Source organism: Pongo pygmaeus, chromosome 5 (assembly GCF_028885625.2).
Source record: "Pongo pygmaeus isolate AG05252 chromosome 5, NHGRI_mPonPyg2-v2.0_pri, whole genome shotgun sequence".
Lineage (NCBI taxonomy): Eukaryota > Metazoa > Chordata > Mammalia > Primates > Hominidae > Pongo > Pongo pygmaeus.
In genome coordinates this window covers 127,430,149-127,695,213 of record NC_072378.2, presented here as the reverse complement: position 1 = coordinate 127,695,213, position 265,065 = coordinate 127,430,149, and the positions used below count along the sequence as shown (strand labels likewise).

The window sequence follows — 265,065 nt, the reverse complement described above, 5'->3', positions numbered from 1 at the left end:
TGGTATGCACTCATTCACTTCAGAAGCATCATGCGTATTCACCACCCTGTGTGACTTTAAGAAACTGGCTTTAGATTTTAGCTTTCTTTATCATGAGAGGAATCAAAAATGAAATAACTAGATCAGTGGTTATCAATGCTAGCTGCACATCAGAATTTCTGGGATGTTTTTAATTGGGGACCTACTCCATACTAATTGAAATAAAATGTACGGACCTAGGCATTTGTATTTTTAAAAATGCCCCAGAACCACTACTTTTAGATATTTGAATTATCTAAAATACACGTTCTATATAGCCTCAACAAAGCTTACAGTAAACCGTGTGATACTAAGATATAAGATCATTAGGTGTCTAGGTTTGAGTAGACTTTAAAGTTTCAGCTGCTCAGTGGATGTCTGAATTCTCTCTAGGGCATTTCTGCTTAGTTGTACAGCCTTTGCCAGAAGGGGTATCACCTCCAGTGATAAAACAATTATATTTCTGCACTGGTGGTCATGCCAGAAAACTTGGCTTGCATTAATACAAGCTTTCAAAAACACAGAATCAAAGGTAAATAGGAGTAATATCTAATAGAAAAGAGAACCAAGATGAATAGTGTGCGGGCACAGGGTCACACACCCACTGAGAGACACAGGCATGTGTGCACACTGAATTCAAGACTCAAGATGATCCCACAGTGATCTAACATGTTATTACAACAAAATCCCTAGGCATTCTTAGATGGGCTGACAGCCTAAATATATGCAAAGATGGTGCAAACACCTCAGTGATAACTTGTGACCTGAATAGGAAAGGAGAGATGTCTGGGCTAACCAAAACACCAGCCTCAACTATAGATCTCATTTTTGGAACTATGGTCATGTTCCCTATGTTGCCCTTCTGGCAACAGGGGTATTAATCTTACCTATGAACTCCTAAAGCAGTGATAAGGTTTGACTCTGTGTCCCACTCAAATCTCATCTTGAATTGTAATCCTCACGGATGGAGGGAGGGACCTGTAATCCCCACATGTAGAGGGAGGCAGGTGATTGGATCATGGGGGTGGTTTCCCCCATGCTGTTCTCATGATAGGGAGTGAGTCCTCACGAGATCTAATGGTTTTATAAATGTTTGGAAGTTCCTTCTTCACTCCTCTCCACTGCTGCCTTGTGAAAAAGGTGCCTGCTTCCCCTTCCACCATGATTGTAAGATTCCTGAGGCCTCCCTAACCATACAGAACTGTGAGTCAAACCTCTTTCCTTTATTAATTACCCAGTCTCAGGGAAGCTCTTTATAGCAGTGTGAAAGTGGACTAATACAGGCAGTGATTTTATAGAATTTCATGAGACTCTTAAACCTCATCCAGATCCTCCATATGTGAAACTCCTGTGAAATACTGGGGAGAGGAAAGTAGGCTGAAGCAGAACTGACTTGACTGCTGCTCACAGATTCTGGGGGATATGGAATCATTCCAACAGCTCCTTTGAAGTTAGTGAATCAACTTTACTAAACAGTTGAATTCCAAGGAGGCTCTTTTCCACTCTGCCCCACTCACTGCATACACCAGCTTCCCAGTTGTGCCTGTGTGTACACACACAGCTCCATCACACTGTGGTGTATAATGAGAAATGCATCCAGGGTCAGGGCATTCAGACCTACCTCTATCTTAGGAGACATGCTGGGGACCAGTTGGTGGAAGGTGGGGTCAGAAAATTGCCAGCAGGCACAAAGTGACCTTTTTCCTTGCCGTCTTTTCCCTATAACTTCAAGCTGTTCAATGGGCGCCCAGTATCCAGGGTGCACCTATCTCTTAAAGCGTAGAACATAGACTTGGGAAGATAAGTTAACAAAGATGGTGCCCAAAACCTCAGAAAGAGAGTCCCCAGCATCTTCCCCTTTGATCCTGTTGCTTGCATTATTTTTGTTATATGAAGCTGTTTCTGAAAGAGGAACAACCAGGCTTCTTGATTCACCAAGAGAGCAAAGACTCTTAATTATTAAGACAAGGCGTCATCTTTTGTTTGGACCTTTGAAGCTGTGCTATTTAAACATCACACCAAAGTAAACTCAACAAAGCAAGCCTTATTCTAGAAAATTCCCTTGTATGCACATTCTTGGCCATAGGAAGAAGTGTCTTCTTGTTAATTTGGCCTAGATCTAAGAAAAAAGGAATTCAGTTGGCTATTTTTAAGCATAAGTAACTAAACTCATAAAACAAAGGAAAATTCAGTCCTGAGCCTGGAATGTATTTTGGCCTGCATTCTCCAATCTTCACTTTAGTTTGTGTGATAGAATGGGATATGGTTATTTAATCAGCTGCCAATGAAGTTTGGAGTGTCAATTTGGTAGCTCAGCCTTAATTCCAAATATTCGTGCAGAGTTTGTAACTGCATTCTGATAGAACTACAGTCCAGTTCATCTAGTAGAGTCATGCTTTGGGTCAGACACCATAACTGAATGTAGAGATTGAAGAGAAATTAGTGGAGAATAGTACCAGAAAGTAAGAAAAGTCGACCACTTATTAAACTACTGGGATATGGTACAGTTAAAACATAGTATGTATGAAGACATAACTGCTTAAACCCTAGTTGTAAACCAATTAGGTCTAATGAAAAATAGATTTCATTCTGTGTTTTTAATTTTGATCTGGTTTTTGATAAGTAAAGTAATTTCATTCATATTTTGATGAAACTCACATTTCATGGGTAGGTCCTGATATTCTCAGCAGTCTACTTGTAGAATTTCAGCTAGAAACTCATACAAAATAGAACGTTTCATGGCCTGGACATGGCAGAACACCTTTGTAGTTACAGTAATAAATGTGGTAATATCTTAAATGTGGTAATGCTTCTAAACTGTACTTTTGATCAGTTGAGAGAAGGGAAAGTGGTAGTGGCTGTTTTTCACATTTGCCATTTTGAAAATGTGTGCAAATCATAGAATCTCTAAAGTTCCTTTCCATGTAACTTAAATACATTTTCATCCATGTCTTCCCTGCTTAAAGGTGTATTTTCTGTACTCACTGGCAGTTCTAGTCTGTGTCTGTCCTAGTGAAGTTGTGGGTAATATTTTAAATATTTCTAGGGGCACCTTTTGAATAGAGTACTGTTATAACCCACTTGATCAAAGAACAAGAGCAGCAAATATAACACTTTTTAGATGTAAAGAGAAACCTCAGAAATCTCTACCTTGCACTGCTCACTGTTAAGCCAGGCTGTGTTGTCTTTTTTTTTTTTTTTTTTGAGACAGAGTCTCGCTCTGTCGCCCACGCTGAAGTGCAGTGGTGCGAACTCGGCTCACTGCAAGCTCCGCCTCCCAGCTTCACGCCATTCTCCTGCCTCAGCCTCCTGAGTAGCTGGGACTACAGGCGCCCGCCACCACGCCCACCTAATTTTTTGTATTTTTAGTAGAGACGGGGTTTCACCGTGTTAGCCAGGGTGGTCTCGATCTCCTGACTTCATGATCCGCCCACCTGGGCCTCCCAAAGTACAGGGATTACAGGTGTGAGCCACCGCGCCCGGCCCAGGCTGTGTTGTCTTAAAGAGCCCCATCTGATCTTATATCCCAGATATTTGTGATTAATAAACTTAAGTCTATTGACATTTCCTGATTATTCAATTTCACTGTTCCATTATAAAATTTTTTTAGTTCAGAATTGTATGTATTTTTCTGTAGCTATTTTTCAAAATAAGGTACCAACAAAACTCAACATCTGAAGATAAAATTGCAAACATTTAGTTTAAGATAAGAATACATAATCAGTGGTTGTTAGCAGTTATTCAGCCTTTACAAAAATGTTCATAAAATTTTATTGACTTGCATATTTGAATGTTTTTCTCAATGTTTTTGAATCCAAATTCCTATTTAGCATATATTAAACTCAGATAATAAAAATTTGCCTTTGTTTTGATGATTTTTATTTAAATTATCAGTAGTTTTAGATATATTTTTAAAATGATTTTAAATGATTATTTTTTACTAAAATAAACATTAAATAAACAGTAACAGTGTAGAGCATTACACTAATTTAAAAACTAGAACTTTTCAGAAAAGTTTAGAACATCAGCTCACTTAAGAAAATGGCAAACCGCCCTGAGGTATTCAGGAGTGGTGCAATATCTTGACTATTTGAAGTGTTACAATGTCATGAGTACTCCAGATATGGAGCTGTGGAAATTACTGACTCTGAAAAAGTGTGCTTTATGCGTTTATTTTCTGTAGTCTCTTCTGAATGTTTTGAGTTGAGCTGCTTATGTTAACAAGTATATGCATAAGTGATTATTGAAGGCTGGGAAACGGCATCACTTCTTTTTGAGGTTGTCCAACATGACATACCTTTAAAGTCAGCTCTTTAAGTTTATGTCAAAAGTACCTGCCTTAACCTGTGCATTCACATATTAAGAGAGTATGAGGGGCAGAGAGCAGCTCATCAGTTTACTTACTTGCCTCAAGTGATTTAGTAAGGGAAGATAATTTAAGAGCTTTTTTAAAGAAATGACTTATATACTCTTATTTCTTAAAGTCAGAACACTCAGTTTAGTTTGTAGTTTATAACTCCCTTCTATCTTTCTTATAAACAGTTTTTTTCACATTCTTTGTTACTCCTTTTGTGTCATTGACTCCTGGACAGACAAAATAGAGTTAGACTTCTTAAATAGAACATCCTGTGTATTGGCCTAGATCAGTCATTTATAACTGGGTTTCAGCATGACAAGTTACTGAAATTAATTTTTTTCTGGACATTAGGTGACTCCTGGGAATCCAAGGCAGGAAAGGAAATGTGTATCTGCTGAGCCTTTGCCTGAAAGGAAATGTGTACCTGCTGAGGCTGTCGGCCCACTGCATAGAGGGCCTTAGCATTTGTAAACAAGCTTAGATTACATCTAGTGGAAAAAGCCGTAGTGAAGCTAGTTGAGGTAGTCAAGGAAAATGAGGACTCCCTGGCCTTGGACCTCATCTTGATATGAAAAAAACTGTCCAAGACGGGAAACTGAAGTCTCTGTTCAGCCTCCTTACTTCAGAGGGAATGTAATTGATTCAGATGCAGCTATTTGTTTGAAGATACCTGATATTTGTAGAAAGTGACTGGATTCAAAATAGTAGTGTGGATTAAAAAGAGTTGGATAAAGAAAGAGTGAGGTTGGCTGGGCACAGTGGCTCACGTCTGTAATCCCAGCGCTTTGAGAGGCCGAGTTGAGTGGATCACCTGCGGTCAGGAGTTCGAGACCAGCCTGGCCAACATGGCAAAACCCCGTCTCTACTAAAAATACAGAAATCAGCTGGGCCTGGTGGTGGGTGCCTGTAATCCCAGCTATTTGGGATGCTGAGGCAGGAGAATCGCTTGAACCCAGGAGGCAGAGGTTGCAGTGAGCTGAGATCGTGACATCACACTCCAGCCTGGGGGACAAGAGCGAAACTCTGTCTCAAAAAAAAAAAAAAAAAAAAAAAAAAAAAAAAGGAATAAGGTTACAGAAATCTTATTTTGCAATATATATTGATAGCATCAACAACATCAGAATACAGTGGAAGGGTCAGACACAGCTGCTTTTGAGGATGTACTAAATACCTACTGTTTCCTTCCTGCACTTGAATAGCTTTTGCCCTACGTGATATCACCATTTTGCAACTCTCTCTTCCTAACCCCTTTTCCTTTATGAATTTTTGAGATGTTCGTGGGCAAATTACCCATCAAGGTATTGTGCTTATAGGCTAATATGGACTTACTGAGGAACCTTGGCCATGGAAAATGGGTCTGGATGTTTCTGCAGAAGACCCTGAAAATGGGTCTGGCTGGTTCTGCAGAGTGGGCCTAGGAGCTACACTGAAGTGTGACTTTGGGCCTCCCTTTCTGTAACTTTACCTCCAGATCCTTTACTGTATCCCTCTCGTATCATGATGCCACATTCCTGTTGACCTGAACTCCAAGTGCTCAAAATCTAACACCCACCTATGCAGTTCCCCATTCAGATCTTCCACCTGTTTCCCCACTCCATGCCCTGTGAATGAAACAGATGGCTTTCCCGACCTCTAATCAAAGCCTACCCATATTGATTTGTTCCTTCTAATCCTTAGTATGTGCTACATCTTCTCCTTTTCTGTGCCGAAGTGTGAGTAGCCAATAGTTATTTCCTCTACCAGTGGTATTTTACTAGGCAATTATTGGAAACAGAATGCTGCCACCCGGTAATGATAAATCTAACATTTCTCGTAGAAGATATAGATGGATTAGTTACTCCCTGGGGGGAATATGGATTAGTTCCTGTGTCCTTCAAATTACACTCACCAAGCCTGAGCCATGCTTTACTGCTGAAACATCCTAGCAGAGAGAAGTGGCTCAGGGTGGCCCTCTTGTGGTGGACAAGCATTCCCAGGACTCTGCTGGTCACTAAAGGAAAGGTAGCCCTCAAACAGTCCTTTTTATTATTTTGATTTTATTCTCATCATTATCAGTATCCTCCAAGTCAAGAATCTGTAAATAATACAATGAGATGCTAAAAACAAGTTTGAAAAATGTTAGCAAGGTCTGTTTCTAGTTTTAAAATAGCCCACATTTCTCAAATATGTTACTCGTTGGTTCAGAATTTGGACCACTACCTAAAAAGAACAGATCATTCAAACGTGTGTCTTTTGAATATTTCTGCCATCTGGAAATGCCTGTGCATAAGCCCCATGATGGATGTGCTTGGCTAAAAAACCTGTTGACGTGTCATCAGCCTTCAGAATAGAAGAGACAGCCAGTGTCCCATGATTCGAAGGATAAACATCCCCCACTGGAAAAATAGTACATTAGCTGGCAAGTAATAATCCAAACATGTACATGGATAGTAAATATTCTGTGTGTGATCCTCATAATTTTATACCCCAAAACGGTATTTTAGGAGGATCAAAATTATATTTATTATCACACAGTTGAAATTGCCATTCTAGAACTCAAATAGCACAGGACCAAATTTGACAGAATCAGCTGTGGAACTTCATCAAAAGTCTGAAGCCAGGACCTCACCACTGGATGGTCTGAGTCAGAAGTCTGGGGAGAGTTCCAGCATTACTATTTTTCTTTTTCATTCTCTGTGTGATTATAGTGTGCAGCTAGGTCTGAGTGAGAGTAACACTAAACCGTGATCTCCTCGGTGGAATGCTGTGGGTACTCCTAGGAGAGACTCTCCAAATTTGTGAATTTATACGAGTGTAGTGGGCTACTCAGGATGCAAACAGTCATGCTACATGTCACATTTCAGGGAATCTTCAGAGCTGACCAGACCTGTTGAAGACAAGGATTTCTTCCTCTTCTTTGAGTCCTCTTGGTCTAACCTGGCACAGAACTGGTATTCACAAATATTTGCTACATGGAATGTTAACTGAAGTACCCAAGACCTTAGGAATTGAAGATAATTTAAGATTCAAGAGTTCTGCTAAACAACTGAGATCTCATGATCTTAAAGTACTTTGAAAATTGCAAGGGGCAGACATTCAAGAAGGAAGGATTTCTTAAAATACAGCCCTTATAGTAGCCTTTGAACTTTAACATGCAGAAGAATGAGTTTAGGCGGGGCACAGTGTTTCAGGCCTATGATCTCAGCACTTTGCGAGGCAAAGGAGGGAGGATCATTTGAGCTCAGAAGTTCAAAACCAGCCTGGGCAACATAGCAAAACCTTATCTCAAAAAAAAAAAAAATACAAAAATTACCTGGGCATGGTGGCAAGTGCCTGTGGTCCCCTACTCAGGAGTCTGAGGCTGGAAGATTGCTTGAGCCCCAGAGGTTGAGGTTGTAGTGAGCCATGATCACACCACTGCACTCCGGCCTGGGTAACAGAACAAGACCATCTCAAAAACAAAACTATACTAAAACAAACAAAAAAGAACAAGTTTAGTTTTTTAAAAGTTGTTCTCTTTTTCAATCTTTTCTATCTTCTTTCCAATGAAAATAGAAACACAGTACCCCTTTTATTGTTAAATATGTTTAAAGGGTAAAAGAATAAGCAATGGAAAAATGATATAAACAAGAAATCAGAAGCTCTCCCGTCTCATACCAGGTTGTCATAGCATAAAGAGAACAAATGAGTAACTGCTTTGTAACACTTCAGGATCGTTCTGCAAACAAAACCATAGATTAAATATGTACTGGCATGCTTAAGGCCATGTTGCCATGTTTATCTTCAGATTTTTTAACTGCTAAGATAAAATCCATTTGCCTTTTTATTTTGACTCAGTGTTTACAATTAGCTAAGGACATGAGCCTCTTTAGATAGTAATAAATACTCAGCTGGCTGGGCACAGTGGCTCACGTCTGTAATCCCAGCACTTTGGGACGCCGAGGCGGGCGGCTCACGAGATCAGGAGTTAGAGACCAGACTGGCCAATATGGTGACACCCTGTCTCTACTAAAAATACAAAAATTAGCCGGGCATGGTGGCGTGCCCCTGTAGTTCCAGCTACGCAGGAGGCTGAGGCAGAAGGATCACTTGAACCTGGGAGGCGGAGGTTGCAGTGAGCTGAGATCGCGCCACTGCACTCCAGCCTGGGTGACAGAGCAAGACTCCATCTCAAAAATAAATAAATAAATACTCAGCTATATGATTCTTATGTCATACTTGGAAGATAGAGTATCATCTCTCTCATTTGGACATAGAAGAAAACTGAATTTAAAATTTGCCAAAGCCAGAAATCAACTTCTCAGTCTCCTCTCATATCCGGCATTCTTATTTCGATTTTCTTCCCTTGCACTTCTTGGAATTTTGAACTTCAAGGCACTCCACCAGGAATGAGGAGACCTGGATTCTATTCTTGGAATGGCCAGTAAGTGGCTTTGTGACCTTGAGCAGATGAGTTACCCTCAGGGCCTCTTCCCTCAACTGTAAAATGAGAAGGTTAGCTAGATGATTTCAGAAGTTCTTTCTGGCTCTAAAATTCTGTAAGTCTGGAAACACCTGCTACCGACATTTATGCACGCATTATTTCTCTTTTACCCTTTTCAAAATGTTTTTGATTGTGCCTTAATATTATTATTAATATAGATCTTTTCCATTTCTTTTTAGAATTTTCTTTTTTGTTTCTTGACAGCAGGCAGTGTTTCTACATTTATTTTCCATTAAGTGTTATTATGTACATTTCTTTACATATCTGTTATACATTGAAATAAGATTAGTATTTCATAAGGTATGAATGATGTGATTCTTTCTAAAACATAGGGCAATCATTTGTGAATTTCATATTTGAAGATTTAAATGTTCAAATGGTTTAAAGATAAACTGCATTACAAAACAAATTGCATTTTTTTTCATAAGATTTTCAGTCATTCTGACACCTGCTTGAAAACCTCAGGCAGTTCAAGATGTCTGAATATAACTGTAGGGCTGAGTATACCAGCATCAGTCTTTTAAATGCATTCATTTTATGTACATAATTGTGGTAAATTTTCTTTTAAAAGTTTTCTTAAACAAAAAGTTTTCAAGGGAAAATCTCAAAAGCTGTGCTGAACATTTCTTGACTTTGCACCGTATCACCTAATTGACTTACTTTCTGTCTTTTGGGTATGAAATATGGCATGGAAATTGTATATTATATATAAATAACATATAATATAAATTATATATATATATAATTCAACAGAAAAGGTTGGTAAATACTAGAATAAGTGGTAAACTTGGAGTAAACTTTTTGTCAAAGACTTTCATTATTATTTGATCCTGTGTACAATTTAAAATCAGCTTTACCATGACAAGAAGCAGATGAAGCACTTGAATCTGTTATACATTGAAATAAATTAGTATGTCATCAGGTATGAATGACGTAATTCTTTCTAAAACATAGGGCAATTATTTGTGATTGCCCTGGGACAATCACACTGGGACAGCCATGAAAAGAGATTGAAATGGGTACTACTGAGTGACACTTAGGAAGTATAGTCCAACCTAACATCTCTTGTAACTTAGACACATACTATCTGAATTTTCGATAGGATTTAGAAAATAGTCTTAGTTTGATTTACAAGTGATACATAGAAGTTAAGAAGTTTGGAGTAGAAGAAAAGGTAAAGGAAACAATGTTTTTTGTTTTGTTTCTCTGAGACAGAGTCTTGCTCTGTCAACCAGCCTGGAGTGCAGTGACGCCATCTCTGCTCACTACAACCTCTGCCTCCCGGGTTCAAGCAATTCTCCTGCCTCAGCCTCCCTGGCTAATTTTTTAATTTTTAGTAGACACAGGGTTTCACCATGTTGGCCAGGCTTGTCTCGAACTCCTGACCTCAGGTGATCCACCTGCCTCTGCCTCCAGAAGTGCTGGGATTACAGGTGTGAGCAACCACACCCGGCCAGAAACAATGTTAAGATAATTCTGCATTGATGTTTTTGTGCAACTCCCTCCTCCCTTTCCCTCTCTCAAAGAATCTCCTTCCTAGCCTCATAAGTATGGAGGCAGACATGAGCTACCCTTTATTGTGTGCTTGGCGCTACATATATTCCCTCATATTCTTATGGCCTCTTAAAGTAAATATAATTATGTCTTTAAGGAAGAATCAGGGTCTGCAAGATCACACAGATAAGTGGTGGCAGCAGAATTGAAACTTAGATCTCTATGACAAAATTCCATGGTTTGCAATCAGAAAAAACAGTTTCAAACCCTTTTCCTCCACATGGGTGCATTTCTATGAACTTTTGCAGGATGCTTTACCACTATGAGCCTTGCTTGGGTTTTATCGGTAAGATCAGATTATCAGTATCTAGAGACAAAATTGCTCTGAGGGTGAACTCAGATAAAGGTCTGTTCAAAGTACTTAGCACAGAACCTTGCAGAGAGTTGCCCCTCAGTGAATAATCACTATTATTACTATAACTATCACTGTTATTGTTGTTGTTATTGCTGTTGAGATTATGATGTCAGGCTTTCCAGACACAGTACGGTTTCATTTGATTGTCCTACATGTGTTAAAGTCCTACTATGAGCAGGTTATTAGTACTAAACTTTAGCTCCTCATGAAATATTTATCTGGAAGCAGGTGAAAATAATGTGAGTGAATATGTATTACTTTAAAGACCACACCAGGGAAGCTCTTCAGACTTGAAGATAAGACCTTATTGTTTAAACTTGTGTATTTGCTAAGTTAGGCAAAAGAATTGCTCTAGAGACTTTTTTGACTACATTAAACCAAATATCATCAGATGCATGTGTGTACAAAGCCACAATAAACCTGAAAATGCCGCTGGGGAGGCAAGATCTCCTAGCATTTCAGAACAGGCTGATTTGATCATGATTTAGAGAGCTTTTCCATACACTTAGGCTGCTTTCTCTTCCTATGGCTGCAGCACACTTTAGTGGAAAATAAGACCATAGGTATCTCATTTTGGGGGGGGGGGTGTGTTTTGTCCTTCCACAATAAGAAATCTCATCCTTTCCCATGGGCTCTGATTTTCTCTAACGTAAAGACATCGCTACTACTGTAGATAAAAGCAACACACTGTCAGAATCACAGAGAGCTAAGAGGTTGGATTTTATGTTCCATTTCTATTTTATTTGAAGATAGAAGCTCAATAACTTTCATAGATCTTTTGAGAGTGCATAATATATATATAATTATGCTACACATATTGTTCTGCCACATCCAGATGCAAACTTCTAAAGGCGCAGCAGAGTACATCCTGCCACCAGCTGAGAAGGATAAAGAAGTATGGAAAGAGGGAGATAATTCTTGCCTATAAAAAAATGTTTACTTTCCTAATAAAATAAATCTAAAATTGGCCATTGTCATCGTATGATGTTAACAACCAGCTCTTTTGGCAAGTTTGAAAATACTGGGCTCCATTATAAAAGCTAAAAATGTCCTGGACCTGGAGTTGTTTACCCAGAGCATGAGCTGCTCTAAAGTTACAGAGCTCTGGTTGGACGAGGTGGCTTGAAGGCCGCCTCCAAGTAACTGACATCACAGTAGTCTCAGCTGTTGCTGTGACACTAAGCTGAGCAGCTTTTTGACTTGTAAAAGTGGTGAAGGTTTCAAAGGGACTTGTCAGTACTGCTCTGTGGAATGGTTGGACTTATTTTGCATCCCCTTTTCTTGTAAAGAATCGAGATTCACCGAGCTGAGACTTTTCTCTTTAAGACAGCTAGCCATCCACTATCTTCCATTGCTAATTGACCAGTGGTCGAGCATCCATAGGATTTCTCCCCAGTGCGAAAGGTATGTTTCTTTCCGGCAAGTTTACAAGCAAGTGACTAATTATGGCAGGATACAAAGGGGCTGCTGTTGAGATGTTTCAAACTATGGATACTGTTTAAGTGGAGTGTAATTTCAACATCTGTCTCTGCTGTTGTCTGTGTCTGGGCTTAAAAACAGTGGGCGGGGTGCATAACAGATTGTACTGACTCCTAGGAAAAAGGCTGTTCAGCTGCTCAGGGTGGATTTCCCAACTCTGGACTGACAGTACCATCCGCTCTTTGAGACTGTTTTTCCAACACTGCTTCTCAGTTGTTTGAAAAGCACTTTGCCCATCATTGATTTTCACTAAGTACATTTATTCAAATGTGATTTTTTTATTCATGTAAAGACTTTTAACATTTGCAAATTAAAGTTCACAATCCTGGAGACTATTGGTATTTGAAAATTGCAGTGAAAAATAAATTTTAGTTTTATCTAAGGCGGTGGTGGACTCACTGTAGAGTTAGTGTTTCTGTAATTTGAGCTGAAGTCTATGCCATTCATAATTGAATAATCTACGGTTAGGAGGGAAACTTACCACTATGTCTTTTGTTCACGATGGTTAGTTTTAGACATTTGTTTACTCAAATCAAATGTTTGCTTTTAAAGTTTACATTTTATAAGTTAAGTAAAATCAGTGTGCATACAGCTTGGATGTTTTCTAATTTGAGTAAATAACTGTAAAGAAAACAAGGAAGAAGATAATTAAATGAAACGGTAAAGTTGGTTCATTCGGAATTGCATGTGGTAGTGTCTCTTTGACCTTGTTGGAGCATGAGAAATGTGCTAAAACAGCAATAAACAGCAATGAAAAAAATTTCCCTTTTACTCTGTAACAAAATCAAATCATGGTGGTCTTTGGAAAGATTCAATTGCAAGTGAACAATAGGAATGAGATTTATTAATTCATTGAAATAATTCAAGTGATTGTAATAGCCTGGAGAAAGGGATAGAGAATTTAGGAGGTAAATGGTACATTACTCTGATAGGTTATAAGCTGGGGAATTCCTAATCCATCAAAGTTAAGCAGAAGCAAATCATCTTCAGGCCAAATGAGTCTTCTAGGAATTGTGAGATTAGCAGTACCTACTGTGTGTGGCATTTCTATTGGAATATGTAACCTCCTATAAATGAAAAATCTTTAATTATATGAAAAGTGATATGTTTAACAAAAGGAAATAAGGAGAGCAAGAAACAAGTACTCTAAACAATAATCTAAAAAGAGAGAAGTAGCAATGGAGCAGCTGCCCCTAAGGAACGCTGTTTAGTTTGTTTGGCTGCAGTCCAGTTTTCAATGGGCGAGATGGAGGTTGAAAGGGTAGTGACCAGGGTGTCCTAAGAATGGAGCACCCCTCAGAGAAAGAATTGCTGCCATGACCAAACTGAGGCTAATTTGGGGGTGAAAATAATTTCTTGTGAGACTTGTGTGTTACTCTTAAACTTTGCTTACTGGTAGGGCCGGAAGGCTAGCAGAACTATTTGCCTCCCATCACCATACTTATGCAACCCACTCACAACTCTTTATAATTCTGGCTTTCAGCCCTGGAAAGGGGAAGTAAGTTAAAAGGGATTATGCAATGCTGGTTTAGAGTTGGGGTGTGTGACTAAGTAATGCAGCTCACTGTGTCCTCTTACATTTGCTCTAATAAATTTTTATTCTGAAATGGAATTCTAGAAGGAACAACATAAACTGGAGAGCCAAAGAGATATGGGGTAGGGGACGCAGATAGCAGAAATCCTTCTTTCTCTCCCACATAGATGCCAGTATCTGTGGGAGAAAATGAGTGACAACTAGGAACAAAAAGAACTTTTATTTTTGCCCCAGTAGAGAGCACTTAAATTGAGTTTTTGAATCTGCTGAACCACTTTACCCCATAACTTCTCATTACGAAACATTCTGTCTCTACAAAGTTGCCCCTTCAGTTTGATTTTTTTGTAATATTTAAGTCAGATTTATAACAAAAGCAGTTTTACATAAGATCTGTTCACATTTTTACTAACAATAAAACTTTTTTCTTTAAATATGTGACATGTATCTTTAAAATATTTGAAAAAAGGCAAAAGAAGATCATGGAAAATATGAGAGTTCACACAATTACACTGGCTTCTATCTCGTTTTAAAATAAAGATCAAAATAATCAGTTTTTTTTTCCAGAGAACAACAGGGAGAGGGATAGATGGAGAAAAGAGAGGAGAAAGGGAAGGAGGGAGGAAAGACAAGAAGAGGAAGGGAGGGAACAAAGGACAGAAGGAAGAAAACAAGAAGCAAGTATTTATCAGGCATTTGCTATGATCCAGAGCAGTGTTTAGGCACTTATTTTAAGCATTTTTCCGTTTTGCTCACTTAATCTCCAAAACAATTCTATGCCTCCTCCCCCTACTTTATATTTAGAGGTGGAAGCAATATGTTTGGCTGCGTTACATCTAACATTATATTTACGACAAGACTGAGATGCTAAGAAGGCCAAATCCTTCCACAAAAAATTGGCACAGATATTGCTCTATAGAAATGTTCTTGCAAAGGCTTGTTTCTGATCCATAACTATTACATTTTTTGGCACTAGCAATTGCTCTGGGCCTGGAAATGAAAAGCTCCATACATTGGTCCTTCTCCATATTAAGGGATGAGTTTGGCTCTTTGCAAATTGGTGCAGGATTCGATCTGCTTCAGGACTGTTACCTGGGTTTAGATATAGTCTTGTTATCAAGAGCAAGACTGATTTAGGGTATTCCTGAATGATCTTCTGGTAGGTTAAAAAGAGAAAGGAAAGCCTGGCCATCTTTCAACAGTAGCATGGAAGCGATTCAAGAAGAGTTAGGAATAGAAGGAAAAATTGGAGCCGTTTGCTACATAATTGCAGAAAAGACTTTATGGTGATTTCTGAACATTTCCAGTGTTTAAAGACAGTTGGGATAAAACATGGATTTATCATAGCTCCTCTTTTCCAGGTAGCTTGAAATTAGTCTGCATCCTTTTTTAGTTTCTTTGGTTAAATCTGCATTTATCTCTTATGATCTCAAACCACACCATTCTTCCTAAGAAGTTCCAGTAGCAAATACTTTCTAGTCAGCAAGGTAGTTTCACCACACAGTTAATTACATATAGTTTTAAAGCAGTCTGCTAGTTTCAAGACAAGCACTGTCTGCATTTCCTAGGAAGAATTGTTAGATGAACCTAAAAGATGACTAGGTATTCAAGATCAAGATCAATGGAAATTAGATTAGCCAAAACAAACAAATACCAAAACTCTGTATGTTCTTTACCATCTTCGTTTTATTTGTTCTTCACTGACATTTATTATGGCAAGTACTTGTGGTTACTGGTTTATATGTGGGGAAGATAGCAAAGAAAGGAGTGACAGAAGAGGTGGAGAAATGAGGTCAGAAATTGAGCATGGCCAACTGGATAAAATGAGATATGATAGCACCTTTAATAGCCAGATCTGAAATTATGTATTTTTCGTGACTGAATTAATCATAATAGTGCTAGTGCCAAAGACATAGGAAAAAATTATCAAAGTATCTTTAGTAAATAGTTTGAGAGTAAAGTAACAATATAGATCCCAAAATTATTAGGGTGTTTTGAAGGTAGAACCCTGCATATATAGCTAACATTTTTCATTCTTATTCTACTCTAATTCATTGATCGTGACTCAAAAAATATATATTCAAAACTGTTTACCAGTCAGATATGTATGTTCACAACAGTCTGACAAAAATAAAATTAGTCTTCGATATTTAGCTTATGTTTAGGATATGAAATATGCAGTTATCTTCTGTGAATACAAAATTGGCGCTTGCTGCTTGAGTATGTGGGCTTAATTCGGCAGTGCCAGCACCCACAAAGCTATTGACTGTTGGGATCTTTGTCCGTAATTAGCATTAGCTGCCACCAGTAAGTTATAGCATTTTGATAATGGCTTAGTGACTGAAGAGTTAGACATCTTATAGGCATAATTATCTTAAACAGAGATTCAAACATTTTAAACATGCTTTTCTACCCCCTAAAAAGGCACACGACTTATTTAATACAAAATTATTTTTAATTGAAGTCACAATGAAATTTTGTAAAGCAAAATATAGAAAACTTTGTTAAATTTCTCAAACTACTTTGCATTCAGTATGCCATTTAATCTTTTTAACAGTTCTATGACTATCCCCATTTTAATGCAAAAAACTAAATCTCAGAAATTTTAGACTTATACCAGTTACATAGCTGGTATTTTAAATTGTGACTTCAAACCTTAAATACACATCCCTGAAGGCTAGAAAATTAATTATTTCAGTCACTACTTAATGTAATAGAGGATTCCCTGAAAACTGAGCAAAATGTTTTCTTCAGTTCCCTGTATTCAATATCCTAAGCAATTTATGGTATATAGCCTATTCAAAGGAAAAGAGAGCATGGATAAATTTTAACGTATATTTCACAGGATAGTTTTGATACTTCTAGATTTTCCTTGATGAAGTGACATAATGAATATATTTTTCATAATTTAGATTAGTTTCTGGATGATGCATCAGTCCTAAGTTGACTACCAACTTTGGGGTCTTAATAAGTAACACAGTAATGACATTTGGCACAGGCTTGATCTCTGAATATAGAATTAAGACTGCAAACCAGCTCTGTTTCAGGAATTTAAGTCATAAGAATATATAATCAGGTTGCATCAGAACAGAAAGAATAATTTTATTGCAGCAGAATCTGTCACGTGTGTAGATGTGACCATACATTTGAATTGTATGCTTACGCTCTTAGATATTCATGAAAAAATCTATTTTTAGAGTAAGTGGTTAAAGGGATGATTATATCTCACATGCACATTTAATCATCTTGTCCACTATAATTTTGCTGTCTGGTCTCAGAAAGGGAAAAAACTTTGGACAATACTTATTACTTTATTGACTGTGTTAGTTTCTTCTTCTTAAGTAGACTGTTGTCATCTCTTTTCTTTTGAGTCCAATTTTCCTATAGTTTGTTTATGTCAATGGCTCGACAAAATGATAAAATACATTTCCAGAAAGCACATGGATTTGGAACTCTCTCTTGTTATGTTTATATTAGGCTTTATTTTAAAGGCAAGTGAGACTGCTTCAAATAAAACAACTTCAAGCTTCCAAGAAACAGTTAAGAAGAGGCAGAGAGGAGCAGAAACACTTCTTCGCCGACACTTACACTGTTGCCATGGACCTACATAAGCAGTGGGAGAACACAGAGACTAACTGGCATAAGGAAAAGATGGAATTACTGGACCAGTTTGACAATGAAAGAAAGGAATGGGAAAGTCAATGGAAGATTATGCAGAAGAAAATAGAAGAGGTACACTTTAATTTGTTTTGGATGTACTATAATGTTTAAGTGCAGGATGAAAATTCTGTTGACTGTTTTGTATTGGAAACTGTTTTTGTTTTCCTTATTCCACCTAAGAGGTACATTTCTCAGTGACATTTACTAGAACAAAAATAGCATAATCTTATCCAATGGTATTGTAAGGATTATTTTATATCATTGCATGAAAATTAAGCATTTGAAATGTCACTCTATAATGTTTCAACTTATTATTTTCTGGCTAGAGAGCTTTTTTATCAAAAGTGAGGTATGTATTTTGCATGAATTTTCAAATACCAGGGCCAGGAGTAAAATGCAAGAAAGATATACTTGGTGGGACATAGATTAGCAAAATTATAGTTGGGCATTATAACATAGATCTTTCCTAAGATTTATGAGTAATATCTGTTAAAGGAAATTACATGTTAGATAACTCAGTATAATTAAAAGGAGTATCATATATCAAACAGAAAATGGCAGTAGACATGAGATTTATTCTATCAAGATGTGCACATTTAGTGGCATATTTATTGGAAAAGGAGTTATAAAAAATGACATATCAGGACTCTGACACAGTCCTTTTGTTCCCGTCAACCCTCCCTCAGTCTGTTGACCCTGAAATATTTCCTTCAAGCATTTGCATTGATGTATAGTCAAGCTTTTGCACCAACTGGAAATAATTTATGCTTATCTTGCTTTCTTTTGGTAACATCTTTAGTATTGACTTTATATGGTTTTATGCGCATTACCAAAGTTGTTATTTTAAGACTTCTTGGCCTTTTTTGCAGGCAAAGTAAATGCTTTATGTGTTTATAGTACAGTCATGTTTCTTATTAACAGCCATGTAATTGACTGTGAATAAAATATGAATTGGCATAGTAGGAAGAAAGCTGAAGAAAAGTAACTATTAAGCCCTTCCTCTAAAATAGAGCTGAGAAGGCAGGCATGTAGTGTATGATTAGGGATTAAAGGAGAATATATGCTTCTTGTCCCTCTATAGTTTGGAAAATGTGTCCTGCTTGCTCCTTTAACCCCTCTACCCATACTCAGATTGGATCAACAAAGAGATTCCCTGGTCAAATCAGAATCCAAAACTCCAGTGCAATCAGAAACTGACCTGTAGTCCTAGGTCATTGCCTTCCAAATGTTTGGGAAGTTCAGTTCATAACAGTCTCAGACAATTCTAGAATCCCAGCAAAATAACTAAGGGATGCAGGATTAGTCTAGCCAATTTTTAAAGCCATGTAGTTTAAAGAAGCTGCTGTCTGATTAAATTTCTTACTGTCCAATAATTATTCTGACAATTCTATAGAGTTCATCTATGGTAAATATTAGCCTTATCAATTAGCAGGCATGAAATATGCTTTAAACATCAAATTATACCTCATAGAGATAACATCCCTTTCTGTATCAGGGAGACAAAAGGGCTGTCATATTTTTTTTTATCTTGGAGAGTAGCTATGTTTTGCTGCCTGTGCTATACAGCTCCATAACTAAACTAAAATTAAGAAATCAACACTTGGAAAAATAATCTCCTGCCACAAGCATAAAAGACTGTATTTGTTTAACATTTATCACAAAGTTCTGTATGTTAAATCAGATGTAAATTATTAAGCCATGTACTAGAGAACTGTAGTTTCCCAGGTATGCCTGTATATCTTCAGTGATTTTAAGTGATAATATCTAATGAGAGGATGCAGTATTGGCTATTAAGATGCTCATAGTTCCCTGTTCAGCCACTATCCACAGTCATTGCATTTGCTATGGCAAAACCAAGATGTTCATATTTGGATCATTTGAAATTTGAAATAATCCAGATAGAAATTCTGGATAGAACTTATAGACGTCTGGGGTTTTTTTTTTTTTTTCAACACTGTAGTCTCCTGCCTGTATCCTTTGGTAGAATAATCAGATAACCATTGACAAGGGCTGCGTACCAAGTAACATAGATTCCTTTGTACAAAATAGTTTTCCATCAATAACATTGTTATTTGTTGATTCATACCTCACCTAACTCAAGAAAATTTAAGATGGCATAAAATTAGGTATGATATAAAATATGCAAAAACAAAAATGGAAAGATGAGCTGAAGACAGGAGGAAGGATCATATATGAAATGAACCAGTGAGTCTTTCTAGTAACTAACAAAAATTATCAGGTGCATATACCTTCAAATTCAAATGATAAGGCAAACTTATTTCCCAGGAATAGCACATTTTCCCCCGGTTTTGCAACTAAAGCAATTTTGTTTTCACTCATGACTTCTCAAAAACAGGACAGTGTCACCAACAGCATCCTTAGATTTAACATGTCACTTTTTAGGGTTCCTTCTTATATCCCTCAAGGTCAGCTCAAACCATAATGCCCACAGAAGTTCAGTACAAATAATTTGGCAGGGACCAAACAATCAATTCACGGCTGCAGTTTGATGCTATCCTGACTTCATACAATAAATACTAATAAATTTATAAGCATTAGAAAAATAAATACACTGTATATTTTTCAGGCATCAACTCTAGTGCTTCTCTCAACTGAGTTATCGGTAGGTATTAAGCAGCAATAAATCTATTTTATTACTTGAATAATACATGCAGTGTAGATATTGATTGTGGCTGTTAAACATAGAGTCATTTGCTTTGATAGTCATCTGACAGTCTCTTTTGAAGTTTGACAAGCTTTTACATGACTCAAGCCTAAAGAGAAAGCCATTTCTTTCCTCTATTCAGAAGTGAACTGAATGAGTGTGTGCAGGTTCAACTAAGATCTCATAAAGAAGTAATCTGGGTTCTATCTTAATACAGACTAATAGATGATCAAAGCCTTGCAGTTCTATTATATCACATAGGGTATTGTCATATTTGTTTTAATCTGGATGAGAAACATTTAAAAAATGTGTATCACTTTGACATTTTTTAAAAATCTCAGTAATATCTAGCCCTCATCAATGTAATTGACCAACCAAAGGAAACATCTTTTGACTGACAAGTGACTGTTTAGAGAACAAGAATAAGTTGACTTACTATCTGAGACTGTCAAGCATTTAGACAGTTAAATGTTAGTGTACAAGTAGGACCAGACATTTGAAAACTATGACTTTAATGTTAAATTCTTGCATCTCTCTGAAAGCAATTATATAATATGGCCAGTAATTGATTCAGGTCATTCTAATTTTGTGACAGTGTTTCTGTATTTATATACAGATACAGATTTATTTTATTTTTGAATGATTGATTGCTAGTCAAAAGAATTAGCATCCATGTGTTGCCCTACCAAAAGTAGCCTTTATGTTTCATCAAACTTGTTCCAGCTAATCCATATTTTAGAGGCGTTATTTGGAGGCCGAAGCATTAATACCCAGGAAGTATATTTTAATATGGCAAAGAGAACTCAAAGAGGTTTGCTTAGTATCAAGAATATTAACAAAGTGAATTAGGGGAAAAGAAGTTTTAATTTTGTTTTATTTTTCTTACAGCTTTGCCAGGAAGTAAAGCTTCGGAGGAAAATCAATATGAATGAACGTGCTAAGATCATTGATCTTTACCATGAGAAGACCATTCCAGACAAAGTGATAGAATCTTCCCCAAATTACCCCGATTTAGGACAATGTGAATTTATAAGGACGAATCACAAAGATGGTCTGAGAAAAGAAAATAAAAGAGAGCAGAGCTTAGTCAGTGGAGGAAATCAAATGTGTAAGGAACAAAAAGCAACAAAAAAATCAAAAGTAGGGTTTTTGGATCCTTTGGCTACAGACAACCAAAAGGAATGTGAGGCCTGGCCTGACCTAAGGACTTCTGAGGAAGAGAGCAAGAGCTGTTCTGGCGCCCTCAATACAGTAAGTAAGATGTGATTGGCCTAGAACTGTTTTTAAAGAAATATTTACATTTCAAAGTGCTAACGGGCTGTTGCTTATATGTGTAAAGGCTCTTGAAGAACTTGCGAAGGTTAGTGAGGAATTATGCAGCTTTCAAGAGGAAATTCGAAAGCGGTCTAACCATAGAAGGTAGGCTGGTACATCTGATTATTTTAGATGGGTAAATAAAAAAGAATATTGTTTTTAGTTAATGACTCCAAACTGCCTCCTCCTTACATGTAAGAACTAATGAGTTATTAAAATGTATTATCTAGGGTGGGAGATAGAAACTTTAATTTTTTGTTTGCTTGTTTGTTTTTGAGATGTAATCTCGCTCTGTCTCCCAGGCTGGAAAGCAGTGGCATGATCTCGGCTCACTGCAGCCTCCGCCTCCCAGGTTCAAGCGATTCTCCTACCTCAGCCTCCCAAGCAGCTGGGACTACAGGCATACACCACCACGCCCAGCTAGTTTTTTTCTATTTTTAGTAGAGACGGGATTTCACCATGTTGGCCAGCATGGTCTCGAACTCCTGACCTCAAATAGTCCCCCTGCCTCAGCCTCCCAAAGTGCTGGGATTACAGGCATGAGCCACCACACCAGGCCAGAAACTGTAATTGTATATTTCTCTGTTCACTAATTCTTAAAGCAAATCTTCCAGTTCTCTTTGTAATCTGACTATTAGTAATACTTTACTCTTTTTCATGTTTAATTAAGGTAGACCCTCCATAAAAAATCAGTAAGTAACCTCTAAAGTAGTTCTTTCTCATTCTGAGCATTTGGACAATGAAAGTGTGCAACTGGGCTAATTCAGTTAAACGTATCATTAAACGATGTCAGAATTAACAGTGTGGCGTTTTGCTTATATAATCATGTTCTACTAAAATATTTAATGCTTAAGAGCACTTTATTTTGCTTCTATTCGTATTTATGTAATGGAGGCCTACATACTTTTCAGAACAACATATTATAAATATGTACACATGTATGCATGCCACAAAAAATGCTGTTTCCATTTGGAAACAGTGTATACTTAACAGTAAGTTTTAGCCAAATTAACAAACACATTGGAATTCTCTACAAGTTTAGTAAAGATGGATTATTCTAGGATCAACATTTATCTCTCCTCGTGGGTCAGTATGCTTCCTACATTCCCTTATTTTTCATTAGTTGTTAGGAAGCTCAGAAAGAATTTTTGTGCTGACTTGCAATAGATTTTCTTAGCCAATCATGTTTTAAACATAACTTTGTCCTCTATTTGCCCATTTAGCTTTGTTTCTATTCTCTGTTAATAGGTATTTATCCACATTGTATTGTAAGCTATCCCATAATCTTTTATAATTTGAAGAGGTATAAATATGATTTATATTTATCAGTGTGATTAAGTTTGAATTGTGATATTTAGCTTTTTATTTAATATAACTCAGAAAAGACTTACTTGCCAATTTTCTTTTATAAATCACACCTAATATAAAGTTCTTACTGTCACCCCATGGACTTTAGAACAAGGTTCAAGATATTTGTAATTCAAAGACATTACAATTTGACATGACCTAATATTTCTCTCTCATTTTTCATTATCCTCCCCACTCTGCTTTATAATTAATCCATATCAAAGTACTCATTTTCCTTCGAGTAGCCATAGTATTTAATCCTTTTGCCTTTTACTTCAATCCTATATGCCTTTTACTCAAGTCATCCAAAAAAATTTTACTTTTTTTCAAGCCCAAATGACACTTTCCATTTGGAATTACTCATGTCTCATTGCACTTTTATTCAGATTTCTATCTGACTACTTAAAATATTATTTCAAATTCAAGGAGAAGAACTTGAGCTCACATTACATAATGAGTAAGAATTCAGCAGGCAGAGAGGAGGTAAGGGAATGGCAAGATAAAAGCTACAGAGAGATAAATGCCAGTAGCAGAAACCCAGAAGACTACATAGTTTAATCTGAGGGTAGGTGAAGTCTCAGGTAATAGTGAAAATGAGAGACGAGTTTGGAAAGAGTTTGAGTCAGAGTATATAGAGCATTGAATATAACACTGAGAGAGGTAGACTTCATTCCACCATAAAACGACTTGAAGTTTTTGACTGGGAGATTTATATAAAAATGATGTATGAGGCAGTTGTGAATCCTTTTCTTATAGCAGAAACTCATTGCTTTAGCTATGGTTGCTTTTGAGAGCTTATTCTAAATAAAGTTATAACCAATATACCATGTTTTATCATTGTTTAGGATGAAGTCAGATTCTTTTCTCCAGGAAATGCCAAATGTAACTAATACACCTCATGGGGACCCCATGATCAACAATGACCAGTGCATTCTTCCAATCAGTTTAGAAAAAGAAAAACAGAAAAATAGGAAGAATCTGAGCTGTACCAATGTGCTCCAGAGCAATTCTACGAAAAAATGTGGAATTGATACAATCGATTTGAAAAGAAATGAAACTCCACCAGTTCCTCCTCCAAGAAGCACCTCTCGAAATTTTCCCAGCTCAGATTCTGAACAAGCCTGTGGAAGATGGAAGGAAAGGTTAGACCACAACAGCTGGGTGCCCCATGAGGGTCGAAGTAAAAGGAATTACAACCCTCACTTCCCTTTGAGACAACATGAGATGTCTATGTTGTATCCAAATGAAGGGAAAACTTTGAAAGATGGTACCATCTTTTCCTCTTTGGTACCAGAAGTCAAAATAGATAGCAAGCCTCCATGTAATGAAGATGTTGGACTTAGCATGTGGTCATGTGACATTGGGATAGGTGCAAAAAGGAGCCCCTCTACTTCGTGGTTTCAGAAAACCTGCTTTACCCCCAGTAATCCAAAATATGAAATGGTGATCCCAGCTCACCCTGCTAAATCTCATCCTGATCTTCATGTAAGTAATGACTGTAGCTCCTCAGTAGCAGAGAGCAGTAGCCCACTTAGAAATTTCAATTGTGGCTTTGAAAGGACTACAAGGAATGAGAAGCTGGCAGCAAAGACCGATGAATTTAACAGAACTGTATTTAGAACAGATAGAAATTGTCAGGCAATACAGCAAAATCACAGCTGCTCAAAATCATTGGAGGATCTCAAGCCCTGTGATAACTCATCTACTCACACAGGTAGCATATCACAAAGTAACGATGTATCTGGTATTTGGAAAACCAATGCCCACACGCCTGTGTCCATGGAAAATGTGCCTGATAATCCCATCAAGAAATCCACAACAGGCCTAGTAAGACAAATGCAGGGACACCTAAGTCCTTGCAGTTATCGGAATATGCTCCACGAGCATGACTGGAGACCAAGTAATTTGTCTGGCCGTCCGAGGTCAGCTGATCCCAGGTCAAATTATGGTGTTGTGGAAAAGCTGCTGAAAACCTATGAGACAGCAACAGAGTCTGCATTGCAAAATTCTAAGTGCTTCCAGGATAATTGGACCAAATGTAATTCTGATGTCAGTGGTGGTGCCACATTAAGTCAGCATTTAGAAATGCTCCAAATGGAACAAGAGTTTCAGCAAAAGACAGCTGTGTGGGGGGGACAGGAAGTGAAGCAAGGAATAGATCCGAAAAAGATAACAGAGGTGAGAAAGCAAATATAACATAATTTGGTAGCATCCATATTAGCAATGGCTCTGAATCATGTTTATATGTCCAATTCATATAAACAGAATGAGGGCACAAGTTTTGGACTCTTCTTAGCCTCTTGACCCTGTTTGTAAATAAATATAACTCAACATGAACCTTGAAGGTGTAGTTTTTAAGACTGACAATAGTACATTGTAACTTTTGAAAAATTCTGAAATGGGATAACATAAATACAGTAAGTGGATTTAGGAAACTGAAGAAGATCAAATGTTTGTTCTTTCTTGAAAAAATGCTCAGAATGAACATTTCTCGATTTATAGAATTTCATTATTTTAAAGGTTCTTTTTTAAGTGTATGGAAAATATTTTAAAAATCGTTTTCACTTTTCAGTTATTAGCTATGATTGGTTCAGTCATTCTCAGCATTTGACTCATGTTCTTTCTCGTAGGATTCACATTAATATGAATATGAGAAATACACATCATTTAAAACAGTGCCTAATAGAGTCCTTTTATCTGTGGAACTAAAAGATAGTATATATCAATAAGGTTATTCTTATTTGTATGTATTCTTAGCATAGAAATTGACCAAAACAACCCCACTCAAATGGACATTTTAAGTAAACTGTTATCTTTTTTGTTCCTATTTATGAAAGAGTTTAATCTTCATTAGTTATAAGAGAAAAAGAGGTCACAGAAATTGGTATTTACAAAGAAAAGTTATACAACACTCTCTTTTACTCATATAATTTTTAAGAAGCTAACAAAAATTACAAGGTAACATATTGTTATTATTAACCAATACTTCAGAACTCCTAGTTTCATAGAATGCAGTGGTATGCAGCATGGTTTTAAACTATTATGCAAGTTGCTTCCTTCTGGTGTAAAAAACTACTATGTGGATTTCAAACCCTGCAAAAATATCAGTTTTCATCCATCTTATGAGAAATCTTGCCTGTTTTTATAAGGTGCAGAAAGTATCCTGCTTTTGTATTTCTCTGCTTTTTAATTGAGCCCATCAATGCCCGCAAGGTCCTGTAGCTAAAGATGGGAAATAGATATATCTGTACAATAACCAAACAAAATTCTTGTTAACTAACAAGAAATAATACTAGGTGATTTCCCTTTTTGCATTCATTGGGAGTTTGGCAGGGAGGTCCTCTACTATAGATCCTTAGGAGCAGTTTTTGTTTTTGTGTTTTGTTCTTCCTCCTGTGGGAACAAATCTAGAAAATAAGTCTCCAAAAAGAAAAAGAAACTGCAGTTTACTGTCAGACCATGGCTAAAATAGTAGAAATAGGAGGCCATCCTCACTGCCTAGCTCAGATGAAAGAGCACAGGCTTTGTGGGGTCTAAGAAGGGTCAATAAGAACCAAGTGTATAAAGTGTGTCATGGAAGCTTTGTACTTTTGTTTTAATTTTAAGGACCAAGGAATGCTTTTTTTCCATTAAAAGGAAAGAAGGAAGAAAATAAAAGAAAGAGAAGAAAAGTGATGGAAAAGGTTTTCTCTCATCAGAACATGCCCAAGAGATAGCAATTTTGTATTAGTAATTAGAATGACGATGCATTTAAAAGTATTTTAATGATAATTTTAAGGTTTTGATAGATAGTGCCAGTGATAGTGAAAAAAAAAGCATCAGATTAATCATTTGGTTTGTGTGCCTTTTGCTTATCACCTCTAAAAGTGTCAGTAATTTGACATAAATGAACAGTTTCTTTTATAAATTATCTTTTTATTTTTAAATAACACTGTAACATACCAACAGCCCACTAAGAAACATCTGTATTTCCATGATATTCAAGTTATTTAACTTGAAATTTTAAATCCTGAGCTCATCATTAGTTCTACAAAGAGATTAACTGTATTAAAATTTGTCAGTGTGAGGAAAGGTACAAAATTATCAAATGTCATATTCCATATTAAAATTGAATTGCTTTAAAACATTCAAAACCACAAATATTAGACAAGTACCTTCTTTAGTTTTCAATGCTTTTTCTTTCTTGTAAATTTACTAACGGACTAATCTTATAGTTGAGATCCATCATATATTAAGCCTATTGTTGGTACCCAGAGAGTGAGAGGAATGTTTTTACTTGTGTCCTAGGAATCCATGTCAGTGAACGCCTCACATGGAAAAGGATTTTCCCGACCTGCTAGACCAGCAAATCGTCGTCTCCCCTCCAGATGGGCATCCAGATCTCCATCTGCACCCCCTGCCTTGCGGAGAACTACCCACAACTATACCATTTCTCTGCGATCCGAAGCATCGATGGTTTAAGTCTTTGGCCTGGATTGCTGTATTACAGAAGTTCTAGTCCCACTTGTCAAACAGAGCATTCTGAGTGTTTACAGGCGGACCTGTTCTCTTCCGACAAGCAATTTGAATCTTAACTTTCCATCAGTCTTCAGTGTTTTTAATCTAAGGAATAATTATCTTCCTGTATTTTGATTTCTTAGATCAGAATTTTTTAATGCCATCCTCATTAATTTTCCAATATAAGTTGAAACAATGTACAATATTGTATATTCTTTGTTGCAAGTGGCAGAAAGTAAGGTTATGTGCATGGCCATGTGTTTGTAGGTGCATGTGTTGAAATAGGAAGTATCCTAGTATGTATTTAGATATGAAAAACGTGCTAGTGTTGACTTTGAAATTATAACATGTATACCTATATATTCTTTGTGTTTATTTAAAAGTTTTGAAAATATGCAGTACTGTTTATATTTTGTATACCTTTTAATAGGTATCCACTTAAGGCATTTGTGGTACAAATATTAATTGACCACTTCCTTGGCCCCCAGCTACAATGAAAAAGAAGAATTATGCACAGATCTAACATTGGTAGATTTCTAAAGACAACTCATAAATAATTTCTTAACCCATATAAGGATAAAATAATAACACTGATATTCTTGTTTATTCTTTTTAAATAAAAATGTCACAAGTTTAATAGATCAGCCTTGTAAAGCAAGCATAAAATGTTCATAAATGTTTTATATATTATTTGGTAGTCTAGTATGGCTTTAACTGAATATTTGATCCTCAGAGACAGTACCATGAGACTGCATTATAAATGACATGATTAAATAATGAATTTATTTTGTCAGCCTCAGCAACAAACGTTTCCTAAATGGGATGCAAAAAGAAACGGAATGATGTTGAATTTTAGTTTTTCTTTAAGTTGTGGTAAGCTTTTAGTTTAGCTGCTTTAACATGGAGTCATACATACTTAGAGGTAAGTCATTTATTATTTTTTCCTTTTTCTAACCTTTTCCTTAAAATTAATAGATAACAAACTAAGTTACTTTTTTACTAACAAGGAAGATCAGGAATAATATTTCTTTGAAAGCTGAAATTACACTTCTCACAGTTTGCTACAAAAAAAAAGGCTTAAACTAAACCTTGACATCCACAGTAGCATCAGGAATAGAAATGTATATTTTGGCTACAGTTTGCATACAGTGAACACATAAAATCTATATTGAAAACTGACAGAAATATGAATGTTGAGGAGCTTGGAATTCTAAATGGAAGATTTTAGAAGGAACTTTGCTCTCTACTGTCACTGTATAAAACCAATTATGTTATGTTATTAGATATTAATTATATTTAAGCTTTTCTTTTACTAAGAAATTCTTATGCCAAATGTATTCCAAGAGCCATCTCCTTATGATGTATTTGAACCATTTAGAGAAATTCACTTCATTGTACCCCATGACCTGAGGTAAAGAAAATAATTTTCAAATTGCAGACTTCCTTGAAAGGCTCAAAACTGTAGCATGGTGATGTCTAGATTCATACTTTACTGTAAGGACAGTTTCGGTAGTTAAGTGGAATTAAAGGTCTACAGTGATTTGTATTGGATGGTAACTAAGGTCTATAAATCTACTCTTTTAATTCTTATTTCCTTCAGGAAGATCCTTTTCCACAGGAAGCTATCAAAGGAAAGTAAACTAGACACCAAGTAATATCACTCTCATAATATGCTTTCCAGTTAGAGGGGAGAAAACACCAGGAAAGTGGAACCCTGGGTCATAAAATGACAGACTTGTTAGGAAAATGCTGTTATGTGACAATGGAGAGCCTGCCCAAGGACTGTGCAACCTATCTGTTCCTCTTCACCACTGTATCCCAAGTAGTCTGGTATGATCTGTGGTTCCTTAGAATATTGAGGATCTCTTTAAAAAAATGAAATTTCTGATCTCACCCCATATTACTAAAGCAAAATTTCCAGGGGTAGGGACTGGGACTCCAGAACCATTAACAAAACAAAACAAAACAAAGCAAAATATTGATGATCAGGCAGATTTGAAAACAGTGACATTGATTGATCTCTGAATGGATGGATGCCCTTGGGTGGTCACTTTTCTTCCTAGGACTTGCCTTTGTTATCTGTAAATTAGAACGGCTATACTTTCAGACTTCACGATTTTAAGCCACTTTTTTCTATTAACAGTTGAATGAACCAGTGGGACACATTTTAATGTCTTTTTATGTTGACTAAAATTATAGTTAGAGCTGAGAAAAAAAAAATTAGCATCTAGTCCAACTCCTTGATTGTAAAACTGAAAAACTAAGGTTATTTGAATGTTCTGTTTTCTCTTTTTAAATATTTTATAATTTTTAAATGGAAAACCTATTAGGTAAATGGAAATAATCCTTGAAAATAGTTTTTGATGTTTTGTGATTTTTAACTGGTAAATTTCTACTTTAGGTGGGCATTTTCTTCCCTAGAATATGCCCTTTATTATGCTATCATTGCTAGATTTAAAGGGACTTGTAAGCATTTCTGGAAATATTTGATTTAAAAACATATATTAATAGATGTTTTCCCTAGCAGACTTTTGGAGCAAAAATATTATTTTAGTTCAGCAGAGGATTACTGACATTATGGGCTGATCTCAGAAAGGAATAAGGATGAGGCAGAGAGGAGTACTTGAGTTTCTGTCTGTGTGTGTGTGTGTGTGTGTGTGTGTGAGTGTGTGTTTGTGTCGGTGTCACATAAGTTCTCCATATTGCCTTATGTCCCAAAGCCAAATATAAAAATATAAATGATGCTTTGTATAATTCATTTTATCAAAAATTACCCATAACTTTCATTTGTTTTTATATCGACAATGAAGATGATCACATTTCATTTTGCAGATGTGGCCATAAAATATTATTTACTTCTACATAGGTGATTTTACCAGGTTTAGTTATCCTGAGAAAACATCTGGACTTAAAAGAGTTTCTGCTTCCCTGCAAAGATCTTTAAAATTATTTTTAGGCACATTTGTGATAAACAACTACTTGATATTGAAATCTCCTTCAGCCATTAGAAGCTATCAAATAAAGTAGGCATAAAAGCAACTGTCTGTGGCATTTGTATACATCGAGAACATTTTTCTTTCCCTCATTTTCTGCAGTGAACTCCAGTAAACCTAAGTGTCTTATGAAATCTAAACTCATATATGTACACAGTTCACTCTAGCTTCTTCCAAAATATCTCTAGATAGTAGAATTGAAACCAAACCTGCCTGACTTCCTGCTCCTGGCCACCCAAAACTCCATATGGCTTCTCGTACACTGCATCCTCTGTCTACCCATTTAACTGCTAATTGAGTCTGATAAAAGTCTTTGAAAAAAGTTTTTACTTCTAAGATTTGCATTCACGTCATAAAATTAAACCATTTTCAGGAAAATCAGATTTTTTATTACACTACTATTTGCTTTAAATTCAGCATGTTTTTCTTAAGTAGCAAGTACATGTATCAGAACTTACAACTGGTGGGTGCAGTGGCTCATGCCTGTAATCCCAGCACTTTGGGAGGCCAAGGTGGGGGGATCACGAGGTCAGGAGATGGAGACTATCCTGGTTTCATCACGGTGAAATCCCCTTTCTGCTAAAAATACAAAAAATTAGCCAGGCGTGGTGGCGGTCACCTGTAGTGGTGGCGGTCACCAGCTACTCAGGAGGCTGAGGCAGGAAAATGGCATGAACCCGGGAGGCAGAGCTTGCAGTGAGCAGAGATTATGCCACTGCACTCCAGCCTGGGTGACAGAGTGAGACGCTGTCTCAAAAAAAAAAAAAGAACTTATAACTATGACTTGTTCATCTTACCCTGAAAATATGTTCCTACAAGAAAATGTGCTTTGCAAAGCAAAAAAGGCAAAAATTGGGGATGAGGAGTTCTTCAGACAAGTACCAAAAATGATTTCTCGTCATTTTTAATGTATGCATATTCATCATAGAAAATAATTTTTTGTTTTATTGGGAATAAAATCATGATACTTAAAATCTGATACACATTTCAATGATCTTATTAATCCAATAGGTTAAATTAACAAATTCTTAGGAAAAAAAATCTGTTTATATGAAGCTATGGAGAAATCTAGAAAGTAGGTAACGGTTTAGATTTTGAGGGACCTACGAACTCAGAACAAGTTCATTTAGAGGTGAGAAACCTGAGATTCAAAGAGGTCTGCATGGCTGCCAAGGTTGCAGGGACAGAATCCAAGCCTGGGCTCACTCATGATCTGCTCTCCTGTATAAATGTCCCATGTGCATCTATGACCTTATTGTTTGCAAAGCAAATTCATATTCCACGACTTGTCTGCTTCTTACAACAAACTACAAGGCAGGCATTGTGATTTCTAAGTAAGAAGGAAAAATTAAGTAGTCAAGATAATATTTAGAATAAATATTTTTGAAGATGATAGTTAAATAGATGGCTCTTCAGACTCCTAGCTCAGGCTATTTTTCCAAGGAAGAGAAGACAAAAAAAAAGATTGAACAGTTCTTTTTCATTTTTGTTTTGTTCATTTTATACATGACACAAATTGTTTATCTTGCTCTCATTGGGAGTTTCTGTTGATTCCTTCTTTCAATGATCATCAAAAGTCATCACCCCTGACTTAAATGATTTTATGAAATTCAAGAAGTTGTGAACAAGGCTTTAACAAAATATTTCCACTTTTAATGCCTATGCTCTGATTTTATATAAATTTTGTATGTAGGACATGATGTTGAAGTAAAACCAATAAATAGCCAATCAGTATTCATCTCTAGCATCAACTGAATCCTGACCTCAATCTTCAAAAGAATCAGAATAGTTTCACACTTCATAAGTTACATATACTCCAGAATAAATAAAAGCAGTTTGCTTGAAGTATTATCTTGGCTCATTTGTGCTGCTATAACAAAACACTTGAGACTGGGTTATTTATAAAGAACAGAAATTTATTTCTCTACAGTTCTGGAGGCTGGGAAGTCCAAGATCAAGCTGCAAGCAGATTCAGTGTCTGGTGAGGGCTGCTGTGTGCTTTCAAGGTGGTGCCTTATTGCTGTGTCTTTATATGGCAGAAGGGGCCAAAAATGGAGAAACAGCAGAATAGCAAGAAGCAGCTGAATGCTGTGTGATGCTGCTTTTATAAGGGCCTTAAATCCCATTCATGAAAGAGGAGCCTTCATAATCCAATCACCTCCTAAAGGCCCTACCTCTTAATATTGGAGATTAAGTTTCAACATGAATTTTGGAGGTACGTATTCAAACCATAGCAAGCATACAGTAATTTCCAATATAAACCTCACTCAAAATTACAGTCATATGCTGCACAAATCAGTTCAATGCACATATATGATGATAAGATTATAATAAAATATTTTTGCTATACTTTTTCTATGTTTACATATACAGATACCATTGTGTTATAATTGCCTTTAGTATTCAGTACAGTAACATGCTGTACAGGTTTGTAGCCTAGGAGCAGTAGATTATAGCATCAAGCCTACCATCTAGATTTATATAAGTACACTCTGTGATGTTCACTCAGTGATGAAATCACCTGAGAACACGTTTCTCAGATCATATCCCTGTTGTTAAGCAATGTGACTGCAATTGTGCTCTGCTGCCAGTTTCTTTTTGAAGCTTTATTTTTCAATTACTTACTCATGGCAATTTTATAAGAATCATTAAACAAATTTAATCCAGCTATTTGCGATCTGCAGATTTTTTCTTACATAATGCTGACCAGTCTCAACACCAAATTGTCTAACCTGAATTATATATTTGTTTATTTGAATATTTTCTTAAAATTTTCTGTTTAAAATTAACCCAATAAAGGGTTTTTTGAGTTAATGATATCTGTAGTAAAATAGTTCATTTGCAATGAAAGCCAGAGAAGCACCCACAATATTCTTTAGAGGAAGCTACATGTAGGAGTAATAAGGGGCAAAAGTCTCCATCTGTGAAAACTCAGGAGGTAAATGATTGGGAATAAAGATTCTTCCTAGAAAAGCAGAGGTAAGGAGAGAGATACTGAGACCTGGCATGCTACCTAGTTAAAGATGGTGGCCATGTAGCCCACGGAGCCAGAGCTAAATGAATTAATGAGGTATTCTACTTAACAGAAGCAAGCATCTAGGCTTCCCAGACAGATCCAGGGGCTGGGAAAAGCACTACACCAAGGACTCCAGGGTGGACAGTGCTCACAGGTCAGATACGCAGTCCATCCTCAAGGAGATCTCTTCCTAAAACAGCAGAGACCTGACTCTGCGCCAGGGTAGAATAAAGTGTCCAGGGGGGAAAATAATTGGCAAATGCAAGATCTGAGATCAAGAATCCCAGTCCTGGGGACCAGCATGTAGGAAAGTTAAGAGATATAGCCTGAGGTAGGGAGGCAGGCCCATTGGAAATAGGAATTGAGAGGTGTTTACCAGCACATCACATCTTGACTAAAGTTGGAAACTAAAAAGACTACAGTGGCAAATGAGGACCCATTTGCAGGCAACTAGGACAGTAATCACCACTAAGCTGAAATAAATGGAGGCTCCATGCAGCTTGAGCCCTCATCCGGGATATTTTCAGAAAAAAAATTATAGGAAACCATCAGAAGGCCTCACTGTGAGAGACTGAAAAAGACACAAAGATGATGAGGTGGGGACTGAGCCTCTCTTTTCTCTCCACTTTCCATTTATTGTCATTTTCTTGTGACTCTATCCCTAGAACCTAAAACTTTAACTGATAATGTAATAAATAAAATAAACCATCTATACTTTCACATAATTGACAATAAGAACAAAAATTAGAAAATATATTTTTCTTCAATTAAAATAAAAAATAGGCACATAATTAAAGAGTAGGACCATTTTTATAACTTATAAAATTACTTAAAATTGTCTATATAAATATGAAGTAGATGAGAATAGGGAACACCTGTACTGCACTGGTAGGAATAAATACAGTCTCATGGAGAAAGAAATGCCATATGAGTATAAGCAAAGGCAGTGAAACTGAATGAACCAGTCCTGAGCTCCATCTACAGGTGGGGTGATGGGCTGCATGGAGCACAGGAAAAGGGACCCCAAGAGCAAGAATATCCAGTGTTGACCCACTACTGTCCAGTGAGAAAGGCCAGGCTCTAAGAACAGAAACTTTCTGCCACAGGGCTACTTCCTTCTGTTGTGGGAACAGGAGATGCCTCCAGATGGATCTGTGCCAGACAGATATCCCTGGAGGTCACCCAATTCTATCAACTGACTTCTTTCACACTCATCCTAACAGCCTTCTGATTCTCAGATTAACTACCTAGGTCCTTAGAGAAATTAAAGAGCATCTAAATCAGTGTTTCTTGACTGTTTCCAGTAAGTTTTCTCTAATTGGAGAGAAAAGAAATAGTCCTTCAAAGGTCTCTGATAGTATCTAAAGAAGCCCATTGTTAAGAGAAAAATCTTTAACTTTGAAGGGTTTTAACTTGAAAATGTTTATAAACAAACCAGGATTCTATCTGCTTCATTCACTGATTATGCCAAGCACTTAGAAAGATGCCAGCACAGATTACGTTGAATGAATTAAGATTTCAGCCGGGCACGGTGGCTCACGCCTGTAATCTGAGCACTTTGGAAGGCAGAGGCGGGCGGATCAGTTGAGGTCGGGAGTTCGAGACCAGCCTGGCCAAAATGGAGAAACCCTGTCTCTACTAAAAATACAAAAATTAGCCAAGTGTGGTGGCAAACACCTGTAATCCCAGCTACTCGGAAGGTTGAGGCATGAGATCACTTGAACCCAGGAGACGGAGGTTGCTGTGAGCCGAGATTGCGCCATTGCACTCCAGCCTGGGAGGCAGAATGAAACTGTGTCTCAAAAAACAATAAAAGAATTAACAAGATGTCTTTTTTTTTTAACTTTTGTTTGCGTGTATTTTATTTTATTATTCTCACACCACAAGTTTTTGTTTCTTCAGTTTCTTCTGGGATCTCTTTTTCTCCGGTGGATCCACCTCTTCCGGTTTAGAACAATCTGTTTCTTTTGTGTAAGGATCATCTCAGTGTGGCAGGGGAGTTAATGTATGGATTTAATCAGACCACGAGCTCTGTAAGTCCAGCGGCGCATCCTGAGTGCTTTGTTCAACTGGATATGCTCGATGACCAGAGAATCTCTGTCTACAACCTTAAGTTCACTCAGCAGAACTCTGCATTTTTAAGCACGTGCAGCAAAAATTCAGCACTCTTTTTGGACCACTGACCCTGTGTCCAACCCCACTGTTTGTCCTGGACACACTTATCAACTCCACCCTTGTAACATCAGAATAGTGAACACTGTTTCTATAAAGTGACATATTTAGTGGCTTTTTGTATGTGCATACCCTTGATGGCCTGGGCAGACTCATGAGTGTTCTTAAAATGAACACAAAGATTTGAACCTGTTGGTTTGCATGATTTTGTGGAGTTTTCTAGGTCAAGTGAATAGCAAACTGTTTTCATAGATCACCTCAGGCCGCTTAGGAGAACAGTGAATTAATTAAATTTGTAAATATTACTTGTTATCAGCAAAAAAAAAAAAAAAAAAGTTTTTCTTCTCTGACTCTTCGTTTAGTCACAGCTGGATTAAGAGGGCAGACTTTTTGCTGCACATGCCTAATTTTTGCTGCACTAAATTTACTTATTTCAAAAACTTGAGCTGACCTGAATATATATGGTACAGTAATTTCTGTTCTGGTGTCAGCATATTTTGAGAACCTGAATCCACTGAAAAATGTGCATACAAATTGAAACTGTTTTCTTGTTGTTTTGAAAATTTTATAATCACTAAGACAAGATGACCAGAATACTACTAAAGAGATAGCACACTGTAATATTTCAGATGACCGCTGGTAGAAATTCTGTTAACAGAATTAAAGAAGAATTAAAGATTTTAATCCTGTTAAATAAATATTTAACAGGCTTAAAATTAATTTTATTATCAATTAAATTAATAACAAAAGGTCAAAGGACTTGCATCATGTGAAATATCATAAGGCTGTCTCTTCTATTGTCTTAGGAAAACAATAGTTGAAGGGCCTTTTTGAAGGAGGAAAAATAACAAATTACCTAGACTTTAATTTTATGTAGTTGAATTAAGTGTTCAAAATTTTATTGTCGATAAAACTCTTCACAGCTCTCACACTTTAATTCTGTTGCAATCTTATTGCACAGAATTCTGTTGCAATCTTATTGCACAGAATTCTGTTGCAATCTTATTGCACAGAATTAAAAGTGAAATGTAATTCACCAATGAAAGCTTTAACAATTTCACTTTCACAGAGAAGTTACCCTTAAAATGTCTTGGCTGAATAAGCCAACTTTGAGAACCAGTTTACCATTAGGCAAAACAATAATTAGTCATTTTAACCTGTGTTTCAGGCATTGTCATGAAAAGTTTTTTAGTTCTCCACTTTAAAAAGAGAGTAATTCCAATAATTGAAAATCTGATCAGTGTTTTTCTCTGCCTAAGCCAACAAATACATATGTCAAAAGGCAAGTTTTCAAACTCATCTCCCATTTCTTTTCTTTTTTTCTTTTTTTTTTTTTTTTTTTTTTTGAGACAGAGTCTTGCTCTGTCGCCCGGGCTGGAGTGCAGTGGCCAGATTTCAGTTCACTGCAAACTCCACCTCCCAGATTCAAGTGATTCTCCCACCTCAGCCTCCTGAGTAACTGGGATTACAGGCGCCAGCCACCACATCTGGCTAATTTTTTGTATTTTTAGTAGAGATGGGGTTTCACCGTGTCAGCCAGGCTGGTCCTGAGCTCCTGACCTCAAGTGATCCACCCACCTCGGCCTCCCAAAGTGCTGGGATTACAGGCATAAGCCACCACACCTGGCCTCATCTCCCATTTCCTTATGGATTAATCTAAAAAGATAAGCATCTAAATGTTTTTTTCTACTAATATTAAACAAAATCCAGCATTTCTTTCCAGCTCAGTAAAGCACAAAGAAAACCAAGAGACGTTCGTGACTAGCCTAACTAACACGGTGAAACCCAGTCTTTACTAAAAATACAAAAATTAGCCGGGTGTATTGGCAGGCGCCTGTAATCCCAGCTACTTGGGAGGCTAAAGCAGGATAATCACTTGACCCTGGGAGGTGGAGGTTGCAGTGAGCTGAGACCATGCCATTGCACTCCAGCCTGGGCGACAGAGCAAGACTCTGTCCCAAAATAAAAAAGAAACAAACAAAAAAAAAAAACAAGAAAACCAAGAGACAAACTCTTTGAGGAGAGATATTATTAGTGAGTGACTGCAGGGCTGCTGATTCATGCAGGATACAGAAATGCTACCTTTCCCGCCAATGTCAGCATCACAGATTTGTTTCCATGCATACACCCATCTATATGTGTTATTACATTCATTTTTTTAAATCTCAAATATCTTTAAAAATTATTTGTACCAGTTATTTCAGTATAAATTATCTTTTTAAAATTAGTGGACAAAGATCAATAACTACATTCCTAAATTATTATTGTCCATTATTTCCAATGTAAACTAAATAGCAAGGTTATGATTCCTCTGTCAGCCAATCATTCCAGGTTATCCTTCTTCAATGTTAGAATTGTTTCGTTGGGTATCATTTAATAGGTATGGCTTTTTCACTTTACCAGTTTATTTTTAATTTTCTATTTTTTTATTTTTTTGAGACGGACTCTAGCTCTGTCGTCCAGGCTGGAGTGCCGTGGCACGGTCTCTGCTCACTGAAAGCTCTGCTTCCTGGGTTCACGCCATTCCCCTGCCTCAGCCTCCTGAGTAGCCAGGACTACAGGCGCCCGCCACCATGCCTGGCTAATTTTTTTTTTTTTTTGTACTTTTAATACAGACGGGGTTTCACCGTGTTAGCCAGGATGGTCTCGATCTCCTGACCTCGTGATCCGCCCCGCCTCGGCCTCCCAAAGTGCTGAGATAACAGGCATGAGCCACCGCGCCCAGCCTTTACCAGTTTATTGTTAAGCTCCACACAAGTTTGACCTTAACTTCAGTGTGGAATTTACCAAGTTTTTGTTTGACTGGGGTTTGTTGTTGTTGTTATTGTAAATAGGCTTTAAGTTAATTATCAAGTAATTCTGGCTTTTCAATTGTGGTTTTCATTCCTAGCGAATATTTTTTTCTTTTGTTAATACAATGTTTTCTCGTTTGAACAGTTTATTTTTATGTTACCCACAAAAAACAATGAAGATTTATGTAATTATTCTCAGGATTTTATCCACTGAAAGATATAAAGGATCAAACCTTTGGCAGTTACACAATATTAAAGCTATTTTAAATATGCCTCTGAGTATATCTACTATTTTTAGATGGCATCCACCTACTACCAGTAGTAAAGAGAATTGTCTGTGATATTTTTCACCATCAATTTCCTTGGGAAGGTCTCATCTCTCCAATCTTTGCAGATTTCTAATTGTACTAAAATTTTTAAATTGTCTTTCCTATTTTACCCAATATCAAATTTATGATTCAAACTTTCTGTATTAAATCACAATATGTGTTTCCCGTTGGAAATATAATTTTAAAATTATTACACTTTAAATGTGTAAATGGAAAAAATGGTAACTATACACACAAAATAGAATATTTAGTGGGTGGCAAGGGTGATACTTACCTGCTATTAGTAGGAAGTAGAGCTAATTGGAATCACTTGCTTGTAAACAAAGTTTACAATGAGAGTAACTTAGAAACTTTTAAGCTCTTTTGGAATCAATGACTTCTGGTGGGTGTAATCTAAAACAGTGATTCCTGCAGTAGCAAAATGATTTATCAAAATACTGGCTGTATGGGTCTCTGAGTTTACATGAAGACATCACAATTTTCAGCTCTTTTACTCTGGTAGCCAGTGCCATGAGCAACCTCAGCACACACTGTTCTTCCTCTAGCAGCTTGCCCAAATCAACTGTTTGGGAGGCAATGTTAATGCCACTTTATTCTCCAAGCACAGAAGTGCCAAATTTTCTAATCAGCAATTGCACATAAAAATTTATGCTTTCCAGGCTTAAATAAAAGCAACACAATATTCACCAACAAAGAAAATAAAATTTTCTTAGGTTCATTGAGTTGGCATATTCCAAACACATTTTTTAAACTTTTTGTTATGAACTGAGAATAAACTCATGGGAGGTTGTAAAAATAGAAAAGTCCCATGCAACCTTCACTCAGCTTCCTCTGATGATGACATCTTATATCACTGTAGTACAAAATCAAAACTGGGAAATAAACAACATATTAGTGGTTAAAAGTCTGCATTCATTGTGTGCGTGTGTGTGTCTCTGTGCACCCTTTTCCATGTACAAATGTGTGTAATCACCACTATAGTCAAAATACAGATTTCTTTAGCACTACAAAAGAATTCCCTTCTACTACCTCTTTGTGTCCCCCAAGCCCACTACACCTGTTCCTGTGTCCTGGCAGCCACTGATCTGTTCACCATCTCTGTAGTTTTGTCTTTTTGAGGGTATTATATGAATAGAATCATACAGTATGTAATATTTTGAAATTAACTTTTTTCAGTAACCAAAATGCCCTTGGAGTTCATTCAGATCATTACATAGTATCAATAGTTCATTACTTTTTATTGCTGAGTAGTATTCTATGGCATGGATGTACCAGAGCTTTTTCATCCATATACTCATTTAAAGACATTTGTGTAATTTCCAGTATTTTACTATATAAACTGTTCTTAACATTCAAATGTTTTGTGTGAACATGTTTTAATTTCTCTGGGATAAATGCCCAAAACATAATTCCTGGTTGTACTATAACTACATGTTTAGGTTTGTAAAATCTGGCAGACTATTTTTCAGAGTGACTGCACCATTTTCCATTCCCAACAGCAATGTATGAGAAATCCAGTTTCTCCACATCCTCACTAATATTTGTTATTACAGTCTGCCTTTCCTGTTCACAGAAGATTGGTTCCAGGACTCCTCCTCTGACTGATACCATATCCACTGATGTTCAAGTCCCTTATATAAAATGAGAAATCTCGCATATGGAGGGCCAACTATATAATTATTTTGTGTTTTAGATGTTCTGAGAGATATATAGTATTATTTCATTGTGGTTTTAATTTGCATTTTCTAATGGCTAATGATGTTGAATATCTTTAAATGTGCTCATTTGCATGCAATTCATGTGTCATTTTTGACAAAATGCTTTTACATTTCTTTTGCCAATGTTCAAACGGGATTTTTTTTAATGTTGAGCTTTGAGAGTTCCTTATAGATTCTTGATAGGCCTTTGTCAGATACGTGACCTGCAGTTATTTTATTCCAATCTGTAGTCTTTCTTTTCTTTTTTTGAGACGGAATATCACTCTGTCGCCCAGGTTGGAGTGTAGTGGCGCAATCTCCTCTCACTGCAAGCTCCGCCCCCCGGGTTCACGCCATTCTCCTGCCTCAGCCTCCTGAGTAGCTGGGACTACAGGCGCCGTCACCACGCCCGGCTAATTTTTTGTATTTTTAGTAGAGATGGGGTTTCACCGTGTTAGCCAGGATGGTCTCAATCTCCTGACCTGGTGATCCGTCTGCCTCGGCCTCCCAAAGTGCTGGGATTACAGGCGTGAACCACCGCTCGGGGCCTGTAGTTTGTCTTTTCAATCTCTTCACAGAGTGTTTTGTGGGGAAAAAGTTTTTAATTTAATGAAGTCCAATTTATTAATTTTTTTCACTTATGAATCATGTTTCTAGTGTCAAGTCTGAGAACCTTTCACCTTGCCCTAGGTCCCAAAGATTTTCTCCTATATCATATTCTAAAAGTTTTATAGTTTCATATTTTACACTTAAATCTATGATCCATTTTGAGTTAATTTCTTTAAGTTGTGAAGTTTAGGTTGAGTTTCATTTTTTTCTCATTCTTATTCCTCTTTTTCCCATTTCTTATTCTCTTCAAATATTTTAGAACACTACTTTGGTTTATTGAGAGTGTTTCTCGATGTATCTGTTTGTATAGTTTTTAATGGATGCTCTCATTACATGTTCAGACATTGCACGTTACAGTCTACTAGTATCAACATGTTATCACTTTGAGGGAAATGTAGGAAACATAGCTTTCTTTAGATCCTTTTACTCACCATGCTTTTAAATATAAATGTCTTCAATATTTTCTCTACGTATTTTAAGCACCATATCAGATGACGTTATAATTCTCATTTCAACTTCAAACACAGTTTAAAAACTCATGAGACAAAAATATAGTCTATTATTTTTACCCCTATTTTTACCCATTTCCTTTTTAAATTCCTTCCTCCTGAAATCCCAGCCTCCTTCTGTTATTGTTTCCTTTCTCCTTAGAGAACATACTTTTAGACTTTTTTTCTTTTCTTTTTTTTTTTTTGAGACGGAGTCTCACTCTGTCCCCCAGGCTGGAGTGCAATGGTGGGATCTCGGCTCACTGCAAGCTCCGCCTCCTGGGTTCACGCCATTCTCCTGCCTCAGCCTCCCGAGTAGCTGGGACTACAGGCGCCCACCACCACACCTGGCTAATTTTTTGTATTTTTAGTAGAGACCTAGTTTCACCATGTTAGCCAGGATGGTCTTGATATCCTGACCTTGTGATGTGCTCGCCTCAGCCTCCCAAAGTGCTGGGATTACAGGTGTGAGCCACCGCACCTGGCCCCTTTCAGACATTTTTTAAGGATAGTTCTTCTGGCAAGAAACTTTCTTAGGTTATTTTCATCTGAGAATGTCTTTACTTCTATTTCCTTCCAGTGGATATTTTTACTGAGGTTGAAACCAGAACACCATTGTACCACTTTCTCCTTGTTTTCATAGGTTCAGATAAAAAAATCACTTTAATAATTTCCCTCCATAGATAATGTAGTGCTTCTCCACAGTGTGTTCTAAGATTTTATTTCATTTTGTTTTGTTTTTATTTAGCTCTCAGAAGTTTCATTATGATATGTCTTGGCATAGATTTATTTAATAAGTTTATCTTGTTTGAGTTTCACTCAATATTTTGAACTGGTAGGTTTATTTCTTTCACTAACTTTGGGAAGTTTTCAGCCATTATTTCTTTGAATAATCTTTAGTACCCAGGCTTATTTTCTAGGATTCTAGTTGAGAGGTGAAGTTGGCTGGGCTTCTGGGTCGGCTGGGGACTTGGAGAACTTTTCTGTCTAGCTAAAGGATTGTAAACACACCAATCAGCACTCTGTGCCTAGCTAAAGGTTTGTAAATGCACCAATCAGCACTCTGTAAAAACGCACCAATCAGCACTCTTTGTCTAGCTAAAGGTGTGTAAATGCACCAATCAGCACTCTGTAAAAATGCACCAATCAGTGCTCTGTGTCTAGCTAAAGGTTTATAAACGCACCAATCAGCACTCTGCAAAAACGGACCAATCAGTGCTCTGTGTCTAGCTAAAGGTTTGTAAATGCACCAATCAGCACTCTGTAAAAACGGACCAATCAGCACTCTGTAAAATGGACCAATAAGCGCTCTGTAAAATGGACCAATTGGCAGGACACGGGCAGGGCCGAATAAGGGAATAAAAGCTGGCCACCGAAGCCAGCACCCCCAACCTGGTTGGGTCACCTTCCAAGCTGTGGAAACTGTTCTTTTGCTCTTCACAATAAATCTTGCTGCTGCTCACAGTTTGGGTCCACACTACCTTTATAAGCTGTAAGGCTCACTGCTAAGGTCTGCGGCTTCACTCCTGACGTCAGGGAGACCATGAACCCACCATGAGGAACAAACAACTCCAGACACACCACCTTTAAGAGCTGTAACACTCACTGCGAAGGTCTGTGGCTTCACTCCTGAAGTCAAGCGAGACCACAAACCCACCGGAAGGAAGAAACTCCAGACACATCTGAACATCTGAAGGAAAAAACTCTGGACACACCATCTTCAAGAACTCTAATACTCACTGTGAGAGTCTGCAGCTTCATTCTTGAAGTCAGCCAGACCAAGAACCCCCCAGAAGGAACCAATTCCAGACACATAGTGATATAAATGGATCTTTTGTTATTATCTTGCAGATATATTTATTAACTTTTAATATTGAACCAGTCTTGTATTTTTGGAACAAATCCTACTTGGTCATTTTACATATATATTAATTATATATATTAATATGTATAAAATATCATTTATATATAATATCATATATATACACACACACCACTAGATTCAGTGTGCTAGTATGTAGTTGAGGATTATTGTGTCTAAATTCTTGAGAAGTTGAGAGATAATGATCAGTTGGTTGTTTTCCTTCTTTGTGCTATGTGGTTTTGGCATTAGGATACTACTGGCCTCATAAAATGAGTTGGGGCAGAAAGCAGTGCTCATGCCTGTAATCCCAGCACCTTGGGAGGCTAAGGCAGGAGGATCTCTTGAGCCCAGGACTTCGAGACCAGCCTGGGCAATGTGGCAAAACCCCGTGTCTACAAAAAAATACAAAAATTGGCTGGGCATGGTGGGGCACACCTGTAGTCCCAGCTACTTGGGAGGCTGAAATGGGAGGATTGCTTGAGCTCAGAAGGCAGAGGGTGTAGTGAGCCCAAATCGTGCCACTGCACTACAGCCTGGGCAACAGAGTGACACCCTGTCTCAAAAAAAAAAAGAGTTGGGAAGTGTTTCCTCCACTTCCGTTTTCTCAAAGAGATTATGTAGAATTGGAATTAATACTAATTCTTACTTAAATATTTGGTAGTATTCTCCAGCGAAATAATATGAACCTGGAGATGTCTTTTTAAAATATTTTTAGACTATAGATTCAATTTTTTTGGAATTGTTAGGTTAATTAGATCATGACATTCAGGTTGGATGTCTGGTAGTTTGACTTTTCAGAGGATTTGGTCCATTTCATCTAAATTGCTGTATTTGTATATGCAGAGCTGTTTATAGTGCTTTCTTTATATCATTTTAACAGCTGCAAAATGTGTAAAGATATTGCTTGTTTTGTTTTTTATATTGCTAATTTGTGTCTTCTATTTTTTAATATTCATCAGTCTTGCTAGAAGTTTATTCATTTCGTTGATCTTTTCAAATAACCAGCTTTTTGTTTCATTGATTTTCTCTACTTTCTGTTTTCAATTCCAATGATCTCTGCTCTTTATTATTTCATTTCTTCAATTTGCTTTGGGCCAATTTTGCTAATTTTTCTTCTAGTTTCTTGGGATATAATCTGTATCAATGAAAGTTTCATGAGCACTTGAAAAGAATGTGTATTCTGCTTTTCGATGTATAGTGTTCTGTATATTTCTATTAGATCCTGTTCGTTGGTTGTGTAGTTCTGTCTTCTACATCCTTGATGATCTTCTATCTAGTCCTGCTATCAACTGTTGAGAGAGTGGTGTTAACATCCTCAAATATAATTTTGGATTAGGTTCTATCAATTTTTGCTTCATGTATTTTGAAGTCAGTTTCTATGTCTCCTTTGTGTATTGACCCTTTTATCATGATATAATCTCCCTTTGTGCTTGGTAACTTTCTTTTCTCTGACTTCTAGTTTATCTCATATTAATATATCCACTTCTGCTCTTTTTAAATTAATGTGTACATACCTTTTTCCATCTGTTTACTTTCAGCCTACTTACATTGTTGTATTTGAAGTTAGTTTGTTGTAGACAACATAATCTTGGCTCATTTTTTAAACCCACACTGCCAATCTCTTTTAATTGGTGTAATTACATCATTTACATTTAAAGTAATTATTGATATGTTAGTACTTTAAGTCTGTCTTTTTAATTTTTTTTTTTTTGAGACACGTTCTTGCTCTGTCACCCAGGCTGGAGTACAGTGGTGCTATCCTGGCTCACTGCAACCTCCGCCTGCCAGGCTCAAGCAATTCTCCTGCCTCAGCCTCCCGAGTAGCTAGGACTACAGGCATACACCACCATGCCTGGCTAATTTTTTGTATTTTTAGTAGAGACAGGGTTTCACCATGCTGGCCAGGCTGGTCTCGAACTCCTGTCCTGCTGTTCGCCCGCCTAACAAAGTGCTGGGATTACAGGCGTGAGCCATCTATGCCCAGCCTATCTTTTTAAATTTTATATGCTGGATATAAATCCCATATCAGATATATAATTTGCAAATATTCTCTCTCATTCTGTATGCTCTCTTTTCATTTTCTTTATTGTGTCCTTTGAAGCACAAAAGTTTTTAATTATGTTGGGAGGCCGAGGTGGGTGGATCACTAGGTCAGGAGATCGAGACCATCCTGGCTAACACAGTGAAACCCCATCTCTACTTAAAATACAAAAAATTAGCTGGGCATGGTGGTGGACACCTGTAGTCCCAGCTATTCCAGAGGCTGAGGCAGGAAAATGGCGTGAACCCGGGAGGCGGAGCTTGCAGTGAGCCAATATTGGGTCACTGTACTCCAGCCTGGTCGACAGAGCGAGACTCCGTCTCAAAAAAAAAAAAAAAAAGTGTTATGATGCAGTGCAATTGATGTTTTCTTTTTCCTTTTATCACTTGTGCATTTAATGTCATATCTTAAAAAATCCATTTCCTAAAGCAAGGTCATAAAGAATAACTTCTATACTTTCTTATAAGCATTTCATTGTTTTAGCTCTTACATTTAGGCCTATGATCCATTTTTAGTTAATTTTGCATATGCTGTGAGGTACAGGTCTAACTACATGGTTTTGGATGTGGATACACAATATCCCCAGAATCACTGACAAAAAGTAATTGATCTGGCTGGGTGTGGTGGCTTACGCCTGTTATCCCAGCACTTTGGGAGGCTGAGGTGGACAGATCACTTGAGGTCAGGAGTTTGAGACCAGCCTGGCCAATGTGGTGAAATCCCATCTCTACTAAAAACACAAAAGTTAGCTAGGCATGGTGGTGGGTGCCAGTAATCTCAGCTACTGAGGAAGCTGAGGCACGAGAATCGCTTGAACCCAGGAGGCAGAGGTTGCAGTCAGCCAACATCGCACCACTGCACTCCAGCTTGGGCGACAGAGTGAGGCTCTCAAAAAAAAAAGAAGAAAGAAAGAAAAAAAATCCTAAGTATTTAATTTGCTGATGCTATTATAACCAAGTGTATTACATGGAATGATTTCATGTATTAAACCAATGTTGCATTCCTGTGATAAATTCCACTTGGTTATGGTATAATCCTTTGTATATGTTGATGGCTTCAGTTTGATAATGTTTTGTTGAAATTTTTTACATATATATGAATATATATGTACTGTCTCTAGTTTTATTTTTTGTGATGTCTTTGTCTGGCTTTGTTATGAAGGTAATATTGACCTCACAGAATGAGATGTGAAGTGTTCCCCCCTCCTATTTTTTGAAGAGTTTGTAAAGGATTTTAAACTAGTAAAATTATCAACTTTTCTTTAAATCTTTGGTAGAATTCACTAGTAAAATCATCTGCCCCAAAAATTTTAAGACTGAAAGAAATATTGTCCTTTAAATACAAATTTTCAAGTAAAATTTACATTCCAGGAAGTTGTGTTGAGCTTAAAATATGACACACCACTCCCATTTTCATTTCAGAAACATGAATGCAGTTCCTCATTCTTTTGTGAAACGCTATACCTTCTTAGAAAAGGAGCATCATTTTTAAGGTACCTCTTTCTTCTGGTGTCAAAGACATATGTTCTATTTGTAGTGTAGGATTTCTAGTGGCTTTTTATCAGTACTTTTATCAGTCAAAGTCCAGTTAGGAAAACAGAGAAACACTAAGAATTTAAACACATAACAGGAAATTGGAAACAAAGGTACTAAAATATCTAGAAGAACAAAATGATGATGGGAGACAGGGGAGCAAGAAGGAAGTGGAAATAATACCTAGAGATTAGAAACTGCTAATGATCCTGGCCTAGAACACACACCTGATGCTGCACTGTTGGCTGATTCTGGAACACTGAATAAGAAGCATTTCACATGGAAAAGTTCTGCTTCAATTTGAAAGTGTGAAATCAGCCGGGTGCAGTGGCTCACACCTGTAATCCCAGCACTTTGGGAGGCCGAGGCGGGCGGATCACGAGGTCAGGAGATCGAGACCATCCTGGCTAACATGGTGAAACCCCGTCTCTACTAAAAATAAAAAAAAAAAAAATAGCTGGGCATGGTAGCGGGCACCTGTAGTCCCAGCTGCTTGAGAGGCTGAGGCAGGAGAATGGCGTGAACCCGGGACGCAGAGCTTGCAGTGAGCCGAGATCGCGCCATTGCACTCCAGCCTGGGCGAGAGCAAGACTCTGTCTCAAAAAAAAAAAAAAAAGTGTGAAATCATCTGACTTCCAATGCCACAACAACAACTACCAGTATTTCCCTCTGGTATATGCTAGAAACCAGAAGCTTCTCTTTTCCTTTATTCTTCTGATCTTCTGCCAGTACCAAAGGAGCCAAGGAAATATAATTTGTAATGTCCCAGCCCTGATCACACACAGCAAAGTATGTAAAGGCAAGTGGGGAAAATCCAAGTGTTTCTACAGAACATACCGAAAATAACATTTGATTTTAAAATGCCTTAAACTATAGGAAAAATGATAGAAGATACTGTCTGTTGGGTGATTTTGTTTATTTCAATATTTTAAAGCAAAATAAAATTATCCCCCAAATATAGAAGTATCATTTACTTACAGCTCTCAGTAAAATCAACAAAGAGGATTTACAGCTTAACTTGTCAGAGGGTACTACACAGAAATGTCAAACTGCCAGAGAAGAGAACAAACAGGTTTGGTTTGCTTTTTTTTTTTTATATTATGCTCAGGATATTAATTTGTCATATGAAGGAAAAGAGCAAGGAATAAGACTTTCACCATAAAAGTACTCAACCCATTCCAAAGAGGAAAGGGGAAGGACAGGAGATTCATAAACCATTGAGGGCTATTCCTTAAGTTTTATTTCACATATGTGCCTTAAGCAAGCGCCTGTAACCCAGGTCATCCTGAAATAATTTACAAAACCAGTAAATATGTTCACTTACCTAATATTTCTTTTCTAACTCTGAAATTTACATTCTAAAATGTTCATGCTTATTTAACAAAGATTCCATAATTATTTAAATCTTAGGCCAGGCTCGGTGGCTCATGCCTGTAACCCCAGCACCTTGGGAAGCTGAGGCAGGTGGATCACGAGGTCAGGAGATCGAGACCATCCTGGCTAACATGGTGAAACCCCATCTCTACTAAAAATACCAAAAATTAGGCCGGGCACAGTGGCTCACACCTGTAATCCCAGCACTTTGGGAGGCCGAGGCGGGCGGATCACGTGAGGTTGGGAGTTCAAGACCAGCCTGACCAACATGCAGAAACCCCGTCTCTATTAAAAATACAAGATTAGCCAGATGTGGTGGCACATGCCTGTAATCCCAGCTACTTGGGAGGCTGAGGCAGGAGAATCACTTGAACCCGGGAGACGGAGGTTTCAGTGAGCCGAGATCACGCCACTGCACTTCAGCCTGGGTGACAGTGTGAGACTCCGTCAAAAAAAACAAAAACAAAAAAAAACCTCTTGAATTCATTTTAAGAGGGAAATACATATTATTTTCCTTGGTCAAGCACAGCGGATCACACCTGTAATCCCAGCACTTTGAAAGGCCCAGGTGGGAGGATTGCTTGAGCCCAGGAATTTTAGACCAGCCTGGGCAACACAGAGAGACCCTGTCTCTAGAAAAAAAAAAAAAAAAAAAAAAAATTGAACTTAGCCGGGCATGGGGACATGCACCTATATATAGTCCCAGCTACTCAGGAAGCTGAGATGAGAGGATCACTTGAGCCTGGTAGGTCAAGGCTGCAATGAGCTGTGATCGTGTCACTGCACTCCAGCCTGGGTGACAAAGTGAGACCCTATCTCAAAATATATATATTCTTAAGTAAAAAACATATATATATTTTAGATAAATATGTATGTTTTTCCTTAACAGTTCAACTTTCTGGGCCGGGCCTGGTGGCTCATGCCTATAATCCCAGCATTTTAGGAGGCCGAGGCGGGCGGATCCCGAGGTCAGGAGTTCAAGACCAGCCTGGCCAACGTGGTGAAACCCCCTCTCTACTAAAAAATACAAAAAATTAGCTGGGCATGGTGGCATATGTCTGTAATTCCAGCTACTCGGTAGGCTGAAGCAGGAGAATTACTTGAACCAGGACCCGGGAGGCAGAGGTTAGAGTGAGCCAAGATCACGCCACTGCATTCCAGCCTGGGCTACTGAGCAAGACTCCATCTCAAAAACAAACAAATAAACAAACAAAAACAGTTCTACTTTCTGAAATGTTATAAAGTGCAAAGGGAGATTTTTCAGAATGAAAAGAAGAATGACTTACAAATTATTGTAATGAAGTGATTGAATTTTTTTATTTCAGTCTGGACATGGGGTAAAATGACCTTTGTGTCTCATAAAAGTCCAATTAAAAGGTGGCTCTGGTCCGAAATTACACCACTGCCATCTTCCCCTAATTCAGACAGTATATGTCATGTAATGGGAGCACAGACACAAACACACACACAAAATTAGCAATCAGAGGCATAAAAGTAAATTGGGTGTCCTGGGGAATATAGCAAATATATCAGCAGTGAAAACAGCAAAGCACACACCATCCCATTGGCTTGTGTTATCTTGCAGAGAGACATGCTGAAGAAGGGGGATCCGGACGCTTCCTGGAAGGAGTTCTAGGAATGCCTCACCTGGTACTACCACTCTACATATTGATAGAGTAAGAGGGGTAGGCTACTTCATTTTGACAATGTAATAAGGAGAGCTTTCTTTAACAATGCCATGGGACACTGAAAACAGCCTTGTGACAAAGGGGGAGCCCCAGAACTCAGGCACTGTATCTGCTGGTTTGTTCTTTGGTTAAGCTGACTCAGATGGGTGTCTAGCTAAACTACCAAAAGGGGGAGGAAGTGAGTCACCAACGCCACCCATCTGACTTAGTCTTTCATTGTACTTGTGAACTGTTACAGCCAAGAGAAAGAGAAAGAAAATTTTGAGAATTTTAGAAGACTTACTGGCAAATAGGCATCTTTTGACTGTAGTGGAAAAAGTATATTGTAGAATGCCAAAAAAGTAATGAGATCACTTTTATATGGTAATAATATTTTTGTATTTTCTATTCAAAATGTTTATGAGAACAGACATATGAAAAGAGAAAACAAAATTTTAAAGATACAGACAATATGATTTATTTAGCCATTCAAATTATGTTTATCCTTTAGAGTCCTAATTAGATTAGCTTAATTTTCCCCTAAAAATAAAAAATTATAGTTTTTAGGTATAAATATATTTCTTTCTAGTCATTTAAATTAATAAGCCTTATTTGTTAGTTTTATGGTGTTTAGCCTATTAACTTATTTTAAATAATATACTGTAAATGCTGAGCTATTCACCCTACTGATGAATATGAAATTGACATCCTTGAGGAAAACAGTTTCAATAAACATATTTATGATGACCATGCATCTGGGGTTACTAGATTTAACAAATATGAATATGGAATCTTCAGTTAAATTTTAATTTCAGATAAACAACAAAAATGTTTTAAAATAAGTATACTCCAAATATTGCATTTATCTATCTCTTTACCTACCTATCTTTGTGTTAACAATGAGTTCATAACCAATTGATCGGTTTATTAAACTAAATCACTACTTTGAGTCAAAGGTACTCCCAACCTCAGATTCTTTTGCCTACATACATCCAGTTTTGCCTAGGACAGTCTTGGTTACAGCATAACTTCCCAGTAATTATTTACCCCACCTTTTCACTCTCAAAAGTGTCCCAGTTTGAATATTAAATTATATTAAAAAATCTATGCACATGAAGTATAAAATGCAGCTCAAAGCACTCAAAGGAGGATTAAAGGATAAACAGAAAAAAAAAAAGGAATAGTTTAAAACCAGAAAGCAGAAACCAAAGGAAGGGCTAACTAGAACTAGTGATAAAGTCCTTGTTTTGAAAATAGGCAAGGCTGGCCGGGTTCAATGGCTCACAGCTGGAATCCCAGCACTTTGGGAGGCCGAGGTGGGTGCATCACCTGAGGTCAGGAGTTCAAGACCAGCCTGGCCAACATGGTGAAACTCCGTCTCTACTAAATATACAAAAATTAGCCAGGCATAGTGGCGTGCACCTGTAATCTCAGCTACTCGGGAAGCTGAGGCAGGAGAATTGCTGGAACCAGGGAGGCGGAGGTTGCAGTGAGCCAAGATCACACCATTGTACTCCAGCTAGGGCGACAACTGCAAGACTCCATCTCAAAAAAAAGAAAGAAGATAGGGAAGGCTTTCAGTTGACTTACATGGGACACTAGCAGGGTTCCTAGTTGTACAAGATAGTACAGATGTGTTTCCTGGACTTAAAAACTATGTTGTGAAGCTGAGAAGAAAATGGAACAGACAGTCTGTAAGTCAAAAGAATTGGAAGTGGAAGGCAGCTTAGAGCTTAGAGTAGAATAAACCAATAAAGTGGTCATAGTTATTGCTAATGAAAAGGTAAAGAAATCATCAACTAGGAAAAAAGGCAATAATTATAAAGTATATTTCCCATTGTAAGCATAATAAAGCTCATTATATCAATGTGAACTTATTTGATTATAAATATAATTAGAACGATAATCTTCTCCCAACCCAGAAATTCTCTCCATAAAGGTAGTAAAGAAAGCACTTTTATTATTGAATAAACATTAAGCCAGAATGTGAGGTACATCACAGGTAATCCATTAAGAGATTCCAAAAACAGAAAGTAATCGTACCCCCTTATATCACCCAGCAGATACAACTCATTACATACATGTTTTCAAGATAAATAACAATTTCTCAGGTAAGACAACATGACAGCCCCATTTGCAAACATCATTCATCCTAACTTTACCTGGAAATTGAGGAGATCGTTCCTGTTAGCTAATTGACCTTGTCCGGGGAAAAACAAACTTCTCGTATTTTTATGACAGAAGGTAGTTCTGGAGCCTGGCTTCCACTGAAGTTAGATTCCTGTCCTCCCACAGAAACTGGGAGATTAAGGATGCTATCTCCCTCGTTGTGTACATTTCGATGGCATTGTTCCTAGATTATTGAGAGAGACCTTCCTGGGCTGACAAAGGGCTTATCTAGTCTTCAAAATGATTTATATACATTTTAATGAACCAAGAAAGTACAGTGGGCTCTCTGTATCCAGGAGTTTGCATCTGTGGATTCAATCAACCATGGATCAAATATATTTGGGGGGGAAAAAAAAACATTCCACAAAGTTTCAAAAAGCAAAACTTCAGTTTGCCATATACCAAGTACTACCTTCAGTCCATGCAAAGGAAGTGATATGTAGACATTGTATTAGGTATCTAGAGATGCTTTAGAGTCTTTAGGAGGATGTGTGTAAGTACATGCATATACTATGCCATTTTATAGAAGAGACTTGAGCGTCTTTGGATTTTGGTATCCTGGGGGTCATGGGGGTCCTGGAACCAATCGCTCACAGATACTGAGGATAATTATGTTTAAAATTACAAGCTTTCTAGAATAAATTCTCTGATAAAAAGAAGAGAAGGAAAATCTCTTATTTTCAGCAGTGATAATTATGCTTCTTATTTTAAAATTTTAATTGTCCTTATAAAACCTACAAAAAAAGTTGAGAAAATTCAATATTACCTATATCTGGATTAGCATTTTTGTATATTTTCTTACATTTTATGTATTATGTTGGTTTTTTATAGCTTTTAACATACAACATATACATAATTTTATGTCTCACTTTTTTTCTTAACATTACCCCATGTTATTAGTTTAATATCACTTTAACGGCAGTATTTTAATGATTGTGTTATATTTCATGTTATATGATAGACGACATCTTGGTAAATAACATATATTCTTTTTTTTTTTTCTTGAGACGGAGTCTCACTCTGTCACCCAGGCTTGGAGTGCAATGGCACGGTCTCGGCTCACTGCATTCTCTACCTCCCAGGTTCAAGCGATTCTCCTGCCTCAGCCTCCCGAGTAGCTGGGACTACAGGCGTGTCCCACCACACCCAGCTAATTTTTGGGTTTTTTTTTGAGACAGAGTCTTACTCTGTTGCCCAGGCTGGAATGCAGCAGCACGATCTCCGCTCACTGCAAGCTCCACACCCCAGGGTTCATGCCATTCTCCTGCCTCAGCCTCCCAAGTAGCTGGGACTACAGGCACCTGCCACCACACCCGGCTAATTTTTTTTTGTATTTTTAGTAAAGACAGGGTTTCACAGTGTTCACCAGGATGGTCTCGATCTCCTGACCTCCTGATCTGCCTGCCTCGGCCTCCCAAAGTGCTGGGATTACAGGTGTGAGCCACCGTGCCAGGCCAATTTTTGTATTTTTAGTAGAGACGGGGTTTCGCCATGCTGGTCAGGCTAGTCGTGAACTCCTGACCTCGTGGTTCGCCCACCTCAGCCTCCCAAAGTGTTGGGATTACAGGCGTGAGCCACAACGCCCAGCCTTTTCTACTGTTTTCTTTTGAAACATTATCAGGAATAGGATTTCTGAGTAAATAAACATTTTAAAGCTTTTGATAGGTAGAGGAAGAGGACATGGTCTTTGTCTTCTTTCTCCTCAGTTGCAGGCTCATTTTTCTCTCAGTGTTCATAGTTACATTGTCTGATTTAGAGAGTGATTACATTAATGCTAGATCATGTTGCTCAAAATTAAACAAGTGGGTAATTCCAAGACTGATTGGCCGTACTATTGTCACTGTATTATGCGCATTTTGTTGCACTGGTTCATCTTCCTTCTCAACTTACCTCTTGCCACTTGGAATACATATTGATTCATTATGGTGCCAAGCAGTAACATAGGAGTGTTTGATCCAACAGAAATACACAATCAAGGACAGCAAAAGTAACACATGAAAGACCATAATCAAGCTTAATTTCCACTTGCTCTGTTTTTTCATGTATCTTTAAACTATGGTTTTAGCTTTGATAAATGACTGAAGCTGGAGAAGCCATGGTTGAAATCAACCTACACCTCAGTGCACAGTTGAGGAGCCAGAGACTAAAATCATCTACAGAACCACAACAATGGCAGTATATCTTTTCTTCTTTGAACGAAAATCTATTTTTGCTGTCTTTTTACTGTATAAAGTTTTTTTGTTTTGCTTTGGATTTTGTTTGTTTGTTTTTTTGGTTGTTTACTTATTTATTTTTTTGAGACAGAGTTTCGCTCGTTTCCCAGGCTGGAGTGCAATGATGCGATCTCAGCCCACCGCAACCTCCGCCTCCTGGGTTCAAGCAATTATCCGGCCTCAGCCTCCTGAGTAGCTGGGATTACAGGCGTGTGCCACCATGCCCAGCTAATTTTTGTATTTTTAGTATAGAGGGGGTTTCTCCATGTTGGTCAGGCTTGTCTCGAACTCCCAACCCTAGGGTATCCGCCCGCCTCGGCCTCCCAAAGTTCTGGGATTACAGGCCTGAGCCACTACACCCAGCCTAAAGTATTTTTTAAACATGGAAATAATAAAGATTTTGACAGATGTTGCTGAATTGCTAAACCTTATTTAAATAACTCTATGTTTTATCCAATAGTTTTTCTCCTCCTTGTTAATCAAGCAATTGTAGAGTTTTAAAGTAACTTTAACAATTCCTTCTTCTTCCAATTAATAGCCTAAAACATTCAAAACCAGTAGGCAGCGTGAAAAAAATATATATCCTTGTTATTCTTTTTTCTCCCTGTTTAGGTGGAGCCAAACACCCTCTGCCCTCACTGGAAGCACAGTGAGCCATCACTAATAATTCAATAGCAGATATAAAACGTAAGGGAAGAAAGAATACTGAGTGATTCTCAGGTTGCCTTCAACTCTGCTTTAAAGCCTTGAACATGGGTGATAAATTTTATACTCATATAGAGAAACAATTTGCTCAACCCCATAAGAATAACAGAAAGGTGGCTTTTTAAATAATCTAGTTGACTGTATTACATATTTTTCTTGCTCTACTCCAGACTGTCAGGTTTGCCCTAGATACAGAGTAAAGTAAACCCTGGAGACTACTAACCCAAGTCCCTGAAGCAGCCACTGATGTCCTGTGATCAATGGATACAAAAAAATAAATAAAACAGGTCCCTAAAACAAAGTATCCTTTCTCTTTTTCCACTCCATCCTCAGCTTTTTCACTTTTGTAGCTGTTTAAAAGCTCTGAGTAAAGCCATTGTGTTTTGATACACACCCAGCCTCTGGTAGGTTAAATTACAAGTCAGTCTGCGGTCAGAGAGACTCAAAGCTGTGTCCCAACTGTCAAAGCTGAAAGTGCATAAGAGCTGGCATTTGATCCAATTCAGCATTGGTTTTACAGCAGAGAGATGAAAAAGAGAACTGTACATTTTTTTAAATTAATATACAGAATATATAGCTCTTGTAACAATGGTTATGTTTTAAATTACCTAAAATCTGTAATTAACAACAACAAAAATAATTAAGCCCTATCTTCACATATTACTAACCAATGAAGAAGATGTCAAATATGAAATAATCTGAAAGCATTTCATCACTGTTTCAAATCTAGTTCGTCAATTGACAAATACTTTTGTTCATATAGAATAGAAAGGACACTTGGCCGAGCATATTGGGGAAACAAATTATAAGAAGTATACAGCACTCTCAAAAACTTTAGAATAATGGACGGAGAAATAAGGTAATATAAATAATACATGGTATTCAACAGGAATTATAATGATACACCTAATATTTCTATAACTTTCTAGAGTTTACAAAGTTTAACATTCACATCAGCTCTGCAAATTTGGCATTATTGTCACAATTCAATGGATGACTAAATTGGTATTTAAGAAAACTGCACAAGCCGGTTGCGGTGGCTCCCACCTGTAATCCCAGCACTTTGGAAGGCCAAGGTGGGTGGATCACCTGAGGTAAGGAGTTCAAGACAAGCCTGGCCAACATGGTGAAACCCTGTCTCTACAAAAATACAAAAATTAGCCAGGCATGATGGCGGGTGCCTGTAATCCCAGCTACTCAGGAGGCTGAGGCAGAAGAATAACTTGAACCTGGGAGGCAGAGGTTGCAGTGAGCCGAGATCATGCCATTGCGCTCCAGCCTGGGTGACAGAGCGAGACTCTGTCTCAAAAGAAAAAAAAAAAGAAAACTGCGCTTGCTCAAGATTTCACTCCTTCACTTCTGATCTTCTAGACATTTAATTTTTTGGAATTTGATCTTGGTATCAAATTCATTATTCTGAATGTTCCAAGAAATTAAATGTCTAGATCAGAATTGAAGCATGACTGTACCAAGGGAGCATTCCTGACAGATGCTGGATTTGTCTGGGCCTAGGGGCATAGATCATGCCAAGTGCAGAAGTTTGCTGGCAAAGGCATGGCAGTGGGAATTCTTGAGGCCTCTCTTGAAATCTGGAAGACAGTGAGTGGACCATCTTGCCTGGAGGAGAGGCTTCCAGTGAGGCTAGGATAGTAAATATAAAGTTATATACTATATTCAGTACCCCAGTGGGTACCTAATGAAATTTGGAAAAAGGGAATGATTTTATGTCTTTGAAGAAAATGACAGTAGGCTTCAATACGTAATGAGTCAGAAGTGTTCTTCATATTTTTAAATAATTTATTAAATAATTTATGCCTGGGAACCTAGGACTGCCTCACCATGAGACCATAAATGTTCAGACCACTAATCTTGGCAAGATTGTTATAGGTATCTTGAGCTGTCAAAATTCACTCATGGATGCTCAGTAGCTAAAAGATATACACTTATGGAGGAGGGGCGTTCCAAGATGGCCGAATAGGAACATCTCTGGTCTGCAGCTCCCAGCTTGATCGACACAGAAGATGGGTGATTTCTGCATTTCCAACTGAGGTAGCTGGTTCATCTAATTGGGACTGGTTGGACAGTGCGTGCAGCCCACGGAGGGTGAGCTGAAGCAGGGCGGGGCATTGCCTCACCTGGGAAGCATAAGGGGTTGGGGGATTTCCCTTTCCTAGCCAAGGGAAGCCGTGACAGACTACCTGGAAAAACGGGACATTCCCACACAAATACTGTGCTTTTCCCAAGGTCTTAGCAACCGGCAGACAAGGTGATTCTCTAACGTGCCTGGCTTGGCAGCTCCCACACCCACAGAGCCTTGCTCACTGCTAGTGCAGCAGTCTGAGATCAATCTGTGGGATGGCAGCCTGACTGGGAGAGGGGCATCCGCCATTGCTGAGACTTGAGTAGGTAAACGAAGTGGCAGGGAAGCTGGAACTGGGCAGAGCCCACCACAGCTCAACAAGGCCTACTGCCTCTAGACTCCCTCCACCTCTGTGAACAGAGCATAGCTGAACTAAAGGCAGCCGACAACTTCTACAGACTTAAATGTCCCTGTCTGACAGCTCTGAAGAGAGCAGTGGTTCTCCCAGCACGGTGTTTGAGCTCTGAGAACTAACAGACTGCCTCCTCAAGTGGGTCCCTGACCCCCATGTAGCCTAAATGGGAGACACCTCCCAGTAAGGGCCAACAGACACCTCATATAGGTGGCTGCCCGTCTTGGACAAAGCTTCCAGAGGAAGGAGTAGGCAGCAATATTTGCTGTTCTGCAGCCTTCACTGGTGATATCCAGGCAAACAGGGTCTGGAGTGGAACTCCAGCAAACTCCAACAGAACTGCAGCTGAGGGACCTGACTGTTAGAAGGAAAACTGGCCAGGCACAGTGGCTCAGGCCTGGCATGGTGGCTCATGGCTGCAATCCCAGCACTTTCGGAGGCCGAGGCAGGCAGATCACAAGGTCAGGAGATCAAGACCATCCTAACACAGTGAACCCTGTCTCTACTAAAAATACAAAACATTAGTCAGGTGTGGTGGCAGGTGCTTGTAGTCCCAGCTACTAGGGAGGCTGAGGCAGGAGAATGGCGTGAACCTGGGAGGCGGAGCTTGCAGTGAGCCGAGATCGCGCCAGGGCACTCCAGCCTGGGTGACAGAGTGAGACTCCATCTAAAAAAAAAAAGAAGGAAAACTAACAAACAGAAAGGAATAGCGTCAACATCAACAAAAAGGTCATCTACACAAAAACCCCATCTGTAGGTCACCAACATACCAACATCAAAGACCAAAGGTAGATAATACCACAAAGATGGGGAGAAACCAGAGCACAAAAGCTGAAAATTCTAAAACTCAGAGTGCCTCTTCTCCTCCAAAGGATTGCAGCTCCTCACCCGCAACGGAACAAAGCTGGACGGAGAATGACTTTGATGAGGTGACAGAAGTAGACTTCAGAAGGTCGGTAATAACAAACTTCCCCCAGCTAAAGGAGGATGTTTGAACCCATCACAAGGAAGCTAAAAACCTTGAAAAAAGATTAGACAAATTGCTAACTAGAATAAATAGTGTAGAGAAGACAATAAATGACCTGATGGAGATGAAAACCATGGCACGAGAACTTCATGACACATGCATAAGCTTCAGTAGCCGATTCGATCAAGTGGAAGAAAGGCTATCAGTGATTGAACATCAAATTAATAAAATACAGCGAGAAGACAAGGTTAGAGAAAAAAGAGTAAAAAGAAGCGAACAAAGCCTCCAAGAAATATGGGACTATGTGAAAAGACCAAATCTACGTTTGATTACTGTAACTGTGAGTGATGGGGAGAATGGAATCAAGTTGGAAAACACTCTTCAGGATATTATCCAGGAGAACTTCCCCAACCTAGCAAGGCAGGCCAACATTCAAATTCAGGAAATACAGAGAACACCACAAAGATACTCCTCAAGAAGAGCAACCCCAAGACACACAATTGCCAGATTCACCAAGGTTGAAATGAAGCATAGTGTTAAGGGAAGCCAGAGAGAAAGGTTGAGTTATCCACAAAGGGAAGCCCATCAGACTAATAGCGGATCTCTTGGCAGAAATCCTACAAACCAGAAGAGAGAAGGGGCCAATATTCAACATTCTTTTTTTTTTTTTTTTTTTGAGATGGAGTCTTGCTCTATCACCCAGGCTGGAGTACAGTGGCGCGATCTCGGCTCACTGAAAGCTCTGCCTCCCGGGTTCACACCATTCTCCTTCCTCAGCCTCCCAAGTAGCTGGAACTACAGGCACCTGCCACCACGCCTGGCAATTTTTTTTTTTTTTTGTATTTTTAATAGAGACAGGGTTTCGCCATGTTAGCCAGGATGGTCTCAATCTCCTGAACTCATGATCCACCCACCTTAGCCTCCCAGGGTGCTGGGATTACAGGTGTGAGCCACCATGCCCGGCCTCAATATTCTAAAAGAAACGAATTTTCAACCCAGAATTTCATATCCAGCCAAACAAAGCTCCATAAGTGAAGGAGAAATAAAATCCTTTACAGACAAGCAAATGCTGAGCGATTTCGTCACCACCAGGCCTACCTCACAAGAGCTCCTGAAGGAAGTGCTAAACACGGAAAGAAACAACCAGTACCAGCCATTGCAAAAACAGGCCATATTATAAACACCATTGATGCTATGAAGAAACTGTATTAATTGATGGGCAAAGTCACCAGCTAACATCATAATGACAGGAGCAAATTCACACATAACAATATTAACCTTAAATGTAAATGAGCTAAATGCCCCAATTAAAATACACAAACTGGCAAATTGGATAAAGAGGCAAGATCCATCAGTGTGCTGTATTCAGGAGACCCATCTCATGTGCAGAGATGCACATAGGCTCAAAATAAAGGGATGGAAGAAGATCTACCAAGCAAATGGAAAGCAAAAAAAAAAAAAGCAGGGGTTGCAATCCTAGTCTCTGATAAAACAGACTTTAAACCAACAAAGATCAAAAGAGACAAAGAAGGCCATTACATAATGGTAAAGGAATCAATGCAACAAGAAGAGCTAACTATCCTAAATATATATGCACCCAATACAGGAGCACCCAGCTTCATAAAGCAAGTCCTTAGTGACCTACAAAGAGACTTAGACTCCCAAACAATAAGAATGGGAGACTTTGGCCAGGCACAGTGGCTCATGCCTGTAATCCCAGCACTTTGGGAGGCCCAGGTGGGCGGATCACGAGGTCAAGAGATCAAGACCATCCTGGCTAACATGGTGAAACCCCATCTCTACTAAAAATACAAAAAATTAGCCGTGCATGGTGGTGGGCACCTGTAGTCCCAGCTACTCAGGAGGCTGAGGCAGGAGAATGGCATAAACCCGGGAGGCAGAGCTTGCAGTGAGCCAAGATTATGCCACTGCACTCCAGCCTGGGCCACAGAGCAAGACTCCATCTCAAAGAAAAATAATGATAATAATGATAATAATAATAATAATAATAATAATAATAGGAGACTTTAACACCCCACTGTCAATATTAGACAGATCAACAAGACAGAAGGTTAACAAGGATATCCAGGACCTGAACTCAGCTCTGCAACAAGCAGACCTAATAGACATCTACAGAACTCTCCACCCGAAATCAACAGAAGATACAATCTTATCAGCACCACATTGCACTTATTCTAAAACTGACCACATAATTGGAAGTAAAGCACTCCTCAGCAAATGAAAAAGAACAGAAATCACAACAAACTGTCTTTCAGACCATAGTGCAATGAAATTAGAACTCAGAATTAAGAAACTCACTCAAAACCACACAACACATGGAAACTAAACAACTTGCTCCTGAATGACTACTGGGTACATAACTAAATGAAGGCAGAAATAAAGAGGTTCTTTGAAACCAATGAGAACCAAGATAAAATGTACCAGAATCTCTGAGACATAGTTAAAGCAGCGTAGGGGGAAATTTATAGCACTAAATGCCCACAAGAGAAAGCAGGAAAGATCTAAAATTGACACCCTAGCATCACAATTAACTACAGAAGCAAGAACAAACACATTCAAAAGCTAGCAGAAGGCAAGAAATAAAAACTAAGATGAGAGCAGAACTGAAAGAGATAGAGACACAAAAAAACACTTCAAAAAAATTAATGAATCCAGGAGCTGTTTTTTTGAAAAGATTAACAAAATGGATAGACCACTATCAAGACCAATAAAGAAGAAAATAGAGAAGAATCAAATAGATGCAATAAAAAAATGATAAAGGGAATATCACCACCGATCCCACAGAAATACAAACTACCATCAGATAATACTATAAACACCTCTATGCAAATAAACTAGAAAATCTAGAAGAAATCGATAAATTCCTGGACACATACACCCTCCCAAGACTAAACCAGGAAGAAGTTGAATCTCTGAATAGACCAATAACAGCCTCTGAAATTGAGGTAATAATTAATAGCCTACTAACCAAAAAAAAGTCCAGGACCAGACAAATTCACAGCCAAATTCTACCAGAGGTACAAAGAGGAGCTGGTACTGTTCCATCTGAAACTACTCCAATCAATAGAAAAACAAGGAATCCTCCCTAACTTATTTTATGAGGCCAGCATCAACCTGATACCAAAGCCTGGTAGACACACAACAAAAAAAAGAATTTTAGACCAGTATCACTGACGAACATCGAAGTGAAAATCCTCAATAAAATACTGGCAAACTGAATCCAGCAGCACATGAAAAAGCTTATTCACCATGATCAAGTTGGCTTCATTCCTGGGATGTGAGGCTGGTTCAACATATGAAAATCAATAAACGTAATCCATCACATAAACAGAACCAACAACAAAAACCACATGATTATCTCAATAGATGCAGAAAAGGGCCACACAATTCAACAGCACTTCTTGCTAAAAACTCTCAATAAACTAGGTAGTGATGGAATGCATCTCAAAATAATAAGAGCTATTTACCCACAGCCAGTAGCATACTGTATGGGCAAAAACTGGAAGCATTCCCTTTGAAAACTGGCACAAGATAAGGATGCCCTCTCTCACCAATACTATTCAACATAGTGTTGGAAGTTCTGGCCCAGGCAATCAGGCAAGAGAAAGGGTATTCAATTAGGAAATGAGGAAGTCACATTGTACCTGTTTGCAGATGACATGATTGTATATTTAGAAAACCCCATCGTCTCAGCCCCAAATCTCCTCAAGCTGATAAGCAACTTCGGTAAGTCTCAGGATACAAAATCAGTGTGCAAAAATCACAAGCATTCCTATACACCATTAACAGACAAACAGAGAGCCAAATCATCAGTGAACTCCCATTCACAATTGCTTCAAAGAGAATAAAATACCTAGGAATCCTACTTACAAGGGATGTGAAGGAACTCTTCAAGGAGAACTACAAACCACTGCTCAACAAAATAAAACAGGACACAAACAAATGGAAGAATATTCCTTGCTCATGAATAGGAAGAATCAATATCGTGAAAACGGCCATACTGCCCAAAGTAATTTATAGATTAAATGCCATTCCTATCAAGCTACCAATGACTTTCTTCACAGAACTGGAAAAAATTACTTTAAAGTTCATATGGAACCAAAAAAGAGCCCTCATTGAGAAGACAATCCTAAGCAAAAAGAACAAAGCTGGAGGCATCACACTACCTGACTTCAAACTATACTACAAGGCTACAGTAACCAAAACAGCATGGTACTGGTACCAAAACAGATATATAGACCAATGGAACAGAACAGAGGCCTCAGAAATAACACCACACATCTACAACAATCTGATCTTTGAGAAACCTGACAAAAACAATAAATGAGGAAAGGGTTCCCTATTTAATATATGGTGCTGGGAAAACTGGCTAGCCATACGTAGAAAGCTGAAACTGGATCCCTTCCTCATACTTTATACAAAAATTAATTCAAGATGGATTAAAGACTTAAATGTTAGACCTAAAACCATAAAAACCCTAGGAGAAAACCTAGGAAATACCATTCAGGACGTAAGTATGGGCAAGGACTTCATGAGTAAAACAGCAAAAGCAATGGCAACAAGAGCCAAAATAGACAAATGGGGTCTAATTAAACTAAAGAGCTTCTGCAAGGCAAAAGAAACTACCATTAGCATGAACAGGCAACCTACAGAATGGGAGACAATTTTTGCAATCTACCCATCTGACAAAGGGCTAATAACCAGAATCTACAAAGAACTTAAACAAATTTACAAGAAAAAATCAAACAATCCCATCAAAAAGTCGACAAAGGATATGAACAGACACTTCTCTAAAGAAGACATTTATGCAGCCAACAGACACAGGAAAAAATGCTCATCATCACTGGTCATCAGAGAAATGCAAATCAAAACCACAATGAGATACCATCTCATGCCAGTTAGAATGGCAATCATTAAAAAGTCAGGAAACAACAGATGCTGGAGAGGATGTGGAGAAATAGCAATGCTTTTACATTGTTGGTGGGAGTGTAAATTAGTTCAACCATTGTGGAAGGCAGTGTGGAGATTCCTCAAGGATCTAGAACTAGAATTACCATTTGACCCAGCCATCCTATTACTGGGTATATACCCAAAGGATTATGAATCATGCTACTATAAAGACACATGCACATGTATGTTTATTGCGTCACTATTCACAATAGCGAAGACTTGGAACCAACCCAAATGTCCATCAATGATAGACTGGATTAAGAAAATGTGGCACATATACACCATGGAATACTATGCAGCCATAAAAAAGGATGAGTTCATGTCCTTTGCAGGGACGTGGATGAAGCTGGAAACCATCATTCTCAGCAAACTATCACCAGGACAGAAAACCAAACACCACATGTTCTCACTCATAGGTGGGAAATGAACAATGAGATCACTTGGACACAAGGCGGGGAACATCACACACTGGGGCCTGTCACGGGGTGGGGGTTGGGGGAGGGATAGCATTAGGAGAAATACGTAATGTAAATGATGAGTTGACGGGTGCAGCAAACCAACATGGCACATGTATACCTATGTATCAAACCTGCATGTTGTGCACATGTACCCTAGAACTTAGAGCATATTTTAAAACAAAGATATACACTTATGTCAACTCTTTCTTTGTAGCAGTGCCCAGAAATTCAAAGAATTGTTGTTGTTGTTGTTGTTTTTAATATAAGAAACTTGGGTCATTATATCTCTAGTAAATAGTCTCTGTATTCAAGGACCTTGAACATTTTCTGAAGAATAGTCTTGTTTCCCAAAGGCCTTGACATAACCAAGAAACTGGGAAGAAGCATGGCAGAGAGGAAATGAATGAGATAGCAGTAACAACTGGTTCATACTGTGTTAGCGTGGGGCTTTAAGACTTACCAATAGGTGAGATCTTGTGTTAGAAAACATTGCCTCTTTATCTTTCGAGATCAGGGCTGAAATCGTTATCTTCAACCTTGCTGAGACAACATAATAAAGGCCGTGTCACTAGTACTTTCTTCAACAGACCTTGGTCCTACTTCTAAAATTCTCTGGCACTGAAGTATAAGGAGAATCTATGGATTTGAAGAGATCACTAAAATGGTTTTGATGAATATTATACCAATTACTTTTATAAAATATATGAAAGCAAGACACATTAGGATAATCTGCATTCTGAAAATGTTTTCAATGCTTAAATAATTAGATATAAACATTGAAGCAGTATAATATAAAATGACTTTTAATTATTCCTTTCCTTCCATTTTCTGATTCCATATTTCTTGATATTTTTCAGGACATAAAAAGTTTATTTTTTCTTGTATGGATCTTATATAGCTTGGTATGATTGATACCCATGTGTTATGACTATAATTTCTGTGGCATTAAAAGACAGTAATCACTGCACCAAGTCAACCTACATTTATTGAGCCTCTGTGCACACTATCATGTTGAACATCATAGAAAACTGGTCCTTTGCCTTCAAGTATTAAAACTGGCTACAGACAGAAAATATACATGCTTTGAATCCTTTCCAAAGTTAGGAGGTTGGTGCGCATAAAACAATATTGTAACAGCACAAATTAAATACACACAGATAAGACATAATCAGAGTGAAAATGACAGACTAGACAGAATGAGTAATAATATATCTGATCACAGATGGTATCCATATCCCAGCCAGCAGATAGAGATTTCACAAGGTCCCATTGTCTTGGGAGCCCACAGATAAACTAGGATTCCAGTAGCAGAGTGGCTAGCAACCCTGCCCTACTGGCAGCCCTGCTAAGATAAATGAGGGGGAGTTGGACTTGGGTCTTTCACCTAGCAAAGAGCATAACGTCTAGCTGTTTGACCCATGACAAGGGGTTCCTCACATGGAAAATTTATTTATACTGGAAGACACTCTTGTGGCTCTTATCTGACCTGTGTTTAGTGTATGCCTACCTAACCATCATTCTGGGGCTGAGAAGTCAACCGTGTGTTAGTCCTGACATCCCAGGGAAAACCCAGCCTGCAGTTTGGTTCTTGAGAATGGAAGGAGCAAATTCAAAACACCATCAAAATAGGAAGTTCAAAGATTTTTACTTACAGAATCTGGGCAAGGAGGGTGCAATGAATCTGGAGGGCAATCTTCCATCCCCTGGCACAAGAGGAGAACATGAAGAGTTAGGCATTGAGAAAGAGTGTGTGTGGCAACTAGCAGGATAGACAATGGACTAGGCTGTAGGTTACTAAGGTCACAGGCAAATGCCTATGTGGTCTGTTTAAAGGAAGCAGTGGGAAAGCAGGGAGTACAGTCTGCTAGAGGGGGAGACATCTAGAAGTTATTAGCTTTGGCCATTGGCTTGAGCCATTTGGGCATGGTATAGAACTGCAAACTGTTTCAAGGGTGACTAACCCCTGATTCTAGTATGAGGAAGTTAAACTTATACTCAAAATGGATGCCAAGGCAACATAAAATTATAAAAATTCACTACACCCAGGCTTTGACATGCCCCAGTCTCTGGTCTAGAAGAAACAGCTCATCTTTAGTCACACTAATTAAAACCCTGGTGACATTGCCAACCCCAGGAAAAAAAATAAAAATAAAACATCTAATTCAGAAACCCAAAATAATCAGGAGGATGAAGAAATTTCTCTAGATTCATTGAAATCAATAAGAAGATTAGCAATTTCTTTAATAAACTAAGATGTTCAAAAAGATGTTATGCCCAACCATCAGGAAGTAAAAGGCCTCAATTATTTTGACAACTATTTATCAAGCACCTGTATGTGTCAGACACTGTTCTAAGGTCTTGAGAGACATGACCATAAACAAAACTGCTCAAATACCTTCCCTTGGTGCTTATTTTCTACCAGAAGAGGGACTGAAAACAAGACATAAATAAAAGATATAGAATGTCAGATGGTATGTTGGAAAATGAAACAGAAAGAGATAGGGTATGCTGGGGTGAGAATTCCATTTAAAGAGTGATTAGAGAGGACTTCCTCACTGAGAAGAGGATATTTGGGCAAAGACCAGGAGGAGGTGAGGAAGTAAACTCTTTTGGTATCTGTGGAAGAGTGCCCTAGGCCAAGGGTGTCTAATCTTTTGGCTTCCCTGGGCCACACTGGAAGAACTGTCTTGGGCCACAGAAAATACATGAACACTAATGATAGCTGATGAGCTAAAAATAAAAATCACAAAAAAAATCTCATAATGTTTTAAGAAAGTTTATGAATTTGTGTTGGGCTGCATTGAAAGTCATCCTGGGCCACATGCAGCCCACGGACCATGGGCTAGACAAGCTTGTTTTAGACAGAGGAAATAGCAAGTTAAAACAACCTGAGGCAGCAATGTGCCTAGTGTGTCAGAGGCACAGCAAAGACTCCAGTGTGGCAAAGGGTGAGCAAGAGAGACAGAAATAGAAGCGAAACTTGAAAGGTAATAAGGAACCAAGTTGTGTAGGGCCTTGTAGGATGTTTTAAGGACTTATGCTTGCACCCTGAGTAAAATAGCCATTTCAGGGTTTTAAGCAAAGACATGGCATGATCTCACACAGGTTTTAAAGTGACTACTCTGCCATGTTGATAATTTTTTTAAAAAATCTAAACATATAATTTTTGTCTGCCTCTTAAGCCAGAAGTTTATAAAAATATTATATATCAGTTGAAAAAATAAATGCCTTGTCCTTAGTGTGCAAAAATGTGACGAATTCATCCTCATTTGGGCATGTGGCAAAAAAAATGGTACAAGTTGGAACTGACCCATCTATCCTCTGTAACCCTGCCACCCGTACAACCAGTTGTACACACTAAGGAAACAGCTGGTCAGGATTAGGAAGGTAGAACAATAGGACGGTGTGGGTGGCAGATACTTCTCATCTCAAGTGCAAGTTCAGCTACTGATCTGTCCTCCTTCTCCTACTCAGATGAATACCAGCTTCCTCTCGAATACATTGACAGCATTTTTATTAATAAAAAATAAAACTTCTTTATTTCAATTACTTTCTCTAAAAAATATTGCTTCAGTCATCAGAATAAAATGCAAAATCCCAACTTTGACATCCAAGGCTTCATCAGTGTAGCTCTGTTCTTTCCCACATTTTTTATCTTTCCTTAACACAGACCATGGGCTTCAGCCCAACTGAACTGCTATTTTCTACTTCTTTGCTCATGCTTTTGCTCCACTTAAAAGGCTTCCTGGCTCCCATTTCCTCTGGTCTAAATCACACCCAAAATAAGGAAACAAAATACATTTGAAAGAGCAAGAACTTAGAATGAGAAGCCCTGAGATACTAATTGTTTGGGATGTTTGTTTGTTTGTTTGTTTTGAGATGGAGTTTCACTCTTGTTGCCCAGGCTGGAGTGCAATGGCGCCATCTCGGCTCACTGCAATCTCTGCCTCCCGGGTTCAAGCGATTCTCCTGCCTCAGCCTCCTGAGTAGCTGGGACTACAGGCATGCGCCATCACGCCCGGCTGATTTTGTATTTTTAGTAGAGACAGGGTTTCTCCATGTTGGTCAGGCTGGTCTCGAACTCCTGACCTCAGGTGATTTACCAGCCACCTTGGCCTCTCAAAGTGCTGGGATTACAGGTGTGAGCCACTGCGCCCGGCCGAGATACTGTTAAGTGTGAGTCACATCACTTGAACTTTCTCAGCCTCTTTCCTTATGTGCTACTACCTACCTTGTGGAATTTGTTATACATCAAATAGATGACATAAGTGAAAGAACCCATAGATTGAAAAAAGAAACTACACTAGTTTAAATATTTATTCATTAAAAGGGAATAGGTTGAAAATAATTATAGCTTATGTCAGACAATATTCAGGAATAAGAAGGCATGGTGATAAATGCTGTCAGGAAAGAGGATGAGGGCTCCTGGAGTCTCTTATCCAATTGTACCTGGTTGTAGGGTGGAAAGAAAGAAATCAGGCCTGCCCCTAACATTTGTGGAGCCTAGGGCAATAGTACAAAAAGAGACCCATATTCTATATGTCACCATCATAGCAACAAAATTGCAAAATATGTGTAAACACTATGGTTTTTATATGACTGAAAGTATGCAAAATACCAAATTTGACTGAATTCAATTACTGTTACACATATCAGGGTGTTTTGTTGATAGACAGGTAATGTGATGAGTAACACAATAAAGATAAATGTAACGAATAAATTATCATACATTTTATAACATTTATTTTTTATATCTTTAGCAAAACCACTAATGATGTGCTATAAGTGTAAAATACACACAAATTTTTGAAGACTCACTACCAATAAATGAGAATGTAAAATATCTCATTAATCACTTCTGTATTGTTTACATATTGATATAATTTTTTGTATATATTACAGTAAATACAATATATTATTTAAATTATACATATATAGCCCTCATTTACTTTCACATTTTAGATAAAACTACTCACTAAGCAGTCTAAAGCGAATTTTAGCTATTACCCCTTCTCATTTTATTTCTGAGTCAGGAGACATAATAGAACATTTCTTGTAATCATTGTTCTTTCCATCCTTTTTTTGACTGGACATTAGAACATGTCAGGGGCAAGGGCTGTAGCTCAAGAACCTGCATAGGCCTAGGTTCAGTTGAAGTTCACCATTGGCTATGCTGTCTTCTGATTTCTCCCTTTTACTTTAGAGTCACTATGAGGCAGATTTTTAGACTGGGCAGGCTGAGAGGTGGGGAGGACTCTGAATTGAAATGGGCTCTGTGAACAGGAAGAGAATGTAGCACCTTGAACCAGGCACAATCTCAGAGACCCCAGAAAATCACACCCAGAAAAATCTTCCTCCAGAAACTTGGAATACTGGAAAGAATTTCCTCCTAAAGTAATGTCACATTAGGTAATGGACAGCAGCATTCAAATCACTTCCCATAAAACCATATTGCATGTTTTATGGAAGTCCTTGAGTATATTATAAAATCAGGGACATCAGAGCTCCCAGAAACAATCTTGAAACTGAAGAGGAGGCCGGACGCAGTGGCTCATGCCTGTAATACCAGCACTTCGGGAGGCCGAGGCAGGGAGTTCAAGACCGGCCTGGCCAAGATGGTGAAACCCTGTCTCTACTAAAAATACAAAAATTAGCTGGGCTTGGTGGCGGGTGCCTGTATCCCAGCTACTCAGGAGGCTGAGGCAAGAGAATCACTTGAACCCAGGAGGCGGAGGTGCAGTGAGCCGAGATTACGCCACTACACTCTAGCCTGGGCAACAGAGCCAGACTCCATCTCAAAAAAAAGAAAGAAAGAAAGAAAGAAATTGAAGAGGAATTGTAAATGGCTCATATTCTATCAGACAGAGCCTATATCTTTAATCATACTACTAGTATGAATTATTGTCTGGTCAACCCAAGCAGAGGAAGTGCGATGGTTTAAATCTGTGTCCTTGTCCAAATCTCATGTCAAATTGCTATCCCCAATATTGGAGGTGGGGCCGGGTGAGATGTGATTGGATCATTGAGGTGGATCCTTCCTGAATGGTTTAGCACCATTCTCTTGGTGCTGTTCTCATGATAGAGTTCCTGAGAGAGATGGTTGTTTAAAAGTGTGTAGCACCACCCTGCTCTCTCTCTTCATCCTGCTCCAGCCATGTAAGATGTGCCTGCTTCCCCACTCACCTTCTGCCATGATTGTAAGTTTTCTGAGGCCTCCACAGAAGCCAAGCAGAAGCTGCTATGCTTCTTGTACAGCCTGCAGAACCGTGAGCCAATTAAACATCTTTTCTTTATAAATTACCTAGTCTCAGGTATTTATAGCAATGTAAGAATGAACTAATACAGGTAACAAATTCAGATAAGTATGGCTTAAAAATTCTGAATCTTTGTCTTTTTAATATGAATTATTTAGACTGAGGAAATCACCCAAGGATTTAGAACACTCAGGATGTTTGGGCATAGGATAGGGGTTGGGGGTTGATCACAGGGGCGGGTAAAGTAAATTTCCTTCCTGCTAGAAGGAGAGTTTGAAGAAAGGTGTTGAGGCATCTGTACAGGGTCTTCCCTTCTCAAGGAACAGGCTGGGAAGCAGGGAGAGTCAGGGTTAGCAGATGCTTCTCAGCATGGCCTGGAGTAGAGCAAGCGTAACACTGAGTGGGTGAAAGGAAAATGGTAACAGGAGAAAAGAAGGCAGGAAACCCTCTTGCTTTTTTTGTCTCCCTCCTCTTCCGTTTTACCCCATAACACACACATTCTGTGGGGGAGGTATGTCCTGATAAAGAGTTTAAACACCAGGGTTGTACCCAGGATACACTGTTGTTCTCATCCACAGAGACAAACAGGTGAGAGGACCTCCATTGTCCTTAAGAAAGCAGTAATGAGATGCTTGAGAGAAAGCTGATGGTAGAATGCATAAACACCCTCACAGAGGATGACCAAAAACATGTAAAGCTGAGATGCGAAAGACAAGAACTATTAATAAGCCATGAGGCCAAGCAGCCAAAGATATAACAGATACAGGAAAAAAAAAAAAGAAAATCAACTTTATAAGAGAATATTGTTTGGCCAAGTGGGGAGAAACAAATAAACAATATAATTGGTCTTCTAACAGGTGGGATGCAACACTCCCCTTTCTGAGCTATTAAATTTGATTTGTAGCTCTAGGCAGGTAGAAATAAAAATGAGAGGAAAAGGATCAGATCTGGAAGTCCTTTAGAACCTCATCCCGATTGGGGTTAAATGTAACAAAAACATTATTATTGGTATCAGGACCCAAACTGATGTGAACTTAGAGAAAGGCAGGGCAGTCTTCCTCCTTAAAACATTTTATATGTTTAAATTCGTGTTATACTATCTATAACAGTCAAAGTTAGGCTGGGCACAGTGGCTCATGCCTGTAATCCCAGCACTTTGGGAGGCAGAGGCAGGCGGATAATCTCAGGTCGGGAGTTCGAGACCAGCCTGACCAACGTGGAGAAACCCTGTCTCTTCTAAAAATACAAAATTAGCTGGGCATGGTGGTGGGAACCTATAATCCAAGCTACTCAGGAGGCTGAGGCAGGAGAATCTCTTGAACCCGGGAGGTGGAGGTTGTATTCAGTCGAGATCGTGCCATTGCACTCCAGCCTGGGCAACAAAAGCGAAACTCCATCTCAAAAAAAAAAAAAAAAGGCCAGGCACGGTGGCTCATGCCTGTAATCCCAGCACTTTGGGAGGCCAAGGCAGGTGGATTGCCTGAGGTCAAGAGTTCAAGACTAGTCTGGCCAACATGGTGAAACACTCTCTCTACTAAAAATACAAAAAAATTAGCCAGGCATGGTGGCATCCACCTGTAATCCCAGCTACTCGGGAGACTGAGGCAGGGGAATTGCTTGAACCAAGGAGGTAGAGGTTGCAGTGAGCCGAGATCATGCCACTGCACTCCAGTCTGGGAGACAGAGCGAGACCCCATCTCAAAAGAAAATGAAAACAAAATAAAAAACAAACAAAAAAACAGTCAAAGTTAGCCTGTTCATTACCCTTCTTTCTGTAGTGCAAAGATGCAGAAATATGTTATTTGCCTTTTTTTATTATTTATTCAACCAATATTCATTGGCCTTTTTCTTCTAGTTAGATCACAGTGAAAAATTAGGACAAAACTTTTTTAACCTTTGAACTCATCTTTTTAAATCATATAATATAAAAATAGTTTATCTAATTAAACATGTTTAAAAGAGATATTTGCATGAGCTAGTAACTTTTGGATATGGAGAATGTTTATTTTGGTTTTGGTTTTGTTTTTGTCCAGTCCAACAGAGCAATTTGGAAAGCTATGCTATAAGCACTTACAAGATCATGTTTGGAAATAAAGTTACTTGATAATAGACAAACTGTTTGTGAAAGTGTTACCGGAAAGAGGTCCCAATCCAGACCTCAAGAGAGGGTTCTTGGACCTCGCACAAGAAAGAATTCAGGGCATGCTCATAGAGTAAAGGGAAAACAAGTTGTTTAAGAAGGCAAAGGAATAAATGAATGGCTGTTCCATAGGCAGAGCAGTGGCATGAGCTCCTCAGCTGCCTATACCTATTGTTACTTCTTGATTATATGCTAAAAAAAGGGTGGATTATTCATGAGTTTTCTGGGAAAGGGATGGGCAATTCCTGGAACTAAGGGTTCCTCCCCTTTTAGACCATATAGGTTAACTTCCTGACGTTGCCACGGCATTTGTAAGCTGTAATGGTGCTGGTGGGGGTGTCTTTTAGCACGCTAATGCGTTATAATTAGCACATAATGAGCAGTGAATATAAGCAGAAGTCACTTCTTCTCCGTCTTGGTATTGGTTGGATGTGGTCAGCTTCTTTACCACATGCTGTTTTATCAGCAAGGTCTTTGACCTGCATATTGTGCTGACCTCTATTGGGATGATCAGGCCCAACACCAGGCCTTGCGGGCTATGAAGACCGGCGGAGGCAAAGGAATGAGACAAGACAAGTTAAGAATGTGTAAAGTTGGTCCAGGGGGCCAACACTAGTATAAAGGCTGTGAAGGCCTGGAGCTGTAGAAGCCCACACTATTTATTGGTGATCAAACAAAGAAGCAGGTGGTGAGGATGGGAGGATGTGGGGGTAAACAGGTGAGGACGTGAGGACGTGGGGGTAAAAAGGTAGCAGTGCATCAAGCGTAGTTGTGACGGTTTAGTATTTTCTTCGACGCATATGTAATATGCTCTGCTACCTGAGATAATAGAGAACATGTTTATGATCCTGGGAGAGCAAAAAGCAAGGAATGAACAAGTCTGTGCACATTCCAGTGGCCACAAGGGGTTTTATGCCCTGAGCCTTGGATTCCATACAAGCCATGAGAGGTTTTATGCCCTGGGCTTAGATTGTGGTGCAGCAGGGCAGCCTTCCACCCTTTAGCACAGAACTTGGTGTTCCAAAGGCCACGAGGGAGTTTAGACCCTGGACCCTGGACGTGTTCCAAGACTCTTTTACATTATGACAGACAAGCTAGTCCTGCCTCAGCTCTGCTACCAACAACCTCCTATCTTATCTTGTGACTAAGAATGGCTTAACCTCCTGGGAATGTAGCCCAGTAGGTCAAGATGGATTTGCTTTGGTTCCAACACCTCTAACAAAAGAAGTATAAGATGAAGCAATTAGGCCATCTGGATATCACCAGAAGGAGGTCAGGGTTTCATCATTTTGAATAAAGTATTTTGAATCTGTATTCAAAAGTAAAGTATTTTGTATCTGAATTTTCTACCTGACTGAGATATAACTTTATAACTATAAAAGATTATTTTTAATTTGAAGAAACTATACCTCATTATTCAGTCATTGATTTTCATTACACAAAAAATAAAAACATGTATTAAAAATATGTAAATAATTGGCCAGGTGTGGTGGCTCACGCCTGTAATCCCAGTACTTTGGGAGGCTGAGGCGGGCAGATCACAAGGTCAGGAGATCGAGACCATCCTGGCTAACATGGTGAAACCCCATCTCTACTAAAAATACAAAAATTTAGCCAGGCGTGGTGGTGGACGCCTTTAGTCCCAGCTACTTGAGAGGCTAAGGCAGGAGAATGGTGTGAACATGGGAGGCGAAGCTTGCAGTGAGCTGAGATCGCACCACAGCACTCCAGTCTGGGTGACAGAGCGAAACTCCGTCTCAAAAAAATAAATAAATAAAAATAAAAATATGTAAATAATTATACCAAATTGCTATTATACCAAATTGCTGTGGGTGTGTGTGCTTTTATGTGATGAGGTATGTTCCTTCTTCTTTCCTCTGTTTTCTAAGTTTGTTTTTTATATTTATTTATTTATGAAACAAGAGTCTCACTTGGATGCCCAGGCTGGAGTGCAGTGGCGTGATCTTGGCTTGCTGCAACTTCCACCTCCTGGGTTCAAGAGATTCTCCTGCCTCCGCCTCCTGAGTAGCTGGGATTACAGGTGTCTGCTACCACACCCAGTTAATTTTTGTATTTTTAGTAGAGATGGGATTTCACTATGTTGACCAGGCTGGTCTCGAACTGCTGACTGCAGGTGATCCGCCTGCCTCAGCCTCCCAAAGTACTGGGATTACAGGCATGAGCCCCCGCACCTGGACTGTTTTCTAAGTTTATTTAAAATTTCTTATATGATATAAATAATAAATTAATTTTAAAAATAAATAAATAAATAATAACCCTAAGGCTATTAAAATCTCCTTGCTTGTAGTAATTTTTAAAGTTATAAAATCATTTTCAACTTCTTCTGCAGTACTGAAGGCATTGACTTTGTGTCTTGAAAGATTCTCTTTTCTTGGCCCCCATCCCCTGCAATCTATTTTCTTTCCCTAACTTTGGTTGCTCCCATCAGGGTGCTTTTTACCTTCCCCTGATGGCCCCTTAAATGTAGGTGGCCCACAGCTTTCAGTTCTCTCTCTTCTTTCACCAAAAAAATCTCATTCATTACTGTTGCTTTTTAAACACTTTTATTCTAGTTTTTGATTTTTGATTGCCTCTTGCATGTATCCTAGACAACTTATCCTAAAGATATTTCTTTGCACTCCAGAAGCACAGGATGAAACAGTAGATCCTACAACTGAGCAAGTGCCTGACTTAAGAGTAAAGAGGATGGCAGAGGAGGAGACATGCTAGTCTTCTCATGAGAAGGGACAGGTGAAAGGAGAATTTTCACTGGTACACCAAGAAAGCAATCTCTTTCCCAGCCTCTAACTTGCCCTTAACAAGGGAGACTGAAGAGGTTGTACTCTTTGCTGGGAAGTCTTTTGTTGCCAAATCCCACCATGAGGATATCTAGTGTCATTTGTTCCTGGACATGAGAAGTCCCTATAGTAAACAATAATTAGAGCAAGAAAGGGTCTCCACAGGTACAACACCTTCATGTTTCTCATTTATCTATTTAACAAATGCTGACTGTCCTCAAAATTGTCTACAGATCCTTCAGGAAGACATATATTAAACTGGCAATTACACAGATCATTATTTAATTATAGTCAATTAAATGCTATGAAGGAAAAATATGGGATGTTGAGAGTATTTAACAGAGAACCTTACCTAATTTAGGGCACCAGGAAAGGCTTCCCTGAGAAAATGTCCTTTAATTAAAAGGTAGAGGACAAGTAGGAGTTAAGCAAAGAGATGGGAAAAGAGTCCTCCGTGGAAAGCAATTGTAAAACCCAGGGTCTATGTTAGTGAGAAGCTTGATAAGCTGTAAGAACTGAAGGCATATCAGTGTGTCTGGAATTGATCAAGAAGAGGGGCTAATGAAGGGGGCTTATGGGTGTGCTGAGACCAGATCTTGGAGAATCCTGCTAAGAATGTTAGTCAGACTGCAATTTCATTTTATTGTGTAGTAGCTTGCCTTAGAATCATGTTCTATGAATTTTTCCAAATGTACCCATCTTTGTATTCTAATGCAACCTAACTAAGATATTTTTGGCTGGGCACAGTGGCTCAGGCCTGTAATCCTAGCACCTGGGGAGGCCAAGGCGGGCAGATCACCTGCAGTCAGCTCAGGACCAGCCTGGCCAACATGGCGAAACCCCATCTTCACTAAAAATACAAAAATTAGCCAGGCATGGTGGCATGCACCTGTAATCCCAGCTACTTAGGAGGCTGAGGCAGGAGATTTGCTTGAATCTGGGAGGCAGAGGTTGCAGTGAGTCAAGATCGCATCACTGACTTCAGCCTGGGTGACAGAGCAAGACTTGGTCTCAAAAAAAAAAAAGATTTTTGATCAATAAATATACAATATTTCCTTTTGAGAAGGAGAAAGCCAAAAGAAATCATGTGATGAAAATATCAGATTAAAAAAATAACATTTTGCCTGGGCGCAGTGGCTCAAGCCTGTAATCCTAGCACTTTGGGAGGCCAAGGTGGGTGGATTACCTGAGGTCAGGAGTTCAAGACAGCCTGGCCAACATGGTGAAACCCCATCCCTACTAAAAATACAAAAATATTGAGAAAAAAGAGGCTGGGCATGGTGGTCCACACCTGAAATTCTAGCACTCTGAGAGGTCCAGATGGGAGGTTCACTTGAATCCAGGAGTTTAAGACCAGCCTGGGCAACACAGCGAAACCCTGTCTCTATAAAAAAGAAATGCCAAAAATTGGCCAGGCATGGTGGCATGCACCTGTGGTCCCACTACTCGGGAGGCTGAGGTGGGAGGATCGTCTGTGCTTGGGAAATTGAGCCTGCAGTGAGCCATGATTGCACCTCTACACTTCAGCCTAGGCAACACAGCTAGACCCTGTCTCAAAAAAAAAAAAAAAAAAAATTAGGAAAAAATTATAAGAAATATATGGTATTATTCTATTTCAAAACTACATGATAGTTTATAATAGATTATGTAATACATCTATGGTCTTATAGACAATTGCATCAAATTAGCAAAAAACCAAATTTACTGAGGTAATTAAACTATTTTTTAATTAATGGCTTTATTTCCCTCTATTTATGATCTGATTTTTTTAAACATTAGTCTCTTTCAGCCTTGTTCAGGCCCCATCTGTCTGCATCTATTCTAATGTCAATTATTTTAATAACTAATATTTTAAAGTTATGTGCTGTAATTGTTTCAATTACTTTAAAAATGAACAACACTGGAAAGCTAGACCATGTTTCTAAGTAAGGCTGCTGGTTTAACAAACTAAGTACTGCAGTTAAACTTAGTACTGTCCAGCTTTCCAGTTTCAGGATGAAATAAGGCCATTATCTTTTTAACAAGTTAGTATCTGTCACTGTATTTATCTATTATTTTATAATCTGATTGTTAAGAATGCAAAGGAAGGCTACCAATGATGGTAAAAATGTTTACAGAAAAAGTAGAACAATCATTGACCTCTACAGATGACCTCATGGTTTTTATATTCTCATATGTCCCAAATTGAACTCTATGCTATATCCTTGGGCTTGCTCAGAGATGTTTCTACTATATGCACTATTTATTCACACTGTTTCCTAAGCTAGAAGTCTTAGAGTTTCTTTTTCCAGAAACTCAAACTAGTTAAACAACTTCTAATGATGAGGCTATTAGGCCCATCTCTTTATTCTGCCCACATTAACCCACTTATTATTATCCAAACATGGCCTTTATACATGCCATTACTTGCAAGGAAGAATCTTTATTCTTTATGTCTGACCAGCTTCTTTCATCCTTCAAGTTTCATCTCTGATGTTCAGTTCCTCCAAGAAGGTAGCATCCTGTCCTATGCTCCATCAGTGGCTCTGTCATTCTTGTGGTATTGGAATTTATTTGCATGTATGTCTGACACACTAAACTGTGAAATCCTTCAGAACAGGGAGCATATCTTCTACACATCTTTCTATCTCATCCAGCACATGAAATGTGCATCTTATAAGGCAAATATTCAAGAAATGTGAAATGAAAAAAAGAGTGAAGAAAATGCAAACAAATGGATGAATAGCAATAGAATGAAATTAAACCACTAACCTTTATGGGAGGACGGGTAAGAATTTTTAAGAGATAGGAGGTAAGAACTTTCACCCATTTGAAATCTATAGAATATCTATATACATACACATATTATCATTTTTTTATAGAAATACACTAGGTCCAAAGAAGAGTTCTTACATTTAGAAACAACTCAGGTCAATGGCAGAAAGAAGACCTGAGAGTCTTGCTTTACCAGGTGAAATCAGCCAGCCAGGTCCTGCAGGAAAGATCTTCCTCCCGAAGAGGACACACCCCTTGTGCAGCAACTCAGCTGGCTTTTGGCCTGTGATAATCCTTTGTTTTTATGCATTGTTGTAATGCAGACTACCCTTCTCTATCTTTTAGCACTCTTTGCCTATACTCTGAATCATGTACCTAAGAATTGCCTGGACTTGTTCTGTATAAAACTCTGCAACTCTCATTTACCCAGGTTTAGACTCTCTGAGGTTGATACAGCCTGATTTGGAAAAATAAATTTCAATTGGTTACTGGGAGAACCTGTATCTCTACCAACACCTAGCCTGGCATCTGTTTCCTCCTATCTAAAATAAGGCAGAATACCTCTGATGACCCAGAAGTTTCCTTCTAGCTCTAAAATTTTGTGATTCTAATGTTAATAATGATAAAGATAAATGACAGATGATCTGTCAACTAAAATCACTAGTCTATATAATGAATAAAGGTCTCTGAGCTTGACAATGACAAAATAAGTCAAAGTGACTGTGTGAGAGAAGCCACATTGTCCTAGTGAGCCACCTAGCTTACTTAAGTGGGCAGCCATCTCAATATGCCAGGCTTCACTGCAGAAGACTGGGACTTTCAAATGTCTTTGAGTCAAAGTGGCAGGCAGAGCTGAAATATCCTAAATAGCTCCTGAGTCTCCTACTCTCAGTTCTTGCAGATATAAAAATAGAATAACATTGTGTATTAGGTCTTTTATAAACCATAAACTGGAAATACCAAAACATGAGCCTCCTCCAGAGAGAAGGGGTAGGAGTTTGTCTTCCGCCTTGTGTGAGGGAGGCAGCAAGGTAACTGATACACTCGTTATTTATAGCAAGGCCGTGATACCATGCTGGTAATCTGAACTGTAGGGAGGTTTTTAAAATTTCTGAATAAGTGCTGAACTATATTTAAATGATGTCAAGCATTCAAATGAGAAACAAAAACTTTATGTGATAAATGAATGGAAAAATACCTATTGGCTTGATATTATGTAGGCAAGACAGCTATATATTTGATGGAATGTTACACATCCGCAGAGACAACTCTTGACATGACACAGATGTAGCCTCAGGCTTTGTCAGAGGGTAACCACTAATGGGAAATTATAAGCTTTGGGAGGCAGGAAGGTGAATGGGTTGTCTGTGGATTGAGTTGCGTTGCCCTTACTCTATTGCTGTGAAGTTTCCATCTCGCCTGCTAGCATGCAGTCGCTCCAATGTAGCACACGCTTGTTCTGCCAATTATTCTGTATGTGAGGGGTTCTGAGACATTATATTCTTAGCCATGGAAATAGCTGAAACATTGCAAAAATTTGTTATACTCTCTACCCCACACTATAGTTCATGCCTCTGTTCTTTATTCAGTCACAGTAAAGTGTCCAGAGATTTCTTGGCCCTATAAACTGTGTGTCCTCATTCAAAGACAATTTCTGGCTTGTCTCTGTCCTCATTTCACAAACAGTATTTTGAGTTCATTTATTGTATTAGTTCTGGAGGAGAATAGGATATAAAAATCTGATATGTTAAATGAAACTCTAGAGGAAGTTTTGTTAGTACAGATTTTTAAATAATGGAAATATTACATAAGTTAGGAATAGGTTCTCCCATATATATAGTTTACTAACTTCACTCTTTCTTTAACATCCTTTAAAAAATGATATGTTCAAGCATTCCTCCCCTTTTTAATAATGCATGCCACCAACGACTTCAGAATACAACTCATAAATATTACTTTATTAATTTTCATTTGCCTCATATGGGAATATATTGGTTAATTGGTAATTAATAAACCCTGAAGATTAATGGTGAGTGTTTTAGTTTTTGAAAAAAACTAAAACCAAAACAAAGACAGAAACCTTACAAGAAATGCACATGGTGGAAAGAGCATGATTTTCAAAATCAGACTTCTCTAGCTTTGATCCTAATTTTGCTACTTACAAGTTCTGTGCAATAGGAATAACGACTTCACTTCTATGAATTTATTTATCATCTTTAAAATAGGAAAATACTTATAATGGAAAAATATCTTTTTGAAAATTTAAAGTGATTACATATATAGCTCATAGCACAGTGAGCCCAGACAAAGCATCAGTAAATCTTAGTTTTCCATCTACTCCTCCTTCCTTCTTCTTAGTAATAGCCTTAGATTTTGTTAAATCTTCCTTCTGCCTCGTTTATTTCTACATGAAGTAGAATAGTAACTGTTTCTAGGCTTTACCCAAGCTGATTTAGAGCAAGGTGCAAGAAGTTGAGCCTAGAGAATATTGGGTCACCATTCTGTCAAGAACCTACCCTGTACCAGTTCACAAATAGAACTGAAGCTATTGGTTCTCACACTTCCACAGTATTGATGTGCAGCTGTACAATAAGGAAAATGAAGGTGAGCTAGATTCTCTTTACTGGGAAAATTCTCAGAGGCATTCCTCAAAAAATTGTTGTTATTCTGGTTTTCTGGCCAAGAGTTCTGCAAAGCCAGCTTTTTAAAAAATTACTTAATTATCTTAGTAAGTTAGAATCTCTTTAAAAAGTTATGTATGCAGTTTTTCTTACAATGTGTTTTTCATACAAGTTTGCCTTCAATCCAGCTTTGATCTGGAGAAGATAGACTATGAAGGGTATATTGTTTTTGCCCAAACTGATGTAACCGGCTCTACAAGAAAAGATCAGCATGACCATTTGGGCAGTATGTGGTGATAGCAGTAGAAAGAGAGACTATTATATTAACTCCTTCTGCTGTTACCACTTTTCTTCTTGCAAGCTGGAGGGCAAGACAGGCCCAGCTTGTGTGGAAACTCAAGTAAATTCAGGAAGCAAGAGCTCCCTCTCTAACGTCACAATAATTAAACCCCCAAATTTTCTGATTGCCTCCTAAACAATAGGGAGGAGCTCTAACTAGACTCATTACATTTTTTAAATATATTTACATCCATTTAATGAGCATAAAAAAGAAAATTATATGAATCCCAAAATATGCATGTGCAATATAAAATACATGGAGACATGATTATTTCACACTTCTTTGGTCAAATCATAGCTAACATGTGCCTAAAGGACAAGGCGTTGTAACAAGCCAGCATAAATACAAATAAACTATAAACTAGATAAAACTGGAAGACATTATGCTAAGTGAAATAAGCCAGGCACAGAAAGATAAGTACTGCATGATTTCACTTATATATTGGATCTAAAAATGTTGAACTTGCAAAAGCAGAGTGGAATGGTGGTTACAAGAGGCTGGGGGTGCAGGGGTGGAGAGATGTTGGTCAAAGGATACCAAATTTCAATTAGGAGGAATAAGTTCAAGAGATCTATTGTACAACATGCTGACTATATTAATAACAAGATATTGTATTCTTTTTTTTTTTTAGATGGAGTCTCACTCTGTTGCCCAGGCTGGAGTGCAGTGGCACGATTTCAGCTCACTGCAAGCTTCGCCTCCCGGGTTCACGCCATTCTCCTGCCTCAGCCTCCTCAGTAGCTGGGACTACAGGCACCCGCCACCATGCCCAACTAATTTTTTGTATTTTTTAATAGAGACAAGGTTTTACCATGTTAGCCAGGATGGTCTCGATCTCCTGACCTCTTTATCCACCCACCTTAGCCTCCCAAAGTGCTGGGATTATAGCTGTGAGACACTGCGCCAGGCCAAGATATTGTATTCTTGAAAATTGCTAAGGGAGTAGATTTTATGTGCTCTTATCACAAAATATACATATGAGTTAATGCATATGTTAATTAGCTTGATTTAGCCATTCCACAATGTATAAAAATCTCAAAACATCATCTTGTACATGATAATTTTTGTTTATCAATAAATAAATTTTTTAAATTGCACTGCAAAAAACAATATAAAGAAATTGATTTAAAAATAAGAGGCTGAAAATGGAGTCTTGGGAACACTGTTTTTAGTGGCAAGCAATGGAAGAAGAAGTCTCAAAGGAAACTTAGCAAGGACAGTTTCAATGGAGAAATAAGAACGGAAGCCAATTTCCATTGAAAGAATATAGGCAATATTAGGAGGCAAGGAGTTTGAAAGGAAGGAGAGATAAAGCTTTACACTACAGCAGGTTATCTGGAGAATGTTTCTGACCCTTAGCACAACGCAGAAGAAGGGGATTGGGCATTAGGTGAGTGGTCACTAGCTGACCCACTGCACTAGCCAGAGTGATAGCACAGTGCTAAGAGCTTTATAACAGATTCTGAGTTCATACCCCAGGATCTGTTGGGTTTAATACTATTAATTTCCAAAAGATTGATGTCTTTATTACTTTCTTCTCTTCAAGTTGTTTTTTTTTTGGTGTGTGTGGGGGGTTTTTTAGTGTGAAGCATACTATTGTATACAAAAGACTTGACGGAATGAGTAGAGTTAGTCTAAAAAATTCAACTACTATTGAAGAAAAGGCGTGGAATGGACTCTACAAGCTTGTGCCGCTCCCTGCTACAGAAAAGTGGCTTCAGAAAGTAAAGCCTGAGTGACAGACCCCTTGACTGTGGCTAATTACTAGAGTCTTCTGGGTGAATCAGGAGAGAGAGTGCTGGCCATGGAGCCCTCTACTTTTATCCTGGCTGCTTCCACCCCTCTTATCTGCTTATCTTATATTATCAGCTTTTTTGCTACATACACTTTCATAACTTCAGTATTTTTGGCATTTTCTGAGGTGATTACCAGTGTTAAAGAACAAATTATCAATGCTACTTGTTAAAGCATGGTGCAGAAGGCTTCCTTCAGAACAATCAAAATAGGTACAAGGACCACTGCAATGTGATTTTGCAGTGAGGGAGAGAAATTGAGTTCCACTCTGAATATAGCATAGGCAAGGGGGGACTTATGACCAGGGAACAGGGTGGAGGTCAGTGGATAGAAAATTACTGAGAGGAAACATCAGGGGTAACGTGGATTCTGACTAAATGAATCTAAGAGGATTCTTGCTGAAAACAGACTAGGATGATCAGACAAAGTCTGGAGGATGGTGAAAGATGAGAAACCTAATTAGATAACAAGAGTGATCAGATAAAAAATGGGGGATACTTCCTCAACTGACTTAGTGTCCTTTGCTAAAAGTGGGTTGTACAAGACAGTACATAGATGGGCCTAGAAGAAGCTTCAGAGCCTGACTAAAGTTTGGCCAAGCAAGGAATCTTTGTCACCAGACTCACAAGTACCCTTTTCCTGGGAGCCAATCCCAACACTGGGAAGTAAGGGTACCTAAGAGCCATGTCTGTAGGAAAAGTCCTTATTGATATCACCATAGTCATTTGATCCAATGATGAATTCCAGAGCCAAACTGGTTAATCAGAAGAGGGGATAGGGAGCCTCAGAGTTAGCTGAACTGAGTTCCTTAAGTGACAAGGAGAATCCAGACAAAAATGTTCAGTGTCTTGCTCTTCTCTTGGGTTTCTGGTTTTGTCTTGTTCCTTTTTTTTTTTTTTTTTTATTCCTTCTTAAATTCTGATTTTTTCTTCTGACTTTGTGAGATGTGTCCATAGTCTTCCAACAAATTCTTGGGTTTTATCTAGACTAGTCAGAATTGCCTTCCACTGCCCCAAACCAAAAGAATTTAATGAATGCTCTTACAATTGAGATGACTTGAAGTTAAAGAAAGGTACCTTCCTTGGAGGTTGCATGGCAGGATTAGTCTTCTCTGTTTCTTGGTGCAAGTTTGAACCAGTGATTATGTACCATTGCATCAGAGCATCTGTTTCCCTGTCAGATCCCCACTAGACAGTAAGCTCCATGAATCCTATGCACCCAGGCCTTGAACTTAGTAGGTGTACCAATATTGTTGAATGAAACAATGAAGTAGACACCTTGTCATATATACCATGGTACATTTGGCAAAATCGACTAAGCTCACTTTGTAATGCTACAATATAACTACTAATACTCTTTTCTTTTTATTTATTTTAGGGCTTCCATTTATATTGCCTTATAATTTTCTTCTTCTACTGAATCTTGAGGCTCAGTTAATCCCTTTGTTTTGAAAGACAATTCATTCTGAACCCATATTATGAGCGTAAGATTATGACTTTACTCAGATACTGACTTTCAAACATAAAAAATGAAGAAAATGAAGTGCAGAATAACAAAAATATAATAAATTAAATAACTTGCAAGAAACTACAAACAGCTGACCCAACAAACAATTCTTTTTGGTTATTTTTACTGTGTGAGAAAGAGGGGAGAACACTCTCATCTGAACCTCTCAGTTAGTGGAAAATCAGGCATCTGTTTGTAAGTATCCAGTGTAGCTAATGCAGTGTGCAAGGCATTAAAATCTGTAACCTCACATCCTGAACTTGGTTGGAAGAAGAGGAAGGTTGTTGTCTGGTGAATGATCTGGTTGTTATCTGGTGAATATTAAAACAGCTGTGGAGCAGCTGAATCCAGCCTTGACTGTTCACAAATTTTTTCTTCCTTCTAAGATATAACACGTGTAAACAGCTGACATAAGGACAGGGTTCTGATCACAGGGTGCTTGTAAATGTTTTACAACTGGCTTTCTGGGAAGGAAAAGCAAAAATAAAAAATAAAAACAAAAACAAAAAACCTGGTTGTGTAATAGCAACATATATTGCAGCAGTACATTTTTGTATATATTGTTTCTATCATGGCCAATTTCCAGTTGCCAGTGGGATGTCAACCGGCTCACAAAACTCCTGAGAAGTTATTAATTGGCTCTCATGAGCTGGCATCAGGAAACTGCAGCACACCACTGATTCTCCCCTTCGAGAGTGCCTATCACATACCTTAGCCTGTTCTGGAGTTTGGTTTCATTTACTAGTGCATGCATACTTATGTTCATTTGCTAAACTAATATCTATGAAGTGTTGTGTAACGGAAATTGGAAAAAAAAGGTTAACCCTAATCTCTAAGGGTTAATAGTCTAAAAGAGACAAACTTCTTAACAAGTACATGTAACATTAGAGGTAAGTACAAGCTATATGAGAGCACAAACACGAAAGTACATAAATCTACCTGAGGAGGTAAAGGGGCATGACATTAACAATATGGTCATTTAATGAATATGCTTTTAGCAGGTACTATGTTCCAGAAACTGCTCAGTATTTTATAATACAAAGGGAAATTAGACACCCCTAGTGAGGGCGTCAGACTATAATAGGAAGGGTCGTAGGTAAATGATCAGAATTTAGTGTAAGCATAATCATAGAAGGGAACATTAGAAACAGTGATGGCACATAAGAAACATGAAATCAGGACAGGTGCAGTGGTTCATGCCTTTAATCCTAGCACTTTGGGAGGCCGAGGCAGGCAGATTGCCTGAGCTCAGTTTGAGACCAGCCTGGGCAACATGGTGAAACCCCGTGTCTACTAAAATACAAAAAAATTAGCCAGGCGTGGCGGTGGGCACCTGTAGTCCCAGCTGCTCTGGAGGCTGAGGCAGAATTGCTTGAACCCAAGAGGTGGAAGTTGCAGTGAGCCTAGGTTGTGCCACTACACTCCAGCCTGGGTGACAGAGTGAGACTCTGTCTCCAAAATAAATAGATTAGATAGATAGATAGATAGATAGATAGATAGATAGATAATAAAAACATGAAATCCACACTTCTCAGCACAGCTCATAAGTCCCCTACATGTCTCTCTGGACCCATTTCTGCTATACTCTGCAATCCATGTTCCAATCTAACTAAGCTTGTTGAAGCTCCTTTAAAATGCCTATTCCCCACCCCTGAAATTGAGGCTTTCCTTTCCTGGAATCAAGTGTTTCTGAACATTTTCATATAATTTTTTTTGAAGAGAGACACACTAAAGTAGATTTTCTTTAGTGCCGCTCTTCAAAGGTTACTGGATGGTAACTTTCTGTCTACTTTCTTCTTTTCTTTGCCTTTTGAAAAGGTGACATTGATTTCCATAATTTTTACATAATAAAATCTACTGTTTTATTTGTTCAGCACTCTTTTCCTATCTCAGACTATTTGAGATCATTTTACTTCTTCTAAAGGATGTCTTTAAATGCTGCTTTATGCTGCACTATTGGAAGTAAACTGTTTTTTATTCATAAATTTTTTTTCTCTCATCCTTAAAAGGTTTTGCTGAGCATGTGATTCTAAGATGAGGGTTATTTTCTCTCAATAATTTGAAGATATTATTCCACCATTTTCTAGCTTGCATTGTTGAGACATCTGCTATAGTTCTATTGTTGTTGATATTGCTCTGCAGTTTGGAGTGGAAAGAACGAGTCTGTAAACCATTCTTCTCTCCATAGGGATAACAAAGGCAAGCTTGACCCTCCTTGAAATCACTGACTGGTGAAATTTACTGGCTAAGAAATACAGAAGGGTCACGCAGGGGTTTCCATGTACTGATTACAGAGCTAGGGATGTTTTTAGCATGATGTATCTGTTCCCTTGAGACTGGTCACTGTAAAAAAACATCAATTTATGTACTGCTGTTGCGCTGAAAAAGTAGAAGGTATGTATAGTTGCTTTCCAGTTCAAACTTGGCCCTTATTCAGCTCTCAAGACTCTAAAACCAAATATATACTGGTGAGGCAAAGGGATTCTGGAAATGGCATCTGAGAGTTTGAGGCCTCCTGTGTACTGACTTTGAAAATGCTTGATAGAGTTTGGCCGTTTGTCCCCTCCAAATCTCATGTTGAAACATAATCCCCAATGATAGAGACAGGGCCTGGTAACTGGATCATGGGGGTGGATTCCTCATGAATGGCTTAGCTCCATCTCCTTGGTGATAAGTAAGTTCTTGTTCAGTTAGTTCACAAGAGATCTGGTTATTTAAAAGAGTATTGGACCTCCCCCTGCCCTCTTGCTACCTCTCTCACCAAGTAACATGCCAGCTTCCTCCTTTGCCTTCCACCATGATTGTAAACTTCCTGAGGCCCTCACCAGAAGCCAAGTAGATGTTGGTGCCATGCTCCTACAGCCTGCAGAAGTGTGAGCCAATTCAACTTTTCTTTATAAATTACCCAGTCCCAGGTATGCCTTTATAGCAATGCAATAATAGACTAATACACCACCTCAGTGTTTTATTTAGTCTAATTTGAGCTTTTGTGATCATATATAGGTTTCTGTCCTTCCTTTTCAACTAATTTTAAGAGTTTGTGTTTTTACTTTAATATCAAATAGTTTCACAATTCTTTGTCTATGTATGGATTTATCTGTAATATGTTTTTAATGTATTTTCCTTCTTGGATCTGTGGATTTGTTTTTAAATAGTTCCAGAATATTTTCCATCACTATCTCCTCTAGTCCCTCAATTCTATTTTCTGGGTCTTTGGTTAGATTTAAGTTAATTTTTTGTTGTTGTTTTTTTGAGACAGAGTCTCATTCTGTCACCCAGGCTGGAGTGCAGTGGCGCCATCTTGGCTCACTGCTCCTCACCTTTCTGGGTTCGAGTGAGTCTCCCGCCTCAGCCTCCCTGCCAAGTGCCACCACGCCAGCTAATATTTGTTTAGTAGAGACGGTTTCACCAGGTTGGCCAGGCTGGTCTCACTCCTGACCTCAAGTGATCCGCCCGCCTCGGCCTTCCAAAGTGCTGGGATTACAGGCAAAAGCCACAGTGCCTGGCCTCCATTGTGTTCACTCTGGGGTCTCAGCAAAAGAAACAGCAGCTACCAAGGGAAGCTTTCTGCATAAGAGGAGCAGAAGAGCAGAGGTACAAGAGGGCAAGCCCTCCTCCTCAAATACATTTCAAGTATATGATATGCCTTAAATCTACTCACATCCCATTGACCAAAGTAAAGCCGCTGGGATAGACACTTTGCTTTAGAGTGGCAAAGGGTAAAGCAGCAGATACAGGGAGAGAGAAAGAATGCGGTCAATAATTTAATCTACCACACTCTAAAATCCCCAATAATTATAATCAAGAAAAATGGAGACACGCAGGCAGCTTAGTAGGCATTTGAGGTGTTTGTGTTTTTCCCCCCACTTCCACTAGTCAGCTATACTTTCAGTTCTCTGAATGAACCATGCTGTTGCATACTTCCATATATTTGCACAGGCTGTTCCCTATATGAAATGCCTCTCCCTTCACTCTTTTGCCTAGAAAAATACTGCTAATCTTTCAAGACTCAGTTCACATGATTCCCCTAATTTTAAGTCTTCCATGGTTTCCTACCTTGGTATAATTGTGTTATTATAAATCTACTTGCCTTACTAAATTCGTAATTCCTCAAAAGCAAGGACTGTACATTGTAAATCCTGTTGGTTGCTTTGTATCTAACAAGGTGCCTGAAAAAGCAACAACAATGACAAAATGTTTAATGAGAGCTTTTGAAATCATTAAATGGCCATTATATCCCACTATTTACTTTGGCTCTGGGTGTCAGTTGGTTAGTCCCGAAACTGCTGAATTTTGGAACAGCCTTTTCATTTATGTGACAAATATTTATTGGACTCTCAACATTCCCAGATTGAATAGGAGAAATAGCCATTAGAATACTGTATGCACCTGAAAAGAAGGATGGAAAAAATGCTACATGAGTTTAGAGGAGGGGACATCCTGCTACCTAGTGGGTCAGGGGAGGAATATATGCTATGACTTAAAAATAAGATCTTTATTTATTTATTTATTTATTTATTTATTTATTTTTGAGACAGAGTTTCGCTTTTGTTGCCCAGGCTGGAGCACAACGGCGTGATCTCGGCTCACTGCAACCTCTGCCTCCCGGGTTCAAGCGATTCTCCTGCCTCAGCCTCCCTAGTACTGTTGTCTAGGGATTGTTGCATTTTACTTTTTTTTTTTTGAGATGGAATCTCGCTCTGTCGCTCAGGCTGGAGTGCAGTGGTGTGATCTCGGCTCACTGCAATCTCCACCTCCCAGGTTCAAGTGATTCTCCTGCTTCAGCCTCCCAAGTAGCTGGGATTACAGGCACACACCACCACGCCCAGCTAATTTTTGTATTTTTAGTAGAGATGGGGTTTCACCATGTTGTCCAGGCAAAAATAAAGCCTTATTGCTCTTCTCCCTTTTCCACTCTGTGTACACCACTGCCACTACCCTACCACAAACGTGTCACACATCTTTCTTCCTCTTTCTAGAAGTAATTCAATGCCCAAGCAATACAGAGATACGCTGTAGTCATTAGACTGAGGTAGACAGAGGTTAAATAGTTTAAACCACACTGAATCCTGAAGGAGAAGAGGCGCCATTTCTGATGGACAGTGTGTGTGGTCATGACTCCTCTTACCTCTCAGTGATTGAGTTGAGTATTCATAGCACCTGGAAAGAAGCTTCTGGCTCACAAGGAGCTTTTACATACGTTTTTCCACTGATTTTCATAATCATCCTGTGAAAGGCTTAAAGGTAAAAAGGGTTGCTTTGGAAGTTAAAGCAAAGCCAGTAGTTATATTACTTTGAATCTGTCTTTAAATTTGTTCATGTCTATCTGGTTGAGTGATACCATGATAAATATGTAGTAGACACTTTTTTAAAAAATGGCAACTTAACAAAATATAGTATTAAATAGTTTATTTTTTATAACCTTTCAATGACCTCATCTTTCATGGTATAAACTGAACCACTGTAGCCATGTGTCCAGAATTGGTGGGTTCTTGGTCTCACTGACTTCAAGAATGAAGCCACGGACCCTCGCAGTGAGTGTTACAGTTCTTAAAGGCGGCGTGTCCGGAGTTTGTTCCTTCTGATGTTCGGATGTGTTCGGAGTTTCTTCCTTCTGTTGGGTTCGTGGTCCGCTGGCTTCAGGAGTGAAGCTGCAGACCTTCGCCTTGAGTGTTACAGCTCTTAAGGTGGCACGTCTGGAGTTGTTTGTTCCTCCTGGTGGGTTCGTGGTCTCGCTGGCTGCAGGAGTGAAGCTGCAGACCTTCGTCGTGAGTGTTACAGCTCATAAAGGCAGTGTGGATCCAAAGAGTGAGCAGCAGCAAGCTTTATTGCAAAGAGCGAAAGAACAAAGCCTCCACAGTGTGGTAGGGGACCCTAGCCGGTTGCCATTGCTGACTGGGGCAGCCTGCTTTTATTCTCTTATCTGGCCCCACCCACATCCTGCTGATTGGTCCATTTTACAGAGAGCCGATTGGTCTGTTTTACAGAGAGCTGATAGGTTCGTTTTGACGGGGGGCGAGGGGAGGTGGGGTGGGGTAGTGGGGGGGTGGGGTAGTGGGGGGGTAGGGGGTGGGGGGATGGGGTGGGGGGTGGGGGAGGGGTGGGGTGGGGGGTGGAGTGGGGGATTTCCATATAGCAGAGACACAGGGATGTCAAGTTGGCTAGGGTTGGGGGGTAAGGGCTTCAAGTCACATTTGCACAGAAAACCAAATGCCCACTTTGTACTGCCACCAACTAGAATTAATACATGTTAACTACTTGGATACATAGTAGGTGCTCAATAAATACTTTTATTATATTTTTAAGTCTGCCTAGAATATGGTTTTCTGGGATGCAGAACTTCCTAAAATAGTTGTTAAAATGCAGGATATACTTCATTAATCCTTGCTCTGTCACCCAGGCTGGAGTGCAGCGGCACGATCTCGGCTCACTGCAAGCTCTGCCTCCTGGGTTCACGCCATTCCCCTGCCTCAGCCTCCAGAGTAACTGGGACTACAGGCGCCCGCTACCATGGCTGGCTAATTTTTTTTTTTTTTCAGTAGAGGCGAGGTTTCACCATGTTAGCCAGGATGGTCTCGATCTCCTGACCTTGTGATCCACCTGCCTTGGCCTCCCAAAGTGCTGGAATTACAAGCGTGAGCCACTGCACCCGGTGCATTAATTGATTGTTTAACTGGTAATTCTGAATAATTAAGTTGCTGAGAGCTACAATTATAAAAGATTACCTCCTTCCTAACACACCTCCTTAGACTGGATATTAAAACTATTGTTTCCACAGTGGATGGAAACAATAGTTTTAATATCCAGTCTAAGGAGGTGTGTTAGGAAGGAGGTAATCTAAAATCACAAGCATTCTTATACATCAATAACAGACAAACAGAGAGCCAAATCATGAGTGAACTCCCATTCACAATTGCTTCAAAGAGAATCAAATACCTAGGAATCCAACTTACAAGGGATGTGAAAGACCTCTTCAAGGAGAACTACAAACCACTGCTCAGGGAAATAAAAGAGGATACAAACAAATGGAAGAACATTCCATGCTCATGGGTAGGAAGAATCAATATCATGAAAATGGCCATCCTTCCCAAGGTAATTTACAGATTCAATGCCATCCCCATCAAGCTACCAATGACTTTCTTCACAGAAGTGGAAAAAACTACTTTAAAGTTCATATGGAACCAAAAAAGAGCCCGCATCGGCAAGTCAATCCTAAGCCAAAAGAACAAAGCTGGAGGCATCACACTACCTGACTTCAAACTATACTACAAGGCTACAGTAACCAAAACAGCATGGTACTGGTACCAAAACAGAGATATAGATCAATGGAACAGAACAGAGCCGTCAGAAATAATGCCACATATCTACAACTATCTGATCTTTGACAAACCTGACAAAAACAAGAAATGGGGAAAGGATTCCCTATTTAATAAATGGTGCTGGGAAAACTGGCTAGCCATATGTAGAAAGCTGAAACTGGATCCCTTCCTTACACCTTATACAAAAATCAATTCAAGATGGATTAAAGACTTAAATGTTAGACCTAAAACCATAAAAACCCTAGAAGAAAACCTAGGCATTACCATTCAGGACATAGGCATGGGCAAGGACTTCATGTCTAAAACACCAAAAGCAATGGCAACAAAAGCCAAAATTGACAAATGGGATCTAATTAAACTAAAGAGCTTCTGCACAGCAAAAGAAACTACCATCAGAGTGAACAGGCAACCTACAAAATGGGAGAAAATTTTCGCAACCTACTCATCTGACAAAGGGCTAATATCCAGAATCTACAATGAACTCCAACAAATTTACAAGAAAAAAACAAACAACCCCATCAAAAAGTGGGCGAAGGACATGAACAGACACTTCTCAAAAGAAGACATTTATGCAGCCAACAAACACATGAAAAAATGCTCACCATCACTGGCCATCAGAGAAATGCAAATCAAAACCACAATGAGATACCATCTCACACCAGTTAGAATGGCAATCATTAAAAAGTCAGGAAACAACAGGTGCTGGAGAGGATGTGGAGAAATAGGAACACTTTTACACTGTTGGTGGGACTGTAAACTAGTTCAACCATTGTGGAAGTCAGTGTGGCGATTCCTCAGGGATCTAGAACTAGAAATTCCATTCGACCCAGCCATCCCATTACTGGGTATATACCCAAAGGACTATAAATCATGCTGCTATAAAGACACATGCACACGTATGTTTATTGCGGCATTATTCACAATAGCAAAGACTTGGAACCAACCCAAATGTCCAACAATGATAGACTGGATTAAGAAAATGTGGCACATATACACCATGGAATACTATGCAGCCATAAAAAATGATGAGTTCACGTCCTTTGTAGGGACATGGATGAAATTGGAAATCATCATTCTGAGTAAACTATCGCAAGAACAAAAAACCAAACACCGCATATTCTCACTCATAGGTGGGAATTAAACAATGAGAACACATGGACACAGGAAGGGGAACATCACACTCTGGGGACTGTTGTGGGGTGGGGGGAGGGGGGAGGGATAGCACTGGGAGATATACCTAATGCTAGATGACGAGTTGGTGGGTGCAGCGCACCAGCATGGCACATGTATACATATGTAACTTACCTGCACATTGTGCACATGTACCATAAAACCTAAAGTATAATAATAATAATAATAATAAAAGAAAAAAAAAACAAAAAAAAAAAACTATTGTTTCCACAGTGGAACAAATAATTCATGGAAATAGAATGAGTTGTGCAGTCAACTCTGATGAATTCATCAATTGCCAGTTTAACTTTATGAACAGGAGCTTACTATAAGATTTTAATAGTTATCATTCAGATAAGCAAATCTTAGAATAATGGTTGAAACAAAAGGACTTATTTAGTTAAGTTCTTCTCTGTGAGTCAGAAAGACTAAAGCTGTGAATAACACTAAATAAGATGGATGGACCGGGTGCAGTGGCTCACGCCTGTAATCCCACCACTTTGGGAGGCTGAGGCGGGTGGATCACCTGAGGTCAGGAGTTCGAGACTAGCCTGGCCAACATGGCAAAACCCCGTCTCTACTAAAAATGCGAAAATTAGCTGGGCATGGTGGCAGGCACCTGTAATCTCAGCTACTCAGGAGGCTGAGGCAGCAGAATCACTTGAACCTGGGAGGCAGAGGTTGCAGTGAGCCGAGATCGTGCCACTGCACTCCAGCCTGGTCCACAGAGCGAGATTCTGTCTCAAAAATAAATACATTAATTAATAATTGGAAAGCCTGACCTCATAATTTCTCAATCTCTGTATTTCCAAAACCTTTTATCTCTATTCACTTCAATCATCTGTCTTCTCTGAATTGCTTCACTTTGAAGATTAAATCTCAAGGCTTTACCTCTGTCTAGCGCTTTCTTCCTGCTCTTTTTCCTCCCACATTCATGGCCATTATCATTGTCATCAGATGATCTCTTATCCCTTCTATATTCTTATTCTTATATTAGGCCCTTTATGGCTTCTCTTACCTATTTGGCCTAATTCCATGCTTGTACATTGGAGTGCTTCCCTCCATTCCAGCACCTTTGAGTCTCCAGACTGTTTAACCTTACACCAACTTACAAAATCACTTCATACATCTTAATTCTCATACTCACAATCTTCACTTCTTTTTCTTAGAATGCCTAATGTTACTTTATGTCACAAGACAAATAGTGCTGATTGGACTAGAAGAATTTCTGCCATTTTTACCTCCATTCCAACAATCTTTTAATTCATTTCTCACTGACCCATGACCATATTCCTCCAAGAATCCTTAGAAAGGATTTTTCTCTCCTCTCCAGTCTCCCAGTCCCACTGTGGCCTCTTTCGGGCCCACTGGAAGCTTTTCCATTTCATTTCTATGGTCATAACCAATAAACATAGGCTATTCATCATTGGGGCATCTTTATGAAGAAAATATGTCTACCTACACCTCTTCTTTGTTCTGCCGTACATAATGGTGACCAGGACTCAGGGTAGTGAGTGAGGGGAAGAGGAGGACATGGGCTGGTTTGTTTGAAAAATTCCCCAGTGTCAACAGTGTCCAGAACTATACTTTCTGTGCAAGCCAGCAGGTTTTCTGACAGCTAGTTACTGCATTTGCATCAGAGAGCTGCCCTCAGACTTGGCTGGAGAACATGGCAAGCCAGAAGTACCCACAAATTGATGGTCTCCAGGAACATACCTGAAGCAGTGACTCACTTGTGTGGGGTCACAACACAGCTGTCATCATGCCCTCAATAGAATCAGTCTTTTACACACGTGTTCCATGGCTTTCCAGAGCTTCACCATGGGATTAGGCTCCATTTGCCCATTGCAGTAGCTTGTTTTGTGACACTGCCTTTGCTACAGGAAAGCCATCCTCATCCAGACCCCAAGAGAGGGTTCTTGGATATCACTCAAGAAAGAATTCAGGGTGAGTCCATAGAGTAAAGTGAAAACAAGTTTATTAAGAAAGTAAAGGAGGTCGGGCACTGTGGCTCAGGCCTGTAATCCCAGCACTTTGGGAGGCCGAGTCAGGCGGATCACCTGAGATCAGGAGTTCGAGACCAGCCTGGCCAACATGGTAAAACCCTGTCTCTATTAAAAATACAAAAATTAGCCCAAGGGCATCTTAAATTTAAAAAGGCAATCAGCCAGCAATTAAAGAAGGCTAACAGCTGGGTGTGATGAAGGAAAGAGTCAAAGAGAGCACTGCTAAAGCTGCTCTCATCTCAGCTGAATGTTCCCATGCCCAAGGTTGTGCCCTCTAAGGAGCAACATCAAAGGCTTCCCACTAAAATAGTGCCATCAGAAGCTAAACGAAAAAACAGGCAAATAATAACAAGCACCATGAAATGAGGGACAATTATATCCACAATTGCTACAATATATTATTTAAGTGTCTAGTTCTCAGAAAGAAAAAAAAGAGACATGAAAAGCAACAAAAATGTGTGACAGACACACACAGGGCCGGGCGTGGTGGCTCACGCCTGTAATCCCAGGACTTTGGGAGGCCGAGGCAGTCAGATCATGAGGTCAGGAGATCGAGACCATCCTGGCTAACACGGTGAAACCCTGTCTCCACTAAAAATACAAAAAAAATTAGCCAGGCCTGGTGGCGAGTGCCTGTAGTCCCAGTTACTTGGGCTGAGGCAGGAGAATGGCGTGAACCTAGGAGGCAGAGCTTGAGCCGAGATCGTGCCACTGCACTCCAGCCTGTGCGACAGAGCGAGACTCCGTTTCAAAAAAAAAAAAAAAAAGAAAGAAATGTACAATGGTAATATCTCATTAAAGAGAGAATATATTAAAAATAAATTATCTAAAAAAAAAAAAAAAAAAAAAAAAAGGACCAGGCCAGGCACAGTGGCTCACGCCTGTAATCTCAGCACTTTCGGAGGCCCAAGTGGGCAGATCACCTGAGGTCAAGAGTTCAAGACCAGCCTGACCAACACAGAGAAACCCAGTCTCTACTAAAAATATAAAATTAGCCAGGCATGGTGGTGCATGCCTGTAATCCCAGCTGCTTGGGAGGCTGGGGCAGAAGAATTGCTTGAACCTGGGAGGCAGAGTTTGCAGTGAGCTGAGATCATACCATTGTACTCCAGCCTGGGCAACAAGAGCAAAACTCCATTTCAAGAAAAAAAAAAAAAGACGAAATAGAAATCCTGAAGTTGAAAGGTTGAAAGTACTGACTGGAATCAAAATTTAAAAATCACTATAGGACTCAACTACAGATTTGAACTGGCAGAAGAAGAAATGAGCAAACATAAAGCATGAAGGCAGGCTAATAGAGAATAATATCCAAAAAGCAGAAAGAAAAAAAGAATAAAGAAAAATAAAAAGAGTCCTAGAGGAATGTGTGACACTAAGAAACTCACCAACATACATATAATAGGATTACCAGAAGAGTAGAAAAAAACTATTCAAAGAAATAATAACTAAAAATTTCCCAAATTTGAGGAAAAACAATATATATATCCAAGAGGGTTAACAAGCTCCAAGTAGGAAAAGCAGAGCGCTATACATAGAAACATCATAGTTAAAGGGTTGAAAGTCAAAAACAAAAAGAACTTATTTTATTTATTTATTTATTTATTTTTTGAGATGGAGTCTTGCGCTGTCACCTGGGCTGGAGTGCAATGGCGCAATCTTGGCTCACTCCGACCTCTGCCTGCCGGGTTCAAGGGATTCTCCTGCCTCAGCCTCCCAAGTAGCTGGGATTACAGGTGCCCACCACCACGCCCAGCTAATTTTTTGTATTTTCAGTAGAGATGGGGTTTCACTATGTTGGCCAGGCTGGTCTTGAACTCCTGACCTTGTGATCCACCCACCTCATCCTCCCAAAGTGCTGGGATTACAGGTGTAAGCCACTGCGCCCGGCCCAAAAAGAACACCTTAAAAGCGGCACAATGAAGATGAAACAAGGACAATCCCAGACAAACAAAAACCGACAGAACTGTTAGTGATCCTATCTTATAAGAAATACTAATGTAACTGCCCAAAGGGTTCCTCCTGCCTCCTGCACAAAGAAAGACCATGGCATTGCAGTAAAGAAAGAATTTAATTAGACATGAGGCCAGCCACACCACACGGAAGATGGAGTTAGTACTGCAATAATTCTCCTTTAAAGCTTCTAAATTAGGGGTTTTGCATAGGCAGTTTGGGTGAAGGGGTGGAGGTCGCTAGGCTTGGTGCTGATTGGTTGGGGTGGAGATGAAATCAAAGGGGGTCAAAACTGTCTTCTTGTACTGAATCACTTCTGGGTGGGGCCACAGGAGCAGGGCTGGAGGGTCCAGGTAGTGTTAGACATGAAAAAAAACTGAAAAGATATCTCAAAAGGCCAATCTGCAATAGTAGTATTATCTGCAGGAATAGTTGGCAATCTATGTCTACACCTTAGCAGAATCAGTCTCCTCTCTGCCCCCTAGCCTGATGGCCTTTCATTAACTTTATAAAAGCAGATGAGTTTGGGGAAGGTCTGTTATTTGAACAATCTTCTGGCCAGGCACGGTGGCTCACAGCTGTAATCCTAGCACTTTCGGAGGCCGAGGCGGGTGGATCATGAGGTTAGGAGTTCAAGACCAGCCTGGCCAAGATGGTGAAACCCCGTCTCTACTGAAAATACGAAAATTAGCTGGGCATGGTCTCAAAAACAAAACAAAACAAACAAACAAAAAACAAACAACCTTCCAAAGTTAGCTCAGCCTAAGCCCAGGAATGATTGAGGCAGCTTGAAAGCGAAAGGGAAGAGGACAGGTGGGCTAGATCAGATCTTTTTCACTGTCTAATTTTGCCGCTGATATAATTTTTGCAAAGGGGGTTCACTAAGGGAACTTCCTCAGGATGAAAGCAAGTGGCCTCAAACCATATTTTATAAGAAGCAAAATAGAGGCCAGGCACAGTAGCTCAAGCCTGTAATCTCAGCACTTGGAAGGCTGAGGCAGGCAGATCACGAGGTCAGTAGTTCGAGACCAGCCTGGTCAATATGGTGAAACCCTGTCTCTACTAAAAATACAAAATTTAGCCGGGCATGACGGCACGTGCCGGTAGTCCCAGCTACTCAGGAGGCTGAGGCAGGATAATCGCTTGAACCCGGGAGGCAGAGGTTGCAGTGAGCCAAGATCATGCCACTGACTTCAGCCTGGGTGACACAGCAAGACTCCATCTAAAAAAAAAGAAAAGGAAAAAAAAAGGAAGCAAAATAGAGAAAAAGAGCATGGTTAAAGGTAATTATGTAGTTGTAAAGATAGTATAAATGCATATTAATTCTTCTCTTAATTGATCTACAAAACAAATGAATAAAACAGTATGCTTATAATTTCATTGTTAGGCCTATAACACATATAAACCAATAATATTACAAAGAATATGGGTGTGAGCAAAGCAGTACTGGAGTAAGGATGTGATACCAGATGATAACCCAAATCTACAAGATAAACAAAGAGAAGAAATGCTAAATAAGATGGTTAATACGACAAAAACTATAAGCATTTGCTCTCTTTTGCTCTCTGATTTTTTAAAAGACATACAATTATATAAATTAATACTTATAACAATGTATTGCTGCATTTGTAACATGCTTAAATGTAATATATGTAATAATAACTGCAGCAAAAGGCAGAAAAAGAAAAACTATGCAGGGGTACATTTCCATATCTTACTGGAATTGTCAGTAAAACTCTGTAGTAGATTCTGATAAGATGCATGTGACAAGTCTTACAGCAACCACTAAAAAACAAAAAAACTTTAAAAAATTGTTAAAGAAATAAAAAGTATAACACTAGACAATATTTATTAATACAAAAGTAAACAACAAAGGAACTAAAAGACATGAGACATAGAAAACAAAAAGTGGAAGAATTAAATCTGTTTTACCAATAGTAACACTAAATGTAAGTGAATTAAATAACTCAATAAGGCTGGGCATGGTGGCTCATGCCTGTAATCCCAGGACTTTGGGAGGCCGAGGTGGGTGGATCACAAGGCCAGGAGATAGAGACCATCCTGGCCAACATGGTGAAACCCCATCTCTACTAAAAATACAAAAATTAGCCAGGCGTGGTGGCATGTGCCTGTAGTTCCAGCTACTCAGGAGGCTGAGGCAGGAGAATTGCTTGAACCTGAAGGCGAAGGTTGCAATGAGCTGAGATTGCACCACTGCACTCCAACCTGGGCGACAAAGCAAGACTCCGTCTAAAAAAGAAAAAAAAAATCCTCAATAAAATGGCAGATATTATCAAACTGGATGAAAAAACAAGAACCAACTACATGCTGTCTAGAGTTGACACACCTTAGATTTATAGATACAAATAGATTGAAAGTAAAAGGATGGAAACAATATATCATGCAAATAGCAACCATAAGGTTGCTGAAATGTCTGTATTAATATTAGACATATAGAACTTTAAAAAATGCTACAAGAAAGAAAGAGGGACATCTTTAATAATAAAAAGATGTCCTTAGGAAGATATAACATTTATAACCACATATTCACCTAAAAACAGTCCCAATATACAGGAAGAAAAGTTAACAAAATTGAAGGGAGAAACAGACATAAAGAAATAGATATTCAACAACAATATTCAGAGACTTCAAGGTCCACTTTCAACCAATGCAGAAACAACTATGAGGATGATCAACGAGGAAACAGAAGACTTGACCAACATTATAAACCAATTATACCTAATAGATACCCATAGAACACTCTATACCTAGATGAGACACATTATTCTCAAATGAAAATGAAACATTCTCCAAGATAGACTATATGGTAGGCAACAATAAAAGCCTCAACACACTTAAAATAATTGAAATCATACAAAGTTTATTATCTGGTCACATTGGAATAAAGAAATCAATAACAGAATGAGAAAATAAATAACAAGAAATTTGAGGGATGCACAAATAGTAGACATTAAACCACATACTTCAAAATAATCAATTGGTCAAAAAAATCATGAGGCAAATTCAAAAACACTTTGAAATGAATAAAAATGAAAACACAAAATATCAAAATTTATGGAGAGCAGGTAAAGAAGTGTTTGGAGGCAAATTTATGCCTATAAACATCTATATTTAAAAATTAAGAAAGATTTGAAATTCATAATCACCTTCAGATATTAAAAAAGAATAAATTTAAAGCAAGCAGAAGAAATAAAAAATGATTGAATCAGAAATTGATTAAAAATAGAGACAATGAAAATTAATGAAGCCCAAATGTAGCTTTTTGAAAAGATCAACAAAATTGACAAAACTTTATCTAAACTGACCAAAAGAAAAAGAGAGAAAACTCAAGTTATCAAAATTCAGAACTGTCTTAGTTTGTTTGGGTTGCTCTAAAAAACTACCATAGACTGCGTATCTTAAAAACAACAGAAATGTATTCCTCACAGTTTTGGAGACAAGGAAACCTAATATCAAGACAGGCAGATTTAGTGTTTGGTGAGGATCTATTTTCTGGTTCATGGATAGTACTTTCTTGCTGTGCCCTTATATGCTGAAAATGGGAAACCAGCTCTCTGGAACCTTTCTTATAAGGGCACTAAACCCATCCTGACCTCATGTTCTAATCATCTCCCTAAGGCCTTACATCCTAACACTATTATGTCAGTGATCAGGTTTTCAACATATGAATTTTGGAAAGACACAAGCATTCAGACCACAGCAGGAATAAAAGAGATAATATTGCTAGCAACATTACAGAACTAAAAAGGATTATAAGGAAATACTACTGCAATTGACTTGATGTTTATGTTCCCCATGATTTATATGTTGAAATCCTAACCCCCAAAGTCATGGCATATACATTATTCTCAACTTTACATGGAACATTCTCCAGTGTAGGTCATATGTTAGGCCACAAAACATGTCTTAACAAATTTAGGAAGCTATAGATCATATGGAGTATCTTTTCTGGTAAAAATAGTATAAAACTAGAAATCAATAATAGGAGGAACTGTGGAAACTTTACAAATACATGGATATCAAACAATGTGTCTCTGAATAATCAATGAGTCAATGAAGAAATTAAAAGTGAAATTAAAAAATTTTACGAGACAAACAAAAATAGAAACACAACACACATACCAAAATCTATGGGGTACAGCAAAAGCAGTTCTAAGATAGAAGTTTACAGCAATAAACACCTACATCAAAAATGAAGAACGATCTCAAAGAAATGACCTAACATTGCACAGATGGAACAAGAAAAGCTAAAACCTAAAAAAGCAGAAGAAAAAGATAATAATAAAGATTGGAGCAAAAATAAATAGAGACTAAAGAAACAAACTTCAACATCCTTCAAGATAAACATAACCTCTCAACAAATTATGTGTATAGAAGTTTCATAGCTCAATGCAATAAAGGCCATATATGACAAACCCATAGCTAACATCATACTGAATACAGAAAAGATAAAAGCTTTTTCTCTAAGATCTGGAAAAAGACAAGAACGCACACTTTCATCACTTCTATTCAACATAATATTGGAAGTCATAGCCATAGACATTACACAAAAGAAAAAAAAAAGTCTTCCAAATTGGAAGGGAGGAAGTCAAATTGTTTGCAGACAATATGATCTTATGTAGAAATAAACCAAAAGACTCTACCAAAAACTGTTAGAACTAATAAGTGAATTCACTAAAGTTGCAGGGTACAAAGTAAATATGCAAAAATCATAGCATTTTTATACCTTAATAGTGAACAATCTGAAAAAGAAATAAAATAAAACAATTCCATTTATAAGCTACAAAAATCTATAAGATACCTAGGAATAAAGTTAACCAGAGAGGTAAAAACTATAGAATACTGATGAAAGAAATTGAAGAGGACACAAATAAATAGAAAGATATCCATGTTCATAGATTGGAAGAATTCATATTGTTAAAATGTCCATATTATACCAAAGTATGTAGAGATTCACTGTAATATCTGTCAAATTTCCAATGATATCCTTCACAGAAATAGAAAAGCAATCCTGAAATTCATATAGAATGACAAAAAACTCTGAATAACCAAACTAATCTTGAGCAAAAAAAGCCCCACAACAGCAAAGCTGGAGGCATGATACCGCCTAACTTCAAAATATATTACAAGCCTACGGTAACCAAAACAGCATGTATTGGCAGAAAAACAGGCATTAAAAAAACAATGGAACAGAATACAGAGCCCAGAAATAAATCCACACATCTACAGCCCACTGATTTTGGACAAAGGTGCCAAGAACACACATTAGGAAAAGGACAATCTCTTTAATAAATGGTGCTGAGGAAATTGGATATCCATATGCAGAAGAATACTGTACCCCTATCTTTCACCATACAAAAATCAACTCAAAATGAATTAAAAACTTAAATATAAGACCCAAGACTATGAAACTACAGAAGAAAACATAGAGAAAATGCTTCATGACATTGGACTAGGCAAGGATTTTTTTGATAAGACCTCAAAACACAGGCAACAAAACCAAACATAGACAAATGAGATATGCCAAACTAAAAAGCTTCTGCACAGCAAAGAAAACAATCAGCAGAGTGAAGAGGCAACCTACAGGATGGCAGAAAATATTTGAAACTATACATTGACAAGGCATTACTATTCAGAATATATAATGACCTTAAATCAACAAGCAAAAAATAAACAACCTCATTTAAAAAATGGCCGAAAGACCTTAACAGGCATTTTCCAAAAGAAGACATACAAATGACCAACAGACATATTAAAAAATGCTAACTATCACTTATCATCAGGGATAATGACCCTGGTTACTAATGACCATAGAAATGCAAATCAAAACAATGAGACATCCCCTCACTCCAGTTAGAATGGCTGTTATCAAAAAGACAACAGATAACAAGTGTTAGCAATTATGTGGAGAAAAGAGAACCCTTAACACACTGTTGGTGGGAATGTAAATTAGTATAGCCATTATGGGAAACAGTATGGAGGTTCCTGAAAAATTAAAAATAGAACTATCGTATGATCCAACAATCCCACTATTGGCTATATATCTGAAGGAAATGAAATCAGTATGTCGAAGAAACATCTGCACTCTCATGTTTATTGCATTAATTGGCTATTCACAATAGCCAAGATATGGAATCAATCTAAGTGTCCAACAATGGGTGAATGGATAAAGAAAATGTGATATAATGTAATGGAATACTATTCAGCCATAAAAAGGAAGGAAATCTTGTCATTTGTTACAACATGGATAAACTTGGAGATATTATGTTCAGTGAAATAAGCCAGGCACAGAAAGACAAATACCACATGTTCTTACTCATATGCATAATCTAAACACGTTAATCTCATAGAAGTAGTGAATAGAACAATGGTCACCAGAAACTGGGGAGAGTAGAGGTAAGGGGGAAAGGGGAGAGGATGGTCAACAAGTACTAAGTTACAATTAGAAAGGAAGAAAAAGTTCTGGTGTCCTATAGCACAGTAGGGTGACTATAATCAACAAAAAAGTATTATATATCTCAAAAGAGCAAGAAAAGAGGATTTTGCATGTTCCTACCAAAAATAAATGATAAATATTTGAAGTAATAAGCATGCTAATTACCTTTATTTGATCACTATACAACGTATACAGGTATCAAAACATCACATTTTACCACATAAATAGGTACTATCATTATGTGTCTATTAAAAATAAAAACTTTTTTAAAGTGGTTCTGGGACGGTGAGATATTTACATGCAAAAGAGTGAACGTGGGCCCCTACATCATACCACATAGAAACATGTACTCAAAATGAATCGAAGTCCTAAATGTAAGAGCTAAAGATATAAAACTGTTAGAAGAAAATATAACAATACATCTTCATGACCTTGTAGTAGGTAACAGTTTCTTAGATGTGACACTAAAAGCTCAAGCAACAAAAGAAAAACAGATAAATTGGACTTAATCATAATGTAAAATACTTGTGTTTCAAAAGACACCAGCAAGAAAGTAAAAAGACAACCATGTAATGTGAAAAAAATATTTACCAGTCATATATCTGAGAAGAGATTCATATCTAGAATATAAAAAGAACCTTCACAAGTCAATAATTAAAATATAAATTACATAATTTAAAAGATAGGCAAAAGATGTAAGTAAACATTTATCCAAATAAGATATATGAATGGCCAATAAATACATTAAAAGATGCCAAAATCAATTAACTATAAAGAAAACACAAATGAAAACCACAATGAGATACCTCTTCACACTCCTTAACATGGCTATAGTAAAAAAGACTGAAATATCAAGTGTTGGAGAAGTTGTGGACAAATTGAAACACTGTTGGTGGAAATGTAAAATGGTACAGCCACTTTGCAAAACTGTTTGGTAGTCCCTCAAAAGGTTAAATATAGAGTTACCATATGACTCAGCAATTCTACTCTTAGGTATGTACCCAAAAGATATGAAAGCTTATGTCCACACAAAAACTTATCCACAAATGCTGATAGGATCATTTTATTTGTAATAGCTAAAAAGTGGAACAATGCAAATATGTATCAGTTGATAAATGGATAAATAAAATATGATTTAGCCACAAATGGCATATTATTTGCCAATTAGAAGGAATGAAGTACTGATACATGCTATGGCATAGATGAACCTTAAAAATGAGCTAGGAGGAAGGACTCAACACAGGGCTCAGACATTGGACCAAATTGAGTACTAGCTAAAACAGGTCTGGGGCAGAAGCACCTCCCCATAAGACATGCCCACTAATGTGCCATGTCAGTTTACCATTGCCATGGCAACAAGTTAACATCCCTTTCCATAGCAATGACCTGACAACCCAGAAGTTACCACTCTCATCATATAAATTTCTGCATAAACCACCCCTTAATTTTCATATAATTAACAGTGGGTATAAATATGACTGCAAAACTGCCTCTGAGCTGTTATTGTGGGAGTATGGAGTAGCCCTGCTCTGCAAGGAGCAGTACTTCTGCTGCTGCTGTATGCTGCCACTTCAATAAAAGTTGCTGTTTAATACTACTGGCTCACCCTTGAATTATTTCCTGGGCTAAGCCAAGAACCCTCCCGGGCTAAGACTCAATTTTGGGCTTGCCTGTCTTGCATCATCTGGTGACCAGCGAAGGGAGGAAGACAGTGGAGACGGCAGTGATTGGTGGAGATGGCAGTGATTGATTGGTGGAGACAGTGAGACCTGGATGGTGAGACAGTACAGACAGAGAGGCAGCGACTGGAGAGAGACAATGAAAGATGGCAGTCAGAGAGACAGTGAGATAACAAGAGACAGCAGTTGGTGAGAGTGAAAGATGGCAATCTGCAATACCACTAGGAGAGAGACAGCAAAAAAGTCTGATCTCGAGGCTGCAAGAGCTGTAACACTGAGGCTGTAACAACAAATAGCTTCTAACACTACAGAGCTATAACACTAACCAAAGACTCTTTTAAGAGCCATCATCTTTCCCTGGCAGGCAGCAGAGCAAAGTGGAGGAGCAAGTGGCCATGGTGCTGCTGCCTCGTGCGGGACCCACTGCTCCAACCAGCAGGTCAGTGGATTACAGGTCCCTGTGCTACCCCTCTCACAATATGGCAGCTGAGCCCACCCAAGCCGGGGGAACCTGGAGAGACCTATACCCAAGTCCTGCATGGGAGATTAGTTGGTGCAATGGGTGAATGTCTCCTCTCTTCTCCTCCCCAACCATAATGTTAGGTAAGCTACGAAATAAAAGCCTTTGGCTAAGTGGTCAGTTAAAAGTTACCTACGGTTTAGATGCTCTGAAGCATATCCTTGTCACCACTTTTCCCGTTTTTTGTTTTTGTTTTTGTTTTTTCCTCTGACTTCATTTTATTGCTCCACCATTTGTTTTATTTTCAGTCCTAAAAATGTATGTTTTGATTGCAGTTGTTTGTTTGCAGTCATGTTTGCTTTTGACTTTCTGTTAACTGTACTTGGGCAATTGTTCAAGGCAGGATGCTTGGTTGTGAGAGATCCCCCATTGTGTGGACTCTAGAACACCAGAGTCAAGTTGTTCTGTGATCCCAACTTGGTCTGGGGTTCACTCTTGGCCACCCCTGGGGTGCCCCAAGGTTTTTGGGATTTGGTGAGAGAACACTCATTGGCTGAACTTTGGACACTCCAGGTTTTCAGCATAGGTATTTTTGGTCACCCCACCAGATGCTCTGGGGTTTTCGGCATTGACATTCCTTCTAGGATTGTGGGTTATAGCCCCTCTCCCTAGGGGACTATTGGTCTTGCCATTTTATGCCCTAAAGTTTAAAGTATTATTTTCTTAATAGTCAGCTGCAAGCCCCTTCCTATGTGCTGTCCTATAACTGCCTTGCTCAAGCCCTTCTTGGTCAAAGAAATTGAGAGTTCTCAGAGTCCTGGCCTGATGAACAGCACCTACAGTGATAGGCAAGTGGCCACCTGAATATTTTTTGGTGTCTCCACTTCTGGGTAGGTTCTCCAGCAAGTCAGGGCCTCTGAAGTCTCCCCTTGGGCAATGCAGTTTACCCTTCCCTTCCTCCTTTCTACAGTCACTATTTGTTAGTCCCCCTCATATAACTCTCACTCTCTGTGGAATTTAGGCTCAACATCCAACTGCCATTTGTAGTTTGTAATCCATTTTTGTAACACCTTGCTATCTATAGAAAGTGTGAATTTAAAAAGGGAAAAGCAACTAGGCATTTGCTAAACTTAGGCTAACTAAAACCCCCTGTAGAGACTCTTACTGGACATGGGGACAACAGTGAGCATCCCACAGGATTCACAATTAGGGTGTCTTTTAGACAACTGAAGTAAGTTCAAATTAGTGCAAAGAAAACTGGCATTTTGAAACCATCAGCTCTCATGAGGACCCCGTCACTATCACAATAAAAGTATGGGGGAAACTGTCCTCCATGATCCAATCACCTCCTATCAGGTATCTCCCTCAACACATGGGGATTATAATTTGAGATGACATTTGGGTGGGGACACAGAGCCAAACCATATCATTCTGCCCCCAGACCCTCCCAAATTTCGTGTCATTCTCATATTTCGAATCACAATCATGCCTTCCCAACAGTCCCCCAAAGTCTTAACTAATTATGGTATTAAACCAAAAGTCCAAGTCCAAAGTCTCATCTGAGACAAATCAAGTCCCTTCCACCAATCAGCCTGTAAAATCAAAAGCAAGTTAGTTACTTCCAAGATACAATGGGGATACAGGCATTGGGTAAATGTTCCTGTTCCAAATGGGAGAAATTGGCTAAAACAATGGGGCCACAGGCCCCATGCAAGGCCAAAACCTGTCAGGGCAGTCATTAAATCTTAAAGCTCCAAAATGATTTCTTTTGACTCCATCTCTCACATCCCAAGCATGCTGATGCAAGGGGTGATCTCCCACAGCCCTGGGTAGCTCTGCCCCTGTGACTCTGAGGCTACAGCCCCTGTGGCTGTTTTCACAGGCTGGTGTTGAGTGCCTGCAGCTTTTCCAGGTGCATGGTGCAAGCTGGCAGTGGATCTACCTTTCTGTAGCCTGGAGGACAGTGGCCCTCTTCTCACAGCTCCATTAGGCAGTGTCCCAATGGGGACTCTGTGTGGGAGCTCCAACCCCACATTTCCCTTCCACGCTGCTCTAGCAGAGATTCTCCATAAGGGTTCTGACCCTGCAGCAGACTTCTGCCTGGACATCCAGATGTTTCCATACATGCTCTGAAATCTAGGTGGAGGCTCCCAAACTTCAGCTCTTGTCTTCTGTGCACCTGCAGGCCCAACACCACATGGAAGCCACCAAGGCTTGGGGATAGCATCCTTGGCTATTAACATTCAGCTCCTCATTACTTATACAAATTTCTGCAGCTGGCTTAAATTCCTCCCAGAAAATGTTTTTTTCTTTTCTACCATATAGTTAGGCTGCAAGCTTTCCAAACTTTTATGCTCTGCTTCCCTTTTTTTTCTGTCCATAAGTTTATTCTCTTTATCTGAAAAACCCTCATAGAAAATTGGTTTAACTCTCAGCAGTCTGCTCCTGAGCTCTGAGGAAGCCTGCCCTCTGTTGAGCTACCCAATCTTTCTTCTGAGCAAGGGATATTTTGGGAAAGTTCCACCTCTTCTTTTTAACTTCTTTCTTGGACTTCTTTTTGTAGACTGGATTCTCTCATATAGCAGCATGAGCTTTCTTATACATTTCCATCATGTCTGGAGTTATGCTGTTCTTTACGTATTGAAAGAACTGTTTCTTGTTAGGATCTTCATCTTCTTCCATTAAGTAGTGCATGTAATCTGAAACTTTCTGGCCCATGATGTACTTCTGGTGTACTTCTCCATTAAATTCTTTGCTTTCAGAATCATAACCAGGGAATCGTTTGGTACTGTGAGGGATAGACAAGCCTCCATCCACAGCTCCCTTCAGGGCACCAAAAACTTGATTGCCAGTGGTAGTTCTGGCAAGGCTTGCATCCAAATAGCAGGTAAAGGCACCTGGCTGACCATCAATGCTTTCCACATTGTATTCATCACCAGTCACCTCCACTTGGCCTTCATAGATCTTGTCCACATCAAACCTATTGAGAAGCCTGCGGGCCAGCTGCAGGCCAGTACAATATGCTGCAGCATAATTTGTCAGGCCAACATTCACACCATATTTTGGCAGTTTGTGTGCATAGGCTGTGTAGACTATCATATCCCCCTCTATATGGACATAAGCAATCTGAGAAATGATACATCTTTTTGTTACATGAACTATCATCCTGTATTTGGGTGTGTTGTATTTATTTTTATCCTGTATCACCAAGCATTTCTGAGCATAGTAATCATTTTTACCCTCTCATCGTCTTCTAAATTTCACTTGGTATCTCTTAAAGTAGGCCTTATTGTTAACAACTTTAACAAACCCCATCCTGCAGAACAGAGAGCTCTGCTTCCCTTTTAAACATAAGTTCCAACTTTTTTTTTTTTTTTTTTTTTTTTTTGAGACACAGTCTGGCTCTGTCGCCCAGGCTGGAGTACAGTGGCACAATCTCGGCTCACGGCAAGCTCCGCCTCCCGGGTTCACGCCATTCTCCTGCCTCAGCTTCCCGAGTAGCTGGGACTACAGGCACCTACCACCACGCCCAGCTAATTTTTTGTATTTTTAGTAGAGACGGGTTTCACCATGTTAGCCAGGATGGTCTCGATCTCCTGACCTCGTGATCCACCTGCCTTGGCCTCCCGAAGTGCTGGGATTACAGGCGTGAGCCGCTGAGCCCAGCCTAAGTTCCAACTTTGAACCATCTCTTTGTAAGTGCATATAGCTGAATGCTTTCAGAATCAGCCAGGCCACCTCTTAAATGCTTTGCTGCTTAGAAATTTCTTCCACCAGATACCCTAAATAATCTCTCTCAAGTTCATAGTTCCACAGCTCTGTAGGGCACAGGCAAAATGCTGCCTGTATCTTTGCTAAAGCACAGCATAAGTAACCTTTACTCCATTTCCCAAAAGGTTCCTTATCTCCATCTAAAACTGTCAGAGGCTTTTGAGCAAAGTGACTCCATTTTGAGTGAGGGCTAGGAAAATGAGGCTGAGAATTGCTGGGCTACATTTCCAGAAAATTAGACAGTCCTAGCCTCTAGATGTTTATGGCTAAGGGAACACATTTATGATGTTTACTGAAACAGACCCAGACTTAGGAGTGTCCAGATATCCTGATATCTGGAGAACAAGGACATTCCCAATTTTGCTATAAAGATAACAATATTGATTCTTGCAAAATATAGTAATTAAGAAAATTAATCCTTTATCACAAACCCTTGTAGCAGAGCACATCTCCCCAAGCACTATTTTTATCCTATAAATATACAAGCATTGTACCTAGGGTGGATGCATTCCTCCTCTTACTTTGAGGAACATCCTACTCTGTCTGTGGAGTAGCTGTCCTTTCACTGCTTTACTTTCTTAATAAACGTGCTTTTACTTTGCACTGTGGAATAACCCTGAATTCTTTCTTGCACGAGATCCAAGAACCCTCTCTTGGGGTCTGGATCAGGACCCCTTTCCAGTAACAAAACCACCTCAGCCTGGACTTCATTGTCTATATCAGTGTCAGCACTTTGGTCAAAACCATTTAACAAGTCTCTAAGAAGTTCCAAACTTTCCCACATCTTTCTGTCTTCTTCTGAGCCCTCCAAACTATTCCAACCTCTGCCTGTTACCCAGTTCTAAAGTCACTTCAACATTTTCAGGTTATCTTTATAGCATTACCGCACTCCTAGTACCAATTCTCTGTAGTAGTCAGTTTTCACACTGCTATAAAGATACTTACTTGAGACTGAGTAATTTATAAACAAAAAGAGGTTTAATTGACTCACAGTTCTGCATGGCTTTGGAGGCCTTAGGAAGCTTACAATCATGGAGAAAGGTGAAGGGGAAGCAGATGTCTTCTTCACAAGGTGGCAGGAAAGACCTGGTGAGTGCAGAAAAAACTCCCACTTTTAAAACCATCAGATCTTGTGAGAACTCCCTAACTATCACAAGAACAGCGTGGGAGAAACCACCTCCATGATCCAATCACCTCCCACCAGGTCCCTCTCTTGACATGTGGGGATTACAATTGAAGATGAGATTTGGGTGGGGACATGGACCCAAACCCATATCACATCCTAATCTTATTTCCTTCCTTCTGCTTGCTTTAGATTTAATTGACTGTTTTGTTTTCAGTGTCTTTAAATTGGAGGTCTTATTATTGATTGGAGATTTTTTCTTTTTTTTAATAGATATTGACAGCTATAAATTCCCCCTTTAACCATTGTTTTAGCCATATCCCGTAATTTTTTTGTTGTGTTGGGTTTTTGTTTTCATTCATTTCAAAGATTGTCTTTTTTTCTCTCTGGCTTCTTAAGTTATAATTGACAAAAATTGTACATATTTATGGTGTATAATGTGGTGTTTTAATATATTTATACACTGTGAAATGTTTAAACCAAAGTAATCAACATATTTAGCACTGCATATATTTATCATTTTTTTTGTGGTGACAGCATTTAAAATATACTCTCTTAGCAATTTTCAAGTATCCAATACATTATTAACTATGGTCACCATGCTGTACAATAGATCTCCGTAACTTATTCATCCTAATTGAAATATTGTACCTTTAGACCAACATCTCTACATTTTCTTCCACCTCATCCCCACCGTAGATCCTGGTAACTATTATTTTACTCTCTGCTTCTATGAGTTGAACTTTTTTGGATTCTGCATATAAGTAATATCATACAGTATTGTCTTTCTCTGCCAGGATTATTTCAGTTAGCATAATGTTGCCAAGTTCCCTCATGTTGTTGAAAATAACAGGATTTTCTTATTATTTAAGCCTAAATACTATTCTATTGTACATATATACCACGTCTTCTTTATCCATTCATCCCTGAATGGACACTTAGGCTGATTCCATATCTTACTGTGAATGATGTTACAATGCACATGAAGGTGCAGATATCTCTTTGACATACCAATTCTATTTCCTTTGAATAAAGAAAATAAGGCCGGGTCTGGTGGCTCACGCCTGTAATCCCAGCACTTTGGGAGGCCGAGGTGGGCAGATCACCAGAGGTCAGGAGCTCGAGATCAGCCTGAACAACATGGCAAACCCCCATCTCTACTAAAAGTACAAAAATTAGCTGGGTGTGGTGGTGGGCAACTGTAGTCCCAGCTACTTGGGAAGCTGAGGCAAGAGAATTGCTTGAATCCAGGAAGCGGAGGTTGCAGTGAGCCGAGATCATGCCACTGCACTCCAGCCTGGACGATAAGAGCGAGACTCCGTCAAAAAAAAAAAAAGAAAATACATTTTATTTCATTTTGTGTATATACTATAGGTTTTTAAAACTCAGAAGTAAAAATGCTGGATCAGGCGGGGCGTGGTGGCTCACACCTGTAATCCCAGCACTTTGGGAGGCTGAGGCAGGTGGATCACCTGAGGTCAGGAGTTCGATACCAGCCTCAACATGGGGAAACCCCCGTCTCTACTAAAAATACAAAATTAGCCGGGCGTGGTGGTGCATGCCTGTAATTTCAGCTACTCGGGAGGCTGAGGCAGGAGAACTGCTTGAACCTGGGAAGGCGGAGGCTGCAGTGAGCCGAGATCATGCCAGTGCACTCCAGCCTGGGCAACAAGAGCGAAACTCCATCTCAAAAAAAAAAAAAAAAAAAAGGCTGGATCATATGATCATTCTATTTTTAATTTTTTCATGAACTTCCATATATTGTTTTTCATATGGCTGTTCTAATTTACATTCCCACCAACAGTGTATAAGAGTTTCCTTTTCTCCACATCTTTGCCAACACTTGTTATTTTTTGTGTTTTTGATGACAGCCATTCTAACAGGTGTGGGGTGATAGATACTTGTGGTTTTGATTTTCATTTCACTAATGATTAGCAATGTTGAGCATTTTTTCATATACATGTTGGCCATTTGTATGTTTTCTTTAGAGAAAAGTCTTTTCAAGACCTTAGCTCATTTTAAAATCAGATTACTTGCTTTCCTGCTATTATTTGATTTCCTTATATACTAGAATTTTTTGGGGGGTGGATTTCAGTTTCTCATCCATATCATCAAGACTCAATGCCTCCCATCATCAATATTTATTAAGCATTTACACTGTACTAGGCACAATAGAACATACAGAAAACATTGTCCCTGCTCTTGAGAAGCTTACATTCTAAAAAGGTGTAGAAAAGCTTACATTCTAAAGAGGTGTAGAAAAAATACGCCTCTTTTAAAATGGCATTTTTGTTTGGTGTTTTCTGCAAAGTACTGAGGAAATATTTTGTAAAGTGTCTTTGGGTATAACTTAGCCCCATCATTATTTAGAGAATAGAGGAAGAGAAAGAGAAAGGATTTGAAAGACAGACAATGACAGGCCATTCAGGATACGTAGGGTTTTAAAGGGAGATAAATACAATCTCATCAACTAAGGAGAGATTTGCTGCAGTAAATAGGATGAGGGAAATAGTTTGTGGGATGCAAGCAAAGGAAGCAGGGTGTCTTAGACATTGAGTGGAGCCAGAAAGATCATGCAGCCTTTTTCCAAGTACATAGCCACCAACTAGGAATGGTTGGTGACAAGACAGAAGGCTAAAAGAGGAAGGTAATCTTGTGCCACCTGACAAATAGAAAGAATAAAGGATCAAAATCGAAGGCAGGCTCTAAGAGTATGAAGAAATTCTTAAAAACCAAAAAGTGATTTGGAAGCACAAAACTTATAGATAATGCTACCCCATGTCATGACGGGCCAAGAACATTGTGGCTTCCTAAGTTAGAAAATGCCATATACCAAAATTTAAACGGAACATATTACTTTTTTTCCCAATCAATCTCCCCCTCTCCCAGTAAAAACAGGAACTCATTTTTTTCAGGGTGGGGAGGAGGAGATGGGATAATGGGACATGGTTGGAAACAGTAGTTATATTAGTACAATTGTTGTTATTATGATAAACTTCGTGTTTAAACTTGGCACAGGCCCATTAGCTGCCAAGAGGGAATAAGGAATAAATTTCAAAAAATGTACAATTTCCTTTAGAGAAGTTTCAGAACCAAAAGACTAATTTACATGAAAAGCTGTAGAGAAAGTAGTTGAAAAGTGCATTCATAAAACTTTTATTCCACTGACATGAATGTAATACACATGTTCTTAACAATTATGCTTGGACTGTTCTTGAAAATTTCATAAGACATTAAACAAAGCTAGCCATCATCTCAAGTTATTTCCCTGTTAACTATTTTTACAGCACACGCATGTTAGGCAAGTATCAAGAAAAACCACAAAAGCAAAAAAACCTAGAAAAAGTTAAATACGTATTTTTTGTTGTTGTTGTTTTACTGCTGTGCTTGATATACATGTAGTAATGAACACCAAGCAATTCATTTTTCCTGCATCTTTACTTTTACATTTGTTCTTAGGTTGCCTAAAACATTTAAATACAAATAAAATGAGTGTAATAAAAATGATGAAAGCTAACAGCAGGTAACTTTACAAATAATGAAATGTGAACCGTTTCTGCCCTTATTCAGAGTAAAGTGGGTCACAACTTTGTCTAAAGGAACACTTCTGCAGCCGTAGTCAAAGGTGTGCACATTGAGATTGAGTATTCCACAGCTATACATGGTTTAACACGTGGTATCCATAGGATATCTGTTTCTACCACAGCCTTGTAAGTGCTCCAAACCTGAAAGTACCCACAGTTACTACGCCTGTAACTGGAACCAATGATCCCTTTTATTCCCCACTAGGACAAACCAATATGTACGCAGTTTTCTCTGCTTAGACATGGAAACAGTTTTAACACTGGCCCTTGTGAAGCCACAATGTACCAAAAGTACTATGCCAAACATTTATAACTTGTATAAAAATTCCACATCCCCATAGTGGCCACCTCGAGATGAAAACAGATAACTCCCTAAATGTTAACTGGCTCTACTCCCCTAATATTAAACATAAAAAACACATGGGAAATATAGAAATTCAAATAGAAGTAACATAAACCTCTCATAAATCGTAAACAAAAAACTATCTGTGGGACAGCATAGATGACAAATGGTCTACTATGTAAATTTTAAAATGAGGCAGATAGAAGTTGGAAGGCCGGTTAATTTTCACCTCCTTCTCCTGCTTCAGCTTTGTCTCCTTGGGTATCCGATGTCCACAATGTCAAGTTGTCTGTCAGTAATTGCATTATTAGCGCGTTGTCTTTGTATGACTCTTCACTTAATAAATCAAGTTCAGCAATGGCTTCATCAAAAGCTGTCTTTGCAAGAGAACAGGCTTGCCTCCCTCCCTCCCTTCCTTCCTTCCTTTCAGATGGAGTCTTGCCCTGTCACCCATGCTGGAGTACAATGGCATGATCTTGGCTCACTGCAACCTCCACCTCCCGGGTTCAAACAAGTCTCCTGCCTCAGTCTCCCGAGTAGCTGGGATTACAGGCGCCCACCACCATGCCCCACTAATTTTTGTATTTTTAGTAGAGATGGGGTTTCACCAGGTTGGCCAGGCTGGTCTCGAACTCCTGACTTCATGATCCACCTGCCTCGGCCTCCCAAAGTGCTGGGATTACAGGCGTGAGCCACTGGGCCTGGCCAAGGGCAGGCTTTCCCTGGGGAGTTCAGAGAAGTAAAGGGCCAGATCCAGTCTGATAGGATGTGTTGGTTGCACTTCCTTTTTGCTGATTTCAAAAGCTTCTTGGTATTCTTGTTGTGACTGATCCACAATCCCTTTCTTGTCATCACCAGCAACAACCTCAGCCAAGTAACGGTAGTAATCTTTCATTTTCAAATAGAAGACTTTGCTCTCTGCTTGTGAAGCACTGGGGATCAAGAACTTTTCCAAAAGAGACAGTACATCATTGCAGATATCTCTTAGCTCTGTCTGAATTTTCTCTCTGTATTCTCGATCCATCTGCTATTTTTTCTCAGCACCTTCCGTCTTTTGTTCAATACTTGAGACAACCCTCCAAGATGACCTATAGGCTCCTACAACATTTTTAGAAGCAACTGAGAGAAGGTTCCTCTCCTCATTGGATAATTTCAGCTCCTTGCTCAATTACAGATTTCATGCAGGCTGCCATGTCATCATATCTCTCAGCCTACTGGGCCAGTTCGGCCTTCTGAACCAGCTCATTTTTATCCATGACTGGATGTTCTGTTTCGGGAGTGGGTGGTGATGGCAGACCAACAAGGGCTCAGCAGTCTCTGGGTGGCAGTGGTGGTGGCAGTGGGAGGCTCAATTTCCTTATAAACTAGAATATTTACTCCTTATAAGAAGTACGGTTTGCAAATATTGTCTCCCATTCCATAGCTGGTCTATTCACTCTATTGAGCCTTTGTTGTGCAGATAGATGCTTTTTATTTTGATGCAGTCTCATTTGTCTACTTTTGCTTTTGTTGCCTGTCCTTTGGGGTTATATTTTTTAAAAGCCACAACCCAGACCCATAACAAGAAGCCTTTTTTTCTTTTTCTGTTTTTTTCTCTTAGTTTTACAGTTTCATGTCTTACATTTAAGTATTTAATCCATTGTAATTTGATTTTTGGTTATGGTATGAGATAAGGGTCCAATTTTATTTTCTGTGTGTGATTATCTAATTGTCCCAACACCATTTATTAAAGAGAGTGCCCTTTTCCCATTGTGTCTTCCTGGTATCTTTGTCAAAGATCAATTGACCAAAAATGTGTAGATTCATTTCTGGGCTCTCAATTCTGTTGTACTGGTTTACATGTGCATTTTTATATTAGCACCATGCTGTTTTGATTATGTTAGCTTTGTAGTATATTTTGAAATAAAGTAGTGTGATGCCTCTTGCTTTATTCCTTTTTGCCTATGATTGCTTAGGCTATTTGAGGCTTTCATGGTTCTATACAAATTTTAGGATTGCTTTTCCTATTTCTATGAAAAAATGCCATTGGAATTTTGATATGAATTGTACTGAATCTCCTGATTACTCTGAGTAGTATGAACATTTTAACAGTATTAATATCTCCAATCCATGAAAGTGAAATGTTTCCATTTACTTGTGTCTTGTTCAACAGCATCCATCAATGTTTTATCATTTTCAGTGTACAGATATTTCATCTCCTTGCTTAAACTTATTCCTAAGTATTTTATTCTTTCTGATGCTATTGCAAATGGGATTGTGTTGTTCATTTCTTTTTATTGATAGCTCATTGTTAGTGAATAAAAATGCAACTGATTGGCCAGGCGCAGTGGCTCACGCCTATGATCCCAGCACTTTGGGAGGCCGAGGCAGGTGGATCACGAGATCAGGAGATCGAGACCGTCCTGGCTAACATAGTGAAACCTTGTCTCTACTAAAAATACAAAAAATTAGCCGGGCATGGTGGCACACACCTGTAGTCCCAGCTACTCAGGAGGCTGAGGCAGGAGAATCACTTGAATCCAGGAGGGAGATTGCAGTGAGCTGAGATCGCACCACTGCACTCCAGCCTGGCAACAGAGTGAGACCCTGTCTCAAAAAAAAAAGGAACTGATTTTTGCATGTTGATTTTTATTCTGTAACTTTATTGAATCTGTGTGTTAGTTCTAAGAGTTACTTGGTGGAGTTGTTAAGGTTTTCTATATACAAGATTATGTTATCTGCAAGCAGACAATTTCTCTACTTTTCCAATCTGCTTGTCTTTTTTTCCCCCATAATTGCTGTGGCTAGGACTTCTGTATTTTATTGAATAGAAGGGGCAAGAGTGGACACCCTTATCTTGTTCCTGATCTTAGAAGAAAAACTATCAGTTTTTCACTATTTAATATGACATATTAGCTGTGAACTCATCACATGTGGTCTTTATTATGTTGAGATACACTCCTTCTGCTATGTTTTGAATATATTTCCCTCCAAAACTCATGGTGACATTTATTTTATTTTATTTTGAGATGGAGTCTCGCTCTGTCACCTAGGTTGGAGTGCAGCAGCGCGATCTCAGCTCACTGTAAACTCCATCTCCTAGGTTCACACCATTCTTCTGGCTCAGCCTCCCAAGTAGCTGGGACTACAGGCGCCTGCGACCATGCCTGGCTAATTTTTTGTATTTTTAGTAGAGACGGGGTTTCACCGTGCTAGCCAGGAAGGTCTCGATCTCCTGACTTCATGATCCACCCGCCTCAGCCTCCCAAAGTGCTGGGATTACAGGCGTGAGCCACCGTGCCCAGGCCCTCATGGTGAAATTTAATCCTCACTGTGGCGGTACTGAGAGGTGGGGCAGAGCCCTCATGAATAGACTAATTCATTTATGAATTAACGGGTTAATGGATTTTCATGGGAGTAAGACTGGTGGCTTCAGAAAAAAAGGAAGACAGACCTGAGCTAGGATCTTCAGCTCCTCACCATGCGATGTTCTGTGTTGGTTAATGACTCTACAGACTTCCTATCAGCAAGAAGGCACTCACCAGATACACCACCCTGACCTTGGACTTCTCAGCCTCCATAACTGTGAGAAATAAATTTCTTTTCTTCATAAATTACCCAGTTTCAGTTTCTGTTATAAGCAAGAAAAAACAAACCAAGACACCTTCCATACCTAATTTGTTGAGACAGTATCAGGGATATTGGCTTATACTTTTTTTCCTTCCCTGGCTTTTTTATCAAAGTAATGCTGGCCTCATAAAATGAGTTTGGAAGTCTTGTCTTCTCTTTAATTTTCTGACAGAGTAAGAGCAATTAGCATTAATTCTTCTTTAAGTGTTTGGCAGAATCACTGAAGCCATCTTGTCCCGGATTTTTCTTTGTTGGTAGCTTTTTGATTATAAATTTAACCTCTCATTATTGTTCTGTTCAAATGTTCTCTTTCTTCATGATTTAATCTTGGAGGATTGTATATTTCTAGAAATTTATCTATTTCTTCTAGGTTACCCAATATATTGTTGTATAATTGTTTATAATAGTCTCTTAGGATCCTTTATATTTCTGTATCCGTTATAATGCTTTCTCTTTCATTTATAATTCTGAGTCTTCTCTCATTTTTTTCATAGTTTAGCTAAAGGTTTGTCAATTTTTGTTTATCTTTTCAAAAAACCAATTGATTTTTTTTTGTTATTTTTATCATCTCCATTTCCTTTATTTCTGCTCTGATCTTTATTATTTCCTTTTTTCTGTAACTTTAGGCTTAGCTTCTTCTTTTTCTAGTTCCCTGTGGCGTCAAGATAGGTTGTTCCAGATCTTCCTCTGTTCTTAATATAGGCATTCATTTGTCTCTATAAACTCCCCTCTTAGAACTATGTTTGTTGTATCCCATAAATTTTTTTTTCATTTTCCTTTGTCTCAATATTATTTTTTTCTACTGTAAAATTTCTTTTGTAATCCATCAGTAGCGTCTTGTTTAAGTTTCATATATTTGCAAATTTTCCAGTTTGCCTCGTTACTGATTTCTAGTTTTATATCACTGTGTTTGAAAAAGTTACTTGACATGGCCGGGCACCGGGGCTCACGCCTGTAATCCCAGCACTTTGGGAGGCCGAGGTGGGTGGATCACCTGAGGTCAGGAGTTTGAGACCAGCCTGGCCAACATGGCGAAACCCCGTATCTACTAAAAATACAAAAATTAGCTAGGTGTGGTGGCAGACAACTGTAATCCCAGCTACTTGGAATGCTTAGGCAGGAGAATCACTTGAATTTGGGGGGCGGAGGTTGCAGTGAACCAAGATTGCACCACTTCACTCCAGCCTGGATAAAAGAGTGAAACTCTGTCTCAAAAAAAAAAAAAAAAGGCCGGCGCAGTGGCTCATGCCTGTAATCCCAGCACTTTGGGAGGCCAAGGCGGGCAGATCACGACGTCAGGAGATTGAGACCATCCTGGTTAACACGATGAAAACCCGTCTCTACTAAAAATACAAAAAATTAGCCTGGCGTGGTGGCAGGCGCCTGTAGACCCAGCTACTCAGGAGGCTGAGGCAGTAGAATGGTGTGAACCCGGGAGGCAGAGCTTGCAGTGAGCCGAGACTGCGCCATTGCACTCCAGCCTGGGCGACAAAGTGAGACTCCATCTCAAAAAAAAAAAAAAAAAATATATATATATATATATATATATATATACACACACACACACAGTCTGACACAAGTTTAGCATCCCTGTTTTCTTTTGGTTACTGATTACACAGAATATTTTTTTCATCTCTTTATTTTCAGACTATGTGTGTCCTTAAAGCTAAAATGAGACTCTTAGAGTATATAGTTGAATTTTGTTTTTGCATCCATTCAACCACTCTATTTTTGATTGGAGAATTTAATTTACATTTAAAGTAATTATTGATAGGTAAGAAATTACTATTTTCTTTTTGACTGTTTTGTAATTTATTCCATTCTTCCTCTCTTGACGTCTTCCTATGTGATTTTTCTGGGGGGTGGGGAGGCGGACGGAGTCTCACTCTTTTGCCCAGGCTGGAGTGCAGTGGTGCGATATTGGCTCACCGCAATCCCTACCTCCTGGGTTCAAGCAGTTCTCCTGACTCAGCCTCCTGAGTAGCTAGGATTACAAGCACATGACACCATGCCTGGCTAATTTTTGTAGTTTTAATAAAGGTGGGGTTTCACCATGTGGGCCAGGTTGGTCTCAAACTCCTGATCTCAGGTGATCCACCCGCCTCGGCCTCTCAAAGTGCTGAGATTACAGGCATAAGCCACTGCACCTGACCCTTCCTATATAATTTATTTTTTTTATATTGGTAGAGTGCTTTTCTTTTTCTTCATATTTTGTATATCTATTACAGTGTTTTGCTTTGGAGTTATCATGAGACTTACACAAAAGATCATAGTTATAAGTCTATTTTAAGCTCGAACAATTTAACTTTTACTGCATACAAAAGTCTACACTTTAACTTCTCCTACATCTTATGCTATTGGTGTCACAATTTACAACTTTTATATATTGTGTTTCCATGAACAAATTATTATAATTACTTTTCTTTTAATTTTACACTAGGGTTAAAAGTGACTTATGCATCACTGTTATAGAATTAGAGTATTCTGAATTTAACTATGTTCTTACTTTTACACTGAGTTTTATACTTTCCTGTGTTTTCATATTGTTTTTTAGTGCCCTTTCAACCTGAAGAACGCCCTTTAGCATTTCATGTAAGGCAGGTCTAGGGGTAAGAACACCTTTTGTTATATCTGGGAAACTCCCTATTTGTCCTTCATTTCTGAAGGACAGCCTTGCCAGGTATAGTCGTCCTCATTGGCAGTTTATTTCTTTCAGCACCTTGCAGGCCATTCTCTCTTGGCCTTCGAGGTCTCTGCTGAGAAATCTGTTAATTGTCTTATAGAAGTTGCTCTTCTCTTGCAGCTTTTGCATTTCTTTGTCTTTGACTTTAGAAAATTTAATTGCAGTGTGTCTTGGTGAAGATCTCTTTGTATTTAATCTATTTAGGATTTTTTGGCTTTCATGGATCTGGTTGTTTAGTTCCCTCTTCAGATTTGGAAAGCTTTCTGTCATTGTGTTTTTCTGCCCCTTTCCCTTTCTCTGCCCCTTCTGGAGCTTCCATAATGCGTTAATTAGTTCACTTGATGGTGACCCTGAAGTCTTAGATATTCTTTACTCTTTTTTATTCTTTTTCTTTTCTTTTTTCTCCTCTTACTGGGCAATTTTAAATGACCTATTTTTAGGTTCATGGATACTTTCTTCTGCTTGATTTTGTTGTTGGAGCTCTCTATGGAATTCTTCAGTTCAGTCATTGTGTTTTTTAGCTTTGGAATTTTCCTAGTTCTTTTTATGGTTTCTATCTCTTTGTCAAAGTTCTAATTTTGTTCGTTTACTGTTTTCCTAATATTATTTAGCTGCCTATTTCAGCTCTCTTGTAGGTCACTGAGCTTTTCTTTTCTTTTCCTGAGAATCTCACTCTGTTGCCCAGGCTGGAGTGCAGTGGTGCAATCTCAGCTCACTGCAACCTCTGCCTTCCGGGTTCAAGCAATTCTCCTGCCTCAGCCTCCTAGGTAGCTGGGACTACAGGCATGTGCCACCATGCCTAATTTTTTTTTTTTTTTTTTGTATTTTTAGTAGAAACAGGGTTTCACCGTGTTAGCCAGGCTGGTGTTGACCTCCTGACCTTGTGATACACCTGCCTCGGCCTCCCAAAATGCTGGGATTACAGGTGTGAGCCACCACGCCCGGCAGTCACTGAGCTTTTCTAAGAATTATTTAAAATTCTTTTTCAGGATGTTCATAGATCTTCATTTCTTTAGGGTTGTTTACTGGTGTTTGGTCCTTTGGTGGTATCATGTTTCCCTGATTATTCATCTTCCTTGCAATTATTGAAATGCAGGCACTCACTCCAGTCTTTATAGACTGGATTCAGCAGGGAATGCTGCTCACAGTCACCCTATCAAGACTCTGGGTAGGTCATCTGTGGGCTTTATGGGTGGCCTTGCTGCTGGTGCCCTCAGATAGACAGGGCTGGTGACCAGATAGGTAGGTGGGTGTGCTAGGCATCTAAGTCCACAGGGTCTGGCCTGGAGCCTGTGTTCACAGGACAGGGGCCTGCCTAGTACTGAGATGGGCCTGGTGCCTGGGTCCATGGGGACAAAAGTGGAACATCAGTCTAGCAGTCTAGTCTGGTGCTGGGGAAGACCTAAAGCCTGATTCTTCAGAGGCCATCATGGAGGCTGGGTCTGTGGGTGGTAGACTGTAGGCTAGGCCCTCTGGGGTAGTTCTGGTGCCAGGGTCTACTGGGGTAGACCTGGACCTTGGGTCTGTTGGAGCAGGCCTGGAACCTGGGTTCACTGGAACCTGGGGCTGTAGGGACCAGCAGTGAGTGGACCTAAAGCCTATATCCACTGGTGCCAACCTGGAGACTGGGGCTGTAGGGACCAACCTGGTGTTGGAGCCTGGTGGCTGAAACTGTGGGGACCAATATGGGGAATGGAGTGGGCATAGATCTAGGCGCCATGGAGATTAGCCTAGCATTGGGGTGATCTTGGAGTCTCAGTGAAATGGCTTAAGTTGCTCATTTTATAACAAATTAGAATTAAATACAGTACTTCTAATAATGACTTCTTCCAATCAGTCCAAACTGGGCTCCCACTTATTTCCTATCATACACATCTCCGTACCATAAAACTATCCTTCCTGCTCGGCGCGTTGGCACATTCTGTTTCTCCGACTAGAATATTCCCTGTACTTATTCAAATCATACCTATGACCACTGCAGAACTCCAGGAACATGACCATCCCATCTAAACCCCTGCGTTCAGAGACTTGACCAAACTCTAGCACAGCTTTAGCAGCATAAGGCCCTGTGCCCAGGACGACTGCCTCAGAAAGCTTAACTACGTGATGTAACCAGCACAAAACTGATGATAGGTCTTTGACATCCCTTTCTTAGAACATTTACTAAAGGGCTTGCAATTGTAAAGACTTATTTCTTTCCCCTTAGAAGTTCTCTCTCAAGGACCGGAGAGCCATTCCTTTGAAATGTAATCAAGAAGGATAAAATCCTCCGTAGGAGGATACAATCCTGCGGTAACTGTTAAAACGCGCGCGCACACACAGCTGGCCTAATCACATTTACACTAACAACTCTGTAGGTTCACTTTCTCTACTGAGCGCCCGCATATCCCCCTTCTCCTTTTAAAATGCCCCTTTAAAAATGCCCAGATGATCTCTGCACAAATCGAAATAGAGCTCAGCTCTTTCCTGTCAGTAGTTAACTGAATGTTTTCACCGCTTTAACGTCCAGCTGCGCTTATCTTTGACATCGACTACCTAAGGTCTACCTTTAGTTCCACGACTCTGACAAAATGATCTCAATATTGGTGTAAAATGACCTCCCCTTTCAAGGATCTTCCAAAGCACTTCCTGTCTGCGGCATACAAAATGTATTGGCACGGAATTTTAAGCTTGCTGAGCTTTATTAACACGTCACACCCACACATTCAAGACACACACTGGATATTCGGATAAAAACAAACAAAAAAACTGGCTAAATACCCATTCACCTCAATAACTCGGATAAAATATCTAAAAAGGATCGACCTTCGGTACCTTTCTGTCCCATCCCCTCTCGCTATTTGCCTACACTGGCTTCCTCGCCTCCCCTTTTTCTCACGTTTATCGGAGCGAAAACAAGTACGGTTCGGCAGCCTCCTTTCCCAGCCCTAACCCTGTGCAGCAAAAGTGAAAATTCAAACCCAAGAATAGGAGACCGCCCACCCGGGCTCCCCCGTGACACGAGGGAGCGCGAAGCGGCGGGCGCCTCGCGGCAGGGGCGGGATTTCCGGGGTCACGGGAACCGGCAGGGGAACGGAATAAAGTTCCCGGAGAAAGGAAAGGGGAGCGTGGGATAGTAAAGGAGACGACGCGGAGAAGACGAAAGGACCTACAAGAACGGAGGACAGGCGCGCACGATGGTCCCGGGGGGAGCGGAAACAAAGGCACGCAAAGCGGAAGAGCGTGTGTAGGGGAGCGGAAAAGGAAGTAACCACCGCGGCCTGCGAGGGTAAGTGGTCGTAAGGGTTGGCCTTAGCGCTTCAGTTTAGTGTTGTCAGTGGGAGAATCCTAAAATGTCGCCGTGGAATGGACTGTAGCGCTCGCTTCTCCAAACCTGTCCCAGACAGCGAGCCTCGCCGGCTCCGCGGCTTGTCCCTTGCAAGCGCCGCGCAGGCCTGCCCCCTGCTGGACGTGGAGACGCGGTGCCGAGCGCCACGGGCCGTCTGTGCGCCGGACGGGGAAAAACGGCGAGGGAGGGGAAGAGATGAATCCGTCTTCCCAGAGCGCGCCGCGAGGTCGCGAGATTACACTTTCAAAAGCATGAGGAGGCTTGCTTTCTACATGCTGATTTAATTTCGGAATACATTCGAGGCCCTGTGCTAAATTAGGTAATGTTCCCTGTGACCTCTATAATTGTCTTTTATGTATTAAATTGTCTTGCTTAACTAAAACTTTCTTATATCGTGCAGCCAACTTTTCAAGAACGAAATATGAGCAACTCCATTCTGGTAGAGGTTCTTTCATTGGAGAATTTTTGAGCTACAATAATCCTTTTAACGCTGCGCACACATACAGGGATTACAGGTGTGGGGGATTAAAACCACAGTTAAGTTATAGGTTGAAGGGGCTGTTAAGGACTTCAGGCAACATTAAATCAACACTCTGTTCTTTGCTCTGTTCCACATCTGGGCGCCTCCTGTATAGCAGTTGTTGCTCTAGGTACTAGAAGTATGCAGAGGAACTGGACAAGGGCAAGGAAAACAAAGGGCTCCTTCTTTCGAAGAGCTAGCATTCTCTTGGAAGAGACAAGCTTGTGGTGAGAAGTATATTTGTGAAATTTACGAGGGGAGGGAGCAGCGCAGTAATAGAACGGGTGATCCTTTCTTGATTTCTTATTGGGTTCTGGCCTGAAAGGCGACTGTATAATCAGCTGGGATTCCTGCAATGATTAACGTTCCAGGAAGGGAAGCCAGCCTGTGAAGAAGCATGGCGTTGAAACAGAGTGAGTTGTGAGAATAATAAACAGGGTAGTTGGAGAGTTAATTTGTGGCCAGATTCTTAAGCCCCTGTTTAGTCTTAAGAAAATTATCTTTAGGCACTGCAAATGCCCTCTTGCAGCTAAGACTAATGGGAAGAACTGGTTAAAAAACCAATTACAGCAAAGAGTGAGTGAGAGTGGTGATGAGAGATACAGATGTTGTGAGAGTAGACAATAAGGGGACTTTATGTAGTCCTATGTTAGAGGAGATGATTTGAAGTTACTCTGAGAAAGACAAAAATGTAACAGGTAGATCGCATATGCGAAAGCTTGACATGGCGAAAAAATCAAAAGGATTTCAGGAACTGAAAGTTGTGCATTTTGGCTGTGTGAGGGAGAGAGTTGTGGGTGGCATGTAATGAACCTTGAAAGGTAGTTTATGTTATGACAGCCTACAACCGAATCAGAACTTTTACAAACAGGCGATATACAGACAGTCTGAAATCAAATGCTTCTGATTTCCATTACGTGCTCTAGGCTAATTGTTTTCAAGTATGAGTTTGCATTAGTCTTCTGGATTTACTGATTACAATATAAGGTGAAACAGGTAAAGGCTTTTAGAGAACATCTCACTTATTTCCTGTGCACTAAAGGGGAACAGATCACCTTTGCAGAACTTCGAAAAAAATGGAAAGTGCGACCTTTGATCTCAGATGGGCTTTGTTTCCTCTTTTCAGTGGCTTGGTAGTGAGCTTGTTCAGCTTCACTGAATCTTCTTTATGGTGGGGCTGCAAGACATCCTGCATGGCAAGTTTTAAACATAAGTTTTACCCCGAAGAAAGCTTATAAAATTGTAAATGCTTCAGAACCTTTTCATCTTCCTGTGATTCTGGAAGAAATCCAAAATACCAATTGTTTAACTACATACTTCTACAGAACCTGAATCTTAAGCTTTGTTCACTTTATACTATTCGATACTATAGTAGGTTAATAATGACTAACACCTTGTCATCTCATCACTGAGCTTTTGTCTAAGATAGTCTCTGAATTTAGAACTAGGACGAAAGTGTACATAATAGGCTATTATATAATTTTTAGAATTGGATTTCTAAACTTGGGGTCAGTGAATCTAGCAGGCTTAAGCAGTGTTCTCAGGTTTTTCTGGCACAGACAAGGAATATAAGAGGAGTGAAAAGGAGAGACGTAGTGGGAGGAAATAGAATGAGAGAAGAGAGAAAATATGGAATTAATAGGGAGAGGATACATGAAGTATTATAAGATTTTCTTGGAAAAATTGGCATTTCAGTGATAGATCAAAGATGTCTAATGAGGCAAAATACTACTATTACATAAATATTTAATGTTTTAAAGATTTGAGGGTAAAAGGATATAGATCTGATGGCATTCATACTAATTGCTTTAGTGTTGATGTTGGAGAGAGGGATAATGTATCAAGACAGAACAGAGAGACCCTTTACAATGAGAGCAGAAGATATGTTGTTTACTGATTCTACTTTCCCACAAAATGCTAATGCTTTTATAAGTCCCTCCTCATTTTCTAGATTAACTCCTTGTTTCTTCCTCTAAACAGAGGATTATGGAAGACAGGCAAAAAACAAACAAAAAAAAACTTTTAAAGCAACCATCTAAGTCCTTATCAAGTTTCTTTAGCACTTTTATTCTAAAGTTATCAAGGTGGAAATTGGGGCCTCTGCCCCACATGGATCTGCTTCATTGAGTTTATCTTCATACCTGATTAACGGCATATTCTAGGCAACAGCAAGACCCTAGGCATACTATGTTTGGCTCTGAATATGTAGGCCTCCCAGGTTTATTAGCTGAACTGGTACATGACCTTGACAGCTTATTTTCCCTAGACTAGAAGAATTCCTAAGGAACCCTGAGCTCTAGGCTATTTGGCCTTCTTAGAATGGGACACTTCCCAAATTGAAGGCAGCCCTAGGTTGCACAGAGGAGAGAGGAGGGAGAAAGGGAGAGAGGGAGAAAGCAAGTTCCTTTCATCCTCAGTAAATAGAATGAAGAAGGGAAGGACACAGTGAGTCAAGTCTTATCTCAATACCTACTGGGTAAATTGCCTCTCATTCTGAGAAAGTTATAGAAAATGCATCAGGTTATCCTTAACTCACACCTGACAGTCTTGTGAGAAAATCTGTTCAAATAGTTAAAGTAGGAAGAATACTACTAACTAGACCCTTATATGATATGTATTATATGTAGACATGTAGAATGACTTTGTATTGTCTATTAACCTCATTTCTTAAAAAGTGTCAATATTTTTATTAGTGATCCAATAGAGATTATGTTGCATATAAACCCATTTTGTAAATATGAATAAAACCAGACAAGGAGCTCTTGCCCTCCCGTTCTGAAGAGAAGCAGAGATTCCTCAGCTAGGAGTGATGGAGAAGGTGTGGCTCTTTGGCAAGCTGACCAGAGGCCAGTGAAAGATTATTTATTTATTTGGCTGACTATGATACCCTCACTTGTAGCCACACCCCCTGGGTTTGCATTTTTTAAAAGCCCCAACAGTGAGAGTTCTTTTTTCTTTTTCTTTCTTTCTTTTTGTTTTTTTTTTTTTTTTTTTGAGACAGAGTCTCTCACTCTGTCACCGTGGCTGGAGTGCAGTGGCGCGACCTCGGCTCACTGCAATTTCCGTTTCCTGGGTTCAAGCGATTCTCCTGCCTCAGCCTCCTGAGTAACTAGGATTAGAGGTGTGTGCCACTACACCTGGCTGATTTTTGTATTTTTAGTAGAGACGGGGTTTCGCCATGTTGGCCAGGCTGGTCTCGAACTCCTGACCTCAGGCGATCTGCCCACTTTGGTCTCCTAGAGTGCTGGGATTACAGGCATAAGCCACCGCGCCTGGCCTGAAATAGTTCTTTTTTTCTTATTTTGTAAATATAGATATTATCTTTAGTTTAGAAAATGATGACTAGGTACCATAATACCTATATAGTAATAACCACATTATGTGTCATTTAGTTCCACAAAAATTTAATGTAAAATTCTGCATTAAGAGCTGTGAGTAAGATGCAGTCCCTGTCCTGATCACCCCTAAAATGCTACAGCTTATCTCGTATGTACCTTTCTGTTATGTTTTCTGGTTGTGCATGATTTTTTAAGAAATATCGTTACCTTTAATAAGGACCTTTGCTTAGCTGCCAGACTTGTCAACAAAGAAATTTCAGATATCTGTAGGCTGTAATTATTGTTAGTGGCTACTGATGCAATATGTAAAGTAGAGTTCTTAAGAAACTAGTTTTGCAACTGGAAGTTTACGAGATTGGAAGAAATTCCTGGACAGGACATCTGTCAATATTTGGAATGATACTCTTCTATTTAAAAAGAAAAAGTTTCCTGAGAAGTAAATGTAGGACACATACATAAAGAGTAAAATGTATAAGATGAGTTTAAAGAACAACAACAAAAGAAATAACTGTGGATGCATTATCTAGGTTAAGAAATAGAACATAACCTGTATTTTGAAACTTAACTTTTTCAGTACTGGTTAGGTGACTCAACTGGTATTTTTCTTCATTCATCACATCTGTGTTTCTTTTCTTTCTGGCCAAATACAATGTAACATAAATTTCAACTCAGTGAACAAAAGTCATTTGTTATATAAGTAATATATAGCTGTGAAACACTAGTATTGCACTGTTTCATAACCATAAAAATTCTGGTTACACATATGTAGGATAATTCTGGTTTTATATATGTGTATATGAGTATATACATTTGATATTTACTTTACTCTCTAGCAGAGCTGGTATGTTGCTTGATTTTGGTTGTACTTCTGCTTAGAATTTTAAAAATTAGAAATACTGAAGGGCAATAAAGCATCATAATTCCATGCACTGATTTAATGTTATTGGATCCATTTGTACCTAAAGAAAATCCTTATACTACATGATAAAGGTTTACTGGTGGAAAAAAAAAGATATCCTTTTATGAAGTTAAGATTATACATTAAATTTAATGGAACTCTCTAGTAGAGCTCAATAAAAGGACATACTTTGCTCTATTTTCAATTAGATATTTGAGTTATTTTTGCTTTATGTGTGCATATTTTGTTTCTCTGACAAAACTGAAAACTTTTAAAGATGCTTTGTTTCTCTCTGAAGTAGCTAACAATGGGGTGATCACTAATGGGAATTCAATTAATAGCCATTGAATTGCTACAGAACTACCTCTTACCAAATGCTCTTAACATATGCATATGTGTCTATACACTTGGATCCCATTTCTTGGCCAGAAAAGTCTACATATAAATGTAAATTTAATGGTCCATATGCCGAGAAACATAACTTTTTATTTCTGAGAATGCAGCTAAATATCTACTTATCTACTTTAAATAATCCAATAAAGAATACCATCCTGTTTTAAAATATTTGTCTTAATTACTAATCCAGTTACTATGTTTTTAAAAATTTGCCTTTAAAAAAGTAAAGAAAGCTTCAGAATTCATTTTGAATGATATATTTTGGTATATTTTCCTATTTTTCTCACAGACTTTGACCACTGAACTTCGGTCTAAGGGTAGTGAAAGGGGAGGTGAAACAGAAAGAATAGTGGTTGAGTGTGGGAGGGTTATGATTATGAATGGAGATTATAAACATAAACTTAAATACATCCTGTCATGAGAATATAGGTGTTGTTGATGCAAACAGTCAAACTCTGTAAAATATTTTAAGAGATTTATTCTGAGCCAAATATGAGTGACCATGGCCTGTGACACAGCCCTCAGGTCCTGAGAATATGTGCCCAAGGTGGCTGGGGTACAACCTGGTTTTACATATTTTAGGAAAGCATGAAACATCAATCAAATACATTTAAGAAATACATTGGTTTGGTTCAGAAAGGAGGGACAACTTAAAGTGGGGGTGCTTCCAGGCTATAGGTAAATTTAAACTTTCTGGTTGACATTTGGTTGAGTTTGTCTAAAGACTTGGGATCCGTAGAAAGAAATGTTCAGGTTAAAGATAAAGGATTGTGGAGACCAAGTTTTTTTGTGCAGAGGAATCTCTCAGCTGACTTCAGAGAGAGCAGGTTGTAAAATGTTTCTTATCAGACCTAGAAGGGTGCTTGGCTCTTAGTTGATTATCTCCTGGATCTGGAAAGAAAGGAAGGAAAACAAAGGGGGAAGGGGAGGCTCTGTAGAATGTGGATTTTTCCCACAAGAAACTTTGCAGGGCAATTTCAGGGTATGGCAAGGAAATATATTTAGGTGTTAAATATTTTCTTCTTGTCTTACAATGTTATGCCAGAGTCAGATTGAAAAGTAAGTCACAATATATAGAGTCAAATAAAACCCATCTGATGAGAATTTATGGTTTGTGGCGCATGACTCCCCAGACCCCTTAGGTGGGAATTTGGGCAAGATTAAAAAATCAGAGCTTAGTCCTCAGTGTGGTTAACCAATTTGTTTCAAGCCCCATTGCTTGGCATTTCTCAATAAAGTCTGAAATTTTTAGTTTAAGTTTTGTCCACTAGCTAAGAGATTTTGAGGCAACTTGATATTTACATTTGAGTGATAACTTAGAAAGTGTCTAAAATCCTTGGTATTTTTTTCATAACCACTTCACCCTTTGTAATTGGTAACAACATTTTATTTGTAAAACTTTTCCCTGCTTCCATTTTCCATAGACCTGAAACTCAGCCAAAGAATTTGTCCTTGCCCAGGAAAGTTTTGCTTTCCAGTTAAAGAGATAGTTTATTTGACCAGAATAGCTCATTTTCTAATAATGGTAGATGACTAATGGTAATAATTTCAGAAATACTTTGTTTCCATAGACAGAACTTTTACATCCCTCTGGGAAAGCAGGGAAATAGATCTTTGAACCAGACTGCAGTTTTGGGTAATGGAGCTATATAAGGGAAAGAGATAAGTTAAATATGGGGAATAATATTCAGTGAATGAAAATAATATTTGCAGGAACATTATTTCAAATGAATCATTTGTTTAAAATTAAATAATTTATTATTTAACTATATGGCAGTAATTTTTGGCATTTAAAAATTTTATTTAGTTTCACAATATCCTCTCATTCTTCTACATGCCCAGTAATTTTATGTAGTACTGATAAAGTACCTATTATTGCACTAAATTAGGTGGTGAGAACATCTGTGATATAAACTTTCATTCTGCCTTTATCGTGTCACTAAACATTTCCATATTCTAATTAGATTCTTTTATTTTGAAGTTTATTTAAAAAATCTTGCAGGGTCCCTTGAGTTAACTGAAAATATCCTGGAATGTTGCAAAATCATGTTTGATCATTGTTCCCTCTAGCTTTCTAGTTCTTCAGGAGGCCTTAGATACCTTAAAATCTGTTAATACCATAGAATCAGTTAATACTGTATCATTTTCTAATTTGACAGAACAGGTAATGGGATGGAAGGATGTCGCATAAGTTATACTATATGAGTTTTGGAAAAGGAGTATGGAATTGCCAATAGATGAAGACATTAAAGTATTGAAAATACTAAATATTTAGATATTTTGCAACTTGTAACATTTGACCACTTTCCTTATTAGTTGCTTATTAGTTTTTTATATCACATTGACCCAAACCTTATTAATCACAATTCATTAAGTAGGTCACCCAGTGCTTTCATTATTCTTTATTCGGTAACCATAGCTGCTGTCAACTGGTGACTTTTTTGGTGGGAAGGAGGTAGGATACAAAGAAAGACGATAACAGATTTGAAATTAAGGGAAAGAATAAAGTTATGACAGTTAAAAGCAGGTCCTATCAAAGATTTATGGTGGCAAGTTAGAACATCTTTTTTTTCTTGGAAAAATAACATCAAGTTTTTATTCTTAGATATCATTTTTTAAGATGACAAGCACCTCGCTACTTTTTTTTGTCAAACTCTAAAATATAGTGCATTAGGTCACAATTTATCTGAGTTACACTTCAGTCTCCTTGAGGAGATTTAAGAAAGGTCTTGGTATCTTCAATATTGTAGTTATAAGCCACCTTAGTTAGTAAAGTTTTGAAATACTGTTCTCAAGTTTTTGAAATATATCTGTTTGAGGGGATTACATCCCACTGTGTGTTCAGGTAAGTATTCATTGGAAACACTTTGGTAAAAATGTCACTTGAAGATCACGTGACTTAAAGTGGAAACCGGATATTGTATTGTAACCTTTATGAGGCATGTTCTCTGTCAGTTTCTGATAACATTTTATGACTCACATATTAGATACATTTTTATAGCTATAAAACAAGTTTGTGGCATTCCTTTTGGCTGCCTGATGAGTTATTTTTTTTACTTGCCTACATTCTCCCTCATTAACTATTAAGTAAGTACCTTTTATGTATTAAGTACTGTAGCCACTAGTGACACGAAGTATGTACCTCAGAATACTCTCAGGAAGCGTCCTTCCAACTGAGAAAAACAAATGAAAAATTGAAATGATTTGAGGAATGTGTTAAAATGGAACATTATTGCAGTATACTGAGCTGGGATAAATAAAGGGAGTGATTATCTTTACTTAGGGAATCACTTTTAGGTGGAAATATAGAAATTCAGTTTTTAAAAATGATTGGGGATTTACCAGGTTAATGAGGGAGGAAAGAACAATATAGGGGAGAAACAATAATATAAAATAGCATGGTAAATTTGTGGGACTCTGGTTATTTGGTGTTCTGTATTGATTGTGTAGAGATATCAGAAGAAGAGATTCAGGATTTAGGTAAGAATTTAAAAAGAGCTTTGGACTTGATCCTTTTGGTAGACAGCTACTGAGAAACCTTAAATTTGAAATGTCCTGATTGGATTATAATTATATCCACATTACTCTAAAGAATAGTATGCAACTAATTGACGACTGTTATATTAATCCAGATTATATGTAATGAAGTTTGAACTATATTAGTAATAGAAGAGGGAAAGATAAGAAGGAAGAAACCATTTTGGAGGTCCGTTGCATACCAGAGATGGTGGTAGAGAAGGAGACTGGGTTGATGTAGAGGTTTTCTGGCATAGATTACAGGGTTGATGACACAATGAATAGTTAAGGGAAAGAATTAAGAAGGAGTAATGGGTTTTACGTGAAGTATGAGTTCAGGATTAGATATTGATTTTGAGAAGCCTATGATAAATCTAGAAATGAGGGGTAAGGGATTGCATTTCTGTTAGGCAATACTAAGGAGTACAGGCATAAGGTCTGAATTAGAGATAGAAATGTGAGATTCATGTCTTGTAGGTTTTAGGAAAGTTGTGAGCAGAAGAATAAAAGATCTCTAACAAATTAATACAAAGGCAAATAAATAGAAATAATGGGCAAAAAGCTTGCACAGGAACTTCACAAAAGATGATATGCAAATGACCAATAAGCATAAGAAAATGGGATTTATCTTCGTTAGACATTATAGAAACACAAAATGAAACCACAGTAAGATACCATCCACTAGAATGCCTAAAATGGAAAAAACAACAAGTGATACTTGTGGAGCAACTGGAGCTTTCACTGCCTGTGGAAATATACATTTGTACAGCCATTTTAAAAAACTCTGACAGTATATTCTAAGGTTGAACAAATGCATACATCATAACTGGTGGTATACTGGTAAACTGTGTGTGTGTGTGTGTGTGTGTGTGTCAGAGAAAGAGAGCATGATTGATATGTCATGTAGTCCCACCATGGTCAGTTTCAAGCTACCGATAGTTTAAAGAACCAACTTGCAAAATAAATGTTTAATCATCAGTGTAGACTGGACCGCAGCACACCAACCCAACAATTTCATTCCTAGATACATACCCATCAGAAATGGGTACGTATTGATCAAAAGACACATGCTAAAATGTTCATAACTACTCTATAGTCATGCCAAAAGCTAGAAATAATCCAAATGTCTATTAAGATTAGAATAGATAAATTGTGGTATATTTATTATAATATGTGAAAGGAAAATAGATCTCAGGACCCCAAAATCACTAAGCCAAGGGAAAAGTCAAGCTGGGAAGCACATCAGGCAAACCTAACTCCTATATTATTCCTAAATAAGATGGTTGAAAAGATAAAAGAGATACATACCTCCTTCACAGTTTGTCCACAAGGAAATTCCTTGTGATTCTTAAGATCTTTACCCTAAAACTAACTTCTGTTGAATTTCACTCTGACATTTAAACCGATAGCTTATGTTCATAGGTGCTGGACAGAAAGCCATCCCTCTGGGCTGGGCGTGGTGGCTCACACCTGTAATCCCAGCACTTTGGGAAGCCAAGGTGGGCGGATCACTTGAGGCCAGGAACTCGAGATCAGCCTGTCCAAAATGGCGAAACTGTGTCTCTACTTAAAATAGAAAAATTAGCTTGGCATGTTGGCAGATACCTATAGTCCCAGCTACTCGGGAGGCTTAGGCACGAGAATCACTTCAACCTGGGAGGCTGAGGTTTCAGTGAGTGGAGATGGTGCCACTGCATTACAGCCTGGGCAACAAAGGAGAGACTGTCTCAAACACCCCTCCCCTGCCCCCAAAAAGCAAGTCATCCCTCTGCTAACTTCAGTCAAATGCACATCTGATTACTTCCTCTGCCCTATTGTTTATGTAAAAATGCAGATTCACTGAGCCAGACTAAATTGTGTATTCAGTAGAAGGCTGATGAGGTACTCAAAAGAATGCAACCTTTTGTCTATTATCTACCTATGACCTGGAAGAACTCCCCTACATCCGCCTCCTGCCTCCCCACCACCCTCCCCCACAGAAGTTTAGAGTTGTCCTGCCTTACCTCAGTCAGACCAGTGTACATCTTACACATATTGATTGATGTTCCATGTCTCCCCAAAATGTGTAAAAGTAAAGTCATACCCCTACCACCTTGGGCACATGTGGTCAGAACCTCCTGAGTCTGTGTCTTGAGTGCGTTCCTAACCTTGGCAAAGTAAATATTCTGAATTGGTTGAGACCTGTCTCAGGTATTTTGGGTTCACAAATAGAATACAGCAATGAGAATAATGGACTATTTAGACTCTGATTACACATAACACTAATGGATGTTAATAAAATTGAAACCAGACACACAATATATAGTATTTATATAAAGTTCAAAAGTAATCTCGTGTATTAGAAGTCAAGAAGTTACTTTTACTTGAGGGGTTTTGACTGAAAGGTGACACAGAGGATCTTGTGAGCTTCAGGTTATGTTCTGTTTCTTGATTTGGGTGCCATTTACTAGAATGTATTCACCTTGTGAAAATTCATTGAACTGTAACTTATATTTTATATCCTTTTTTGAATATAGTCTTACATCAACAAGAATGTTTACATAGGGCAAGAAAAGCTTATGGGCAGAGATGAGATTACTCAGGAGGTAAAAATTAAGAGGAGAAAAGTGACAGAACCTTGGGGAACAGAAAAACCACACACACATTCCTATTTCCCTCCCCATTTTTCTTAGGACCCTTTCCAGCTTTTTGCCTGAAAGCTTTGCAGAAGGTAAGAATAATGCTAAGGATAAAACTTCTGTTAGAGAGTGGGATTGCTCTTGTAGCACTTCTGCATAGAGGCTGTTTCCAAGGGGACACTTGGACTATATTTATTCTTAGATTTTAAAAAAGTTAAGAGTTGGAGAATGAAGAAGCATGTGATGCAAAAGACTACCTGGAGGCAGGAGATGGTGCAAAATACAGAGCAGCATTTTTTCTAAGCTTTCCTATTGTATTGGAGCACAGTAAATATACTGTAATTATGCCATTGTCTCTCAGTGATATATACTGAAATGATATGCTTTGTGAATTATTTGGTTTGAGAAGGAGGGAAAAATGAAAGGAATTCCATACTGATCATTTCCTGAAAGAGTGCTTTTAGAAATGGGGAAGTGGCCAGGCAGATCGGCTCAAGCCTATAATCCCAGCACTTTGGGAGGCCGAGGTGGGTGGATCATTTGAGGTCAAGAGTTCGAAACCAGCCTGGCCAACATGGTGAAACCCTGCCTCTACTAAAAATACAAAAATTAGCCAGGCGTGGTCATGGGTGCCTATAGTCTCAGATAATTGGGAGGCTGAGATAGGAGAATCGTTTGAACCTGGGAGGCAGAGGTTGCAGTGAGCTGAGATAGCTTCACTGTACTCCAGCCTGGGCAACAGGGTGAAATTGTCTCAAAAAAAAAAAAAAAAAAAAAAGACATGGGGAAGTATTCCCAATTCAACAGAAGGGTCCATTACTACATACTGTTAACACATAATATTAGAAAAGTGAGTGCCTATTCATTTATACTACCGCATACTTATTTCTGTTTTTCAGAAATGGCGAAAAGTCTTTTGAAGACATCCTCTCTGTCTGGAAGGACAAAATTGCTACATCAAACAGGATTGTCACTTTATAGTACGTCCCATGGATTTTATGAGGAAGAAGTGAAAAAAACACTTCAGCAGTTTCCTGGTGGATCCATTGACCTTCAGAAGGAAGACAATGGCATTGGCATTCTTACCCTGAACAATCCAAGTAAAATGAATGCCTTCTCAGGTATTAGGGATCTTTTTATTCCTAAAGAATGACACTAAATCTAAACTGTTATCACAAGTTTTTTTATCCTTGCTCTGGTGACAGAATGTTTTAAAGTCCTGGTACTCTTGGTAGAACGTGAGAAAAATAACAAAAACAACAACTCTGTAATATGAACCAGAAACATTTTAAGTAACTTTTAATAATTATGGATATTTTAATGTTTTCAGAAAACTCATTAATACAGATATTGATAAAAAGGAAACCTAAATTAATCTTGATTATATTTTCCACTGAAATTCATTAACTGTTTAATAACTTCATTTGTTTTCAGCTAATGCTACTAGGAAACAAGGAGAAAGAGGTTTCAAAGAGTTCCTGAAACTAAAGAGAAAAGCCTGTTAATGAAAAGAATTATTTAGCTTAATTTTTTTCTGTGAATTGAAATAAAATCATTGTTAGTTTTTAACCTTTTAATTCCATGGTTACAGAAGAAACACGGCACTTGTCCAGCTGTGGAATCTTCCCTAACTCTTAGATACTGGTGAATGCCTTCTATTTTCTAGTCAACACTCTTAGCATATAAGAATTTTATATTTAAGAGAACTGAAGATGCAGGACATGTGGTACTTTGTAATTTTTGCTGAAGCTCAAATTTGAACTATACTACCGCTATGTTATGCAAGAGCTAATGAGTAGCCTTGTTGAATACTCACCACTCCTATTTTCAAGTTGATTTTAGTAATCTCTCCTTTTCAGTTATGCACTTCATGATTATAATCTTTAGTAGCATTTGAAATTTGGGGCTCAGAAACTCTCACAAAATTTTCATGTATCTACTTTATATACAGTCGTACTATAGACATAATTCAGTAGTCTGTAAACTCTTTGTAAATTACCAGTGGTGAGTCTTTAAACCCAAGATGACTTTTCTCTCCACTTACCAGAATTCAGAGAGATTTCTCTATACCAGTGCTGACCAATGAAAACATAATGTAAGAAACAAAGGTGAGCCACATGCACAATTTGAAATATTCTAGTAGCCATAGTTTAAAAAAATTAAAAAGTAAAATTAATTTTAACAATTCACTTATAACTCAGTATATCCAAAATATTTTTTAATATGTCACTAATATAAACAATTATGAGGTATTTTTCTTTTTATTTTCATACTAAGTCTCTGAAATCTGGTATTTATTTTATACTTACGACACATCTCAATTTGGACTAGCCACATATCAAGTGCTCAATACATACAGGTGACTAGTGACTACCTTATTAGACTTTGTAGTTCTGTATGTTCAGTTGATTTAGGGAATAAAAACCAATTTAATATTAGTCCAGGAAAAATAGAAATTGAGAGGTAAAATTTCTCTAGAAGGTTAAATTGGATCAATAGTGATGATTTATTTCTGAAAAGTTACAAATAATTTTTTATTCAATTAGAAACAAATATTATTTTGATGCATAATATATAAAACTAATGCTTTGATTTGGGTAATGGTATTTGGTGGAGTTGGATTGGGAGAGGATGAATGAGCACTCAAGGCCCTTGTTTAAAAATCATTCAGTTAGATACTCTTTAAGGTCTCTTCCATCTTTTGAGGTTTACTTTGCAAAGTTGAAAAGATTAGTTTAACAGTAACTACTGGTATAGATTTTTCTTATTCTTGTGGCCAGCATTTCAGCATCATAGGAAAGGTTTAAAAAAAAAATCAGCACCATAGGAAAGGTTTTAAAACAAAGGCCAGCATTTTTTTTTCTTTTTTTAATTTTATTTATTTTACTTTTTTTGAGATGGAGTCTCACTGTGTCGCCTAGGCTGGAGTGCAGCGGCACGATCTCAGCTCACTGCAAGCTCTGCCTCCCGGGTTCACGCCATTCTCCTGCCTCAGCCTCCAGACTAGCTGGGACTACAGGCGCCTGCCACCACACCCGGCTAGTTTTTTCATATTTTTAGTAGAGACAGGGTTTCACCATGTTAGCCAGGATGGTCTCGATCTCCTGACCTCGTGATCTGCCCGCCTCGGCCTCCCAAAGTGCTGAGATTACAGGCATGAACCACTGCACCCCGCCTGTTTTTTAGAACCTTAAATATTATGAGTGATTAAAGGCCCATATTAACCTATACAGCTTTATTCTTATACTAAAAATGTGGGTTTTTTCTTTCCCTTACTAGACTATGAATCACTTGAAAGCAAAAGAATATTTCTAAAGCATCTAGGACATCCTTGGAAAGGGTTACAGTTTTAAGTGCAGTCATTTGTTGCTTTGTGATGGGGATGTATTCTAAGAAATATGTTAGGTGACTGTCATTGTGTGAACATTGTAGGGTGTACTTACACCTAGAGAGTATAACCTATTACACACCTATACTATATGATACAGCTTGCTGCTCCTAGGCTACAAACCTATTCAGTGTGTTACTTCCTGAATACTATAGGCAACTGTAATACAAACATGTGACTAATGCATTGTACTACATTACAATGGCTATGATGGTTACTAGGTGATAGGAATTTTTTAGCTCTATTTTAATCTTGGAACCATCATGGTATATGTGATACATTGTTGATGCATGACTGTAGGTCATAATTAGCCATAAGAAAGGATAGCTGCATTAGTCATTTGTGAGTTAGTATCATTAATGTAACATTTACTGTGGAGCCACCTCACTCCTGGTTACTTCAGAAAATGGCAAAGAAAATAATAGTTCTTGACATTGTGGGATTTATATTCCAAAGAAGTGTACATAATTTAATGGGGCCATCTTTTGGAACCTTGTGGTACAAATTTTTTGCCAGTTTTAACCCTCTGTTATGATCTTTATACATTGGCTTCTAAAGCATTGACTAGGCAGAGGAAAATAAAACTAGTCATGTTGAAAACCATGAACTTTATGAACTTTTGGAAGATCACCAAAGATAAGCATATCTAAAAGTTATTGATTAGATCTTAAAATGCCAGTCCCAGCTGTTTCTGTGTTAAATTTGTCTATTATAAAGAAGCTCCAATAGAATTTTGGAGTAATATCAAGGTAACAATCTATAAATCATAGAATCAATGATTGGTAGGCCTGTGAAGAACTTCCATCAAATGCCTCAAGCCCCTCAGAGGACTGTTTGTTAACCATGGAACAGGATGGTATTTATTACTCATTTCCTCAACTAACATCCTATTATACTGATTCTGATGTCAGTAGTATAGGAATTGTGCTTTGTTCTGTATTCCATATGTCCAATATATCATAAGATCTCATAGTCATGTTATACCCATAAAGCTTTATTGACTGAGACATGTATTGCTGAGAAGTCAGGTCTATGTCTTATCTTTACCCTAAGAAATAATTTTTTCTTATTACCATATCGTTTTCTTATTCTTAGGACAGCATAGTATATTCTTATTCTTCTCCATAATCATATATTTGTGTGATTTCTTAAGATAAATGGAGAGATAGACACATAATAAATTTACACTTACAATGCAGGGCCTGCCATATATACCTCTTCTGTATACTCCATAGTGCCAGTGCAGTAGGCATTTGATAGACATTCAGTAAATATTTATAAAATATAGGACCTAAGAGTATGCTTGACACCTTATGATTTATAAATTATTTCTGTTTTTCCAGTCACCTTCATATGTTTGTGATTTCCCACTCCCATCTCTGGCAGGTGTTATGATGCTACAACTTCTGGAAAAAGTAATTGAATTGGAAAATTGGACAGAGGGGAAAGGCCTCATTGTCCGTGGGGCAAAAAATACTTTCTCTTCAGGATCTGATCTGAATGCTGTGAAATCCCTGGGAACTCCAGAGGCAAGTGTTATATGAATTATGCATTAGATTCTACATGTTTATTAGACATGTATGGCAGATACATTTATATTTTACTAATGTTTATTATGATGACTTTAATAACTTTCAAAGGATTATAGGGATTTTTTGGGTTTTTTTGTATTTGGTAGAATTATAGGAGGAATAATATAACAAGCAAATGATTCTGAGGTTTTACTAGTAGTATATCTGCAAACGGCTCTTGTTAAAAGCTTTGAAATTACTATTATTTCTAGTTTAGCAGAACACTCTCAGTTGTGTTAGATATTTTGGAGGGTGGGATTCTCTCTCTCTCTTGCTGTTAATGTTACTCCAGCCCCCTCAAATGCCCCACTTTGTCTCTTTATTTTTAAGGTGTATTGATTTCTTTTTTTAAAAATATTTTTAATTTTAGAATAATTTTAAATTTACAGGAAAGTTGCAGATGGAATACAGAGTTCCTGTACACCCTGCATCCAGTTTCCCTTTTTATTAACATCTTATATTCCTATGGTACATAGATTTATTGCTACTAATGAACCAATGTAATAGTCTGTTCTCACACTGCTCTAAAGATCTACCTGAGACTGGGTAGTTTATGAAGACATTTCATTGACTTACAGTTCTGCACGCTATACAGGAAGCATGGCTGGGAGGCCTCAGGAAACTTACAATTATGGTGGAAGGCAAAGATGAAGCAAGCACATCTTACCATGGTGGAGCTGGAGGGCGGGGAGAAGTGCCACACACTTTTAAACAACAAGGTCTCATGAGAACTCATTCGCTATCACAAGAACAGCAAGGGGGAAATCCACCCCCATGATCCAGTCACCTCCCACCAGGCCCCTCCTTCATCCTTCAACACTGGGAATTACAATTTGACATGAGATTTGGTTGGGGGACACAGAGTCAAACCATATCAACCAACATTGGTACTTTACTATTAATGAAACCCTACTGTATGATTTCATTTATATATGGAATCTAAAATAGTGAAACTCTGTCTAGCATGGTGGGTCACACCTATAATATGAGTGCATTGGTAGGCTGAGATGGGAGGATTGCTTGAGGCCAGGAGTTCAACACTAGCCTGGACAACATAGCCAGTCCTTGTCTCTACCAAAAAATTTAAAAAATTAGCCAGGTTTGCTGGCACATGCCTGTAGTCCCAGCTACTTGGGAGGCTGAGGCGGGAAGGTTGCTTGAGTCCAGGAGCTTAAGGCTTCATTGAGCCATATTGGTGTCACTGCACTCCAGCCTGGGTGACAGAGTGAGACCCTGTCTCAAAAAAAGAGTGAAACTCAGAGAAGCCAAGACTGGAATGGTGATTATCAGGGGCTTGGTGGTGGGGATGGGCAGGGATTGGTCTTGAGTGTTCTTGTTACACATACACACAAAGTTAATAATAATAATAATAATAATAAAAGGGGTGGGAGGAAACTTTGGGAGGTAGTATATATGTCAGGGCCTTGACGGTGGTGATGGTTTAATGGGTGTATACTTATCCACAAACTCATCAAGTTGTATACATTAAATATGTACAGCTTTTTACCTGTTAGTCATAATTCAACAAAGTGTTAAAAAGAAAAAAGAAACTCCACACTTCATTCATATTTCAGTACTTTTTCTACTGGTATCCCTTTTCTGCTTCAAGATCAAATCTGGGATACCACAGTACCTTTAGCTGTCGTGTTTCAGATTCCTCTTATCTATGATAGTTTCTCAGACTTACCTTGTTTTTCATGACCTTGGCAGTTTTGAAGAGTGCTGGTTAGATATTCTGTAGAATATCCTTCAAATGGAGTTTGTCTGGTGTTTTTCTCATATTAGACTGGGGTTATGGGATTCTGAGAGAAAGACCAGAGGTAAGCTTCTATTTTCATCACATCACATCAAGGGAATATGCTGTTAAGGTGACTTATCACTAATGATGTTAACCTTGGTCACCTGGCGAAGATAGTGTTTGCCTGGTTACTCTATTTTAAATTTACTTTCCATACTCCACTCCTTGGAAGCAAGTCACTAAGTTTAGTCTACACTCAAGGGAGAAGGGAAAATAAATTCCATCTCCTGGAGGGGGGACATATATGTCCATTATTCTTATGTAAGGGAGATTTGGGTCTTCTTATTTATTCACATACTTATTTATTCAGTTATTTATATCAATATGCACTCATGGATATTTATTTTATATGCGTTATTCATTTTGTTGCTCAAATTGTTCCGGCTTTGGCCATTGGAAGCCCAAAGACCAAAGACCCAAAGTCCTGTCTTCCTTTGACACTCCCCTATCCTTTTGTTTTTTGAGTACTCCCTTACTTTCTAGTATTACAAGATACTCCAAGTTAATCTTGTATTTTCCCTGCTCCAATTATATAATCGTTGATTTCTTCAAGGAGTCCTGGTTATGGAAGATGGTAGAGGATGGTGTTAGAAACTAAGATCTAGGTGTTAGGTGTTTCTGTTTTTCAAGTACATTGATATAGCACATTCCTGGGTTAGTCGAGCCTACCTGTGACTATAATAGGATAAAGAAAAGCTCTTAATGCAGAGTGAGAAGTCTTGGGTTTAGACACAGGTCTGCCACTCAACTAAATGAGAAAGTTGCTCAATTTCCTCTTAGCCTTAGCTCCATGGGATATATAAAATCTATCTCACAGGTGTTTTTGAGGATTGAGTTAGCTAATGTATTCTAAAGTGCTTTGTAAACTAGAGAGAGCTACTGTAACATTTTAAATAGGTAATATAAATTAGTAATATTAAGATGATAGATGAAATTCAATATCATCACTTTTCCTTTATCAGTCATATGAAGTCAGTACTTTTGTTATTGTTTATTTGTTTTGCTTTTTAAAGATTAGGGTGCAGTAGTGTGAAGGGCTAAAGAAAATGAAGGACAGGAAGATTAGCAATGAACAAAGGTGGTCATGATTAAAATCAGCAAGAATTTGAATTCCTTTAAGTGGAAGCTTTTTAGCATCTCATGATAAGTTTTACATGAGCTATGTATATAAAGCACCTAGTTCTGGCACATAGTAAAGTTCAAGAAGTAGTAACAACTTTAAAAATATGCTTTTGAATTACCCTGATAGAGTAGAAATACTATTATCTTCCTTTATCAATCCTCCAAGGAACTTGTTTTCATGAATTCAGTGCCCCTTCCCCCTCTACCACATCTTCTAGGAAAAAAAAAAAGAAAAGAAAGGAAGGAAATGAAATTAGAAAGGGAAAAAAGTAAAGTTTTCATGATATTCCACAAGTCTCATACCACTGTATGTAGTATATAATTATTATTTGCACATGTGAGGAAGAATCTTTTGGTTAATCAGAACACTGGCTTTGATAAACTTGGATTTGAAAGCTGGTTTCAATACTTTCTGGCTAAGTGATTGGGCAAGTCACTTAATCTTTCTAAATCTTATTTTCCTAATCTACAAATGAGGAGTATAGTGGATATTTCGCTGAGCTATTGTGAGGATTCAAGATAATATATACAAAGTGCCTACTAGTGCTGTATCTGAAAAAGGTAGATACTATTTTTATTTCAAAGATCTTGAGATTAATAAACATTATCATTAATGAGATGATGCATAATTTATAGCACCCCACTAGACTTAAATTTGTGATGTATCTGAACGGTTATAGCACTAAGCTGGAAATTTGAAAAAACGGATTTTTCCTCCCAAGATCTAATAATTAGCTATGTCACCTGCAAGTCATTTGATTATATGGGTTGAGTATCCCTTATCCAAAATGCTTGGAACTAGAAGTAATTCAGATTTTACATTTTTTCAGATTTTGGAATATTTGCATATATATATATGTATATATATACACACAGTATATGTATATATACATATGTGTGTATATGTATATATATACACACATATATGTATATATACATATATGTGTGTATATGTATATATACACATATATGTGTGTATATGTATATATACACATATATGTGTGTATATGTATATATGTGTGTATATGTATATATACATGTGTGTGTATGTGTATATATACATATATGTGTGTATATGTATATATACACATGTATGTGTGTATATGTATATATACATATGTGTGTGTATATATACATATGTGTGTATGTATATATACATATATGTGTGTGTATATATATGTGTGTATGTATATATATACATATGTGTATATGTGTATATATACGTGTGTGTATATGTATATATACATATGTGTGTGTATATGTGTGTGTGTATATATACACATATATACACATATATATACATATATACACATATATACACATATATATACATATATACACATATATATACATATATACACATATATACATATATATACACATATATACATATATACACACATATATATACACATATATACACACATATATACATATATACACATATATATACATATATATACACATATATATATACATATATATATACACATATATATACATATATATATACACATATATATATACATATATATATATATAAAAAAAATGAGATATCCTGGGAATGGAACCCAACTCTAAACAAAAAGTTCACTTATATTTCATATACACCTTAAACACACAGCCTGGAGGTAATTTTATACAGTATTTTCAGTAATTTTGTACGTGAAACAAAGTTTGTGTACATGAGGTCAGGTGTGGAATTTGCCACTTACAGTATCATGTCAGCACTCAAAAAGTTTTAGATTTTGGAGCATTTAGATTTCAGATTTTAGATTTTGGAGTGTTTAGATTTCATATTTTCATAGCTCAACCTATATATATATGTATTTTTCGTCTCTCAAATGGTTGTATCACTGTTCATCTTAGTTCATGAAAGACACTGTTAAATACAGAATGATATAATAGACTGTTGTGGGTTTGATATAAGCTGGTTAGGAAAACATCTCTAAAAAGATGAGTGGTTATTTTACTTTCTTATTTTCTTCTAGTTAGAAGGTTGTTTCTGTCTCTTTAGATCATGTGACCACGATTCTTTTTCTATATATTTAAAGATGAAAGTGGAAACATGCTTATTGTTTTATATATACATCATTGTATATATATATATAGTATATATACATCATTGGTCTGGCATAAGTCATGCAGGAAGACATGGAGAGAGTTTTTATTCCAGCTTCAAATAAGAAATCACTTAGCAAAGTTTATTCTTTCTAGTACCTACATTCTCCAAGTAATCTGCTCTTTTCAATGCCTGAAGTAAATCTTGGTTAACAGCTGAGGAGTAGTATTACTGCAAGTGTTCGTCACTTCTTGCTGTATACGTCTGTCAGTCTCATCAAGGAAATGTGGAATTGTGAATCTGCTTTACAATGAGTATGCCTAGAACTCAGATCAGAATCTTATTTTATTTAAAACATTGATCTTGTTTTATTTTATTGAGACAGAGTCTTGCTCTGTCACCCAGGCTGGAGTGCAGTGGCAGCGATCTCGGCTCACTGCAACCTCCGCCTCCCGGGTTGAAGTGATTCTCCTGCCTCAGCCTCCTAAGTAGCTGGGATTACAGGTGTGGGCCACCATGCCCAGCTAATTTTTGTATTTTTAGTAGAGACAGGGTTTCACCATGTTGGACAGGCTGGTCTCAAACTCCTGACTTCAAATGATCTGCCCTCCTCGGCTTCCCAAAGTGCCAGGCATGAACCACCAGGCCTAGCTACTTTTTTGTTTGTTTATTTTGAGATGGAGTCTGGTTCTGTTGCCCAGGCTGGAGTACAGTGGTGTGATCTTGGCTCACAGCAACCTCCACCTCCTGGGTTCCAGCAATTTTCCTGCCTCAGCCTCCCAAGTAGCTGGGATTACAGACACCCGCCACCACACCTGGCTAATTTTTGTATTTTTAGTAGAGATGAGGTGTCACCATTTTGGCTAGGCTGGTCTTGAACTCCTGACCTCAGGTGATCTACCTGCCTCAGCCTCCCAAAGTGCTAGGATTACAGGCGTGAGCCACTGCACCCGGCCCAACGTCCAGCTATTTAAAGCATTTTATAGGGTAGATGAATTCTTTATTATCCTTTTATGAAATCTCTGAAGTCATAGTATAAGAAATATACATACAACATAAAAGTAAGCACTTTGAATATTTATGGATAATTTTAAGAATTGTAATAATACATATAAAGTATGGGGTGTGTTTATCACATTATCATTTTAAAATTAACAAGAACTAGAAATAGTTTATGTAAAGTTCCTGATATTTCCATGTTTCTTATAAACTATATTCCTATATACTTGAGAAGGAACTATAAATCTGTGTAAAGCTGAAATTTAAAATGGCCTCAGGACTTTTGAGGCTTATACATGTATTATATATGAGTTACAGTTGCAACATATAAATGCATCTACCCCTCATGGCTGAAACATTCTGAAACTTATCATGGCTTTAAGTTGTAAACAGTTTGTCTGTCAGTGAGGCTCTTCTTTATCCAAATACTCTTTGTTGTTACAGATGCATCACTAGCATCTACTTATTTGGTGAATTTGCTTTCTGAGGATGATGAGATAACTGAAATATATGACAATTTTAGCAAGTAGATTATATTCCCTTCTAATAGTAATAAAATGCTTGGAAGTGATTAAATGGCTTTTTTATCATAAAAATATTATTATTTTGATGTTTTTACTACTGTATTTTTTCAGTTTTAAAAAGCTTTTTATTAATGTAAATTACAAAATACAGGTAAAAGCAGAGACTAATATAGTGAAACCCTCATGTACCCATAAGAGCATCAACCCTATCAATATTTTATTATATTTGTTATCTATTATTCCACTTTTTTTTCTTTTAAGTGTAACTGATCCCATAAGAAGTTGATCGCGTCTTGGTATGCTTTGGTTATTGTGCAGGAAAAGAGCTCCAACTGTCCCTATTAGGCAGTTAATTCTTGGTTCAGATGGTAGAGGCCAGGAATCCACTAGGATAACACAAAGATTAACCCTGCTGAAAAGTTATGTATGGGAAAGACAAAGGAATAAAATAGAAAAAAAATATTTAAATATTAAGACTTGGATTTGATGCCACAGATGTCCTGTACGCTATAAGTTTCTTTTCAGAGGGAATAAGTAATCAAAGTGCAGTTATAAGCTTCAGAATATGGAGAAATAAAAACCTGCTTAGTCTGCAATGGATGGGTATAATGCCTCAAGGAAAAGTCTGGCATTTAGAAACCTTTCTGTTCTTAATCTACCTTGAAGATTATATCCTCCTTTGTCCCTTAACTTTCCTTGTTACTTTTCTCCCAATCTATTGTTCCTTAGATCTCTGTTGCTTATATTTCTACAGTGACCCCAAAGTTCTTGTCTAACTTCCTTGTGTTTGCTACTGCTATTGTACCATACCCTAATTAATTTACAGACAAGTGGCCAAGCACGGTAGCTCACATCTGTAATGCCAGCACTTTGGGAGGCCAAGGTGGGCAGATCACCTGAGGTCAGGAGTTCAAGACCAGCCTGGCCAACATGGTGAAACCCGTTTCTACTAAAAATACAAAAATTACTTGGCCATGGTGGCAGGTGCCAGTAATCCCAGCTACTCAGAAGGCTGAGGCAGGAGAATCACTTGAACCCAGGAGGCGGAGGGTGCAGTGAGCCAAGATCACGCCACTGCACTTCAACCTGGGTGACAGAGCAATACTCTAGCAAAAAAAAAAACCTATTTTAATTTTCTCTAAGCCCTTCCATGTATTTTGAGGAAATTAATAAATCCATACAACAAGCACTTAAAGAGGCTTATTTTTGTTTCTAAATAAGATACTTCTACGGGCTGGGCATTTTTCCACTCTAAACATGGCTTAGAGTACATATGATGTTAATCATTCCTTTTGGCATTTTGGTTGAGCATTGTTCTTTTTATCCTTGTTTTACGAGAAGGAGCTAGAGGAGTAGGGTCGGATCTCAAGTATCATCCAGATAGCATGAAAATATCACTGTCCGCAGCAACTTTGAAAACCTTGTTTTAGTACTTCTCAGCTTCCAACTTTTATACATTAGAGCAGGTCTAGCTTTTTACTGGTTCCTCACCCACAGCTTACTCTGTCACAGATACCTCTTACTGGCTTATTTGCTTTTTTCAACCCAGTGAGAGGACAGAGCATTTAACCATTGTGGGCTTAATAACTTTGGGGGACAAATTTAATGAAATCTTTCTCGTCTCTAGGGCATGTTGGCCAGTACTACTTAAACTTGTGTTTTATGATACACTTAAAACCAAAACATACTCATTATCTATTGCCAGTATCGTTAGTAATATCAATAATAATGATAGATAACTTTTATTCTCTTACTATATGTCAGACACTGTTCTAATCTCATTTTGTGCCATAAGTTAATCATTACTAGCTCCCTTAATAAAATAGGTACTACTATTAGCGTAATTTGCAGATAAGAGACTGTAGGACAGAGGTTAAGCAGCTTGGGCAAAGTCAGACTAATTAGAAAGTGCTAGAGCCCAGATTCAAACGTAGGCAGATTGGCTTTAGAAACTGCTCCTAACCATTTACTTCATACTGCTTCTAATAGACATTTTTAGTGTGCCTTTTGTCTTTTCAATGAAAATTATAATAGTACACAGGCTAATAATTTGCTTCACCTTTATTTCTACCAATTCTAGATACTTCATTGGAATTTTAAGTAATCTAAATGTAGCAAGAGCAAATATGCATATTAAAATTACTTGATATAGGTAATAGAACAGGTTTTATTGAAAAGGTTTTTAGCAGAGAATAAACCAGTTTACTTTGAAAGCTTTTTAGCTCCTTGTGCCTGTGTTAATTTTCTCATCACTTTGTGAGATACACTGATCTTCCTGATAACAGCTCTGGATTAGGAAATTTCTTCCACATTGGCTTTTACTTTTTCTTGACTGCATTTGTTTTATAAATCAACATAGTTCTCCAATTCATCTAATTTTTTTAAGTTCAACAAACACTATGTGCAAAACATTTTACTAGCGTCTGAGGAGGGAGAAGGCATACTATCACCATCAAAGGACTTACTGTCTAGACCTAGCAAATGCCACCTTCCCTTCTCCTCTCTAAAGCCTGTCTAACTACCCCCATCCCAACTGAAATGAATAATTTCTTCTTTGACACTCTTCTCAGTTTGTTGAAGCACTTTGTATAATACTTGTGCTTTGATAGTTGTATTTCTGTATCTTTGGCAAAATTATTGAGAACTTCTTATGTTCTCTAGTCCCCATCTTCTAGAGATGATGTGTCTGATAATGCATCTAAACACATATTCATACAACACAATTTATAAGTACTATAATTAAGGCATAAAAATAAAAATACTGTGGAAACACAAAAGAGAAAATTGTTATTGTGAGATTTAGAAAATCTTGATGGAAAAATATTATATGATCTGGGCATTCCTTGAAATAGGTAGAGAGAAGGACAGCCTATTACAATTAGTAGGGATGATAAAAGCAAAGACACAGGAGCCACAATAAGTGTAAGGTGTTAGAGGGATGGCAAATAGTTTGTGTGGTGAAATTAGGATGCTTGGATGAGGGATATGGTAATCAATAAAGTTGATAAGATAGTTTGGGATCAAGTGGTCTTGCCAAGAAATTTAGGTTCTATTCTATAGGACATCATCATCCTACAGGAAGGTTTATCAGGTGGCAGGATGGAAGATTATATTTAAGAGGAAAAAGAAATTAAATACAGAAATCAGCTAGGAAGCAAAGCTGTTGTCTCCGGCCATACCACCCTGAATGCACCCAATCTTGCCAGTCTCGGAAGTTAATCAGTGTTGGGTCTGATTAGTCCTTGGGTGGGAGAAAGCAAAGCCATCTTACTGTACTAATCAAGGCTTGAGTAACACAGGTATGAACTAATGCAGCAGCAGCAAAAATATAAAAGAAGGTATTGATATTTGAAATATTTCTAAGAAAGATCCGAGGGGAAGTACTTGGTAACTAAATGAGTGTGGGAGAATTGTGAAATGGGAAAGTCAAACATAGTACCAAAAATCTGAGCCTTATTGGCTGCTAGCTCAGAACTCTTACACTAACTTTTTCCACTAACACAGAACTCTTATGCAGTCTTTTATAGAGTTTCTAGGTATATTTTCATCTTTCTAAACATGCTTTAAGTCAAATAGTACAATTTTTTTTTAAATTTCTCATTTCTTATGAATGAGGAAACTGAATTACATAGTCATGACTTGCTCAATTTCATGTTATTAAGTGGCAGCACTAGGATTCAAACTCAGTTCTTTTACTTTCAGTTGGTTTTGCCGTGCTGAGTTTGAGGTGCTATCAGAATGTGAAAATGTCTAGTAGATTTTAGCACTTTATAGGGAAGTAGATGAGACTTCCAAAAAAAGAAATTATAAATAAAGAAGAGAGAAAATAATGAATTGGATTTTTGAAACTGCATGGATTTAGGGGATTAGCTGGATAAGAAGAGCCAAGGAAGAAGACTGGAAAAGAACAAACAAAGAAATAAGAGAACCCGGACTGTAAAATGTTGCTAGAAAGTGAGAGCGAATATGAGAATGAAGAAACTGATTAAAGAAAGGTACTACGTGTTATGGAGAGGGAAAAGATGAATATGGAAAAGTCATTTAATTTGACAAGTAGGAGATTATTAAAAGCTTTTGAGGAGAGATTTTGGGATAAAGCAGAGGGCCAGATTACACTGGATTGAAGAAAGTATGTGAGCTAAAAAAAAGACAAGGCAATAAGTTTGGACTACTCTTAGGAAATTTGTTTATGAAAATTATAAGTTGTGGCAATACCAAGATAAAGCCTTAGAAATTTTTTAAAAATCAAAGCTTAACATAACTTTTCCCTTCTTTCCCTTTTTCTTTTATATGTTTACCATCTTAAGGATACCAGATGGGTATATCTTAAGCCTTTCCCCTGTCATTACCGTGAGTAGAACTACATAGTGATCTAGGGTATGTGATCTGTCTCTTATCCCTACATCTTTGCTAATACCTCATGCAAAGCTGAGCTCAAGGAGCCCTAGGATATCAACAGAGTCAAATACAGCATTATTTGCATTTCAGACAACATCAGAGAGTTTTAAATGGAAACATCATTGTTTAAAAAAGACATATTTTTGGCTTCATTACTTTCTAAAAACTTAATTAAAAAAATCTAATGTAATATATTTGCATTATACCTTTGTGTTTCTGCTTATTTTTATTTAAAGGATGGAATGGCCGTATGCATGTTCATGCAAAACACCTTAACAAGATTTATGAGGTAATGCATCCTTCTTTTTAAAATATGATTTCTAAAAGACCAAAAATAGCTTTTTACTATTCCATTATTTGTACTAGTTAAGAAATAATAGCTAATTTTCAAATTACATCTATTCTAATGATGCACTATTTTTTTGTGCCATAGAGGATAATCATTTAATTACATGTTAATGAAGTATATACATATGTATTTTAAAAATAAGAGAAATGAAAGATAAAAAGAATTTAAGACATAACCCCTAAAGAGTTTATATAACTAGCTGTATTTAGGAATAGATACTGGGAAAGTTAAATACTGCTATTAGAGCAGAATAATAAAGACACTGATCAAGACATGACACATAAAGGTTACCTAATATTCCAGATTAGTAGAATGTGTAGTGAAGTGGTCTGTATCCAGAGGAGATGAGAAAAAGAACCATGGATTGGAAAGTTTTTACAGCTTTCTGAGGAATATGAATTGACTTTGCACCTAGATAAAGAAGCAAAGAGGAAAAATTCTTCTTGGCCTGTCAATGTATGTTTGAGGTTACAAACTGTGACATGTTTTGGCTGATTAGCTTTCTGCTTTCACATTCCAAATGTAGACAAATTTAAAATTACGAAAAGTAAGGAAATTCTTATTTAAGCAAGGTTATTAAGCGGACACTACGGTATTTTTGGTACTCATTGTATCTGAGAGTCTAGAGAGAGTAATAGAATCATAACATTACTATTCTAAAATAGTATCTTCATTGTTTAACCCCTATTCACCTCCTTTTCCTATTGCATTTGACTTTTTCTTAGATAAATCTGAAGTTATTTTTTTTTTAAATAATCCTTTCTACATGGGAGCAGTGTATATTAGGAAATTTTCAATTACTTTAGACCTGCGCCTTTGCATTGTAGGTTAGAACCTACAAAAATTCCATACTTGCAAACCATTTTAGATTTGCCTTGTATTCACACACCCCTGCAAAGTGGGTCTTTGCAAACAGGAAAGGTAAAAGATTTATTTTTACTGCAAAATCATGCCTTTATATAGGATTGGTCTGTGGATTATTTCAGGCATCAATGAGTAGATTTTTGAAGGAACCTTCATAACACAGTTTTGGAGCTCTATCTTCTGTAACACATTTCCAACCTTTGGATATAGCCTTGATTTTCCAGCTTTTAACCTGATACCAATAAAAATGGACAAAGATAATATCACATGGAATTATTCTGAAGAGCCAGCTGCTGAGAAGTTCCAGGAGCTGTAAATTAGACAAAAGCATCCATTTATTTGGGAGTAAGTTACAATATGACTGTAGCTTAAAAATATATAATGATTCAGGGAGGTATTTTGATGAACTTATGTGGCATTTATTGTGAACTATTGTATGTTTAGTATTACACTGTTTTCTTCTCATGATGTAAAGGTTCAAGCTTCTGCTATCCTTTGATGTGTGTTTGTTTTTATGAAGACAGTGCAATAATTTTGTTTCCACTGCATTTTAAGATTTTTTAAAAAATAACATTTGTAAATGAATATCGAAATTAAAAATAGTAACATCAGTTTTTTCTTCAATATACAGACTTCCTTTAATAAGTGTTGCACTGGTTCAAGGTTGGGCATTGGGTGGAGGAGCAGAATTTACTACAGCATGTGATTTCAGGTAGGATGAAAATTTCATTAATTTCTTGCACAAATATAATTAACTTGCTCAAATTCGTTTTTGCCTTAATATTTTATATATTCTTAAATAGGATAAACCTATTTTCTTTTCTGAATGTTTTCTTTTTGTCAGTCATTAAAGTAGATAATTTTAATCTAATAAAATTTCATGATCACTTCATTACTATGCATTTTCAAAAAATTAACAAAACACATGGTTTTAAGATTTTGAATAGAGCAAATCCATATTAGCAAAAGTCCTGGAAGGAAAGCTAAGGAAATATATGAAACTTTAAAATCCAAAAGAATTATACAAACAAAGGTAAGCAACATTAAAAAAGAAAAATAGAATGCAGAAAGAGAGACTGCTATAGCTGTCTTCTCACCTTAAAAAGAGATTTTCTGAGATCCCTTTGTCTTCTTTTTGCTGTGATTTATAGCAACTTTGTGGGACTTTCAGGAAGATTAGGGAATAAAGATAGAGAAAGTTCTTTGGGACCAATAGCTCTTCAGTCCCAACAATTATTCTCAGTATTTGATAGCTATATTATATAGAAATGACATTTTGTCAAATCTAATGCTTTAGACATGGTTTAAACTGCTTTCTCAGTACCATTCCCAAGGCCTACTAACACAGCTAGCTATAAGGAGACGAATACAATGCTCTGTAAGTTATCTGTACAGGTTCACATACTGGAGCCTCTTTATAATGCAAAAGGTAGTAAATATAGCACAATTAGAGGTAAAATGACAAAACAGTAAAGAGCCTGAGCACTGACGTCTAGTAGACCTAGGCTGAATCCCAGTTTGACACTTTTATCTATTTGACTTTGAGCAAGTATTTTACCTCTCTTCATCTCAGTTTCTTTATCTATAAAATGGAAGTATCTGCCTTAAATATTTATAAATAGATTTAAATAAGATAGTGAAAATATAGGTTTTAGCATAATGTTTAACCTAAAGTTTACATCAATATTCACATAATATTGTGGCTTAGAGTTTTAAGATTACCTTATACAACTGTCTCTTACCAATGCCAATATGATAACATTCTGGCATACTTTGAAACTCATTGTCTTTTCATTTGGGATGTTTTTCAGTCTTTGGGCTAACCCTGGCCTTGCCATTTTTTTAAAAATTCATTATATGCTTGACCCTAGCTAAGAAAAATATTGGAGTATACATTAAGAGAAGACTTCTAGTAAACTTTTTGTCTCAGTTTCAGACACTGAAGAGAAAGTCATTCTGCGCTGGCATGTAGTGCTCTACATATTTCAAAACATCATGTTGTACATTTAAAAACTTTTAGGCCTGGCGTGGTGTCTCATGCCTGTTATCCCAGCATTTTGGGAGGCTGAAACAGGTGGATCACCTGAGGTCAGGATTTCGAGACCAGCCTGGCCAACATGGTGAAACTCTATCTCTACTAAAAATACAAAAATTAGCCAGGTGTGGTGGCACATGCCTGTAGTCCTACAATTTGGGAGGCTAAGGTGGAAGGATTTCTTGAACCTGGGAGGTGGAGGTTACAGTGAGCCAAGATCACACCATTGCACTCCAGCCTAGGCAACAGAGTGAGACTCTGTCTCAAAAAAAATGAAAAATTAAATTTGTTGAGCTACAAATTATATACAATAAAATGAATCCATTTTAATTGTATGCTGTAAATGGATTTTGATGAATATATACACCCATGTAGCCACCTCCACAATCAAGACTGAGAACATTTTTATCACCCCTATCTATATGTTTTCATATGCCTCTTCCCAGTCAGTTCCCACCTCTATTTCAAGGTAAACACTGATCACTTTCTCACTTTAAAGTATATTTTTAAAAAAGAATTTTATATAAATACAGTTTTACATAAATATATAGAGTATGTAGTTTTTAATGTCTGCCTTTAATTCAGTGTAATTATTCTGAGAGTCATCCATGTTGTACCATGTGTCAATACTTTGTTCCTTTTTAATGTTGAAAAGTATTTTATTGCGTGGATATTCAAGTTTGTTTCTGAGATTTATCTGTGTTTTTGCATTTTTCAGTGGTTTGTTCATCTTATTGCTTAGTAGTATTGCTTTCTATGCCTATTTAGCACAGTAAGTGTCATACATTAATGGGCACGTGAGCTATTTCTGGTTTTGGCCTATTATAAATAAAACTGTTGTGAACATTCATGTATAAGTATTTGTGTAGGCATATGTTGTCATATCTTTTGGGTGAAAATCTAAGAGTGGAATTGCTGGGGTGATATGGTAAGTGTATATTTAACTTAAGCAGCAAATATATTGGTTTCTTAAATTTTCTAGGTGGGTTGTATAATTTTTATTCTCATGAGCAATGGAAGAAAGTTCCAGCTGCACTACATGAATACCAACATGTGGTACTGTCAAGCTGTTTAGATTTAGCCATTTGATGGGTGGGAACCATTGTGAGAGCTCATTGTGATTTCAGATTTGAATTTCCACAGTGACTGGTGTTGAGGATCTTGTGTTTATTGGCCATTAGATATATCTTCTTCTTTGTTGTTTCAAATCCTTTGACTCTTTAAAGAAATTGATTTGTCTTATTATTATTGAACTGTGGGAGTTTTTTATATATTCTGTATAAAATTCCTTGGGATAGCAATAATTATAGTAGCAGAGGTGAAGTATGCTCATGTGTCTATGTCTATCTCTACTGTAATACTAAATACTAAATACTATTATTCACAGCCTTAGGAGAAAGAATACTTTCTCCCAGCCTGTGAGTTGTTTTTTTATTAGTAGTATCTTTGGAAGAGCAGAAATTTGAATTTTTAAAATGTTTTCAACTTCTCATTTGCACTAACTATATACACTTATGAAAAACTTGACAAAATCATACATATAACTCCCATATACCTTTCAATCAGTTTCCCCAAATGTTAGTATCATATAGAGCCACAGTGCAGTTACACAACTGGGAAATTAACATTGATACAATACTTGTAATTAATCTATAGACCTCATTCAGTTTTTTTCATTTATCATACTAATTTTTTTTTTTTTCTGGTCCAGGATTCAGTGAAGATCTGTTTTTTTTCTGATATAAATATAGCCATCCCAGTTTTCTTTCTTTCTTTCTTCTCTTTCTTTTTTTTTTTTTTTTTTTTTTTTTTTTGAGACAGAACCTCTGTCGCTCAGGCTAGAGTGCAGTGGCATGATCTCAGCTCACTGCAACCTCCACCTCCCGGGTTCAAGCAATTCTCCTGCCTCAGCCTCCTAGTAGCTGCGATTATAGGCACCTGCCACCACGCCTGGTTAATTTTTGTACTTTTAGTAGAGATGGGGTTTCACCATGTTGGCCAGGTTGGTCTTGAACTCCTGACCTCATAATCCAGGGCCTGCCTCTGCCTCCCAAAGTGCTGGGATTACAGGCGTGAGCCACCATGCCTGGCCCCTGGTTTTCTTGTGGTTAACATTTCTGTGGTGTGTCTTTTTCTGTCCTTTCATTTTTAACTTGGCTGCCTTGTTCAAAGTAGATTCTAGTAGACAACATATACTATGGTTTTGCTTTTTTATTCAGAATGACAGTTTCTGCCTTTTAATTGGAGTGTTTGGTCCATATACATAGTGTTGTATGGATATAATTGGGTTTAAATCTGCCATCTTGATACAGGCATAGTTCAGAGATATCACGGGTTTGGTTTCCTCCAGACCACCCCTATAAAGTTAATATCACAATAAAGCAAGTCACACGAACTTTTTGGTTTCCCAGTGTGTATAAAAGTTATGTGTACACTATACTGTAGTCTGTTAAGTATGCAATAGCATTATGTTTGAAAAAACAATGCATCTATCTTAATTAAAAGGTAATTTATTGCTGAGAAATGCTACCAATCATCTGAGCCTTCACCAAGATGTAATCTGGTGAGGAATCTTGCCTTAATTTTGATGGCTGCTAACTGATCAGAGTGATGCTTCCTGATGATTGAGGTGGATGTGACAATTTCTTAAACTAGGACAACAATGAAGTTTGTTAACCGATTGACTGTTTCACAAAAGATTTCTGTGTAGCATGCAGTGCCGTTTGATAGCATTTTACCCATAGTAGAACTTCTTTCTGCCATTGATTTATCAAATATAAATTTATGTAATATTCTAAATCCTTTATTGTCATTTCAACAGTGTTCACAGCATCTTCACCAAAATTAAATTCCATCTTGAGAAACCACATATTTTATTCATCCATAAGAAGCCACTCCTCATCTAGTCAGGTTTTATCATGAGATTATAGCAATTTGGTTACATCTTCAGGCTCTACTTCTAATTCCACTTGTCTTGCTACTTCCATCACATCTGCAGTTACTTCCTCCATTGAAGTCTTGAACTCCTTAAATCTTCATGAGGGTTGAAAGCCAACCATGAGGGTTGAAAACAACTTTTTTTTAATTTTTAACTTTCATGAGTATATAGTAGATGTATATATTTATGGGGTATATGAGATGTTTGGCTACAGGCATGCAATATGTAATAATCACATTATGGAAAATGGTGTTTCCATCCCCTCAAGCATTTACCCTTTGTGTTACAAATAATCCAATTATTCTCTTTTAGTTATTTTTAAATGTATAATTAAGTTACTATTGTATTATTGACTATAGTCACCCTGTTCTGTCCAATAGAACTTATTCATTCTTTTATTTTTTTGTACCAATTAACTATCCTCATCTCCCTGCCAACTCCACACTACCTTTCCCAGACTCTGGTAATTATCTTTTTACTCTCTCTCTCCATGAATTCAGTTGTTGATATGGTTTGGCTCTGTGTCACCACCCAAATCTCATGTTGAATTGTAATCCTCAATTTTGGAGGAGGGATCTGGTGGGAGGTGATTGAATCATGGGGGCAGACTTCCCCCTTGCTGTTCTCATGATAAGTGAGTAAGTTCTCACAAGAACTGGTGGTTTAAAAGTGTGTAGCACTTCTCCTTTCGCTCTTTCTCTCCTGCTCTGTCATGTGAAGATATGCCTGCTTCCACTTCGCCTTCTGCCATGATTGTAAGTTTCTGGAGGCCTCCCCAGCCATGCTTCCCATACAATCTGTGGAACTATGAGTCAACTAAACCTCTTTTCTTCATAAATTACCCAATGTCAAGTAGTTCTTAATAGCAGTGTGAGAAAGGGTTTGTGGAATATTGCTCAATAAATTTTTGCCAAGTACAGTGACCCTAAGATTTTCCCCAGTGTTTTCTGGTAGTAGTTCCAGAGTTTGAGGTCTTAAATTTGTCTTTAATCTATTTTTTCCTGTGTGTGTGTGTGTGTGTGTGTGTGTGTGTGTGTGTGTGTGTGTTTGTTTTGTTGTTTGTTTTCTGGGTTTTTTTTTGTCTTTATTTTGATTTGATTTTTGTATATGGTGATAGATAGGGGTCTAATTTCATTCTTCTGCATATAAATATCCAGTTTTCCCAGCATCATTTATTGAAGAGACTGTGTTTTCTCCAGTGTATGTTCTTGGTACCTTTGTTGAAAATGAGTTGCCTGTATATGTGTAGATTTGTTTCTGCGTTCTCTATTCTGTTTCATTGGTTGTCTGTTTTTATGCTATTTTGGTTTTTGTAGCTCTGTGGTAAAATTTGAAGTCAGGTAATGTGATTCCTCCAGGGCTGTTCTTTGTGCTGAGGATAGTTTTGGCTATTCTATGTTTTTTGTGGTTACATATAAATTTTAGGATCTTTTTTTCTATTTATGTGAAGAATGTCATTGGTATTTTGATGGGAATTACACTGAATATCTAGATTGCTTTGGGTAGAATGGACATTTTAACAATGTTGATTCTTCCAATCCATGAACATGGAATATCTTTTCATTTTTAACGTCCACTTCAATTTCTTTCATTGGTGTTTTATATAGACATGTTTCACTTCCTTGGTTAATTCCTAGGTATTTAATTTTATGTGTGGCTATTGTAAATGGGATTACTGTTTTGATTTCTTTTTCAAATTGTTCACTGTTTACATATAGAAAAGCTACTGATTTTTGTATGTTGATTTTTTATTTTGCAACTTTAGGCTTTTTCCAGACATAGATTGTATAATCTACAAACAAGGATAATTTGATTTCTTCCTTTCCAATTTGGATGCCCTTTATATCTTTTTCTTGTCTGATTGCTCTAGCTAGGACTTCCAGTACTATGTTGAATAACAGTTGTGAACGTAGGCATCCTTGTTGTGTTGTAGATCTTAGAGAGAAAGCTTTTACCTTTTCCCCATTCAGTATGATACTAACTGAAGGTCTGTCATATATAGCCTTTATTATGTTGATGTATGTTCCTTCTATACCTAGTTTCTTGGTAGTTTTTTTTATCATGAAGGGATATTGAATTTTATCAAATGCTTTTTCAGCATGAATCCAAATTATTATATAGCTTTTGTCCTTCATTCTGTTGGTATGATGTTTCACATTGACTGATTTGTGTATGTTGAACCATCCTTGCATCCCAGAGATAAATTTCACTTGGTCATGTTGAATGATCTTTTTAATATATTGTTGAATTCAGTTTGCTAGTATTTTGTTGATGATTTTTGCACCAATATTCATTGGAGATATTGGCGTATAGTTTTCTTTTTTTGATGTGTCTTTATCTGGTTTGGTATCAGGGTAATACTTGCCTCAGAGAATGAGTTCGGAAGTATCCCCTCCTCTATTTTTCAGAATATCAGAATAGTTTGAGTAGGATTGCGATTAGTTCTTCTTTAAATGTTTGGCAGAATTTAGCAATGAAGCCATTGCATCCTGGGCTTTTCTTTACTGGGAGACTTTTTATTACATCTTCAATCTCCTTACTAGTTATTGGTCTGTTCAGGTTTTGAATTTCTTCCTATTCAATCTTGGTAGGTTGTATGTGTCTAGGAATTTGTCTATTTCTTCTAGATTTCCCAATTTATTGACATGTAGTTGCTCATCGTAGCCACTAATAATCCTTGAATTTCTGCAGTATCAGTTGTAATGTCTCCTTTTTCATGTCTGGTTTTATTTATTTGGAATTTCTCTTCTTTTTTTCTTTGTTAGTCTGGCTAAAGATTTGTCAATTTTGTTTAGCTTTTCAAAAAAAAAACAACTTTTTGTTTCATTGCTCTTTTGTATTATTTTGTCTTTTTTTTTTTTTTTTTTTTGAGACAGAGTCTCACTCTGTCACCCAGGCTGGAGTGCAGTGGTGTAATCTCAGCTCACTGCAACCTCCTCCACCTCCTAGGTTCAAGTGTTTCTCCTGCCTCAGCCTCCTGAGTAGCTGGGATTACAGGTGCATGCCACCATGCCCAGCTAATTTTTGTATTTTTAGTAGAAATGGGCTTTCACCATGTTGGTCAGGCTGGTCTCAAACTTCTGACCTCGTGATCCGCCCGCCTTGGTCTCCCAAAGTGTTGGGATTACAGGCATGAGCCACCATGCCCAGCCAATATTTTTTAAATTTAGATTTCATTTATTTCTGCTCTGATCTTTAGTATTTCTTTTCTTCTACTAATTTTGGGTTTGGCTTGCTCTTGCTTTTCTAGTTCTTTAAGATGCATTATTAGGTTATTTAAAATTTTTCTTGTTTTTTGATGTAGGCACTTATAGCTATAAACTCCCTGTTAGTACTGCTTTTGCTGTATCCCATAGGTTTTGGTATGTTGTACTTCATTATAATTTGTTCTAAGAGAATTTTCAGTTTCCTTCTTAATTTTTTAATTGACCCATTGGCCATTCAGGAGCATATTGTCTAATTTCCATGTATTTGTGTAGTTTCCAAAATTCCTCTTGTTATTGATTTGTAGTTTCCATTGTGATCACAGAAGATGTTTATTATTTTAATTTTTTGAATATTTTAAGATTTGTTTTTTGACCAAACATACGGTCTACTTTTAAAAATGATCCATGTGCTGAGGAAAAGAATGTGTATTCTCCAGCTCTTGGATGAAATATTGCATAGATATCTATTAGGTACATTTGTTTCTATAGTGCAGATTAAGTCTGATGTTTCTTTGTTGATTTTTTGTCTCTAAGATCTGTCCAGTGCTGTATTAGTCCATTCTTGCATTGCTATAAAGAACTACCTGAGACTGGGTAATTTATAAAGAAGAGAGGTTTAATTGGCTCACAGTCCCACAGGCTGTACAGGAAGCATGGCTGGGGAATCCTCAGGAAACGTACAATCATGGCAGAAGATGAAGGGGAAGCAGGCACGTCCTACATGGCTGGAGCAGGAGAAAGAGAGAAAAGGGGGAGGGTACTACACACTTTTAAACAAGATCTCATGAGAACTCATTCACTATCACAAGAACACCAAGGGGGAAGGCTGCCCCCATGATCTAATCACCTCCTCCTACAACATTAGGGATTACAATTCTACATGAGATTTGGGTGAGGACACAAATCCAAACTGTATCAAATGCTGAACGTGGGGTGTTGAAGTCTCTAGCTATTATTGTATTGGGGCCTATCTCTCACTTTAGCTCTAATAATGTTTCCTGTATATATCTGGGTGCTCCAGTGATGGGTGGCATAAAAATTGTCATATCCTCTTGCTTAATTGACCCATTTATCATTATATAGTGACTTTCTTCATCTCTTCTTACAATTTTTGTCTTGAAATCTATTTTGTCTGAAATAAATATAGATACTCACGTTTTCTTTTTGTTTTCATTGGCATGGAATATCTTTTTCCATTCCTTTATTTTCAGTCTTTGTGTGTCTTTATAGGTGAAATGTGTTTCTGGTATGCAACAGATCATTTGGTCTTTTTTTTTTTTTTAATCCATCAACCAGTCTGTGTCTTTTGATTGGAGAGTTTAGTCCATGTACATTCAATATTATTATTGGTAGGTAAGGACTTACTCCTGCCATTTTATTTGTTTTTTGGGTTGTTTTGTGGTCTTCTCTTTCTTTTCTTCTTCCTTTTTGTGATGATGATGTTCTCAGTGATTTGATTTAGCTTCTTGCTTTTAATTGTTTTGTGTATCTTTTACGTTTTTTGGCTTGCGAATACTGCATCTTATTAGGCTTGCAAATACTATCTTATCACCCATTATTTTAAGCTGATAACAACTGAACATTGTTTGGATAAACAAACAAACATGCAAAAAGAAAATAATAAAAACTTTATGCCTTAACTTTATCCTCTGGCTTTTTAATTTTTTGCTGTATACTGTCTATGTCATGAAAAGTTGTAGTTATTATTTTTGATTGGTTCATCATTTGGTCTTTCTACTTAAGACACAGTTACAGTGTTCTAATATTCTGTGTTTTTCTGTATGCTTACTATTATCAGTGAGTTTTTTACCTTCAGATGATTTCTTATTGCTCATTGACATCATTTTCTTTCTGATTAGAGTGCTCCCTTTAATATTTCTTGTAGGACAGGTCTGGTGTTGATGAAATCCCTCAGGTTTTGTTTGTCTGGAAGTCTTTATTTCTCTTTCATGTTTGAAGGTATTTTTGCAGAATATACTATTCTAGCATAAAATGATTTTTCCTTCAGCACTTGCAATATGTTGTACCATTCTCTCCTGGCCTGTAAGGTTTTCACTGAAAAGTCTTCTTCCAGACATATTGGAGCTTAATTGTGTGTTGTTTCTTTTCTCTTGCTGCTTTTAGGATCCTTTCTTTATTACAGACCATGTTTTTATCCTTGACCTTTGGAAGTTTATTAAATGCTTTGAGGTACTTTTGTTTGGGTTCAATCTGCTTTGCTGCTCTATAACCTTCTTGTACTTGGATATTGATATCTATCTCTAGGTGTTAGAAGCTCTTTGTTGTTATTCCTTTGAATAAACTTTCTAACCCTGTCTCTTGCTCTACTTCTTCTTTAAGGCCAATAACTCTTAGATTTGCCCTTTTGAGACTATTTTCTATATCCTGTAGGGATGCTTTTTTATCTTTCTTCTTTTGTCTTCTCTGACTATATTTTCAAATAGCCTGTCTTCAAGCTCACTAATTCTTCTGCTAGATCAGTTCTGCCATAAAAAGACTCTGATGCATTCTTCAATAGTATGCCAGTTGCATTTTTCAGCTCTAGAATTTCTGCTTGGTTCTTTTTATTTCAATCTTGTTCTTAAATTTATCTGATAGGATTCTGAATTCCTTCTCTGTGTTATCTTGAATTTCTTTGAGTTTTCTCAAAACAGCTACTTTGAATTCTCTGTCTGAAAAGTCACGTATCTCTTTTTCCAGTATTGGTCTGTGGTGCCTTGTTTAGTTCATTTGGTGGGTACATGTTTTCCTAGGCGGCCTTGGTACTTGTAGATGTTCTTTGGTATCTGGGCATTGAAGAATTAGGTATTTATTATAATCTTCACAGTCTGAGCTTATTCGTAGTGGTCCTTCTTGGGAAGGCTTTCTAGATATTCAGAAGGACGTAGGTGTTGTGATCTAAGCTGTATCTGCTTTAGAGGGCACCCGAAGCCCCGTAATGCTGTGGTTCTTGCAGACTTGTGGAGATACTGCCTTGATGGTCTTGGAGAAGATCCGGAAGAATTCTCTGGATTACCAGGCAGAGACTCTTGTTCTCTTCCTTTACTTTCTCCCAAACAAATGAAATCTCTCTCTCTCTCTCTCTCTCTGCTGAGTCCCGTGGAGCTGAGGGTGGAGTGAACCAAGTAACCCTATGGCCACCGCCACTAGGACTGTGCTGGGTCACATCTGAAGCTAGCACAGCACTGAGTCTTGCCCAAGGCCTTCCATAACCACCCCCTGTATACCGCCTATGTTCACTTGAGGGACTAGGACTCTGCAATCAGCAAGTGGCAAAGCCAGCCAGGCCTGTGTTCTTCCCTGCAGAGTGGTGATTTCCACTAGACTCTGGACAAGTCCAGAGGTGCTGTCTGGGAGCCTGACACTAGAGTCAAAAACTTTAGAAGTCTAGCTGGTGTTCTGACTTGCCTGAGCTGTAACTCAGACCACAAGACGTAGACCTTTCCAAAGGTAGAGGAGTGTCGGCCCATGGCCACTGTCACCACTGCCTCACAGGGAATACTGCCAAATGATCATTAATATTACAGTAAAAATCTGTTACCTAGTGTAGCCACCTTCATCAATAACCCTAGCTAGATCTTCAGGATCACTTGCTGCAGCTTCTGCATTACCCCTTACTGCTTCACTTTGCACCTTTATATTATGGAGATGACTTCTTTCCTTAAACCTCATAAACCAACCTCTGCTGGCGTCAAACTTCTTCTGCAGCTTCCTTACCTCTCTCAGCCTTTGTAGTGTTGAAGAGAGTTAGAGCCTTGTTCTGGATTAGCCTTTGGCTTAAGGAAATGCTGTGGCTGGTTTGGTCTTCTATCCAGACCACTACAACTTTCTTCATATCGGCAATAAGGCTGTTTCGCTTCCTTATTATTCATGTGTTCACTGGATTAGCACTTTGAATTTCCTTCAAGAACTTTCCTGTTGTATTCACAACTTGGCTTTTACCCTGAATTTTATGGTAATTACTTTCTTGTTTTCCTTTATAGTTTTATAAGCTAAATATTCTATAATAAATATATTTTTTATTTTTTGACTTCATATAAATGGCATCATATAGTAGTAGAAATAGAATGAGAAAAGCTTCAGTATGCTAACTTATGAAAAACAGTAAATTTTATATTTTTCTTTTTTATAATTTATGACTCAGGTTTCAATTCATCAGTTAAAATATGTCACTTCATGCTCACACAAATTGAGATTTTCCAGTTTTTTTGGTATATAAGACAGTTTACAGAAATCCTAGCCTCTTGAAAACTAGTGTTCAATAATGCACAAAATTTTTATGCACAATAAAAAAAGTTATTTTATATGACAGTGCCCTCTGCTGTCATCAGTGCAGATTGCATTAGAATGTTGCTGTTATTACATTTTATTCTGTGAGGAGGAAGCAGTCATTGGCTTTATGCTTGATATGAGACTAAATAGGAAATGCTCTATGTGTGAAAGTATTAAATGCATTCCTCATTTTACACTGAAATACAGGTAGTTATGAAATATATAATTTCAACACATATATAAATATAAAATGTACGTCTAAGTATATAATTAAAAGAATTTTAAGGCTGGGCACGGTGGGTCAGGCCTGTAATCCCAGCACTTCGGGAGATCAAGGTGGGTGGATCACCTGAGGTCAGGAGTTCGAGACCAGCCTGGCCAACTTGGTGAAAACCTGTCTCTACTAAAAATACAAAAATTAGCCGGGCATGGTGGCGGGCTCCTGTAATTCCAGCTATTCAGGAGACTGAGGCAGGAGAATCACTTGAACCCGGGAGGCGGAGGTTGCAGTGAGCTGAGATCGCGCCACTGCACTCCAATCTAGGCAACAAGAGTGAGACTCTGTCTCAAAAAGAGAGAAAAAAAAAGAAGCTACATGCAAGTGTGCATTATTACACTGAAAAATCCTCTATGTAAAAGGAAATGAAAATTAAGACTTTTTAGATGTTATTTGGAACAAGTGAAAACCCTCTAACATAGATTCCGGTGTTCACCTTTATTAGACTTTTGTACCAATCTTCATATTGATTTCTCATCTATGTTTAAGTGTAGTTAGGGTTTAGGACAAAAAAGCACAATACCAGGAAAAATAATCAGAGATTATTTAATCCTTTAATACTGCTAAATTGCCTAGCTATCATTCTCTAATTGAAGAAAATGTAATGCATCCTAGAGCTTCATTAAATATTTAATTTTATTTGTTACAGGATGTCTGAGGGTACTGCCTACTCTCAGTATCTGGATATACCAGGTGCTTTTGTTGAAAAGCTTCTGATGAAAACTTACTCATTTTTGAACCAGCTTTTCTGAAAGTGGTGTCTGTTAAACGTATTTTAGCACCCACATGTGCTAGGCACAGCCATTCACAAACCTTGTGTCTTGGGTTTTTGTTTCATTTTTCTAGTAATAGGTTTTTGTTATAGTTTACAAAATTATTGGTCTGCAATCGATTAGAAAGTTTTTTTTAAAAATGAAGAAGAAATTGATCCTTGACCAGAGAAATTTGACAAGCACTGTCCTAGGCTACTCAGCCCTTTTAAAACCCACATACCAAAAGCAACTATAGTTCTTAAATGTTAGAGGCTAATAGAGAGGATTGCATACTGAATGAATTACATTACTAGCCCCAGTTTCCAGGAAGTGATAAATCAGTACAAGTTCCTCTAGCTGATTTTTTCCCCTTAATTTTATCAGTACCTCATCAGTTACTTTCTATGACAGATTGTTTTAATTATTTCCTAAGAATGTCTGCTTGTTCTAAAAAAACACCGAAAGCTTTCATAGCATTTGCTAAAAAGATAAGTTCCTTCTTTATTTGTGTTGGCCCTTTTCGCTTGTTTAACTTTCTTACCTTGGAGAATTGCCTGGAATTCACTCAACTGACATTTTCATCCATGCCAATGGAAGTACTTCAGCAGATGGAGATACACTTAATATGAATATATAAAAGAAATGAACTCATGTAGCATTCTAACACTGTCCCCTTCCTGCAAAACCCTGTGAGCACCAGCTGGTAATAGATGTAATGTATACGTATGTCAGAAACACTCAGTTCTACTTTGCATAGATAGACCCTCACTTGAGTCATACTTTTCATGTAAAATATTCCAAGAGAAAATGGCTTTTAAAAAACATTTTTAAAAGCAAAAGACTAACATGAATTAAAAATTGGCATTTCTCAATGGTCAGAATCTAGTCAAGCATTATGTTTCCATTTTAGTGACAAAATTAATGTGAGGAAATGAAAAGCTAGATATGCAGTAATATAGCCTCTCATTTTTTAATGCACCTTGACAAATTAAAGATATTTAGAATGAAATATAAATTAAGAAAATGCTAATACATGTAGTAGTTTTCTATTGCTGCTATAACAAACTACCACAAATTTTGTGGCTTAAAACAGCACATTATTATCTCACAGATGTATAGGTCTGAAGTCCAGCTGGGCTCAGCTGGTTTTTCTAAACCTTGTCTCATGAGACCAAAATATAAGTGTCAGTTAGAGTGGGCTCTGAAGACTCTAAGGGAGGATTCACTCCCGGGCTCATTCAGGTTCCAACTGGTAGAATTTGGTTACACGCACTTGAAGGACTGAAGTCCCTGTTTCCTTGCTGCCAGATCGGGGACGAGTCTTTGCTCCTAGAGGCTTTCTGAATTCCTTCTCATGCTTTCCATGTGGCTCCTCCAGCAGTGGTGAGTCAAGTTCCTCTCATACTTTGAATCTCTCTTATTTATCCTTATGCTGCATTTCTCTGACTACAGCTGGAAAAATTTCTCTGCTTTTAAGTGTTCTCATGATTAGATTGGGTCCACTCAGATAATCCAGGATAATTTTCCTATTTTAAGGATTTAACTTTAGTTACATCTGCAGTCTCTTTTGCCATGTATGGTAACACATGCACAGTTGCCAGGGATTAGGTTATCTCTTCAGGGCCAATCTACCTACCACGTATGGGCTTGGCATAGGGAATTTAACTGTCAGATTTGTTGCTAACTTTTATATTTCTATTTGATTGCCAGTGAAAAGTGATAATTTTGTTACTCTAAGTTAATTTTGTAAACTGTATTTTTATTTTTTTAAATGCTTGCTTAGATACTTTTTAGAAAACAGTAATAGTACCCACATACAGTCATGTATTGCTTAATGATAGGAACACATTATGACAAATGTGTCATTAGATGATTTTGTTGTTGTGCAGACATCATAGTATGTAGTTAAACAAACCTAGTGATACCATCTAGGGCGCAGCTTACTACATACCTCTGCTGTATGGTATAGCTTATTGCTCCTAGGCTACAAACCTGTAAAGCCTGTTACTGTATTGAATACTATAGGCAGTTGTAACACAATGGTAAGTATTTGTGTGTCTAAATGAAAAGGTACAGTAAAAATACCGTATAAAAGATAAAAAACTGAACGCTCATATAGGGTATTTATGGTGAATGGAGCTTGCAGGACTGAAAGTCGCTCTGGGTAAGTGAGTGAGTGGCAAGTGATTGTGAAGGCCTAGGACATTACTGTACACTTAGAATGTACTCCTTTTACTTTTATATATAAAAAATTAAATGTAAACAGCCTCAGGCAGGTCCTTCAGAAGAAATTCCAGAAGACAGCATTAACTGTAACTTGTATACTATATAAGCTTTTTAATTTTAAAAAACTTTTTTATTCTTTTGTAATAGCACTTCATATAAAACACAAACACATTTTACAGCTGTACAAAAGTATTTTCTTTTTTTATATCCTTATTCTATAAGCTTTTTCTATTTTTATTGTATTCATCTTTTTTAAAAGTTTGTTTTTTTTGTTTGTTTTGTTTTTATTAAAAGCTAAGACAAACACACACATTAGTCTAGGCCTACATAGAGTCAGGATCATCCATATCATTGTCCTACCCCTCCACATATATCATTGTCCTACCCTTCCACATCTTACCCCACTGGAACATCTTCAGGGGCAGTAACATGCATGGAGCTCTGATCTCCTATGATGATAATGCTGTCTTCTGGAATTCCTCCTGAAGGACCTGCCTGAGGCTATTTTACATTTAATTTTCTACATATAAAAGTAAAATAACACTCTTAAATAACATAAAAAGTATAGGTCAGGTGTGGTGGCTTATGCCTGCAATCCCAGCATTTTGGAAGGCCAAGGCAGGAGGATTGCTTGAGCTCAGGAGTTGGAGATCAGCCTGGGCAACATAGTGAGACACAAAAAATAAAAAAAATAGCCAGCCATGGTGGCACACGCCTGTAGTCCCATTACTGGGGGAGGATGAGGCAGGAGGATCGCTTGAGGCCAGGAGGTCAAGGCTGCATTGAGCCATTATGGCACCACTGCACTCCAGTCTGGGGGACAGAGTGAGACCCCTTCTCAAAAAAAAAAAAAAAAAAAAAAGTATGGTACAGTAAATACCCGAAACCATTAACATGGTCATTTATTATTATCAAGTATTATGTAATGTACATAATTGTACGTGCTATACTTCTGTACAGGTAGCAGTGCAGTAAGTTTGTTTTTAACAGCATCACCACAAAAATGTGAGTAAAGCATTGTTCTATGACATTACAATGGCAATGATGTCACCAGGCTATAGAAATTTTTCAGCCCCATTATAATCTTATGGGACCATTGTCATACAGTCCACTGCTGGCTGAAATGTTGTTATTCAGTGCATGACTGTATACCTAATTTATAAAGGATTCTCTGATACAGACATTATTTTAAACATAATTATACCTGTAGTATGGATGGTTAGCTTGGTTTCAAGATCAAGATTCCAGAATGTGCTTCAGGAGGTACTTAAAACACTCATTCCTTGATTCTACTTTCTAATTCCAGTTATTCTAAAAACATGCAAAAATAGAGAAAAATCTCTCAAAACTACCTTAGAAAATAGAAAATGACAAACTCAGATGCTTGGCTTTTAGCATCAACTTTTGGCAAAAAAAAAAGCATGTACACATTTTTATATGTCTAATATTTAATATTTTGCTATTGAATTTGGTGTGAGAGAGAAACTGGAATTGTATTTTTTGATTTTTAATTTTGAAATAATTACAAACTTGCAGAAAAGGCATGAGAGTAATACAAATAATTTCCCTGTGCCATTCATTCAGGTCCAACAATTTTTAACATTTTGCTATTGTGTTTTATCTTTGTGTATCATATATTTTTTTCACCCAGACTAAGGGTAAATAAAGTATTGTACTGTGTCCAAAAGTTACTTACATTAGTTCACTGTTGTTTTTGTTGTTTTTCCTTCTTTGATGTTGAAATGGTCTTGGGTGAATGGTCTTGTTGTCTGAGGTGTTATCTGAGTTCCTTGTCTCACAATCAAGAAAATTAAGGAGCGTGGACACAAGGGGGAGGTTGGAGTCAAAGTTTAATAAGTGAAAGAAGAAAGCTCTTTGTAGTGGAGAGGGGGCCCAAGTGGGTTGCTGTTTTTACAGTTGAATCCAAAAACTTTTATAAGAAACTCCCTTCATCTCTGTAGCTATTTGTGTAATTCTCCTTATCTCTGCAGCTGTGGGTATGTCTTGGGTAAGCACAAAGTGAAGCTTCTCTTGTTTGTGTAACTGCAGATCTGTTTCAGGTAAGCCCACCCCCATTCCTGTGCAAGTTCCCACAGAGCCTACCATGTATATGCCTGAAAAGGGGAGGAACCTTTTTCCTGGAAGCCCACTAATCACACAAAGGAAAAAAGGCTTCTCTGTTGGGCCTTGCTTTCTTATTAGTGTAGTTGCAGTTTAGTTTTTCCCCAGGCTGTTCTGTTTGTGCCTGTAGCTGTGATTTTTCAGGCTATTTCTCCAAGGACTAGCCTTAGCTGTCTGCTTGATTTTTCCTTTTCTTCTCCCTCAATGTGATTTCATTTGAAAATACCTTGCTTTAGTTTTTGCATTCAGTTTAAATTTTTTCCCATTTCCAGCCTTATTTTATGTCTTGAATATGTTAAAATGTTGTAGTGAATAACTATATTTTTTAGTAATACTAATGGCATATCTTAAGGATAAACACTAGAAATAGGATTGCTGAACCAAAAGTTAAATAAATATTAATGAGCTAATGAATATTTATTATTGCCAAATTTTCTTCCATAAGAGATAGACAAGTCTTGCATTTCCTCTAGTCTATTTCACTTAGCCTTGTCAACAGAGCCTACTATTAAGCTTTTGAATTTGCCAATTTCATGGGTAAGGAACAATATTTCAGCATAGTTTTAATATGCATTTGTTTCTTTTCTTTTTTCTTTTTTTTCTTTTTGAGGCAAGGTCTTGCTCTGTCTAACCTAGGCTGGGGTATATAGTGGTACGATCACTGTTCACTGCAACTTCTGCCTCTAGGACTCAAGTCATCCTCTCACCTCAGCCTCCGGAGTAACTGGGACTACAGGCGTGCACCACCACACTTGGCTAATTTTTATATTTTTTGTAAAGACGGAGTTTCGTCATGTTGCCCAAGCTGGTCTCAAACTTGTGAGCTCAAGTGATCCACAGCCTCCCAAAGTGCTGAGATTGCAGGCATGAGCCACTGCGCACAGCCCATTTCTATTAAAGTGCAGTTGATTATAGTTTCATATGTCTTAAGGAGCATTAAAAAAATTTTTTTGGTGAATTATTTATTTATATTTTGCTTATTTCTCAACAGGATATTTGGTTTTTTCCTCCAGTTTTTTAAAGTTCTTCAAGTATTAGGGATAATGTCATTATCTGTGAAATGTTTTGCATATATTTGCTCAGCTTGTTTTTTGACTTTGCTTGTTTTTTGTTTTTATTCTTTTTTTCCACGCAAGCCTTTTTAAAAAAACATGGTCCACTTTGGGAGGCTGAGGCAGGGAGATCACGAGATCAGGAGTTTGAGACCAGCCTGGCCAATATGGTGAAACCCTGTCTCTACTAAAAATATAAAAAAATTTAGCCGGGTGTGGTGGCGCACGTGTAGTCGCAGCTACTCTGGAGGCTGGGGCAGGAGAGTCACTTGAACCTGGGAGGCGGAGGTTGCAGTGAGCCAGGGTCGTGCCACTGCACTCCAGCCTGGGCAATGGAGTAAGACTCCATCTAAAAAAAAAACAGACACACACACACAAAAGTAGTCATATCTATCAATCTTTTTAAAAGTTGCATCTGGATTTCGAGTGGTAGTTTAAAAGCCTTTCCATATATCAAGGTTACAGAAAAGTTCATGTGTGTTTCTTCTAGTACTTGAATGGTTTTGTGTTTTACATTTATATATCTAATCCATTTTGAGCTTATTTTCATGTATGCTGTGAGTAATGGATCTTATTTCATCTTTTTTCCAAATGGCAATTTGTCCCAATACTATTTGTTTTAGAAAGCCTTGTGTGTTCCAGTGATTTGAGGTGACACCTGATCATGTACTAGATTTCCACTTGCAGTTAGGTCTGTTGAGAGATTTTCTGTTGGTCTGTTCTTTCCAATTTTTCTCTAAAATGATTAATGCTGTGATAATTACCTTATGCAAAAGGCTTTATCCACATTTCAGATTATTTCCTGAAAATAAATCATGTAAGTAGCACAAATACTTAATGAAAGGATATGCAGTGTTCAAGGCTTTTGATAATAGCCACGTTATCTTCTAGGAAAGATTCTACCAATTTATATTACCACCAGCAGAAAGTAAGTGTCTATTTGAGAGCATCCTTTCTTACAATGAGTATAATCTTTTAAGATATCTTTTATAATTTTGATAATCAAAAATTATATTTAAATTTTATTTGCCTTTTTAGAGATTTTTGGTGATGCATAAATTTTCATATGTTGGTTGATTTATATGTGTATGAATTCTCTGCATTTTCTTTTCCCATTTCTCGTTTGGGGTATTGAGCTCTTTATACACCAAATGAAAAGCACATTTTTATTCCTTTATCTCCCTAGTGAAATAAAATTCTCAACTATCCAATTTAGAGCCTACCTATCTGATTTGTTTTCAATCTCTAATGCTGTTTTCATGAATATAAATAACCCTCAGCCAAGGTATTAGCATTTCCAGCTGCTACCCATTAGTTCAAAGTATATTATAAAGAAAGGGAGCTGTAAACATTCTTATCCCAAGGGAACTTACAAGGTAGCCTTTTGCACTTTGGGAGGCCGAAGTGGGTGGATCACCTGATGCAAGGAGTTCGAGACCAGCCTGGCCAACATGGTGAAACCTCGTCTATACTAAAAATACAAAAATTAGCCAGGCGTGGTGGTGGGCACCTGTAATCCCAGCTACTTGGGAGGCTGAGGCAGGAGAATCACTTGAACCCAGGAGGCAGAGGTTGCGGTGAGCCAAGATCGTACCACTACACTCCAGCCTGGGCAACACAGTGAGACTCTGTCTCAAAAAAAAAAAATACTGGCTTCATAATTAAAGTACAATATTACACACACTTGCACACACACAAATAAATGCATGCACACACACAATCCCACCCCCACCCCAATTCGAAAATAACAAATCCCATTTTTTATTTGGAAGTAACTTTACTCTGAATACGAGATGTCCACCTCAGGAAGCAGTCACACTGCCTATGTTGCTTTGTTTTGTAGTTACCACATTACTTGGAAGTTCTTACTTTAGAGCTGTGACATCAAGAAAATCTACCTCTGATCATGCCAGGATTACTAAATGTTAAAATCAGACTTCAATATCACAAAACATTTTTATATCTGCTCCCCCCTCACAACCACACAACAAATAAAAGTTTTCACACATTCGACTATATACCTTCTTACTCAAGCAGTCTGTTTGCATATAATGAATGGAAACTCATGAAGCCAATCATCTGAGACTTGGAAATCAGAAAGGTGAGATTATAGGGAGATTTTTTGGGTTCTTTCTCTTTTCCATAGTTTGTTTTGTGATGTTATAGATGGTAGAAAACAAAAGGGAGAAGGTGCCAGGAAAATATATGTGTGAACAAGTAAGTTTATGTTCGAGGCATAATTTTAAAGTATTGTTTGTGGTCAGAGATGCTGTTGCTAATTCTATAATTTTCTATGCTATATTTCCCCATGCGAGCAAGTTTACTTTGTTGTCTTTGGCCCTTTATGCAATCAGTGTAAAAGGACTAGCAGTTTCTGGCCTTACACTAAAGCTTCTTTATATTTAAATCAGTGATTCCAAACTTTAAATGTATAACATCATGTTAATTTTGTAACATCAATGGTTTTCTTTAAAATTTCAAGATATTTATCTTGTTACTTGTATTGGACAGTTCTAAGAAATCTTAGAGGGTTAACTGTCTTGCCTGTTTTTTAAAAAAGATCAGCTTGCAATCTTCTGCTTCAACCATATCTGTAGTAGAATACAGCATTATTTCTAACTTTATTTGGCAATATAAAAATTGAATATTTCTGTGCTCTCCATTTATAAAACCAACATCGAAGAAGGAGAGTATTTGCTGGTTATACAGTGTTGAGTATAGCTCTTTTACTCTGAATATTTTAGAGATTATGTGATTTTAGTCCAGGGGACAACTTTATACTACTTCACTAGCAGAAACACTACTGTTATTTTTATGGACCTATCAATACCACCAACTTAATAGTATTAAAAGCTAGTATACATAGAGTTTATTATGTATCAGACTACAAAATATATACAACTTTTATATTTCCAAATAAAAGTAGGTAATACTGTATTCTCTTGTAGATGTGTTTGAGGCAATTTCACACAGATGTTTTAAAACATACAGACACACTCTTATCTATAAAAGAATTGTGGAATACGTATGTTCAAAGTATCTATCAAGAGACGCAGAGATGTTAAGTAACTTCCTAAGATCTAGAGATGAATCTTCTTCTCCTCTTTGTACCACGTTTCTTTTGCCTTTGCTGTATTTTACAATGTGTGATATGTAGCCAGTCTAGTGGCCATCCTAGGATTTCAAGCCCAGCAGTCTGGCTTCTGAGTGTATGCACTTCACATCAAAGCTGTACACTCTTCCAATTCAATTATTTATATTTCCATCCTTCACAGAATTTACTAGAAGTACCTTGCTTTAATAATCAACATTACAAAAAGGCTGTTTTTTTGCAACTTTTCCACTAAAAACTTCCTATTTTAGTAAAATTTGGTAATTTCTTTTTAGAATGTTCTTGAATACATTTGTTCAAAGACCTGAAACTTAAGAGTTAACTCATCAAAAAGTAGTAACTCACTGAACAGTCCTTCATGGTATCATCAACACTTGACTTTGTATCACCTGTCAAAGGTGAAACTCCTTCCCCAGTTATGAGTAGTCTTTCTTATAACATTGTTTCATCCAGACAGTAGTAACAAGAAATATATCCACATTTGATTAATCTCATCTCCTTTGCCCCAGGATGTCAGAGGAAATTTTAAACATTGCCAATGATTATGCTATTAAACAGTCAGAAGACTTATCATTCTTTTACTTGTCAAAATAAGCAAGTTTAATATGGTTTTATAAATTGAGTCTGTCATACGTCTTCAAAATTATAAGAGCTAAGTCTTCCATTACTCTACATAGATTATCCCTTGCAATAATTATATTACCAGGTAACTGCACCTAAACTCTAGAAAGAATTAGTGTATAATCCTGTAGGGTCTATCAGGAAACTATTTTGGGATATATCTTGTAGTTAATATAATGTCCTTCTTAAATTAGGTTTTTCAGCATTTTAAATTGTATATTTAAACTTTCATTTTTAGGTTAAGAGTCCTGTAAAGGTTACCATCTGAATGCTCTGTTTATTAGAGGAAACTACTTGTGTTCTTTTGTCACCAATGATTTTTTTGGTCATATTTATTTAATATATATTTAATGCATATCAGTACACAAGCACACCCGAGTTATACAATTTGCAAAGAATGGATGTTAGATTTTGATCACAAAAGGTATTTTTACAAGGATAACCTCAAGATTTGTTGGAGTTGTAAAATATGATTCCAAAAGACACACTTTACCTTATAAAATAAGGCAAATGGAAAAAAATCACCATAGAGATGATGATTTTTCTTTAGAAGCAAATAATTCCAAATATGAATGTGCTTAAGTAGGTAATAACTTTTGTTGTCATAAGCTCATCTACATTATTCCAACATCTAGGACTTTAACCAGTTTTTATGTTCAGCTGATTCTAAATGAATTTATTCCTGGCATAGTCCTTTACTCCGTTACAGGCACAGCTCTGAACCAATTCTAGGATTCAATTCAGAACAATTACATATTTAATGTATTATGTAAAAAGCTTTATAGGATTCGGTTCAATATTGACAATATTCCTAACAATATTAGACATTATTTCTGTAATTTCTATTCCTTTTGATATTGTTTTCTGTTTAACAAGGCAGTACTCCTCTTACAATATTGTGATAAATTCAGATTTTTATAAGACTTGTTCTTTTTTCCTCCCAATTTTAAAATTATTTCTTGAAAACTATTATTTTTCATAGCTATTTGCCTCTAGAAGCAATTGTTCATAATGGAGGCATATTTTCCTTTGTAGAAATTCACAACTGTGAAGAGAAAGTTTCCCAGTGAGTTAATATGTGGGCATTTGTCAGAATTCTCTCAGGTCAAAGACTGAGTTTTTTGTTCTTAGTGCTAATAGAACCAAATCACCTGCATTTGAGTATTTAACACGTTGGAAAGCCAAACCAACTTAAGGTCTTCTTTTTTGTAATGAGTAATTTGAAAGTGAAAGCTTCTTGAAGCATGCAGTCAAAATAAAACGCACGGGCAGCATTTTCTAAATCGTGTAGCTTTACTCAGTCTGTTGAACTGGCAAATGTGAGGCCGTTTGCTATGCCCACCAATTTCTTTGTTAACTCCCCTTTATTGTTATACTTTATTATTAATCATCCTATTCATAAAAATCCCATGATTGGGGAAAATGAACCTGTTAGGGAAACTCACTGCTATCAGTCTAATCCAAGCCACTATCAATAACTTTCTTACTGGTATCCCTGCTTCCACCTTGTCTAGCTATTATGTGTACCATGAAGATAACTGAAGCCAACCTGCCTGGGTTTAAATCCTAGCTCTGCAATAGCTGTATTGCCAGTTCCTTAAAAAACTGGTATAAGAGCTTTGAAATGCTAAATCAGTTCTTCATGCACATGGCAACTACAGCAGCCCTTCTAAAATATCAGATGCTAATGCTTTGGTTGACCTCCTCTAAATAACTTTACAGTTAAAAAATAAATAAAATCCGAACTCCTTACTAAGGCCTGTAAGTATGCTTCTCATTTTATCCTCCATGTTCCAGTTACACTGTACTCGTCCCCAGAGATACTAAGCAGTTCTCTACTTCAAGACTTTTGCACTTGAAATTCCTTCTTCCTGGAACATCTTTTCCCAGATTTTTGCATTGCTCATTTCCTCAGGTAGCTGCTCAAATATTGTGTCCTTCTTCATCCAAAATAGCACACCCCCAACACACATATCCTCAATTCATTAGTCTCCTGCCTCATTTTCTTTTTCTCTTTTTGCTATAAAGCACTCATTGCCACTGACTTTATATGGTTTAGTGCCTTTCTCTCCAAACTGAAAACAAGCTCCTGAGCACAAGGATTTTATTTTGGTCATTCCTGTAGTCTCAGCACCTAAACCACCACCTGGCACTGGTAGTTCTTAGTAAATACTGGCTGAATAGATGCTGTATTTAAAAAGCATTTTTCCCCCCTAAGGACTTTTGAGAACCTTAACTTACTATGCTTTTTGGTTTGTTTTTCTTAGTATGCACCTAACATTTCCTACTCCCATACTTTCACTTGATGCACATCCTCTCATTAGGTCACTACTCACTTAAGAAAGATCAACTTTGGGCTTTTAGAAACAGAAGGTTCTTGTTTGCAAAGGGTAAACAAGCACAACAAAAAAATGATACTGTTTTCAAAGGGAAGTTTTAAATACTATTAGTAAATTAAATTCTAGATGAAACAGCCATATTTTTCAAACATTGTTTTTAATATATCTACCTATAAAGATCTATGGAGAGTTCACATCAGATCATGAATGGGTAGTACTTTATGATTAGAGCATACAGAGAGAGTTACAATTAAGCTTTTCTTCTTTTTTCTCTTACAGGTTAATGACTCCAGAGAGTAAGATCAGATTCGTCCACAAAGAGATGGGCATAATACCAAGCTGGGGTGGCACCACCCGGCTAGTTGAAATAATTGGAAGTAGACAAGCTCTCAAAGTGTTGAGTGGGGCCCTTAAACTGGATTCAAAAAATGCTCTAAACATAGGAATGGTTGAAGAGGTCTTGCAGTCTTCAGATGAAACTAAATCTCTAGAAGAGGCACAAGAATGGCTAAAGCAATTCATCCAAGGGCCACCGGAAGTAATTAGAGCTTTGAAAAAATCTGTTTGTTCAGGCAGAGAGCTATATTTGGAGGAAGCATTACAGAACGAAAGAGATCTTTTAGGAACAGTTTGGGGTGGGCCTGCAAATTTAGAGGCTATTGCTAAGAAAGGAAAATTTAATAAATAATTGGTTTTTCGTGTGGATGTACTCCAAGTAAAGCTCCAGTGACTAATATGTATAAATGTTAAATGATATTAAATATGAACATCAGAATTACTTTGAAGGCTACTATTAATATGCAGACTTACTTTTAATCGTTTGAATATCTGAACTCATTCACCTCATTTCTTGCCAATTACTCACTTGGGTGTTTACTGCGTAATCTGGAACATTTAGCTAAAATATACACTTTTGGCTTAAAAATTATTGCTGTCAATTCCAATAATAATTCTTAGCTTATAACCAAAGAGCAGTGTTTAAAAGGAGAGCTTCTATACAAAACCTATTCCTGGTGTTACTTTTCATAAAATTTTTGTTCTGTCCTACCTGGAAATAATTTACTAAAATAACTGAATGAGTGTTGCTGCTAAAGAACAAAAATGGGGAGGTATCAGGGAACAAGAAAACAAGAAAGGTTATGATCAATCATTTTCTTCTGCTCCAAACAGCCGGAGTAAAATTCATGGGAAATGGCCCTTCATTTAAAAAAAGATGTACCTCACTACCCACTACAAATTTGGAACTTTATTTGATCTTTTCAATAATTAGTTTTCTATTGTAAATTATCTACCAAACAGTGGTAGCCATGACTATCTTTCAAAAGTAAATGTAATAAAAATGCACAACATGAAATTTTTATAATCATCCCAGCAATACACTTTTCAAAAAATGTGAAAGTCAAAGAATTAAGTTCTAGTTCTGACTCATCATAAGAGGTCAAAAGTATTTGCTACTGTAACACTCAATTCACATTTGAGAATCATGGTAAAAATAACTTGCATTTGTCTTATCATCATGATCCTACTGTTGAGTTAGGAAAATATGGTTAGACTCACGTTACTTTTTTTCAGAGGTAAACTCTAGATTACTGTGTCAATCCAATACTATTTGGCCATAGATGTAAAAACTACCAAATAAAAGTGGATTTTGTGTAAAGTGAATTCATGTCTGCTAACACTGTTAAGTCTGCCATTTAATCCAGAGTGTTAGACTACTAATGAATATAGTAAGGAAAATATAAAATATTGATGGTATATGCTATTTGAGGAATTTAAGTCTCATAGGCTTTAGTTTTATTTCCATACATATTTATTATATACACACTGCCTATAGATTCTGTTTAAATAATCTCTAAGAAAAAAATCGAACTTTTCTGAGCAGGTGATTAAGCTGAAAACAACCAATTAAAACCACCACTTTTTAAGTGACCTTTGATCACAAATGTCAAAATGTTTCCACACCCTTTCCACACTCAAACAAGAGACAAATTGTTTTTGATAAACTCTAGTATTTATTAAATTATAAATTTTGTAATCAAAAAGAAAAATGCAGACCAAAAAAACCTCAAACTATAAGACTAGACAGCAAAGCCTATGAGAACGCCATGAAGTGTGTTACAAACATTCTGAAACATAAGTTACTGGCTGTTTTCATTTCCATTTCAATAACTTTACTATAAAATAGTTGTTATTCATCTATTTTGAAATCCCAAATTCACATCTATTCATACATTAAATTATGTTTCCTGCTTATAATATCAAGCATCTCACAGGTGCCAAATTTTAGTAATGGTCTTATGCCAATCCATGCAGAAAAATAAGACACAATGCAGGAGTCAGATGAGGACCATTAATGCACAGATAATACAAACACACTGGCCAAAAGAACTACAGAAGTTTTTAAAAACTATAAAGTAAACAGACCTCAAGAAAACTGGGTTATTACTAAACAGCTCTCAACTATTAACACCCAAGTTCCTTACATTAAATAAATTTCTCAACAGAGACATGTTAGACATTTTAATTATGAGTCTATCCTTCCCATACCCCTTCCCACCCCAACTCCCAAAATGCACTACTAGGGATGAGTATAATGTTATGTGGGCAGAAATTTACAGGTAACCCTTTCAACCTTGAGCATGGAGCTGAAGACATTTTTATTTAAACTTCAGTTACTGTGCATTGTCCATCAGGCCTTCTAGATCTGACACTCACTGTTCCACCCCCTGCTACTGATCGATCAGTTCCCGATCGATCTGATCGATCGGGTACTGTCTGGTTTGCATTAGAAACCAAAAGTCTCTGTTGGGTCAAGGAGTGCTGTGCAACAACTGCAGATACATCCTCACTATCACTACTGGCATCTGATTCAGTTTCTTCAATGGAGGTGTCTGGTGCTGGTACCCTGCCTGAAGATGGTGATTCATGATCTTCTTCTCCTTCTCCCCTATGACTCCTTTCAGCTGTGTTGTCTCCACTGAGTTGAAAATGAGCAAAAGAGTCTTCCAGAGAAGTGCTTGCATCAGGGGATGGTGTTGCAGGGCTTGTTAACTGACCATCTACTGACGTTAGGGGCCTTACAGAAGACACTAGGGGCTGAACAGAAGCTCCACTCTGTGCTGATACACTGTCCGCTCCGTCAGCAGAGCTCTCTCTTGCTAGGTTTACGGTATTAGCATCACAGTCTAGCCTAAGTCCAGCTACTCCCTTCTTTGGTATATCTATTATATCTCGCTTAATCTTCCTGCGACGTCCATGTTCATTTCTCCTATATTGAACCATATTTTCAAGATCAGCGACATACAGAAAGCCAGCAATTAACATTTCAGTGTTCTTTTTACCTTTGGAAAAAGCATCTTCCAGCTCTCTACTAGTGCGCTCATCGTACTGCCACCACCCATTTCTTCCTTCATAATACCACGCATATTCACCATTTCCTCTACTTGCTGCCTTGAGTTCTTCTGGTGACAACAAGGTTGGCTTGTCAAGGAAATCCTCGGGAATTTCTTGTCGACAAAGAGCACACCGCTTTCCAAGCCATGAAGCTCCTTTTACACATAGATAGCAGAAAACGTGCTTACAGGGCAGACTGACTGGATGAACACATGTTTGCAGACAAATGGCACATTCAGGGACGGTTAAAGAAGGTGCAGTATTAGAACAGGACTCGTTTGCTTTCCTGTTTGTAGGAAGCATGTTTATTGAATGATCAATTTCACCACAGCCAGCCATCCTAAGAAAAAATACGTATAATATTAAAGTCATGTTTTAATTATTGCAATATCTTAATTTAACAATTATGAAAACACTAACCACCTATGATGCGCATTATATGCAAGCCACATACTAAACAATGGGGATATCAATATGAAAGTAAAGGAAAAACTCTCCAACCGATGAAAACTTTTTGTAAGCATTTACTTGTACATACCTTGGGAATGTATAAAAATTCCATCAGTGTACTTACAGATCAGCCCTGGAGAAACACACTGAAGAACTATATAATGAAAAGCTGCATCCAGTGAAGGGAAAAGGATACCTTGAATCATGGCAGCTATTATACAGTGAAATGAATGCTAGACAAGAAATCTAAAAATCTGAGTTTTAGAGTCCTTTATTAATTATGTGCTCTTAGGCACTCAGTTAAACCGTTAGTCTAAATTTCCTTACCTGCAAATCAGAGTTTACAAAGCTCAGGTAAAAATGGACAAAAAAAGTGCTTTGTAATCACTAAAGCTTCATAAAGGTAACAATCATATAAGACCAAAGGAGAAAATAACATGAATATTGAAGATCCCCTGAAGAGGAGGAAGAAAAAAGATTTGTCAAATTGGATGTATCTAGCTTAAACACTGACATAAAATTTATAATTTCTGCCTTATTGATTCAGATAAACATTTACTGAACACCTGCCATGTTCCAGATACAATACTAAGTACTGATGGGTCTAAAGATAAATAAGACACACAACTACTCTGTTAAATAAGGAAACATACATGCAGATAATTACAATATGGCCTGATTCCTGCATAATCAAAATGTGTTAACATACTTACTAAAATAACAGTAAGAGAGAGATGAGAGGATGGACACAGGTTAGAAAGTTTAGTGTTCATTCAGAGGGGCTGGGCAGTGGAGCAGATTCCAGGCAGAAGCATATGCAAGACACTGAGTCAAATAGTCATACAAGCAATGGAAAAGCAGGAGATGAACGTGTAAAGGTCATCAAAAGCTAAGTCATGAAAGCCTTATTGTGTTATTGTGCCCTGCCAAGGAAACATCTAATTTTTTTCCCCATGGTAAAAAAAAAAAAAAAGACATTTTAAAAGGGGAGAAAATAATGGAGTAAACCACTGATAAGTAAAAAAGACTGAGAAATGAAGATGAAGATGGCAGAGATTGGAAGCTTAAAATGAATGACAATCTCTGTGCCAGCTAATTCTGCCATTCTAAATGGGTCAGTAGTTACAAAAGATATAGTCAACAAGAATGCTTACGCTCATCAAAAATTGAAAAACAATAATCCTAGGCTATCATCACAGCACATTCAATCTTAAAACAATCCTTTTTCTTTTTTTTCTTTTTACTGCCTTTTCTGTTCTTGGTTCCTCAATAGACAAGGCTCAAAAAGACGGCAATTTTCTAGTAAAGGAAGCAACACATTAAGTTTTTAAAAAGATGGCACGTATCTAGTAAAGGAAGCAACACAGTCTCAATGGAAGAACTGATCACTAAAATGTTTAATTTCCAAATTATTTTCAACTTTTAATAACATTTCCAATCAATTCCTTTACCAGAAATTCTAGGTTATAGACATCAAGAAAGTACAACTTTTTCCTAACCTATGGAAAGTTCTAAGTCAGGGGTGTCTAATCTTTTGGTTTCCCTGGGCCACACTGGAAGAAAAAGAATTGTCTTGGGCCACACATAAAATGCATTAACACTAATCATAGCTGATCAGCTAAAAAAAAAAAAATCACATAATGTTTTAAGAAAGCTTATGAATTTGTGTTAGGCTGCATTCAAAGCCATCCTGGGCCACATGTGGCCCACAAGTTGGATAAGCTTGTTCTAAGTAAACCCTAATAGGACGTCTTAATATGTTAAGCACTATAAAAGCTTTCAAATATTTTGAGATAAACACTTGCCTTCAAAGATCTTGTAACTTGAAACAACAATAAGTTACAAAAGAAGGCATATGTTTTTAAAATAGCCAATTAACATTCCCTGCCTATTTCCTCCCCTAAAAGAATTGGCTGTGCACACATTTTGTTAGGTTTTCAGAAACTCTCACCCCTTTCAATTTAGGTCAAAAAAGTTAGTTTCCATAAAATTCCTGAAAATCTTTTTGTTCCAAGTTCCATATTTATTTAAAGCTCCAATTAAGAAAAAGAAAACAAGAAAGCGATCCATTTACAAGTAATAATTTAAGAAAGATTCTACTCATGATTCTATTCATGAGACTAAATAGAAAAATGGGCTGATGACCATCATTACTTTGAAAAAACAACAGCAACATCTTTATATAAGTCTACATCTTAAACCATCTAAGTACCTTATGAACAAAGGACAGGCTCATAAATTTAAAACATAAATAAAAATAGAGTCTGGTAAAATGTAAACAAGATACCCAACATGTCACGTGGACCAATGACATGTTTTTAAATACATAATTCCAAACCTATTGTATTTGCTTTAAGTAAATTGGCCCAAGAAGTCAGTTTTCCATCACATACAGCTTGTTTATCTACAGAAAAAAGTTTTCAACCTGAAAACATTATCCTCCACCCTACTTAATATGATCAATATTTTGCATGACTCTTACTGTTGCATTTATGAATAAACCGAAACACGTAATTTCAAAACTAAGAAAGCAATTACAATCATCCCAGGAGAAGGCATGAATTATAACAACAACATAATTGGAAAGGCAAAACAATTCTGTTTGTGCAGGTATTTTGGTTCCATCATCAGAATGAAGTAAAGTTGGACAAAGTTAATCTGAAAACAATGGACACCAGACAGCTAAATGGTCATTATTTCATCTGAAGCACTCTTAACTATCAATTTGCCATAGTAATTTATAAATTCTGATTCTGTTTAGCCCATCAAGTATACTGTTAGTCTATCACCAACTAACAAATGGGCAGAAAAACTTAGTAGTATTTCTTATTTAATTCTGAATGAGGCACATGCAATAAGTAAGATACAGATAAAACGTGTAACAAGACAGACACAAAGTAACCCCAAACTGCTAGTCTACCTATAAGACATACTTCAAGGCTTTTTAAAAAACCATTTTAATCTACCCTACAGTCTCTGTTTTGCAGTTTCAATGATCTTAAAACAGGTGGGAGACTAAATGCATGCAGATGATCATACCAATATGTAAATAAGAAAGCTTTTCCCCTCCCTTTGTGTAGAGCAAGTATTAATGCTAATCAAAAGAGGTATTCCCTATCTCATAAACGTCTCAGAAAATTCTAATTTTGAATCATTTTGAAAAAGGGAATTCATTTCCAGTTTACTAAGAATTTAATACACAGAAATTTGGAGTGATGTTAGTCCAATTCTATTAATAAGTATAATACATCATTTACTTTCAAAGACGCTTTTACTGAATTCTTCATGTGATATTCCAACTTTTAAGTATAAATCCCCTTCTTCCAATAGATAAACCATGTGAAATATTTCTGCCAGACTAATAAGAGTCTATTAATACTAAGTCTTCTTCTCAAGAAGACAAAATATAGAGGGGTATGGGCAGAGTTAGTGGAAATCTCCAAGAACTCAGATTTCCTTGAAACTTCTTGGACAACTAGTCGAATGAAAGGCAAAATTATTATAAGCAAAAAAGATCTTTAGTATATGTAGTATTCAAGAAATTTTTAGCCAGCAATAAAAACTCCTAATATTAAAAATCAGATTTTTAAAGTCTGAATTCAGAATCCAATTACAGACACACAAAAAGGGAACAATCCTACACATAATTTCAAGGGGCTTAAGGATTTCTATGAAGCTGGTCCACATATGAACCACTAATGAGACAAGAGGAGTTCATTGAAAGGTTTTACGTCAGGAAATAACAGCCAGTTTAGTAGCTTCCAGACCATTTGAACAGCAGGTTGGAGGAAAGTTTGGTAATGCAGGAGGAGGTATGGCGAAAGGGAAACTAGAATATCCAGGTAGTAATGCAAGTATAAGATAATTAGAGGGAGGGTGCTGATGTAAGTTTCCAACAAGAGAATATAAGAATGCTAAGGAAAAAGAAATGAAAGCATTTGGTTACTGATGGTGACACATTCACCAAAATTCAGAATTTGAGGCGGGTTCTGTCTCAGACATAATGATTTTATTAAGGTCTCCAGGTGGAGATAGGTAGATGACAGCTGAATTTACTAGTTTGATACTCCAAGAATAAATCTGAGCTGAAAAAAGTCTGGTAACTCACCAACACATACATGGTCCTTGGAGCCATGAAAATGAGTAAATGCCCAAATTAAACCTGTAGAGAGAGCAGTCAAAAGGGCCAACCACAGAATCTTGAATTCCTCCAATATCTGTGAGGTAAAATAGCCAGGAAGGGGTGTAAGGAATGGTCAGAGAAGAACAGGGAATAAAGATAGACCACCACCGCAAAAGCCAACAAGGGAGACATTCGCAAAAAAGAATAAGCAAGTTACTCTAAGTGACAAAAATTTCACCATACAATTCACTTTTGTGTGGGGCAAAAGTTGTGAACCCCACACACTTAATAGCTATTTTGATTTCCTAAACACCATCAATCCCAGTAAACTTTTACTCAGCCAAGACATCTTTCTTTCCCTATTCCCCAGAGACTATCATAAAACTTCTCTCTCCTAATTTATCGATATACTAACACCTGTATCACTGAGAAATTAGGTAAGTCAAAAATAAATCCTGAAAATCTATCTTTACCTTTACTCTGTCTTATCATTATTCCTCCTGGCTCAATATGGGGTACTGCTACTTGTTTACAAAGCTAACCCCTCAACATCTAGTTAGTACTGTCCCCTAACTCCTCCAAGACTGATCAATATACTCTGTCCCTAAGTATCAAAATTAAGATTGATTGTATGCAAATAAATGTAAAATCTGGTAATATAGTAAGTACTAAATAAATGTTCATTCCCTGCACTTATTTTGAAGTCTCTTTCTCCTACCCTGCCTCCCACGTTACTGTTCCCTGACTCCTCTAAAATGTGTTGATGATTAGGCAGCTGTTTCCCTCCTCATTCCCTTGTCTTGAAAAATATTTCCTAATTTTCTTTGACTGTTAAAATTCTACTCATTCTTTAAAGGCAAGGTGAAACTTATTCTGTTCACTCTGAACCCTTCAGATGAAATTAATCTCTTCCTCTGTTCAGTTTCAATAGCATCTTATTGTTACCTTAAATGGCATCTATTCCACTGTTTGTTAATTACATACATGTCTCATTTACTGGATCATAGTAAGTTCCTTGATGACCAGCACCTAGACTATCTGACCTATTAAGATTTTTAAAAATGTATACAGATAGATACATGGACAGGATTAAATAAAATATATATTTTTAAAGACAAATGCTTATTAGTATCATTTTTCAATTATCAAATTTTCAATACTGAATAAAAATAATATGGTCATACTTTTAATAATTATTGTTAACATGTATCATTACATGTAACCAGTATCATACTGGAAGAGTAGAAAGCAAGAGTTTTATATCAAACTGGGAAAATGTGAAATAGCATCTACCAAGGTCACTCTTGGTCTAGTAAGAAAAACACGGTAATTAAAAGTCAATAAAATATTCACTACATTTTTCATGAATGACATCAAGTTGCATAGGGCTTATATTAATTTAGAAAACAGAAATATATTCATAGTGAAAAATGTTTCATCAATATGGTGAAGTTAAATATGGACAAATCCAAGGTAGTGTGTAACACTTTAAAGCATATCATACAAAGATAAATGATGAAAGCACAACTAGTAAAACTGGGGATCAGAGTGAAGTGATATGAATAAAATGCAATGATGTATTACATTAAAAAAATCAATTATGTAGAAATTCCTTTAATTTAATGAAACAAGTTTTTAGAACCAGAGTTTTCATAACCTAGCAGTCTGTCTTATTTATAAAAGCTAGTACTACTTGCCTAGCTTAGTTATTTAAGAAAATTATTATGTAAAAAGAAGGTAGAACCCAGAGGATCTGGAGATCTCTGCAGTATTTTAGCATTCTTTGAGCAAACTCCTGTGTCTTCAGTTTTTCTTATAGAGATTTTTCCCTCTGAGGAGACTTGAAAATCTACATTAATGATAACTTAATGTAAATAAATTGTTAATAAAGCACCTATAAGTCAAAACAAAATGCTCATTTAATATAATTAAAACTAAATATGACAGATACTCAATTTACTACACTTTAAACCAATCCATTTAATTTACTGCAGCACTGAAAAAAAACATGATGCTACACTTACATTTCTATTACAGATCCCACAGATGCCTGCCACAAAAATAAAGCATTTTCTTCACCAGCAGTCAGCCAGCTCACAGTATTTTCTCTTCCACTGCTGGTTCATTCTTTGTGCTGCAAAAGAAAAAAGAGTAATTAAGATCAAGAGAATCAGTTAATTATGTATAATCCTTTCACAAAATTCAGTGGAAAACTTTATCTTAAAAGTGGGAAAAATTAAAGACAAGATGCATGCTTTTACCACTGCTATTCAACATGACTGTAAGTTCTAGTAGAGCAAATTAGGGAAAAGAGATAAAGGCATACAGACGGGTAAGGAGGAAGTAAAACTATATCTATTCTCTCTAGATAGATCTCATAGAATCCCCAAGAAAGCTAATAAACAAATTCAGCAAAGTTGCAGGTTACAAGTTTGACACACAAAAAAATGAGTTGTGTTCTGATACACCAGCAGACAACAATCCAAAAAAGAAATCAAGAAAACAGTTCATTCATAAAGTAACTAAGGGAATAAAATAGCCAGGAATCAACTTAACCCAGGAGGTGAAAGACTTGTACACAGAAAACTATAAAGCATTACTGAAAGAAATTAAAGAAGAGCTAAGTAAATAGACAAGTGATGTATGGATTGGAAGACTTAACATATTAAAATGACAATACTACCCAAAGTGATCTACAGATTCAACATAATTCCTATCACAATTCCAACAACCTTTTTTGCAGAAATGGAAAAGCAATCCTCAAATTCATATGGAATTGCAAAGGACCCTAAGTAACTCAAACAATCTTGAAAAATCCAATGTCAAAACTTATTACAAAGCTAAGGTAACAAGACAGTCTGGTGCTGGCATAGGATAGATAAATACACCAATGATATAGAATTGAAAGTCCAGAAATAAACTCATACATCAATAGCCAACTGATTTTCCAAAAGGGTGTCAAGTCTACTCAATGGGGGAAAAGAGGAGCCTCTAACTAATGTTGTTGGGACAACTGGATTTCCACATGCAAAATAATTAAGCTGAACCTCTACCTTATACTATATATAAAAGTTAACTCAGAATGAATCAATAACCTAAATATGAGAAATAAAACCATAAAACTCTTAAAAGAAAACATAGGAGCAAATCTTCATGGCCTTAGATTTGCAATGGATTCCTAGATATGACATCGAAAGCATGAGAAACATAGGAAATAAATTGGGCTTTATATAAGTTTAAAATTTTTGTGCATCAAAAGACACTGTTAAGAAAATAAAAAGACAAACTGCAGAATGGGAGAATATCTTGGCAAATCATGTATCTGATAAAGGTTTAATATCCAGAATATGTAAAGAACTACAGCTCAACAACAAAGACAAACCAATTAAAAAGTGAGCAAAAAAATTAGTAAAGAACTTAAGATATACAAATGGCCAATAAACACATAAAAAGATCCTTAACATTATTAGTAATTAGGGAAATGTAAATCAAAATCACAATGATACATCTATAAGGATGCTACAACTTTTTTAAAGGGAAAATTTTAAGTGTTGGTGAGGATGTAGAAAAATAGGACCTTTGAAAACTGCTGGTAGGAAGGTAAAAGGGTGTAGCTGCTGTGAATAATAATTTGTTGCTTCCTCAAAAAGCTAAACGTAATTACCAATATAACCCAGCAATGCCACTCCCAGGGATATAGCAATAGAATTGAAGAGGTTCTCAGATATTTGTATGCCAATATTCACTGCAGAAATATTGGGCAAAAGGTGGACACAATTCAAGTATCTACCAACAGATGAATGAATAAATAAAATGTGGTCTATAAATACAACAGTAGTACATTATTCAGTAATAAAAAGAAATATGTGCTACAATATAGATGAACCTTGAAAACATACTAATAAGCCAGATACAGAAAAGTATTATATGATTCCACTTACATGAAATATCAAGAAGAGGCAAATTCATAGAAGCAGAAGGTATCAGAGGTTACCAGAGACTGAGGGAAGGAAAGTGGGGAGTTATTGCCTAATGGGTACAGAGCTTCTGTTTGTAATGCTAAAAAAAAGTTGTGGAAAATCTATAATGGTGATGGTTGCATAATATTGTAAATGAAATTAACTACATGGAATTGTACTCTTAAAAACCTGTACCATCTCAGTCATTAATCTTCTTTCTTCTCATTTAATATTTCCATCTCCACTTCACCATGTCCACTACAGGACGCACATCATATTACACAGAATAATCAAGAACACATAATAACTAAAGAAATGATAGATCTCACAGTAAACACAAGATAGAAGACACTTCAATCTTCTTTTAGTTCCATGTGGCTCTCATACTATGGGCATCTATCTCCCTACCGTATCTTAAGATTCTAGTGTTTAAAGAAACATATTCTTAATGCCATTATGTGGCCTCTAAATACAAGCTGACTTATCCTACCAAAAGTTTAACAGAACAAACAATTTGTTTTAAAATCAGGTAACTTTCAAAAGTAACTAACTGTGATGGTTAATACTGAGTGTCAACTTGATTGGATTGAAGGATACAAAGTATTGATCCTGGGTGTGTCTGTGAGGGTGTTGCCAAGAGATTAACATTTGAGTCAGTGGGCTGGGAAAGGCAGATTCACCCTTAATCTGGTGGGCACAATCTAATCAGCTGCCAGCGAATATAAAGCGGGCAGAAAAATGTGAAAAAGAGAGATGGGCCTAGCCTCCCAGCCTACATCTTTCTCCTGTACTGGATGCTTCCTGCCCTCGAACATCGGACTCCAAGTTCTTCAGTTTTGGGACTCGGACTGGCTTTCCTTGCAGACAGCCTGTTGTGGGACTTTGTGATCATGTAAGCTAATACTTAATAAACTCATATATATATTCTATTAGTTCTGTCCCTCTAGAGAACACTGCCTAATATACTGACTAAACAAGGTTTCTAAGTAACCTTTTTGTTTTACTCTGACTTTAGATAAAATGGACTCCACTATTTTGACTTTCCTCTCAACCCTTTCACTACCTTCAAGGAGCCTACAACTTCAATGGCATCAAAGAAGGCTATGTTCGTTTCCTTGCTGCAGCCTACTCCAAACAGAAACTGCACATTTTCATACACTCCCTATATATAGGACAGGAGGAGACAATTTACTGCTCCAACATCGTTTTCTTTCAAGTCTCTATCACACTGACTTTAACATACCCCATAATCCCCTAAAACTGCTCTCTCACCACCTGTAAGGGATTAATGTCATCTTTTCACCACTGATCATCCTCTTCATCCTAACTCCTGACATGACTATGAGCCTATTTAAATAGCCTTGAAAATGAACCATCCAACACCTATTGCACAGGTTGTTAAACTTGTCCCAACTTCTATTCATCAGAATCACTGAAATTGCTTGTTAGAAATACATATTCTCAGCCCCTTTCCTTAGAAATTCTAGGCCAGTAGACATAGGTTTAAACCTAGGAATCTCACCCCAGGTGCTACTCATGCCTTAGTCCTTCAAATACAATCTGAGAAACACCATCCTCAATTTTCAGTTCCTTAAATCCTAAATTCGAAGAAATTAATCTACTCTCCAGCAACCAAATATTATAATCACATTTGAAACTAGTTGTCATCTAAACTGCTGCCTCTCTGAAATCTTAATCCGACTCTCAGATCACAAGCTCTGGTTCTTCCAGCCTACTCATTCCCACACCTGCTCTTCAATTTCATGGGGACCTACCATCTCTTGACCATCTCCTTTCCTTTATCCAGTTCTTGATCTCATTTCCTTTCCTGCCCATTCTGGAACCCAATCTTTTTTTACTTCTTAAGAGAACCCTTGGCCCCCTCATATCTTTATCTCACATACACACATTTTACAAACCCCCATTTCTGCATAATTCTTACAATATGACATCTCAGGTTTCATGCCTTAACTACTTTGTGTTCACGGAGAAAAAGAGAAAGTCCTTTCTCTCACCACACGGCCCCCTGCTCCCCTACCCCCAACCAACCACACCATAAATTCTGTGAACTTTTATTCCTAATCCCTCTGGAATCTATCCTGTACTCTCTACCCACTGCTAGTGCCCTAGTTTAAACCTACGTAACTCTCACCTGGACTACTGTTCAGCCTGATTATCTTGTGTCAGTATCACCCTCAAATTCATTTATTAAGCCTTTGAGTGAGATTCTCTCTCTCTCTCTCTCTCTCTCTCTCTCTCTCACACACACACCACACACACTCTACAGTCTGTTTCCCAGGCTAGAATGCTGTGGCATGATCATAGCTCACTACAACTTCAAACTGCTTGGCTCAAGCGATCCTCCCATCTCAGCCTCCCAAGTAGCTAGGATTGATTGATATATTTAAAAGGCAAAATGGACCAGGTTTCTTCCACATGTGAAGCACAATATTGGCTCCTCAGCCTACACAATAAAGACAAAGCTCCTTAGGACAACATTAAAAGGTTTTAAAGATCTAAACTGTAAATAACTAGTCTCTAGTCTTTTTTATCTTCAACCACTACCCACAGATTAATAATCTAGTTCTATCAAATTACTCATAGTCCTGCAAACCTCCCTTTATAGCTCTGTATTTCCTCCTGCCTGGTACAATCTATTCCCTTTTACAGCTTATGAATGCCTATTTGTTCTTTAATATATTACACAGAAATGGTTATCTCTACCATTTTCTCTGACTACCTCCAGAAAGTTAACTGTTCTCTCCTCTATATTTTGTATGTTTTTCTATTACTGAATTTATCACATGCACTAATTTCATTCATTTGTGAAGTCTGACTCTTCTGTGAAATCATGAATCCCCTGAAGATAGGGAGCTTTTTATATCTTTAAATAGCTAGTAAACTGTCAACCAATTTTTGTTGAACTGATATTTTTTGGATGAATGAAAAATCAACTCCTAAAAGTAACTATTATGAGGAACAGAATATCAAAGGATTAGATTTATTCAAATAACACAACACTTGAGTTCTAATTGTGAACAAGGCACCCAGCTGGAATCTGTAAGATACATAAAAATATCTAAGTTCTAATCCTTGCTTTATATAACAAAATCTAAATGAGTTCCTACATTTACAAATATAAAATTCAACCCATCTTTGTATCTTTTGGCAAGCAAATCATTTACCCAGCTATTGTTCATTGGCAATGAATTCTCCAAAATGGAGATAAAAATCTAAGCATAAACCAAGATGGGTTTCTGAACAGCCAAAACAGCTTCACAAAGCTCTTTCCCCAATAAAGCTTCTGATTCTTCACTAGGATGACCACATAGGTCAGCCCAGCATCTGTCCAGTTTGCCCTTGGTCTCCCAACAAAAGTGTTCCAGTTCAGAAAAATTACACAGACATTCTACCTTTTACCCATCACAAAGGTTTTCGGACCATCACTCAAAAGTCAATTTGCTCTTTACCCACAATTCTTTTGTTTTGTTTTGTTTTGTTTTAAGAGACAGGGTCTGTTAACCAGGCGGGAGTCCAGTGGTATGATTGCAGGTAACTTAAAACTCAAACTCCTGGCCTCATGTGATGCTCCTACCACAGACTCCCAAAGTGTTGGGATTACAGGTGAAGGCCACCATGCCCAGCCTTTAACCACAATTCTAACTTGAAGTTTTTGGTCCACAAAGTCTTGCTGAGTGTTGCTGTTGGTCATTAGCACTGCCTATCCTTTGCTATCTTACAAGTCTTTTAAGATGTACCAATCCATCCTTCTCAGAACCTAATTGACTGTTAAAACCTCTACTGTGAAGATTCAACTAAAACACTTCTTCTAAAAATTTCGTTTAATCACTATTTGTACTTTAATAATTGAGATGTGTAGAAGGTACCATTTTATTCCTACGAAATACACAAAAAATGTCCTTGTTTCTAATTCTCCTTATCTCCTGAATGCATTTATACATTATCTCTAACCAATCTAATTTATTCCTCTCTATTCACTTACTTTACTTAGGTCTTATCCATAAATATTTTACCTCCGAAACAAAAGTTGATCCTTAAAGGAATCTAAGTTAACTGAAACAAAGCAGCTTCAAAATAAGTACAAAAAAATCCTCTAAAGAACCCATATTTGGACACCCAAATAAGCTGTGATCTTTTCTATAAAACTATTTCACATCACTGAAATAAAGCTATAGCCACAAATATTAAAGTGAAAGCTTTGCTACATATCCACTAGAACAAAGGTACTAAAAAAAAAATCTAATTCAAGGAGATGCATTCTCTCATTCTGCTTTCCTTATTTGAAGACTAATGATTAAATTCAAGTAACTTATCAATAGCAAAATTATTTGAAAAAGCCCCTCATAAAGAAAACACACACACATACAAACCCAGGAGCAGAGAACTATTTACTTAATAGTACTGAAATAACAGCAAAGTATCTATGAATAATGACTTTCCATCAATATAAACTTTCTCCTTCAACAGAGAGAACACCTTGCCCTCTTTACACTCCTCTAGTCCAGTTATGTTTAGCAGTAAACAAAAGAATGTATCAGTGACCATAACTCACATTCCAGTATCTTTCTTTACATTAATGCCATTTTCAAAATAACACAGCCAAAGACATATTTATTTAGCCTATTTCTTCAATTTTTTTTTTTCTAATTCTGGCCTGAAGTCATTTCTAGGACTTCCTTAGAAATGGCTTTCTCTAATTTTCAAAATATTGATGATTTCATTTCTTTCTTCAAAGATCTTTGACAATAACCTCATACAGCTGACCCTTCAACAACACAGGTTGGAAATGAACAAGTTGACTTATATACGTAGTTTTTTCAATAAATATGTTGGAAATTTTTTTGGAGATTTGTGACAATTTGAAAAAACTTGCAAATGAATCATGTAGTCTTGAAACATCAAAAAAAGGAAAAGAAAAAATTAGGTATATTATGAATGCATAAAACATATAGTCCATTTTATCATTTAGTATTATAAAATACAGAGAAATTATAAGAAGTTAAAGTGTATCAAAACTTAGCAAACACAGACACATATGGTGCCACTTGAGGTGGTACAAGACATTTAAACAAATGTAAAGATGCAGTATGAATCATAGCTGTATAAAATTAATTGTAGTACATATTATAATAATTTCCTGTTGCTATTATGAATTTCCACTTAAAATGCTGTGGACACTAATCATCTCTGCATGTATTGGAGTAAAACGTAATCTCTTGTTCTTGTGTATTTTTCATCATGTTTAGTACAATACCATAAACCTTGAATAACACCATGGGACCCATGTGAAGTGCCACTAGTGATACTAGAAGTGCTCCCAAGAAGCCAAGAAAAGTCATGTCATTACAAGAAGTTAAATTACTTGGTATGCACCCTGGATGGGTCTGCAGCTGCAGTTACCCATCATTTCAGACAGACACCTTGTAAACTGGTAACATAAACACAGTATCGGTAAATGCAGTACTGTAAATGTATTTTTTCTTCCTTAGGAATTTATTTTCCTTTAGCTTATTGTAAGAATATAGCATATAATGCATATAACAAACATAACATGTTAACTAACTTTACAGTAGGCTATTAGTAGTTAAATTTGGGGGAAGTCAAAACTTATACTCAGATTTTTGATTGTGCAAGGGGTTGGCACCCTTAACCCCATGTTGCTCAAGGGTCAACTGTACTGCCCTCTTGTTGTCTTTGAGCATTCTTTTATTTCACCTCTAATTATGCATTATCTTTCAAAAAAAACCTTTGTATAGAACAACATAACCAGGTTCTTCTTGGCTGAGATTTAGCAATCTTATGCAACCAACAAAAGTGACTCCAGATAAAAGCAGACAAAAAACTTAACAGATGTAAACAGGAATCCTACAGTAGCCCTGAGAGTCCACAGTTCACATAATTTTAGTAAATCTTGCATGTTTTGGTGACTTTTTCAATTTCTATATCCTCATGAATAATTTTTTCAAAGTGCAGACTAACTGGATAAACAATGGGGAAGAAAAATGAATTAAAACTAATATAACGCTCTAGATCCTAGCTATACAAACTGGGATTCCCAGCTAGTACTATCAGCACTACCTGGGAGCTCTTCACAAATGAAAATCCTAAGTGCCACCCTAGACCTACAGAACCAGATCTCCAAGTGATTCGCATATTAGTTAGTGAAACACTACCAAATCCATATGTCACTGAATCCTCAAAACAACCCTGTGAAATACAACTATACCTATTTCACAAATGAGGAAGCCTAAGCTCAGGAAGTTAAATGACTTACCCAAAGTCAAAGCCATCAATATTGGGAGATGCAATTCAAACTTAAATATACCTTTAAAAAAGTCTTTCTACAATGTATTGTCTCTCACAGAAAAGGTCACGTATTATCTAATAGAAATATGATGCAAGCCACATATGCAATTTCAAATTTTCTCTTAGCCACATTAATAATAAAAAGAGGCAGGGCATGGTGCCTCACATCTGTAATCCCAGCACTTTGTGGGTAGTGACACAGGAGGATGGCTTGAGCCTAGGAGTTATAGACCAGCCTGGGCAAGATGGTGAGACCCCCATTTCTACAAAAATAATAATAGAAAGAAACAGGTAAAATTAATTTCAATAATATATTTTATTTAATCCAACGTTTCTACATTACCGCTTCAAGATGTTTCAATATAAATTGTTAATGTAATATTTTATGTTCTTGGGTAAGCGTATGCATACTCTTTGAAATCCAGTGTGTATTTTACACTTACAGCACAACTTAATTCAGACTGGATACATGTCAAGTGTTCAATAACTCCATGTGGCTAGTGGCTACTTTACTGGGCAATGCTGGTCTAGAATGTCTCGCATATTAATCTTGTTAAATACAAAACTGACAAGTCACTACAGGAATTGTTTAATAGAGACAATGAATTCAATGTTAATTTACCTAGACTTTTGCCGAAGACAGATTAAAAAAGAAAACTGCATATTCTGTTATAATCAAAGTTAACAGGTTTAGGTAGCCCCAATTTTGCCAAACTGACCCATCACCTATTAACTCTGAGAATTTATACAGTTGACCCTTGAACAATGTGAGAAGTTAAGAGTGTCTACCCCCTGTGCAGTCAAAATTCCATGTAAACTTTTGAGTTTCCAAAAACTTAACTACTAACAGCCTACTACAGGCTGGAAGCTTTACTGATAACATAAACAGTGGATTAATATATATTTTGTATGTTGTATTATATATTGTTTCCTTGCAATAAACTAAAAAAAAAGAAAACGTTATTTAAAAAATCATAAGGAGGCCAGGTGCAGTGGCACACGCCTGTAATCTCAGCACTTTGGGAAGCTGAGGCAGGCAGATCATGAGGTCAAGAGATCAATACCATCCTGGCCAACATGGTGAAACCCCGTCTCTACTAAAAATACAAAAATTAGCTGGGCATGGTGGCGCACACCTGTAGTCCCAGCTAATTGGGAGGCTGAGGCAGGAGAATCTCTTGAATCTGGGAGGTGGAGGTTGCAGTGAGCCAAGATCGCACCACTGCACTCCAGCCTAATGACAGAGCAAGACTCTGTCTCAAAAAAAAAAAAAAAAAATCATAAGGAAGAAAAATATGTTTACATTAAGTAGAAATGGATCATCATAAAGGTCTTCATCCTTTTCAGGAGAAGGAGAAAGAAGCACTGGTTTTCCTCTCTCAGGGGTGGCAGGAGCAGAAAAAAAAAGTATAAGTGGAACTACACAGTTCAAACCTTTGTTCAATGGTCAACTATAATTTCAACTGGGCACAAAATAGGGCATACATGTAATACTTACAACAGTCATGTGAAGAAGCCCTCAGAAAACTCCCACATTATTTGAAACCAAAGATTTTTTTAAAGTTGGAGGAGAAGGGATGCTTTTATTTTAACCAACAGGGGGATGTAAAACACAACAGTATAATTTCAACTACAGGCCAGAATTAATTTGCCAAACATAAATAACTCAAACATACATAATTCCTACTGGAATGAACGACCTGTAAATTTTACACCAAACTTAATATGATGATGTATTAAGAAGGTAACATAAAAAAAAGAAAAAGTCTAAAACCAAATTAGATACTTTGCCCCTAACAATTCTGGAGAAAAAAAACAGTGACAGGTAAAACTTAAAAATATACAAAGGGGTTTAGGGATTATCAATGAATTTAAATCTTGACCCACTCAAATAAGTGAAAAACAAATAAAACTAAAAATGAAGTAATATTGTACCATTTATAATTTGTAACAACTCAAAATACTCATACTCCCACTTTTCAAGTCAGTCACAAGATCAAAGTCAAGAGTTTTTTTCAGGTAATAGATTCAAGCAAGCGATTATCTTTAATCAAAGAAAAAGATGAGCATATAACATCAATATAAATACATATAAAAACAAAGACATATCAATTATAAATATTTGAAGACTTACTGTATTTTTCCAATTATTAACAGCTAATGTTTAATAAGATTTTTGCCATTTATTCAAAATACACAAAACAGTAAATGTTCTACATGAAATCACTCAGTGACAGAAAGAAAAAATACTTGAAATGTTCCAACTTTTGGTACACAACTCAAAAAAAATTATATATACATAAAAGGAGTAGATAAATCAGGTGTGAGTTAGCAGACACATCTTAGTATTTTTTATAAACCAGTCACAAATTGAGATATGTAACTAAATGCCCTAATGTCTCAATTTTTAGCCCTCATCATCTCCTGCTAAAAATTAGCTGAGAAAAAGCATAGGTCATACTTGGAAACTTCAGACAAAACTCATGTCAACTAAATGGGGTCTGATACTTTAAAGAATCACTTCCCTTTAAGACGTTACTATGTGGCAGTCTACTTAACTGCCTTCACAATCTTTATACTAGCGCATTAAACCCTTTAATTTTTCTCAAAACAACAAAAAAGTGAGCTTTGCATTTTATTTCAAAACATGAGATGTAAAAGTGAACGAATATTGTCTTTTAATCATATCACACACAGATGTTTCTTAGCCAGCAACCATTTCATAAATAAGAAAGCTCTTTGGCAAATTATCTGTGTGACCTTGGTCAAGTCATAGCCCCCCGTCTTTTGTTATCTCATCCTACTCTATAATTCTGTAATTCTAAGTTCTAAATGCTTTAATTAGCAGTCAGTTAACAACATTTTGGATTTGAATTAACCCAAAAGGTAATACGCCATGAAAACTGAAGATAGTCCGTAAGTAAGCACAGGTGGTTGTAGCCAAGTGTTACATAAATTGGTTTCTATATCCACAAAGATGTTGTTTCACAAATTCAGATTCCTCAGGCACAAGGCAACCAAGAGAATGGAAAAGGCTCAGTACCTTCTATTACTAACACGGGAGAAAAATACGCATTCGAATTCCCAACTGTCAGTGCTGTTAGATGTTTCCTGGTAGTATATGGTTAACATACAAAATAATATTCTTTAAACAGATCGATATTGTGAAAACAAAAGATTTAATCCTTTAAAAAAAAAAGTCTGTTCCTTTCCTCTGACAATTTAAGTTAGTGGAGACTGAAACAAAACACTTTGTAAGTTGACATCTCCTTTTAAAAAAAGTTATTTCTTTTCTCTTCTCTTGTCTAAAAGACCAGCTATTTGGAGAAAGTTTTCCTGATAATTATAATTCTACCAAGTTCTGAACAACCAGCGAAGAAAAAAAATATTTAAATGTATTTCCATTCTGCCCACATGATACACTGGCCCATTTAAGACATAAATTCTAAATGAAAGATTGGGCTGAACAACATCCTCCACTTTAAGATATACAAGGCACCAAAACAAACACATCCAAAATCTATTTTTAGAGTGGTGTTCACTCTTCCGGTTTTCTCTTTAAAACGAGATTTACTTGACCTATTTTCATGTGTTTTCAGGGCACCCAGACACTATATACAAACAATATTTTCTAGTCATAAAACAGCAAAGCCAAAATCACAAATCCTGTTATTTGTGTGGGACATTTTCTCCACGTGTCCTTACGTGCCATGTCTTTTAAAAGTCTAAACATAGATTCACTGACTAAAATGTCCTAAGTCTTCCAAATTCTATAATTATATACTAGATTGAATGCCAATATTATACGTTCACATCCCATTTGAAAAGTACACACACGGGGTGGGGGTGATGTGCCCACTACCTGAAATGCCAATCATACAAAGAACAAAGCGTTCCCTATCATCTTTGAGCTTTCTTCTCTCCTCAGTTCTACACTGTTTCGATATTACAAAAATATTAAACAAAATGTTCAAAACTTGACAAATAAGTGCTCACTAAAATGGCACTTAGAGAAAAGAAATTAAAACGTATACCAAAATGATTAACGAGAAAAGATTCTAGTTGCCAGGAATTGTGTGTAAACTTACAGTCCTGTAGGTTTTACCTGTGGAGAGGACGGTTCCATCTCCACACTCTTACAACAATTTTACATTCTTTAGAAGCCTTCGCAAAATAAACAGCGACAACAATGGAAGACCCACACTCCTTCAGACGGGATGGACAGTAGGAAGAGAACTCCCCACCCAACAATCAGAACAAAGCAACAGCCTCAGCTTTTAAGACGCAGAGGGTTTGGAGGCTCAAGGGATATTCTCAGATCTCTTAATTGTTCCGATGCTTCAACAGCCTTCAAAAACAACTAAGAATATGCAGCGCTGGGCTTCACTAGGACAAGGTGCAGGGATTGCTCTCTTCGTATTAGGCAAGACCGAGACACTGAGCAGGAGGAAAAAAAGGAGGAAGAGAGAGAGAAGAGAAAGCAGCAGCCAGAGACACTCCGGGAAAAGGCAAAAATGCAGACTGTACGCCCTGGCTTCGATCTGACCCAAGGCCCAAACTGTCTGACCCCACACGGCAAACAGGGAGCAGGCTACCGCCGAAAAACCATCGCCGCCCCTACACCTCGAGGCCAGAAGGTCCCCGGGTAAAGGCCTGAAACCACGGCCCAGAGGGGAGGAGAGAGACCCGCCTGCCACCCGAGGCAGCGAAGCGGGCTCAGGCGGAAGAGGCTGCGCAGTAATGGCCGCTGCTCCGCCCCTCGCACCCGGACCGAGACCAGCTCCGGCCGTCACCCAGGGCAGGGTCTGCGGCGCCCTCAAGCAGCGCAGGGGCTGTCACGGTCGTCTTGCCTGCCCCAGCAGCCAAGGCGGGGGTGGCGGAAAGGGCTGAGCTGTCCCATCCCGCCTCTGCGCGGACAGCCGGGGCCGCGCCAGCCCAAGGGCGTCCATCTACGTACCGGCCCCTGACCCCGCCGCCGCCCCTCTCAGGCCCCGAGCGCAAGGCCGACCAGGAGTACGTTGCGGCTGGAGGTGACACCGCAAGCTATGCCTCCTCTCCCCGAGTGAGGATCCTAGAGTGGCCGGCGTTCACCCTGCTCCCCCGAGAGGGCCTCGCTCCGACTCCCACCTCTCCGGCCACAGCTGCGGCCACCTCGCAGTCTTTTCTCTCTGGCCTCGGAGCCCGCAGCGGCCGGGAACGCGCGCGGCCGTCACGTGACCACCCGGCGCGTCGCGGAGGAGGGGCCGCGCGGGGCGGAAGCCGCGCCGCGCCGCGCCGCGCCGCGCACCCGCACCCGCAGCCGCAGCCGCGAGCTCGCTCCGGTGCCTCCTCGTTCTGCCCCTGTCTCGCGCCGCTGCCTGCCGGTACTCTCTTGCCTGTGGGGACCGGCGACTTCGCTGCTTGGATTCTTCTGGCTTCTTTAGAGTGTGCGCTTGCTTTGTATTAGGGCCCAGAGGCTCTGAAAGAATGCAGTTCCAGCAGAAAGAGATTTGGGGTGGAGGAAGTAAAACGTGTGTAGGTCCGGCAGGTGGTGCTGCTCAAAAATCCAGCTTTGCTATCCCGAGGAAGCCCTGGGGCGCCTAGCTGAGTTTCGGCTTGAAGATCCCTTAGCAAAAGTACTGCTTGTTCCCTTTCAAGAAAAAAAATGGGGGGTGGGGGGACGGAGGAGAGAGAGTACTGTAGGACTTTAAAATTTATTCACTTTTTTAATGGTTGAGCAATTTAATCGGGGAAAAAATGTGTATTCCTTTTCTTTTGAAATCCCCCTTTTTTAAAAAACAGAGTAGTGCCTGAGAAACTGAAGAAAGAAATTAATCTTCATGATAATCTAAAGAGGTTATTTTGATCGCAAGCCTGTGGTTTTAAACATCAGAACTCTAGCAGTAATTCACCATTTTAGCATGTACATTTCCTTTTTCAGAACTGATTAAATTTTCCTAATTTGTAGGAAAATGAAGAGGGTGGAAGAGCAGACCTTTTATCTTTAGAAGAGTATGTATTTCAACAGTCTATGACAGTGTCTTCTCATTTGCATTAGTGTTGCATTTTGGGATTTCATTAACTGTTTGATTCAGGATTGGAGTTTTTCCATGTCCTTATAGGTATAGAAATGTATATGTTTTCTGTTATTCCTCTGAAATCAGTTTATTTCAGGGTTCTCATTTACATATATCAATATGTAACCCAGTCTCTTGAAGGGTGCATCTAGTTCAGTGATGCTTGCGCATGTATGCAATACTGTTCTATACATGTAGAAATATTGAAGTGTATATCCTTTAACTTTAAGCTTAGTTTTCTATCTTTATCTTCTTATTAGCCACTCAGTTTTGTCCCTCTGTCCTACACAGCCCATGAACAGAGAATAGCTAAAATTTGATATGTACTCGAAGATTCCAGCTTGAAGAGGTAATGCTAATATTAACTAACAATGTACCAGGTGTTGCTCTAAGTGCTTTATTCATATATACCCACTTAATTCTCATAATAAATTATGAGGTAGGCACTGTTATTATTCCCATTTTGCAGGGAGAGAGACACACACAGCTGAGATTTGAATCCAGGCACAGACTGTAAGATGTCAGCTAGTTCAGCCCCTTCTCACTCATACCCAAGGTCTTTGTATTTCAGTAAATGGCTGCTTCTTTCCTTGTTCAAACCCATCTTTAACTCCTCTCTTTTATGTCTTTTTTTTTTTTTTTTTTTTAAGACTGATCATTTATTTATTTGATGGCTACACCAAAAAAAATCCAATTTGAGTCAATACATCTAAACCTTCCTCCTTTTGTTAGCTTCCTTTTTCGTTTTTTTTTTTATTATTATTATTATTATTATTATACTTTAGGTTTTATGGTACATGTGCGCAATGTGCAGGTAAGTTACATATGTATACATGTGCCATGCTAGTGCGCTGCACCCACCAACTCGTCATCTAGCATTAGGTATATCTCTCAATGCTATCCCTCCCCCCTCCCCCCACCCCACAACAGTCCCCGAAGTGTGATGTTCCCCTTCCTGTGTCCATGTGTTCTCATTGTTCAATTCCCACCTATGAGTGAGAATATGCGGTGTTTGGTTTTTTGTTCTTGCGATAGTTTACTGAGAATGATGATTTCCAATTTCATCCATGTCCCTACAAAGGACATGAACTCATCATATGCATTTGGCATATAATCTGTTGGCTCTTCCTTCAAAGTATATCCAACTACTTACCACCTCCGCTACGATCTACATCATCTCTTGTTTGGATTATAGTGTTACGATAGACCAAGAACTAGTCTTTTGACTCTATCCTTAATACAGAATCCTAAATAAATCTACTTATAAAGAAGTGAGATCGTACCACTCCTTTGCTCAAAGTCTCCTATGGCTTCCCAACACAAGTAAAAACCAAAGTCCTAACGATGGCTTTAAAATCCTCCCCTCATTACCTCTTTGACCCCACAGACTGTTTACCCAGCTTTGTATTCCCAGAAAGCTCTCCACAAGCTGCCAACCTCATAGTCTTTGCAGTTGTGGTTTCCTCTGCTTAGAACACTCTTCCCCATCATGCTCCTTCCATATGTGCTCAGATGTCCAACCCTTCAGTCAGTCCCTCTACTTGTCAGCATATTTTAAATCATGATGTTTCCCATTCCCAATATTTCATATTTCCTCCTTTACTTTTTAATACTTATCACAATGTAATGGATAATTTACTTACTAATCTTCATCATATTTCTCATCACATTAGGACGCAAGACTCAGGAGGCCAGGAATGTGTGTTCTATTTTGTATCTCAACTGCCAGGAATAGTGCCTGACACATTTAAAGAGGTTCTCTGTAAATATGTGTTACATGAATGAGTAAATGAATGAATGAATACACACATGGCCGGGCACAGTGGCTCATGCCTGTAATCCCAGCACTTTAGGAGGCCAAGGTGGGCGGATCACGAGGTCAGGAGATCAAGACCACTGTGGCTAACACAGTGAAACCCTGTCTCTACTAAAAACACAAAAAAATTAGCTGGGCATGGTGGCACGCGCCTGTAGTCCCAGCTACTCGGGAGCCTGAGGCAGGAGAATCACTTGAACCTGGGAGGCGGAAGTTGCCCGAGATCATGTCACTGCACTCTAGCCTGCACTGCTACAGAGCGAGACTCCATCTCAAAAAAACCCAAAAAACCACATTTGTGTATGTGAGTGTGTATATATATCCCCATTTGTATATGTATATATGAATATATATATCCCCGTTTATATATATATATGAATAAAAGTGAACTTCTCATTTTTCAGTAGTTGCATATGAAGAGCAGAATTGAATGCATGGAATACTATACACCCTACCTCCATCAGCCACTTGAAAGAAAGATAGTGAGAAGTTTATATCTTTGAGTAATACAGGACAGCACCTCTCAACATTGTCAGAGTGCTGGTTTCCAGTAATTTTAAGTACCAAAACTTCAAATTATTTGCTTAAATAAATCAGAGCCTAACAGTTTCAATGTATTTCTGTAATAATGTTACTGTCACTGGGATTCCATTTTGCTTCACTGAATCAAAGGTAAAGAAGTTGTAGCTGACTGCTAGGAATTACCCAGTTGCCTGTTTGCTTATAGCTTATTGTCTGTTTCCCACAACTTACAAAATACTTTCCTGAATACCACACATCTCCAGACGCCTACTTTTCTCCATTTATCCTTCCAACACTCAAAAATTGTCCGTTGTTATTTGTTTTACTTAAGGATCAAAGCATTTTTTTGTTTACTTAATATCTGAAGACATCCATGAAAATGCATGAGAAAATGATGTGTTACAATAGAATGTACGTTGAAACCACTGATGCGGCTAGTTTAGGGCGGCGGTGTTCCAAGTGTTATCTAGTGACCCATAGGGGTCCTGTGACTCTTGCGGAGTGTCTGAAGGAAAATTGTTCTTATAATAATACTAAGATTCTAGTTGCTTTGTTTACTTGCACTCTCTCAAATGTCCAGTGGAGTTTTCCAGAAGCTACATGATATGTGATATAGCAATAGACTGATTATAGAAGCAGATATGAGAATTTGACTATATCTATTAAACCAGTCATTAAAACGATGTAAAAAAAAAAAAAAAAAAGTAAAACTGCACCCTTCTTTCATTCGGTTAGCTTTGTTTTGGAAAATGTAGTGGTTTTTTTTAATAAAGTATGTTAATATTTAATGGGTCTTATTTTTAAATGAATTAGTATATATTGTAAACCATTCTCAGTTTCAACTTTTAATTTGGTAAATATTGATTAGCTCATAAAAGTTTTTTGGGGTCTTCTATAACTTAGCACTGTCAAAGAGTCCTGAGACCAAATAAGAATGCTTGTCAATGGGGCTATTTTGCTTACCAACTCTAAGTTAAATTTCTTCCCTTTTCACATGCCAGCAACCATCTGATAGCTGTGGACACAACTTTCTCATATGCCTGGAAACAGAGCAAACCAGATTCAGGAATGTACCAGTCATTATAGCTAGCAGATCAATGGAAATCAAACCAAGAGGAAGCTTTGGAAAGCAAACTTTATTTTAATTAAAAACTTTGTTCCCAGAGCTGATACATAGGTTGGTTTCTGTCCTATCATTTGATGTTCTACTTACAGTAATCAAACAGTATATTATTTTCTAGTAGAACTCCTTTGTAAATAATAGTATACTAGCCAGTTTAGCTTGTTTTTCTTTTACCTAATGTGATTATCAATGCTTTCTCTTCTAATGGTTCTTAAAGTTCCTACGTCGACCACAGCCATTACAACTGAATTAGGATAATGTATGACTAGAAAATAGCCCCAAGAGTCACTGAGTTAAACTTTATAGTTTGACTATAAAGTCAACCATGCATTTATTTCCTAACCTGGTTGTATGTATATAATGTGTATTTATTAATTTTTAGATGTCTTATATTGATGGTAGTAGCTTTGATATCTCCAAAGTAGTAGTTTTGATATCTCCATGCTTGTTTCATTAAATGACATAACCTTTCATTGACCATAGTATTGAATGATAAGAATAAATGCTGTATTTTAACAGTGGAGGTTTTTTAAGCTAGCTTATTATTTTAACAAAACAGTCCCTTAAACAATGTACTCCATCACATAAAGGAAATTGCTTATGGTCATCAAGGCAGCAACTATGTTTTGCGATGTCACATTTTCCTCAAAATGGTTAGGATTTGGGAAATCAAAATTAAATGGTTTTATAAGCATCCATATTTAGGATTTATTTATGAAGCCTTATGCATACTGTATCAGTTTAATATAATTATAACCTAAAAGTTTGAAGTATTTTCACAGAAGTTTGTCAAGCAAGATTCTCTTTGGAAAACAAAAACCACCTTAAGTATTTCAGACAGAGACTCTAATGTAGTGAAATGGTGGTGAAAGTGTTAGAAAACTGGAGGAACCAATAAAGAAAGATGAAGATACCTTGAAATCAGTAACTGCAGAAAGTCACTAGCTCATCTAAGTTTGGAGGAGCAAAGGGTGTTCTGGGAGCTCCTGGAGGCTGCTAGAGCACTTTTTATGAACTGCTATAATAGGAAGTCAGGGTCCCATATGCACACTGAGCCTGCAGAAGTCCAGGAACTCACAGCCATAAGCAGTCACCTACCACTCCAATGTCAGAACCAGAAACAAATAGGAACGAAATCACCTTCTCCTTTCCACTTACTTTTTCCATGTGTTTGCCTTCCGTTGGCAAAACTAAACAAGAAACCATCTGTCAAAGGATTCTCAAAAACAACTTTTTCCAGCTCCGTTAGATATAAAGCAGAACATAGAAATGCCATTGTGAGACTGGGCATCAAATATCTGGTTCAAAAAGTTTGAAAAATGATTTATTATATTGCTCAAGGTGATGGATATTCTGAAATATGGAAAGAACTAGAATAGTTGATTGCCTATTATTTTCTCAGCTCTTAACAAACCATTTTTTTCACCATAATGTTCCAGGTCCACGAATATTTTTTCAGCATTGTACTACGTGACAACTGCAACTCATTGAGGTTACCAGTGTTCACAGGTAGCCCAGAGTAGAATCACAGTGAAGAGAGAGAGACTGGCTGGGGAATATGGACATGCATCAGTAAAGGTTCAGTAAAGACATGATGAGTCCTAGGATCAGGAGCGCCATAAACTAATTCAGGCATGCTACTTACTGTATCCAAATGACAATTTTTTAATATGTAGCCATAAAATGGGTAAATTATCACCTCTATTCAGAGATTTGATAATGAAATTTAAGATAAAGTACTTGGCCAAGGTTGAAAAACCTTAGCTATTACGATTACATTATTTGACCTGTCTCAAATTCTGAGCTAGTTCCGCCAGAGCCTCTCATTCAGTCTACTAGAAAGCGTAAGAATAAATACCTATAATTTCATAACTTCTATTGTCTTTTGGCAAAAACTGATAAATTATTTTCTTTTTCTGTTTTATATATCAATTTTTTTTTATACTTTAAGTTCTAGGGTGCATGTGTACAACGTGAAGGTTTGTTACATAGGTATACATGTGCCATGTTGGTTTCCTGCACCCATTAACTCATCATTTACATTAGGTATTTCTCCTAATGCTATCCCTCCCCCAACCACCACCCTACAACAGGGCCTAGTGTGTGATGTTCCCTGCCCTGTGTCCAAGTGTTCTCATTGTTCAATTCTCACCTATGAGTGAGAACATGCAGTGTTTGGTTTTCTGTCCTTGTGCTAGTTTGCTCAGAATGATGGTTTCCAGCTTCATCCATGGCCCTGCAAAGGACATGAACTCATCCTTTTTTAGGGCTGCACAGTATTCCATGGTGTATGTGTGCCACATTTTCTTAATCCAGACTATCATTGATGGACATTTGGGTTGGTTCCAAGTCTTTGCTATTGTGAACAGTGCTGCAGTGAACATACATGTGCATGTCTTTATAGTAGCATGATTTGTCATCCTTTGGGTATACACCCAGTAATGGGATCGCTGGGTCAAATGGTATTTCTAGTTCTAGATCCTTGAGGAATAGCCACACTCTCTTCCACAATGGTTGAACTAGTTTACACCCCACTGACAGTGTAAAAGCATTCCCATTTCTCCACATCCTCTCCAGCATCTATTGTTTCCTAAATTTTTAATGATCACCATTCTAACTGGTGTGAGATGGTATCTCATTGTGGTTTTGATTTGCATTTCTCTGATGACAAGCAATGATGAGCATTTTTTCATGTGTCTGTTGGCTGAATAAATCCCTTCTTTTGAGAAGTGTCTGTTCATATCCTTTGCCCACTTTTTGATGGGGTTGTTTGTTTCTTGTAAATTTGTTTAAGTGCCTTATAGATTCTGGATATTAGCCCTTTGTCAGATGGGTAGATTGCAAAAATTTTCTCCCATTCTGTAGGTTGCCTGTTCACTCTGATGATAGTTTCTTTTGCTGCGCAGAAGCTCTTTAATTAGATCCCACTTGTCTATTTTGGCTTTTGTTGCCATTGCTTTTGGTGTTTTAGTCATGAAGTCCTTGTCCATGCCTGTGTCCTGAGTGGTATTGCCTAGGTTTTCTTCTAAGGTTTTTATGGTTTTAGGCCTAACAGTTAAGTCTTTAATCCATCTTGAATTAATTTTTTGTATAAGATGTAAGGAAGGAATCCAGTTTTTGCTTTCTATATATGTCTAGCCAGTTTTCCCAACACTATTTATTAAATAGGGACTCTTTTCCCCATTTCTTGTTTTTGTCAGGTTTGTCAAAGATCAGATGGTTGTAGATGTGTGGTGTTATTTCTGAGGCCTCTGTTCTGTTCCAATGGTCTATATCTCTGTAGACTGTATATACTGTAGCCTTGTACTATAGTTTGAAGTCAGGTACATGATGCCTCCAGCTTTGTTCTTTTTGCTTAGGATTGTCTTGGCAATGCCAGCTGTTTTTTGGTTCCATGTGAATTTTAAAGTAGTTTTTTCCAATTCTGTGAAGAAAGTCATTGGTAGCTTCATGGAGATGGCATTGAATCTATAAATTACCTTGGGCAGTATGGCCATTTTCATGATATTGATTCTTCCTATGCATGAGCATGGAATGTTCTTCCATTTGTTTGTGTCCTCTTTTATTTCATTGAGCAGTGATCTGTAGTTCTCCTTGAAGAGGTCCTTCATTTCCCTTGTAAGTTGGATTTGTAGGTATTTTACTCTCTTTGTAGCAATTGTGAATGGAAGTTCACTCATGATTTGGCTTTCTGTCTGTTATTGGTGTATAGGAATGCTTGTGATTTTTGCACATTGATTTTGTATCCTGAGACTTTGCTGAAGTTGCTTATCAGCTTAAGGAGATTTTGGTCTGAGACAATGGGGTATTGTAAATATACGATCATGCCATCTGCAAACAGGGACAATTTGACTTCCTCTTTTCCTAGTTGAATACCCTTTATTTCTTTCTCCTGCCTGATTGCCCTGGCCAGAACTTTCAACACTGTGTTGAATAGGAGTGGTGAGAGAGGGGATGCCTGTCTTGTGCCAGTTTTCAAAGGGAATGCTTCCAGTTTTTGCCCATTCAGTATGATATTGGCTGTGGGTTTGTCATAAATAGCTCTTATTATTTTGAGATACGTTCCATCAATACCTAGTTTATTGAGAGTTTTTAGCATGAAGGGCTGTTGAATTTTGTCAAAGGCTTTTTCTGCATCTATTGAGATAATCATCTGGTTTTTGTCATTGGTTCTGTTTATGTGATGGCATTACATTTATTGATTTGGGTATGTTGAACCAGCCTTGCATCCCAGGGATGAAGCCCATTTGATTGTGGTGGATAAGCTTTTTGGCGTGCTGCTGCATTTGGTTTGCCAGTATTTTATTGGGGATTTCGCATCGATGTTCATCAGAGATATTGGTCTAAAGTGCTCTTTTGTTGTGTCTCTGCCAGGCTTTGGTATCAGGATGATGCTGGCCTCATAAAATGAGTTAGGGAGGAGTCCCTGTTTTTCTATTCATTGGAATAATTTCAGAAGGAATGGTACCAGCTCCTTTTTGTAGTTCTGGTGGAATTGAGCTGTGAATCCATCTGGTCCTGATCTTTTTTTGGTTGGTAGGCTATTAATTATTGCCTCAATTTCAGAGCCTGTTTTTGGTCTATTCAGAGATTCAGCATCTTCCTGGTTTAGTCTTGGGAGGGTGTATGTGTCCAGGAATTTATCCATTTCTTCTATATTTTCTAGTTTATTTGTGTAGAGGTGTTTATAATATTCTCTGATGGTAGTTTGTATTTTTGTGGGATCGGTGGTGATATCCCCTTTATCATTTTTTATTGTGTCTATTTGATTCTTCTCTCTTTTCTTCATTAGTCTTGCTAGTGGTCTATCCATTTTGTTGATCTTTCCAAAAAACCAGCTCCTGGATTCATTGATTTTTTGAAGGATTTTTTTTGTGTCTCTATCTCCTTCAGTTCTGCTCTGATCTTAGTTATTTCTTAACTCCTGCTAGCTTTTGAATTTGTTTGCTCTTGCTTCTCTAGTTCTTTTAATTGTGATGTTAGGGTATCGATTTTAGATCTTTCCTGCTTTCTTTTGTGGGCATTTAGTGCTTTAAATTTCCCTCTACACACTGCTTTAAATGTGTCCCAGAGATTCTGGTATGTTGTGTCTTTGTTCTCATTGGTTTCAAAGAACATCTTTATTTCTGCCTTCATTTCATTATTTACCCAGTAGTCATTCAGGAGCAAATTGTTCAGTTTCCGTATAGTTGTGCAGTTTTGAGTGAGTTTCTTAATCCTGAGTTCTAATTTGATTGCACTGTGGTCTGAGAGATAGTTTGTTGTGATTTCTGTTCTTTTACATTTGCTGAGGAGTGCTTTACTTCCAACTATGTGGCCAATTTTGGAATAAGTGCAATGTGGTGCTGAGAAGAAGGTGTATTCTGTTGATTTGGGATGGAGAGTTCTGTAGATGTCTATTAGGTCTACTTGGTGCAGAGCTGAGTTCAAGTCCTGGGTCTCGTTGATCTGTCTAATATTAACAGTGGGGTGTTAAAGTCTCCCATTATTATTGTTTGGGAGTCTAAGTCTCTTTGTCGGTTTCTAAGGACTTGCTTTATGAATCTGGGTACTCCTGTATTGGATGCATATATATTTAAGATAGTTAGCTCTTCTTGTTTAATTGATCCCTTTACCATTATGTAATGGCCTTCTGTATCCGTTTTGATCTTTGTTGGTTTAGAGTCTGTTTTATCAGAGAGTAGGATTGCAACCCCTGCTTTTTTTTTTGCTTTCCATTTGCTTGGTAGATCTTCCTCCATCCCTTTATTTTGAGCCTATGTGTGTCTTTGCATGTGAGATGGGTCTCTTGAATACAGCAAACCAATGGGTCTTGACTCTTTATCCAACTTGCCCGTCTGTGTCTTTTAATTGGGGCATTTAGCCCTTTTACCTTTAAGGTTAATATTGTTATGTGTGAATTTGATCCGTCATTATGATGTTAGCTGATTATTTTGCCCGTTAGTTGATGCAGTTTCTTCCTAGCCTCGATGGTCTTTACAATTTGGCATGTTTTTTGCAGTGGCTGGTACCAGCTGTTCCTTTCCATGTTTAGTGCTTCCTTCAGGAGCTCTTGTAAGGCAGGCCTGGTGGTGACCAAATCTCTCAGCATTTGTTTGTCTGTAAAGGATTTTATTTCTCCTTCACTTATGAAGCTTAGTTTGGCTGGATACAAAATTCTGGGTTGAAAATTCTTTTCTTTAAGAATGTTGAATATTGGCTCCCACTCTCTTCTGCCTTGTAGAATTTCTGCTGAGAGATCCGCTGTTAGTCTGATGGGCTTCCCTTTGTGGGTAACCCGACCTTTCTCTCTGGCTGTCCTTAACATTTTTCCCTTTATTTCTAACCTTGGTGAATCTAACAATTATGTGTCTTGGAGTTGCTCTTCTCGAGGAGTGTCTTTGTGGTGTTCTCTGTATTTCCTGAATTTGAATGTTGGCCTGTCTTGCTAGGTTGGAGAAGTTCTCCTGGATAATATCCTGCAGAGTGTTTTCCAACTTGGTTCCATTCTCCCCATCACTTTCAGGTACACCAGTCAGGTGTAGATTTGGGCTTTTCACATAGTCCCATATTTCTTGGAGGCTTTGTTCATTTCTTTTTACTCTTTTTTCTCTAAACTTCTCGTCTCCCTTCATTTCATTCATTTGATCTTCAATTGGTGATACCCTTTCTTCCACTTGATCGAATCGGCTATTGAAGTTTGTGCATGCATCACATAGTTCTCGTGCCATGGTTTTCAGCCCCATCAGGTCATTTAAGGTCTTCTCTATACTGTTTATTCTAGTTAGCCATTTGTCTTATCTTTTTTCAACGTTTTTAGCTTCCTTGCTATGGGTTTGAACATCCTCCTTTAGCTTCAAGAAGTTTGTTATTACTGACCTTCTGAAGCCTACTTGTGTCAATTCATCAAAGTCATTCTCAGTCCAGCTTTGTTCCATTGCTGGCAAAGAGCTGTGATTTTTTGGAGAAGAGGAGCTCTGGTTTTTAGAATTTTCAGCTTTTCTGCTCTGGTTTCTCCCCATCTTTATGGTTTTATCTACCTTTGGTCTTTGATGATGGTGACCTACAGATGGTTTTGGTATGGATGTTCTTTTTGTTGATGTTGATGCTATTCCTTTCTGTTTGTCAGTTTTCCTTCTAATAGTCAGGTCTCTCAGCTGCAGGTCTCATGGAGTTTGCTGGAGGTCCACTTCGGACGCTGTTTGCCTGGGCATCACCACTGGAAGCTGCAGAACAGCAAATATTGCTGCCTGATCCTTCCTCTGGAAGCTTTGTCCCAGAGGGGCACCTGCCTGTGTGAGGTGTCAGTCAGCCTCTACTGGGAGATGTCTCCCAGTTAGTCTACACAAAGGTCAAGGACCCACTTGAGGAGTCAGTGTGTCCATTCTCAGAGCTCAAACACTGTGCTGGGAGAAACACTGCTCTCTTCAGAACTGTCAGACAGGGAATTTTAAGTCTACAGAAGTTTCTGCTGCCTTTTGTTCAGCTATGCCCTGCCCCTAGAGTTGGAGTCTACAGAGGCAGCAGGCCTTGCTGAGCTGCAGTGAGTTCAGCCCAGTTCAAGCTTCCCTGGCCACTTTGTTTACCTACTCAAGCCTTAGCAATGGCGGACGCCCCTCCTCCTGCCAGGCTGCTGCCTTGCAGGTCGATCTCAGACCACTGAGCTAGCAGTGAACAAGGCTCCGTGGGTGTGGGACCTGTCGAGCCAAGCATGGGATATAATCTCCTGGTGTGCCATTTCTAAGACCGTTGGAAAAGTGCAGTATTTGGGTGGGAGTGGCCGTTTTTCCACGTACAGTCTGTCACGGCTTCCCTTGGCTAGGAAAGGGAAATCCCCCGACCCCTTGCGCTTGCCAGGTGAGGTGATGCCCCGCCTTGCTTCGGCTCACCCCCCATGGGCTGCACCCACTGTCCAACCTGTCCCAGTGAGATGAACCAGGTACCTCAGTTGAAAATGCAGAAATCACCCGCCCTCTGCGTTGATCATGGTGGGAGCTGCAGACCAGTGCTGTTTCTATTCAGCCATCTTGGAATGGACCGATAAATTATTTTCTAAACTGAAATACAATTTCCCAAGAAATATAAATTTAAAATCCGTATCTTTTTTTTTTTTTTTTTTTTTGTGAGACAGTCTTGCTGTGTTGTCTAGGCTGGAGTGCAATGGCATAATCTTGGTTCACTGCAACCTCTGCCTCCCAAGTTCAAGTGGTTCTCCTTCCTCAGCCTCCTGTGTAGCTGGATTACAGGTGCCCACAACCACACCTGGCTAATTTTTGTATTTTTACTAGAGACGGTGTTTTGCCATGTTGGCCAGGCTAGTCTCGCTCTCCTGGCCTCAGGTGATCCACCTGACTCAGCCTCCCAAAGTGCTGGGATTACAGGCATGAGCCACCGTGCCTGGCCTTTTTCTTTTCTTTCTTTTTTTTCTTCTTCTTTTTTTTGAGTAAAATCCATTATCTAATTTCTTGACATTTTCAGTAATATAGGTTATACATGTTAGTTTCATAAATGAGATTTCATAAATAAGATTTAAACCTTAGTAATTACATTGTTTAGGATGCATCTTCAATATAGAAAGTTTCAATTTTAATTCTGTTAATTCCAGTTTGGGGAAGATTCTTTAGGAGTAACTAACGTCTCTCTGCTGTCATGAAAACCTAAAAATAAACTTTATTTTGCATAATATGGAATGCTCATAAACAGAATTGTCATGGTAATCCACCTTTAAACTTTGTCATTATTATTCTTTAGACAATATTAGCTATTGTGACAGAATTAAGGAAATAATCACCTTTGATGTTGTAATCTTGGCTCATGCTAGAGATTTTCAGATTTAACTTGTGCTATTGCTATTCTAGGGCAATATTTCCTTCCCCCACCCCTCGGAAATTATCATTTTGAAATGCATGGCTCAAGTAAATGTTGGACCTGATGCAATTATAGGACTGCACACATCTCTGTAGCAGGGAAGGGAATAATGTATTATTAAATAACAAATATGGGTAACCTGCAACTTTTGCTATCTTCTTATTTTTTAAGATGCTCAAATTTTGGATGAGTCAAGCTTTATTCCAAATTACTGCAGACTGAATATTATCAGTTTTCTTGAAGTAATAGGTAGATTTTTCTTTTGTTGTTGCTGTTTTTATTTTTTTGAGATGGAGTCTCGCTCTGTCACCCAGGTTGGAGTGCAATGGTGTGATCTCGGCTCACTGCAGCCTCCACCTCCTGGGTTCAAGTGATTCTCCTGCCTCAGCCTCCCGAGTAGCTGGGATTACAGGCATCTGCCACCACACCCGGCTAATTTTTGTATTTTTAATAGTGATGGGATTTTACCATGTTGGTCAGGCTGGTCTTGAACTCCTGACCTCAGGTGATCCACCATACTCAGCCTCCCAAAGTTCTGGGATTACAGGCGTGAGCCACCATGCCTGGCCAGTAATAGGTAGATTTCATCTTGCTCAACAGAGTCAGATTCTTAACAAGAAAAAAAAAAAAAAAAAAGCTTTTAAGTAGTATTGGTACTCTCTAGTTTCTGTCCCGGTCTGTTTTAGTTATGATCACCCTGCAATTTTTAACATCTATAGTATTCGAAATATGAAGCTCCTTAAAATTCACAACTTTAATGACTTTATTCTCTAACTTCAGAGAGGCCCATGCCCAAGGATCTAGGAAATTTTTTTTTTTTTTTTTGACGGAGTCTTGCTCTGTTGCCAAGCTGGAGTGCAGTGGCACAATCTCGGCTCACTGCAACCTCTGCCTTCCGGGTTCAAGTGATTCTCCTGACTTTGCCTCCAGAGTAGCTGGGACTACAGGCCTGTGCCACCACATCCAGCTAATTTTTGTGTTTTTAGTAGTGACAGGGTTTCACCATGTTGGCCAGAATTGTCTCGATCTCCTGACCTCGTGATTCACCCGCCTCAGCCTCCCAAAGTGCTGGGATTACAGGCATTAGCCACTGCACCCTGCCGGACCTAGGAATTTTCTATTTCACTGACTAAAATTTGATTTTCCCCTTTTCTCTTCCCTAGTGTGAAAGTTAATTTAATATGTCAACTCTACTGGCTAATGGATGACCACATAGCTGGTATAACATTATTTCTGAGTGTGTCTGTGAGGGTGTTTCCAGAAGAGATTAGCGTTTGGATCAGTAGATTGAATAAAGAAGATCACCCTCACCAATGCAGGTGGGCATCATATAATCTGTTGTGGGCCTGAACAAAAAGGTGGAAGAAAGGCAAATCCACTCTCTCCTTTTGAGTTAGGACATTAATTTTCTCCTCCCTGATGACATTAGCGCTTTTGGTTCTTGGGCCTTCAGACATGACTGGGACTTACATCACTGGCTTCCCTAGTTCTCAGACTTTTGGGGTTGGATTGAAACTACACTACTGGCTTCCTGGGCCTCCAGCTTGCAGATGGCAGATGGTGGGACTTCTCAGCTTCCATAATTGTATGAGAAACTCCTTCATAATAAATCTTTTTCTATGTATGTATTTATAGCCATTTGGTTCTTTTTTCTGAAGAACACTGACTAATACACCCGTTGTCCCTGATTTCCATTGAGGGGCCATGACATTCTGGGAAACAATACTTCATTCTTATAAGGGGAGCATGTAAAATAGATGAAGCCAGTGAATGCATACCAACCCCTGGGCTAGTGACTATAAAGATGTGACCATTTGACCTTTGCTGTCATGTGAAATTCCCAAACTTTTGTAAATAATTTGGGATACAGCCTCTCTTCTCCTCTGGTTAGCAGCAAGTGCAGGTGTCACACCTGAAGCTGACTCATTCATATTGCTACTGTGAAGAACGCCACTTGAAGTTGAAACTGATACATGAAGAACGGCGGGACTAAAAGAATGGGGAGGCCTCATTAAAACACAATTAAAAGCTGCCTTTTCTCTAAACTTCTCAATTATGTGAGCTCATACAGCCTCAATATTGTTTAAGTCAGTTTGAGTTAGCTTTTCATGTAGTATTCACAACAAGAAACATCCTTACATGTGTTGCAGGTCCTAGGTCTGGCTACAAATAGTTTCATATTCTAGCTACAAACTTTCACATTTCTGGCTCTCATACTTTCTCATTCCTACTAGACTGTTAAAAATATGAGGCAAATTTGAAGAAAAAAAATTTTGGGTAACTGATGCATCTCTCAACCTTTGTTAGAGTAAGTAGTTGAAAAAAAAAGATGACAAGAAGAAATTGTGTGATAATATAAGGCTAAATCAATAGATATACGATAAGTTTTAAAGCTTTATATCCACAAGAGAAGAATATAACTTACTTAGGTGCCCATGTAATACCAAAAAGAGACAGAAAAAAATAAACTCATGTACTTAGACTGAAAGGAATACTTCAATACATTCCTCAAATCAAAAATTCATATTTTCTGACCATGATAGAATTCACTGGATATTAATTTAAAAGTATTAGATGGGAATAAAATATCTTATCATTTAAAAGTTCAAAGTAAAATCTCCTATCTTAGCCAATGATAAAAATAATATTATAATCTGAGACAATTTTGAAACAAGAATAGAAAGAACACGAGGCATTAGCATTTTTCTTTTTTTAGTGTGGACTAAACTTACCTCAGGGAATATTGGTAGTAAAAAAAATGTTTATTACTAAAAATAAAAAGAATTTTAAACAGGAAACAAAAATAGAGGAAAAAGTCTAAATATAAAAAAGTGGAATTGATAATCAAAAAGTTTTATTTTAATTTAAAAATAAATGCATAATGTAGCAGCTATATCATAGGCACATTTTATTAAGAATGATGTCAAAGACAAGCATTATTAAGGATGAAAAAGAAAAAATAAAGACATGGAGGAAGTTAATAGTATTGAATTACATTGTACTAATAAGTTTGAAAATTCCAGTCACATAGGTAACTTGGAGCATGCCAATCTTTGTATACAAATAGATTTTTCCTACACTCTGGACTAACTGTGCTTTCTACATGGAATCTCTTTCCTTGGATTTTTGATGGTTCCTTCTTGTCAACGATGTCTCAGCTTAAAAGTCACTTTCTCAAAGAGGTTTTTATTTTGACTGCCCATAGTTTCTCAACATCCCTCAGCCTGTCACTCAGCACAATATCACACTCTTTTAATTTCACCTGGGCATTTTTCATTAGCTGATATTTTAAAATTTTATGTGTCGGTTTATTATCTGTCTTCTCTTCTGAGAATATATATTCCTTTCATATACAAGGACACACAGAAAGGCCCCTCTGTGTGTCTTTATTACCCAATGCACATAGAACAATAACACATAGTTGGTAACAATAAAGGTCTTAAGTAAATAGTTTTTTAGGAAATAAACATGAGTAGAATCACAAAAATGTATCCCATAATCATGGTATTACCTCAGAAAAATAGTTCCAGGCATGACAGTTTGCTGTCAAACACTTTCAAGCTTTCTATAACTCAAAACTCTTCATGTTATGTAAAATGTTCGATAGCCCAGAAAATGGGCTATCAATTGACCAGATAATGATATGCTTAGAAAACCTAAAAGAATACATTTTAAAATTCTTAAAACCAGAATATAAGTCAAATGTTCAGACACAATATAAATAAAAAGAATATTTATATACTGGCAATAACCATTTAGGAGATAAAATTTCAATTAAAATATCAAAGGATGTTGTTGAAGATGCACAAGGTTATTCTTAAATTTACTTAAGTGTACAGGAAAGAAAAATTTGAAAAACAATACCAGTGGAAGGCTGCTGGTTTTTAAATGGATGAGGAATTTTTCATAGTTTTTAAAATGCTTCCAAAAATAATAATAGTTAAAATTGTGGAATTTATTATTATGAAAATAATATGGAAGTGGTGGAAGAATATACTCATTAGTAGGACAGCTGCTAGTATACAAGTATACAGTGTTTGGTGGTGGAAGGATAAGATCTTAACGAGAAAGACTGTTTCTAACGATTTTGGGGAAAAATTGCCTACTTCGAGATAAATATATGTGTGTGTGTATATATATATATATTATATATATATAACATTCACCTCTTATACTATAAACCAAAGATTGCAAACTGGCGACCACCATTGTACTATAACTGGACCACAAATGTATATGGTTTGTTGCACGGTATTATAAAACTCAAAAAAATTTACAACAAACTATAATTTTTTTTTCTTTTTTAATATGGGAATAAAAAGTAAAACAGAAGATATAGCAACACTGGACTCACATTCCCAGATGGCAGCATTTGGCAAGAACAGAGGAGTGACAGCTCCCCTGGTGCTCTGCAATTTGGCACAATTCTTCCCACATCCTGTTTTATGCCAGTTTGCCTCACACATTTATGTGAATGGCTCCACTCCTGTAGCCATTTGAGATTCAAAACTTCAGGTGGGTCAAGAGTTGGTTATAAAAGATAAAACTCAGAAATAAGTGAGAAGAAGATACAGGTGGCTATTTAACTGATTCTCATGAACTGGTGTAAGCCAATGCAATCTTGCATAACTCTTAGGTTATTTTTAAAAATCAGTAGTAGCCTCCAATGTTTAGAGGTGGATGAAGTTTAACTACTTTCCCACAACCTATCAGGTTATAAAGAAAGCAATTGCAGGTCAAATTCTGCCACCCATACATCCATTGGAAAGCATGCAAAAAAATCTCAGTAGGGATCACGCCTTGGTGCCGTCCTTAAGTGAGTAGTATATGACTCCCTGAATTCTTGTGGAATTGTCTCTGAAATCTTTTATTCAATGTATGTATCTCCCATACCATTAATTTCATTAATAAGTACCGATTTCATCAAAGATAAATTAAATGCAGTACTTATAGTCTTTGAAATGTGGCCTTTCTGATTAAATGCTAAATAATCACCTTATGTATGAGCATTCCTGATTAGGGCAAATGATCCCATATAAAGCATAGCTTAAATCAATTGTCACATAAATAATAGCACATTGTCTATGCCAAAGTTTAAAAAAATAAATTATAGAGACTACAGCATTGGTCTTTTGAAGAGAAGTACTTTCTGAACATAGAAGAACTGGAAGAAATTACAGAGGAAAAGGATACGTTTTTGATGTCACAAAATTGGAAGCTTTTTCATGTCAAAAATACCTTAAATAAAAAGGGAATAAAAAATTGTTTGAAAATATTAGTAGCAAATATTTCTGAAGCGAAATTTCTCTCTTGTCCTATTATATATAATAAAACATGATTCAAAGCTTTATATATATGTGTGTATACATATGTGTGTATATATATATACACATGAACAAAAGATTGAAAACTGGCCACCACCCTTGTACTATTATTTATTTTTATATATACACACACAAACACACACATATATGTATTTCTGTTTTCCTCTTAGTGTTTTTGTATGTTACCTTATTATACAAGAATGGTTAAATGGATTTTCACTGAATATGTAGAGTTTAGAAGTTGCTCTGGAAGAAGTAATTTCTTTCACACTAGCGCTCTCATCTTGCATCTATACTATGTTACTGTTGCTGCTGATTCTCTTGAAGTTTACTCTGCTGGCCAGATTCTCCCCTGCTCACCAGTAGTGAAACCTCATCTTGATCTTGGGCAACAAAAACTTTCTCCTGCAGTGCAAATGACTATTTTTTGTTTTGTTTTTTCATGGGGAGGGCAGTGGTTTTTTTTTTTTTCTTTTTTGGAGTGTGGGGAGCAGCATGTACCAGTTATCCACCACTCACTCAGAGGTACCTTTTCTCGACATGGGAGGATTCCACAAACACTGTCATGGATACTGGAAGCTCCAAAAAGTAGCTTATCTTCCTTCATGTTTGTTGTTGTTGCTACTTGCACAGTAAACAGAGGTACTCAGCAGCTACCATGCTCAGGGTCAGCTTTAGAATAACATCTTGGTTTCAGCACAATGCCTCCAGCCCCAGAGAGTGAAGAAAGACCCTTCCTCCCCCAGATAAATGCACACCTCATTTCTTAATCTACTATTAACCACTTCCCAGAATGATTCATCTTGAGAGAATCATTTCTTTTATCAAAAAGAGGGGTTCTGCACCAAGGTTCAACTGGTAATCATAACATTGCTCTACATGGATGCATTTCCCAAAATCTGTGTTATTCAGTCATGCAGTGGACATCTGTTGTTTCTGCCTGCCAAAAATTCATTTCCCTTTCTTTTGAAATGATGCCCTGAACTTATATTGGAAAAGCTACTCCTTCACTATTGGCAGCCCTAGAACTGCTGATCAAGATGTCCCCATTTCTCCTAGCCAAGGAATAGACATGTGACCCAAGTGATACCATCAGATGCTTTTCTCTCCTTGAAATTTGGAGCTCATGTGAAATGCAGAAAAAGATGGAGAAAGCAGTTTGTGATGATTAATCCCAGCTGGCCGTGACTGTCCATTAGTTTCTCCTCTCCCCAGAGATACTTTGGCTCATGACTGCTTCAGAACTGACTCTAAGACTGTGTAAAGGTGTCCTATATTCTCCAATCCTCTTATGCATTCCTATGTGCTTGATAGGCCGAGCTGATTTCTGTTTCTTGCACCTAAGGAATCCTAACTGATACAAGTTCTACCCATGATTGCACTTTTATGTAAGTATATTATTTTCCCAAATTTCCTGTTACTAGGTTTCACCTGTCTACCAGGATAGAACTGTAAAATAATTCTACCATCTTAGCAATATCAACTGTCCATCTGGTCTACTTTTCTCATGAGATGCTGCATCTAATACCAGGGTAGGGAATAGGACAGGATCACACCTGAAATGTGGTTATTGAGGTCAAATGATTGCCATGACTCATTTTCAATTAAAATGAGTAGTTTTATATTTGTATTTTATTGCATCAACTTGGAAGCATTCTGATTCCTTGACAGAAAGAGAAGAGAAGATGAATTAAAGAAAGAACCAGTGACATGGGGGTTCTCCTTTCCCCTCTTGTTGCAACCTGGAAGGAATCAATAGGCCAATGCAGTTATAAACAGAGCTAAGGTTTCTGAGTTCCGGGGTGAAATATTGAATTTATCTTTGAGAAAGATACTCCTCTGTTGGGGGTTAAACTTCCTAGAAGTGTCTCTTTAAACATACAGGTCTAAGGCAAAAAACTACCCATTATTCTTGGAAAAGCAATTTTCGTATTTATATGTTACATGCCTTACTCTTCCATGTGAGTTTTAGAATTATTTTTAAATTCTACAAAAAATTATGTTGGGATTGTACTGAATTGATAGATTAATTTAGCATAGAGTTGCCCAATAAAATACAGGATGCTCAGTTAAATTTGAAATACAAGTGAACACATTTTATATACACTCCTGTGCCACATAATGACATTTCGGTCAATGACATATTGCATACACAAGAACAGTCCCATAAGATTACAATACTGTATTTTTACTGTATCTTTTCTATGCTTAGACACACAAATACATACCATTGTGTTACAATTGCCTGCAATATTTAATACAGAGACATGCTGTGCAGACTTGTAGCTTAGAAGCAAAAAGTTGTGCTATATGGCCTACGCGTGTAGTAGGCTATACCATCTAGGTTCATGTATGATGTTCATAAGATGATGTAATCACCTAATGATGCATTTCTCAGGATGTATCCTTGTTGTTGTGTGACACATGACTGTATTATATATAACTATCTCCATCTCTATCTGTCTATTATCTATCTATGTGTCTATATGTATCTATGTATGTATGTATGTATGTATGTATCTATCTATCTATCTATCTATCTATCTCTCTATCTATCTATCTATCTGCCTGTTTATCCTATGCAATAATTTTTTATTCAACAGTATGCAATAATGTTTGGGACATACTTATGTTGAAAAATTATTATTCATGGATTTGAACTTAAAAGTTAACTAGCTTTTCTGTATTTTTATTTGCCAAATACAGCAACTCTAATTTAGGAAGAAATAACAGCTTTCAAATATTGAGTCATCCTTTTCACAAACATGATGTACTCTCTATTTATTTAGGGCTTATATCACTAAATAATTTGGATTGTATATCTTGCTTATTTTGTTAGATTTGTTCCCAAGTGACTTAACAATTCTAAAATTATTGTGAATGGGATCTATTGCTATTGCAAAGGAACCCTATTCATTTTTTATAGTGATCTCATAGCAACCTTATTGTACTTAATTAATTTGTTCATTAGGTCTTTAAAAGTTTTGTATTCACAATAATATAACTTAAAAATAATAAGTTTATATTTCTTCCTTTCTATTCTATATTCATTTTGTCTCTTTTTATTGTTTTACTATACAGATTACAACCTTTAGTACAATGCTGAATACAAGTGGTAATGGCAGATATCTTGTCTTATTCTTAACTTAAAAAGAACATATTTATAATTTCCTTAAAGATATTATATTTATTAGAAGTCTTAATATATAGTTTCGGTCAGGCTAATACTTTTCTGTTTCTAGTTTGCTAAGAGTTTACAATTATTATTATCATCATGAATGATTATTGAAACTTATCAAAAATGCTTTCTGTACCTATAGACATCGTATCATTTTTCTCTTTTAATTTGTTAATGTGGAAATTACAGTAATAGACTTACCAATACAAAAAAACCTTTTGATATAGATGTTTCCAACTTAGTTATGGTATACTCAGATGGAGACATATGGACAAACATTGAAGGGTTCCATTTGCTGATTTTATTTAGAGACCTATGTGACACTGACTTAAAATTTTCCTTTCTCATAGTATTTATGTCTGATTCTGGGGTAAAGGCTATCTTGGCCTGACAAAATGAGATCACTACAGGGAAATTTCTTTCTGTTATATCCTCTTAAATCATTTGTATAATTTGGGGTTGATCTTTTATTTCAAACAGTAATTCCAGTACAAAAAAAGAACAACAAATTAGCTGGGCGTGGTGGTGCGCGCCTGTAGTCCCAGCTACTCGGGAGGCTGAGGCAGGAGATTCGCTTGAACCCAGGAGGTGGAGGTTGCAGTGAGCTGAGAGTGCACCACTACACTCCAGTCTGGGTGACAGAGCAAGACTCTTTCTCAAAAATAAATAAATTAATTAATTAAAATAAAATAAAATTAGGTAACACTCATTTTAAAAATCTGATGGGCCCATTTATTTTGCTTGTTTTGTTAAGTAATTGGTGTATTTTAAACTGTTAATTCACTATCTTCACTATTTAAGCTATTAATTCACTATCTTAATGATCTGGTTTTTAAAAAAGTTTTTTAAAATGGCACCTATTTATGTGCCAGTATGTAATAATTGTACATATTTATGGGTACATAGCAATGTTGTGATACATATAATAAATAGTGACCAGATCAAGGTAATTAGCCTATCCATCATCTTAAACATTTATCATTTCTTTGTGTTGAAAACATTCAATATCCTTCTCCTAGCTATTTGAAACTATGTAATATATTATTCTTAACTATAGTCATTCTACAGTGCTACAGGACACTAAAACTTATTCTTCTTATCTAGCTGTAATTTTGTTTTTGTCAGGTTACCATTGGAGTCTATTTTGGTAAGTTACATTTCTCTAAGAAATTGTCCATTTTGTCCAAGTTTTCATTTATACTGACAGAGTTATTCTGAATATTCTTACAATATTTTAAATTTTTATTCCATTAGCTCCTGTTTTTCCATTCTAATATTATTTCTTTGTGACCTTTCCAGTGGTTTTGCTGGAGCTGACTTGTTCTGGCTGCCCAGAGCCATGTGTCTATGAATCTCTCCCCAGTTTGCATTCAGTGGCATCATGTTGGTAGATTAAAATCAGCATTTGTGGCAGGATCTACACTATGGAAATCAGAGACCCCTGTGAATAGGAACCTATTCTCCACCCTAGAGACAGAAGGTTTACCAGCACAACTCTACTGCTGTCTACTTCTGTCCTTCCCTTCTTCTTGCATTGTCTTCCTCTCTCTCTCTCTTTTTCTCATCAAACTTGTTATAGATTTTTCTATTATATTAGTTTTTTCAAAAACAATTTTTGGTTTATTTTATTCTGTGTTTTGTATCTTTGTTTTTAATATTAATTGATAATTGATTTTAGTTTTATTATTCTATTTGCTCTATTTCTAGGATTTACCCTATTATTATTTTTAGTCATTGGGTGGATTATTTATTCATTAATTCTTAGTTTTTCTCATTTTGTAATACGTGCATTTTAAGACTACATTTTTCTCTAAAAACTGCCTTAATTACATTGTACAAGTTTTGCTATATGGGAGTTTAATTGTAATTCATGACAATGTTTAATAATAACCACTGTCCATTATGATTTCTTCTTTGACTCATGGCCTGTTCAGAACTTTGCTCTTTTAAATGCCGGATGTTTTCCACTAAGATGTTGGTTTACTTGTTTTTTAAGGCTGTCTTTTCATTAGTACTTTTGTTTTAGAGCCAAGTAGTTATAAAATGTGGTATATACCTTATTAGTTTTTTGGCATTCGTTGAGACTACTTTGTGGCTTAGAAACTGGTCAGCTTTAAAAAATGTCTCATTTGAGTTTAAAAAGAATCTGCATTCCCTAATTGTTCTCTAAATTATAAATTTTGTTGCTCAAAACTTCTTATCCTTAAAAAATTTACCTGCTTTGACTCTCAGTTTCTGAGAGAAGTGTGTGAAGATTTTTTCACTGTTTAGACACCTTGTCATACTTCAGTCAGCTTGTTTGCCTTAGAATAACAGGCCCTACTGAAATACCTGGTTGAATACTCCATGGGCTGGGATATTAGATTCATCTTCCTTCTCTATAATTGTTTTACTTCACTTATGGTTCCTGGAGTCTTTCAAGTTAAGAGTTGTATTAAGCCATTTAAAAAATTATTTCTTCCACAATTTTCTGTGTTTATAGTCAGAGAGAAGCACCTGTACCAGCTCTGCTGGCTTTATTTGCTCATGCTCTTCTCATGCTTTCCAATTCTGCAATTTCATCTTTTTACTGAGATAAAAATTCCAACTATTAGCTTTCTTAATTCCTTTCATCTGTATCTTTCTTATTTTTCTTATTTATTTTCTTATTTTCCCTATGCCTTAATGCTCAGCATCTTTCTTATTTTTCATTTGCTATTCTTTTTTTCTAATTTCTTAGATGTAAACCCTTATTTCCTTGTTACTTTGTATATAATATTTATTTATTTATTTATTTATTTATTTATTTATTTATTTTTGAGACAGAATCTTGCTCTGTCAGCTGGGGTAAAGCGCAGTGGCACGATCTCGGCTTACTGCAACTTCTGTCTCCCAGGTTGAAGCGATTCTCCTGCCTCAACCTCCTGAGTAGCTGGGATTACAGGCACAGGCCACCACACCTGGCTAATTTTTATATTTTTAGTAGAGACGCGGTTTTGCCATGTTGGTCAGGCTGGTCTGAAACTCTTGACCTCAAATGATCTGCCCACCTCAGCTTCCCAAAGTGCTGGGATTACAGGCGTGAGCCACCACACCCAGCCTTGTATTTAATTTAATAAAGGCACTTAAGACTATTGATTTCTCTATAAATAATTTTTTAAGGAGGGGCATATGTTTTGAATATCATTTGCTTGGTGTCACATTATATCTAAGTCTATTCTGTATCAATTTTTTCATTCTGTTAAGGTTTTGCTAATGCAAAATCCTGCATTTGAAATTTTTTTCATATTACAAAGATGCTTGAAAAGGCAGTGTAATTTCTGCAGAATTTAGTCAATGCATAGCTATTAAATGAATCTTATTTATAAAATTATTCAGGTATGCCCTATACTCATAATCTTTGATCTAATTGACCATTTATGACTTAAGAATGACATGGTGCATTTATTTACTCCTTTTGTACTTCTAAAAATTTGTTATTTAATTTTAACGTTTTTGCATTATATATTTAATGGCACTTAAATAAACAGTATTTATATAAATGGTAGTTAGATATATTAGTTAAAAAGTAGAATACCATGAAATACTATGCAACCATAAAAAAAGAATGAGATTATGTCCTTTGCTGGAACACGGATGCATCTGTAGGTCATTGTCCTTAGCAAACTAATGCAGGAACAGAAAACCAAATACCACATGTTGTCACTTATAAGAGTGAGCTAAATGATGAGAACACATTACACATAGAAGGGAATAACAGACACGGGGGCCAATAAGAGGGTTGGGAAGATGGAGAGGATCAGGAAAAATAGCTAACAGATACTATACTTAGTACCTGGGTGATGAAATAATCTGTACAACAAACCTCCATGACGCAAGTTTACCTACATAACAAACCTGCATATGTACCCCTAAACTTAAAAGTTAAAAAAAGGTGGTATGTATGAAAGAGATGCAATGGTATGTAAAGTTACATGACTATTAAGTAGTCATTGGAGCTTTTACTCTTTATCACATACATCACCCTTTTTCTACTTACTTTTTGTTGCTTGAATTATAATAGAATTTATTTATAGAACTTAAGATTCTATAAATAAATAAAAATTGCATCCTTTATATTTTCTACATTACCCACTTACATATTCTATTTACATTGCCCATGCTGGTTAAGATGATCAATTCTGGAAACAGAGAAACCATATACACATCTTAAGTCCCGTGATATATTTACAGTGTATATTGGTGTATGTCTTTAATGGTCTATTTTCTCAACCATAAAATGGAGATGGATATAGAATCTACTATACAGAGTTGTATTAAAATTAACATTTTATTATATGTAAAGTACTTTAACATATATATAACCTGTATTATATGTGTAATATAATATACATATGTAATATATAGTGTTATATATATTACATATGACATATACTACATATTACAAATATATATTACAGATGCATATTATAATATATGTAATATGCATATATGTTATATATGTATTATGTAATACAGCAATTGGCAAATAATGAACATTCAATAAATGATAGATCAAAAAGCGAGAAGAATTATCCCTTAAAGCAGCATTCAAATACTGACGAGTAGATGTTTAAAAATAGGGAGCTAACCATATTTTAGTTTAATACCATTAAATCTGTGGCCCTCACTACTAGCAGAAATAAGTTAGAAACACATTCTGTAGGGTTTTGAAATGTGGGCAGAACGTAATACTACTAGTAGATAACATTTGTTTTGTGGTATAGGTTATAAGGCAACTCAATTTTTTTAAAGTTTTGATTTAATTATGTAAGCATTAGAAAACTATCAGTTTTGAACAGGATAGTATTATGGTGAAGATAGTGATAAATAATAATCTGTTTGGCATTGATGAGCAAGAGATTGAAAATAGGGTCGAGAATGGAAATAGAAAGATTAGATAATCCAGTGATATACAATGACAAAAGGTCTGCAAGATGGAATTGAGAAAAAATGGGAAGCATTGCTAAAGAATAACAAATACATCTTAGTGAAAACTGAGTTTCTAGGGTTTCAAAGTAAGCCTTTAAGATGAGGTCCTTCATACATCTATAAATATCTCAGCATTCCTTCAAGGGGAATTAGCTTTTATTTCTATTTGAAAAATAAACATTTAGAAAGATTTATGAGCAAACAAATATTTGTTTAAAATTATACAAAAATTTTAAATTAGAACTTTTCTGGTGAATTTGAATTTGTTCAAGATTAACTAATAGGGACCAGATTTTACCCACATCTATTGCCTTAAACAACTACAAAAATAGATACATGGGGCACAGAAGTTTTTAGAGATTGGACAATAAACAGCACAGTACTGTGATCCCTGAAAGAAGGGAAATAAACAAAGTGAGCCTTATGATTTTACCAATTTATTGGTTAGAGGCAGTTTTCATGCTGTTGTACAGGTATAGACACCGAAACAGAGCCTAGTGGTCTTGCTAAGTTGAAAAGAAAAAAAAAAAAAAGGCTGGGCGTGGTGGCTCACGCCTGTAATCCCAGCACTTTGGGAGGCCTAGGTGGGTGGATCACGAGGTCAAGAGATCGAGACCATCCTGGCTAACACGGTGAAACCCTGTCTCTACTAAAAATACAAAAAATTAGCTGGGTGTGGTGGCAAGTGCCTGTAGTACCAGCTACTCGGGAGGCTGAGGCAGGAGAATGGTGTGAACCCGAGAGGCGGAGCTTGCAGTGAGCCGAGATTGCGCCACTGCACTCCAGCCTGAGTGGCAGAGTGACGGACTCCATCTCAAAAAAAAAAAAAAAAAAAAAATCTGAGCTTGGGGAGGGTGAGCTGGCTAGAATTTGCTAGTGAGATTACTAACAGAAAACTGCACAAAAAGAGTTCCAGGGATTTTTAGAGGGGCCCCTTGAGTCTTTAGCTAAGTGATGTACACATGAGTGAAAGGAAAACTACCTGAAGATCACAGAAAGATTCGCCATAAAGGGGTAGGCAGAATAATTTCTACAATTCATGCAGAATTGAGAGCTGTTCATGGTCCTAGCAGTGAATGTGTAAAGATCATGTAAAACAAAGCATCAGATAGAATTATTGAAAGGGTATCACTTTAGTGGTGCTACATTGGTCTCAGATGGAGGGCTGTTTTTGATGCTGTTTTGATGAACTTCTACTCACCCCACTGGTGAAGAAGGGATTTCCCACCCTAAACAGTATAAGGTGACTGAACACAGGATACCTAACAATGGACAGAAAGATCTTGGCAGCAGTTTATTGGTCACATATACTCACAGCATGGGAGTGGATCCTGTGAGGCTCAAAGATATAAAGACAACACTTTAAACTTTAGTTTTTATACTACAGACACACTGTAATAAAGTTTAAAAGAAGACTCAAAATGATCCAACTGATTATAAGTAACTTACCTCTTAGATAATTTAAATTTTCCAAGTAACATGCCAAAACAAAACTCAACATTATTTAAAGGAAAATAACAAAACAGAGCAATTGATAATATAAAATCCACAATGCCCATTACCAATCAAAACTAAAATTAAAATGTTCAGCAAAAAAGCAGAAAAAACCCATAACTAATGGAAAAATCAATTAATAGAAATTGATCCAGAAATAATAACAATGATGAAATTATCAACAATGTATAAATAGCTCTTACAAACATAATTCACATGTTTAAGGATGTAGAGCAAAACATAAAATTCTGACAAAAATATATATAAAAACATTTCACATGGAATTTTTAGAGGTGAAAAATATAATAACTAAAATGGAAAACACCATATGGAATTAAGAACAGACTAGATCTCATAAAAGAAAAGACTAGTTATCTTGAAGACATAGCAATAGAAACTATATACAATAAAGCAAACAGAGAAAACAAAGTACTGATTTATAAAAACCCAAAAAGAATCAAGATCTGTGGGACAATATCTGCTAGTTTAATACATGTATAATTGAAATCTCAGAGGAAAGGAGGTGGAGGGAACCCACTGATCCAGGAAGCTCAATAAAAATCATTAAGAAAGCATGCCAAATCACATTATAATCAAATTACAGAAAATCAGAGAAAATCTTAATATCAGTCAGAGAAAAAGTCACATTACAAGGAATAAGTTTAAGAATAACAACAGACTTCTGTTAAGCCAGCCAAGAGTAGAGTAACAGCTTCAAATCTTTGAAAGAAAATATGGTCAACATAGAATTCCTTATCCAGTGAAAAGATGTTTCAAATAACAAAGCAAAATAGAACTTTTTTTCAGACTAATAAACCTGAAAAAATTATTGCCAGCAGACATATACAACAGGAAATATTAAACAAACTTCTTTAAGTAGATGGAAAATGATATCAGAAGGAAATTTAAATGCAAACTAATCAATGAAAGAAAAGATAGATAAAAATGGATATCAGATTTTTAACTCATTTTTTATTTTTAAAAAAGATGATGTTTTAAGCAAAAATAATATCAATGTGTTGTGAAGTTTAAAGTACTCAGAAAAAAATTACAAAAATAGTAGAATAAAATACATGACAAAGAACAGGAGGGAGAAATGGAGGCATATAATTATGTGGTTGCTAGACTATATACGAGTTTAAAAAATATTATTTGAAGGTGGATTGTGATGTTATTGAGGTATATTGCAAAGTCTAAAGCAATCATTAAACAGTGAAATAAAAAGGAGTAGATAATAAGTCAACAGTAGAAATAAAATGTAATAAAAATAATACTGAATCCAAAAGAAGACAGAAAAAAGCTAAGTAGCAGAAAAGACAATTAGAAAACAAATACCAAGATGGTAGATTTACATCAATATATACTAATGATTTTATTAAATGTAAATAGCCTAACACACCACATAAAAGGCAGAGATGGTCAGATGGAATTTTTTTCTTCAAGGCAGGCCCAACTGTATACTTAATATAAGAAATGAAGTTTAAATAGAAAAAAAAAGCAGATAGATTAAAAGTAAAAGCATGGGAAAAGATATACCATACATTGGATAATATATACCATGCAAAGGCCAATCAAAGGAATGATGTAGAACTTTCACTTTTAGTCAGAATTAAGAAACAGGGATACCCATGCATATAAGACAAATTTAAAATGTATAGATATTATTAAATAATAATTTTTAATACATTTTACATAAGGCAACAAGAACAGTAATTTCTGAGAGATGGGAAACAAATGAGGCAGCCCTATAATCGCTTTAGTTTAATGCCTTGAGAGAGTTTCCAGACCATAATCATTGAAAGACTTTAAATATCAAAGCTCACTCAAAAAGAAATGGGTAATCTGAATATACCTATATTTGTTAAAGAACTTGAAATCGTAGTATTGTAGTTATAAAACTTCCTACAGCAGAGGGGGTAGGGAGTGGAAAAAACAAAAACAAAACAAACAAACAAAAACTTCCCACAAAGATAACTCCAGGCTGATTGCTTACCTGGTGAGCTCTAACAAATATTTAATAGAAAAACAATATCAATTTCACATAGACTGTTCCAGAACTTAATGAATAAGGAATACTTTTCAGTTTGTTCTATGAGGCTACTATTAAACTAATATCAAACCCAGGCAATGGAATTCCAAGGAATAAAGAAACAAACAAACAGAAAACCAAGAACATCTACTGATTTGTATTTCTCATAAACATCTGTACAAAAATTTCAAACATATTAGCAAATGGAGCACAAAGTAGATTAAATGGATAATACATCATAAGCAAGTGTGGTTTATTCCAAAAATATAGGGTTGGTTTAGCAGAAAATAAATCAATGTATTCAGAATATTACAAGCTAAAAAAGAAAAATCATATTAAAAAGTTATCACAGTGAACTTGCAAAATTATCTCATGTAGCACTTACAAAATCCTACATCTATTCCTGATAAAAATTCTCAGCAAAGAAAGAACACAAAGATATTCTCTCAATCTGATAAAGGGCATCTATAAAAATCTATGGCAAGCATATTACTTCATGGTAAAAAGAACTAATGTTTTCCCTCTAAGGTCAGGAATAAGACACATGTCTGATCTTCCCAAATTCATCATTGGCCGGAAGGACTTCATCATAACAGACTTACACGTCTGGAGTGAAATTTCCCTATGTATAGCTGTGTGTATGCACAATGCCTACGTGCTTACTGTTCGGTGATGGGGTGAAGAGAAATGTCATACTCTGCATGATTTCTTCCCAGCAGCAAAGACTACAACATTTCCATTCTTCTTTTTAATTCAATAACTTTTGGTTAATTTGACAATTTGCAATACTAGTGATAACTATGTTTTGGATCCCAAATTGCACCTAGTATTAACTCAAATTCCAGTTGGTGTTAATTCAAAATCATTTTGTTTGGACTACTGAAGTGAAGAGAACCCAGGCTTGGGATCAAGAGTTCTGGTTGGGATCTCAGATCTGCCACATAGACATGAACCTTATCCCTTTTTGATCTCAGTTTCTCATCCAATTGAAAAAGGACTAGACTAAAAGACCCCCAGATTTTTTCTAGCTTCGAGATTTTATATGTATCTAGATTAGTATCTCAAAATTTAGCATACATCAGGATCACCTGATGAGTTTGTTAAAACACAGATTCCTAACTCCTGTGAGAGAGTCAGGAATTGTAGAGAGTTTCATTCCATAGATCTCAGGTGGAACCAGATGATTACATTTCTAAATAGCTCCCACATCCTAATGATGCTCTGGTCCTCAGACTGTACTTGGAGTAGCACTGGTTTAAAAACTAGAGATTATACTAGTTGCAATTCTCTTTTAAGGCACTAGATGATGTATTTTTGGAATAAAACTAGTTGGAAATACTCTAGTATGGCTAAATGGTTTTAAAAGCCCAACATAAGAAATATTTGTGTTTGTATAAAAAGCTAGTATTTATTGTTTCATATGTATATTTTATTATACTTTAAGTTCTGGGATACATGTGCAGAACGTGCAGGTTTGTTACATAGGTATACATGTGCCATGGTGGCTTGCTGCACCCATCAACCCATCATCTACATTAGGTATTTCTCCTAATGCTATCCCTCCCATAGCCTCTCACCCTCCGAGAGGCCCCAATGTGTAATGTTCCCCTCCCTGTGTCCATGTGTTCTCATTGTTCGACTCCCACTTATGAGTGAGAACATGTGTATTAGTTTGCTGAGAATGATGGTTTCCAGCTTCATCCATGTCGCTACAAAGGACATGAATTCATCCCTTTTCATGGCTGAATAGTATTCCATGGTGTATATGTGCCACATTTTCTTAATCCAGTCTATCATCGATGGGCATTTGGGTTGGTTCCAAGTCTTTGCTATTGTGAACAGTGCTGCAGTGAACATACGTGTGATTGTGTCTTTATAGTAGAATTATTTTTAATCCTTTGGGTATATACCCAGTAATGGGATTGCTGGGTCAAATGGTATTTCTGGCTCTAGATCCTTGAGGAATTGCCATGCTGTCTTCCACAATTGTTGAACTAATTTACACTCCAACAAACAGTGTAAAAGTGTTCCCATTTCTCCACATCCTTTCCAGCATCTGTTGTTTCCTGACTTTTTAATGATCGCCATTCTAACTGGCATGAGATGGTATCTCATTGTGGTTTTGATTTGCATTTCTCTAATGATCAGTGGTGATGAGCTTTTTTTCATGTTTGTTGGCTGCATAAATGTCTTCTTTTCAGAAGTATCTGTTCATATCCTTCACTCACTTTTTGGTGGGGTTGTTTTTTTTCTTGTAAATTTATTTAAGTTCCTTGTGGATTCTGGATATTAGCCCATTGTCAGATGGATAGATTGCAAAACTTTTCTCCCATTCTGTAGGTTGCCTGTTCACTCTGATGGTAGTTTCTTTTGCTGTGCAGAAGCTCTTTAGTTTAATTAGATCCCATTTGTCTATTTTGGCTTTTGTTGCCATTGCTTTTGATGTTTTAGTCATGAAGTCTTTGCCCATGCCTATGTCCTGAATGATATTGCCTAGGTTTTCTTCTAGGGTTTTTATGGTTTTAGGTCTTATGTTTAAGTCTTTAATCCATCTTGAGTTAATTTTTGTATAAGGTGTAAGGAAGGGGTCCAGTTTCAGTTTTCTGCATATGGCTAGCCAGTTTTTCCAACACCATTTATAAAATAGGGAATCCTTTCCACATTGCTTGTTTTTGTCAGGTTTGTCAAAGATCAGATGGTTGTAGATGTGTGTCCTTATATCTGAGGCCTCTGTTCTGTCCCGTTGGTCTATATATCTGTTTTGGTAGAAGTACCATGCTGTTTGGGTTACTGCAGCCTTGTAGTATAGTTTGAAGTCAGGTAGTGTGATGCCTCCAGCTTTGTTCTTTTTGCTTAGGATTGTCTTGGCTCCATATGAAATGTAAAGTAGTTTTTTCTAATTCTGTGAAGAAAGTCAATGGTAGCTTGATGAGGATAGCATTGAATCTGTAAATTACTTTGGGCAGTATGGCCATTTTCATGATATTGATTCTTCCTATCCATGAGCATGGAATGTTTTTCCATTTGTTTGTGTCCTTTCTTATTTCCTTGAGCAGTGGTTTGTAGTTCTCCTTGAAAACATCCTTCACATACCTTGTAAGTTGTATTCCTAGGTATTTTATTCTCTTTGTAGCAATTGTGAATGAGAGTTCACCCATGATTTGGCTCTCTGTTTGGCCACAATTGGTGTATAGGAATGCTTGTGATTTTTGCACATTGATTTTGTATCCTGAGATTTACTGAAGTTGCTTATCAGCTTAAGGATATTTTGGGCTGATACGATGGGGTTTTCTAAATATTCAATCATGTCATCTGCAAACAGAGACAATTTGGCTTTCTCTCTTCCTATCTGAATACGCTTTATATCTTTCTCTTGCTTGATTGCCCTGGCCAGAACTTCCAATACTATGTTGAATAGGAGTGGTGAGAGAGGACATCCTTGTTTGCACTGGTTTTCAAAGGGAATGCTTCCAGCTTTTGCCCATTCAGTATGATATTTGCTATGGGTTTGTCATAAACAGCTCTTATTATTTTGAGATATGTTCCATCAATACCTAGTTTATTGAGAGTTTTTAGCATGAAGGGGTGTTGAATTTTATTGAAGGCCTTTTCTGCATCTATTGAGATAACCATATGGTTGTTGTCATTGGTTCTGTTTATGTGATAGATTACATTTATTGATTTGGGTATGTTGAACCAGCCTTGCATCCCAGGGATGAAGCCAACCTGATTGTGGTGGATAAACTTTTTGATGTGCTGCTAGATTCGGTTTGCCAGTGTTTTATTGAGGATTTTCACATTGATGTTCATCAGTGATATTGGCCTGAAATTTTCTTTTTTTGTTGTGTCTCTGACAGGTTTTGATATCAGGATGATGCTGGCCTCTTAAAATGAGTTAGGGAGAGTCCTTCTTTTTCTGTTGTTTGGGATAGTTTCAGAAGGAATGGTACCAGCTCTTCTTTGTACTCCTGGTAGAATTCGGATGTGAATGTGTCTGGTCCTGGGCTTTTATTTTTGGTTGGTTAGGCTATTAATTACTGCCTCGATTTCAGAACTTGTTATTGGTCTATTCAGGGATTCAGCTTCTTCTGGATTTAGTCTTGGGAGGGTGTACGTGTCCAGGAATTTATCCATTTCTTCTAGATTTTCTAGTTTATTTGCATAGAGGTGTTTATAGTATTCTCTGATGGTAGTTTGTATTTCTGTGGTATCAGTGGTGATATCCCCTTTATCATGTTTTATTGTATCTATTTGATTCTTCTCTCTTTTCTTCTTTATTAATCTGGCTAGTGGTCTATTTTGTTAATCTTTTCAAAAAACCAGCTCCTGAATTCATTGATGTTTTGAAGGGTTTTTCATTTCTCCTTCATTTCTGCTCTGATCTTAGTTATTTCTTGTCTTCCGCCAGCTTTTGAATTTGTTTGCTCTTGCTTCTCTAGTTCTTTTAATTGTGATGTTAGGGTGTTGATTTTAGATCTTTCCCACTTTCTCCCGTGGGCATTTAATGCTGTAAATTTCCCTCTACACACTGCTTTAGCTGTGTCCCAGAGATTCTGGTATGTTGTGTCTTTGTTCTCATTGGTTTCAAAGAACTTATTTCTTTCTGCCTTAATTTCCTAATTTACCCAGTAGTCGTTCAGTAGCAGGTTGTTCAGCTTCCATGTAGGTGTCCGGTTTTTAGTGAGTTTCTTAGTCCTGAGTTCTAATTTGATTGCACTGTGGTCTGAGACACCGTCTCTTTGTGGGTCTCTAAGAACTGGCTTTATGAATCTGGGTGCTCCTGTATTGGGTGCATATATATTTAAAATAGTTGGCTCTTCTTATTGCATTGATCCCTTTACCAATATGCAATGCTCTTCTTTGTCTTTTTTGATCTTTGTTGGTTTAAAGTCTGTTTTATGAGAGACTAGGATTGCAACCCCTGCTTACTTTTTTTTTTGCTTTCCATTTGCTTGGTAAATATTCCTCCAACTCTTTATTTTGAGCCTATGTGTGTCTTTCCACATGAGCTTGGTCTCCTGAATACAGCACACTGATGGGTCTTGACTCTTTATCCAATTTGCCAGTCTGTGTCTTTTAATGGGGGGATTTAGCCCATTTACATTTAAGGTTAATATCGTTATGTGTGAATTTGATCCTGTTATTATGATGCTAGCTGGTTATTTTGCCTATTAGTTGATGCAGTTTCTTCATAGTGTTGATGATCTTTACAATTTGGTATATTTTTGCAGTGGCTGGTATCAGTTGTTACTTCCCATATTTAGTACTTCCTTCAGGAGCTCTTGTAAGGTAGACCTGGTGTTGACAAAATCTCTCAGCATTTGTTGGTCTGCAAAGAATTTTATTTTTCTTTTGCTTATACAGCTTATTTTAGCTGGACATGAAATTCCAGGTTGAAAATTCTTTTCTTTCAGAATGTTGGATATTGTCCCCCACTGTCTTCTGGCTTGTGGGGTTTCTGCAGACAGATTTGCTGTTAGTCTGATGGGCTTCCCTTTGTGGGTAACCCGACCTTTCTCTCTGGCTGCCCTTAACATTTTTTCCTTCTTTTCAACCTTGGTGAATCTGACAATTCTGTGTCTTGGAGTTTCTTTTCTTGAGGAGTATCTTTGTGGTGTTCCCTGTATTTCCTGAATTTGAATGTTGGCCTGTCTTGCGGCTGGGGACGTTCTCCTGGATAATATCCTGAAGAGTGTTTTCCAACTTTGTTCCATTCTCCCTGTCACTTACAGGTACACGAATCAAACGTAGATTTGGTCTTTTCACATAGTCCCATATGTCTTGGAGGCTTGGTAGTTCCTTTTCATTCTTTTTTATCTAATCTTGTCTTCATGCTTTATTTCATTAAGCTGATCTTCAATCTCTGATATCCTTTCTTTCGCTTGATTGATTCGGCCATTGATACTTGTGTATGCTTCATGAAGTTCTCATGCTGTGTTTTTCAGCTCCATCAGGTCATTTATGTTCTTCTCTAAACTGGTTATTCTAGTTAGCAATTTCTTTAGCCTTTTTTCAAGATTCTTAGCTTCCTTGCATTGGGTTAAAATGTGCTCCTTTAGCTCTGAGGAGTTTGTTATTACCCACCTTCTGAAGCTTGCTTCTGCCAGTTCATCAAAGTCATTCTCCAGTTTTGTTCCCTTGCTGGGAAGGAGTTGTAATCCTTTGGAGGAGAAGAGGCATTATGGTTTTTGGACTTTTTAGCCTTTTTACACTGGTTTTTCCTTATCTTTGTGGATTTATCTACCTTTGGTCTTTGATGTTGGTGACCTTTGGATGAGGTCTCTGTGTGGATGTCCTTTTTGTTGATGTTGATACTATTCCTTTCTGTTTGTTAATTTTCCTTCTAACAGTCAGACCCCTCTGCTGCAGGTCTGCTGGAGTTTGCTGGAGGTCAACTCCAGACAACATTTGCCTGGGTATCACCAGCGGAGGCTGCAGAACAGCAAAGATTGCTGCCCGTTCCTTCATCTGGAAGCTTTGTCCCAAAGGGGCACCCACCAGATGCCAGCTGGAGCTCTACCGTATGAGGTGTCTTTCAACCCCTGCTGGGAGGTGTCTCCTAGTCAGGAGGCACGGGGGTCAGGGACCCACTTGAAGAGGTAGTCTGTCCCTTACCAGAGCTTGAGCTTGAGCACTGTGCTGGGAGATCTACTGCTCTCTTCAGAGCTGGCAGGCAGGAACTTTTAAGTCTGCTGAAGCTGCACCCACAGCCACCCCTTCCCCCAGGTGCTCTGTCCCAGGGAGATGGAAGTTTTATCTATGAGCCCCTGACTGGGGCTGCTGCCTTTTTTTCAGTAATGCCCTGCCCAGAGGGGAGGAATCTAGGGAGAAGCTACAGTGGCTTTGCCTAGCTGCAGTGGGCTCCACCCAGTTCCAACTTCCCGGCGGCTTTGTTCACACTGTGAGGGGAAAATCGCCTACTCAATCCTCAGTAATGGTGGTTGCTGCTCCCCCTACCAAGCTCGAGCATTCCAGGTCAACCAGACTGCTGTGCTGGCAGCAAGAATTTCAAGCCAGTGGATCTTAGCTTGTTGGGCTCTGTAGGGTTTGGATCCACTGAGCTAGACCACTTGGCTCCCTGGCTTCAGCCCCTCTTTTCAGGGGAGTGAATGGTTCTGTCTCGCTGGCATTCCAGGCACCACTGGGGTATGGAAAAAAAACTTCTGCAGCTAGCTTTGTGTCTGCCCAAATGGCTGTCCAGTTTTGTGCTTGACACCCTAGGCCCTGGTGGCATAGGCACCTGAGGGAATCTCCTGGTCTGCAGGTTGCAAAGACCAGGGGAAAAGTATAGTATCTGGGTCGGAGTGCACCATTTCTCATGGCACAGTCCGTCATGGTTTCCCTTGGCTAGGGGAAGGAGTCCCTCTACCCCTTGCATTTCCTGGGTGAGGTGATGCCCCACCCTGCTTCGGCTTGTCCTCCATGGGCTGCACCCACTGTCTAACCAGTCTCATTGAGATGAGCCAGGTACCTCAGTTGGAAATGCAGAAATCACCCGCCTTCTGCATTGATCTCACTGGGAGCTGCAGACCGGAGCTGTTCCTGTTTGGCCATCTTGCCAGCCCTATTGTTTTATATTATTACCAGTGTTTGGTTTGTTAATGAAGTGCATGATTGGTTTATGTGTGTGTATTAGTAAATTTAACCTTTCTTATTGAATATCTTTTATGTTTAAAGCTTTCTGGTTTGTATTTTGGGCACATGGGGTTAGTTTTCTTCTTTTCATGAGCTCATAATCAAGTATGGAAGACAGACATAAACACAAATGACTCTTACATAAGGCATCAAATTAAAATGCCAAAATAGTTCTTAGAGAAGACTGGGTGCCTTTGGAAGGCTGAGGTGGGAGGATCACTTGAGGTCAGGAGTTCGAGACCAGCCTGACCAATATGGTGAAACTTGTCTCTATTAAAAATACAAAAATTAGCTGGGCACGGTGGCAGGCACCTGTTAATCCCAGCTACTTGGGAGGCTGAGGCAGGAGAATTGCTTGAACCTGGGAGGCAGAGGTTGCAGTGAGCCGAGATCATGCCACTGCACTCCAGCCTGGGTGACCAAGCTAGACTCCATCTCAGGAAAAAAAAAAAAAAAGTTCTTAAAGAAAAAAACACAACATACTCCCCTTAAAAACAAGGAATTCTGAGGAAGAGGTTAATTATACTTGTGGGGTCTACATGAAGAGTCTTGAGAATACTTGGAGAGAGAGAGAAGAAAAACAGAACTGGCAACCAAATTCTGGAAATATAGCAAAGAGAAAATGCCAGACTAAGGGAATATAAAAAAATAGATATAATGGTCTATTTTAAGTATTCTTCTGTTTTAGAAGACAACCAACTTATTGGGAAGTTTCTTTTGTGGTACTACTTGCATTTTTAAGTATATTAGTTTTACGTTGTGGAGAATCATTTAAAAATAATTGTTATCTAAAGAATATGCTTAGTCACAAAAACAGTCATTGGAATCATAAAATATTTTACTTTTCAATCTATTCTATTAACTGTTAAATTCTATTCACCTTTAAATTCATTCTATTTCTATTAACAATAATATCTTCTAAATGTTCGCGTACATGAAAAATGTGTGAGCAAACAGAAAACTTTCAAGTCAAACGCTGGTCAATTCAAATCCACAAGAAAGTAAACAGTACTTCTAAAAATAATTTTTTTAAAAACCATAATGTAACATGTATCTTCATATTTAATGACAATACATAATCATATGAGTAACATATGGATATTATTTTATCTGTTTTAGAAATTAAAGTTCTAGAACACAGATATTTAACCAGATTCATGTGCTATATATATGGGTTTTTATTTTATTGTATTTTATTGTAGTTCCTTACTTGCATCATATTATAGTTGAAATAATATTAATAATAATTATTATGATTTATTGAATGGCTCTTATGTGCTATCTACATGATATACCCTTTCTCAAATGATCCTAACAACTCTAGAAAATAAGTAGTACTAACTTCATATTAAGTATGACTTAAACAAGTCATACACTTTGCAAATGGTATGGCAGATTTCTGCTTGACCACACAGTGAATGCTTTGTCCAAACCACCTATTTTGCTTTGAACTATTCTATTTTGGCCTGGGAAGGGGAATTACTGCTGATATGATTGGTTAATGGTTAGTCCTATTACACCAGGCTTGTATCCATTGCTACCTTTTTGTATGTCTCTGAATTACCAAACAGAACAGGAGCCTCCTGACTGAGACTATGTACTATTAATGGATCATATGTATCCAGATATATTTACAGATGGAAGACATTTCAGAAACATTAAAGGACAATAAAAAATAGCAGAATTTACAATCTTAACAACATGGTTGCAGAAGCAGAACGGGAAAGTCATGCTCTTTTTGCCCCCTCTGGGTGTCTTGTAAATGTTTGCCTCACCTCTGTGCTTCTTCTCTACCAAAAGAGAAGAAAACTAATATGGAGTTCTGACTATGTCCACCATAAACTCTATGGTGCTGTGTCTAAATGGTTAAATAGATACACACTCAACTGCTCTAGTCAGTGTTGACATAGGATGTGTCATACATGATATTCTACTTTAGTCAATGTAAAAGTTGTTATTACCCCATCCAGAGACAACTGTTCTTGCCCAAATTTGTGCAACATAATACCAATGCTCTCTTGAGAAGTTTCTTCTCTTCCTCCCCTCTTCCCTCCCTTCCTTCCTTTCTTCCACCCATCCGTCCATCTTAGAAAGAAACATATAAACAGGGGAAGGGAGGTGGGAGAGAGTAAAAGACAGAGAGAGAGTGAGAAAGTGAGAGATCGTGCACACACAAGCACACACAAACCTTTCAAGGTTAAAAAATAAGGCAGGCTGAAATTATTTTGTGGCACAAATTAGGAGAGTCAACTCTCTATAGAGATCAGATGATTAGTGAAATTTAAGCATTTGTAGAGACAAAAATGAAAACTAGTCTGAAAATAGTAATGAGGCCTTTTAAATAAGAAAGACACAAATCCCAGGGTAGGTGGCCTGATAAAAACTATCAGGGCAATAGAAGTGAATATAAGAGGATTTCAGATAGGAGCAGTACAGATACCAGATATCCTCATTCAAACTGGCTAAGGGTGTCTCATAAGCTCCTTAGTAAAATATAGCTAAAAGTCTATTTTAGAGCCCTGCTATATTAGTTTATCAACTTCCATATGTATATGTATGTATTTAGTTATGATAAAATAGATGAATGTCTGAGTATGTGTACATATGTACATGTGAACTGCAAGAGATTTTATGGAAAGAGATACGGCTATGGCTAGTCAGGATAGGGCATCTCAATCATCTTAATTTGATTCTTAACAGGTACCCCTATCCACAAATCCACGTAAAAGATATATATATAGAAAACAAAACCAAATAAAATAATATTTTATTACTATCTGGGGTTGGCTCCACACTCCCATGGAGATCTCGGGTGGCCTGAGATCTTGGCTTAACCATTCACTGATTCTTTTGGCTTGGTTAATTGGACAAAAGTTAGTCTAGGACAAAAGTTGAGTGGAAGACCTACTTGCTTGCTTTGCTTCTACTCCAAAGTTTAAATCTGAATTCTCAATGTCAACACTCATTGAGTCAAGGAAAGCACACCTCTAATGACAAGCAGTGGAGGAAAGCACTGAAGACTAAGATAGTATTTGGCTCAAAGGGTAGGGCAGAGCTGGTCGGATTCCCATCCTCTGTGTTTTTTGGGTTGGCTGTGGGGAAACCTCAAGGGAGCTTCTTTGGCTCTTCTTATGCAGCTGGGCGGAAAAACTAGCCAGGGTTATACAACATACACCAGACACAAGCTTAGCTCAGTTATATAAGGCCAGAGATATAAAGTGCTGGAAAGTTGTTTTGTTTTTTTCTCTAAAACTGAACAAAATGAACCCCTTCTTTTAATCAAGAACTTCCTCGGTTCCCACAAAATAAGTCCCTTAAATGGATTTTACCCTCAAATTATTCCTGACTAAATATAAAATTCTGTAATAGTACAGGAACATAGATTTTCTTTTTGCCTCTTTTCCTGCTGTTGGAACTGTTGTTCAGGACTTCCAAAGTGTTAGTATGTCAACTCCAGATTTAGAAGAGCTCTGATGAATTTATTTGTTCAGTAGCTTTCCCCATTCTTCATGTGCAGCTCTCATTCATTCGTATTTTCATCCACCTGGTTCGGATGGGAGCTGACAGTCATTTGCCCATGGATGGGAATATTCCCCAAACTGAGCAAACCAGAGTTTCTTTCCAGGAAGTGAATCTCTTTCTATTTCTTCTCTAATCAGGAACCGCGGGATGTGCCCCTTGATTAGTTAGTTAGGAGGCATTCCACATATTTACTATATTGCAAAATTTAGGAAAATAAAGCTGTCACCATCCAGTTCCCCAAAGTAATAGAAATGATGAGAGGTAGGGGGAACGTCCCATATTTAGAAGATCTCTTCAGTATCTGGTTTATCCCTGAGGATAGTTCAACACTTGTTCTCCCAAAGTTTTGGTTGTTTGGTAATTTTCTAAGTTCTGAAAATGAGACAAATATCTTTGCAAAAAAACTTCCTTTTTTCTTAAGCTAGTTCAAGGTGGGTTTCTGTCACATATGTTGATACCAAGACTTCCATTTGTTTTATTTTATCCCATGAATACATTGCTACACCATTTCAGCTGGGGCTTCAGCTGCAAGCCCTATATTGGGAATTCCAGTTGATGAAACTGGGCCTTCAGATTGGGTTAGAATGAGTGACCTATTTACAAAACTGGCCAAAAGTTGTGGACTTTTCTTACTCCACTGAAATCTACCTCGGAGTTTTTATTGCACGGCAGGGACTGCTAGTGGTTTACTGTAGTTTGCAATCTCATTTTCTTTCTTGTAATTAAAACCCTGGATTTTAGTTGGACATTTGGTTGCCTTGAAATAAGGTTTTATTTTCTAATCTTCCTTGTGGCTAGGTATGGCCATGGGACTAAGTCCTGGTCAACAAGACATGAGCATAAGTTTTTGGATTTTTGTTTATAGCTTCACAAAACCCTCCGTAATGGTCATCTGACATATGCCTTTTGCTTCCTTGCTTTTTCAGCTGGCTGTAATGCAGTCCAGATGGAACTTGACCAGTTTTCTTGGGCCATGAGGTGGAAGTCATGAGCTAAGGTTGATGTAGCTGGGACTACTCTTCTTTGCCTCATCAATTAAAATGCTGTATACATACTATCAATTCCTAACTATGTATCTCTATCCCAGACCTCTCTCAATGGATGGACTTTAGTATCTGAATGCCATCAACACCTCCACTTGAATGTCTAAAACATCTCAAACTGAACTCCTGATTCTTGCCCTAAATCTCTCTGTACCCATAGTTTTCTCCATCTTAGTGGATGGCTACTCCATTTTCTAGCTAGTTAGACCAAACACCTTAGAGTCACATTTCCACATTCATTCTATCAGGAAATCTTGTTGTTCCTACCCTTCAAAACAAATCTGAATCTAACCACTTCTCACTGATACTGCAGCCAGCCACCACTTTAGTCTTAGCTGCAACGTCTCTTGCCTCAGTTACATGGTAGTCTTTTGAAATCTACATCAGTGCATGCCATGGTTGTACTCAAAACCCTCCAATGGTAGCCCATTGTACTCAAGGGGAGAGCCTGATATGAGCTGGCTCCACTGTGACCTCTGTGACCTCATTATCCTATTCCTCTACCCCAGCTCAGCCCTGAAGCATAGCTCAGTCCCATACAAGCCCTCTAGCGCATATCTTTAGGCTTTTTTTTTTTTTTTTTACAAAAAACATGAGACAAATAAATTTCATTCTAGTTTAAGTCACTATTATTTTGTTTTCAGCCAAACTAACCATAAGTGATAAAATATTCTGGTTGGAAAAAATTCCAGTTGAGGTCACATCCAATAGCAAGAAGATCCAGAGAATAATTTAAGGGTCTTCAGTGACTAGAAAGCCCTACAATGACTGAAAGGTCTTAGCACAATTAGCAAATATTGTGCCTATTTGTTTCTTTAGTTGTTTGGGGTTTTTTGTTATTTTATTCTTCCTACTGAATTATATGCTCTGCAAAGGCTGAGACCATGATACCTTGTCATGAGTGTCTACCACTGTGCTTGGCACAGAGTAGATGGCCAACACATACTTGTTAAGTGAATGACAAGGAGATGAATGAATTTAGGAAAAAAATCAAGAACTTGAGAAATCCTTGAGGTAATACTATTTCATAATGGTTCCTAGACTGAATTGATTATTATAGTTAAGATTCTGGTGTGCAAAAAAGGATTACACCAAGTAGCACTTCTTATAAAATCTTGTTTTAATTGTTCTATTTATAGGGAGTGGGTGGCATGGTATGCTATATACAACAGGCAGAATTCTAGGATGACTCTCAATGACCTGTGACTTTGTATTACTCCCACCCATTGAGTGTGGGTAAAACTGTGAATATGATATCACTTGCATGATTAGATTCCTAATTTGTTGACTGGTTAACCTCAAAATAGAAGTTATCCTCAATGAGCTTGAGCTAATTAGATGAGGTCTTAAATAAGAAGTATCAGCAGATACATTCCTGCTGGCCTGGAAGAAAGCAAAGAGCTAGATTGTGCACTGCCTGTGGAAGGCACATGATAAGGAACTGCGGGTGGTCTCTAGAAACTCAGAATGGTCACCAGCCAATAGTCGGAAAGAAAATGGGGACCCCAGTCCTACACTGCAAGGGACCAAATTCTTCCCATAACCTGAATAATCTTGGAAGAGAACACTGAGCTTTGAAGAAGAATGACAGTATGGCCAACACCTTGATTGCAGGGTTGTGAGACCCTGAACAGAGGATCCAGCTAAGCCATGACCAGACTGCTGACCCACAGAGATGATTAAGCCTGCAAGTTTGTGGTGGTATTGTTAAGTAGCAATAGAAAACGAATATGAATACTTTCACATACATTATATTACCTATTCTTATCACAATATACAGATTTATATTTGAATTTAGGAAGGTTAAACAACTTGCTAAAGTTTATCCACCTAGTAAGTTACCTAGAAGAATAGGGAGGCCAGGCACGGTCGCTCATGTCTGTAATCTCATCAATTTGGAAGGCCAAGGTGGGAGGATCACTTGAGCCCAGAAGTTTAAGACAAGCCTGGGTAACACAGTGAGACACTCACCTCTAAAAAAATATAAATATTAGGTGGCATGTGCCTGTAGTCCCAGCTACTCAGGAGGCTGAGGCAGGAGGAATTGCTTGAGCCCAGGAATTTGAAGCTACAGTAAGTTATGATTGCGCCACTGCACTTCAGCAGCCTGGAAGACAGAACAAGATCTTTCTACTAAAAAAAAAAAAAAAAGAGAATGAAAGAAAATGAAGAATAGAGAGACTTTTATAAAGACCATATTACAGGTGGTATAACTGTGTTCTCATGTGGTCAAAGGATGGAATAGACCAAGAACTGAGGCTGCAAACACTTCCATAATGTGGTACCATTGCTTTCTATCCAGCTAACAGTGGTGATTGGATACTTTAATTCTAACCAAAATATGATAACCTAGGCTGAAATTTCCAACTTTTAATTGCTTAGAAATCTCTGTAGGTGCTTTTAAGCCTATGTATTTTTACTCTTGGCTTTCTACATCTACTTTTCAGGTTCTTATTATTTTATTGGATATATTCTTATTGAAATCTCTCTCAAATCCTATGTGGCATAAGGTATAATGGAAGGAAGGGAGGAAGGAAAGAAGAAAAAGAGAGGGAAGGGGAGGTGGAGGGAGGGAAAGTAGGAGAGAATGAAAGTAAAGATGAAAGGAAGGAAAATAAGATAAACAGGAAGAAAAGAAAGGCAAACACTACACAATGATGCCTTAGAAGTGAGGAAGCTATGATTCAGAGAGGTAACGTGACTTGCCCCAAATCACTCAGTTTGCAAGCTATAAAGCATAGTTTTCAAGTCTTCTGACTTTAAAATTTATGCAATTTTTCAGGCTGACATAAATATTTGATTATCTTTATCCCGAGGCTTTCTATTTTTAAAGCAATGTGTGTATTTCGTTCAGGCAAATCACGAGGCAAGCACCTACTCCACCTACTCACAATGAGAGATGCACCAGTGCCCTTCTGTTACCAATTAGGCTTCATAGTAGATTTGGGTGTTTTAGCAATGCTAATAGGAAGAGGCTGATTGAAATAAAACATGATGGATTTAGATGAGCTCTACTCCACACATGCTCCAGAAATCACACTTTAACTTCAGGATAAAACTGATGTCTTAAAAATTTAATGGCCCACAGAGCAACTAAGAAAAAAATGCAGTTTTAGAAAGAAGAAAAAAAGAACAAGCAGAAGGTAATAGAAAAAGAAGGAGGAGGAAAAGGAAAAGGAGGGTTATAAAACAAAAACCAAAGAAAAATAGATTTTTCAAAAATAAACCTTAAAATCCACTCTGTTATTTTTATTGTATTTTTGCAAGTCTTAAACAGTCCCTGTTTGGGATTCATTTATTATGGATGCAGTCTGAATTGTACTATTCTTTAGACCATATGGAATATCAGAGTATCTAGAATACACTGATCCATCCAACTTGTCATCACTATATTTCATAGTACAATTTGATTGCTGGGTTCAGATTACTTTTTTCTCCAGGGATCAAGATTTTTTTTTTGAAGTTTTGATGTACACTGACAATTTGTGTTCATTGAGGAGGAAGGTTAAGCTTAAACAGAAATAATAAACTCTAAGACCTCACCAAAAGCCTTTCTATCACAGTTAATGGCCACTCCATCCTTTTAGTTGTTCAGACCAAAAAACACTGAAGTCATCCCTCATCCTTCTCTTTTGTTCACATCCTACTCATAACCTATCAGCAAATCTGGTAGCTTTATTTTCAAAATAGTTCCAGAATCTGACCTTCTATTACCAGTTCTACTGCAACCACTCTATTCTGCAATACCACCTTTCCTCAGCTGCTTCCTTTGCTCTTTGTCCCCTAAAGCTGATTTTCAACCTGGAGGCTAGAGTGATTCTGTTAAATATTAGTCTGATCAGAGAATTCTTCTGCTCAAATTCTTTAATGGCTCCCCATTTACCCCAGAGCAAAATCTCAAACTCACTCAAGTGGCACCTCCCTAAAGTCTTCTCTGTCCACTTTATTTAAAATTGCCACAACATTTTGGGGTCTTATAACCACAAGCCTCTATCTTATTAATGGCCAGCAGATGTAGGATGAGGTTTCTAATGGTGTACAAAGTAAGAAGCTGTAAGTGGCTAAATATCTGGGTGTTTGGGCTATTCAAAAATAATTGGATGTATAGACATTTGAGTTTGGTGCTGGGGGACTTTTGATTTAGTGGGTTTCAGCCTGCAGTGATGAAATAAACCTAGAGACCGAGATACAGAGGCTGTCTTTGGCTCAGTTACATAACAGCCATTATGAGCACACTTTTGCCAGTCAGAAAGTCTCTTGGCCAAATTCTGCCTTTGCTACTTCTATTCATTATTTAATCTTGGTTATCTAATTATTCTGGCCCCATTTATTTTTACTTTAAGGATTATTTTTAGATTAATGTAAATGGTATATAAAAAGTTACCATACTTGGTAAGTACTGGATAATTTTGTTTAAAGTAATGGCAAACAATGGGGAAAAATTTTGATTGGGTGGATACCTGGCAGCAGTGGGGATGATGAGTATTGCTCCAATGGCTTTTAGCAGACACAAGGAGGAGGCTTTTGTAGAAAACACACAGAGAACCAAGCATGAAACAGTAATCACAGAATAATAACAACAAAAGAGTGGATTTAAGGATTATTGAGGGAGAAACATAATAGGACTCAGTCAATAGATTGAATGCAATTTTTGGCTTGAGAAAACGGCTGGAAAGTAGTACTGTTTGCCAACATAGGAAAAACAGGAGATCAGCAAATTTCAAGGTACGAAAGAGATGGTGAGTTCAATTTAGGATATAATATGTTTGAAATGTGATATTGAGAGGTGACAGCGTGCTGGCTATCCTCACAGCCCTCGCTCTCTCTGGGCACCTCCTCTGCCTGGGCTCCCACTTTGGCGGCACTTGAGGAGCCCTTCAGCCCACCGCTGCACTATTGGAGCCCTTTTCTGGGCTGGCCAAGGCCAGACCCAGCTCCCTCAGCTTGCAAGGAGGTGTGGAGGGAGAGGCGCGAGCGGGAACCGGGTCTGCGCGCGGCGCTTGCGGCCCAGCTGGAGTTCCGGGTGGGCGAGGGCTTGGCGGGCCCCGCACTCGGAGCAGCCGGCCGGCCCTGCCGACCCCGGGCAATGACGTGCTTAGCACCCGGGCCAGCGGCTGCGGAGGGTGTACTGGGTCCCCCAGCAGTGCCGGCCACCGGCGCTGCGCTCGATTTCTCACCGGGCCTTAGCTGCCTTCCCGCAGGGCAGGGCTTGGGACCTGCAGCCCGCTATGCCTGAGCCTCCCACTCCCTCCATGGGCTCCTGTGCCGCCCGAGCCTCCCCGATGAGCACCACCCCCTGCTCCACGGCGCCCAGTCCCATCGACCACGCAAGGGCTGAGGAGTGCGGGCGCAGGGCGCGGGACTGGCAGGCAGCTCCACCTGCAGCCCCGGTGCAGGATCCACTGGGTGAAGCCAGCTGGGCTCCTGAGTCTGGTGGGACGTGGAGAACCTTTATGTCTAGCTCAGGTATTGTAAATACACCAATCAGCACCCTGTGTCTAGCTCAGGGTTTGTGATTGCACGAATCGACACTCTGTATCTCTGGTGGGGCCTTGGAGAACCTTTGTGTCAATACTCTGTATCTAACTAATCCTATGTGGACGTGGAGAACCTTTGTGTCTAGCTCAGGGATTGTAAACGCACCAATCAGCGCCCTGTCAAAACAGACCACTGGGCTCTACCAATCAGCAGGATGTGGGTGGGGCCAGATAAGAGAATAAAAGCAGGCTGCCTGAGCCAGCAGTGGCAACCCGCTGGCCTCCGGTTCCACACTGTGGAAGCTTTGTGCTTTCGCTCTTTGCAATAAATCTTGCTACTGCTCACTCTTTGGGTCTACACTGCTTTTATGAGCTGTAACACTCACTGTGAAGGTCTGCAGCTTCACTTCTGAAGCCAGCGAGCCCACGAGCCCACCAGGAGGAACGAACAACTCCAGAGGCGCCGCCTTAAGAGCTGTAACACTCACCGGAAGGTCTGCACCTTCACTCCTGAACCAGTGAGACCACGAACCCACCAAAAGGAAGAAACTCCGAACACATCCGAGCGTCAGAAGGAACAAACTCCAGACGCGCCACCTTAAGAGCTATAACACTCACTGCGAGGGACTGCGGCTTCATTTTTGAAGTCAGTGAGACCAAGAACCCACCAATTCCGGACACAATATGACATTCAAATTAAGAAGTAAGTTAGATGTTGTACTGTTAAGGTTACTGGTAGTTAAAAATCCTATAAATGAGTGAGATTTTCTCTATGAAAGACAGAAGAGGCCTGGCGCAGTGGCTCACGCCTGTAATCCCAGCACTTTGGGAGGCTGAGGTAGGCAGATCACCTGAGGCTAGGAGTTCGAGACCAGCCTGGCCACCATGGCAAAACCCCATCTCTACTAAAAATACACAAAATTAGCTGAGTATAGTGGCGGGCGCCTGTAATCCCAGTTACTCAGGAGGCTGAGGCAGGAGAATTGCTTGAATCCAGAAGGCAGAGGCTGCAGTGAGCTGAGATGGTGCCATTGCACTCCAGTTAGAGCAACAAGAGGGAAATTCCATCCCCCATGACCCTCCCCCTGCCAAAAAAAAGAAGAGGAAAATCAAGAGTAAATGGTGGCTTAACAGTCATAGGAGGAAAGAATCTCAATAAAGATGATAAACAACATCATGAGTAGAAGAAAGGTCATGTAAGGTAAGGACTAAAACATGTTTGTTGTTTTAAGTAATTACAAAGATATTTGCAAGATTGAATTTACTGTAATAGAGATAGAAAAACACAGATATGGTGGTTGACACAGTCCTAAGAAATGGAGTCATAGAGGTAAGTACATACTGCTCTTTGGAGAAATGTGGTTCTAAGGTGAACGAAAAACTAAGGTGTACACTAGAAGGAAACAGAGCGACAAAATAGGAGATGCTGAAAGAAAAGGAGAAGTTGAAATACAGAAGAGAAGAGATACATGCAATGTAAGCTTCCCAAAGAAATGAGAAGATGTGATTCAAAGAACAGATGGTAGGTTTAACATTTGAAATGTAGGACAACAATTTAGCCAAAATAGAAAGGGAAGAGGTAAGGCTGGCTCTGACTATATTTACACTTGTTTGTGTTTTGGGGAGAGAAAGGAAGTGGAGAACGTTCTTGCAAGATGATCTGTATTTTCTCTCTAAAGCAGAGTTCATTTGCTGAGAATGATGGAGAAAATCAGGTTAGTGAAAGTTTGAAAATATTATTGTGGTGAATGAGAGAGGAAGTGGATTAGGGATAGTTAGAAGTTTTACTGTGTAGTGTTAATAGCCCAACTGATGTGGGAGACCATAAATTTGTAGTGGCATCAATCCATGTGGTTGTGGAATTTGTTTTTAGCAGTGCTTGGCAGCCAGATATGTGACTGGAAAGGAAGTGACTGGTTGATCCAGGGTTTGAGTTTTGCTAATTACGTGCAGAAAAAGGACAAAAGGCAAGGGAACTGATGGTAATGGCAAGAGAGATTTCTAAGTAAAATGTCATGAGCTTTATGGGGAGTAAGGTTGGTAACCATCACTTAATGCCTACTTTTAGCATGGAACAAGGTTATGTTTTACATAATTTATCTCTAATTCTCACATCAAATACGTAAGGTGGGTATTCCTACTTCTATTTACAAGTGAGGAAAATGAAGCCCAGCTGAAAAATTTAGTGAAGCCAGGTGGAGGATGAGAGATTAAGTAAAATCGGAAGGGTGAAGGACTAGAGTCCTTAATGAGATTGAAGAATATTATCAGTGGACCAAAAAGTTGAGGAAGCAGAAAACACATGAGATTGTGGACAGAGTGTGGTAATCAAGAAATTAGAAATCTGGAGCTAGATGATTTGGGATATGATTTGGACTAGCGTATCCAGACAGAGATATATAGACAGTAAGGTTGGAGTGTTGGATATACTGTCCACACAGAAGTGGCAGTTGTCCAAGATTAGTAGAAATAGGAATGAGAGTGGATTGATCTGCTCAAATCTTTGATGAATCTGTCAGGAGTGGTAGAAGTGAAAAAGTGGCAATGGTACAGTAAGTGTAAAGCATGATTTTGCCAGATGTTCTGAACTTTAAGAGAAGTTAAGGTTTAGAAACAGTAACATGAAGTCCCATTCTTTTTTTTTTTCTTTTTTTGACGCGGAGTCTGGCTCTGTGGCCAGGCTGGAGTGCGGTGTCACGATCTCGGCTCACTGCAATCTCCGCCTCCCGGGTTCAAGCGATTCCCCTGCCTCAGCGTCCCAAGTAGCTGGGACTACAGGCGCGCATCACTACGCCCGGCTGATTTTTGTGTGTGTTTTAGTAGAGACGGGGTTTTCCCGTGTCGGCCTGGATGGTCTCAATCTCCTGACCTAGTGATCCGCCCACCTCGGCCTCCCAAAGTTCTGGGATTACAGGCGTGAGCCACCACGCCCAGCCAAAGTCCCATTCTTCTGGCTCTTCTTCCTTCATGTACATCGTTCTCATTCTTGGTCATCCCCCACTCCCCAAATTCTATGCTTTTCCTATTTATTTTGTGCTGCTTCCAGTCTGATTTAGCCACTTCTCACATCCATCTCTCTATCCATACCTAGAATCCAACATACAACTCTTCTAAATTGAGCTGTCCATTTCTTTCATTTAGTGGATATTTGAATAATACCCTTAAAAACAGGGGTGGCCTTGAAAAATCCCACCTCATGTGCTAGAATTCCCTGGAGTTACACTTCCTGATAGAGCTCATGGGTGCATTTGAACATGCTGTGGTTTGAGGACATGAATGAATGGCCACTTTTCAAGGCTCCACTCAGTGGTATGGATATTTTATTATGGTGCCTTTGAAGAAATTCTAGCCCAAGAATGCAGACACTCAGATTAGCTTTTTCCCAGGACCTGACTTTGGGGGTTGGGGGCGGGAGTAGCAGCAGCTTCTGGGAATGGCAGGCTGTCCACAGCACCATTGCTTCCTTAGCTCCTTTGGGCACCGTTATCAGCTTCTTAGCTCCTAGTAAGCTTGTGGTCCAATAAAACCTCTGAGGGTTGACTTTTTCCATGCCAACTGCCATTAATTTCCTTGTACTGTGCTTTTTGTTGTATTTTAATGTAGGCCTATTTTTTCTTTTCTTACTGATTTTATCGTTTCGGCCCAGCCTATCATCACACCTGCTATTTTACAGTTTTGACTTTCTCCTCCAAAGTATGTTATTTCTGTCAGCATTGTCCTATTTTTTTTTTTTCCAAATTCAAGTAGGCTTGCTTTCTTTAGCTTCATCTAAGCTATTGAGATGGGGCTAACAGGGCAAGATGAAGGACAAAGAGATTGACATAGATAATTTTATCAATACTTCTTACATAGGGTTGTTCAATCAGATATGGAGCCATCTAATTGTAGCTGCTTCTCTAAATCTTATACATAAATATATACATGGAAGTTCTGTCAAATCTCTTATTTAATTCAATACACATTCTGTAAAACTTCCCTAATCTATTACTTTAAAAACTCTAAAAAGCAAACAAACTAAACCACAACAGAAAAATGGGATTAGTAAGGCAGAGAGCATGATACCTGAGAGGGGTTGTGATCCCATGTGTCCTGTAGTTTTCTCTGATGGTAAAGCCTGGTATTCTAGCTTCTTATCAATAGTTTAACATTATTTTTAGAAATTTATCAGATACCAACACACAACTTTGGTGCAGTCTTCAAAATCCACAATTGTTTCTCAGGGCAAGCCCTGTTATTTAGGCAAAAAGGAAATATGTTTTGAAAATAAATTTTTTAAAATGGGCAGTTTTGGAGGGATACTGAAACATGATTTTTTTCAAAAGTATTTACAATAGATGTAAGATAATTGCTTTATTTTCTGGCCTTATATAATAAATTTTATGATTTAGAATCTAACTTGAAAGCAAGCATTTCTCTTTTATTGGCTTAGGAGAAGTTGTGAAGATGTGTGATTTTTTTACAGATCATCTGAGTTTCTATAGGACAGAAAACTAGAATTCTATATTTAGTATTGGATCCATACTGTAACCATTACATTAGGTTTCTATTTTTAAGGATTAAATAATAAGTTAATGGAAACAATATAGCCCTATTTTTGCTTAATATGCTAAGCACAAGATGCTTTATATCAGCAACTGAATACATTAATAAAAAAATCTCATTTTTAATTGAATAGCTGAAATGATGCCAATATGTGAAAGAATTATAAACTGTTACAAAAATAACTGGTTGCATTAAACAGGATTGTATATAGTAGACTGCTGCTGCATGTGTTTGAAAAAGGAAATGCAAATATGGAAATAAATATATGTATTTAATTAAATAAAATATAATTAACAGGTTTAAATTTTTTAAGGGAAATTTTTCTACTAGGCAGTGACGTCAGCCTGAGCTTTTTTTTTTCTTGTCAATGATTTATATTCATGATTCAAATATTGGCTGACAATTTGATCAAGGGGGAGATAAGGCATCCTTAAATTGATATTAATAATATTATCAGACTTCATATTTTACAGCATTTTACATTTTAAAAATATTCTGACATCTATTTTTATTTTATTTGTAATTTATTTAAAAAATAATGTACAAAAAGTAGAAAGTAATATAGTATACACGAGTTTGGGGCACAGAGTTGAATAGCCAATATTGCCTAAAAGTTGAGAAATTTGACTTAGGTGTTAAGGAGGGCAGCAACCAAGATTGATTTTACATGAAAAAAAATCAGTTAAGATGAAGTAGCATTACCAAATGCATTTATATAGAAAAGGAGAAAGAGAAATAAAGGAGAAGGCAAAAATACCTTACTGAAAATTATGAAGTGATATCGGAAGTCAAGAGAGAAAATTGGGAAGATGTATTGGGGAAAACAAGTTTGAATGGAAATTCTGTTAAAATTGACATTTATCCCTCATGCTTAATATTTATAGTGGAATTTTAGTTTTATCACAGGTGTGGATAATTCTACTCTTTGTTAAATTAGAACATTTACTCCTTTTTCTCCTTTGCCTCAGTAGGTTAATGGCTGTAGTCTAATTTCATCATAAAGCAGACCCAAATAAAACATATGTTGACTCTCTGTAGGCTCTACCTTGAGTTTCCTTCTTACCCACAGATAGAAGAGCTTCTCTATTGAGTTGCCTACATTCCGCATCTTCAATTCCCTACCTCTCATTCTTTCTTGGCTCACTGAGACCTGGATTCTGTCTTCAGAACTTTGTTAAAATAAGTTCTAAAAGAACACCATATTGGCAAGTCCTGGGGACACCTGCCAGTCTTCAGATTGATTGATTTTGTTGCAATATTTGATATAATCATGCCCCATAATGTTTCTGTAACATTGCTTTCTTTATTCTTGACCTGTTTACCTCTGAGTCCATCTTTCTCAGTTCCCTTCATAACTCCCTGTTCCTCTACTCACTCTTTAAATATTGCTAATTGTATTCAATCTTTTTTCTTCTCTTTCACTGAATTCTCCTTAGGCTCACTCACATATGCCCTGTGATTTATTTATTAGATAATTACTTCTAAATCAATATCTCTACCTTTCATACAGTTTAGCCCAGGGACAGACCTATAATATTCCAGACTCTTAGGAGATTATCTCAATTGAATATCTGTCACACACCTCAATCTCAACAAAGCAAATAAGCAATCCCACTCTCAGCTGTGGGTGATTCTCTGATTAATGACACTGCTTGCCGAGGGAGACATGGGACTCACTTTGCTCCCCTGCTTCTTGCTATTGGTTACATGTTTCATGGCTTCTACCTTCAAATGATCTCTGGTGTCTATTCCCTCCTCTCCTTCATCTTTTTCTGCATTAATTCAGGCTCTTTTTATTTTGAAGTTGACTGTACAATTTTATACTCCTATACTTAAAATTGTTACTCATCTGAGTGTTCTTCATTCTTAAAAATCCATCCTTTCATTGTCACCAAAGGCAACTTTTAAGACAAATAGAATTATTTCATTGCTCCTCATAAAACCCTTAACAGACTCATCACTGTTTTCAAGATAAAGTATAGACTCTTTCCCATAACATATAAGGCCATTTATCATCTGTTTCCTGTTCACACCTCCCAAATCTCTTGCCAGAGAACACAGAAACTACTTGTAATTCCCCAAACTGCATATTCTCATTTATGCCAGGCTTTTCTCATGGCCTGTGATACCCAACCCGACATTCATTTCCTATTTTGTTTCACTGCCAAAGAAGTACTCATGACTGAGGAATTAGCTCACGTTACTAAACACTCATCCTCTCCTGCTCCTGCATCCAAGCCTGAGTTAGGGGTTCATTCCTCTTGACCTCCGCACCAGGAGGCACAGACTTAGGTAAAATACGCTTATAGCATTTGGGTATCTTATGTGTTTCTTCTAGTAGATTCAAAGACAAGAATTTTGTTTTGTGGATTTGTATTATCTGTATCAAGCATGTTGCCTGGTAAACAGTAGATATACTGTAAATACCTATTGATTAAATTAAATATTATAGAAAGATTGATTATTGAAGGAAATATATGTGTATATATGTGTGTTTGCATAAGTATATTTATATATATTTATATATAACAGAAATATCGATATTTCTGTTTCAGACTGGCTTGGAAATTCTATTTTAATTAAAGCACATACATTTTATTTTTTTATTTTTTATTTTTTTCTTTTATTATTATTATTATTATTATTATTATACTTTAGGTTTTATGATACATGTGCGCAATGTGCAGGTAAGTTACATATGTATACATGTGCCATGCTGGTGCGCTGCACCCACCAACTCGTCATCTAGCATTAGGTATATCTCCCAATGCTATCCCTCCCCCCTCCCCCCACCCCACAACAGTCCCCAGAGTGTGATGTTCCCCTTCCTGTGTCCATGTGTTCTCATTGTTCAATTCCCACCTATGAGTGAGAATATGCGGTGTTTGGTTTTTTGTTCTTGCGATAGTTTACTGAGAATGATGATTTCCAATCTCATCCATGTCCCTACAAAGGACGTGAACTCATCATTTTTTATGGCTGCATAGTATTCCATGGTGTATATGAAAGCACATACATTTTAATTAGTAGCAATTTACTGGGAACCCACTATGTACTTGGCATGCCACATAGTTTCCTTTAATCTTCACAACTCTATACAGTCTGTAAAAATATTATATTTATTTTATATATGAATATATGGAGAATCAAATAACTTAAATTATTTTTCTAAGAGTGCATGGTCAATAATAAAGAGATTTAAATGCAAGTCTTTCTATCTGCAAAGCCTAAAATAGACAGAACTTTTAAAATTTTTATTTGTTGAATTATTGTTTGCTGAAAGAGAAGAAATGACTAATCATGGAAGCCAAAGATTATTCTTTTAAATTTATTACAACTTGTGGCTTGGGTAAATTTGATCTTACTTTCAACCTTTGCAATATCTGATGAAAGAGGGTCTGGAATTTAGAATATCCTTTATGTAGCCTGCCTACAACTGGCATTTTGGCTAATCAAAATAAGAAAAAAAGGAATGTTTAGTAAAATGCCTGTTATTTTCAAAAGGAAAATTTTTTAAAAGGAAAACGGAATTCCTCATTTTGCTGGTATGGTTTAGGCCATGTGAGAAACACAATAAATATGTGCCATCAGGAGCAGACTGTGAGCAGATGAAACTGTCTCAGACATAGCTCAGCAGTTTTCCTCTGCCAGACATTACTTCCTATGGAAAGAGAGACAAGTATACTTTTAAAAAACACTTACATGAGATTAAATATCCTTACATATTTATTTGACTAAATGGAAGGCATTTACTGTTCCCCTGATAGTTAACAGGTTTATTTCATTTTATAAAAAATAAAGATTTATGCATTGGGAACAGGAAATAATTTAGGGTATATACATTTGGAATAATTTATTTTGTCATTATTAGTAGTAATTATTGTAAATTAGGTATAATGATTTTTTGGAGGTATTATAATTTACTCATAAGTTACATATATTTCTTTTCTTTTATTTTTTTGAGACAGAGTTTTGCTCTCGTCGCCCAGGCTGGAGTGCAATGGCGCAATCTCGACTCACTTCAACCTCTGCCTCCTGGGTTCATGCGATCCTCCTGCCTCAGCCTCCCAAGTAGCTGGGGTTACAGGTGCCTGCCACCACGCTCAGCTAATTTTTTGTATTTTTAGTAGAGATGGAGTTTCACCATGTTGGCTAGGCTGGTCTGGAACTCCTGTACTCAGGTGATCCACCCACCTCGGCCTCCCAAAGTGCTGGGATTACAGGCGTGAGCCATGGCACCTGGCTGTAAGTTACATATATTTCTAATGAGTTTTTTTTCTTGGCATTGGAATACATTGCTTACTATGACACCTACAAAAAATCTTACCAGAGCATTACACAAAATAAGAGAAGTAATTCCTAGGGCAATTGTCTACATAATAATATTATAGTAAAATTTACTAGGAGCAACTCAAGCATTTGATGTAATTATTTTGGATAGGTAGAGAGCTGGACCAGTTGCTGTTTGCCTATGATAAATGTTAATTGAATGGGATAACTACACATAAGTTGGATGCCGATAGGAAGTGCATGAAACATGGTCTCTGCCGTTGCAATGAGAAACAATGGTTGAATGCTATAATCATTATAATATACTCTTACAATGGAAGTATTGTGTTTTTCTGGTACATTATATTGGAGAAATTGGTTTCCCAAGACAGAAAGAAGATTTTTACAGGACAGTAATAATTAGACCTAAATATAAACCACTTTCATATCTAACTGCTTGGTGACTGAGTGCTAGTTTCAAATAGTAGAAAACAAGGGAATTAAAATATAACTAAGAAGATTAGTCCAACTTGCAAAAAGACATTATGGACAGACAGTATTACATTCTTTGGATTTTAAAGTAAAATCAGTAAGTCTTTGATTTGTTTTTGGTTAATAATGGAAAGCATTTTCCAAACTAAAAGAAAATGAAATTAATATTTTATTAATGGTGCTAAGAAAAGCTAGCACTCCCTCTCACCCCACTCCTAGCAAAGCTTTGCCTCCAGATGTTATTTTGTATTTATTTTGCAATGTTTATTATGGCAGTCCAAGATGTTTATGTCTTAAAGATACATTGGTCAGTTTATTTACAGAAAGACAGCTTCTTGAAGTGAAGGCAGTTTACTTTGGGTGTGGGTTAAGCTACATAGCACTAGAGAGAATGGGTGTGGCTGGTTTCCTCTTGTGTGATCTCTTATTATTTCTTTCATTTCTTTTCATTACAAGCGCTTCTCTCTCTCTCTCTCTCTTTTAAATCCTGTAAGGTTTTATATGATTTGTCCTGTGAGAAATAGTTGAGTTTTTCTGAGCAGTTACCCTGTACAGGAAATGAAAGAAACACAAGGCAGAATGGGTGACAGGGCCTTGACACCTTTGCTTACCACGTTTGCCTCCTGTCAAAGGTGACACCGGAATAGCTGGAGACCTTCTCAAGGCACTCAGGATAGAGAGCAGTCTGTTGTATTTGACAGAATCACTGATATTTCTCAGGCAAGGCTTAGGATTGGCTAACGGGAGAGAAGGGAGGCAGTAGGTGCTTGTGTTTGTGCAGTAGAGCTGGACCAAGGATTTTGAAAGATTCTGTCGTTCCTTTTTTTAATGTATTGCAAACTAACATAGAATTAAACTGTAAAACCAGTATAAGAAAGTCCAACCAAGTTCTTACTTTTCTCATTATGACTATTTCAATGCCATTTCAGTAATATTGAATAACATTTATTTGAAACATTGCTTTGTAATATAAAAACAACATTTTTAAAGTTGTTTTTTCTTATTTCTGCTTTGTTGAGTTCAATTTGTGGAAATCCAATTTGTGGAAGTGCAAGGACGTGACAAAAGAGAAGCTGGCAATGTGATATTCGGTGAAGGCTGGAGAAGGGCTGAGATATGTTTTGGTTAGGACTGGTGTGGCGTCTTCATACCCGTAATGTAGTATTTTGCAGGAAGAGTGAAGCTTCATCTTGCGAATTAGAATATATAGGGAATTCCACTTTTAATTATTTTCCTCCACTTTAGCATTATTTTTCTTTCCATGCTTTAAGGAGTGATTTGGGCATAGATTTGTTTTCTGAAGTATTCTCAATACACTTTTAACTTAATATTTAAGTCTTGTATGTTTCAAGTGATACAAGGGAAAAGCAGGACCATCTGCCGCTTTTTCTTTGTGGATCTGAAATAATCTTACACCTCTTAAAGAGACATTTTGTAAACACTGCCTGTGACTAGCCCTTATAACTGGCTACTTCTCCAGTTAAAATGATCCTCAAAAGTATAGTTTATTTTATTTAATTTTAGTCATTTGAAAATAATGACTAAATACTGCTTGAGTGGCAGATCAAGACATTAATTTTGCTGGCCAGTTCAGTAGTTCAGTTATGATCGTTGTCACAGATAAAAGAGTTTTCTTTCAAATTGATAATTAAATCACCCAATCTCTGTGAAGCTATACTTAGATAACCATCTGTATTTTCACATTTTCTGGATCTTTTTTGGTATCAAAACATACAAAATTACATAACTATAAAAGCACTAATATGTTTTTATATCATTTTTACAGAATGGAAAACATCAATATTTATTGTGGATGCCAGGCTTGGTATATCAATTATTACAAAATAATACAAGGCTTTTAACCTCCATCTAGAAACCTGATAGAAAATTTTAGGAGAATGTTATGTCACCTATACATATGAAGATTGTCTAATCTGATACAGCAAAGCACTGTTGCTAATTTCCTAATGGCAGAATCTATAGGTTGGTTGTTTATTTATTTAAAAGATACTTTATTAATGGATGGAAAGGACATCTGCTGACTATTTTCATGTTTCGTGTTTTATATTCCTGTCCCAAAGTGACTACATTAAACCTGAAACAAGTGATTTTTTTACACAGTCATTTCTCTTTATGATTATTAATTTCTCATTATTCTTTGCTTGTCAATGTAGTGTTAATTTATCCATTATCTAATTGACTGGTTTCTTTTGGGGGTGAAAGGGGTGGAGACAAGGAAACTGATATAAGCCCTGAATTTCAAATTGCTTAGGCTTGCAAGGATGTTTATGGCCAAACAATCTGTTTTGACAATTGTGGAAAGGATAATTCTCATAATAAATTTGAGAATTCTAGAGATACTATAACAGCACATTCTAATGATCTCTTCTGTTCTATAAATAACACCATTTTGGATTTAATTGGATCATCTGGATATTCAAATAAAACTCTATTCTCTTGACCCTTTCACATGTACATATTAAGCTATCCTTTAAATATTCCATAGTTAACAAGTGGAATTATTGGTTTACCACAATAATTCATTTCCCCCCCTAAAATTCCAACATTAAAAGGAGACTGGCAATCAAGAAAGCTAGAACTTATTTGCATGAAACTGACTCACTTTCCTAAATTGACTCTGCATGTCTATGTCTTTTTTGGAATCATAAATTATTCTCACTGCTGGTTGGGATAAAACTAAAATCTATTTTCCTGTAGCATTTGGTGTGTTCATAAAGTGAGTCATAATCATTTTTTTTTTACTATGGGAAAAAGATCAGTAAGGGTGAACTTAGTGATAAATAGGACCTTCTTCCAAATAGTTACCACATGAGGAAAATCCCTTGTATGTGAAACACAAAGTGTTTCTATTTTTGTTTTCTAGTTTATTTTTATTTTTATTAAACTTCTTTTAAGAAGTATAAATGGGGCCGGGCGCAGTGGCTCACGCCTGTAATCCCAGCACTTTGGGAGGCCCAGGCGGGCGGATCACGAGGTTAGGAGGTCGACACCGTGCTGACTAACATGGTGAAACCCCGTCTCTACTAAAAATACAAAAAATTAGCCGGGCGTGGTGGCGGGCGCCTGTAGTCCCAGCTACTCGGGAGGCTGAGGCAGGAGAATGGCGTGACCCCGGGAGGCGGAGCTTGCAGTGAGCCGAGATTGCGCCACTGCACTCCAGCCTGGGCGACAGACCGAGACTCCTTCTCAAAAAAAAAAAAAAAAAAAAAAAGAGGTATAAATAATATTCTTTCCATAGCTCTATATTTAGAGGAATTTATTAAATTATGTCTTCTCCAGTTTATTCCTAGGTTAATTTTTAAATCATTAGGTAGGATTTATTTTCCTTCCCAAACTAGTCAATCAAAAAACATAAATAAGCAAAGTGTAGAACCGAAGTAGGGAAGGAAGTCAAAAGGACAGCACAGTGCCCCAGGGCATGGCACTCGTTTTTGGCATGACATTCTGGTGGAGGGGTAGTACATGTCACTGAGTAGTTACAAGGATGAAAATAAGGGTTCCTTTCTTTTTGGGATCAGAATTCTTTTTACTTTTTTTCAAATCTTGAGATCATCATAGCCAGACAGTTGACTGAGTTGTCACCAAATTTTCTACCTCTTGGGAGATTGGGACCAACCTGGAATGTGCGTGTTCTGGGGAGACCGTATGTGGTAGCATTAACTGACTCAGAAATGTCTCCAGTTCAACATTCAACATTTAGTGGTAGTTTATTTTATTGTATTTGGGTATCACACAATGTACAAAGTAAAGTTGCACCTCTAGTTCCATGTTTAATATAGCTCCATTGCCAGCAGCTACAGAAAAAAACAATGCAGATATACTAGAAGGAAGTGAAGTATATCCTTACTCCCTTCTAGTAAGGAAGGGCTACATTGTTGCATTCTCAAATATGTGGTCTCATCACGTACTTCTATTGACTCCTTTTGGGGAAGAATATAGGTAATTCTTAGACTGAAATCTCCAGTGTGGGCAGCAGTGTGAGCAATGGGGAAAGGAATGTCAAACTGTTGCTGTAGCTAGGGACTGGCTAGCAACAGTAATAGCTTATATATTTATTGTGCTTTACAATTTCAAAGCACTTAAAATACATTTGATTATTTTATTTTATTTATAAAGGTAGATTCCTCTTTAAAATGTTTAAGAAGTTGTTAAATTTGTTGAAGAAAATCTAGATCTTGCTTGAAATTCATTTGTGATAGAAATTTGGAGCAGCTAAAATAGTAACTGATGCTAATAGTACAAAAGTGAATACTTCCAGTAAACCTCAGTTAGGCAGAACACTTTGGTAAAGTTATTATTTAACCTTGTTTAAAAACTTTTCTTATATGTATCTGCCAGTTTTATTTTTTAAAATAAAACTTAATCTTTTGTAGGTGATTCAGTATGTTGGATTGCCTCCACATCATATTGAACAACAATTTTCACTGCACACAGCTATAGATATAGAAGTAACTGTAACAGTTTGCAAACTGTTTATATGTCAGATTATTTTGTGGTCATGTAATTATGTCTTTTGAAATTATTATGTAGCCAATTTTCCAATTAATGAAATATTTCCACTTGTTGGAGTTGTGTTACTACTGTATTTTAAGGACTATGAATAAAAATGATTGCTATTTTTGCTTTCTTGCCTTCTCCCTCCTTCCGTCTCTCCTGTGTTTCTTCCTCCCTTTCTTTCTTTCTTTCTTCCTTCATTTTTTGTACCTGTGTATGTGATGGATATGTTAGCCTCAAAATTACTTGAGAGCCAGTATGGGCAGGAAAAGGTGTGTGACAATTAAAATCCTGATATTGAATGTCTGAAAGTAGCTGGAAGAAAATGAAGTATCCTCTGAAGAAAGTTGTTTTGGTAGTTCCAACAGTGAAGAAAATCTGTTGATGTTTCTTCCTGGATCATTGCAATTCTGAACAAGGACTCAGAGGAAAGACGATCATGCTGGCAAATACCCTGCTTATACCAGAAAAGAACTGAATTGAGGGCTGATCCACAGACATAAAGGGCTATAACAATGGAGGGCTTCCCAAGGAGCCAGACTTACTGTTCTCTTTCTGAACTTTGGTCCTTTTCTGATAGCACGTATTTCGCATTTCTCCTTTTTATTCCTCTTGCCTACCAATGCACTTGCCTCCCCCAATCCACTGTTCTCTGCAAACCCCACATCCAGCCAGCCCATAGGCTTCCTGCAGCTCTCTGTCTCACCGCCTCACCCTACCCCACCGCGCCACACACACACACAGTCACATTTCGAGTTCAGATTCAGAGTTAAGTCTTATCCTGGGTTGAGGCCTCTAGAACTTGACTTCTCAGGCTTCTTAATGGGGGATAATAGTTTTAGATCATGAGGAAATACTTCACTATTGCACGTCATGGGCAATCTTGGAACTAATAATAAATATGACTTTAGAAGTTATGATGAAGGAGAAGGAAAGTGGGTTTTGGAGTCAGCCAGAACTGGTTGTCACTTCCAAACTCACATGTTGCTAGTTGTGTGACTTTAGACACTTCTCTGTGCCTCAATTTCCTCTTTCGTAAAACAAGGACATCAATGACTCCCTCACAGGGCTTTTGGGATAATTACATAATATAGTATAGTCAAAGGGTTAAGTGGCTAGCATAAAGGAGGTACAGCCATTTGTTTTGTTTTGATTTTCTTTTTCTAAGAACATTTGAAATAAAGTTACAATAATCTACTATGTTAGTAAGATGAAATGTTATTGCTTAAATTTGGAAAAATCTCAATTGATTTGACCATGATCCTTGTTTAATTTTATTTTTTCAGTGGTGGATGAATTCCAGACAAATTATCTTTGCGTTACAAGAAGTTACACCCTGTTTGTAACAGATCAACCACAAAACAGGCCTTTTCCCCATAATTTGGCCAGAAATAGTGGCAGTTGTATTGAGAAAGAATCTAGTTAGTTCCTCTGCTATGAAAATATATCCATGGAAAATATATACTGTCTGTATTTATGCCTATTTATAAAAAATGTACTTTAAGTAGTTTCCTAATTTTAAGAAGACTCAAGACAAAATTACATTTTAATTACTAGTTAATATTATTCATTTCATTTCCATGATTCTCACATATATACTTATTCCTTGAAATTATCATGCATGTACATTTTTATGGACACTATCACATATCATGAATCAAGAAATAAAATTTATTTATATGTCTGACTTGTGGAATTAGTCATAACTTTGATATTCATTTATATACAAAATATTTATTATTATATTGAGTGAAGAACCTTTTAATTCTCATAACAATCTTGCAAAAGAGATGATGCCAATTCCATTTTGCAGATGTGGGATGGAGGCTCTGCGAGATCAAACAGTGTGCCCAAGGTCACACAAGCTGCAACCAGTTAGTAGCAGAATTGAGACATTAACACAAGCTGTCTAACGCTAGCACCAGTGCACTTCCCATTTTCTTTACTGTCTCCCTTTGTGAGGATGAATATCTATTCTTGTTTTTAGCTGTATTTATATACACTTTTTCTTCCCAGTCTTATTTATTTCAATATTTTAATAACCACTAATGTGAGCAGCTTTTAATTCAATAACATTAGAGAAGCAGAGTTAAATCTATCTCCTCTGAGAGCCTATACATTTTCACTTTTGAGAAAAGCGGGTTGGGATAACTTCCAAAGGACACGGTCACTAATGAGGGCTCAGGGACATCACCCTGAAGTAAACAAAGTGTGAAATGTTCCCTCGTCTGGAACTACAGTGATCATCTCCAGTTCCCCTCTTTCTTGTTGCACATGAGAAATGGGGACCCAGAGGAGTTAAGTGACTCACTAGTGGTTACACAACTGCTACTAGAACCTAAATCTGAGGATAGAAAAGAGGCCTTCCCTTAATTATGAAGCTGAATTTGGAGAACAGAGCAGGAGCTTGATCAGACATTAACAGATTTATGTTGCTGCACTCTCTCGATTCTTCGAATCAATAATTTACCGACCATCTGTTGATGAGGTAAACTATCAACAGTTTACCCCATTATGAAGACAGAATCAGAGTAGAAAGTTAACACCTTCTGTGACTAGTGTAGGAACTTTACCAGAGGTTGATAAAGAGTTTTTGCTCAAATTTGAGAAGGCTGCTGGTTTGAATACTGTATGATTCTATTGTCTTAAGGATCTGTTACTGGTGGATGGAGAATTACAGTTAAAATTGATGTTATCTTTTTCTTCATTTATATTTCATCCAATGTATGAAGATGAATGTTTTTATTTCTTTTTCCTTTGTAATAATTCTACTTTTATATAAGTTTAGCATCAAGGATTTAGACTTTCTGCCATTGTCAGAAAGACCACAGGGTAATAACTTTGAATCAAACACATGGGAAGACCTGATAGTCATTTGCCACTATTGTCATGTCCTGATTTACTTAACCCTTTTTCCAGCATTGCCTATGCAGGTGTAGACCTTCCCAGTAAGTGCTTGTTGAATAAATGAAGACATGAGAAACAGAAAGATGTGCAAAAATAGTTTGGCTACTTATACTTGACTCGGTAACACTCAGAAGAAAGATGGTATATGAAATCATCCGAAAGGTCACAAACCTGGGGACATATTTCTACCTAACATCATTCTGTAGGATAAAGTTTGTTTCTTCTTGGTAATATGTTTTAGCTGAAAATGGAATTAGAATTATTTTATACATTGGGAATAGAT

At 37.6% G+C, this 265,065-nt stretch overlaps 3 protein-coding genes and 4 pseudogenes across 10 annotated transcripts; 3 read left to right on the top strand and 4 right to left on the bottom strand.

The window, feature by feature from the left end:
- The first annotated feature begins 11,972 nt into the window (after window positions 1-11,972).
- On the top strand, window positions 11,973-31,211 carry KIAA0408 (KIAA0408 ortholog). 2 transcript variants are annotated; one of them, XM_054491665.2, is made up of 6 exons: window positions 11,973-12,150; window positions 17,234-17,488; window positions 20,970-21,332; window positions 21,421-21,500; window positions 23,588-24,920; window positions 27,030-31,211. In XM_054491665.2, the coding sequence occupies exons 2-6, from the start codon at window positions 17,354-17,356 to the stop codon at window positions 27,201-27,203; spliced, it is 2,085 nt and encodes a 694-aa protein (XP_054347640.1). In that variant the 5' UTR covers window positions 11,973-12,150; window positions 17,234-17,353; the 3' UTR covers window positions 27,204-31,211. The 2 variants fall into 2 exon arrangements, with proteins under 2 accessions (XP_054347640.1, XP_063522636.1); XM_063666566.1 differs by lacking the exons at window positions 11,973-12,150; window positions 17,234-17,488 and adding an exon at window positions 20,009-20,039.
- Window positions 31,212-35,135: 3,924 nt separating this feature from the next.
- LOC129038536 (large ribosomal subunit protein uL22-like) lies at window positions 35,136-35,649 on the bottom strand (annotated as a pseudogene).
- Window positions 35,650-53,662: 18,013 nt separating this feature from the next.
- Window positions 53,663-54,064, top strand: LOC129039353 (protein cornichon homolog 4-like; annotated as a pseudogene).
- Window positions 54,065-107,460: 53,396 nt separating this feature from the next.
- LOC129037958 (large ribosomal subunit protein uL18-like) lies at window positions 107,461-108,366 on the bottom strand (annotated as a pseudogene).
- A 5,325-nt stretch (window positions 108,367-113,691) lies between these two features.
- LOC129037957 (14-3-3 protein zeta/delta-like) lies at window positions 113,692-115,178 on the bottom strand (annotated as a pseudogene).
- Window positions 115,179-123,231: 8,053 nt separating this feature from the next.
- ECHDC1 (ethylmalonyl-CoA decarboxylase 1) lies at window positions 123,232-178,451 on the top strand. 3 transcript variants are annotated; one of them, XM_054490372.2, is made up of 6 exons: window positions 123,232-123,417; window positions 135,663-135,884; window positions 139,538-139,680; window positions 150,862-150,914; window positions 152,470-152,550; window positions 177,069-178,451. In XM_054490372.2, exons 2-6 carry the CDS (start codon window positions 135,665-135,667, stop codon window positions 177,475-177,477), a joined length of 906 nt encoding a protein of 301 aa, XP_054346347.1. In that variant the 5' UTR covers window positions 123,232-123,417; window positions 135,663-135,664; the 3' UTR covers window positions 177,478-178,451. The 3 variants fall into 3 exon arrangements, with proteins under 3 accessions (XP_054346347.1, XP_054346348.1, XP_054346345.1); XM_054490370.2 differs by lacking the exon at window positions 123,232-123,417 and adding an exon at window positions 124,301-124,410; XM_054490373.2 differs by lacking the exons at window positions 123,232-123,417; window positions 150,862-150,914 and adding an exon at window positions 124,298-124,410 and having other exon boundaries at window positions 177,069-177,137.
- A 330-nt stretch (window positions 178,452-178,781) lies between these two features.
- On the bottom strand, window positions 178,782-200,299 carry RNF146 (ring finger protein 146). 5 transcript variants are annotated; one of them, XM_054490366.2, is made up of 4 exons: window positions 200,169-200,299; window positions 186,780-186,889; window positions 184,741-184,849; window positions 178,782-180,522 (listed from the first exon to the last, which is right to left on the bottom strand). In XM_054490366.2, exons 3-4 carry the CDS (start codon window positions 184,746-184,748, stop codon window positions 179,451-179,453), a joined length of 1,080 nt encoding a protein of 359 aa, XP_054346341.1. In that variant the 5' UTR covers window positions 184,749-184,849; window positions 186,780-186,889; window positions 200,169-200,299; the 3' UTR covers window positions 178,782-179,450. The 5 variants fall into 5 exon arrangements, with proteins under 5 accessions (XP_054346341.1, XP_054346340.1, XP_054346344.1 ...); XM_054490365.2 differs by lacking the exon at window positions 200,169-200,299 and adding an exon at window positions 199,999-200,138; XM_054490369.2 differs by lacking the exon at window positions 184,741-184,849.
- Window positions 200,300-265,065: the final 64,766 nt, after the last annotated feature.

Coding starts and splice junctions, on each gene's coding strand:
- ECHDC1 (XM_054490370.2), top strand. Junction 150,915..152,469: donor ACCTTAACAAGATTTATGAG/GTAATGCATCCT, acceptor TTCAATATACAG/ACTTCCTTTAATAAGTGTTG. Junction 152,551..177,068: donor ACTACAGCATGTGATTTCAG/GTAGGATGAAAA, acceptor TTTCTCTTACAG/GTTAATGACTCCAGAGAGTA.
- KIAA0408 (XM_054491665.2), top strand. CDS start 17,354: ATGGACCTACATAAGCAGTGGGAGAACACAGAGACTAACTGGCATAAG. Junction 21,501..23,587: donor AAGCGGTCTAACCATAGAAG/GTAGGCTGGTAC, acceptor ATCATTGTTTAG/GATGAAGTCAGATTCTTTTC. Junction 24,921..27,029: donor ATCCGAAAAAGATAACAGAG/GTGAGAAAGCAA, acceptor CTTGTGTCCTAG/GAATCCATGTCAGTGAACGC.